Source organism: Nyctereutes procyonoides, unplaced genomic scaffold, assembly GCF_905146905.1.
Source record: "Nyctereutes procyonoides isolate TBG_1078 unplaced genomic scaffold, NYPRO_anot_genome, whole genome shotgun sequence".
Taxonomy (NCBI): Eukaryota; Metazoa; Chordata; class Mammalia; order Carnivora; family Canidae; genus Nyctereutes; species Nyctereutes procyonoides.
Window position 1 is genome coordinate 50,976,844 of NW_026575049.1, and position 234,599 is coordinate 51,211,442.

The 234,599-nt window shown below is 38.7% G+C and overlaps 1 protein-coding gene and 2 long non-coding RNA genes across 11 annotated transcripts; 2 read left to right on the forward strand and 1 right to left on the reverse strand.

Moving 5' to 3' along the window:
- The first annotated feature begins 90,539 nt into the window (after positions 1–90,539).
- On the forward strand, positions 90,540–112,932 carry LOC129511525 (uncharacterized). Its single transcript, XR_008664855.1, has 3 exons — positions 90,540–90,618; positions 91,861–91,928; positions 112,374–112,932. It is a non-coding gene; the product is annotated as an uncharacterized LOC129511525 (long non-coding RNA).
- LOC129511524 (uncharacterized) lies at positions 102,352–164,971 on the reverse strand. Of its 3 annotated transcripts, XR_008664853.1 has the most exons (7): positions 164,864–164,971; positions 164,430–164,472; positions 151,959–152,052; positions 145,683–145,776; positions 121,031–121,212; positions 112,202–112,323; positions 102,352–102,601 (listed from the first exon to the last, which is right to left on the reverse strand). It is a non-coding gene; the product is annotated as an uncharacterized LOC129511524 (long non-coding RNA). The 3 variants fall into 3 exon arrangements; XR_008664852.1 differs by lacking the exon at positions 151,959–152,052; XR_008664854.1 differs by lacking the exons at positions 112,202–112,323; positions 151,959–152,052.
- A 139-nt stretch (positions 164,972–165,110) lies between these two features.
- On the forward strand, positions 165,111–228,638 carry FOXN2 (forkhead box N2). 7 transcript variants are annotated; one of them, XM_055328312.1, is made up of 8 exons: positions 165,431–165,583; positions 183,639–183,763; positions 184,423–184,536; positions 197,848–198,398; positions 210,456–210,580; positions 212,944–213,008; positions 220,838–220,906; positions 224,211–228,638. In XM_055328312.1, the coding sequence occupies exons 4-8, from the start codon at positions 197,862–197,864 to the stop codon at positions 224,732–224,734; spliced, it is 1,320 nt and encodes a 439-aa protein (XP_055184287.1). In that variant the 5' UTR covers positions 165,431–165,583; positions 183,639–183,763; positions 184,423–184,536; positions 197,848–197,861; the 3' UTR covers positions 224,735–228,638. The 7 variants fall into 7 exon arrangements, with proteins under 7 accessions (XP_055184290.1, XP_055184287.1, XP_055184289.1 ...); XM_055328314.1 differs by lacking the exon at positions 184,423–184,536 and adding an exon at positions 189,223–189,370; XM_055328313.1 differs by lacking the exon at positions 184,423–184,536.
- The last annotated feature ends 5,961 nt before the right edge of the window (positions 228,639–234,599 follow it).

Genomic DNA, 234,599 nt, shown 5'->3' on the forward strand with positions numbered 1-234,599 from the left:
TAGGCACAGCTTCAGTGGTGGTTTCCACAGAGCTACTGCCTTCATCACCATTTACTTCCTCTAGCCTCACCTGCAAAGGGGAAACTTGGTGGGTCTGGTGGGTCTGAAGGAGGCCAAGAAGATGAGCCTACAGCTCTACATCCCAGTCTGAACTCTGTCACTAACCACTCACCAAACTTACCAGCCAGTTAACCCAAATCAGTAGGCACTTTACTGAGCACGTGCAATATGCAAAACATTATCTGCAGGACCTTCTTCAGGTATGAAGACCCTTGCAGCACTCAACTACTGCTCCACATTTGAACACAAAGCCAACAGAATAAAGTTAATTTCAACTTAACCTTCCCTTGAGGTTCAGGGATAGAAATGTTTTCTTAAAACAAAGTCTACAATGTTGTAGGGAAAGGGGAGTCCATCTGTCCTCTGAAAGGTCTCTTGAGAGAGTCTCTGATTCATTTCGTATCTTCCCTTCTGTCCCCAGTGTTCTTCAAGGTTCTGTGTAGAGATGGAAGAAGCAGCTGACTGGGCCAGAGGGGTACCTCTGGGTAAATGGAGTCCACAAGCAGAGCCTTCTGTGTTCAGGGAAAACCCTGGACAAGAAAGCAGCACCCGGAAACTGAAAGGGAATGGGACTCGAGGGGGCTGGAGGACAGAAGGCCTGCACACCCCTGCAGTCCACCAACAGCTGCATAGGCCACATAATTGAGCATACCAAGTTACCATCTCTCCCCAAATCCAAGAGGAAAGAAGGGAAGTCAGTACAAACACGAATAAGCCTTCAAGTAAGGACAAGAGGTCAGTCGACTTCTGAAAGACACGTAGGTCAGGCCAGATCTCCTTAGTTTGGCACACGGTAGCCACCCATCAGCAATCCCCAAGCCTCACTTGTCCCTAGACCTGTTTCCCTTCCCACAGTAGCAGGTCTAATCCGCATTTTGATCCTGTGCCTATACTTCCTACTGAAACATCCTTGGCCTTTCTGAAACTTTTGTTGTTTCTCAACTTAGTTTCCATCCCTCTCCTCCAGGAAGTCCTCCTTGTTCCACCAACTAGCAGCAAGTGGACACCTGGCTGAGCACACATGCATGCACCTCACACTAAGTTATTCTCACTTATAAATGATACGAAAATTCTAATAAAAATATTAACAAATAGAATCTAGCAGCACATTAAACAAATACACTGTAACAAAGTGGGGCTCATTTCAGGGTGATTCAATTTTAGAAAATCTATTAATGTAATTCACCCTATTAATAGTCAAAGGAGAAAAGCCATGATTCCCTTTGAAGATACAGAAAAGGAATGTAATAAAATTGGACATTCACTTATAGTAAAATAATAACAATAATTGGAGCTAACATTTATTTTGCCCTTATTATGTTGTGAGTACCGTTTGACATGCTCTGCATGCAGTTTCTCATTTAGAGAAATGAGAAGGTACCAATGAAGGTATTATTTATCACACTCATTTTACAGATAAGGAAACTAAAGCTCAGCAAGGTTAAGGATCTTGCCTCAGGGCACAGAGCTAGGAAGTGGGTTGTATATAGCTAGCAGGTGGCATACTCTTAATCACTATATCAAAATAGGAACATAGGAATACTTCCGTAATATAATAGACATATGTCTATTGTATGATCCTAAATCATAATTCAGCATTCTAATGGGAAAGCAAAGGAAATATTTCCACTGTAATAAAAAAATATGACAAACATGTCCACTATCATAGCTATTATTGGACACTTTTTTGGAAGACCTGGCTAATGTAATTATGAAAGAGAATCAATAAAAGGTATAAATTCTGTAGGGAAGGAGGCAAAACTCTACTTAGTGCAGATGTTATGGCAATGCACCAGAGACTCAAGAGAAACATCTGAAAAACCACTGGAAACAATATGAGAGTTCAGGGAATTAGCCAGTCATATATTAATATTTTTTTAAAAATCAGTAACTTTCCTGCCTGCAAACAGCAACCAGGTAGAAAATTCAATGGAAGAAAAGATCTTACAAAAGCAATGGGAAATGAAATACTTAAGAATAAATTAACAAGGGGTGCCTGGATGGTGCAGTTAACTCTTGGTTTTGGCTCAGGTCATGATCTCAGGGGCATGGGATCCAGGCCTATATTGGGCTCTGTGCTCAGTGTTGCATCTGCTTGAGATTCTCTCTCTCTCCCTCTGCATCCCCCCAACCCCACTTGCTCTCTCTCTCTCTCTCAAATAAATAAATAAATGTTTAAGAAAAGAAATAGAAAAACATGCAAAAAATAATAGAGGCAAATCTCAGGAAGAATGCAAGTATTCCATAAAGGAGTAAAAATTTGCTCATTTCACTAATAATTAAAGAAACAGTAAATAAAATGAGTCATAAATTTTCACATAGATTAGAAAATAATTTTAAAAATAATGTCTGGTGGGTAAGAAGGTGAGAAACACACTCTCATCAATTACTGGTGAGAATCTAAATTGGCATAATACTTTTGGAAGAAAATCTGGCAGCATGTACTAAAATTTTGAAAGTCCTGAGGATGTTATGTGTTATTGGCATGTACTAAAATTTTGAAAGCCCTGAGGATGACATGTTATCGTCTCCCCTGGGACACCTGGGTGGCTCAGCAGTTGAGTTCTGCCTTTGGCTCAGGGCGTGATCCTGGGATCTGGGATCCAGTCCCACATTGGGCTCCTTTTGGGGAGCCTACTTCTCCCTCTGCCTATGTCTCTGCCTCTCTCTCTCTCTCTCTTATAAATAAAATCTTTAAAAAAATAAAAAGTAAATAAATTGTGTCCCCTCTCCACACACCAAAAAGAGAGATGTATTAAAGCCCTAACCCCCAGTACCTCAGAATGTGACCTTATTCTGAAAGAAACTGTTTGCAGATGCCATCAGTTAAGATGATGTCATAGTGGAGTGGGGTTGTGCCCTAATCCAGTGTGACTGGTGTCCTTATGAGAAGATTGCCATGTGGAGACAGAGACACAGTGAGAATGTCACGTGGCACTGAAGGCAGAGATCTGAGTCATACAGCTGCAAGGCAAGGAACACCAAAGATGGTCAGCAAGCCACCAGAAGCTAGAAAGGCAAGGAAGGGGCCTCTGATAGGTTTCAGAGAGTCCAGCTCTGCTGACATCTTGATTTTGGATTTTGAACCTTCACAACTGTAAGACGGTACATTTCCATTGTTTTAAGCCACTCAATTTGTAGTACTTTGTTACAGCAGCCCTAGGAAACTAATATTGAGGACAAATTACACAAGAATTTATTTTCCCCACTCACTCAGTTATATGTATTCAAAGATGTCCATTTCATTGTTGCCTGCAATGATGAAACATTGAGTACTATCCAGACATCCATCAGCAGAGAACTGTTTGAGGAAATTATATTTCTTTAATGAAATACTAAGCTGTGATTCAAAGCAATAAAGTGACTAAAAATGTATGAATTCATGGGGGTGCCTGGGTAACTCAGTTGTTTAAATATCTGACTTTGGTTCAGGTCAAGATCCCAGGCCCTAGGATCGAGCCCTGTGTGGGGCTCCCCACTCAGCAGGGAATCTGCTTGTCCCTCTCCCTCTGCTCCTCCCTCCACTCTGTCTCTCTCAAATAAATAAATAAAACCTTTAAAAAAAATGTATGAATTCAGGAGATAGTCAAGACAAATTGGTTAATTGAAAGGTCAAGTTGTAAAGCACAAGTAGTGTATGATACTAAACTTATCTTTTTAAAAAGTCATAATAACATGCTAGTATGTGGATAGAAAAAAAATTGATGTATCTTACACAAGTTGTTATTTGATGGTGGAGGTGAAGATAACATGAATGGCTTTGCTTTTCACATTGTATATATCTATGAGATTTGAATATTTTAAACCTGGCACCTGTTGCTTTATCTTCAGAAAAATCATTGTTATTATAAATGTGAGGGAGATTCATATCTCAACTTAGCCTCCTTCTGAGTTTTCAAATCAACTTTCTGGAGCAGCTACAATATTCTCTCACCTTTCCAGAATTCAGCTTTCTGACAATTCTCCCCATACAGAAGGTACCATACAGAAAAGTGAATGAGGAAATGTGGCAGAAAGTCCTATTTGCTATCCCTTATGTCCTCCATCAAAGCCTATTTGCCTTTACTTTACACTCAAAATAGACCCCTTAGTTATTCTAATTTCTAGAATGTAGCAATTTCAAAGGGGGGGGGGGGCAAAAGGATTGCTCATGGTAAGTACTCTGACCAGAGAGAGGGAAGTTTCATAAAAGCTACAAAAAGCCATGGCAAGGACTTACATATGTACAAATCTGGATCATGTAATATGGGAATAAACCATCATATATGGCTCAGCAACCTCTGATGTCATCTTTCTATTGTATTTCTCTTATAAGTCAATGTATAATTGTTGTGACTCAGTCAAGAAAATGTTAATTATATCCATTGTTTAAAAACCAGGGAAAAGTGACACATTTGATGTAGACTGCCATTTGAAATGGTTAACATAAAAACTTCAAGGGTTAAAGAAGCAAATGCTCAGTTATCTGGGAAATTTCCACCACCCAGAAAGAGTCATTATCCAAGTGTTCTGGATAGTCAAGATTTTCCTCTCTGTTCTTTGCTTCCTAGAGCATTTAATCAAGGCCACCCACAGCCTAGAGGTTTCAGAAGTCCCCAGTTGAGCCATTTGTTCAATAACAGAGTAAACAGGGAGAAGATGGACCAGGAGGACAAGGTGCTTCACTTGCAGGCCCTCCCCTGAGACAGATGGGCAGTGAGTGGCTGCAGGGGAGGCTCCACACTGGGAACTCTCTACCCTCCTCTTGGACTTCTGTCCCCTAGTTAAGCCCAGAAATGGTTGGTTAGGTTCTAAAATAAATAAGGCTTGTTAAGCCTAATTAGCATGTAATGCAAAAACAACTATGCAAATCATTAAAAAACATCAACTTTGTTAGTATTTCTTAACTTCAGGAGTGGCTCTTCTTTCTAGCATGTTCAGCTTTCAGAATTCATTGTTTTCTAGTCATTTAGACTACTTTAACCATCCCTCCATGGGAGGAGAGAGAGAACACTGTCTATCAGAACAGTTCCTTATCAGAAGAGATCTGCACAAAGGTAGGGCTGTGGCAGCATGGTTGTAATTGCGATAATTAGGCCAAAATGCACATACCACATTCCCCCCTTACCTCCTTGTTCTAGAACTAGAGCTAAGATTTAAGTTAGGCTGAAATTCAGTGTGCAATTTACTTTTTGCTTCTCTCTCATCTCTTTTTAAAAAGCTGGTAACCAGCATTAAAGACAATGTGGTCGGTATCCTTATAACTAAAATATAGCTTCATTTCTGCTCATGGAAATATGTAGTCAATTAGCTGTAATGTGGTCCAGGCTCCCTTTGATATTCTAAAATAAAAACATTCCAAGTTATTTACTTGAGAAGAGTTATTTCCAAGCACGCCCAGTAGCTGCTGTTTTTAATAATGCTGCTTTTAATGGGTGTGGGGCCTTCTGCATAGAGGGGGGAGTGTGGCTCAAAGTTCTGAACTATTATCACTGGATTTTTGGAGTAATAATTATGAAAGTTTCCATTTAGATAGAACCATTACTGAACCGTATCCATTCACACATATTTAACAATTTTTGTACTCCTTTCTCTTTTCAGATCAGGGAAGAGAAGCTAGCTGATGGGGAGATCCCATACAAGGATGACTTACTCTGGAAATTCTCCCCAAAAGAGCAATAAAAGAGCTGCCCTCTACATAGCATTGTCTGAGAAGTAGTTCCCAAATGCTTGTTATTGAACATGGCAGTGCAAGATGCTCAAGAATCTCCTGGAGAACATTATGAAAACTAAGCAAAACAAAACCCCTGGTTCTACCTCAGTTTGGAAGTAGGGATGGGATGTGATAGAGGTACAGGGGATAACCACAGAGTTGGAAAACAAGGCTTCTCAATTGTGAGGAGACCTTCTTTAGAATTTCTGTGCTGTGTGAGTTCAAGCAAATCTATCAACTTCTCTGAGCCTCAGAGTGGCCATTTATAAAGTGAGGATGATATCAGTAAGTCCTACCTCAAAGGGTTGTCTTCAGAATCAAATGAGATTAGGTATGCAAAAGCACTTATTAATCTGTCAAATGCTTTGCAATTTTGGCTAAACTTAGATATTGAAATCCCAGTAGAATTTGTACAAAGGCTTGAGAGACAAAAAAAGAAGTGACACAAACAAATGGCAAGATATTCTATGCTCACAAATTGGAAGGATTAATATTATTAAAATATCTGTACTACCCAAAGCTATCTACAGATTTAATGGAATCCTTATCACAATACCAACATTTTTCACAGAACTAGAATAATACTACAATTTGTATGGAGCCACAAAAGACCCCAAATAACAATTTTGAGAAAGAAAAACAAAGCTGAAGCTTTCACAGATACAAATTTAAAGATCTGTAATATAGATTTTTAAGATACACTACAAAGCTGTAGCAATCAAAACAGTATGGTACTGACACACAATGGACAGATAGATCAATAGAACAGAACAGAGAGCCCAGAAAAAAACCCATGCTTTTATGGTCAATTAATCTATGACCAAGGAGGCAAGAAAATGCAATGGAGAAAAGATGGTCTCTTCAATAAATGATACTGGAAAAACTGGACAGCTATATATAAGAGAATAAAACTGGACCACTTTCTTATACCATACGCAAAAACTAAAATGGTTTAAAGACCTAGATGTGAGACCTGAAAACACAAAATTCTAGAAGAGAACACAAGCAGTAATCTCTGACATCAGCCAAAGAATATTTTTCTAAATATGTCTTGTCAGAAAAGGGAAATAAAAGCAAAAATAAAAACAAAAAACTATTGAGACTACACCAAAATAAAAAGCTTTTGCACAGTGAAGAAAACCATCAATAAAAGAAAAGACAACCTATTAAATAGATTTTTTCAAATGACATATCCAATAAAAGGTTAATATTTAAAATACATAAAGAACTTATATAACTCAACAGCAAAAAAACAAATAATCTGATTAAAAATGGGCAGAGGATCTGAATAGATATTTTTCCAAAGAAGACATCCAGATGGCAAACAGACACATGAAAAGATGTTCAACATCACTAATCATTAGGGAAAGACAAATCAAAACCACTATAAGATATTATCTTACCCCTGTCACAATGGCTAGGATAATAAAGACAAATAATAAATGTTGACAATGATGTGGAGAAATAAAACCTCATGCACTATTGGTGAGGATATAAATTGGTATATCTACTGCAGAAAAGTGTGGAGGTTCCTCAAAAAAATTAAAATAGAACTACCATATCATCTATTAATTCCACTACTATTTATCCAAAGAAAATGAAGACACTAATTCAAAACACCTCTATGTTTATTGCAACATTATTTACAATAATCAAGAGATAGAAGCAGTCTAAGTGTCCATCAACAAATGACTGGACAAAGAAGATGTGGTAGACACATGGGATATTAGTCCTTAAAAAATGAAATCTTGTTATTTGCAACAACATAGATGTACCTAGAGGGTATTATGCTAAGTGAAATAAAGCAGAGAAAGATAAATACCATATGATTTCATTTATATGTGGGATCTAAGAAGCAAAACAAATGAACAAACAAAAAGCAGAAACAAACTCATAAATATACAGAACAAATTGATGGTTGCCATGGTGAAAGGGAACAAAATGGGTGAAGGGAAGTGGGAGGCACAGGCTTCCAGTTATGGAATGAGTAAGTCACAGGGATAAAAGGCACAGCATAGAGAATACAGTCAGTGGTACTGTGATGGGGTTCAACTACACTTGTGGTGAGCACAGCATGAAGTATAGACTTAATGAATCACTATGTTGTACACTTGAAACTGATGTAACACTGTGTGTCAACTATACTTCAATTAAAAAAAAAAGAATCAACATATGGTTTGGAAGGAGTTTTGGAGTTTTCAATCTACCTGGAGAGATAAGGAAAGAGGGAAATGGTACAAAAGGTAAAAACTATATCTAACAGCCTATTGAAGTACTAAAAAAGCATTGTTAGTGTATACTCTGGGTTCTGTGCTAGAATAAATCATATGGGTGACTGAGAAGTATTATACTTAACATGGATATTTTTCTAAAAGAGCTTCCAGTTTGGTGGAGAGAATAATACAGAGATAATATAATCAGAGTAAATTCTAAATATTATGGTCCCACCTATAAAGGGTTACTTAGAAGCTGTGAGGAAGAGCAATAGGCACTGTTGTAGTCCAGGAAGAGATGCAACTGTAGTGGGCTTGGAGTTAGAACAGCAAAGGGGAAAGAGAGAAGATCATTAGGGGACTAGCAAAGACCAAGCATAGACGCAGAAATACACATGCAGTAAGGACCACCAATAACAAGACCAGCCTGGCTGGAATGGTGGAGCCTATTACAGAGGGCCTTAAAAGCTCAGCTGAGAATTTCGTACTTGATATATCTCTACATATTCTGTATACATGAGAGGGGCCTATTTACACACCTACCCTTGAAACTCTGGAACTGTACTGTCCAATATGAAAACAGCTAGCTGGTCTGATATGCTTTAAATATAAAATATATACTAGATTTTAGAGATTTATTATTTTAAAAAATCACTAAATTTTTATATTGATCATTTGTTGCTATGATAGTATTTTAAATATTATTAAAATTATTTCACTTGTTTCTTTTCTTTTTAATGTGGTTGCTAGAAAATGTTACATTACACATGGGAGTTGCATTGCACTTCTATTAGACAGCCCTGTTCTAGAATGTCAGGATGGGCTTTAAAGAATTTTATTTGCAAGAAGATCCAAGGGACACAGGAACCCTGGGAGAAAAAAAAAAGAGGTTTTGAAGGAGATGGTTTGGGAGATGCCCAGAAAGCCAGAATTAAAGTATTATATCCCTCCACCCACATTCTACACACCAAGGAGAACCATGGATGACACTGAATTAGGAGTCAAGGCAGTGGGATTTGGCCTTGGAGTAGTGCATATAGGTTGGTATTGAGGGCTATTTTTGTGCACAACACTGAGGGATATCCTTCAAAGAAAAGACCCAGTAAGAAATTGAGAAATCCAGTAATGTGCAAGAGTTGTAGCAGGAAGGCCTATGTTTAAGGACTAGAGCCTTAAAAGTCCTGAGCCTGAATGAGAGACAGAGACCTCCTGTATGTCAAGAAAATATCACTGGCTACATAGGCCACATGGTCTACTACCACTGGGCAGGCCCCAGGGAGCAAGACATGTCTTGTCAGAAGAAAGAGGTATTGAGGTGGCTCCAGCTACCAGGAAGCAGGGTGGAAAGCAGTAGCTCTGACCCAAAAAAAGATAGCAATATTCTCCAAGGAGAAGAAGCAAGCCCCTAGAAAACAGAGAGGTTTACAACAGTTTGTTTGGGCCTAGAGTCTAGAGTCAAAAATTATTCTATTGTTATATATATATATATACATATATATATCCATATATATGTATATATATATATATCCTGATATCAGGGGAAAATATATGCTATCTGTAATAGAACTATACTCCAAAGAGGGTGAATTGTGTTAATGGAGAGGCAGTGATTTTTCTGAGCATGTCCACAGGTATAAATTTTGGGTAGAATCTAGCTGTAACTCCTTTTCCCCAACCACCTCACCCTCCTCCAGGTTGGCTGTCAGCATTATAAGAGAGTGAGAAGAATTAGAGGGAGTGGTAAGCAGAGGGGAGGGACAGCTGGCAAGAGGAGAAAGCCTCTTCATTTTGTGATATGATCCTCTTCTTGTAACCCCATCAAATCTTACAAAAATTTGATCAACCTCACCAAGATTTGGCATGAGTGAATTTCTTGGAAAAACCAGCAGAGACTGAGTTTTGCCTCTGGAGTAATCTAAGGAGAAACATACAGCATGTTCAAAGGCCCAGCCAGACCTCAAAATTTAAGTCATTCTGTTCCATTTCATATTAGTGAGACAGAGAACAGAGAAGAAAGAAGAAGAAGAAAGAAAGAAAGAAAGAAAGAAAGAAAGAAAGAAAGAAAGAAAGAAAGAAAGAGAAGGGAGGTAGAGAGGGAGGCTATAAAAAAGAGACAGGAGGGAAAGAGAAAGAAGAAAAAAGAAAAAGAGAGTAAATTAAAAATTTGGAGTTTAGAGTCACAGTCCCTGGCTCTGTGGACTGTGCTGTTTTAAGGCACTGCTGTCTTCCTGGGAAAATACACTCAACTTTTCCAAAGCTCTTTTATCACATCCTTTTTAAAAAATTGCTTTTGGTTTTAGTATAGCCTTCATCGGCTCAAAGACCACACGCTGAAAGCCTGAAAAGTGAAAGATGTCGGGTCCCCAGACAGAAGGATCTGAGTGGCTTCAGATTCAAGAACTAGGGTTAGAGGAGGAGGCTGGGAGGGTCAGAAGAGGGAGCCAGGGAGAATGGGAGGGGTGGGATCATGACACTTGCCTTCCTGTTCTCCTACTCATCTGTTAGTATTGGAATGAGTAGGCTTCTGGAATTCAGCTGAGCATTGAGATTTTTTTCCTGTTGCTTTTTGGGCTCCATGTGTTAACTGAGGGTTCCCACACACAGCTCTTCAGACCTTGAGCCAGCTCTGCAGCTGGCAGTGTGCGTTTCTGCCTGGCACTGGGGAAGGAGAAGTGGGCAGGAAGAAGGATCTCAGGAAAGGGGAGGGCTCTGTACAGGGGACCTGGAGTGTCCTAAATGAAGCTCTGTCTGAGTCGACCAGTAAAACTGTGTTTACTCCAGCAAGAATCACCTTGGCAACCAACAGAGCCAAAGGAGTCCTAGTTTTTAGGAGTGTGTTATGATGGGGCAGCTTAGAGATATAAATATAAATATGAGTTTTGTATGTGCATGTGTACATACAGAGATAGTTCTGTGTGTACATTTTTGTGTCTGTGGGTCTGGCTCTACCAGTTTTCATCCTAAAGAAGTGATCAGTCTGACATAATGAGATTTTCTCACATTATTTCTTGATTGCCATGCTGCCTATCTTTTTTTTTTTATGCTGCCTATCTTTTGATGATATATTGGAATAACACTGAAGGTATGATGAATTCTGTTTCAGAATATGGTACTAAAATCAATGTGGCAGAGGGAGAGGGAGAGAGGAAGGGCAATTATATTTCCCCAGAGCATCAGAACTTCCTCAGGTCATCATGGGCTTAGGACCTGGGCCTCAGATCATCACGTCAAACAGATACAGTTCTCTCAACAATAATCAGGTTCCATGGTTTCCAATCATCACACCTATTGGTTATTTTTCAATAATAGTTGCCAGTAGTATAATCCAGGCTCTTCTTCTCAGAAGGAAAGCAAGAAATAACATTCATTCCAGGAAATTCTTTGATAAACACAGAAGGTCAGGATAAAAGAAATGAGTTACCCCAAGAAATACTGTTATTTGCTGTAACAACCATCTATTAGAGGACACCAACCAAATGACCAGGAATATTCACCCTGGGGCATGTTCTCTTTGTCACAACTAAAACACAAAGGCAAATGCTCCCTTTGGGACTTTCTCCCACTACTTAGATTACAATCTCTTTCTTCAAATGGTCCAAGGAAGAGGGCTAGATCTTTTTTTTTTTTTTAAGATTTTATTTTCTTTATTCATGACAGACAGAGAGAGAGGGGAAGAGGCATAGGCAGAGGGAGAAGCAGGCTCCATGCAGGGAGCCCAATGTGGGACTGGATCCCGGGACTCTGGGATCATGCCCTGAACCAAAGGCAGATGCACAATCACTGAGCCACCCAGGCATCCCAAGATGGCTAGATATAAAGTGGTATTGGTGGATATGTAACCAGGAGATATTTATAGTATAAAAATCAACTAGACGTGATGAATGATTAGATGCAAGATTGAGAAAAAGAGGAATGTAGAGTGACATACCTATTTCTGGCAGGTGAGAAGAGTAGTTAATTATGTCACTAACTGAGATGGAAATTATATAAAGACTCAAAGAGGAAGAGGATGCATTAATACACAAGAGATTCCACCGATTTCTTGCAAGTTAGAAAGCTAATGGAAGGAACATAATTGATTATAGAGTACAGAAAGTCATGAATCACAGAAAGGAACACTGAGGAGAAGGGGATAAAAACTTGGAAATCCAGGGCGCCTGGGTGGCTCAGTCCTGTTAAGTGCTCTACTCTTGATTTCCTAAGGTCACCATTTCAGGGTGGTGAGATTGGCCTGTGTGTTGGGTTCCATACTTAGCATGGTGTCTGCTTGAGATTCTCTCTCTCCCTCTCCCTCTGCCCTGTTCCCACTTGCACACGTGCATGCATGCTCCAAATAAATAAACAAATCATAAAAAAAAAAATCTTGGAAATCCACAAGAAACCCTGAAGGGCAGGTGTGACAATGAAAACCAGGGGATAAGTTGAAAGAGTAGTTGGATCCTCAGTTCCATTCTTTCCTCCTCTGAAAACTAGCCTAATGCCATCTTGAGGGGAGATTGGAGGATTCTTTTCTGGAGAAACTGACTATACAGACACTGCTCCATAGACTGCAATCTGGGGACTTCCTGGAGAAATAGCTGGCTCCCTCAACCTGGTCCATGTATAATGAGGCTGATGAAGCCTACCATGCATTAAGTGTCATACATATATTTATTTTTTAGAGCAGTTTTAAGTTCACAGCAAAATTGAACAGAAAGTACATAGATTTTCCATGTACTTCTCTGCCTTCAAACATGCTTAAACTCCCCTGTTATCAACATCCTCCACCAAAGGGGCACATTTGTGACAACACATCATGATCACCCAAAGTCCATAGTTTACATTAGGGTTCACTCCTGGTGCTGTACATTCTATGGGTTTGGACAAATTTGTAAGGACATGTATCCCCAGTTACAGTATAGTACAGAGTTGTACCACTGCCCTAAAAATTCTCTGTGTCCCATCTATTCATTTTTTCCTCCCTGCAAACCTCTGGCAACCACTCATATTCTTAATGTCACCATCATTTTGCCTTTTCCAGGATGTATTATAGTTGAAACCATACAGTATACAGCCTTTTCAGATTGGCTTCTTTCACTTAGTAATATGTATTTAACTTTCTTCCATGTCTTTTCATGGCTTGATAACCATTTCTTTTTAGTTTAAATAATACTCCACTGTCTGATGTACCAGTTTATTTATCCATTCACCTACTGAAAGACATCTTGGTTGCTTCCAAGTTTTGGCAATTATGAATAAAGCTGCTATAAACATCCATACACAGATTTCTGTATAAACCTAAGTTTTCAACTCCTTTGGGTAAATATTAAGGAGCATAACTGTTGGATTATATGGTAAAAGTATGTTTAGTTTTATAAGAAACGACCAAACTAAGTTGTCTTTCAAAGTGGCTGTACCATTTTGCATTACCACCAGTAGTGAATGAGAGTCCTTGTTTCTCCACATCCCTGCCAGAATTAGTGTCAGTGTTTTGTTAAGTTTATTTTTCACCTGTTTCTCTCATTCTCTATCCATACCTCTGGCAACAATGAATCTGTTCTCTGTATTTATGAGTTCTTTTTTTTTTTTTTTAGATTCCTTATATATGTGAGATCATCAGTATTTGTCCTTGACTTATTTCATTTAGCATAATGTCCTCAAGGTCCATCAATGTTGTTTTGAGTGGAAGGATTTCCTTCTTTTTTATGGGTGAATAATATTCCATTGTACATATATATCACATTAACTTTATTCATCCAGAGGCGAACACTTAGGTTGTTCCCATGCCTTGGCTATTGTACATAATGCTGCAATGAACATGGGGTGTTCCTATATCTTTGTAAGATAGTGATTTCATTTTCTTGGAATAAATTCTCTGAAGTAAAATTGCTAGATCTTGTGGTAGTTCTATTTTTAGTTTTTGAGGAACCTCTATACTGTTTTCCATAGTGGCCGCAACAATTTGCATTCCTACCAACAATGCACAAGGGTTCCCTTTTTTCCACATCGTAACCAACACTTGTTACTCCTTGTCTTTTTGATAATGGCCATTCTGTGGGATGATATTTTATTGTGGTTTTAATTTGCATATCCCTGCTGATTGGTGATATTAAACATCTTTTGCTGTATCTGATGGCCATCTGTATGCCTCTGCAAAAATGTCTATTCAGATCATCTGCCTACCTTTTTAAAAAGATTTTATTTATTTATTTATTTATTTATTTATTTATTTATTTATTTATTTATTTATTTAAGAGAGACAGAGAGCGAGCATGAGAAGAGGGAGAATCTTGAGCAGACAGCTGGGCAGAGCCCATTGCAGGGCTCAATTTCACAACCCTGAGATCATGACCTGAGCTGAAACCAAGAGTCAGATGCTTAAGCAACTGAGTGCCTAGATGCTTCAAGTTTTCCACCGAATTTTAATAGATTTTTTTTTCCAATTGAGTTGCATGAGATTTTTTTTTAAAGATGTTGTTTATTTATTTGGAGAGAGAGAGAGAGCAAGCATGAGCGAGGGTGAGGGGCAGAGGGAGAAGCAGGTTCTCTGCTAAGCAGGGAGCCTGATGCAGGACTCCATACCAAGATCCTGAGATCATGACCTGAGCTGAAGGCAGACTCAAGTGACTAAGCCACCTAGGTACCCTGAGTTGTATGAGTTCCTTATATATTTTGGATATCAGCCCCTTATCACATATTTGATTTGCAATATTTTTCTCCCATGCTGTAGGTTGCCCTTTTACTTGTTGGTGGTTTCCTTTGTTGTGCAGAAGCTTCTTAGTTTGGTGTAGCCCTACCTATTTATTTTTGCTTTTGTGCCTTTGCTTTTGGTGTCAAATCCAAACAATCATCTCCAAGATGGATGTCAAGGAGACTATCACACATCTTTTCTTTTAAGAGTCTTATGGTTTCAGGTCTTACATTTAAGTCTTTAATCTATTTTGAGTTTATTTTTGTATATGGGATAAGACAGAGGTCCAGTTTTATTCTCTTCTATGTGGCTGTCCAGTTTTCCCAACAGTATTTATTGAAGACACGGTCCTTTACCCATTGTATATATTATTGGCTCCTTTGTCATAAATTAATTGACCATATATGCATGGGTTTATCTCTGGGCTCTCTATTCTGTTCCATTGATCTATGTGTCTGTTTTTATGTCAATATCATACTGCTTTGATTTCTATAGCTTTGTAATATAGTTTGGGCCAGTTTCATCTGTTCACTCTAACAGGAGGATAATGGTATCTCATCATTGTTTCCATTTAGATCTACCTGATGACATATGCTGTGGAACATCTTTTTGTACTTTCATTTGCCATCTATACATTTTGGGTGATGTGTCTTCTAAGATATTTGGCCCATTTAGAAAATCAGGTTGTTACTTTTCTTTTTGTTGCATTTTAAGCATAATTTTTATATTTGGGGTAAAAGTCCTTTAGTAGATATGTCTTTTGTTAATCATTTTCTCCCAGTCTGTGGCTTCTCTATTTATTCTCTTGACAGTATCTGTCACAGAGCAGATGTTTTTTTTTTTTTTTAACTCTAATGAAATACAGCTTATCATTTCTTTCTTTCTTTGGTGTTGTATCTAGAAAGTTGTTGCCAAACTCTAGGTCATCTGGGTTTGTTCCTAGGTTATCTACTAGGAGCTTTATAATTGTGTGCTTAGGGTATAGGTCTGTGATCCTTTTTGAATTAATTTTTTATGAAGGATGTAAAGTCTGCATCTAGATTTATGTTTTTTATATGTGGATATCCAGTCAGTCCAGGACCATTTTTTGAAAAGACTATCATTGATCCATATTGTCTTTGCTCTTTGTGAAAAATCAATGGACTATGTGTGGATCTATTTCTGGGCTCTCTGTTCCATTCCACTGATTAATTTGTCTATTTTTTCACCAATATCACATTGTGTCAATTACTGTAGCTTTATAGGTAGTCTTAAATTTGGGTCTTATCTGTCTTCCACCTTTGTTTTTCTTCTTCAGTATTGTGTTGGATATTTTGGGTCTTGGTTTCTTCATATAAACTTTAGAATCAGTTTGTCAATATCCACAAAATAACTTGCTGGGACTCTGATCGGGATTGTATTGAATATATAGATCATGTATGGAAGTACTGATGTCTTGACAATATTGAGTCTTTTTACCCATGAATATAAAATATTTCTCCACTTACTTAACTCTTCTTTGATTTCTTTCATCAGAATTTCAGTTTTCCTCAGATAGACTTTGTACATATTTTGTTAGTATCTAAATATTTCATTTTGAGAGATACTAATGTAAATAGCACTGTGTTTTTAATTTCAGATTCCACTCTTTCACTTCTGGTATATAGAAAAGGGACTTTTGTAAATTAACCCTGTATCCTAAAAGCTTGTTATAATCACCTATTAGTTTCAGGATTTTAAAAAATGATTTCTTCAGATTTTCTGCATAGACAATCATGTCATTTGCAAAGACAGTTTTATTTCTTCTTTTTATAAATATGTATTTATATAAAAATACATTTTAGGGGATCCCTGGGTGGCTCAGCGATTTGGTGCCTGCCTTCAGCCTGGGGCATGATCCTGGAGTCCCAGGATCAACTCCCACATCAGGCTCCCTGCATGGAGCCTGCTTCTCCCTCTGCCTGTGTCTCTGCCTCTCTCTCTCCCTCTCTATCATGAACAAATAAATAAAATCTTTTAAAAAAATGAAAAAAATATTTTTATTTATTTTTAATTTTTCATTTTATGTTTATTTTTGTATCAATATATTTATGTAAAATATATAAATATCTTCTTTATATAAATATACATACATATATACATATTTTTTTCTTTTCTTGTCTTGTCTTGTTGCATTAGCTAAGACTCCAGTATGATATTGAAAAGGAATGCATGAGAGGGGACAACCTTGCTTTGTTCCTGATCTTAGTGGGAAAGCTTTGCATTGATCATCATTAAGTATAATGTTAGCTGTAGGTTTTTGTGGATTTCTTTATCAAGTTGAGGAAGTTTCCTTCTATTTCTAATTTACTGAAAGTTTTTATCACGAATGTGTTTGATTTTGTCCGCATCTATTGTATGGTCATGTGATTTATTCTTCTTTAACCTATTGATGTGATTTATTACATTCATTGATTTTTGAATGTTTAGCTTTGCATGCCTGATATAAATCCCACTTAGTTATATAATATCTTTCTTTTTTACATTGTTGGATTTGATTGCCAACATTTGGTTGAGGATTTTTGCATCTATGTTAATGAGAGAGATTAGCCTAACAGATACTGTGTCTAACACAAATTAGTATAAACGCTCACCAATAGACTAGAACACTCCTATGAGGTAGTTAGAGTAACCAAAATCATGGAGACAAAGAGTAGAATGGTGGCTACCAGAGACTGGAGGAAAGAGGGAAGAGAAAGTGTTGAATAGGTACAGAGTTTGTTTTATAAGATGAAAAGAGCTATGAAATGAATTTTGGTGATAGTTGCACAAAATTATGAGTGCATTCAATACCACTGACCTGCACACTTAAAAATGGGTAGGGTGGTAAATTTTATGTTAATCACAATAAAAATTTTGAAAAAAAAAAAAGAGAGATAGTAGAATGTTCAGAGAAGCACTATTTATAATAGCCCTCCAACAGGCAATTACCTAAATATCCAACTGTAGAGTGAATAAACTGTATATTCACACAGTGAAACACTATACAGCAAGTGGAAAGCACAAAGTATTGCTATACGTAAAAACATGTTTAGTGAAAGAAGCCAGAGATGAAAGTGTCCATATTCTATGATTCTGCTTACATTAAGTATAAAAATAGCAAAATGAATTTGTGCAAATTTGAGCAAAAATGAATTTGTGCTCTTATAAGTCAGGCAAGTATGTACCCTGGTGGAAAGGGGAGGGAAGGGTTAGCGATTGGAGGAGGGCATGAGGGGCCCTGGGACACTGGTAGTGTTCTTTTCTTGGTCTAGGTGTTGGGATGTTTAGCCTGAAAGTTCAATGTAGTATATAAATTATGCCTCAATAAAAAAATCAAGGCAACAAATTTAAAAATAAAAAATTGGTTTCAATAAAACCTCTACTTTACAGATGTGGATATTGAGGGTTGGAAAGGTTAAATGATATAGGCCTTGTCACCTGATTGTCAAGAAACAGAACTGAAAATTACCAAGGTGTGGGGGCTGTGTGCACTTTGTCTACACCTCAGAGTAACTGCTGGTTATTTCCCTAGGAGATTTGGAGGTTTTTGGTTTGTTTGTGTTGTTTTTCAGGGGCAGGGTGGGAGTGAGGAGTGGGAACCAGTGAAGAGGAAGTGGACCTATGAGCAACATATGTAAAGCACTTAGGCCAGAGCTCAGCATATAGTAGAACCTTAACAAACGCTACGTTTACCTCACACACATCCCCCTTTCCAAGGAAATGAAATGGAGAGAATGTTGAAGAGTGCTGGTGGCTCTGGAGTAGACACTGCACACTCCAGAACAGAGTGATTAGACTGGTCTTAGGTTTGTGCTGAAAGCTCTGGTCTCCACTGCCAGGGTAACCTCTCCTGGGGATGAGCAAGTGAAGGGGCTTCTGATTTAGGCTAGTATTCCTTGCTGGTTATTTGTAGGGCAAGTGAGGACCTGACTTGAGCAGTAGAGACTCATTGTGGAAAGGGGGGGGGAGGGTTCCTAATACCCTGATGTCCAAAAATAGTGTGTGCGTGTGTCTGTGTGTGTGTGTGTCTGTGTGTGTAAGGAGGTGGACTCCTTTATGTGTTCTGCATTGACATTCTTGCTTGTTGCTTCTTTTGTGGCCTATGAGCCAACTTGGGCAGGGCAGGGTATACACACTGATTTCTGCTTAGACAAAAGACAGCCCTGTGCTCTGAGCTCCTCAGCACCCTTAGAAACCTGTGTTTTTTAGGTCTGGAGGCCAGTGTGTCCTTTTACCCAGATGGGCCGCAAAGATTTTCCCAGGAAGCATTCCTGCCAGCCACGGATTTCACATCATGACAGCGACACCTTGTGGCCAAGGGTGAAAGTCCAGCCCGCCCCCCTCCGTATTGGCTCCGGGAGCGAGGGGAGGAGTTTAGGGAGGTTCCAGACCCTGCCCTTTATACACAGCTTCCAGGAGTCATTAATCCCTAGGCTGCCAGTTCCGCACAACTCAGGCCTTAATCATATCCTGTCCTGGGTTGCCCTCTGTTTCATGTGTAATCATTTAAAATCATTTTGTCTACCAAATTAGCCTAAGGTTTTGAGGCTAGGACTATTGGAATCACAGACCTTTTCAAGTCAGATGGGAATTTAGGGTCTTCTAATCTGACTCATGGGTTTTTCAGATGGGGAACAAAAATGCTGGGAGGTGATGGGAATTGCCAAGCTATTTAAAGGTGAGGTTTGGAACAGAGCCCAGATCTCCTGAACACTCTCAGTCCAGTGCTTTCCATGGCACCATGCTATTTCTTTGTGTCATGCACAGTATTTGCACACAGGGGGCCTAGCACACAGTGGGCACCCCATAAATACCATTTGACTGACAGATCATTGCCCTTGCTACCTACTTGCCACCAAACTGAGTTTTCAATTGTTATCTGGGCCATCTCCCACTTTTGGGCCTCTTGAGAATTCTGATGAATTAAAGTGGCCACTTTTGCTGTAGTAAGTCTTTGTCTTTTCCCATTTATAAAGCACACAGTGAGGATTCAAGGAAAGAAGTGAAAAAGAGATACAAAATTTAAAGTAAAAGTCCAAATCTCAGCATCCATTCAGACCAAGTGTCTACAGTGGACTCCATAGGCTCTAGGCTCAGTGTTTCTCAAATTTCGAGTGCATCTAAATCTCTTGTTAAATCTTGTTAAAAATCTTGTTAAAACACGTGTTATGGGGACACATGGGTGGCTCAGCAGTTAAGAGTCTGCCTTCAGCTCAGGGCGTGATCCTGGGGTCTTGGGATCGAGTCCCACATTGGCTCCCTGTGAGGAGCCTGCTTCTCCCTCTGCCTATGTCTCTGCCTCTCTCTGTGTGTCTCTCTCATGAATAAATAAATAAAATCTTAAAAAAGAAAAACAAAACACATGTTATGATTCAGGAGGTCTGGGGTGGGACCTGAGCTTCTGCATTTTAAAAAAAGACTTATTTATTTGAGGGGGGGGCAGGGAGGGCAGGGTACAGAGGGAAAGAGTCTTAAAGCACAGAGCTCTATATCAAGGCTTGATCTCCGGACCCTGAAATCAGGAACTGAGCTGAAACCAAGTCGGATGCTCAACTGACTGTGCCACCCAGGCGGCCCAAGCTTCTGCATTTCTAACAAGCTCCTAGATGTTGCTGATTCTGTCTTTTGAGGAACAGAGATGCAGGTAACTACCCCACCCTGGCCCAAGGCTTCAGAGAAGGCCACTAGCCCAACCTGAGCCTCTCCTTCCCCCTCAGCCCTGTTGACCTTGGCTTCTGGGAGAAAGGAACGGAGTTCCTCAGTGAGTCATTCCAAGTCCCTTTCCTCACTCCATCTCCTATCTACTCCCCAAGATCCTGCTATCAGACAATCTGGAGAGAAGGCAAGGTTGAACCTGACCAAAACCCTGCAGCCAAAAGGGGAGATAGACTTGCTGTTGACATACCTTACAATTTTCCAGAGGAACAGCCCTGCTTGCTTGCCATTTCAAGGTATCTGGGTGCTATGACATCCCTATAAAACAGTTCTCTTTTTTATTATAAAATACATTTTAATGTATATAGCTTAATTATAAGATAATTTATAGACTATACATATTTTCATTTTTATTATTCTTTTCTCACCACTAAACACACACACACACACACACACACACAAAACAAAACAAAAAAAACCCAAACCATTAATGCTAGATTGAAGAAAGGAAGGAAATGGGAATTTACTGAACCACTACTTGTGACCAGAATTATGAATATTTTTTTCAAAGATTTTATTTATTTATTTGAGAGAGAGAGAGAAAACCAATGGGGGAGGGGTAGAGGGAGAAGCAGACTCCTCACTGAGTAGGGAACCCAAAGCAGGGCTTGATCCCAGGACCTGAGATCATGACCTGAACCCAAGGCACATGCTTAATCAGCCGAGCTACCCAGGCACCCTTATGATGAGAATTTTTATGCATAACTCACTTAGTCCTCATGATGCCTTCACAAGACGGTGTTATAACCCTATGGTTATAGACAAGGACAGTGAAGCTCAAGGAGGTTACATAAATTACCCAGGGCCACTGAGCAGTATTAGGAGCACAGATAAGTCTGGTTGAAAAATTTCTTTCCACTATAATTATAATAGATACTGATATTTACACTGTGCTTACCATAGACCAAACACTGCACTAAGCATATAAGTTAATTTGTATAATCTTCACATCAACCTTAGGAGGCAGATACTATTTACCTATCATATTCCTGAGTCTTGTTTTTCTACCTGAAAGAGTCCTGAATGTGCAGGTAGTTTCATATTTCTGTGTGCACGAAAGTTGCAACCTCGTATACCTATCCCAGCTCTTCTCTAGCCCTTCTCTTTTTTGAACTTTAGTTTCCTTACCTGTAAAGTGGGGATAATGAGAATCTACTTCAAAGGATTGCTGCATAGGAATAATAACTTATCACAGGTCCATAAAGAGTACCTATTTATTACTACAATGTATATACACATTCCTTCTGAGGCAATGACCAGTTAAATGAATATAAAGAAAGGTTGAGAAGGCTGACCTGATGTACCCCAAATAACAAATAACTCCCTTAATTTATTTAAAAGCACACACTTAGAAATTTATTATTTTTAGTGAGAACTGGGAAAAAAAGAGAACACTACAGGTTGAATGAGAAGGCTCTCAGGACAAACTTCTTCAACTTTATAGCTTTGCTAATTCAGCAACTGATGGTAGGACAAGCCTCTCAAATCATCATTCGCCTCAACCCTGACCCAGCTCTGAATTCAAGCCCAAGGCTTTCCACTGGAGACTTCTAGAATGACAGGATGTTTTTCTCTCCCTTTTTTTGAGGGAGTGGAAGAAGAGGAGTGCTTTCTATGAGCAGACCAAAGTAACTTATTTTATTGGTGCTTTTGGAGAGAAGCTAGTATTGAAGGAACTTAAGGTACTGTGGTAATATGACTGTGCCCGATGATAAGACTGAAAACTTCTTAGAAGAAGCAAAATCTGAAAGCAGAAAATAGTTACTCTTGTCTCTGAAAAGATAATAGACACAAAATAAGATGACTGTTTTTTATTGGTCTTTTTTATGCTTGTTGTGTCTAAAGAATGGGGCATTTGTCTTGAAAACCAATGTATTCTCCAAATCAAGATACATCTGGCTTACTGATTGTAACTTCCCTGCTTTTTTTCCCTAATGGGTTGTTTCTGATTTGTAAAAATAAAATAAAATACAATGAACATCATCCATATGCTCAATGCAATGAGCACATGACTTATAAGTTTTAAATTCCTGGAACTGGATTCCCAATGTGATTACAATGGGTTGTAAAAATGGGTGAGAGAACTAGTTCCCAAGTGAGGGTGTCTATTTACCATCTACTGGCATCTGTGACACTTTGGAGTAAGACGATAATCATCCAGGAAGAAATGACTACTGGTGACTCATCAATCCATGAACTTTGCACTAATTACAGTGCCTCGGTTTCCCTATTTTATAAAATGAAGCCTGCCTCTGTGGCGTGTTTGGAAAGTTGAGGGAGATAATGGTCTTTGAGTGCTTTGGAAATACAGAATATATTATAAATGCTAAATAATAATAACAATAATAATAGGGAGTCTCTAATAACAGGGGTCCTTTAATAATACTCATCAAGTATAATAACATTACTAACCGGTGGGAACAAGACAGAGTGCCTCTCTGTCTTCTTAATCATTAGTTTCTATCATGGGAAATTGGTGGGGGATTGGCGCCTCCGTGAAGTGGCTCATGCTCCTCAGGAGGCAGAGGCCCCTCAGGAAGGCACCTGCTCTCTCCTGGATTCTCCGGTTAACACCCGGTTGCCTTGAGGAGGGCAGGAGCACATGCGACGGGGAGGTGGCCGCAGAGGCACTTCAGTTCAGCGCCTGTGCCTGTGCGCAGGGAACATGATTTGTGAATGTGCGTTGCCAGCTGGCTGGGGCAGGAAGGTGCTCGCAGGCCCCAGAAGCTGCGGGCGCGGGGGTCGGGCCGAGGCGCCGGTGTGGTCCCCCGATCCCGCCACGAGATGGCGACAATCCAGCTGGAAACGCCTGCCCGGGGGTGGCCCTGCCCGTCTCCGAGCGGCGAAGGGCTTCCTCCCTCCGACACAAAGGAGGGATCTTTCGGGCCAGAAGAGGCATCTGGGGGGACCAGGCGCGGGACCGGGGGCCTGTGCCGCGACGCCGTCTGCCCGGAGCAGAAGTAGGCGGCTTCCTTCTCACCCCCCGCGGCGTGCTGCTTCGCGGGGCCGGAACGCTTGGGGGGTGTTGTGCAAAAGCGCCCAAGAAATTCCAGGTTCGACCTCTCCCTCCGCCCAGAGGCGGTCCAGCTGCTTCCCGGCCCGGCGACATTCCCGGGATTCCGGCAGGGGGAGCGGGTGCTTCCCGGCCGCGCCCTCCCCCCCCCCCCGGTTCTGGGTCCCACCGGGGCGCGGCGCCCCCCGGGTCGAGGGCCGCGAGGGCTGCGAGGGCCCCGGCCCGACCCGCGCGCAGCCGCAGGGGCGCGCCCGCCCCGCCCGCCGCACACCCCGCGGGGGCCGTCCGCGGGCCTTCCCGGCTTGGGGCGGCGGTTCTCTTTGTTTCCTTTTGTTTCGTTTCGTTTTGAGTCGAGGAACCGCCACACCTGCGTTTGTCTCAGGCTGGAGTAAACGTGCTCTGAAACGTCGGAGCTGTTGGGAAGCACACAGATTCCAATCTCCAGGCCCCGGAGGATGAGCTCCCGGCGCTGGGCTGCGGAGCCCGGCCCGGCCCGGCCCCCCAGCCCCCTGCCCCCGCCCCCGCCCCCCGCTCGGCTGCCGCTGCCGCGACGACCCCGCCCCTGCAGCGCGGGACCCGGCCGGCACCGCCGGGCGTGCGAGGGGGCGCCCTGGAGCCTGCAGAGCACGCGGTGGCAGGCCCCGGCCCGGCCCCAGCCCACCACTAACATGCCCACCCTAATGGGGTTGGGGCGGAGGGCATAGGGACGGGGAGCATGGACTCAGCAGGTGCCACACACAATTACCTCATTTATGCCCCGCGCACCATCATTATCTCCATTTTACAGATGAGGAAACCAAGGTTCAGAGACGCTGAGTAGTCTGCCCAAAGCCGTACAACTCTTGAATGGTGGGGTTGGGACTTGAATCCACATCTACATTTCCCCAAAGCACCCGGCCGGCCGTAGTACCTCCTTAGCTAGGCCCTGCAGCCGCACTGGGAGACTGCACCAAGGATACTCGGTGCTATGACGGCGCTTACACAAGGGGGGAGACAACCAGGGATATTTTGGACTCTTTTTGCCTTTCCATGTGTGCTGTAGAATTGGGCTACACTAGCCTGCCTTTTTTCCTTCCTTACAAAGTGCATATTAGAAACTAGGGACCTGGGGGGATCCCTGGGTGGCTCAGCGGTTTAGCGCCTGCCATTGGCTCAGGACATGATCCTGGAGTCCCTGGATCGGGTCCCACATCCGGCTCCCTGCATGGAGCTTGCTTCTCCCTCTGCCTGTGTCTCTGCTCCTCTCTCTCTTGTGTGTCTCTCATGAATAAATAAATAAAATCTTAAAAAAAAAAAAAGAAAGAAACTAGGGACTTTTTTTTTTTTTATTGAGTGCATATTATATACTAGGGACTTTTCTAGGCGCCAAAACATCTCAGTGAACAAGACAGACCACACTCACTGTATGACCTTTGGCAAGCTGCTTAATATTCTAGTTTTTAAGTTTTTAGTTCCCATCCCACCCCACCTTCTGTATGTGGCTTTGAAATGGGCAGCTGGGGGCTCTGCTAACAGGATTTCTCCTTTGCTGCTGCTCCTGTTAAGTTTTGTCACTAGGGGTTCTAGAGAGGGACTCAAGACAGGAGGAGGAAAGACCCTCTCTTTGAGGCTTGCTCTCCCTGTCACCCTCACCATAGCACCTGTGGTGGGTTCTGGCCTCCAGTTTCCATCAGCAACGGCATGCAGTATCATCATGCCCCCTCCTCTGCCGCCTGAGCCCAGGCCCTGAGCCTCTCCCCTGAGCTCCTAGATTTTCACAGCCTTGTCTCTTTCCTTGGTTTCCCGGTCTTGCCCAGAGTTGGGGGGCGGGGGGGGGGGGTTGTAGCTCCATTCACCACTGTTGTGTTAATGTTCCCCTTCCCACCCCCACCCCAGTCCTCCAATACCTATAGCAATGGTGTGCTGATAAATATTTAATAACCAGCTCCCCCAGCAAAACAAAAACAAAAAGAAATCTGATTTGTCATGTGTACTCATTTTCATAATATAAATCATTTACCGTGGGCAATTTTCAACCACCAACCTGACATCACTAAAGTTAAGCTGGTTTTGATGAGGAGTAGAAGCAGAGACATGTTCACCTGTAGCCCAGAAGACTGCCCTCGAGCCTGCAGAGCAACGATATGGATCAAATAGATGCTGGCTGCTACATCATTAAACAGTCTCGTGACTGCCTGTATATCTCACCTATAGTGAATATCGAGCTGAGTGATAAGTACCAGAGAAGTCTTGTGAAAGTAGTTTTACAAGTAGAAATTTGAAGAAGACAAACACATTTATGATCTAATACTCCCTGAATGTCCCTTCCACCCCCTTGAGCACCAAGCATATAACCACCAGCTTCCTACAGCAAAAATGTAGCTCTTTCTGCTTATGGGTCTTGTCCCTGTGCTAAAATAAAAAGCACCTTTTTGCACCAAAAACATCTCAAGAATTCTTTCTTGACCATTTGCTCCCAACCTCACATCAGTATGAGCAATGCCAGTAATACAAACACCTAAAACCAGTTCCCTCTTATAAATTCTTTCTGTTGAAGGACTAGTTTTGTTTTCTGTTTTAATGACTGCGTCCCACCCTAAACTTCTGAGCACTGTTTGTTTTTTAAAATAGAACAACTACCATTTCTTCCATCTAACTCACAGAGTTGCTGGTATTGTATGAGACAATACAAATCAAACACTCTGAAGATGACTTTTAAGAATTTGTTACTATAACAGAGTTCCTGGACATTATTGCTAGAAGGTGATAAAGCTGGGATGAGGAAAGTCAGCAAAATATTCTCATGACAGCTAACAGAAGTGTCCCGGTTGCCTTTAGAACCTAGAGTGACCTCAGACCAGTGTGGAGTCTGGTGACTCAGAATCAGCAGTGGTCACAGCAGTAACTGGGTTGTGATATTACAATGTGTGCGTGTGGATACTTTGTTTTTCAAGGACCCTGGGACTGGATATTGTGCAAATCAAGAAAGTACACAAAGCCAAGGGGAACACTACTGAAATCATCCAATTAACACCACATATGTGGGGCAACATAGGACTTAAATGCATTGTACTACTCAATTGTAGAAATGAAAGGAAACTTTTTAATTTTTCCATAACTGATCTAATTTTCCCATCAAGCACCCAACCCATGAACAGTGAGAGAAGGAAACAATCTTTAAACTTGCAAATCACCAGTATCTCTATTTGTGCCATCTAAATAATATCTTCTGAATGACCCAGAGTTCGAATAAATGCTCAGTTCTCCCCACTTCTTCTCTCACTCTTTCCCAAGAGGATAGTTTCAGGTAAGTGAGAGCTTATCTGACCTCATGGCACCAGGAGAGAAGACTCAGTTCCTCATGACCTCTGCTTCCTAGCCGGGCCCCTGGACTGGCCTCATCTAGACTTTTGTTTCTTACTAGCACCCATACCTCGAGTCTGATTTTTTTTTTAATTTTATGTATTTATTTGAGAGAGACAGAGAGTGTGACTGAGTGAGGGGGTGGGAAGAGGGAGAGGGAGAAGCAAATTCCTGGATGAGTAGGGAGCCCAACTCCCGGACTCCAGGGTCATGACCTGAGACCAAGGCAGCCACCTAACCAACTGAGCCACCCTGGTACCCCTGGAGTACCAGGAGATGCACTACATGCTGAGACATCTTCATCCTGACTCGAGGTTGGTTATTCCATCAGGCCTCCACCTCTTCGTGTTGCCTTGCTAAGGTGCTTGGGAACTCCCAGATACTCCATATGCCATATACAGGCTGGAGGGAGCCAACTCTGCTGCCTCTGCTCTCCTGCCTTCTCTGAGACCACACTGTCACTCCTCCCTTCCTGCTGGATGTAGCAAAGCTAAAGGCTGTGCTCCTAGAGGCCTGTGGCCTCCCCGTATCATGCCTGGAGAATGGAGTAATTGAATCCTATTGTCTGGCACACCTCAGTGCCTAACCAGCTCTCTCTACAGTATCTTGACCTTGAGGCTCAGCTGAGAGGGAGAGCTGAGATCCTTGGTATTGGCATCTGATCACCTCTTTCTTCCTCTGGATCTACTGTCTCTCCTTTCTCACACTTTTACCCCTTCAGAGGGGACAATCCTGGGCAGCCCAGGTGGCTCAGCAGTTTAGCACTGCCTGCAGCCCAGGGCATGATCCTGGAGACTCCAGATCGAGTCCCATATCGGGTTCCCTGCGTGAAGCCCGCTTCTCCCTCTGCCTGTGTCTCTGCCTCTCTCTCTCTCTCTCTCTCTCTCTTTCTCTTTCTCTGTCTCTCATGAATGAATAATAATTTTTTTTTTTAAAGGACAATCCTTAGCACAGCCTCCTATCCTGTTATCTGTAGACAATAATAAAGTGTCCTGGGGGGTACCAGCCTTCATGGCTAAATGGCTGAAGGAGTATCTGTCTTCTCTACACTCTGAAAGAAACTGGTTGATATGGGAGCCTCAGTAAAAACAGAAACTGTGGGTTATAAAGGGTGAAAACAGTCTCAAAATATTGCCCATATTATCTATGTGTACTTCAGGATAATAATAAACAAAAAAAGAATACAGTAACATATCTGACCAATGTTTTACAAATAATAAAGTTTTTTTTTTAAAGATTTTATTTATTTATTCATGAGAGACACACAGAGAGAGAGAGAGAGGCAGAGACACAGACAGAGGGAGAAGCAGGCTCCATGCAAGGAGCCCGATGCGGGACTCGATCCCAGGACTCTGGGGTCACGCCCTGGGCCGAAGCAAGGCACTAAACCGCTGAGCCACCCAGGGATCCCCTAAAGTGTATTTTTATAGTTAAAAAACCACTGGTTCCTCTGCTTCCTAAAGTCATATATGCTCATTGTAAAACAAACAAAACAACCCAAAAATATATTTCTAAATGTTCAGTGAAGGAAGGAAAGCTCCTCAGTTCTGGTTTGGCCAAAGGCCACTGTTCATAGAACAGTGCAACTTATAATGAGACTCTTCGCTTAGAAAGTGCCAGAATCTGTTCAGGGGCTAACTAAGCACTATTCCTTTTAAGCCACTGGGACTCTTCTCTCTTCCTTTTGAGAGTCAGTGTTCAGCAAGGATATCTTCCCTTGAGTTTGGGAATTATGAGCTAAAGACAAGAATGTGGCCTGGGGACCAGGCCTGGAAGGTGGGATATGTGTGAGGCATAGAGGAATTGGGGATGCAAAGTGCATACAAAATTGTATTTCTGGCTGTTTTCCTTATTCATTCATTCATTACACAAATAGTGAGCATCTCCTCTGCCAGACCCTACACTTCTTCCTATACCAATATGAAAGAGAAGTTGTCACTGGCCTCAAGAAAGACATCAAAACACATATTTCAGTACAGCAGTGGGAGCCGCAGAGGGTGGCTAGAGGGAAGTGGTGGATATAGTCTCATCTATTTCAACTTCTATTCTTTGACAACACCACATGCTGACAGGATTATGGAAACACAGGAATCCTCATTCATTGCTGGTGGGAACACAAAATGGTACTGTCGCTTTGGAAAACAGTTTTGCAGGTTTGGTTTTTACAAAGCTAAACACACTCTGATCATTTGATCCAATATTCACGCTCCTTGATATTTACCCAAATGAGTTGAAAACTTCTGTTTATGCAAAAATCTACACACAATTGTTACAGGAGCCATTCTTGGAAGCAACCATGATGTCCTTCAGTATGTGAATGGATAAACAAACTGCAGTACATCAATACAATGAAATTTTATTCAGCAATAAAAAGAAATGAGCTACTGACATTTCTCCAAGGAAGATATACAAAGGGACAAGTACATGAAAAGATGCTCAACACCACTAATTATTAAGGAAATGCAAATCACAACAACAAGGAGATATCCTCACACCCATTAGGATATTTACTATTGAAAGAGAAACCTAGAGAAAAGAACAAGTGTTAGTAAGGTTGTGGAAAACTTGGAACCCTTGTGCGCTTTTGACGGGAATGTAAACATAGTGCTATGGAAAGCAGTATGGGGGAGTTCCTCAAGAAATTAAAAATAGAATTACTGTATGATCCAGGGGTCACTCTTCTCAAAGTGTAACCAGGGTCTCAAAGAGATATTTAAAAAAAAAAAAAAGATTTATTTATTTATTTATGATAGACATAGAGAGGGAGAGAGGCAGAGACACAGGAGGAGGGAGAAGCAGGCTCCATGCTGGGAGCCCGATGTGAGACTCCATCCCGGGACTCCAGGATCGCGCCCTGGGCCAAAGGCAGGCGCTAAACCGCTGAGCTACCCAGGGATCCCTCAAAGAGATATTTTACACCCATGTTCACTGCAGCATTATTCACTATAGCAAAAAGGTGAAAGCAATCAGTGTCTACTGATGGCTGAATGGGTAAACAAACTGTTGTATGTACATACAATGGAATATTATTCAGCCTTAAAAATGAAGAAAATTCTGGCATGCTACAACATGGATGAACTTTGAGGACATCATCGTAAGTGAAATAAGTCAGTCACACACACAAAAAAAACAAATACTGTAGGATTCTACTTATATGAGGTACCTAGAGTGGTCAGATTCATAGAATCAGAAAGTAGAATGGTGGTTTCCCAGAACTGGGGTGGGGGAGGCGGGGAGAGAATGAGGAGATAGTGTTTGATGGGTATAGAGTTTCAGTTTTTTAAGATGAAAAGAGCTCTGGAGATTAGTTGCACACCATTGTGAATGTACTTAACACTACTGAACTGTATGCTGAGAAGAGGCTAAAATAGTACATTTGTTGATATAAAATTTTTAAAAATTCAGCAGCAATGGTCAAGGTGGTGGATGCATTAGTAATCATATTAGGCATCAAAAGCCTCTGGGCTTTGTTCAAGAAATGAAGAAAAGAAACTGGGATCAAGCTGACTGGAAGGTGATGCATTAACCTTGCCATTTGTTATTTAGGTTTTTCTTACACCCACAGACCATTTTTGCTGGCCTCTGGATTTGCCTAGGGTGACAAGAATAGGATCATCTGTATTAAAATTGCCAGTGCTAAAGGAGAAAGGCTTTAGAAAGAGCTAAAATAAAGAAGCTGACATATGCCATGTAACAAGAAAGGACTTGCAGAGATGTGCTGAAAGGCCAGAGGGCCACAAGCCCCAAGAAAAAAAATGGACTCTGAATCTGTAGTTAGAAGTATATCTATGATACAAGGAAGTACCAAGAATATCCTTCCTGGGTAGGAGGAAGGAATCAGCCAGCTCTAGGATACTTTCCCAGGACCTACCCATTACTCTGTATTATTTCTGAACAACTTCTGAATGAGCCACAATACTAAGTGGGCTAAAATATAACCATCACCACCATACCACCACCAAAAAGATGTGTATACTTGAGAACCAGAGGGGGAAATGATGAAAATAGAAGGAATGGCTATAAAATATTATATCTTGTTTTCCCCCCCTAAAAAATCAGAATGTTATATATCCAAATGAACATTGTCCTTTTCAAAGAAGTCAGTCTGACCTTTGATGCATTTGCCACTCCAAAGATTCTTCTGTGACCAACCTTCTTAGGAACTCTCATACTGGCATTTGCTTCTGACCACTTTCAATGGTGGCAAACCATCTCATTGGTGTTGATCCAAGGGGCTCCCCATGTGGATCTGGTACAGCATGAGAGCTCGAAGGAGCTGCCGCTGTATTGCCTGCCCCAGCCCTCAGACTCTAGGGTCAGATACCAGACACGGGTACAGCTCTGCTGGTCCTGACATTGTCAATGACGGCAACAGTGAGAGACCCTACAAAGGGTTGAGTTTGTCCTCACTCTGCCATACTTCATGTCAGATATTCCTCCTGACTCCTGACCCTGCTGGTCTAAAGAGACCTCAGGCCCATCCCAGATGCACAGCAACAGGCATCTTCCCCAGCTCTCACAACTGCGGAAAGTCTAATCCATAAAAAAAAAAAAAAAAAAAAAAAAAAAAAATCCCTCAATCCATATCACTCACAGTGGCTCTGCTTTTCTGATTGAACACGCTGTTACAATTACATATAAAAGTCATTTGGAAAATAAGGTGGGCGAGCAAGCTGAGTAAACAATTTTGAGGCCAAAAATTCAGGATTATAACAAATCTATTTCTTATACAGTTCATAAGATAGAGCTAAAGCCCTTCCCAAAGAAGAATTCTATGACTATTTTGAATAAGGATTACTTGGAAGGATAATATTCATTTGGACACTCTGCAATGTTTGTGTACATAATTTCCTTTTTTATTTGCTTATAGTCACTTTCGCTTATATTCTGGTTTACAGAAGGATGATGTGACTCACAGTAAATGACAGCACAGTGAAACAGAGAATGCAGTCAAGTAATGGACTATGTAGCATTGGCTCAGAATGTTGTAGAATCTTAGGGAAACACAGAGAATCTGGGTGAGCCGGGAAAGCTTCAGAGAGCAGGTGAGACATGACTGAAACAGGAATGGAATTTAGGCAGGAGATCAGTCAAACAAGTCAAAGTTCAGAGGTGATGTAGCATAGGGAGATAAACCAAAAGAACATCTTGAATGAGTGTGAATTTGTGGAGTAAAATTTATCCATCTCCCTCTCACTGACAGAATAAAAATCAAACTTTTACCTGAGATGTGATCTCCTCTATGTCTGGGTCCTGCTTATTTTTTAATCTCATTTCCCCTTCCCCATCCCTAAACCTGCCTCATCTATATCAAAGAACCTGAAGTGCTCTAACATTCACTTTTTCATTCAACAAATAATCCCTACTATGAGCCAGGCACTGGCTAGAAGGTGAGGCTACAGGCCCTGTCTTCATAAAGCTTATGATCTGGGCAAGTGGGTGGCTCAGTTGGTTAAATGTCTGCTTTCAGCTCAGGTCATGATCCCAGGGTCCTGGAATTGAGCCCCGTATCAGGCTCCCTGTCCAGCAGGGAATCTGCTCTTCCCTCTCCTTATGTCCCTCTCCCTGGCTCATTTGCTCTCTCTCTCTCATAAATAAATAAAATCTTTAAAAAAAAGCTTTCAATCAAATAATGAGAGGGACAGATAAGTAAACAGGCAATTATTAATGCAACATGATAGTTTGATGGGAACAGTTATGGGGCAAGGGTTAAGGAAGGCTTCCACAGAAGGGACTTTAAAGCTAAGACCTGAATGATGAGTAACAGTCAACCAAGTTGAGAAGGGGGCAGACAGGCCACAAGAAGAGTGGTGGGCAAAGGGAGCAGCCCATGCAAGGGCATGAAGACTCAGAGAGCATGTCAGATCACTAAATGATCTTCTGTGGTTGGAGGTCAAGGCCTGAGGACAGATCACACAGGGTCTCATGTACCATATTTAAAAGTCTAGGCTTTGGGATACCTGGGTGGCTCAGCAGTTGGCCGTCTGCCTTTGGCTCAGGGCATGATCCTGGAGTCCCAGGATCGAGTCCCACATCGGGCTCCCTGCATGGAGCCTGCTTCTCCCTCTGCCTGTGTCTCTGCCTCTCTCTGTGTCTCTCATGAATAAATAAATAAATAATCTGTTAAAAAAAATAAAAAATAAACTTCTAGGCTTTAACCCCAGGAGAAGGGGGACATGGGAAGCACATGCATCCAACTTTTGTTACAGAGAGATCATTGTGGCCATAAAGCAGAAAGAGGATTGGGTTGGTGGGGAGGAGGGCAACACTAGAAGCAGATGAGATTAGGTCAGTTGGGGAGAAAGAATGTGGCCTAAACCAGCCTAGAGGCAGGGAAAATGGAGGGAAGCAAATGATTTCAAGAAATATTTAGAAAATTGAATGGCGAGGACTGGGAACTTTATTGACTAGAGGATAGTGGATGTAAGGGAGCAAGAAGGAGGTGTTAGGGGATATGGCCAGGCCTCTTGTTGAACAGTTGAGTGGCACTATTCCTCAAGAGAGAGAATGTAGGAGGAGGAGGTTTAGGAGGAGGGGATGATAATGACCCTGGTTTTGGACATGTGAGTCTGAGGCACTTGTGGGCCATGCAAGCAGTAGGCAGAGAGATAAGTGGATCTGGAACTCAGGGGACTGGTGATGGCCAGGTACCTCCACATAGAGATGACAAATGGAATGAGTGAGATTAGGAGTGGTGAAATGCAAACAAGGAAGGAGCAGAGACAAACCTGAGGAACAGCATTTTTTGGAGGGAAGCAGGAGAGGATCCATCATGGAAGACTATGAAGACGTGCCTGGAACAGTAGAAAAGCCAGAAAGGTGGACTCATCCATGTATAAAGAAGAAAGGAGTCAAGAAGCACTGAGTCCTCAGCAGGAGCCAACTCTTCCAAGAAGCTGAGAAAAGTAAGGGTGGTATTCATTAGGATTCTTTGGCCGTAGGTACCAGAAACCAACTTACGTTAGCTCAAGAAAAAGGGGAGGATAGATTATAAGATAATAGGAGTGTCACAAGGATGCAAGAGCAGAAAGGTTACAGGCAAGAATTTAAAGCTTTTAGCACCCTTGCAGCTTTTCTCTGCATATCTGCTGTCTTCTCTTTTGCAGATTTATCTTTCCTTGGCTCATGAGGCTACATAGGAACTGGAAGATGGTCATCATATGGTTTTGAGAGAATAGCTTGTCTAGTTAAAAGATTTTCCCAGACTCAACTAGAATCTCAATACCTGAGAGAGAACAGAGAAGCGGGGAGAGAGAAAGAGGAAAGGAAGGAGAGAGGGAGGGAAGAGGAGAAAGTAGGAGATGGGGAAGGGGGCAGAGAGAGGGAGAGGAAGGGAGAGAAAGAAAAAGAGAATCCAATTTTCCTGGAATAGATTCAGGTGGCCATCCCAGGTCCAGTCAGCTGTGGCCAGAGAGAAGGATTTCAAAGTATAAACTGAGGATCCATCCTGATTGGGAAAGGCGGCAGTTAAAAAAGATATTAAAAGACAGGCAAATAATCAAAAATAAGGTTTCTATTACAAGAACTAAAAATTAACCACGGGATTTTGAAGCTAAAATGTACTTGTTGACCTTGGCAAGAGCAGTTTCTATGGAATGACTTAAAGTTTGCAGTGGGTTGAGAAGTGGATGGAAGAAAAGTGAAGCCAGTGCATAGAGATTACTCTTTCAAGGCCACAGTGAAGGGCCTTGCAGAGAGCTAGTGCTGAGAGTTGGTTTGTTTCCTCGTTCATTTATCTAGCTCTGTGAGAACTGAATATCTTTATATGTTGATTGAAAAGGGTCTATGGAACATAGCAATCATGTTGGTGTCTTGATGAACCTGCAGGATCTCAGACCCTACCCTGAAGATTTGAACTCAGCAGACTGAAGGTGGAGCCCAGACACATACTTGCATGATCCCTTATTTAAAACGCAGGAAGAGTGCTTTATCCTTTCTTCTGTGGTCTCTCTGTCTGTCTGTGTGTTTTTTAGCTGTTCTGCTCCCTCAGAAATGGGGATGCTTGGTGGGCACTGCAGGCCTCATAATACCCCAAGTGCCTTGGGCCCTGCACTTGGAAAAGTGTTCAATGTCAGTAGTCACCAGGAAAATGCAATTTAAAGCCATGAGAAAGTGCCTGGGTGACTCAGTGGGTTAAGTGTCTGCCTTTGGCTCAGGTCATGATCCCAGGGTCCTGGGATAGAGCTTCCTGGTCAGTGGGGAGCCTGCTTCTCCCTCTTCTACTCCCCTTGCTTGTGCGCTCTCTCTTTCTGTCAAATAAATAAATAAAATGTTTAAAAATAAAATAAAATAAAGCCATGAGATACTACTACTCAACAGAATGGCCAAAGTTTAAAAGACTAACCATACTAAGTGTTGCCAAGGATGTGTTGGGAGTGTAAATTGGTTCAGCCACTTTGGAAACTTTGATAGCAACTACTAAACCTAAACCTACTTTATGATTCAGCAATTCAACTCTGTATAATTGTGATGTCCATCAAAAGAGATGTATAAGACTACTCATACAAAAAAAAAAAAAAAGACTATTCATACAGCCCCAAATTATTCACAACAGCTCCAAACAGGAAACCCTCAAATGTTCATCAGTAAGAGAATGAACAAATAAAATGTGGAATATTCATAGACTAGGGTTACCATGCAGCTAAAAATAAATAAACCACTCATATAATGTCATTCACAGATGACATTATGCTGAGCAAAAGAAGCCAGATACAAAAAAGTTCATATGATCTCATTTACATAAGATCAAGAACAAGAAAAACTGACTGATGATGATAGAAATTAGAGCAACATATACCTTTGGACAGGTAGAGACTGGAAAGGGGCAGAGGGAAGCTTTTGAAGTGCGGGAAATATTCTGTATCTTGGTCTAGTGGGTGGTTAGGGTACATACATATGCAAAATTCTTCAAGTTTAGGATTTGTGCACTTTACTACATGTAAATTATACCTAAAAAAATAAAATAAAATACTTAGCAGCTCAATATAACCAGAAGTGCTTCAACCCTTGAAAAAAAATGACTCAAAGGAAGATTCTAGTGTGGGATGAATTAGATGTTCTCATTAGTGGTAAATCACAGTGGGTTACCAATGAAGAGGATATTGTATTGTAATATCCAGGACCTATGGACTAATGAGGCTGGGTGATATAGAAGAACTGTTTCATTTCACTTGTATGATATCCTGAACCCTATCCTCTTCCCTCCAGAAGATAGAGTGGGGAGAAGGGCCTTTCAGACACCAAAACAGTTATAATAATCTCCCTTCTTCCTGGACCTGAACAGTGGAGGAGTGTCTGAAGAGTGGTATGGGATTTGGGGGTCCTGAAGGCGAACATGTTAGAATCTGAGATGCGGGAGCCATCTTCATGAGAGGTGAGTGCTCCTGGTAGTTATTGGGTTTCTTCAGCTGGAGCCCACAGCCAAGCATAGAAGGCTGAGGATCTGATGGGGAAGATTTGCTACATGGATGAAGTGACAGAAAGTTTCAAACCAAATAACCAAATAAAACGTTAATTCGTATTTAATGCAGAGTGAAGATATTGAGAGTTAAATTTCCCCTCTATTTTATGCTTCCTTCCATCTTTATAGAGCATGGGTGCGATTATGATAGGAACTGGGAGTTAGGATGAGCGAAGGGGATGATGAAAGGATTCCTTCCATTCCTGCTTCCCTTTTTGCTCAGCTGAAACCCTGATGTCTTCCATGGCCTGGAGATGACCAACTCCATCTCTGACCTAAAAACTGAATTCTACATCCTCAAGGAAAAGTGGAAAATGGGGAAAATGAAGAGGATCCTTTGTGAAATGTGCCTGTTCCTTGCAAGGTATTTCAGGCATGGTTGGGGCTGCTCACTGACTGGTAAGATTCCTTTAAGGATCTATGGTGCCCTCCCTCTACAAGCAAGCAGGCTCATAGGCTCAGCCCTTGCTGGTTCCCTGGACCAGACTTTCCTTCTGAATTTTTGACATCGAGTAAAATAAAACTTGTCACCAGGCTTAGTCTGCTCACTCTTGGTCTGCTCTTTTAGGAGTGGGGAGCTGGTTCCAGCCAGTCATGAAGTCTGGGTAGAGACTATGAATGTTTCCTTTGAGAAACAATATTAGCTTTGGGTTTGCTTCCAGCATGTGTTTTGGGTTTTTTCCCAGAGGTTTCTGTGAGGAATCGCGTGTCTCAGAGGTGAAAATAAAAAAAAAAAAAAAATTAGAGTTCTGCAAAATCACAGTAGATTGGAAACTATGTAGTTACTTTCTTGCTATAAACATATATATATATTTTTTTAATTTTGTGTTTTTGTTTTTTTCCCTCACAGAAAAAAAATGTGGTTTTATATACACATACACACTGAAGGGTGGGGGGCGGTGTTCGGAACAAGATGTTTCTCATTCCATTTGTTTCAAGCAATAACTCAGAGGCTCTGGAGAAAATAAACCATACATAAATAGTAGAAAACAGACTGCATCTTGTTGCTATGGCAACGCCCTACTTATATCACATTAAGCTGATTCATGTCTTTTCTCACCTCACTGTTAATAAATTATAGTGGCTGATGAGAATTAAACTGGCCGGAAGAGTTGGCATGGACAAGTTGAATATTAATTTGTCATCCAATCCTGGATATCCCATAATCTTTTGGGGGGTGGGGAGAGGAAAGAGAAAGCTAGCTTTTATCTAACAATGTATTTTTTTAAACTTTTTTATTGTTTTGTTTTTCTTTTTTACTGAAAACTATGTGAATAGGAGTCTCAGGTTTAGTTAATGGATGCTTCCTGGCTACTCTGTAAGGCTTATGACTCTTGTGGAACAAGCAAAGGTACATGAGCAGCAGAGCTTGGAAAGTTCCCTTGTTTCTTTCCCTGCTCCCTTATCCTCTTCATTCTTATGTGCTTGGGGTTTTAAACAATCCTCCACAAAAAAAAAAAAAAATCCTCCACTCAGTTGCTGTAGTTCATATACATTTCCCATGTCCACACACACACACAAAAGTAACAAAGTGAAAAAACAAAAAACAAAGTCTATGTTTTGGGTTCAAACATAGACAATAAATCAAGGGAAATACTGGCAACACATATAACAGGTAATGGACTCATTTTGTTAATATACCCCAAAAGTCCTCCCACATAACAACAAGCAGACCTCTTCTTGTAAAACATACAAAAAGCCAAAGAACCAATGGATAGCCCACTAGAAAATGGTCTGAAGACATAAAAATCAGTTAATTGCAAAAAAAAAAAAAGAGAGAGAGAGACTAATAACCAACACATATTTGAAAATATGCTCAATTTCAATCATTATTAGAGAAATTAAAATGACAAAGAGATGCAAATTTTCCTCCAAATCAGATAAGGGAACATTAAAAAACTATGTGATTTGGAATTGGACATGAGGGAGGAAAACAAATCCTCTCAGACATGGTTAGTAGGAGTATATTTGGCATAACTTTCATAGAAAAAAGTGTGGCTGTACTTATCACAATTTTAAGTGCATGTACCTTTTGTCCTAGAAGTTCCACTTCAATGAGTTCAATTTATAAATATACTTGCATAAGTGATTAAAGATGTTTTTACAAGGATGTTCACTGCAACATTGATTTTAATAGCAAAGCAAACAACGACAACAAAAAAACCCAAACTAAAAGGGACTTAAATGCCCATCAATAGATGACTGGTTAAAAAAAAAAAAATAGAGGGATCCCTGGGTGGCGCAGCGGTTTGGCGCCTGCCTTTGGCCCAGGGCGTGATCCTGGAGACCCAGGATCGAATCCCACATCGGGCTCCCGGTGCCTGGAGCCTGCTTCTCCCTCTGCCTATGTCTCTGCCTCTCTCTCTCTGTGACTATCATAAAAAAAAAAAAAAGATTCGTTCATACTACACAGCTGTTTAAAAGGGGAAAATGGGGATCCCTGGGTGGCTCAGCGGTTTAGCTCCTGCCTTAGGCCCAGGGTGTGATCCTGGAGTCCCGGGATCGAGTCCCACGTCGGGCTCCCGGTATGGACTCTGCTTCTCCCTCTGCCTGTATCTCTGCCTCTCTTCTCTCTCTATCATGAATAAATAAATAAGATCTCTTTAAAAAAAACTATTAAAAAATAATAATTAAAAAAATAAAAGGGAAAGAATTTGCACCCACAGCAAGATGTTAATGTAACTAATCAAACAAGTTTCAGAACTGTATTCATAACATGATCCCATTGATGTTAAAAGATATAATACATATACATGCTACTATATATGTAGAAAATTTCTGGAAAGGGCTACACATGTAATCATTACTGTTTCTGCTGAGTGGGAATAGAGAATGAGATGGCAAAAGATGAAAGCAGGGAAATGGGAGACTCAAAAGTATTGAGAAAATGTAGGGGCGCCTGGGTGGCTTAGTCAGTTAAGCATCAGACTCTTGATTTTGGCTCGGGTTGTGATCTTGGGGTTGTGAGATCAAGCCCTGCATCCAGCTCCTCACTGGGCATGGTGCCTGCTTGGGATTCTCTCTCTCCCTCTTCCTCTGCCCCTCCTTGCCCCACTCTAAAATAAATAGAATAGAATAGGATAGAATAGAATAGAATAGAATAGAATAGAATAGAATAACTTTCATTTTCCACCCTTCTGCACTGTTTTTAATTTTTTTTAGCATGAAGATATATTACCTCTATGATTAAAGGCCTTTAAAAAGCATGTGCACACAAATGCATGTGTGTGTATATATGTTGTCTCTTTGTCACCATGACAACTTAAAAGATGTATAAGATAGTTTTTCTGCCCAGTATAGCTAGAAAGACATAAATGTGTGAAAAGTTAACAAAAAAATACAAAGAATATCACACACACAGACCAATCATGTGCCAATGATGGACTTCTACAATGGTATTCTAGAAGGTAAGAAGAGGAAAATCACTATGACTGTAGTAAGTATAGAAGATAAGGGCATAAACAGCTGGCAGCATCTGGGTGCAAGGCACCCCAAGATGTCCCAAAGAAGAGTGCTTGCTGTTGACAAGACTGGTGCTGGGTCCACCTGATGGATGGTGATTCACCCTCTGCAATGCTCCTGGTTGGCTGTAAGCAGTGTGAGACCATGCTGAAAATTATTCTGCCTTGGGAAATTCCCTGCCTGCTGGCTGCAAAAAGTGTTGCTGTTAGAAATGTCCAAGGCAGGCTAGTGTACAGAGAAACTGCTTCCTGATTAGTGTTGACCTTGTGCAGAGATCAAGAAGCTCAACTCCCGGTGGTGTTAATCCCTACTTTTTGGACCTACAGCCTGAAACTTTGCATTAGTGGGCAATTCCTCTGGCTCCTTTTACCTTCTTGGAGAAGCTAAAAATAGTGGTTAAGAGCATGTATTGTAGAGTTGGGCTGGATATAAATCCTGGGAGGAAAATAACTTAATCTCTCTGTGTCATGTTGTACTTCTGTAAAGTGAGAACAATTATAGTAGCAACAACCTCAGAGGGTTGTTTGAGGATCAAATGGCTAAATAACATTTAAGTGGGAAAATAGCCTCTGGACAGAGTATATTCACAATATTACTTATTCTTACCAGAGACAAACATATCCTAAAAGTTTTCAGAGAGAAAAAACAATCATATACAATGCAGTGGGAATAAGAAAATAATCATGGTGACATATCAGTAGTAACATCAGAAGCCAGAAGGAAAAGGAATAACGTCCACAAAATTAATTTCCACTTAGAATGTCATGCCCTGACAAATTGAGCATGAGGACATAATAAAAATATTTCCAGACATGCAAAGTCTCAAAACTTTTCAGCAGAGTTTCAGGCACAAGGTCCAACTGGTAGGGGTTAACATAACCTGGGCCTTTCACAGGAAGCTACTAATATGTGTTTCATCAAAAAGAGGGACTAAATCAAGAAAGAAAACATGGAAACAAAGCAGAGCACCCAGTGCAGGAAAGTAGTAAAGGGATTCCCAGGCTGACCACTGTGCTTTGGCCAGGAGAACACAGCAGATCTGCAGGAGGTACATGGAAAAGGAAGTTATCCAACAGACTTGCTGCGCAGGAGATTGTACTGAGAGGCACTCTTCAGAGTATTGGGGAAATTAGAACACTTAGCAATAGATTCAGGGAAAACTAAGCAAATGAAAAGATGAGGCAATGAACAACAAGAAAATTAAAGCATCTTGCAAGAGAAGAAATGTAATAAGAGTATGCCATTCAGCTCAGCAGTGTGCAAGATTTATTCAACATAAAGATGACTGGATTTTTTTTAAAGATATATTTATTTTGCGAGAATAGAGAAAAGAGTAGAAAGTGTTTGAAAGTTGAAATCTTCAGGTATCATAATAGGAAAACAGTAGATTATATATAAATTGATGAATCAAAAGAGAACAGTATAATAACAGTTTCTGACTTGGAAATATGGTGACAACAGAAGAAACACCAAGCAGATAGATGCCTTTGGGGCTGGGGAGGCAGAGGCAGGGAGGACAGTGATTGGTTTCTGTTTGGGTTTTGTTTTGTTTTGTTTTGTTTTTTAATTTATTTATGTGAGAGAGAGAGTGCACAAGTGATGGGGAGGGGCAGAGGGAGAGGGACTAGCAGATTCCACACTGAGCATGGAGCCCCATACAGGGCTCAATCCCAGGACCCCGAGATCATGACCTGAGATGAAATCAAGGGTTGAACACTCACTCAACTGACTGAGCCACTCAGGCGCCCCATCAATGATTGTTTTTTGTGGGTTTTAAAAATTATTGTTAGTACTATTTGACTTTATAAGCTATGTACATTTTTTTTTTGCTATGTACATTTTTTTTAAAGATTTTATTTATTTGAGAGAGAGAGCAAGAAAGAGGACAGCAGTGGGGGGAAGGGGCAGAGAGAGAGGGAGAGGCAAACTTCCTGCTGAGCAGGGAGCCAGATATGGGGCTCAATCCCAGGACCCTGGGATCATGACCTGAACCAAAGGCAGACACTTAACCCACTGAGCCAGCCACCCAGGCATCCCATAAGCCACATACAGTTTTAAAGTACCCGGCTAATCTAAGGTTTTGACACTTCTAAAATGACAGTGCCCTGAGGCACTTAGTCCATAAGGCCCTGAGCAATTGATGTCTTAAAATCACCTAATTCATTTAAAGATTTTATTCTAACAAAGTGAAAAGAGTAGAGGTTATGAAAGTCTCTTATTGCCATTAGTTTTCATTTAAATTTCTAGATTTGGCCTTCAAGAGATTTATTAACTTCTCAAGATTTTATCATCTTCTACTCTTAGTTGATTTTAATGTATTAAGGGCACAGAAAAAGACAGGAAGTTTATATAACTATGACAGTAAAATCAGGACAGTGAGGAGGAAAGAAGGTCATAGCTCAGTGTTACAAAGATGAATATACTTTGAGCAATCAGCATTGTGCCCTGGATATAAGGATGGCTAAACCCTGGTTAATTTATTCTGATTCACTACACTAATAGATTACATGAGAAAAACTGTGCCCATTACGATAGGTACAGAGAAGAGATTTTATAAAATTTAACATCTATTATTAACCCAAACTCTTAAAACTAGAAATACATGGGACTTCTTTAACTTGAAAAGGAACATGTTTCAAAAGGTAATAGCAAATATCACTTTCTATGGTGAATGCCAGGGGACATTCCTCAATTTCTTGGCAAAGCCCATTAAGATTAGGAACTAAACCAGGAGAATTAGGGCATTATTCAACATTATTCTGAAGGTCCTTGTCAAAATAATAGGAATAAGTTCAATTAAAAGAAAGAAAAATTTAAAATGTCATTAGGAGCACCTGGGTGGCTTAGTGGTTGAGCACCTGCCTTGGCTCAGGTCATAAACCAGGGGTCCTGGGATGGAGTCCCGCATTGGGCTCCCTGCAGGCAGCTGGCTTCTCCCTCTGCCTATGTCTCTGCCTTTCTCTGTGTATCTCTCATGACTTAACAAATAAAATCTTTTAAAAAGTCATTATTTGTAGTTGATATGATCATCCATTGAGAAAATACAAAAAAATTAACGAAAAATATAGGGGTAGTGTGAGAGTTTAATAAAAAGTCAAATTACTAGATAAATATTCCCCCACCAATTTTTACATATGCCACACATAATTAGAAAATATAATAAAAAAGTTCTTAGTCATGAGAGCAACAAATACTATAAACTATTTAATAAAAAGAAGTTTAAAATATGATTCCCCATCTAAAAATTTCAGAGACAACAGGGCAAAAATGTAAACAACTGGTAAAAGAATGTCTTGTACTATTCTTGCAACTTTCCTGTACTATAAAAACTATAGTGGGCAGCCTGGGTGGCTCAGTGGTTTAGTGCCGCCTTCAGCCCAGGGTGTGATCCTGGACACCGGGGATCGAGTCCCGTGTCAGGCTCCCTGCATGGAGCCTGCTTATCCCTTTGCCTCTCTCTCTGTCTCTCTGTCTCTCTCTCTGTGTGTCTCTCATGTATAAATAAATAAAATCTAAAACAAAACAATCTATATCAAAATATAAAGTTACCATATAAATGGAGACTTGATCTCTTATCCTTAAGCAAAATGACATCAAAAGAGAAATCAATAGTAAAAGAGTGATCCATGAAAGGCAAATCCAAAGGTCCTGGGAATCATAAAAGTTCCAGATGGAAAACAAGAATGGATGGAGAAGATACAATTACAAACAAAATAAAACATAAACCAGAGTAAAAACTTTCCTGAACTGAAAAATGTTTTCAGGTTGAAAGGGCTCACAAAGCAGCAGTCGGAATTCAGGAAAAAAGAAACAAACCTGGCCACATCCTACTGAAATTTCTAAACCCCCAGGAATAAAGAGGATATCTTGTAAACTTTCAGACAGTGATGTGGTTACCCAAATGAAAAGATAATCAGGCCAGGTTCAGATTTTTATCTGCATAATTTGACTTTAGATATAGATATACGTTTTGAGGCATTTGGAAGTAAAGGACCATGAGTCAAGATTCCTATTGAGCCAAGTTATGATTATATATGAAAACAAAAGACAGACTTTTTTCAAATACACAATGGCACAGAAAATGTATAGACATATGCTCTTTCTGAAGAAATCTCCAAGAAATTGCTTGGGAAGTATTCCAACCAAATAAACATTAAATTCAGAACCAAGATCTCAAAATAGGGTTAGACTATACCTATATATCTCTATCTATATACCTTTATCTCTAAAAAGCAGTGGTAAGCCCTACACTAAACACAATTAAAATCTAAATGGATGATGCTAATATGATCACAAACTGTTGTGTAAGGATTAAGAAAATTCTTGAGAACAGAAAGAGTCATTCTATAAGGAAGGATGTAAATACATCTGAAATTAAAATAAAAATAGAAATTGTGGCACAAAGGAAGGGAAAGAATGAAAGAAGTGAAAAATTAAGTGTTCAAATTGTTTCACCTTAGTGATGGGAAGTAGAGTTATCAGTTAAATTCAGGAAAGGAGAAAAGAGGAAACAGTAAAATATATTAGTAGATGTAAAGTAAGATGAAAGCATTAGAATCCATAAAAAAATGAGCTGAATTCCCTATAAAAATAGACTTTTCAATATCTTCTGTCTAAAAAAATGTACCAGGAACAAAATGATAAAAGTTGGAAATAAAGAGCCAAATAGATCATGCAAACACAAAGTACTATGGCTTGAATCATGAACCCCTCCAAAAGACACACTGAAGTCTTAGCCCTCAGAAGGTACCTTATTTGGTTCTTCAGAATGTGACCTTATTTGGAAATAGGGTTTTTACAGAGGTAATCAAATTAAAATGAGGTCATTAGGGTGGGCTTTAAAGCAGTATGGCAGGTGTCCTTGTGAAAAGATGAAATTTGGACAAACACACAGACATGCACAAAAGGAAGGCAATGTGAAAACACATAGAAGATGGGCATTCAACTAGAGCAATGAATTTACAAGCCAAGGAGCACTATGGATTGCCAACAAACACCAGAAGCTAGAAGAGGTAAGAAATTATTCTCCCTGCAGGGCCTTCAGAAAGACCATGGCCTTGATGATACCTTGATTTCAGGCTTCCAGTCTCCCGTGAGACAATAAACTTCTGTGGTTTTAAGTCACCAAGTTTTTGGTACTTTGTTATAGTAGGCCTAGGAAACGAAACTAGTATACAAAGTGAGCAGGAGGGATGCCTGGGTGGCTCAGCAGTTGAGCGTCTGTCTGCCTTTGGCTCAGGGTGTGATCCCAGAGTCTTGAGATCGAGTCCCACATCGGGCTTCCTGCACAGGGTCTGCTTCTCTCTCTATGTCTCTGCCTCTCTCTCTGTGTCTCTCATGAATAAATAAATAAAATCTTAAAAAAAAAAAAAGTGAGCAGGAGGCCCCAAGTTACCATCAGATAATATAGATTTCAAAACCAAAAACATTGGGCAGGCCTGCTGGCCGAGTGGTTTAGCGCTGCCTTCAGCTCAGGGCGTGATCCTGGAGACCAAGGATCGAGTCCCTGCATGGAGCCTGCTTCTCCCTCTGTGTCTCTGCCTCTCTCTCTGTGTCTCTCATGAATAAATAAATAAAATCTTTAATAAAAAAAACCCCAAAACATTAAATGTGACAGAAATGAATATTTTAGAAGGATAAATAATAGAGCCTATCAAAGAAAATACAACATTTTTTGTTATCAGATGTGAACACAGCAAAATATTTATGGCAAAATTGCTCAGAAACAGGACGTTGATAAAACTACTATCAAATGGGGAGTGGGTGTTATTTCTCTTTAATAATTTAACGGCTTGAACTGATAAATAGTAGATGAGGGATTAACAGGACTTGAATAAGACAAGCAGCAAATCTGATGTGATATAGACAAACAGGTGGCCAAAGATGTCACATTTGCACTCACAACTACTTAGAGAAATATAAAAACTGTAGCTTCTCAATTCCTTATAACCATTGAATCTTCCTCACAAGCTCTTCCTGACTTGGTACTAAAAGGAGTAGTACTTACCTTTGCTAATGAATGGTATATCAGTCTCCCTTGGATCTTTTGTCTCTTTGGGGTATATACTCAGAGTTTCACATTTCTTCTTCCACTACCTACCACTCTCAAAAGCAACTCAGCAGAGGGGCTTTGGATCTGTGTGGGCAAGACCTGGTGTTGTCTTTAGAGTCACCAGGTTTCTATAGTGATGTCCCTGATCTACCTAATGTGAGGGGGATCCACTGCTTAAGTCAGTGACTTATGGCCTCCTTATCCTTCTCTGAACCCAGGTGGGCCCTAGTAGCCCTGCTTGGGATTTGGCAGCCACCCTGTTTACATCCCTTCACATCAAACCAATGTCAGTCCCCTATCTTTTGCTGTCTGTCCACCTGCAGCCTCTGTGGTGGGGTTAGCTCTGGAAGCCAGCCATCCATCTTGGGGGGATATAGGAACTACTACTTCTTCTTTCTTGTTCTTCTTCTTTTTTTTTTTTTTTTTGTTTAAAGCTTTTAATCGGTTTATTCATGAGACACATACAGAAAGAGGCAGAAACACAGGCAAAAGGAAATCAGGGTGCCTGTGGGGAGCCTGACATGCAACTTGATTCTAGGACCCCAGGATCATGACCTGAGCCAGACGCAGATGCTCAACCACTGAACCACCCAGGTGCCCAATATAGGAACTTCTGACTCCTTTCACACTACAAAGATGTCAAGGGAGGCAAAAGGCCCAACTTGTGCTCTTTCTCTAACTTTCCCATGGGACCCCTCTTCTGTTGTCACAGTCTGGTTCATCTCCACATAACAGTGAGAAGGCCTCTGTATGTGTCAGACACTCACAAGAGTTCTCAGTAGAAGGGAGGTACAAGCCCATTCTGACTCCAGCTTATCTGACGTCCTATTACTTGTAGCCTCTGTGTTTTACGACCAGTAACAGTATCACCCTCAAAACACTCCAAGATTACAGCCGAAATGAGGTGGTCAGAACACAGATCTTTTTCCTTTTCCAATACAGAAGACAGGAGCAAGACAGAAAAAGTGATCTCCTACCAAGTACTTCACAAACTGAGTTCTGCCTTCTTGTGGTTTACTTAACTCAACATGCAAAAATCCCTGAGGCCTGGATTTGGATATTCTAATTAACATAAGGAATTTAGAAAATCCTTCTCTCTCTCTCTCTCTCTCTCTCTCTCTCTCTCTTGCCGCATTTCTAAAGAATATTGTTTTACTTCAGATTTTTAACAATGCTATTTTGGTGATCAAAAGCTGAACATAGACTACCACTTTCTCTCTGCTGTAACTGTCCAAATTTTCACCTAAAGCAATAGATTACTCTGGGGAGGGGAAAAAGAACACACATATGGAAATGTGAAAGAGCAAAGCACATTCATTTAAAGCACAAATGTTATCCCTGTTTACACAGGGTTTCTATAAACAGAGAAAACACATTCTTTTCAATTGCTTACAGAATATCCATAAAAATTGATCATGTACTTGGCCCAAAGAAAATCTTAATAGATTCCAGAAACATAAAGATTTTACAGGCCACATTCTCTGCCCAGAATTCAATTAGGCTAGAAATCAACAGAAGAGTATAGAATCATAACAAAACAGAAACACTTACCTGCTTCTAAATTGAAGAATGCTTTCTAAAATATCCCCTGCATCAAAAAGGAAAAGGGCAGTCTGGGTGGCTCAGTAGTTTAGCGCTGCCTTCAGCCCAGGGCATGATCCTGGGGACCTGGGATCGAGTCCCACGTCAGGGTCCCTGCATGGAGTCTATTTCTCCCTCTGCCTGTGTCTCTGCCACTCTCTCTCTGTCTCTCATGAATAAATAAATAAAATCTTAAAAAAAAAAAGGAAATAAAACTTGAGATCATAATTTATTTAGACATCAACAAAAGAATAGTAATTTATAATAAAATCTATGGGAAATGATGAAAGTTATAGTCAAGGGAAATTTTATCACCTTAAATATCTTTATTATTTTATAAAAGAAAGAGTGAAAACAAATGGACTGGTCTTATACTCCAGTAGTATGGATGGCTAGGTGTTTTCTACCTACCCAGGTTTTCCTGAAAAAAAAAAAAAAAGAAGAAGAAGAAAGGAAAAAACCTAAAATACAGAATTAAGTATGTTTTAAAAGCTTCTTTTTTTTTTTTTAAGATTTTATTTATTTATTCATGAGAGACACAGAGAGAGAGGCAGAGACACAGGCAGAGGGAGAAGCAGGCTCCATGCAGGGAGCCCGATGTGGGACTTGATCCCAGGTCTCCAGGATCACGCCCTGGGCTGAAGGCAGCGCCAAACCGCTGAGCCACCGGGGCTGCCCTAAAAGCTTATTCTTAAAAACATTCGATTGAACTGTAAAATAACAAGGAATGACCAGGCCAAGTATCCAAGGGAAAGAAGGGACTCAGAGACTACAGAAGTCACGTTTGCCTCAAGGGCATTTGTTTAACTTGGCAAACTTAAGCTTAGGTTGATAGTCACACCTTGTTGAAGCTTGAGGACAGAAGACAAGATCTAGAGGCCTCTAAAATTGGTAAATCTAATAGAAGAATCTTCCCATTACATCTGAGATCCTTTACTGTAGGATTATGCCATTATAGGAAAAAAAATGAAATACACGACCCTAACACGCACACATATATACACACACACATGACTTCAAGGAATATTGGACTGGCACTGGGCAGAACAGAAAGGGTAGTATCATCATTGATAATTTATAACCCAAAGCGAGCCCTTAAACAGTCCTAAACTCAAATTCATATGACCTAGGTAATCCCAGAAGTCTCAAATCATGAGTTCTAAAACAGAAGTGACTTGGGAATCTGTTCAAAATAAATGGTCTCTAAAGGGTTAGGGTTAACTCACCTGGCTTGGGCTGCCCAAACCCTGTACACTCTAAGTTCCTTAGAATATCTGGCCTGTTAAGTGTCTGGTACAAGCAAATAATCTTGCCTAATAACTGGGGCCATGGGCCGCGCTCAACAGGCTACCTAACAATGTGATTTCTGGTGAAAGTCTTAAGCCATACCATATTTGACCTTCAGAGGGACTGGAGACTGAATAACCAAGTTCAGTCACACAAGTATTCTAGGCCTACATGACAGGACCCCAATAAAAACCCCAGACACTGGTAATTTCAGGTAAATTAATATTTTTTTAACATTTTATTTATTTATTTGAGAACAAGAGTGAGAGAGAGCACAAGCAGGGGGCAGGGAGAGGGAGAAGCAAGTTCCCCACTGAACTGGGAGCCGGATGTGGGGCTTGATCCCAGGACCCAGAGACCATGACCTGAGTTGAAAGCAGCTGCTTAACCGACTGAGCCACCGAGGTTCCTCCTTTTTTAAAAAAAATTTCTTTTTTTTTTTTGTTTTTGAATTTCAGGTAGGTTAAGCATGTAAATATGAAAGCAAGAATAAAAGTTTTAGATGATATAGGGAGTACGCCTTCATGAACCTAGGAAAGGGAAGATATCTTGTTTTTGTTTGTTGTCTTGTTTTTAATCCCCTAACATGTCATTAGTGCTATTTTATGCAGTTAAAGCTTGTTTATCTCTACCTGCATGTTTATTACTTGCACTGGTTTTCATTCTTCTTGCATCTCACGCCCACTTCAGGCATCTTTATTTGAGGTCTCTCTCTACATGCAAGAAAGTATCTCTTTCCTTCCCTCTGAAATATGCCCCTTAGACTTTACTAAAAGACCCTTCTGATGATTTTACTTTTTGATAATCTCATCTGTCCCTTTTTTTCTTTCACTTTGTCTGAAAATATTTCTATTTATTTCTTCATTATTCTTAAACAGTATCTTTTCAGGGCCTAGAGTCCTAGGGTGCAGCTATTTCCTTTCAGGAATGAAGATATCATTCCATTATCTTCTCACTTTTGGGACACCTGGGTGGCTCAGTGGTTGAGCGTCTGCCTTCGGCTCAGGTAGTGATCCCGCGGTCATGGGATGGAGTCCAGCATCAGGTTCCCCACAGGGAGCCTGCTCCTCTCTCTGCCTGTGTCTCTGTGTCTCTCATGAATAAATAAATAAAATCTTCAAAGATCAACAAACAAATAAATAAATATCCTCTGACTTTGAATGTTGTTTTTGAGAGCTATGTTATCAGTTTCACTGTCATTCCTTTAAAACTAATCTATCATTGGGGCACCTGGGTGGCTTAGGTGGTTAAGAATCTGCCTTCAGGGGATCCCTGGGTGGCGCAGCGGTTTAGCGCCTGCCTTTGGCCCAGGGCGCGATCCTGGAGACCTGGGATTGAATCCCACGCCGGGCTCCCGGTGCATGGAGCCTGCTTCTCCCTCTGCCTGTGTCTCTGCCTCTCTCTCTGTGTGTGTGTGTGTGACTATCATAAATAAATAAAAATTAAAAAAAAAAAAAAAGAAGAATCTGCCTTCAGCTCAGGTCACAATCCCAAAGTCCTGAGATCAAGTCCCACATCAAGCACCCTACTCAGTGGGGAGTCTGCTTGTGCCCTTTCTCTCTCAAATAAATAAATAAAAATCTTTTTTAAAAAAGTAATCTGTCTTCTATGGATGCTTTTATTATTATCCTTGCTTCTGGTGTTCTTCAGCTTCACTATGTTATGCCTACTTACAGATTTCTTTATATTTATCGTGTGTGAGGATTCATTAATATTCTTAAATCTGTACATTGGTGTCTTTCACCAGTTATAAAAAATTCCCACATGTTATCTTTTCAATATTGCTTCATTCTCTTTCCTTGCATGTATTAGTCAAGGCTCTCCAGGGAAACAGACTCAACAACACTGTGTATGTGTGTGTGTGTGTGTGTGTGTGTGTGTGTGTGTGGAAAGAGAGAGAGAGAAATTTTAAGTAACTGGCTTGTGATGGTGGAGGCTTGGTGAGTCCAAAATCTAGAGCAAGCTGGTTGGCTGGAGACTCAGGGAAGAGCTGCAGTCTGTGTCCAAAGACAGTCTGCTGGGGACGCTTGAGTGGCTCAGTGGTTGAGCATCTGCCTTCAGCCCAGGGCGTGATCCCAGGGTGCTGGGATCAAGTCCCACATCAGGCTCCCCGCAGGGAGCCTGCCTCTCCCCCTGCCTATATCTCTGCCTCTCTCGCTGTGCCTCTCTTGAATAAATAAATAAAATCTTAAAAAAAAAAAAAAAAACCAACACACAAAGACAATCTGCTGGGAGAATTCTTCCTTGCTCGAAAAGATCTATCCTCTTCTTTTAAGGCCTTCAGTTGATTTCATGAGGGCCATCCACATAATGGGAGGTAAGCGGCTTTACTCAAACTCTACTGATGGAAATGTTTATCTCATCTAAAAAAATGCCTTCACAGAAATATCTGGAGTAATGTTTGATCAAATATCTGGGTACCATGCCCTAACCAGTTGATATTAACACCAATCATCACGTTGTAGAACTCTATTTAGGTACATTTTAGATCTTTTAACTTTGTGGCACTCTCTTTCTCTTTTATATTCTCCATATCTGTTTCCTTATGCAAAATTTTGGATAATTTTTATGACCCATCTTTTGCTTTACTAATCCTCTCTTTATATATACTCTTCTGTTAAACCTATTGATTTATAATTGCAATTATCAAATTTCTATAAGGTTTATTTTGTTCTCGGGATCCCTGGGTGGCGCAGCGGTTTGGCGCCTGCCTTTGGCTCAGGGCACGATCCTGGAGACCCGGGATCAAATCCCATATCGGGCTCCCGGTGCATGGAGCCTGCTTCTCCCTCTGCCTGTGTCTCTGCCTCTCTCTCTCTCTCTGTGTGACTATCATAAATAAATAAATTAAAAAAAAAGGTTTATTTTGTTCTCTTTCTAATGTGCTTGGTCATTCCACATATTATTGTTCTCCACTCATTTTTCCCATACCTTTCTTTTATTTCACATTCTGTTTCTGATAATTCTTATATCTGAAGTCTTTAATGATCTGATTGTGCTAACTCTGGTTTCTTCTGGCTTTGGTCATAGTATCTTGTTTTCTTTTATATTTCATAGGATTTTATTTTATTTTATAGGATTATATTCTATATTTTATATACTATATTTTATTGGATTTTATTTCTGGGAATTTTTGAGGTCTGGAATGAAGGTAGGTTTCCTTCTGCCAGGTGCCTGAGGGCACATTATGCCCAAGAACACTTTAAGCTAAGTTCTCAGCCTGACCATCTAGATAAAGCAAATTCAGGCTATAACCCTACTTACTTGATTACATTCTCAAGTGAGATTTTGTTTGCTTCTTTTACTTAGTAGTAAGATTTGAGGCAAACAATTCTCCTTGCTTATTCCTCTCACACTAGAATAAGGGTGAGGCTTTTAAGGTCCTAGTTTCATTAGGTCTCATAATAGATGCCCCTCTCCTGACTCTGGGTTCCTGAACTTTGTCTCTTGTCTTCAGGACTATGAAGCCATAAAAACCAAAGTTTGTGTTTATCCAGTCCAGGAAATGCCCTCAAAGAAAAAAATCAATTTTATTGCTTGGCTTATATCCCTGGGTTCTTTCATCCTTTTTCACTTAGTTTTTGGCCGGAGTATTCCTCACTTTCTTGCTAGAGCACTAATGCATTAAAAAAAAAAGATGGTTGTAAATTTTATTCCATTTTTTATTTGTTTTTACCTAGAGGGTTGGCCAGATTACCTAGGTTGCCATTCCTCCTGGAAATGGACATCATTTCTACAGGTATACAAACAATAGTGATAAAGCTGCAGTTTTTTTGACTTGTGGGCAAATCTTTATTAGATTTCCAGGTATTTCCTACTTTTGACTTGGGAGATAGTCTGTCTTTTTAGCCAACTTCTTTAGAACTCCAATCTAATAAGTGTTTTCTTTACAAGATTAACTCTCAAACAGTGACTTAATTTCCAAGTTCCTCATGTCCGTTAGGCTTAGGGGCACATGGCAGCACAGCTGAGTTACAGTTGATTTACACTGATTGTTTCTCTCCTTGCATCTTTGTAAATCTTTTTGTTACTTGAAAATCACACACTATTTAAACTGAGAATGGCTTTTAAAATATACAGAATGAAGCAAAGTAAAATATGTGTCAGTGGTTAATTGTTTCTTTGGAAAACAGGTCCTTGATATCTGTCAGGACACCTAAAGTCATGCATGTGTTGTGAATAACTGAATTTATAAATACCACCACATGATATAATTTTCCCCATCAATTGCAATAAATTATTACTTAAGTTTTAAATTCCCTCAAACTTTTTTTTAAAGGTTTATTTACTTGAGAGAGAGACTGTGAATGCACACATGGCAGGTGGAGGGGCAGAGGGAGAAGGAAAGAATTTCAGGCAAACTCCCCCTGATTGCTGATTGTAGAGCCTGAAACAGGGCTCCATCCCAGGACTCTTGAGAGTAAGACCTGAGTCAAAATCAAGAGTCAGTCACTCAGCTGACTGAGCTACCCAGATGTCCCTAAATTCCCTCAAACTTTTAAAGAGTGTCCAAATACAGGATCAGAGTCTTTTATGAGTCTATTAAGATAAGCTAAAATAAACCTATCCTACCTTGCATAATGATTGAATAGAACATTAACTATAAAGTGGTCAGAAACTACAAAATCCAGTCTATGGTGATGAGACAATGTAATTGTGCTTGTTCAAAAGTGTGAACAGAGGAGTATGACAAGTCACAGGAGATTAGCAGGGTTCTCTCGCTCTTCTGAGTGATTATCCAGCATCAGAGCTGGAAGAAATGTAGGAAGGGGATCATAGAGGAAGATACAATATGAATGCAGACAGTCAAGGACCCATCTTAGAAAGGTATTCTTGATGTTGTAAATGCCTTCTTAAAGAACATGACTGTCTCCTTTGTTTCCTTTGCAAGAACATTTACTGTATTTCTGAAAGAAAGTATTTGCCCCTGAATGTTGGAGACTCCTTGTGAGTTGAACACGTCTATGTTAGGGCATGAATTTCTTCAGCTTGAAAGGAGGGTCAGCTGAAGCCACCTGCCCTATTAGTGTCACATTATGCAGATTGTTGAACCAACCTTTATTTTTGGTGCTTTCATTGCAGTGGTAGAAGTACATTGCTTGTTGCTTCATAGACATGTCTCTATAGACCTCTTGAATCTCACTTCTGTAAAAGGTAATTATTTCCAGTACATTTCCTCACTGAAGCTTTACTTTTTTTGTTTGTTTGTTTTTTTAAGTTTTACTGTTTTATTTCTCACTTGAAAAGTAGTTGTGCTCTGGCCAGGAAGTCACTAAATAGTCTCATAAACCAACCTTCCTCCCTCTCTCTCTCTCTCTCTCTCTCTCTGTTTCTTTAGATAGTACATGGGTGACTTATCACATCATTGACTTCAAATGGAAGAGATTTTAACAATGATCTATAATTATCCCCAAAGTATTTTCTTCTAAAAATAATTATTTTCTGAGAGTTTTACCTTTTATTCAACAACATTAGAACTAGAGACTATCTTTCTTCACAAGGCTCTTCACACACACACACACACACACACACACACACTAGCTCTTTTATACTTCATGAGATTAACTGCATGTACAGCTGATGGAAAAAAGGAAGACTATATTGTGTTGAGGCTGCTGGGCAGCAGGCAAGGCCTACCTCCTGGATTGGTGTAGTAACTTAGGTACCCCAAACTTGTGGTGATTTATTCACATTTGTGCTCTCACAAAATTATAAGGCACTGCTTTTATTGAAATTCCAGGGTTACCCAAAGACAGTGAAGCTAGAGGAGTGTCTGAGTGGCTCAGTTGCTTATGTGACTGACTCGATCTCAGCCCTGAGATTGTGATTCAAGCCCTGCATTGGGCTCCACACTGGGCATGGAGCCTATTTAAAAAAAAAAAAAAAAAAAGATAGTCAAGTCCCAAAACATTGAGTCTACAAACATCAATGACCAGGTATTTCTAAACATAAGGAGTTTACTTGGAATTCTAAGAGCCTTTAAATAACTGGATCGGAGTTAGCATTTTACATAAGTCAGTATATTTCTTTTCCATCTGTTAAAGTCTATAGAGAGCAGACTTTTATATTTGCTCTCAGAAAGAAACTGGAGACTTAGTTCATTGAAATTTATCTGACATCAAATATCAAGACCAACCATGAGAATTGTTAATTTGCTGCTCAGACCTTTACATTCATTGGCTTTTTTTCTCCTTGGAGCATTAATTCTGAATACAAAAGAATCCATCAAAGATCTCTCTGCCAGTTTTTATCATCCCTTTTAAAACAAGTTTTCCATGTTCTTCTTATAAATAGCTTTCCTCAGTGATGGAATCTATATTCTTCCAGATATCAGAGAAAGAAGACGAGTTTAATATCAACAGTAAAAGCACAATGTATGTGGCATCTTTGGGAGAATTTCAAGTCTGTAGAGTTATTCAGACCTCAGTCATCCAGGTCTTTCCCTCCACCGCCCCCCGAATCCTTTTTGAGGGAAATACCTCTCCCGATCACACCACTACTGAAAATGAAGCCAACAAAAAGATGCAGTAGAGTTATTATCCTCTCTATTCATCAAAGTTTGCTAAAAGAAAAGGTTTTGCCCAATAGCATGAAATATGGAATCTAGGATATTACAGTGACTCTGGTATATCAGTGGAGATCCCTGGATACAAAGGAATATTAGGTTCAACCTTTAGAACATTAATTACCCTGGTGTTTTGCCCTTCAAACAGCATGCATATAAAAATTAATGATTAAATACTCAACAAATACAAAATTTACCAAAAGTAATTTCTATTTCAAGAAAAAAAAACTGACTCAGCTTTTAAAAACCTAGAGCATTTGTTTTTAAATTTATTTATTTATTTATTTATTTATTTATTTATTTATTTATTTTATTTACGATAGAGTGAGCACAAGGTGGGGTGACAGAGGAGAGGAAGAAGCAGGCTCTCCACTGAACAGGGGGCCTGAGACAGGGCTTGATCCTGAAACCCTGGGATCAAAGACTGTGGTGAAGGCAGACACCCAATGGACTGAGCCACCCAGGCACCCCCAGTATTTGTTCTGTTGTTATTTTTTTAAAGATTTAATTTATTCATTCATGAGAGACACAGAGAGGCAGAGACATAGGCAGAGAGAGAAGCAGGCTCCCTGGGGGGAGTCCAATGCGGGACTTGATCCCAGGACCCCAGGATCACACCCTGATCCAAAGGCAAATGCTCAACCACTAAGCCACCTAGGCGTCCCTGGTTTTTAAGTATATATTTTATGACTATTTTAAAGATAATTTAAAGTTGTAGTATATATTCCATTGGGGAGGAAACAGTAATAACACTGTATTAGTCTGGGCAATAGCAAAAAACTTCCAAATCTTTCTAACAAAGGTTTCTTTCTTTTTCTTGCTACAGGTTCACTCTGGGTCAGCAAGAGGGTAGTGGGAGGGTGGAGGCTCAGCTTCACATTATTCTCATTTAGGGACCCAAGCTAGTAGAGACTCCACCATCTGGATATTGTTGGTCACTGGAGTGGGGCAAAGGGAGATAAATAATTAATCACACCCCAGCTCTTTAAGTGCTTCTGGCCAGAAGAGACATATGTCATTTTATGCACATTTTATTAACCAAAGTCACATGGACATTCTTTAAAATGGGTTGAGCCTGGAAGAAGAGAATCAGATATTGGTAAACAGTAGTAATGCCTAAGATAGATGTCTCATTTATTATAAGCCTTTCTACATTTTGAAGCATTGACACATCCAATGAAGAAACACTTGCCTATGGAAATGTTCATATTCCTTTCCTGACCCACAGGACCAGCTTCAGGGTATGCAACCCATGCAGTCATATAGGGCTCCTGTTCAGAATGGTCCATGCTTGGGTTTTAATGCTTCTCTGTTGTCATTTTGAAATTCTTAATAATTTCATCTCTTAGCTTGTATACTTTTTTCTTTTTAAGATTTATTTATTTATTTATTCATGAGACACACAGAGAGAGGCAGAGACATAGGCAGAGAGGGAAGCAGGCTCCCTGTGCGGTGCCTGATGTGGGACTCGATCCCAGGACCTCAAGATCACAACCTGAGCCAAAGGCAGACATTCAACCACTGAGCCACCCAGGCATCCCCTGAGCTTGTATTCTTACATGAAGTTCGACGGTACAGTGGAGCATGTGTGTGAACAGAGGAGATACAGGATGTATGTCCACTGCTGCTCCTTACTACATCCTTTGCAATATAGCATTGACACGCCTCATGAACACAGCATTCCAGTGGCCCCACAATGTGTGGGAGTTCAATGAGACTCAAAGCAAGTAAAAAGTAAACATATGTCTGTGCCTGAGTAAACAGGGGTGCTAACAGCCCCAAGGAGCTATCAGAACTTTCTCAGAGCACAAGAAGAAGGCAATGGTAGTCTAAGAAACACCAAACCACCAAGAAACCCAGTCCCATCCTTTCTGATTCCTATTAACCTACCTGTACTAGCTAACCACTACTACTGAAAATGATGACATAGAGGGAAAGGGGAAGGGAAAGAAAGATTTCTCAACCCACAGCTCCCCTTCTTTCCAGTTCTTTCCTATTCATCAGGAGAAGGACGGAAGTGGTGGTATAATGTGTGCAACTCAAGATGTGAAATAAAAACAGTTAAGATAGGTTTGTGTAATGTTTCCCCCGTTCTGGTTAAAACGAAACACATATGCATGCATAAGCTATGAAATACAAATTATATAATTTTAAGGATTCTGCATGTGAGTGAAATGCTCTTATATTTGCATTAGAAACTGGCATTTCCCAATATAAATAGGAATAGAAAATTTTACGACAATAATTTAAAATTTTACTTTCTCTCCACTTAGAATGACATAAAATAGCAAATAAAAATGTCATGACAAATTGAGAGAAAGACCACAGAAGAACAGAAAAAGTTTCATGTTTTAGTGCCTTTATTGGCAATTAAAAAAAATTTTTTAAGACCTGATGAACAAAGGGTCCTGAATTTGCATTTTGCTTTGAGCCCTGCAAATTATGTAGCAGACCCTACCCACCCACAAGCCTCAGAGATGCCATGTCCAGGAAGATTCATTAGAGCTATAAAAAGTGAACTCAGAGATAATCAAATCCAGTGATTTTCAAATTTCTTTTAGCAGCAGAGCCCATTCTTCAGGGTGAAAGTCCAAAATGGAAAACAGAAAAACACAAACTGTTTTGGTTCAGCAGGATTTGAGCTCTGTTCACCTGACCTCTCCATTCCCACACTTTTTGGGTAAGAATGGAGGTCTCAGGGAAGCTTCTGGAGTTCCTTGGGGCACAGAGGGGAAATCTCTGATCCAGAGGGTCTCACTGACTTTGAGCAACATGCCCAACCTCCTAACTGCTAATATGCCTCTCTTTCTTCTGCTTCTTATTACCACTCAAACCAGCTAGCAATCTCAAAGTGTGGGGAGACCTCTGATGGCCTTGGCACATTTGTGAATACTCTCATCTTAAAATGGGGTGGTAATCTACCTCAGGGAGTTAAGGATCGAAAGAGATACAGTAACTAAGTAAATGCTTAATAATTAAAAGCTGCAACTTTATGATAATTATGATAATTATTATTTATTGTAATAGTAATATTATTATAGAATTATAATTACTATTTAAACCTAGAGTCCTAACTTCCATAGATATTGGTAAAACTTCTATTTTGTTTTCTAACTTTTTAAAAAATGTATTTTTAATTTTGCAAAATTACATATAACATAAAATGTACCCTCTTAACCATCTCCAGGGAGTATAGCTCAGTGATAGAGCATTTGACTGCAAACCATCTCTAAGTGCATAGTCCAACAGTGTTAAGTATACTCACATTGTTGTGCAACCAATCCTCAGAATTTTTTCATCTTGCAAAATGAAACTCTATATCCATTAAATAGCAAATCTCCTTTTACCCAACTACCCAGCCCCTGGCAACCAGCATTCTACTCTCCACTTCTGTGAAATTATTTTAGATACTTCATATAAGTATAATTATTTGGTCTAAGCAACAGATAGAAGGAGTGAGAAGCTACAAAATGTTTGATACATGGTAAAGAAGGTACATTTTCCTTCTTCCCTCAAAAAGAAAGACAATTCAGAAATTTCAGGGGGGAAAAAAGCAGAAACTAAAATAAATTAAAATGAATGAATGAATGAATGAATGTCTGGTCTAAACATGAAGCAGATGAGATAGATGTGGGTGCAAGATTTTTTACCATATAACTGTCATGTCATTTGGGTTTTGAATCATATGAATACATTATCTACTCAAAAAACAATCTGAAGCAAATTAAAAGATAGCATGGATTTGAGAAGGAAGAATCTGTGCAGATTTCTCACCAGAAATATGGAAACTCTGTGCCCTTCTCCATCCCATACCTTGTTCTTTGCATCTCTTCCATTTGGGTTTTCGGAGTTGTATCCTTCATAGTAAACTGGTAATAGTAAAGTGATTCCCTGGGTTCTGTGAGTTGTTCAAGCTAACTACGAAATCCGAGGTTGGGGAAGTCATGGCAGTCTGGGTACTCCATTTGTGGCTTGTGACTTAAGTGGGGGCAGTGTCATGGGACTGAGTCCATAATGTGTGGTGTCTGGGCTTGCTCCAGGTACTTCTTTTTTTTTTTTTAATTTTTTTATTTATTTATGATAGTCACACAGAGACAGCGAGAGAGGCAGAGAGACAGGCAGAGGGAGAAGCAGGCTCCATGCACCGGGAGCCCGATGTGGGATTCGATCCCGGGTCTCCAGGATCGCGCCCTGGGCCAAAGGCAGACGCTAAACCGCTGCGCCACCCAGGGATCCCTTGCTCCAGGTACTTAATGTTAGAATTAAATTGAACCATTGGACACCCTGTTGATGTCAGAGAACTGGAGAATTGGTTGGGAGAAATTTCACTGGTCTCCCGCCTCCATCCTGGTCTCTCTTTTTTTTTTTTTTTAAAGATTTTGTTTATTCATTTGAGAGAGAGAGAGAGCAAAAAAGGGGGAGTGGCAATGGGAGAGGAAAAAGCAGACTCCCCACTAACCAAGTAGCCAAATACAGAGCTGGATCCCAGGACCCTGAGATCACAACCTGAGCCAAAGGCAGACGTTTAACTGACTGAGCCACCCAGGCGCCCATCCACCCTGGTCTTCTACAGTCACCTTCAGCATAGCAGCCTGAGTCACGCTGATAAAGCAGCTACACTGTGTCATTCAGAATCCCAGCCAAAGCCCTCAGAGTGGCTGCATGTCTGTACTCAAGTTCTTTGTGTGCAGTGTGCATATACACACATCACTCACATGCATCATGCATGCCTTGCGCGCGCGCACACACACACACACACACACACCCTATTGCTTCTCTGACTTCATTTCCTGCTCCTCTCCTTCAACCTCACTAAGCTTTCCTTCCACTTCTTCCACTAATGAGGCATGTTCTGGCCTCAGGACCATTGCATTTCCTACTCCTTCTGCCCTAGGATACCCACATGGCGTATTCCCTCACTTCCTTTGGGTCACTGTGACTGTGGGTGTGTACATCGGTGTACTCATAACTCCTTTCCCCCTTCTCTGCTTTGTTATCCTCCTTCGGGCTTATTAGCTAACACATTATATATATTTTACTTATTTCTCTCCCATTATGAGAAGGAAGGCTTCATGAATGTTGCTGATTGTATTCACTTCTATATTCTTGTGCCCGCAAGAGTGCTTGGCACATAGTAAGCACTCAATACATATTTATTGAATGAAAAATGAATGAATGAATGAATGAATGAATAACTAATGGGCAGATCACTGATGATAGTCTGGTTGCAGAACAGAATGTAAATGTTAACCAAACCTGAGAATGTTAATGTGATCAATCTTGGCAGAGACAGGGAAGTAGAAGGGGTAGGGAGTGGAGAGGAGGGAAAGGCTGGGCATAATTAACCTCCTGTCAAAACAAAAGTCAGGAGATACTGTCTAAGTGGAACAATAGATGGAGGTCCAAATACATTGTTTGAAGTCGAAGATGCAGCCAGTGGGGAAACTGAACATTGGGAGAAGGGGTCTCCAGGGTGGTGGGAGGGGTGCAAGGAATATAAATGAGCTGAGTCCTCCTCTGACATGGCAATGAGTCAACAGACACCACCTAAGGTTCATGAACCAAGAACGGGAGGATAATTGCAATTGAAGATACAGGGATCACCACCAGAAGAAATAAAACCTCCGTTAAAGTGGGACTATATTTTAGCAGGATGCAGAGTACTTTGATAAAATCAAATCTCTAGTGTTTTCCTTGGGCACCTTATTGCAAGCCAGTCCCATATTGGGTATGAGAGGAGATACTACCCTTGTCCCTGGGGACTTTAAAGTCCAGAGGCATGGGCAGGACAATGACACCTCAGAGGAAGGACAGTATGAGACAATTCATGAGAGGCAGCGTGCAGGATGGGTCCACTGCCAGGTGAAGGCATTCCAGAGGAAGCATGAGTTAATGCGGGCCTCAGGTGGTGACTGGCAAAGTTGGTCACAACTTCCTGGTCTCCAGATCTGCCTCTCAGGAGGTCAGCAACTGCCCCTTTCTATGTGCCACACCCCTTCCCAGTAAGGGTGCAAAAGCTAACCTGTACCGAATAACTTGCTAGAATATACGTGATTCATGGCAAGGAAACTCAGAGAGAACACAAACCATATCCAGCAGTGACAGGTGGTGCTTATAGGAGAGGAAGTTCCTGGAAGGCAAGCTGGTTGTAAGCATAACAATTACTAACTTCTTTAAAGTTTAGGTGCCAGAAGGCCCCCCCCCCTTTTTTAAGATTTTATCTATTTATTCATGAGAGACAGAGAGAGAGAGAGAGAGAAGCAGAGACACAGGCAGAGGGAGAAGCAGGCTCCATGCAGGGAGCCTGACGAAGGACTTAATCCCGGGTCTCCAGGATCAGGCCCTGGGCTGAAGGCAGATGCTAGATGCTAAACCGCTGAGCCACCTGGGCTGCCCCAGAAGGCCCCTTTGGCCAAAAATGTCTCTTTCATGGGTTTATAGGTTACTCAAAATTATTACTATTTTTACTATCATTCAAAGTACCCTATAACCACTCCTGCCTCTCTTCATGAAGTTTGTGGATCTTAAAAGATTCATGTGTTAAAGAAATATATATTTCTTTGCTTCCTTTCAATACAATTAAATCAGATTCTGGACATGCCTCCCAGTGGGTTTGCATTTCAACTGCAGTCAGGATTGGAGACCTCTTTTCTGGCTGGAAAAATGTGGTCCTGTGAGGTCCAGTGGCTTTCTGTTTCTATGGCAGGAGTACAGAACTTTTTGCCCAGTGTGGGGTCCCTCACCCTCAGGGCCCCAGTTGACCCAGGGTCACAATGCAGTACCCCTCTCTGCCTTTCTAGCTTTGTTTCCTCCTCAAGGTCAGAGGGATTTTCTGTTTTCCCATCCCTACAGCATCTGACCTTTGCTCTCTTGACTTCATCTTATTCTGGAAGAAAGCACTCCCCACCCTCCCCTCATCTTACTGCCATTGAAGGCACTTGGCAATTCATTCAGGATTTTATGGGACAGGAAGAGTCCTCTCTTAGAGCAGCTCCGGCTTTCCACTCTTGTTCTACAAGTTTCCTTTGTCAATTTTTTCTTTCAGAAGTCTCTTGAAAACTTTCATCTGGGGGCAACCTGCCTCTTCCATGCTCTAGGCTTTTAAGAGTTTTTTGTTGCTGTTGTTTTGTTTGTAAGAGCACATTTTACTTCAATGGGGGGTTTCAGGACGGACAACAAGTAAACTTGGTACTTACTTTACCAACAACAATTTCATCTGTTAAAATGATTCCTTCACTCTACACAAGTTTTACAGGCAGGATTCTTTGTAGGCAATCCTCTACCTGTACATATAGCATGCCCAAAATATATATACACAACTTGAATATTAGAAAGTGGATCATCTTCTATGCCTTAAGAGAAGGGCTATTTGCAGAAAGCCAGAAAAGCGACAAAAATAATTGTAAGTTTTTCTTCAGATACAATCTTCAAGTTATTTCCTGCTTTCATGCATGTTGTTTAGTTTTGTTCTTCCCATTTAAACACGCAAAGTACTGGCTTAAATTCAGTGAACATTAGTCGAAGCTGAAAATGTTTTGCTTTTGGCATTCTTAATGATTTCCATCTTTCTCCATTATGTTGGTTTTGAGAGCTATGTTCTTGTCACTCATTTTATAAAAATAATTGCTAAGTGAAAAAAAGAGCAAAATGCAAAAGAGCTATTTGAATAATTGCAAAACAGTGCTGGACAAGCAAAGATGGAGATTGCCAGAATTACACCACTGATAGGCTGGCAGTATGCACAGAAACTTAAACACTCATGCATTAGTTAATGAAGAAAGGTTTGAATTCAGTGTACAGTATAGTTTGTTTAGGAGTTACACAAAAGTGGAATGTCTCAAAGTCAAGGAAAGCCTTAATATTCAAAGTCACAGAAGTGTTTAAGAGAAATATTTGAAGGGCAGCCCAGCTGGCTCAGCAGTTTAGTGCCGCCTTCAGCCCAGGGCCTGATCCTGGAGACCCAGGATCGAGTTCCAACTCGGGCTCCCTGCATGGAGCCTGCTTCTCTCTCTGCCTGTGTCTCTGCCTCTTTCTCTATCTGTGTGTCTCTCATGAATAAATAAAATCTTAAAGAAAAAAAAAAAGAATAACATTTGAAGGGATCTGGGTGGCTTAGTCAGTTAACTGTTTGCCTTTGGCTCAGATCATGATCTCATGGTTCTGAGATCAAGCCCCACATCTAGCTCCTAGTAGGTGCTCAATAAATATTTGCTTTAAACTGATGTGTACCAAAGAAAGATTATTTAGTCTATCCAAAGTCACTGAGGAATTTACTATAATGGCTGGTCCATATTACAAAATGCTTCTGTAATAAAGTGTATCTGATAAAACAGCTAGGCATTTCCCTCATCCAGGCTTTTGTTCCCCAGAAAACAGAAGTGGAGACCTCCTTATGACCATGATTGTTACTGTTTTTGGTTGGCTTTTTCAAAACACTAATTAACTTGAAGGATTTTTGTCTTAGCAAACAAATGCTCCTCTATCACCAGCAACCTCTGCAGTATTAATCCCTTTGCAGAGAAGCTTTATATTGGCAAGAATTTATGTTGTCAGCTCCAAGCACATGGCCTGCAGGATCCCTGCATTGTAAAGACCCAATATTTTTGGTGTTGCAGTTCACATTCCTATATTATAGAAGGCCTCCCTCCCCCCTCCTCTGCCCCCTTATGCACAGTGGCACTGAGCCACTTCCTCTCCAATAATGTAATATGCTAATGTAATAGAAACTAGGTTCAGGATAAAGGGAAGAATGACAGACACTGAAAGTTTTTCAGGTTACACCATGTTGTTTCGGTGTTTTTTGTTTGTTTGTTTTGCTGGGGGTAGAGAGTAGAAGGGGATTATCTTTCAACAAAAAGAGAAAGAAGAAAGGACCCACTCTCAGCTACTTGCAAAGCCAAAAAGTCAATCTATGGCTCTAAGAAAAATGTGGAAAAGGCAAATTGGCAACTGAATTAATCTCATTCTCCTAAGAAATATGGAGACTCCATATCTCATCTGGAGTTAACCAGTTACTGGACAGGAAAAATTTACTCTTCTCTTTAGGAAAATATGATGATGAAGACCAGGGATGGAAGTCTTTACAGAAGAATTTTACCACCATGTTTTTATGTAATAGGGGAAGTTTCTGTAAATAAAGCCTGATTATCTCAGAAGTGGAAGCAGATATATCAGGCATGCTGTCTTGAATTGGATTTTAAAAAGCTTTTAACTTTTCAGAAACCTATCCATTACATAAAGTAAGATGCCGTTGTGAGTTTTTGGAGACACAATACATAGTATGCATCAGATACTCTGTCCTTAGTTTTCCTCGAATCACAATGAAAGCACAGCTTTTGAAATTTCCCAGGGCAGTATTTGGGGCTAGTCTTGTTGCTATACTATAGTGAGATCATTTGACCTGTAGGTGTCTTGAATTTTCTGGGTGGAGTTTTAACATGGTATCATCAGTCTTTCCTGGTCTACTAGGCTAGCATAGAGTTAATAATCATGATGCTGATAATGATAATGATAACAAATAGTTAAGGCTTACAAAGCACTTAGTATAGTGCCTGGCACAGAATATATCTTCAGTAAGCCTTAACTATTCTTACAACATGAGATCTCCTCTGATATTTTCTACTCTAGTCTATTTCATTTTTTAAAAATGCTGATCCTAGTCTATTAAATTGATTTCATTACCCATTAATGGGTGGCAATTTGCAGTATAAAAACTATGAAATTGAATCCCATGAAATTGCTGGTTTTATACATCAGAAATGCTTAAATATCAGCAATTTTATATAATTGAATCAAATAGACATCTTTGCCTGCTTTGTTCAGCTTTATAGTCTCAAGTAGACAATGACAACAAACTGGTGAATGTGTACATACAAGTGATTCTTCAGTGCCCCTGGGACTTGGGATTTGGGACTCCTGCTCCCTATTTAGAAGTTTACTTTGTGAAGCAAAAGTGATCAAAAGATAAAAAGTGATCAAAACACTAATAAAGTGGCCACTTATAAAATTAGTTCCTACTCCAAACACTCTTCCTTTTTTACTGGTAATGTCTACTTCATATATCTATACATATATATATATGAAATATATTTATATACATATATTAGTTTCTCATGCATTGTTAGGTATATAATTGAAAACACATTCCAAATATATGGAAATTAATTGCAAAGTAAAGTAGCAAATCTTACAGAGGAAGATATAGAAATTCATCAAATGAAATAAAGTGAAAAAGGAGTACTCAGGCAGCCCGGGTGGCTCAGAGGTTTAGCGCCGCCTTCAGCCCAGGGCCTGATCCTGGACACCCGGGATAGAGTCCCACATCGGGCTCTCTCTCTGTCTCTCATGAATAAATAAATAAAATCTTTAGATTTTAGAGAGAGAGAGAGGCAGAGACACAGGCAGAGGGAGAAGCAGGCTCCATGCAGGGAACCTGATGTGGGACTCGATCCCAGGACTCCAAGATCACACCTGGGGCCAAAGGCAGGCACCAAACCACTGAGCCACCCAGGGATTCTCCATAAATAAAATCTTAAAAAAGAAAAGAAAAAGGAGTACTTGAACCACATGCAAAGCCAATGTCAGAGTCACATCAAGAAACAATTGATTAACTACACAGAATGAGCCTTTTGAAAAATGAGAAATCCTTGGTACACTACTAAGGAATGAAATGAAATGAGCTGCAGATATACACAACACATGACGGATCTCAAAATACATTATGTTCAGTTAAAGAAACTGTATACTGTATGAATCCATTTATTTGCAATTCTAGAACACAGAAAAACTAACAGTGATAGAAAAAAGATCAGTGATTATTTGGGGGAGGGACTGCTCCCTAGGAGGGAATGTGCATAAAGGAACTTTCTGGGGTGATGGAACTGTTCTGTGTTGATATGAATTTGTAAATCCAGTTGAATGGTACACTTAAGATTTGAGCATTTCATTATTTATAAAGCTAATTTAAAAATTCAAAAATTAGTTATTTATGGCATACTAAAGTAGGGGAGTACTTGGGAAAAATGGACAAAGCCTCAAATATTTTTGCAAAAGATAACCCCTTTTTTATGGTCATTCCACAAAAGTCAAATAGGAATTGGTCTAAGTTATACCATATCATTAAACAATTTTGTCAGAAAAATGATACACCTCCCCAAATAAAAAACACTTGGTTCATTCTTTGTTCTAAAAATCATAATTGTTGTACTTATAAACCACATTTTGTGAATATAAATAAAATACTCTTATGATTTGGGGTGCCTGGGTGGCTCAGTTGGTTAAGTGTCTGCCTCTGGCTCAGGTCACGATCCTGAAGTCTGGGATCTCCAGCCCACATCAGGCTCCCTACTCAGTGGGGAATCTGCTTCTCCCTCTCCTTCTGCCTCTCCCCCTGCTTGTGCTCTCTCTTTTGCTCACTCTCTCTCTTAAATAAGTAAATAAAATCTTAAAAAAAAAAAAGAAAGTTAAAAAATACTCTTATAATTTGTATTTCTCTTTTTAAAGGTTAACTATTGAGCAGCCCCGGTGGCGCGGCGGTTTAGCGCCGCCTGCAGCCCAGGGTGTGATCCTGGAAACCCGGGATCGAGTCCCATGTAGGGCTCTCGGCATGGAGCCTGCTTCTCCCTCTGCCTGTGTCTCTGCCTCTTTCTCTCTCTCTCTGCATCTCTATGAATAACTAAAATCTTTAAAAAAAATAAAGATTATCAATCAAATTTTGGTCCTCATTTTAAGTGGACTCACTTTTTTTTTTTTTTGAAGATTTTATTTATTGACTCATAAGAAACACAACAGACAGAGGCAGAGACAAAGGCAGAGGGAGAAGCAGGCTCCATGCAGGAAGTCCTATGCAGGACTCAATCCCGGAACCCTGGGATCACTCCCCGAGCCAAAGGCAGACGTTCAACTGCTGAGCCACCCAGGCGTCCCTAAGTGGACTCTCTTTAAAATTAATTCATTTAACAAGTTTTTATGGAGAGCTTACTGTGTGCCCCAGCATAGTTTTAAGTGCTTGGGATGTATCAGTGAACAAAAGGGACAAGGATCCCTGCCCCTGTGAGTGTATATTCTCACAGGGAAACAAGCAACACACCATAAAGTCACAAAATAAGAAAACAAGGAAGAATGAGGGGGATCACCTAGAGCTAATGCCTGGAGACAAGAGCATGCTTGGCATGTTCAAGAGACACAGGCACAGAGAGAGCTGTTGGAATGAAGAGGAGAGAGGTCTGAGTTGAACAAGGGCTAGATCATAGGAGATAATTTTGATATCTTCGTGGTACGGATCCTCATACTTCTTACCCAACTATTCTTAGTAGGGGGTCCTCTGTGTGTGTGTGTGTGTGTGTGTGTGTGTGTGTGTGTGAATCTTTTTTTTTATCCCAGTCTAGAAGTATTTCTCTGGCTGTTCTGCAGTGGCACCTTAGAGCAGGATGTCCAGAACAGTTACCCAACCACTCAGAGCCACCCTCCTGTGTTCACTGTTTCTGTTAAGGGCATAAACTTCTTCCCAATGCATCAAGCTAGAAACTGGAGTAGCGTTTGTTTCTTCCTTTCCTCTCATGCTCCAAAGTCCTACCAGTTCTACCCCACAGCCTCTTGAATTCACTTTACCCCCTCTTCTCTATCCCTACTGTTTTGGCTATCACCATCTCCTGCCCAGGCTCCTGCAAAAATCTCCTTCCAACTCTCCCCTTCCAGTCTGTCCCCTCCCAGCTATCAGACCAATCTCTCTCAAACCTAAGTCTGATTTATAACTTCTCTGCCAAAAATCTTTTGGTGGCTCCTCACCAGCCATAGGATAAAGCCCTTGATCCCTGGGGGGAGAAGGGGAGCTTATGGGCCCTTCTTCAAACTCTCACACCCCTTTCTGGTCTTATCTTCACCCTCTTATGCTCCGGCCACCCAAGATATCTCACCATCACCAGGACACACCTTGTATTTCCATACCTTTGTAAATGCTATTTCTAGATCTTGAAATGTTTTCCCTCACTCCTGTGATCATTTGTATGTCCTTCAAGATCAAACTCACAGGTACTCCACCATGACTCTCTCTCCCTGAATTTTTCAGTCATTACACCATTCGCCCTCTTTATCCCTAGCCCATGCACACACAGCTCTGGGCTTGCCCTTATAATTATAAGTGTAACTACATTTCCCCCTCATATGTCCTCATCTGCTGGAACAGTTCTCCAATTCTGGTTACCTCCTAGCTACTTTTCTGCATGTTGCTACCACACCATACGTGCCTCTAGTTCTCCCTGGGAGTTCGAACATAGCCATAGTCAAGTCCAGCCAGTGATAATGAGGTCTGAGGTTTGTTTTATTCCCCTTTTTCTGCTGCAAGGAGTATAGTTCTCCCATGAGTCTCACCATGTTTGTGTGTCATCACCCCAGCATGTGGTGACAGAATTGGGACTAGAACCAATTCCTGTTCTGAGTTCTACATGCTATCCCCTCCCCATGCAGACGTAGTTCTCTATTTATGGATACATTTATGCACATTTAAAGTTCAAAAAAATCTTAAACTATATGTACTACATAGATATCTCTATATAGATAACTTATGTATCCCAGAACTATTTTATAGCTTATGTATGTACATACCCACATATATAAAATGAAAGTTCCATCCTCAGGAGGTTGTTTATACATGACAAGATTTCTGCCAACAGGTAATTATGGACCTGGATATCACTGCATATATATGCAACTGTACCTTTATTGCTAAATATATGTACCATAAATAATTTTACTAATCAGCTACTAACATAGCTAGATACATAAGTACAAGTTTAGAGTTCCAGTGAGAACTGATCATCTAAATATTTCCAGTCATGCCATCGCGAGTCACCCAGTTCCCAAAGGAAAGCCCCTTCTCAAATAGTGTGTGTGTCGTCTCCCTACTAACACAGAGTGTAATTATCTCAGCAAACTCATGTCCCCTGTTCAGCTACTCTCTTTGAATGGGTGACAGCCATGCATCAGTGAGGAGATCCCTTGCTGTTTCCCCTGGGGTCCTGGGAGATGAGGGGCTGTGCTGAGTGTTGGACCAGTTCCCTACAGGCTTCAGGGTCTCGGAGAGGAGTGGGGGAGGGGGCCAGCGGCCTGAGGGGGCTCTTCCCGCCTCCATTTCTGCTGTTGTCAGAGAGTTTCCTGGCTTCCTTTTGTGATCAGCCGTCTTGGAAAGGCTGTGGCAGATGGCTAATTACCATAATGCACAGAGCTTTTGAGGGTCCTGGGTGCAAACCCAGGCGTGACCAAGCCAAGAGCAGCTGCATCTAACACAGCATGTGGAGCCAACATTAGGCTTTACCCACACACCCATTCTGACCTTTCCAATGGGGAGCTGATGGCATGGTTCAGAACAGATGGCCAAGAGAAACTCGAGGGAAAAGCCCTCCCGACCAGCTGTAGTGTCCCTTTTCCAGCCTCCTAGCCTAACAGCTCAGAGCTGACATGAAGCTCATTATCTCCATTGTATCTTTCTCATGGCGTTTATTCTCCGGGGCAAGCACAAACCCTGATAGTTCCATTCTTAGCAGTCTTAGCTATTGGGAAATTTGGTTTCTAAACCAAATGATGCTTCAGGCAGTTTGAGTCTGTCACACTCTGCCTGGTTTCCACCCTTGGCTAACATCTTTTCACAAAAATAAACTTCAGGACCCGTACTAGCTGACTTAGCCCTATCTGGTCACTAGAACTGTTCCTGAACTTGAAGGGATATAAGAAGCTCTTGTGCAAACTCAGGATTTAATATCACATCATACTAGCTACTTATCTGCTCTTGACCTTGAATGTTTAGAGCTGGAAAAAAAAATTTTTTTATTGTAACAGGATGAAACAAGTGTTTAAAAAAACTAGGATTTTTCAAGGTGGAATCAAATTTTTGCTTAGGAAAACCTCTTGACATTAGTGTGGGGCAGGGGCAGGGTAAACCCATATACTACATGTGTGACGACTTGAAGTCATAAAGCAAATAAACAAATTGTTAAACAAAATGTGTTCTACTCACCTAACTTGACAAATATTCCTTTTTAAAAATCTGGTAGTCCAGGTTTGAATTTAGACTTCATGGACTCCTCAGAATTCTGAACCAGAACATAGTATTCTGCAGAGAGCTGGGCCCGAACTTTGGCTCCTGGCCCACCAACCATCTCTACCTCCTGGGCTTTCTTCCTATCCCAATTCCAACCCACATGGAGGGAGCCTTTGGCACACTTGTGACAATCCTCCTGCGTTCACAGCCAAGTTCCAAACACACCCCTGCCCACAGCTAACATAGAGGACATATGGCCATAAGGCCTAAAATATTTACTATCTCATCTAGAACGTAGAAAGGAGGACAAACATGGGTCAAGTATGTCTCCCTGGCCAACTGGATGCCTCAGACCATAGATGGGGGGCACAGTGCGCAGAGGTGGAGCCCCTCTTATCTGGGTCTAAGAGAAGTACTGCTTCTGGGAAGTCTCTTGTAAAAAAAAAAAAAAAAAGTACCTCATACCCTAAGGGCATAAACAATTAACAGGAAGTTGGATGTCAGAGAGTAGAGAAGGGAGGAAGTTGAGGTATGTGCCAGAGTAGTGAAGAACTTTTAAAAAACAGGGATGATACATTTTTTTCCATAAGATTTGTGCACTGCAGTAATATAATCCCCTCACCACTCCAAACCTTCACTAACGTCTGCTATATACACAATTACTTTGTATGACTTAGTGGGATGATGGGGGGTGGCGGTGGGGTAGAGGATAGGAATCAAGGAGCAGGACTGATTTGAAGTCTGGGCCTACAGAGTCATAAAGGCAGCATGAATGGGGTGGCAAAATGACCCCCAAACAATTAATTCTGCAGAAGTGGGAGATGAGAACTAAAATTGACCAGAAACTTGCCCTTGGGACTTTTCCAGAAAATTTGAGGAAGACACTGAACTTTAAACAAATTGCAGAATGAGTCAATCTTGTATAGCTCTAAAGGGCAGGGTGACCCCAGTAACAGCATACATTTTTATAGCTAGATACTAAAAAGTATGACTTCCTAAAATATATGTATTTGACGTATTTAAAAGTATGGATCCTTTTTAAAAATACATCTTCTTTGGTGATCCATATAATACTTTGATTCTCTCTATTCATCTTGTTTTTTTCCATCTTTCTCAACCAGGGTCTTGATACTAGATGATCTTTATATCTCTGGGAATCATGATTTTACCCTTTTCTGGAAATTATTTATAACACGTGGGACAACTCACTTCTGAATTTGAGTGCTTTTTCTTACAGGAAATCAATATTCTCTGCCCTCTGCACTGCACATGGAGACTGCCGTTCAATTGCAGACGGACAGTGTTGAACTCTTATCCCATGTCCCCAGCCTCGTCATCCTTAAAGATCCTTCTCAATGCTGTGGGCTCCTCCTTTATTTCTGGTCTATAGACATTCCCCTTTCTCCCTTTCAAGTCACTACACAATTAACTAGCATTTCTCATGGTTGGGTTGAAAAAGAGGGACTTCTGGCATCAGCTCAGTCCCCCATCTTTGATTAGAAGTCTATTCAATTGTATTTTTCAAATGTCTATAAATTCCATCTTAAAGAAAAAAATATGTGGCAAAAGCAACATGCATAAACAATATATGGAAAAAGCAATAGCACTATTTATAGCAGTGCAAAACTGGAAATCATCCAAATGTCTAATAATAGGGTAATAGATAACCTATGAAATTTACTCAAGGGTATATTTTGCAGTCATTTTAAGTGGTAATTATAAAGGTCATTTAGCAACATGGGTAAGTGGTTTAGTGAAGAAAGAAAAAGCACCTAAATTATTTGTATGTAATGATTATAGTTATATAAAATAAAGACATACAAAAAGGACTATAAGGAAATATCCAGAACAATAATTTTAGGGTTATAGAATTTTGAATGAATTTTTACTCCATTTTCCAGTTTAACAAATTACTATAATTTAATGAAGTAAAGTTATTTAAAATGTAATTAATTTAGTCCTTAAAACTATTAAAAGGTTTATAAGGAATTATCTGGAGATGTTAAGCAAATTTAGAAAAACAAGTTTCACTTACTAATAGCCTCATGAGTTAAAAATGTACACCCCTATTTATATGTTTTTATGTAATTTTTAATTGTTAATGGATTTTAATGAAAACATCATTGATGAATTTCCTTCCATTAAAACAAAGAAAGTAAAATTATAATAAATTCTTATTTTTGTACAAATAAATATTTATAATTAAAATAACAGTTTTAGTACACCTACTTTTTAAATTTTCCAATATTTTTTCAATTACTCTAGTGTTCTGGGAGAAAAATTAACCATTAAAATAAATTCATAACAACTAATTTCAAGGCTCACATTTTTTCCTTTTGCCTCAGGCCCCAATATGAGTTGGCTCAGCACTATTGGATCCTGTCTTCTAAAAATGTTTTATGTTTTGCTTGTAATAGATTTTTTTTAACAGTAATTTTGATTTTTAAAAATATTATTTGTTTTGATTACTGAGTTTTGGGAGCTCTCTTAATCTTGTACCAGAAATTTATTTTCCTCACTCTAGTTCTAGCCCTGAATCACTAAAATCCAGAATCTGTTGTGGTAAAAATGAACTTTTCAGAGTTGAGTTGGGGAATTTAAGTATGAAAAAGTATCCTTTCAATGGGACTGGGAGTGGGGAGGGAAGACAGGCTGGAAACATTTGCACATTAATAAAATCTCACTCTGTCACGTTTCCTGGGTTCCGAATAAGGATTCATTAAGCAAAATACTCCAAAGGTAAAAGAAAAACTTTGAAAACCACTGACTCACAAAGGAAAGTAATAGGAGACTTGGGACTGGAATCTCGGTATCCTAATTGAGATTAGCAAAAACAGTGAAAAACAATATCCCTTCACAAGAGTAACTAGAATGAAAACTAATGGTCATTTCCACTGCCCCTCCCTCATCCCACTCCCACCCCCCACCTCTGAAGTAAAAAGTCAAATCTGCAGAGACTTTTCATATCAAAGCTATATAGCTCAAAAGCTACTGCCAGATTAACACCTGGGAATCTTTCTCAACCCTAAGGAAAAATATAAAGAGTGCTGCTCTTTGTTTAACCTCAGTAAAGGAAAGCAGAGTAAAATGAACTAGTGATTTTAGTGGATGTTGCTTTGGTATCCATTTACCCCAATCCTATTTGTAGTACATTAGGTATCTATCCTTCCCCATTCTTTTTTAAGAGTTTTTATTTTTAAGTAGTCTTGTACTACTTAAATAACCCCATGTGGGGTTCAAACTCCCAAACCTGAGATCAAGAGTGACAGGTTGTACAGACTGAGCCAGCCAGGTGCCCATTTCCTTCCCCATTCTTAATCCATGCACTTGAGGGCCCCTCCTCAACCCCTCTCAATATCAGAGGTCAAACCAGTACCTGTAGCCTATATGCTTCTTGGTGTGGCACATGACCCAATCAGAACCAATGAGAAAAAAACAAGGCTTTGCTAGGACTCCTGGAAAACAAAATCTGGCTCTCCTGAGCAGGACTTAAATCTGAGAGAGAATGTGATCAGGAGTTGCTTTAGCCCTTGTGTGACTATAAAAGGAACATATGTTTTAAATTGAAGCCAACCTGGAGGAGTGCTGACTCAAGAGAGAAAGTAAGAGAGAAACTGAGTCCTGGTGACATATAAAGCCCCTGCACTGATGCAAATCTAGTGCCAGCATTAAGCAGAATTTTTGAGTCAAATCTTTCCTTTTTTGCCTAAATCAGTTTGGCTTGGATCTTCTGTCATTGGTAATCCAAAGAGATCTGACTGGTATGACTGGCAAGTTTTGTGTTTCTTAAACAAAGGATTGGTCCATTTGTAGTATTTCTCTGAATTTTGTCCTATGTTTATTTTCTTTTGTTTTGTAAATGTTCAAAATTAAAGAATAGTTGATATTCATACTGTTATTTTCATTACAAGTTCATAGTTTTATTAATTTCAAGATTATTTATTTCAGAGATAGGATCAGTGTGTGGGTGGTTGAGGGGAGGGCAGTGGGAAAGAATCTCAGGCAGACTCCTTGCTGAGCATGGAGCCCAACAGGGGAGTGGGATCTCAGGACCCTGAGATCATAACCTAAGTTGAAATCAAGAGTCAGACACCCAACCCAAGGGAGCCACCCAAATGACAAGTGTCCATAGTTTTAATAGAAAAAGAATAAACGAGTAAACCACGTGCCAGATTATCAGAGATTCACTTGTTTGCACCCAAGAAACGCCTAATCCATTGACTTTTCTTATGCAGTAATAAGCCAAAAAATATCTTTATTCCAAAATCAGGTGAACTCTCAGCCCGAAGAAGATGCATTTAATTAAAAAGTAGCTGGAGAAACAGCAATGGATTAAAAAATCAAGTAATTCTAAAAAAAAAAAAAAAAAAAAAAAAAAAAAAAGAAGAAGAAGAAGAAGAAGAAAATAAAATCAGGTAATCCTGAAGAAGGAAGGAAAAACAAGGAAATTTAAAAGGTGGGACAGGCAAGATGGGAGGCTTGAGAGTCAAACCAGTTACTTTCATTTCTCCAGGCTAAGGCCAGCGTTGGCCTGGGGAGCCAGCAGGGGAAGCTACTTGGCCCAATTACGGGAAGAAGAGAGTCTGGGCTGGGGAACCAGGCATCCTCTGAGCCACCATGAGAGTTTCATCCTTTCAAATTCTGATTCCTAGTCCCAGCTCCTCCTTTGAACCGTAGCTACTCTTGGAAAAGGCAACCCACTTAAAACACTCTGTGTGAAAGAGTTTATCAGATATCTTCCTGCCTGGCGGAAGAACCTAATAATTTGCCTGGGAAAGACTGAACATAAAAGTTGGGTGGAGAAGGAAAGACAGCGTGAAAGGGAAAATTGCAGACCCCAGAGACAAGTTTATTGACTTCCGTTTTGCTGATGACCAACTCTGTCTATGGTATCGTGGCACCATTCAGGAGTTCTGAGACAAGCTCCACCCAGCCCAGAGAGCTGTTGGCATAGCTGTACTGTATATATAATGCCATGTAATGACTGGTTGGGGTTAATCAAATATAATGCCCAACCCAGACCTATTAAATTTCACCACAAAAGAGGCCTTAATCAGTCTTTTATCAGCTTGGTGCTCTGGCCTAAGAAGACTGCTTTTGTTTGCCCTTATAAGAGACAATGGGAGAGCCAGGATCAGCCTGCTCTCTGGAGTACAACAAGTGAATTGTCCACAAACAACAGATCATTCAAGGCCATGGGAGAGGAAAGGCAGGAGAAGCTGCATGAATCTACAAAAGTGTTCACTGTTAATGGTCATGGCCCCGAGTGTTTAAATTCAGACCGCATTCCCGCTGGAGCTTCCAAAATATAGGCAGGACAAGAACAAAAAGACTCCAGTGTGCTCCATGTAAGTCTATCTGGCTTTGGCCCTCTGCAGGACATTCTTGTTTGCTACTTGCTGAAAAGGGAAAGGAAAACTGACATTTGGTTCTCTCACTAAGTAAAGCTCAGATCTCCTGGAACTTTGATGCGCTTCACAGGCTAGGGATTAAAGTGATGAGTATAGGTTCTATGCCAAACTGCACCTGTCCCACTGTCCAAGTACTCTTGAACTATGGACGGATGGGAGGAGAAGGGAAACAAACGGCAGTAAAGAAGGGAGAGAAAAGAGGATGATCTTCCCTGACCCTAAAGAAGGAATGACACTTAAGCCACCTAATTCAATTCTTTCAGCAAATATTTTGATGCTTTCTAGGAGGCAGGCTGAGACACACTCAGGCACAAACACGCAAATTAAAAATCCACCTTTTCTGCCTAGAATTGGAGAATGTTAAAGCTGGAAGGGTCTCTGATCATCTCTCTTTATATTGTTGTGGTCTTCAAAAGATGGCAGAGGTTGAAAAAATGCTAAGAAACATAGCTCTATCGCACAGGAGTAACCTCAAATTCTGGGATATCATCACGGAACTGTTGTGGGAATGTGCCGTGTCACTGAGAGAAGAAAGATCCAGAATTATTGATCTAGTCTGACCCAGGCATCTTACTGGGGAGGAAATAGAAGTTTTAAGAAACAATGTGGCTTGTTGAAGGCCATTTAGCTACTTAGTAACAGAGAGGGAATCAGAACCCACATTTTCCAGTGCAGAACCCAATCTGTTATACCACAAACTCTCACCACTCAGGCTTCCCGGAAGATGCAAGTCCTAAAGACCTTAGGCAAATCATTGACTATCTTGGAACTAGCTTTCCTCACTCATAAGTCACCTATTAGCTACCAAATTTTTTGTGCCCATCACTTCTAGATTTTGAGAACCAAGATTTTCCCTTCTGCTCCAGATGAAACTTTGCTTGGGACTGGGAGTCTGTAGAAGAGTAGGAGGAAGAAGGGATAAAGGATGGCAGCAAAGGAGAAAAGTGAACCTCCCTCATTGGACCAAACCTGTGGTCCCTGAGCTCCAGATGGGTGTGAAGGCATAGGTAGCAGCTCCCTAATGTGGTCTAGCTCAGAGCTGCATTCAAATATATTTGGGGGCTGATTGATAGGGGATCATTCTTGTGACCAGGTGGAAGAAAGATCTGGAATGTTACTGGATGTATGCATCTGAGGATGAAATGAATAGTGTCCTGTCTAGAAGGCCATTAGGGGTGGGATAGAAGAGAAATGAGAAAGGGACCAGGGAAAAATGAAAGTCATTCTGTAAACTGTGAAGGGTGCCAGTGGTCAGAAGTCTTTCGCCATTCTCATTTGTCATCGGGTGTAGCTGACCCATACTTCAAAATGGTTTAGCTTCCCTAAAGATATTCTGAGCTGTAATTAATTGCACATTTCCATTTTAGGTTCTTATTCTCTTCCATTTTGCTCTATACAATCAATTCGAAATCCTTCCTCAGGCAATGTGCAAAATGCCTTCGCCAAGTCAATGAACGATCTGTAGTATGGTCCATGTGAATTTATCAATTTTTTTCTGCCTGTAATGGGGAGTGGTTATGACAAAGCAGTTATTAACTAAATTAGATCAACAATTTGGGCTGGTGGGGCTTGGTGACATACCTTCTTTGATAACAACTTCTTTATAAATTATATTAATTATGACTTGGCCTTGCATGGCAGTAATGGAACTAGAAGCTTTCTATTTTCTCTTAGGCTTCAATAGTAATGCTGCCTCGGGTTCTTTACTTATGTTCCTGGCAATTAAGTGCTATCTCAAAACATAAACACAATTTCCTCTTCTTAAAATCATTATGCAAGGAGTGTCATGTGAAAGCTGCTGTTACTTAAAATATGATCTTGTAAAATAAATAAAGGGGAGCTCTCTTATTTATAAGACTAGCAAGGAGCTGTTATTAAAAATCTTAATAAAGAAAACTATGCTATACATCGTTTTCTTTCCCCCCCACCCTTCCAAAAAGAATAGAGTCCTTCCCTTGGGGATATATATTTTTTTTTTTTATTTATTTATGATAGTCACAGAGAGAGAGAGAGAGGGAGAGAGGCAGAGACACAGGCAGAGGGAGAAGCAGGCTCCATGCACCGGGAGCCCGACGCGGGATTCGATCCCGGATCTCCAGGATCGCGCCCTGGGCCAAAGGCAGGCGCCAAACCGCTGCGCCACCCAGGGATCCCTTGGGGATATTTTTAATTGAAGAGGAATAAAATAAACAATTTTTTGATTGTTTTGACTGTGGTTAAAATGTGGACTATCAAAAATAGAAATAAAGAGAATTGTCACATGGACATCTCCCTACACATCCAACAGTGAGATGTCAGAGTTTACCCTGCAATTGTGGCTCTCAGCATTCTCTCTCTCTCTCTCTCTTTTTTTAACTGCAGTCAGGATGGCTCTTTCTCTCTATAGAAAAGAATATTGACCCTACAGTCAGATGACTGGGTTTAAATCTATTAAGTTGCCCCAGAGGAAACTGTTGTTTGTATACACCAAAGATGGCTAAATATTGGCAATTTCATGGGGCCAGCCTGGTATCTTCTCTTTGGTCAACCTTCAGTATACACACACACACACACACACACACACACACACACAAAATATGTATTAAATATTTTACATATATATAAATATAAATTTATGTTCATGTACATAATATACTTAAATTTGCATATAAAATATAAACGTATCTATATAAAATATATAGATATACTTTTCTTTAGGGGGGGTGGGGGAGGGGCAGAGACAGAGAGTGAAAAAACTCAGGCAGGCTCCACACCCATCATAGAGCCCAACATGGAGCTTGATCTCACAACCCTGAAATCATGACTTGAGCCAAAATCCAGAGTCAGACACTTAACCGACTGAGCCACCCAGGGATCCCACAGATAATGTATTTGAAATGTCCTCCTTATTCCATAACACTTAGTATGTCCAACAAAAATGGTGAGTAATATGAATTATAAGAGGCAGCAATGGTGGCATTTCATTTCAGCTCAGTTCACCAAGCCCGATCTGAGACACTACTCTTCATCCAGGTACTGTTTTAGCATCAGGAATACCTGGTGAGGGCACGTCTCAGTTCCGTGAGGCAAAGACCTGCCAGGTGGCATGACCTATGTAGGATTGTAGCAGTTTACCCACGGTGCAGGGAAGCCTGGAGGAGGAGGCTGTAAACTTTTGGGATATGGTGGGGGCCGGGTGAGCAGGGATGAGGGTGGATTTTCCTCAGGAGAGATGCCTCATTAGGGAACTTGGTGGGAATGTTCCAGATTGTATGTCCAGAGACCCTTGGGCTGTTGGAAGAGAGAGAGAGAGAGAGAGAGAGACCACACTGCCATCAGAAAAGGTTGGGGAGATGGTTAGGGCCCATGGGGTAGTAGATTTTGTGGGGCCTGGAGCTTGGGGGATCCTCTTCACAGAACTGAAACTAAAGTGGCCATACAGACCTACTAATAGGGGCCTCCCAGGACCTAAAGGGGGAGCCTTGACATTTCAGCTTCATTATCTTCCCTGAACATCTGCCCTGGCAGGGCTACACTGTGAGGGCCTCGTCAGAGAGCAGGGGCTGACGACCGGCAGCTGCTGCATGATCTTAAGCAGCAAAGTGCCACCATTAGATTTGCTATTTAGGAAAACACCCCTAGGGCTGTCTGGAAGATGGATCAGAGGAGCTTGGGTCACACAGCTGAGAAACCAGTTAGGAGGCTATTTTCATAACCCAGAGAGCCAAGAGTCTAGGCATGACGGAATTCATGAAGAAGGAATTGACCCAGCCTCACTCAGCGAAAGTCACCCCAGAAGGCCTGGTCTTACTGCCCCCGAGCCCTCACAGAGCAGAAGGCAGATGCTTTCAAAATCAGTTTTTCCACCTAAGAAGGGTCAGAAGCCTGTCACCCACACACCCATGGTCAGCCCCGACACTGTCAGGCTCACTGATGCTTACTTACTCCTTGCCTCTGCCCTGCCCTGTCACATGCTTAGGTTCTGCCTCACTTTCCTTTTTTAATAGGTTTTTTTTTTAATTTTTTTTATTTCAAGTAGGCTCCACACCCAACGTGCTTGAACTCATATGATCCTGACATCAAGAGTCACATGCTCCACTGACTCAGCCAGTCAGGTGCCCCTCAATTTTTTTTTTAAAGATTTTATTTATTTATTCATGAGAGACACAGAGAGAGAGAGAGAGAGAGAGAGAGAGAGAGAGAGAGAGGCAGAGGGAGAAGCAGGCTCCATGCAGGGAGCCTGACGTGGGACTCAATCCTGGGACTTCACTCCAGAATTATACCCTGGGCCGAAGGCAGGCACTAAACCGCTGAGCCACCCAGGGATTCCCCGCCCCCCCCCCCCCGCACATTTTTCTTTTTTAAGATTTTATATATTTACTTGAGAGAGAGAGAGAGAGTAGAGGGAGAGGAAGAAGCATAACCCCACTGAGCAGGGAGCTTGATGCAGGGCCTGATCCCAGGACCCTGGGATCATGACCTGAGCTGAAGGCAAGCACTTAACCGACTGAGCCACTGAGGTACCCCTCAGTTTCCTTTTTAATAGATTAGTTCTCTCCTGGGTTCAGAGTCTAACCCAGAATCCTGGAATGCTTTGCCATGACTCTGTCATCTGCTTAATTCCTGCTGTGTCTTTTCTGTTCCTCCAAACTTTGGGCTGAGCCATGTATTCCAAACACTCCATACTCCTAGGAAAACTCCTATTCATTTTCTTTATCTTTTGAAATGCTACACAGGGGTCCATTCCTCAGTGATCCTTCTCCAGCTACCTCCTTCTGTTCCCTCCAAATCAATGACTCACTCTTCTCCACTATACCTGGGATGTGTCTTTATTATTGCATGTATTACGCTCTATAATATTTGTGTATCCTTGAGATACTGTCATTTCCCCAGTACATCACACAGGCCCTAGAGATATTTAATAAGTGTTGAATCAACTGACTTGAACTAAATTCACTCCTCTCCACTTATGATAACACCACATAACAATAATAATATCGCAGCCAGAATCCAGCTATGTCTACCTACTGAGGACCACAGAGCCTCAGCCCACATGGCTTGTGTATTGTCTACACTTCCTACTTCAAGGTCTCTATCATTTACCTAGAATCAAGCCTGAGTTTATCAGACTGCCCCTCCCCCAGACTGCACAGGCCTTCCTATAGCCAGGTCCTATTTCCTCTGGCCAATTCTTGCTCAGTCCTCCCTTCTTCCTACCCTGACCCTAAGGTGAAGGGCTCAAGATACATTGTGACCTCTCTGGCCATGCTGTGTGGACAGCAGGAGAACACTTAGTTTGAAAGCAGGGGCCTAGACTATGCTTATAAGGTAGCCCAGTGGGAAAAGTTTTAACCAAAGGGGCTGTCTTAGTCAGTTTGGGCTGCTATAATAAAGTACCATAGACTGGGTGGCTGTTATAAACAATAGAAGTTTATATCTCACAGTTCTGGAGGCCAAGAGTCTACGATGAGGATACCAACATGAATGAGTTCTGGTGAGAGCCCACTTCCTGGTTCATTGGCACCACTGTGTCCCCACATGGTGGAAGGGTTGACGAAGCTCTCTGGGGTGAGTGTCTCTGGGACACTAATCCCATTCATGAGGACTCTACCCTCATGGCCTAATTACCTTCCCTAATCACCTTCCTAATACTGTTGGGGGCTAGGATTTCAACATAGAAGTTGAGGGGGGCACAAATATTCAGTCTATAGCAGCGATTTTATGGGCCAATAAGATTGCTATAAGGTGATATATAAGGAGACATATGGAGAAGATCACTTCCAGGAGCCTTCCCTCAGCAGCATGGGCTAGGCATGCATCATGACTGAGCTCTTGAGAATACTGCTCCAGTATCTATCTGCTCTCAGTATTTTTCCACCTTTGACCAGTGTCACCTGAGACCCAGAATCTGTCTAGTTGCCCTATAAGACTTCCTTATCTAAATTTCAAGAACTGTGAAGAGGCCTAAGATTTCACCAAATTTACAAGCTAACAAATTATCTTAACACAGTTTCACAGATACTGGCCAAGGACTCTGGGCCGGAGACAAAGGACTTTATTATTCACAGCACAGCAAGTAGCATGAGCTTTAGCACATTTACATTGGTTTCCATTGTTTCCTAGCCACATGGGAATAATGTAGATGGGCCGAAATGGATGCCTGTGGAAGCTGTGGGTTGTGTTATAATAGAGGAACTCTGAATTTAGGGAAACCAAATCTTTTATACTTGGCAGTAAACATACCTGCTCTTTGCACTATAGGGAGACAGTATCTTTATTATACTAAACGATAAGCATGTATGGCTTTTTCTTTAGATGGAGGCACCATGTCTATCTTCCAAGGCTATTTGTTATACAAACATCCTTGAAAAGATATTTTGAATGAAGGGTAGTAAGTACCTTACTCACAAGGTGTGCAGAAATGCAAGATACTTATGGGGAATTATCTTGAAAACTAACGAGCAGCCCCCCTGTCCATCCACATGTTGGCACTGGCATGTTTATTTCTCAGGTAACAGCAACTTTACTTTTATAATCCTAATTCCTCTCTCGTGCTCTAATCACAAATTTCTTCCTCCAATTGAACATTCATCCAGATAGCTGCAGCACTTAAATTTAAAATGTCTACAACTATATACATCTTCCTTCTCTAACTTTACGTTTTATTACTACCATTTCTCTGTCTCATCAGTTCAAAACCTACAAGTCACTTTTAAAGTCCATCTTTTTCCTTATCACTCATAACTAATCAATCACAAGTTCAGTCAGCTCTTCCTTTGAAATAGACCATTCTCTCTGTCTTTCTTCCTGGCCATTTATACTATCATAAATTTAGTTCAGAATCTTATTTCATTCCTAGACTGCTTAGGAAATGTACTAACTAGCTTTCTAGATTCCTATTCTGCTCCTTGATACTTCTCAATCCTTTTTTTAAAAAAAAATATTTATTTATTCATGAGAGACACAGAAAGGCAGAGACATAGGCAGAGGGAGAGGCAGGCTCCCCTCAGGGGGCTCAATGTGGGCCTTGATCCCCAGACCCAGGATCACACCCTGAGCTAAAGGCAGACGTTCAATCGCTGTCACCCAGGCATCCCCTTCTTAATCCTCTTAAGGCACAGTTTTGATTCTATCACACTCTTCTTAAGACAGGTTGAGGAGTTTTACATGGTCTGTTTGATAGAATGCTCTAAACTTCTTTCCCAAAGACTCCAGCCCACCCAATCAACCTGGGCCTTATCTCCTAGCACTGTTCTGGCTGTGTAAGCATTACCTCTTTTCTCTACCTGTCACACCCATACATATGTTCCACCTTCCTTCTATCCCTGCCTCACCACTCAAGAGTTCTGAATCCTATACCTTTGCAGAAGCACTGATTTCATCTTTTAAAACTTAGGAGCTCTTATTTTAATGGTCTAGCCCACACTAATTTCCTTTGTCCAGTTAGATTTATTTAAATATTTCATCATCATGGCTGCTTAATTGTTTTGTCTTATGTACCCATCTAAGTTAAGTTCCTGGAGGACAAGAACTATCATTTGTGTGCCTTTTATACTACTCAGTATCTACTTAGCACCAACTTGGGCAAAATATAGAAACCAGATTCTCCCATTTGCTATACGTGTGACTGGGCAGGTAACATCTGTACCTCAGTTTCCTCATTTATTATTGTTTTTAAAGATTTTATTTATTTATTCATGAGAGACAGAGAGAGAGAGGCAGAGACACAGGAAGAGGGAGAAGCAGGCTCCATGCAGGGAGCCCAGGTCTCCAGGATCACGCCCTGGGCTGAAGGCTTAACGACTGAGCCATCCAGGCGTCCCTCAGTTACCTCATTTTTAAAAATGAGATATAGGGGCACCTGAGTGGCTCAGTCAGCTGAGTGTCTGACTCTTGCTCAGTTTCAGCTCAGGTCATGAAGCTCGGGGATCAAGCCCTGCATAGGGCTCCATGCTCAATGAGGAGTCTGCCTGAGGATTCTCTCTTCCTCTCTCTCTGCCCCTCCTCCTGCTCTTTCTCCTTCAGATAAATACATCTTTTTTAAAAATAAAATATAAATAGTACCTATATCACAAAGTTGTTGGGATAATTAAATTAGATAATATGAGAAAATCTTAGCAAGTTATCTAGCATATAGGAAAAGCTTAATACTGACTATTATTATCAATCTTAAGCGATGAATGAATAAATATATAAATGAATGAACAAATGAATGAATGAGATACATAGTCCTTTTTCTTGGGGGGCTCCAGTCTAATGCAGGATGACCATATAACCTTGAAAAATATTTATGATTGCATATCAGTGACCCAAGGGAGAGATTGGATGGAAGATGGGGAGTAGCAACTTCCAAGGACTAACTTAATCCTTGAAAACATGGATTTTTCAGAGATCAGAGAGAACCTAATAAGAGAGAAGAACAAGAAAATTACAGTCCAGGTGGTTTGCTTGTCTCTTTTCTGTTTCCATGTTTCTCTCTACCTCTTGTGTAAGCTTAAGGCTCTTGAAACATAGGTGAGGGCCCTAGAGAAGCAGCAGTGTGGCAATTGGTCAAAGAGAAAGAGCCTGCCCTCTGGCTGGGGGATGGTATTCCAGAGGGAGCACATCCTGTCTTTCTCCCAGGGCATCTCTGCCATCCTAAATCTGTTGCAATACGGGCAAGCTTGTTATGAGCTAGTTCTATGCAAAGCTGTCACTGCTCATCAGAACCACAATGCTGCTTAATGTTTGTTAGAAGAAGCAAATGCTCACTAATTGGCTGGGCAAAAAGGCAAAGGAATTCTTTCTTAAAGAGTATAACATCCTCAGTCTTCTATTAGCAAATTACCATGATTATCCTTTCAGAGCCTTTTTGTATGTCAAGTACTCTGTTACCTGAGAAATAATCTGGTAAAGTAAGTTTTACAGTATTCACTTTCAAGAAAAGGAAATTTAGGAGCATCTACATTAATTGTCTTTGATCATGCAGCTAAATAAGTGATCGAGCCAGGATGCAAAATTTAGGCATTCCTGCCTCCAAAAGTCTGGGAGCATTTCCCCTGAACACTAGGGTATAAGAGCTTCTAAACAAGCTAGGCCTTAGATTCCTACTCAAGTGTGCTTTCATCCAGTCTCCTAACTTCCTTTTGCCATTTATCAGCCCTTAACACAACTGTGTGAGATTATCATATGTTTTTTTGAGAGTGGGTTTTTACAGCTTGAAGGGGGAAGGCAGGAGGGGGACACTGAACCCCTCAGTAGGGGTGAGGGAAAAAACCAGCTGTGTGCAGCTGAAGGCAAATGAAAACAAATTTACTTGTTAACTGAAGGCTAGCTCTCTATGTAGCGACTAAAATTGTTTTTCCATCTACTGCCAGACAGAACTTCTGTTACAGCTCTTCATGTCACCAATAGGAAAATATGGGTTCCTCCTAGAGCTCTTGATTCTGAATCTGTTAGTACACTTTTTAAAAATAATGTTAATAGATAAAATAAAATGGAATCCTAACCACAGACACTTTGCCATCTTTATGAAAATATTGGCTCTGGGAAAGGCACAGCCTGGTAGGAAACCAAAGACACAGAAATATGTTTTGAGAATCATGTTCCTGGCTTGAAACAGATCTCACATTAACCAAGGTTGGCTGAGGCCAAGGTTGCCAAGGGCAGAAAGGGAGAGAAGCTGAGTACCTTGTTTTTCCGCAGTCTTGGTGCAACAGAGCAATCAGGGAGGGCATATTTTGCTTTCTACTACCTCTTCCAAAAGAAAAAGCAGTCTAGGTTAGTGTCTCCTCCACAAAAGCAGGGGTAGTTTGCCTTAACCAGGATAGACTACAGACCCCCCATGATTTGTAGGGAGTTTCTTGTTGACCCATGCCAGTTCCCCTTCCAGAAGGCTTCCCCCTCCCCTAGGTGACCCAAATCCTACTACTCTTGACCACCCAAGTGTAGCTTCTGTGTAGTAGAAGATGGTTTAGGTCAATGGAAGTTCCAATAAATTTGACACCACCACCATCATTAATTCCCCCCCCCTTTTTTTTGAAGATTTTATTTATTTATTTATTTGAGAGAGTGTGTGCAAGAGCACAAGCTAGGGGAGGAGCAAAGGGAGAGGGAGAAGAAGTACACTCTCTACTGAGCAGGGAGCCCAATGCAGGGCTTGATCCCAAGGTCCTGGGTTCATGACCTGAGCAGAGGGTAGACACTTAACTGACTGAGCCACCTAGGCACCACTCCTTTTTATTTTTTTGTAAAGATTGTATTTATTCATTTGAGAGAGAGAGCACAGGTAGAGGGAAAGGGGCAGGGGGAAAAGCAGGCTCCCAATTGAGCAGAGAGCCCAATGTGGGGCTCAATCCCAGGACCCCAGGATCATGACCTGAACTGAAGAGAGATACTTAATTGACTGAGCTATACAGGCACCCCGCATCATTTCTTATTCTCATTGTCTCCATTCCCATTTGACTGATTTAGTAGTTAAATAGGCAACTGTTTTAAAATTATGTTTTAAAGTTAACTTGAGGGGTGCCTAGATAGCTCAGTCAGTTAAGTGTCTGCCTTTGGCTCAGATCATGGTCCCAGGGTCCTGGGATTAAGCCCCGAGTCAGGGAGTCTGCTTCTTCTTCTCCTTCTGCCCCTCCACCTTGTTCGTGCAAAATAAATAAATGAATCTTTTTTTAAAAAATTTTATTTATTCATGAGAGATACACAGAGAGAGGCGGAGACATAGGCAGAGGGAGAAGCAGGATCCCTATGGAGAACTCGATGCAGAACTCGTTCCCAGGACCCCAGAATCATGACCTGAGCCAAAGGTAGATGCTCAACCACTGAGCCACCCAGGTGCCCAAAAATCTTTTTTTTTTTTTAAAGCTAACTTGATGATTAAGAGAGACATTATTTCTGCTTTACATTTTGATACGTGCTATTGTGTCCCTCAAAAAGATATGTTGAAGTCCTAACTCTTGATAAACCTGAATGTGACCTTATTTGGATATAGTCTTTACAGATAGAACCAAGTAAAGATGAGATCATATTGGATTAGAGTGGGCACTGGTGTCCTTTTTTTTTTTTTTTTTTTTTTTTTGGCACTGGTGTCCTTAAAGGAAGGCTGTGAACAGACACAGACGCATTCAGAAAGAAGGCAGCCATGTGGAGATGGAGGCAGAAACTGGAGTGATGCAACTATAAACCAAGGAGCGCCAAGGATTGCAGACAACCATTAGAAGCTAGAAAGAGGCAAGGGAGGATCTTCCTGGAGCCTTCTGAGGGAGCATGTCTCTGCTGACAGGTTGGTTTTGAACTACTGGCCTTCAGAACTGTGAGAGAATAAATTTGGTTTTTGAAAGCCACCCAGTTTGTGATACTTTGTTATAGCAGTCTTAGGAAACTAATACAAGTTCTTTCATATGCAGTCATCTTTTTTTTTTTCCTCTTTTTTTTCTAGTTTGGCTACTTATTGCATACCCAGCACTTATCAAAGTTCTTGGCAACATAATGGGAGCTCAAGTCACACATGTTGACTGAAAGAAAATTGATTATGTATGTGCACAATCCTTATGTAGAAGTATACTTTCTGATCTATGAGCCCCTTGCAATAGTCTATAAAAATAAATCCATGCATGTAGACTGAATAAATAATACTTATCACATAAAGGTACTCCTATATTAATTCAAGAGCCATGCAAATAGACAAAACTAACAACTGACAAAATTCCTATTAAAAAGTCAAAATGAAATTACATTTTTAATAATAGGAAAATTTTCAAAAGGATCAATCTGTCTTCTCCCCTCTGCATTCTCTCTAAAATTGTCAAAATTGGTTAGGCATACCAGTAACATATCACAGCCACTGCCACAGTCAAATCCTCAACTATAGATTCTGATCTGTATAAGAGTCAATATCATTGACAAAGAAGGATATGACCCATTATCTGTATGGATGTGTATATATACATATATATATTATATATATAATATGTGTGTATATATATAGTATGTGTGTATATAATATATATATAATATATATATCTTGCTGCTATCAATATGTAGGAGTCACTCAAATTTGTGAAACAGATGGATACAGGTGGAATTATGAAGTCTCCACCTTTTCCAAATGCACTTTAGTAGCCTTTTTCTCTTCATTGTCGAAGTCAGTTTATAATCCTATTCTACAGAGAGCTAGCTCTGTACCAGCCCTTAGGACAGTGTTTCTCAAAGTGTACTCCAAGGACCACCTGCATTAGAATTACCTTATAAAGCTAGTACAATTAAAAACAGTGTGGTATTGGTACACAAAGAGACAGATATAGTCATGTCACAGAAAAAAAAAATTTGGAGTTAAACCCAAATCCATACAGAATCTAGAATAGGATAAAAGGAGCAATTTAAATCTGGGCAATGATAAAAATAAGGAATAAATTATTCAATAAAGGGCACTGGGGGAAACTGCATAGCCATCTGAAAAGAATTTGCAACTAAATTCTACATCTTATTTCTAGAATAAATTCTATCTGGATTAAAGATTTAAATATGTTTTTTAAAATCAATAAAGATACTATAAGAAAAAAAAAGATACTATAAGAATCTATGGGATAATTTCTCATAATCTCAGAATGCGGAAGGCCTTTCTAAGTATAACATAAAACCCAGAAATCACTATGGGCCCCCAACATAAAATATTTATGAATTCAATAACAGTTACATTTTTATTAAAAGCTATACTGTAGAAGCCACCAAAAGGGAAGCCAAAAGATAAAACACAAGCTGGGGAAAATATCTGCAATTCATATTCCAACCAGAAGCTTAATTTCTCTTATAGATAAAGAGACCCTACAAACCAGTAAAATAAAGATCAAAAGATCCAGCAGAAAAATGGTCAAAGGAAACAAACAGGCTTTACACACACACACACAAATACAAATGACTCTCAAACATGTTCATATATGCTCATCCTCCTCTCATGGTAAAAGAATTATAAATTTAAACAGCAATGAGATACTATTTTGACCTATCCTATTGGCAAAGTTAAAAAGTTTGATAGTACAGTTTGTTGGCTAGAGTTTATGAACAAATGGTATTCATGCTCGTAGGAGTATAAATTGATAGAACTTCTGTGAAGGGTAATTTGGCAATATCTATCCGAATCACAAAATCACTTACCATTTGGCCCAATAATTCCACTTCTAAGAATTTATCCAGATATAATCACTTATGTGGGAAATGACATGTGTACATGGTACTTGTTGCTATGCTGTTTACGGCTGAAAGGGATCAGAAACAACCTGCATGTTCATTAGCAGAGTATTGTTAAATGAATTATGGTACGCTCCCACCATGGGAAACTAAGTAGTCATTAAAAGAATGAGAAAACTTTATATACTAGTATGGTACACTCTCAAAGAAACATTGTTAAGTGAAAAAGAAAACACACACACACACACAAAAAAAAACCCAAGGTTCAAAACACTGGGCGTGGTATGCTATCATGTGAATGAAAAGGGGAAGAAAATATGTATGTTGTTTTTGCTTAATATGCATTAAAGCAGATATTTCTTTGAAAGATATACAAGAAAAATTGCAGATCCCTAGACTGTAATCTCTTCCCCAGATCTACTAAGGCAGAATCTGTGCACGCAGTGGTTCTGAAGTTTACTAAAGTTTGATAAGCACTAATTTTATGGAGGAAAAATCTGAGAAGTACTTTGAGATTTGCTGCCCCAGTTCCAACAGGTAGAATTTTGCCCTGTTTCTCAAATCTAGCTGACCCAGTACCTCAGCTTTAATAACTAGCTTCCCCACCCCTATTACCTCACCTCTGTCTCAGTAAACTACTTAGTTCCATTCTGTCCAACCTCTTCCTCCTGGTGTGTAAGGGGCCTGGACTACTGAACTGGGTCAGGGTATCTAGAACCAGGAATGATCTAAACATGCACAGTTCTGGCAACAATTCATTCCTTACTCTTTTTTTCCCCTAAGATTTTATATCTTTATTTGAGAGAGAGCACAGGGGGAGAGGGAGAGGGAGAAGCAGGCTCCCCATTGAGTAGAACCCAACATGGGGCTCTGTCCTAGAACCCTAAGACTGTGACCTCAGCCCAAGGCAGATGCTTAACCAACTGAGCTATCCTCGTGCCCCACCCCCCCATCCCCACTTCCTTACTCTTGATTTAGACATCTGGGACAAGAGAAAAATTCAATGGTCAGTTCAAGGAGTAAACAGGGAAAAAAGTTGTAGCAGAGGGCAGAGATGATAGATGAAAAGGTTGAGAGAAGGAAGATGTCCCCTAAAGTGACAGAACTGAAGCTTTTGAAAGGGAGCCAATAACTGATCCTCTGGTTGGGAAACAGTAGCGAACAAGTTCAGACCACGTGTTCTTCCAGAACCAAAGCTCTGCCTTCCCTTTCAAAGCAATGACTGCCATCACCAACACACACCCCTGAACTCTGAGCCTCTGCTAACCAGCTCCAGACTTCCCTGAGCTGCCTGCCCACGGATCTAAGTTTCTGAATGCCTCCTGTTCCCACCAATCGTGAAGTACCTCCCATCTCTCAGGACATACTTTCTAGGCTGAACTTGCTTGCTCCTAGTATCTGTAGCTGCATCTATTCTCCACTGACACTTTCCCTCTGCTGGTCTGATCTGATTCCCACATCTCAACTCTCCAGGCCTGCACTATTATCCCAAAGGGAATCAAGTCCCATGAGGCCTCATAACTTGGTTGCTGGTTGAAATTGATATAACAAGTTAGATGGGAGCTCTGTCTGGAAGTACTTGGTCTGTTAACACAACCACCTGCAACCACATGAAAAGTAAATAATCATATTAATGCCGGTTAATTCAGGATGATGGACACCAAAGGAGCAAAGGTTTAGCTAGTCTTGAGCTGGTATAAGAATAGGACTTTAGCTATCAGATGTCAGAAAAATAAGAGAACAAGTAGGTTAATGGATAACAGCTGGCAGAGGTTAGAACAAATCAAGGATATGCCACATCAAACAATCAGAGTCCAGTGACTTAGGTCTGTTCCTGAAGCAACATCTGCCCCACACCACTCTTTGCCAAGGCAGGTTTGGTATGGGAGTGAGCGCAAAGCTTCTTACTCAGGTAAGCAATCACAGGTGGCCATGGAAGGGGCAAGAGTGGCAGAAGGCTCTAAACATCATAATAGGTGTATATGAAGCTTGGTGGAAAGACCACTGGACCAAGGTCCCAATAGACCTGAGTACTGCTCTCTGTGCTTCTCTTTTCAGTGACCTCCATTTGGATCCCAAATCTTGCTTAATGGAGCCATCTTGCTTTCAATTCAGCACCCCTATTTCCTGGAACTTGTTCTACATCCATCTGTCACCTGACTCTCATGACCAAGAGCAGATACTTGGCCCTTTAGGTCTGTTTGGTGTAACAGCATTCTTAGCATACGCCCTCACTGTTAGCAATTTTGGAAACACTATGATCCTTGAGAGTGAACAGCCTGTGTCCCTATCAGCTGAGCCTACGGTCTATGAAGTGCTTAATTAAAAAAAAAAAAAAATCCCGACACAAGTTGGCCTACAGAAACTGCTAGCTAAAAAGACGGAACCAGTTCTCTATATATGAAATGTCCTGGTCATATTAGTATAAAGAGAGATTTTAGCCAAGTGGGATTTTTTTGTTTTTAAATGAAACTTATTTTAAAAGAGGAAGAAATATCACAAAGTCCTTTGAGGACGTTAGTTGTTTCCAATATTGAAGGTTGTCTATTTTCCCACATTCAATCTGTAGACTGAGAACTGTGTACCTTTTTCTCCAGGGAAGTGGCCTCTGCCACAGTTGGCCCCAAAATGTCAGCAATGTAAGCAAATGCTAGCAAAATAAGTCTTCTGCATTAGATAAAATTTTGCCTGCTCTTTTCTCTCCTTTCTCCTTGACATAAGTCAGTAGTTAGCATAAAAAAAAATCTGAATTTCCTAAACACTTGACACATTTAAAAGTCTCCCAAAGAGAGACTTCTCTCTGCACCGGTGAAATGTTGAGGCTTTTCTACAGAAGTGTCTTAACCCATTTTCCTACTGTCTAGTCATCCTCAAAAGTTACTCATTATTTCACTGCCTGCCTCAGAGATTTTATTATTTGTTTTTTTTTAAAGATTTTTAAAAATTTATTTGGCAGAGAGTGTGTGTACAAACAGGGGGAGCAGCAGCAGGAGAGCGAGAAGCAGGCTCCCCACTGAGCAGGGAGCCTGACATGGGTCTCAGCTCGGTCCCAGAACCCTGGGATCACTACCTGAGCCAAAGGCAGATGCTTAACTGAATAAGCCACCCAGACGCCCCATCTTAAACACTTTAAAGAGTATCTCATGTTGTGCAGGATGAAGTCGAGCTCCTCACCCTGGCAAAGTCCTCCATCCAGGCAAGTCACCTAAAGGAACTCATGATGTAAGTCAGAAAGATCTTCTCACTACCCCTTTTAAATACCTTACATACTCCTGATACCTCATGTCCAGTCTGGCCCTTTCTTCTTCCTTTCTACTACCCAATGTTTACATTTTTAAAAAATAACTAGCTAAAATCCTTCCTTCTTCATAATGGAAGTGCCCTTAGCTCAGGGAGCTCTCTCTCGTTATACTTATATTCACTCTCTGTTCCCTTCATTTGGCATGTTGTTTTACAACAAGCCTTGTTTTTTTAACTTGTTTTTCCATTCCACTCAGGTACATATTTACCTTTTCACACTGGATGTTTGACTTTGAGGGCAAGGATCATATCTACCATTAGATTAGCACACAGTGGACTCACAATAAATATTTACTAATTTTAACTGATTGACAGTTAAAAGATGACAACCCTTGCTTTCATCTTTCTCTGTAACCTTCCCTACTTGCTTTTTATCATGAATCATTCCAGTTCCAAAGGCCAACCTTTTCTTTCTGGTTAGAACGTGTCTGGAATTCTATCTAGGTTTTTGCACTGGAAGGATGCTCTCCAAGAGAGACAGCAAAGCTCCAAGGAGTAGTAGGATGGCTCTCTCCGTGACTTTCACCTTTATCTTCAAAGTAAAGGGAGTTCTCTTCCATTAGCATGCTCTGCTGCTGCCTTTTAAGCACTCTGACTCAAGGTGAATAAACAAAAAGGATCTTTTCTTGGGTCACCCTAGCATGGAATGCACAGGCTTCATTAATTACTAAGGGAGGCCAAAAGGAAAACAAAAACAAAAACAAAAAATTAAAAGACATAGATACATATAGATATTTATTTAAAAGACATAGATTTTATGTATATTTATTTATATTCATTCTAAATTTTGAATCACTCTAACATTAGCTCAATTCCAAAGTGCTCAAGACCTGTTCTATTCCACAAGGCATCAGTAGGAATTGGGCCTGACAAGCATATGTTTCAGAAAGGAAATCACAAAGAGGAGATGGAGGGACCCTGGATAGGAGGTTTGAGTAGTAGCATTGAACTTGAAATCTCATTAAATCTTTCTCTCTCGCCAACGGCCTCCTACCCATATCTGTCAGTCTTGCTTGTGAAATAATAAATAGTATTTGCTGAGTGCTTTCCATTTGCTAACTGCTTTCCCTAGATTATCTCATTCAGTCCTCACATTAACTTTATGAGGTAGGTACTATTATTACCCTCGGCAAAGAGAGGATACAGGACATATAATCAATGAGTAAGTGGGCTGTAAAATGTCACTCTTCAGCTTTAAATATTTGAGGAATAGGAAGCAAGAACCCAAGTACTTATGCCTAAAAATTTTTGCTGTCCTTACTTGGGAATAGAGTGGAGACACTATTGATGGACTACCTTCAAGAGCACAGCTTCACCTTTTCAGTCTCAAACAATAATTGTATTTTAACATAGTGCGACAATTGTTGTGGTCAACATAGTAACACAAGGGTCTATTCCTTCTGGTTCTATTCTATCAGTCCAAGAGCCTCAATATTTTTCTTGACATGGTATAATCATGCTTTCTCCCTATCTACAACTATTCCACTCCATTGTTCTTAACTCAAGATAGAAGATCACAAGCCTCTCTTTGTCTTCTTCCTGGAGTGCCTACAATAGTCATAAGATTGTTCAAATGGAGCATGTATGTGACCTTAATAAAAATCCTTTTTCCTCTCTGGGCCTCTGTTTCCTCATCTATAGGTAAGTGGGTTGGACCAGATCATCTCTAAGGTCCCTTGCAACTCTAACATTCTCTGTTACCAAAAGAGAGCAACATTAAATCTGAAAAAGCAGACTGGAGTCTTATTGTGGAGGACTTTGCTGGATTATGGGTCCACTTAATTATATAGACAATAGGGACCCACTGAAGGATGGTGAATAGGGAAGTGATATGATTGGAATTGACTGACCATGACGTTTAGGAATAGGGAGTAAAGGGGAGAATTAAAGAGATCTGAATAGGAGAGATGGGAAATATCATGAGCAGACAAGAGTTTTCTAGGCATGGCAACTACCTAGATACAGAGAACAAAGGAGGACCGGGGAGTCAAAATTGCTGGTGATTGGGAGGTTACTAAACAGAAATAGGGAGGTAGAGAGGAGGCTGCTTTAGAGGGTAACATAATGAATTCTATTTTGTACATACTCTATAACTCAATATCACTCCTACACATTAATCTCAAGAAACTCATGGACCTATATAACAAAATACATGTGGAAGAATGTTTATTGGAATATTGTTCACAGGGCAGCCCCGATGGCCCAGTGGTTTGGTGCCGGCTTCGGCCCGGGATATGATCCTGGGGACCCAGGATCGAGTCCCACATCGGGCTCCCTGTGTAGAGCCTGCTTCTCTCTTTGCCTGTGTCTCTGCCTGTCATGAATATATAAATAAAATCTTTAAAAAAAAAAGGAATATTGTTCATAAAACAATAACCTAGAAATAATTAAAATGTCCATAAACAGGAAAGCAGATAAATTGTAATATAGTCATGCCACGGAATATTATATGGGAGCCAAAACAGATGAACACACTATACTATAGATAAAAAATAGCAACATAATATAAATTAAAAAGTTAATCTCTTACAATCAGCATAATATCATTAATAAAGTAAAAAACAGAGATGCCTGGGTGGCTCAGTGGTTGAGCGTCTGCCTTTGGCCCGGGGCATGATCCTGGAGTCCTGGGATCGAGTCCCACATCGGGCTCCCTGCATGGAGCCTGCCTCTCTCTCTCTGTGTCTCTCATGAATAAATAAATAAAATCTTAAAATAAGATAAATTAAAAAACAATCAACATAAAGAATAAATGTAATTACATGTGTAATCATACATATAATCACATATATAATCCTCTTAAAATTTTTTTTTCTTTTTTTTTTTTAATTTATTTATTTATGATATTCACAGAGAGAGAGAGAGGCAGAGACACAGGCAGAGGGAGAAGCAGGCTCCATGCACCGAGAGCCCGATATGGGATTCGATCCCGGATCTCCAGGATCGCGCCCTGAGCCAAAGGCAGGCGCCAAACCACTGCGCCACCCAGGGATCCCTTAAAATTTTTTTTAAAATTTTTATTTATTTATGATAGTCACACACACACAGAGAGAGAGGCAGAGACACAGGCAGAGGGAGAAGCAGGCTCCATGCAGGGAGCCCAACCTGGGACTCGACCCCGGGTCTCCAGGATCATGCCCTGGACCGAAGGTGGCACTAAACCACTGAGCCACCGGGGTTGCCTTGTTTTTGTTTTTCAATTGAAATCTAGTCAACAGACAATATTATTGTTTCAGGTGTACAACACAGTGATTCAACATTTATATATATTACAAAGTGATCACCACAATAAATCTAGCTACCATCTGTCACCATACAAAGTTGTTACAATATTATTAACTATATTCCCTATGCTGTGCATTGTATCCACTTGTCTTACTTATTTTAGGACTGGAAATTCACACCTTTTAATATCCTCTTCCTATTTCGTCCATTCTTCTCCCCTCTGGCAACCACCAGATTGTTCTCTGTATCTAAGAGTCTGTTTCTGTTTTGTTTTTTAGATCCCACATATAAATGAAATCGTACAGTATTTGTCCTTCTCTGTCCAACTTACTTCACTTAGCCTAATATCCTCTAGGTCCATCCTGAGGACCTTGCAAATGGCAAGGTTGTTGCAAATGGCAAGATTTCATTTTTACTTATGGCTAAGTAATATTCCATTGTGTGTGTGTGTATACACCACATCTTTATCCACTCATCTATGGATAAACACTTAGGTTGCTTCTACATGTTGACTACTGTAAATAATGCTACATTGAACATACAGGTTCATATGTCTTTTCAAATTAGCGTTTTTGTTCTCTTTATATGAATACCTAGAAGTGGAATTACCCATAAGTGGAATTGCTGGATTGAATGGTAGTTTCTATTTTTTATTTTTCCATACTGTTTTCACAGTGGCTATATCTGTTTGCATAGTGCACAGGGTTCCTTTTTCCTCCATATCTTCACTGACACTTGTTATTTCTTATCTTTTTCTTCCTGGCCATTTTGACAGGTGTGAGATATCTCACTGTGGTTTGGATTTGCAGTTTCCTGATGACGAGTGATGTTGAGCATCTTTTCATGTGTCTGTTGGCCATCTGGATGTCTTTTTGGTGAAATGTCTATTCAGTTTCACTGCCCACTTTTTTATTTTTTATTTTTAAAAATTATTTATTTATTTATTTATTTATTTATGAGAGACACAGAGAGAGAGAGGCAGAGACACAGGCAGAGGGAGAAGCAGGCTCCATGCAGGGAGCCCGACGTGGGACTCAATCCTGGATCTCCAGGATCACACCCTGGGTCAAAGGCAGGCGCCAAACCTCTGAGCCACCCAGGGATCCCCCACTGCCCACTTTTTAATAGGATTATTTTTTTTTATATTGAGCTCTGTGAATTCTTTATATATTTTGTATATTATCCCTTTATTGGTGATATCATTTGCAAACATTTCCTTCCATTCAATAGGTAGCCTTTTGTTTTGTTGATGGTTTTAAGTAATATGTATTGATACAGTAGCAGAATATAAATAGAAATTAAAGGAATGATAAAAATAGGATACAAGATGCTTACTTTGGATGCAGAAGGCATTGGGATGCAGTGAGGAAAACAGATATAGATTATTGTCAAGGAACTAGTTTTCATGTTGGATTTTCAGGGGTTTATTATGTTATTTAAAAATAACTACTCAGGGGCACCTGGGTGGCTCAAGTGGTTAAGCGTCTGATTCTTGATTTCTGCTCAGGTCATGATCTCAGGTTTGTGAGACAGAACCCCACATTAGGCTTGTCTCCCTCACCTTCTGCCCTCCCTCCCCCACTCATTCTCACTCTCTCTCAAATAAATAAATCTCTAAAAAAAACCCATAGAAAGTAACTGATCAAATAAACACATAAATTATCATAAGAACAAAATGTATTAAGCATAACTAAATATAGATCTCAAAGAACACTACTATGGTTGAAAAAGATACATTAGAAGATAAAGCAAATTGGTAGACAAAGTAAAGAGAAAATAAAAACATCTCTGAAGTGAATGCTACATTAGAAACAATGAAAAGGGGATCCCTGGGTGGCACAGTGGTTTGGCGCCTGCCTTTGGCCCAGGGCGCGATCCTGGAGACCCCGGATCGAGTCCCACGTCGGGCTCCCGGTGCATGGAGCCTGCTTCTCCCTCTGCCTGTGTCTCTGCCTCTCTCTTTCTCTGTGTTACTATCATAAATAATTTTAAAAAATTAAAAAAAAAGAAACAATGAAAAGTAGGGATAAAGTATGATTAAAGCATGTCAAAACATGAGGAACAGGATAGAGAGAATAAAAGAACACAAATATAAAAATGATACAGAGAAGGTATACAAAGAAGATTCAACTCTTGGATGTGATTGAAATGATATTTAAAGATATAATGGAAGACATGTTTCCTCAATAAATATTTAATCTGCAGATCAAAAAGATACATCAATATTTGGGGAAAAATGTTATAGTAAGATGAACCCAAGATATATATACCTGTAGAGACTAATGTTCAAGTATATAGAACTAATTATATGAGAATCCGAAGAGAAAAGGCAGGCAACTTAAAAGGAAGAAAGAATTAGGTCGACTTCAGAAATCTCTGCAGTGATATTCAAATGCTTGAATACAGTGTATGACTGACTACACAGTTATGAGAAAATGAAAGTGTGACCCCAAACTACACATCCAGGTGCAGCAGGTAAAAGGTGCTGGTTATTTCTCCACATTTATTTTTTTCCTTCTTAACACAAAGAACCCTGATTTTGAGTCAGACAATTAAAATCACCTAAATGGCTATATATCCCATGGCCATGTAACTGATGTTTTTCTAATGAAATATAAACAGAAATGTTGTGTGTCACTTCAATGAAGTCTCCTTGAGGGTAGGGCTCTATCCTTTTTTTTTTTTTTAAGATTTTATTTATTTATTCGAGAGAGAGAGAGAGAGAGAATGAGGCAGAGACACAGGCAGGCGAAGAACAGGCTCCATGCAGGGAGCCTGATGTGAGACTCTATCCCGGGTCTCCAGGATCACACCCTGGGCTGTAGGCGGCACTAAACCGCCGCACCACTGGGGCTGCCCGGCTCTATTCTTCTTGATTCATTCCTTCACTTTGCTGACTGAAATATGGATATGATGGCTGACACGGAAGCAGCCTTTTTGGACCATGAGGGCAGGACCATTCTTTAAGAAATGGTACAACAGTGAGCTGGAAAGAGTGTGGGTCCCTGATGAATTCATGTAGACATCATGCCTGCTCTGGACTTCTATTATGTGAAAAAGTAATAAACTTCCATGTTAAAATCTCTCATGTGTATGTATGGTGGGGGAGAAAGATTCTTTATATTAAGCCAAACTTAACGCTAAATGATTATGCCAGGCAGCTGTCTTCAGATATAAAGTTAAGAAACAGGACTTCTCAACTTTGGGAAGAAAATTAAATGATGAAACTCAGCGAACAAAAGTTAAATCAAAATAATATACAAATAGGGAATATGGAAGACACTGTAAAAGAATTAATGATGAAAATTTAATTCACTTAAATACAAAACTAAGATTAAAGAACTATGGGAGGGGATCCCTGGGTGGCTCAGCAGTTTAGCACCTGCCTTTGGCCCAGAGCATGATCCTGGAGTCCCGGGATTAAGTCCCACATCGGGCTCCCTTCATGGAGCCTGCTTCTCCCTCTGCCTGTGTCTCTGCCTCTCTCTGTGTGTGTGTCTCTCATGAATAAATAAATAAAATATTAAATAAATAAATAAATAAATAAATAAATAAATAAATAAATAACTATGGGAATAATGGCTACCAGATAGAAAGCAAATGATAACACAAAAAAACAAAAGTATGGTAGAAGATTGAAGTGAAATGAAATGAGGTTAAAACATTCCCTACCTACTTTATTTTTGAAGACATTTTCTTGTGGGGTTGAAAATTCCCTTTGACAAAAATAAAATTAGAATGATTGTATTGTCTTCAAGATGTATGACAAAAGGTGTGGTTGTTGACTTTTCAAAGTCACAAACAGTAACTACCTCTGTTAATAATTATAATAAAATTAAAGAAATGTGCTGATTTTCTCCTCTTGCATCACAAGGGATCTATAGATATAATCTAAAGTTGAATATTTTAAGATTTTATTTATTCATGAGACACAAAGGGCGGGGGGACAGATATAGGCAGAGGGAGAAAGCAGGCTCCATGCAGGGAGCCTGACATGGAACTCAATCCTGGGTCTCCAGGATCACACCCTAGGCTGAAGACAGCGCTAAACCGCTGAGCCACCCAGGCTGCCCTAAAGTTGAATTTTTAAAAAAATCTTTTACATAATGATTTCGACCTCTTAGTGATTTTCATAAATTTTTTAAAAGAACTCGGGGTTGGGGGGTTGTGCCTGGGTGGATTAGTTGAAGTGTCTGACTCTTTATTTTAGTTCAGGTCATGATTTCAGGGTCCTGAGATCAACCCGTGCATCGAGCTCCATGCTCAATTGGGATGTGTCTGCTTAAGTTTCTCTCTTTCCCTCCTCTCCTCTCCCCCAGTCCATGATATCTCTCTCTCTCTCAAATAAATAAATCTTAAAAAATTAGGAACTAATAACTTTCATAGTGAAGAAACATTTATCTAAAGTTCAGCAATTTGTGCAATTTCACTTCAATTTCCTTTACCTTCACTAAATGAAAGTATAAAGTTACTACTTTTTGTTTTAAACTAGCATGTAGAGTATGATTCCCATTTTTGTTTGCTGATCTCCTTGTCATTCAACCTAATATTTATTTATCTACCTACCTACTATTTTCTTGTCTATATCTTAGTTGCATATTGAATGTCTTGAAAGACCTTCAACAGGGGCACCTGGGTGGCTCAGTGGTTGAGTGTCTGCCTTTGGCTCGAGTCATGATCCCAGTATCCTGGGATCAAGCCACACATCAGGCTCACTCAAGGGAGCCTGTTTCTCCCTCTACTTATGTCTCTACCTCTCTCTGTGTGTCTCTCCTGAATAAATAAATAACATCTTAAAAAAAAAATCTTCAACAAATGTCATTTGTGATAGGTTCAAATGGTGGAATTTATTCTTTGTTTATATATTTTAATAAGCATCATGTATTAGTTTGATAAAACATATCAACCTCGTAAAAACTAGGGTTTTTTTTTCTCATAATACTTTTATTTTTAATAGCTCCAAACGGGTTTTTTTTTTTTTTTTAACAAAGGAATTTTCCCACTTTCTCCTGGAAAAAATTTTATAACTATGCAAAAATGAAAATGAATACCTGCCCCTATACCCAGACAGAAAGTAGAAAATAGAAACAGAAAATAGAAAAGCTTCTATTTAAAGCTTTTAATTTTATTAAAATTACTAACAGGGGTAGTTACTGTTTGTGACTTTGAAAAGTCAACCACACCTTTTGTCATACATCTTCTTGAAGATAATACTTTACAATCGTTCTAATTTTATTCTTGTCAAAGGGAATTCTCTACCCAAGAAAATGTATTTAAAAATAAAGTAGATAGGGAATGTTTTATCCTCATTTCATTTTTTCCTGCATTTCATTGCATCCAAGGTAACAGACCTAAATAGTGGCAGAGTTGGGATTAGAACTAAAATGTTCTAATTTCCAGACCAGATGTTCCCAGAGAAAGACAGTTACTGTTATTTTCCCCTTGTTGAATACAACTGGTTTTCATGGCAATAAGATAACCAACACATACCCAATGGAGCCATTGGTTCATAGAATTTTCAACTTGCAAGGGACCTTAGAGATGGTCTGATGTGAGGAGTCTGCAGAGGGCATCAGCAGCCTCCTCTCCAGGCCCAAACTGGTGCCCAGCTCCTGTGCCTCTAGGCTCCCATTTCAGTCCTCACCAGTTTTTTTTTTTCTTACCTGATTTACATATTAATGTTCCACATAAGATTCCATTTGAAGAAGAGGCATGATTTCTACAAATAGATTTAAAACCACTGATAGCCTAATCTTACAGAAATAGAGAGGTGATTTAATATAATCATTGCAAAGTGAGGAAGTTTCAAGTACCAACCAATTCATAGGAGAATAAGCAATCTTGGGCCAAGCTTATTTTGAGACTGTCTGATATCATTCCATTTAGGAGCAGCTGTCTTTCTGAATTCACACTTCTCTTTTTTTCTAAACCACTAGATAACTAACCCAAGTATATAGACTGTACAAATTTTATGTGGTCAAGAAATTGTAGATTAGATGCATGAACAAGAATAAGAGGAAAAAATGTCAAATGTCCTGCCTTATAGTGTTTCATGTTCTAATTGAGAATTGTCTAACTAAAAGCATGTGTCTGCAATTAAAAATGTGGATCCATTTTAAAGGTAATAATAGAAATGTTCTTTATTAGATAGAAGTATCACTATGTCTCTGAGGTTGATGAGGTCAATTAAATGGACGATGGAGGTAATTTAATACTTTACATTTATCAAGGGCTTTATAGATTATAATCAGTAAAACAGCATTTGTCTGGTAGGAAGGGCACAGGCCCAGCCTCAGATCCACTTCAACATCTAGTAACTGGGAAACTCCAGGCAAACCAACTTAGCTTAACTGACACTCAGTTTTATCATCTGTGAAATGGGACTTCTGTGAGAATTAAGTGTAATGACACATATTAAGTACTTAACTCTTTCTCAAGTAATTTTAATTTCCTTTCCTCTGTTTTCCTGGCAAGTTGAGTATAATGATACTTTTATTAGACTATTTTAAATATAGAAGAGTATAAGCGATAATACATGGCAAGCTATTTTTTGAATAAAGAATAATTTTGCAACCTGAATCATAACCAGTAATCAGTATATTGCAAAGAAAAGAGCACTGGGTCTACAATTAGAAGACCTCAGGTCTTATCTCCATTCTGCCCTTTTTAGATTGAACCATATGAAATAACTATTTTTATAGGTCACAAATGGTTGAATAGATTTGTGGTACTGGAAAAACAATGTTGTCTCTGAGATTCCATTTCCTCATTACATGAATTTAAATAACTACATTTATTCACTGATTAAACATTTATCATATACATATTGTGTGGCAGGCATTGTTTCATGTGACGATGATACAGTGAAGAACACAACAATGTCCTTTTCCTTGTGGTGCTCTATTCAATAAGGCAGACATGTAATAAACAAGCAAATAAGCTTACAAACAATACACTTTTTTTCAGGTAGTGATAGAATATTCAGTAACTAGGTGATCTCTAAGGTTTGATTCTGCTTGAAAATTATAAAATATGAGGTCATTTTTATAATAAATTATTTTCTTACTGAAATAATTTAATATAAGATATATTTGAAGATAAATTTGTACTCTTTAAAAATAGAAAGAAGTACTTTCACTGTAGGAAATCTGAAAGAGAATCTTCAGAAAATCTCAAAAGGATTTAGGGGATTATATTAGGAAATAGTTTTGGCTCCATGTAACAGAACAACCAAATAGTAGTTTACTTTTCTCATGAATCAGGAAGTCCAAATCCAGCTGCTCCAAAGCTAGTATGGCACCATAGTGCTTTCAGGCCAGGCCACTCTCAGCCATCTTCACCATAGGCTTTCTTTCTTTCTTCTTTTTTTTCTTTTTCAAGATTTTATTTATTTGAGAGAGAATGAGAGAGAGCATGAGCAAGGGGGGGCAAAAGGAAGGGGCAGAAGAAGAAGCAGACTCTACTGAGCAGGAAGCCCAATGCAGGCTCAATGCAGGGATCATGCCCCTAGCCAAAGGCAGACACTTAACCAACTGAGCCACCCAGGCACCCCCATCATAGACTTTCTTCCTCATGCTGACTGTTTCACAGTTACAAGATGGCAGATGGAAACCCCTCCTGCAACACCATACAATGTTTCAGGTCAAAGGATAAAATGTAACTGCCAACTTACTTTGCCTCCTTTTAAAGTTTTCCCAAAAGCTTCAGCTAGCAAATCTCACTTATTAGCAGAAACTGGACCACCCCTAAATTTTTCAGTGGGGCACATGGCTACCCTATATAAAATTAGGATTATGTTAATAAAAGAGCAGAGTTCAGAGAAATATTGGTTAAAGAACGAGGTGTCTCTATCAGAGGGATATACCAACCTTCATTCAGAAATATGATTCTGAATATCTGTGAAACAAACATTTACCAGGAAAATCATTACTAAAAGAAAATTTTTACACAAATATTCTTAGATAGCAAAAACTATTTGGCATACAATGATCTCCAATTCCCTTCTCCAAACTCTACCTCTCAGGAATGTGTTTGATTAGGTTCTACTTTTATTATTTGCTCTAGTTAAGTCCACCTGTAATATCAACTCCAGGGCTTAGTTTGAATAAATATGCAAGCACTCCATGTATCTGAAGTGATTTTCTATTTCCTTCCTTCCACACCAGGTTTAGGAAGACTTATAAACAAATAAAACCAATGATTAAAATAATAGCTAAGGGATCATGTTTGAGGAGAAGAGCAAGAAAACAAAATCTAAGGGGATACAAGTATGCAGAAGTCCCTGGGATTATCAGAGGGTTCCACAATTGTGAGTGTCCCTTACCATCTGAATTTTAACAATCTAAATATGTGTATAAAATCTGCTAAAATGTTTATAAAAATTCATTGTCCAAATGAAAAATCAGCTATGATGAATATATGAGGGTACATCAAGTAAAATGGTGTGGGTAAATGATGAGTGGTCCCTCTGGGTATCCCTCACCCTGGCATTTAGAGAAACTCTGGGATAGAAAGTGAGAGGTACAGATACCCAGGCCTAGTGTGCGGTGCCATAAATGTCACACCTGCATGAAACTGTGGACGTCACAGAACTGGTCTCCATGGCAGTGGCTGGAGGAAAATGTGAAGATGTGAAGTGGTGCTCAAGAAGCCATCAGTTCACCACCCAGTCCTTCTGAACCAGATTTTCTTGGGTGGAATGCTGGGAATATGCATTTTTAACAGATTCCTAGGTAATTCTTATAGACACTAAAGTTTAAAGAACCATAGCTCTAGATTGGTGTTTCTCAAATGCAAGTCCACAGACCTGCTACAATATAGTCCCTTTGGGAGTTTTAAAAAATAAGGAATTGATGGCAGAGAATTCAAAATCATATTTTCTAGTAAAAAAACTTACAAGCGCAGGATTTGGTATAGACACTTAGGGAAGAATCCAGGTACTTTAAGAATGAGCCAGATGGACCTAGTGTCTTGCTTCTAATTAATGGAATACAGCAAAGATGATGGGATATCATATCCAAAATTAGGTTACAGAAGAACTGTGGCTTCTTGCTTGCCCACTCTTGTTCTCCCTTGTTCTGAGAGAAGCTTGTTGTCATGTTGTGAGCTGCTTGTAGCAAGGAGTAAGGAACTGAGGGAGGTCTCTGGCCAACATCCAGTAAGGAACTGAGGCCCTCAGACCAACAAGGAACTGAGTCCTGCCAATAACCCATGAGTGAACATGGAAGTCAACAGCCCTACTGACACCTTAAATGGAACCTTATGAGAGACTTTGAGATCAAGGCATTCAGCTAAGCTCCACCCAGATTCCTGATTTACAGGAATCTATAAGATCATAAATGTTTGTTGTTTTAAGCCTCTAAAAGAGGGAATAATTTATTACCCAGCAAAAGTTAATTCATACAGGAGTATTTCATGTAAAAATATTTATCAGTTTTTAACATTTTGGCATATAAAAGAATATGTCTTGGTCATATGGGATTTTCTTTCATATACATGAAACAACTTATTCCTTGATACTGCAAATAAATAAAAAACAGACTTCTTGGGGAGGAAACTTTTTCCTCTAGCCTTCAAAGATTCTTCTGGCTGGTCTAAGGATTAAATTGACATGAGAAAGATTAACAGAAAAACTAACTTAATTTCATATATATGGAAACCGCACATGCATGAGAGGTTCAAAAACAATGGCAAAATGAAGTATATATGCCATGATGACCTAAGGAACAGGATAGGGGCCTGGGGCTTCAAAGGGTAGGAGGGCTATTCACACACAGGCAATAAAAAAATAGCAGATGTTTGGTAATTAGGTATTTGTCCTGCCATACAAATGGATCAATCAGATAAAATTTATTTCTGGTAATAGCTCTGATTCTGGAAAAGACACCCAATTTAGGTTCTTTCAGGTAATTAAGAGAGAAGCAAAATTTCTCTTGAGCCTGCAGTGTCTTGATTGCCTTCAGTTCAAAACAGTCCACCTGCCAAGGGATACCTAGGTGGCTCAGCGGTTGAGTGTCTGCCTTTGGCTCAGGGCAAGATCCTAGTTCAGGGATCGAGTCCCACATCGGGATCCCTGTGAGGAGCCTGCTTCTCCCTCTGCTATGTCTCTGCCTCTCTCTGTATCTCTCATGAATAAATAAATAAAAATTAAAAAAAAAAACACAACAGTCCACTTGCCAAAGTGGCACATTTTGGGGAGATCTGTTCTGAACCCCTCAGCTGTGTAATACTAAGTTTGAGAAGTTAGGTTTCGGGCAGCCCCAGTGGCGCAGCGGCTTAGGGTTGCCTGCAGCCTGGGGCATGATCCTGGAGACCTGGGATCGAGTCCCACATCGGGCTCCCTGCATGGAGCCTGCTTCTCCCTCTGCCTGTGTCTCTGCCTCTCTCTCTCTCTGTGTGTGTCTCTATGAATAAATAAATAAAATCTTAAAAAAAAAAAAAAAAGAGAAGTTAGGTTTCAAGTTAGGCAGAGAGCAAATGTAAATCTCTAATGCAGAATAGGTGCTTACTAAATAGAAGGAGAACTGAATTAATAAACCAGAATAGATGACTGGAACAGATAGAAAATGAGATTCCACTTGATCCAACAGGCCACTGGTTCTCAACCCTTAGTGCGAATCAGAATTACTTAAAGGGCTTATTAAACTACAGAATGCTGGGGCCCACCTTTTTCATCTTCAGAATTCCTCATTCAGTAAGTCTAAGATGAAGACAACGAATTTGCATTTCTAGGGAGGTCCACGTGATATGGATACTGCTGGTTCGGGGACCATACTTTGAAAACCACTGCAACAGGCAGTGGTTCTATAGTTTCTTGTTGGGGGAGTGACATGAGAATAGTGCTCTCAGATGACTCATAAGGCATCAAAGGAACAGCAAGGCTGAAGGGATCAAACTTGAAGTAACTGTGAGGCTCTTACTAAAATAATTAGGTGATGGTATTTGGGAGCAAGGAGCTTTGCAGCCAAGGGAAATTAAAAAGGAAATATTGAAAAGGCTTGTTTACTTTATCAGTTCTCCTCCAAATATTGCAGTTTCAATAGTCACTCTAGCTACAGAGGGAGGAAATCAAATTATTATCATTCTTAATGAAAGAGTCACACAGCCATGTTTGCTGGATGGGTAAGAGACATGAAGTACCATCCAGCATGGTTCCTATGAGTCAGTGCTTTGAGCAATATTTACTGCTATAATTAACTCCTCTACCAATTCTATTTACCTGATAAAATTGTCTTTGGGCTTCCATATGGCCCTGGCTTCCTCCAGGATCATCGGCTGGAGGTTCTGAAACCCATTCAAACCCTTCAGATTTGTGCATCTGATTTACACCATTTCAGAACACTGGGTGTAATTCCTCTATGAGCATTCATTATCTCTATTTCCAAGTTGAAAATGATTCAAGCAGTGAAAGAGTACATGATTGTATTTATTCCTGGGTTGTTTTTGAAATGCAATTATTTCATTGATGTTCTAGAGACAGTGGTGTTAATAGACTGCTTTCCAAAAGCATGGGGTGGCTGATTTCCAGATTTCTGGCAACTGTTAGCAGATGTCATAAGCAAGGGTGATGGGGCAATAAACAAAGAAGGCCTTCTTTCCATCTTCACTGTGGCACACTCCCCTGAAAATTTGGTTCCCTTTGCATTTTCATTATCATTCCTTGTAAATGGTTCAAAAGTTCAAGAGTATCAAGAATAATGTCTAAGTGGTCATTTCAGATGATGACTTATTTTTGTTCATTGGGACATTGGCTACCTTCCAGCAATTTCTAATGCTAAAACAATGCCTCCAGGACTGGCAACATCAGAGCACTGTTCAGAGATATCTGTGGCTGATTTACAAAAAAATGGGGGGGGGGGGAAGCAAAGCATCTTGAGGGTTGTGAGGATACAAATTTATCCCCTCCGGATTTTCCAGTACAGTAAGGGAGAGACATTTATGAACAAGCAAACAGATTGGTATTAATAAAATGTCAGGGCCAAAAGAAAGCATCCCAAATGGAAAATCAGACATTTTAAATATGTTTTAAATGTCATGAACATAACTTAGTTAATTTCTAGTATTACCAATAGTTGTTTCCATAACAGAAATGAGTGGTGACTCCTGGACCTGGACAGTGAGGAAAAACAGAAGGAACCCTTTTCTGTCTCTCTTTCCCCTGATTTATTTATTATATTTATTTCTTGAGTAAACATTTTAACAATCAAGTGTCCTGGTTTCCCTCAGTCTCTCTGCTGCCTCACCTCCTTGGCACAGGGCCTGATACCAAATACCAACTTGCACATTTGCTTCGAGCAAAGCATGCACCTAGATATAGCAATTACAATGGTTTTTGTTTTGACTTTGCCTCTTTTTTTTTTAAATTTTAAAACCTTATTTCCGTATATTGAGCTATTTATATTTTAAATAACGTAATCCTGTAAACGTAATCCCTAATTTTTAAAATTCCTCAGCCTGAGCGTCTGCCTGCCCAGCCAAGGAAGGCTCCCTGATCCCCCTGAAGTGGCCCTGGGCCCTCAGACTCTAGACTTTACCTCTTTTAATGAAACCTCTATTTAAAGGTGCCAACAGGTATACTTTCAAGTTGAACAAAGCAAATACTTTTTTAAAAAATTGCAAGTCAATACTTTTTTAGATCAAGATAATAGACAGGATCTCCATCAGTAAAGCAGGGTTCCCATCCTATGTTGCACGAGGCTCATGTTAATATGCCTCCATTCTAATGGCCAGTTTCAGAGTAAACTTGCTCCACATTCCTGTGTTCTGTTTCTCTAGGTACAACCTTCTCTGCAAGGTTTAAAGATTACAAAATGGCCAAATGCTTTCAAAAGCATGGATTTCCCTGGTCTTTAAAATTCTTAAACTGGGGGTGGGGGAATAAAATTCTTAAACTGTCCATTTTCTCACATTCAATGGACATCTAGCTCCTGCAACCCAAACCCACAAGCACACTCATTCCTATTAGGCTGTTTACATCTACTTTGAAGGTCTTTCAACTAACCTTTTTCCTGACCCACCCCACCATTTCCTCTGGTTTGTTATTTGACAGACTATCTAAATACTTTACCCAAATCATTTGCTTCCTTCCTACTGATAGCTTTTTAGTGCTTGCCACCAGCCCCTTTCTTCCTGGGAAAGGATCAAGGTTTTCTGCAGTATGGGCTCTGTAGCACATGGTCCATTCCTTAGCTCTTGGTATAATCTCGCTTTTTGAACTGGTTGTGGGGGGGGGGGGGACAGCGGGCAGGTATGAATTATAAACACAGCCCTAGGGATGCCTGGATGGCTCATTGGTTGAGCGTTTGCCTTCAGCTCTGGGTGTGATCCTGGAGACCCGGGATAGAGTCCCATGTCGGGCTTCCTGCAAGGAGCCTGCTTCTTCTTCTTCCTGTGTCTCTGCCTCTCTCGGTGTCTCTCATGAATAAATACATAAATAAAATCTTTAAAAAAATAAAATAAAAATAAACACAGCCATAGCAGTGTGACATGATTAATTCTGGGCACTTAGAATAATAATATTTAAGGCTAATAAAACATTTCAAGGGAAGGACCTTGGAGGACTGTTAAACAGCTAAGTGGCATTCGTTTTGATTAGCATATCAATTGTTTCTATGAAGAAAGTTCATTCTCTAAAACAGTTTCATTATTTCCTTCTGAAAACTTCTTTTTTTTTTTTTTTTTAACTTCTCCTTTCAATTGTTTAAGAATTATTCTCATGGATAGCACAAAGGAGAAGTAAAAAAATCACAAATTCCAAATTAGTAGATACTGATCTAAGGGCAAGGGCTGAGGTGTTACTCAACTGGGTCCTTGGGCTCTCCAATCAATAGCAATTGACAAGAGGCCCAGTGGGCGTTCTGGGCAAGACTTTATCAGGGCTTATACTCAGCACAAGGAAGACAGCACAAAGGAAAGCATCCTCAGGCTGACTCCCCGAGTAGAGGTCTAGAGGTGGGAGAGAGTTTTTAAAAGAAACTTAGGTGGGAAAGGGCAGGTCTAAGCCTGGAAAGGCAGGAATTTATTAGCACCTGCATACTTAAAGTTCATGCTTCTTCATGTGTCGCATATCTAATTAACATGTTAAATCTCCACCCTTGGGTGTAATTTTTAGTTTTATAATGAGGGGAACCTGGAAAGGTAAGCCCTGGGGTCCATCTTGGCACAGACTGGTTTGGTCCAGTCTTCACCAGTCTGTGTAGTAAGCATCTTCCTTTCAGTAAGCATCCTCCCTTCGCATTCCTACAAGGTATGCTACTTAAAAGGCAGAGAGTTTGAGTTTTTTCTTTTTTCTTTATGGAGGCAGCCCAATAATGCTGGATGTTAGGGTCAGGATTGAGGGGACCTGAGCCCAGTCCCTGCTCTGTCTGTGAGGTATCCTTTGATTTGACCAACGTCTGTGTATATTTTAGTTTTCCCAAGGAGCACCAAAGGTTTTGCCCATCTCCTTCCCAAGCAAATCTAAAGTAATCCAACATTTCAAGGGAATGTTGGATTTCCAGGGCCCTGGAGTCTAGGACATTACTCAATATTTGCCTATTTTTCCCTGGAAAATTCACAATGTTAATGCAGTCCACTTTGTACTGTTGGGGCCAATGGCAAGCTGCCCCAAGGTGGGCCACTTTGGCCTGAAGACTACTTTGAGTTAAAAAGCAATAAAAGCTTAGCAGATTTTAGTAAAAGCTCTTTATCTCCCCATCAACTGCCTAAAATTTCGATAGAGGACTTGCTCCAGGAAGAAAGTTATCATCATAAGTAACTACATTATGATATGAAGTAGGTGTGGTATACAGGGAGGAATCTAGCAAGGCCTATTTGATCCAAGTTCTCTCTAAGTCCTATTGTTTCTGGATGGCCCAGCAAACATTTGTTTACCAAATATTTACTCTTTTTCATCGTCCTGTTAATTGCATTCCTTTCCTCTGAGTCCTAGATCCCTACTCCTCCTCAGTTCAGGATGACATGCTTACCTCACTTTGCATGCCTGTCTTTAGAATATCCACCTCTGTGTGGATTCCCTGTATGTACACTGCTAAATTTTATTTTCTCCTGTTAATCTATCTCATGTCAGTTTGAATCTTGGTCCAGATAGAAGGACCCTGAAGGGGACAGGAATTCCTGCTCTCCTGATAACACCTAAAATACACTGGTTTCTCAACTCAACCTTGCTGAAGAGTCTCCCAATGTGAAAACAGCACCAAAAAGTGTTTTTAAATTGCTAGGTAAAAGGAACCAAGGAACACTACCATTGGTTCCTGAGCCAATTTTCCTAGTGACCAGATATGAATTTGGAGGATGGTTGGATGGTCTGATATATAACCTGCGTTGATGTTACAGGATTTCTTCTCCCCCTAAGCACCCATAGCTCCTGGCCATGCCGTTTCAAATGCAGAGTGGTGTACAGCAAAGCAAGGTTTATTGAGCGATAGCAAAGTGATAGTCCAAAGCTCCTGAAGAGGGAGGAGACCTGAGAGGGTTGTTACTGGAGGTTTTAAGTCTAGGAGTTTTTATGAGCTTGTTGGAGGGCTGTTTTAATCTGATTAACCCTCCTTGCATCTGTCATCCAATCAGGTTTTTGTCATCTATCATGTGGGAAAGGGTAGAGAACTTCTTCCAGGGTGGTGTAAAATCCTTTTAAGGGTGGTTTCCTCTTAGGGCAGGGGTCCCCTTGCCTTGCCTGCCTTTATTCCAACTGTCCACCACTGACATACTAGAGCACTATGTCTTAAACATCCAAGTTAACTACTACCCACATATTCTGAGCTTGATAATAATAGAACTATAAATTAATAAAGCCACCTTTCAGCTCAATGACAATAGAGTCTGAATGTGGGCCAGATGTCAGGAGATGTGCATATAATCTTTCCCCATCACTAATTATAATCTATAGTACAGATCAATTCAGTGGAATGGTTGTATAAGCTAGTGGGAACTACTCTGTCAAAATCAAGTTGGTATGGGGCATCTATCTGGGTGGCTCAGTTGATTAAGCCTCCGACTCTTGATTTCAGCTCAGGTCATAATCTCAAGGTTATAAGATTGAGCCCCACATCGAGCTTCACACCAGGCATGGGGCCTGCTTAAGATTCTCTCCCTCTGGGCAACTTGGTGGCACAGTTGGTTGGGCGGCTGACTCTTGGTTTCAGCTCAGGTTGATATCTCGGGACCATGAAATTGAGCCCCGCTCCAGGCTCTAAACGGAGCACAGAATCTGCTTAGTTTCTCTTTCCCTCTTCCTCTGCCCCTCTTCCTACCTTCCCTCCAAATCAATCAATCAATCATTTTTTTTTTTTAAGATTCTCGGGGATCCCTGGGTGGCTCAGCGGTTTAGTGCCTGCCTTTGGCCCAGGGCGTGATCCTGGAGTCCCGGGATCGAGTCCCGGAATCCAGTCCCACATTGGGCTCCCTGCATGGAGCCTGCTTCTCCCTCTGCCTGTGTCTCTGCCTCTCTCTCTCTCATGAATGAATGAATGAATGAATGAATAAATAAATAAATAAATAAATATTCTCTTTCTTTCTTCCCCCCCCCCCCCATTTCCTGGGTTCTCTCTGGGGAAAAAAAAATCAAATGGGTGTGGTATAGATTAATCCCATCATCTACTATTCTATCTGTAAAGTTCTTTTTAATTCTGAAATGTTTTCCATTTTGAGGAATACTCTATTGAAATGCAAATATCTCTTGAAGGTGTTATAGCAATCTTTTAACAGAAGACACGTTATAAACAGTTAATGTTTTAGCAGAGATTGGTTACAAATTCAATACAGGCCAGGGGAGAGCAGGGAAGGCTGAGGCTGATGAGAGAGGTAGAAAGACGCCAAAACAAATTTTATTACCCTTTCCTAAGTGCTTTTTGAGGACCACCTTAATTCTGCTTGTCATTATCCCTGCTGACCATCTCTGGATTGAAACTGGTGATTTCCCTGAACACAAGGTGAAACTTCACAATTTGGATGACAAATAGCAGCAACCTTACCATTATCTAGTCTTTAGTCCAAGACATGTCCATCTTCCTTCCATTGGCAAATGAGTCAATTTTGCCTAACTTTTTAAAGATGCTCAGGCTGTCAAGCTGTGATTTTCACCCAGGGCTCTCATCTACACAATAAAATACAACACATGACCTGTTTGTTTTTTTCTCTTCACAGGAATCAATAATATCAACACTATTCCTGCAAAGCCAGAGGCTGGAGATTTGCATTTTGAAAATAACAAAGGATAGGGATCCCTGGGTGGCGCAGCGGTTTGGCGCCCTGCGCGATCCTGGAGACCCCGGGTCGAATCCCACATCGGGCTCCCGGTGCATGGAGCCTGCTTCTCCCTCTGTCTATGTCTCTGCCTCTCTCTCTCTCTCTGTGACTATCATAAATAAATAAAAATAAAAATAAATTTAAAAAAAAAAGAAAATAACAAAGGATAAGGGAGGACACATTTAAAAATTTTTTGTTGGCAGTCTGAAATGTCTAGCCCTACCACTAACTGAATTAACAGACAAAATGAACTCCAAACAGCTGAACTGCTGGTACAAAGGAAGGAAATTATAAATACCCACTGTGAAGGAATCCCTGGGTGGCTCAGTGGTTTAGCCCGTGCCTTTGGCCCCAGGGTGTGATCTTGGAGTCCCGGGATCAAGTCCCACATCAGGCTCCCTGCATGGAGCCTGCTTCTCCCTCTGCCTGTGTCTCTGCCTCTCTCTGTGTGTGTATCTCATGAATAAATAAATAAAATCTTTAAAATAAATAAATAAATAAATAAATACCCATTGTGGCCTCATGACTCGATGCATAGAGTAAGGCTACAGCTGGCACCCATATTTTCCTAACAAACACATAATTAGAGATAATTTAGTTCTTAGGTTACAGGACATCCAGGAGAGATTGTTCCTGAACTGGTTAATGAACATTACACAGAGAGAAGAGGGGGACTCTCAAGGAAGGAGACTTTATAATCTTCCCTTCAGACAGATGCACAACCAGAATCACTTCTCTGAAATTCTAATATTAAATATTTCGAAGAACAGGAGCATTTCATAACTTAGTTATTGGAAAATGAACTAACACAAATCCATTCATCCTGAAAACCTGACATGAACTGAAGCAAGACTATTTCTAATCTTTACTTATACCACTTAGTGTTCATATGCAGACAATTCACTAGCAAGATTTCCTTTGCACAAAGGATCTTTCCATTTTGTTCAGTGAAACCATGTTTGGCTTGCTATTATTGTTTAGAAATTAAAGTAGGAATAGAAAAGTATGTGTAAACGTTGTGTGGTCAAAGGGGTGGACTATTGGTGAGTGGCTTTGGTGAGTTGCTTTTAGCATCTACTCCAAACTCCTTATTGAGGCCTTTCCTGTCCTGTAGAAGCTGGAGAGTTAAAAAAATACATTTCTGATTTCCTGACCCCTGAGTTCAAATAGCTGATTTAATACACACATCTAACTTTAATACACACATCTTTCAAGGCTTCCTCTTGAAAGCCTACAAAAATACAATAAAGAGATTTATTTTTCTAAAAAAGATACAAACTTTCTGGGGCTGGGAAAACAAGAGGCAAGAACATTATTTTGGAAGATAGAGAGTGGTAGTGAAGAAGCCAGGGAAAAACCCAATTTACATTGCAGGATTCTCAAAAGGTTCAAGAACTCTGTAGTAGTAACACAGGAGTTGAAGTGAGGGGACATCACGCTGAAATAAGGAGGTCTGGGTAAAAGATGTTTAAGAAGCAGTTAGATCTTGAGAACTCTTCCCCATTCCACACTGCTGGGTAATGGCCTGCCTTTATCACAGCAGAGCCTAAGGCTTTATTTCCTATGGAGGTAAGAGTGTCAGACAGAAATGCAAGGCTTCCATTGAGGGCTGGGTCCTATGCAGATGAATGTTCACTCAGATGTCCCCAAGGTAGAATTGTAGCTTGGTAATTCCCATCCACTTGCTCAGAGCTTCTAGTATGCTTCCAGAATTTTCATTCCTCACTTGTTTTTGTTTTTTTTTCTAATAGGTATTTTTAGGGGTATAATTTATATACAGTATTGAAATGCACACATCTGTGTAAGTCACACCCCTAATACCACATGAGACAAGTCCAATGCCCCAGAACATTAGTCCTTCGTTTTATTTTATTTTTAACTTACTAAAAATTTTTTTAAAAGATTTTATTTGAGGGGATCCCTGGGTGGCTCAGCGGTTCAGTGCCTGCCTTTGGCCCAGGGCATGATCCTGGAGTTCCGGGATCAAGTCCCGCATTGGGCTCCCGGCATGGAGCCTGCTTCTCCCTCTGCCTGTGTCTCAGCCTCTCTCTCTCTCTCTATGTCTATCATGAATGAATAAATAAAATAAAATCTTAAAAAAAAAAAAGATTTTATTTGAGAGAGGGAGAGAGAGAAAACACAAGCAGGGGGAGGGGCAGAGAGAGAGGGAGAAGCAGGCTCCCTACTGAACAGGGAGCCCCACCTGGGATTAATCCAGGGACCCTGGGATCATGACCTGAGCTGAAGGCAGACACTTAACTGACTGAGCCACCCAGGCGCCCATTAAAAAAAAATTTTTTTTAATAAACTCTACATCAAACATGATGGCTTGAACTCACAACTCCAAGATCAAGAGTTGCATGCTCTACTAAGTGAGCAACGCAGGCAACCCCTAGTCCCTCACTTTAAATCATGTACAGATAACTAATTACCAGACATCTAAGGACAGACTCTAAGATAGAAGATAAAGACCAAAGCAAACAAATAGGGGAAAAAAGCAACTTGAAAGAAAGAATCCTTTTAGGAAAAACAAAATATATTTTAAAAATACTATATCAATATCCTTAGGGAAATGAGAAGAGTCTGCACAATGAATGCTATGAAAAAATTCAAACAACAACAAACAAAAGAGCTCTTTAAAACTGAAAACATAAATGAAAAAAACTCAAAAGAAATTTTGGAAGATGAAGTTGGGGAAATTTCCCAGAAAATAGAGCAAAAAGACCACAAGAAAGAAAACAGGAGTGAAACAGTCAGGAAATCCAACATCTAAATAACAGAGGAGAAGAAGAAAGCAGCAATGAATAATTCAAGAGAATACTCAGGGTTTCCAGAAAGAAAGGACCCGTTGGATGCCTAAGAGAACAGATGAACTCACGCAGAGGTGCGTCATCATGAAATTTCACTGGGAACAAAGAGAAAGGAAATCCTTCCATCACATGGAGGAGCTTCAGACTTGTAAACAGCAAGCACTTAAAACCAGAAGTCCATGGAGCAACGCCTTCAAAGCTGAAGGAAAAATACTCCTAATTCAGAATTCTATATCCAGTCACTTATCAATCAAGTGGGAAGATAGAATAAAAAGATTTTCAGACACCCAGATCTCAAAAAGTTTACCTTCCATGGACCTTTCCCAGAAAACTGTTGCAAAACATGTTCCATCAAATTAAGGAAGGAAAGCATGAAAAAATATGTGGGCCAGATGAAACAGAAGATTCAACCAGGAGAAGGGCAGAGGGAATCTGTCAGATTATGGAGGAGGTTCCCACAATGACTACTCTGCACAAAGCACAGAAGATTTTGTCAGAAAATCTGAGGCCACGGGCTGTGAAGAGCCCACATCCATAACCATCCTTATCTGCAGAGTAATCACACAGGCACAGGGAAAGTCCATGCATGGACACTAAAGAGGAAATGATGAGACAGTAATGAAGGATGTTTCTAACCCAATGTTACACTTAGCCTGGGGTCTCTATGTCTTAGCAAAATGTCCATAGACTATATGCAGAAAAAAAAAATCAGAAAAATCAGAAAAAAAAATTCCAAAGAAGAGAAATTCTGCATATTAATTTATATGTTCGTATGTTGTATATGGGTGTATGTGGATACGTGTGTATCTATGTGCTTATATATACATTGAATATTTCTGTATGAATTATGAAGGAAATCTACTTTTCTTCTTTTTTTAAAAAAGATTTTATTTATTTATTCATGAGAGACACAGAGAGGCAGAGAAACAGGCAGAGGGAGGAGCAGGTTCCCCGTGGGGAGCCTGATGCAGGACTCTGTCCCAGGACCCTGGGATCACTACTTGAACCAAAGGCTCAACCACTGAGCCACCCAGGTGGCCTGAAATCTGCTTTCCTTCTATCTATCTTTTTGTTCCATTTTATTTCTTTTTTTACTCTATGTGTGTATTATTATTCAAAAAAATGAACAATGGATTAAATATTTTTCTTTAAAAAATTACAAATAACAACAACATGAACAACAAAATTATAAACAATATGCCCACTGATTGAGCAGTTCTACTTTAGGAATCATCCCATGAATACTCTTGTACACATGGGAAATTATGTAAATACAAGGCCATTCACTACAGCAGCAATATTTGTGATAGCAAAGGACTGGGTACTGCCCAAACGTCCGCTGAGAGGGGAATGGTAAGACTAATTACATACATTTATACTGTAGAATGCTTTGCAGTCATAAAAAAAAAAAGAATGTAAAAGCTCATTATATGTTGATACATGGTAATATCCAAGATATTCTATTAAATGAAAAAGGCAATGTATAGAAGAGACTGTGTAATTTGTTATAAAAATACAAGGGGGAGGGCAGCCCAGGTGGCTCAGTGGTTTAGCGCCGCCTTCAACCCAGGGCGTGATCCTGGAGACCCAGGATTTAATCCAGTGTTGGACTCCCTGCATGGAGCCTGCTTCTCCCTCTGCTTGTGTCTCTGCCTCTCTCTCTCTCTCTCTCTCTCTCTCTCTCTCTCTCTCTGTCTCTCTCTCTTTGTCTCTCATGAATGAATAAATAAAATCTTAAAAAAAAAATACAAGGGGGAAAAATGTCTCTGACCTTTGCAGACAAAGTCAGATAACCCTGTTATGTGTTCTTAGTATATTCTGTGTTTTGCCTTTATAATACTTATGACAATAATAGTTAATGATTACCTGTGTTTAAAAAAACCTCACACTACTCATACTCCCTTGCAGTTGGTTCTAGGTATGAAACAGATCGTACCAATTCAGTGCATTATGTAAGATTTGGAAAGCAGAAGGGGTCAGTACCATCTTCTTGAGTTCTTAGGTGTTGCTGCTGACAGCGATGGTCATAGAATTATTGGGCTTTTCTGCAACAGTAGCCTGGTGTCCAGAGACTAGCCTCATAAATGTCAAAAGGCAGTTGCAGTGAAGGCTTCTGAGTCTTGCCTGGATCACAGTTAGTGGTGTATTATTCTTTTTTTTTTTTTTTTAAGATTTATTTATTTAAAAAAAAGAAGAAGAAGAAAGATTTATTTATTTATTTTTAAAGAGAGAGAATGGGGGTAGGGGTGGAGGGAGAGACAGAATCCTGAAGTAGACTCCCCACTGAGCATGGAGCCCAACTCAGGCTTGATCCAGGACCCGGAGATCATGCCCTAAGAGGAAATCAAGTCAGCTGCTTAACCAACTGAGCCACCCAGGCGCCCCCACTTATACATTCTTAAACTTTCCAGAGTAGGCTCTGATTACTCACTTTCCTGACTATGGTACTCCTCTGGCAGGACAGTTCAGTGGGGATGTTCAGGGAGTCATTAGAAAGAACCTAACTTATCCCACTCCTATTAGCCTCCCTAACCATTCCCTAACTCTCTGAACTGAAGGCTCTTTTGCTTAAAACAGGAGGTGATTTGTTTCTTGCAATTGATATTCAAATGAAATAATTTATAATATAGATTTTTAACATAGAGAAACTGCAAACCTTATTTTAGAATCATTAAAGTAAGTTATTTGATTTGTATCTATCCTGTATACTATATGCTGCCAAAGTAAGTGTAAAAGAGGTTTAAAAATTAAGAATTATCTATGAGATTCTCTTCTACGTGTGGTAACAACTATTGATAAATCAGAGCATACACAACAACTCAGGGGCAGCATGTTTAACCTTTTTTTAAAGATTTATTTATTTGAGAGAGAGAGTGTGCATGTGAGAGAGTGAGTAGGGGAAGGGACAGAGGGAGAGAACCTTTAAGCTGACTCCCCACTTAGGCAGAACCCAACCCAATGTGGGGCTCTATCTCACAACCCACGAGATCATGACTAACCAAAACTAAAAGTCAGATGCTAAACTGAGCCACCCAGGTGCCCCATAACCTTTTTCTAAAAGTTTATTCAGAACACAGAATGAGTGAATGAATAGGTATAAAGAATTGGTTTTAATAAATAATTTTTATTTTTAAAAATTGATGAAATAGAACATGACTAAAAGGTGGGCAGTGGCTTACTCTAAGAAATGCCTGATGGCATCAATTGAAAGGTGTGTCAGAAACAATTGGGTGATTCCAGATTTCACACTCCTCGACTCAGCATCCTGAAATGGTTTTCAACAGGCTGGGAAACCCATTAAAACATCTGGCCCATAACAGTAACAGTCTCAGTTCCTTTCAATCATGGTGATATTGTGGGAGAGGGTGACATTTCTGAATTTTGTCTTTTTTTACACTGTTTGCAAAGTGAATTTGACAGTGAGTGAGTAAAAGAGAGTGATACATGAACAGTTACAGCTTTTGAGTACCACTGAGCACATGCTTGATATAACGTTTGCTTCTAGGTAGCATTTTATAATTACATCTAATCTAGTAACATTTTTGCGTGTGCTTTCAGAAAAGAAACATTGGGAAGTGGTGGCAGATAAGAGGGCAAATGACTGAGAAGTCACAGCTCTCTGCAAATGCAGACACACACATTTACAATATTCTGGCAGAGAATAAATAGCAACAAGCATCTGATTCTAAGTTTTTAGAGTTACTCAATTTAAATGAGGTTGCCACTGAGGGCAGAATAAGACAGAATTGCTTTGATATATATGAAACATTTCTAAAATAAAAGGAAACATTTTTTAGATCATTGAAAGTTTTAGAATTAAGATTATTTTGAGCTGGCAAGGTCCTTAAAGACTTCTTGTCCAAGGTGTAGAGAGGTTTATTGACTTGCCCAGAGTAACAGTTAATTGTGAAATTAAAATGTTTAATTCATAGCTCCCCTCCCATTAGCCTGTACATAAGTTTTTGGAAATATGTTTAGAATTGTCTGCAATAAGGGAGAAATGATCTAACACCAAAGCTTCTTAAGAACAGAGCTAGACTCCAGGGGTGAGGGGCTGATGGGGGTGATGTGGGATGTGGCTGGGGAAAGGGGCCTTCCAGGTATTCCTTCACTCAGCTTTGCCACTGACATATAAGAGTCTATAGAATCTGCCTCCCTTTCTTACTTTATAACTCACTCAGCCTGCTTATTGCCTTTATGCTACCTCTTTCCTGCAAGTAAACCACATATAGTTCCTCTTCAATTGCCTTTTGTGAAGAGGAGAGTAAGGTTAGAAGTATATATGGAATGTTGCTGAGCAGCTGGGCTCCAGGAATCATAAGAATTTATACCACTGAATCCACTCAAAAGTGGCTGGTGGGGCTTTGCCAGACGTAAGCAGATGGGGAGAGAGGAATAAGTGCCTATGCAGCTGAACAAATTCCAGAAGTTCACCTCAGTACCACTGGCTGCCTTTCAGGCTAAAGACTCACTACTGGGAGCTTAAATGTATTTGCAGATGTACTCAGATTTTAAGAACTCTGCAGCACTTCACTCATTAGGATGGCTTCTATGAGAAGGAAGGAAGGAAGGAAGGAAGGAAGGAAGGAAGGAAGGAAGGAAGGAAGGAAGGAAGGAAAGAAGGGAGGGAGGGAGGGAGGGAGGGAGGGAGGGAGGGAGGAAGGAAGGAAGGAAGGAAGGAAGGAAGGAAGGAAGGAAGGAGAAAGAAAAAAGAAAAGAGAAGGAAAGAAAAAAAATATTAGTGAGGCACAAGAACTCTTGTGCCCATTGTGGGAATGTAAACAGGTACAACTACTATTGAGAATGTATGGCAGTTCCCCCAAAAATTTAAAAATAGAATTACCATATGATTCAGCAATTCCACTTCTGGATATATACGCAAGAGAAGTGAAGCAAGAACTTGAAATAGATATTCATACACCCATGTTCATCATAGCAACATTATTCACAATAGCCAAAATGTGGAAACAACTGAAGTGTCCATGGACAGATGAATGGATAAACAAGTGTGGTATATATTCAATAGAATATTATTCTGCCTTAAAAAGGAATTAAGTTCTGGGGATGCCTGGGTGGTTCATTGGTTCAGCGTACTTTACCATCTTAACCGTTCAGTGGCATTAGTACATTCATATTTTTGTACTACCATTCCACCATCCATCTCCAGGATGCTTTCATCCTGTAAAACTGAATCTCTGTACCTGTTAAATGCCAGCTCTTCATTTCCCCCTTCCTCTAGCCCTTGACAATCACCATTCTACTCTCCGTCTCTAAGAATGTAACTACTCTAGGTACCTGTGTAAGTGGAATCACACAGTGTTTGTTCTTTTATGACTGGCTTATTTCACTTAGCATGATGTTCTCATAATGTCCATGATTTACCATGTGTCAGAACTTAATTCCTTTTTTTAAAAGATTTTATTTATTTATTCATGAGAGACAGAGAGAAAGACAGAGAGGCAGAGACATAGGCAGAGGGAGAAGCAGGCTCCATGCAGGGAGCCCGATGTGGGACTCGATCCTGGGTCTCCAGGATCACGCCTTGGGCTGAAGACGACACTAAACCGTTGAGCCACCTGGGCTGCCCTGAAGTGTGTTAACTGACTTTGTAAAGGGTTTTTGTTTTTGTTTTTGTTTTAATAGAAATGAAAATTACAGCCTACTTTGCATCCATTCTTTTATTCCTTCCTTCTTTTCTTTATCCCTTGATTCCTCCTTTCTTCCTTTGAACATCTATAGACTTACCTAACATGTGCCAAACATTGTGTGAAGCCCTGGGAAGCTCAGTTGAAAGATACCGTGATCCACTCACAGGTCAATGGTGGAGAAGTGCCCCAGGTAAAACAGACATTGTCATGTGGCAAGGGCTCTGATGGAGACATGCTCAGGTTGTTATGGGAGCTCAGAGAAGAGACTTCTAAGCCAGTCTGGAAGATAAAATAAAAAATTTTTGGAATTTGGAATTCCTAAGTAGAGTCTTTGAGGGTGAACAGAAGTTAGCCTGCTAACAAAGGAAAAATCTGAATTATCATAACAATATTAGTAATAACATTTTTAGCAATAAAGCTACGACTTATGTATTGTTTATCCAACAAATGCTTGTTAAATACTAGAAAATGAGCAGAGTCCTATGTGTTAGAAATATGGAGGGGAAGAAGATAAAGTCCTTCTGTCATGAAGCTTAGGTGGAGATATTCAATAAATACGTAGACAAGCAAAGCATAGTCTATCAGATTATGATAAGTGCTCTGGAGAACAACAGAGTAGGGGGAAAAAGAAAGGTTTGAGATAAGGGAAAGGATGTTACTAATTTTTACATGGTGGCTAGGGAAGGCCTCACCAATACAGCTGCATTTGAGCAGAGGACTGAAGACAGTGAAGGAGCCCTGCAGAAAGAAGGGAAGGCCAAGGGAACAGAAAGAAAAGTTCTTGAGATGGGAAAGTGCCATATGCATTAGAAGGACAATGTGGTTGGAGCAGGAGGGAGGGGAAGAGCTCCCATCATTCAGGGCATTTGAGGCTGTGGTAAGGATGTCAGCATATACACTGTGAGATGGAAATCACTAGAGGGCTTTGATTAGAGGAATGACATGACTTGACCTGGGTCTTAAAGGGATCATTTTATCTTCTATTGAGAAGACAAGAAGGGGCAAAGGTAGAAATGCTGTCTCCAAGTAAGAGACTACTACACTTATTCAGGAGAAAGTGATGGTAGCTTGGATTAGGATGGCAGCCGCTGAAGTCATATTCTAGATATATGTTGAAGGTGGAATCAACAAGACTGTCTGATAGACTAGCCATCAGTTGTGGAAGAAAGTAAAATAGTCATGAATGACATCCAAATTGCTGGCCTGAGTAACCAGAAGCATCAAGCGGCAATGACTAGGTTGGAGCACTTGTAGGAAGAGCAGGTTTAGGTGTTGACACTGGAGCCACTGAATGAATGTGGGGAGAAGTGAAGTTGGAATATGGCCATGGGACTATTAACACAACTATATTCCTTAACGGGGGTTCCAGGAAAATCAGAGACATTGATGAGAGCCTAAGAGATTCATCTTGGTTAGTATCTTGGTTACAGGTACCAGATAAAGCTTTAAAATCTACTGGTTGGCAAAGCCTACACTAGATGACTGCTATCTTAGCGGCCTTCAAGATCTGATGCCACATCTTTGTTTCTGGGATTTGGAAAGCCGACTTTGTTTTCAATGAATTTCACAAGCACTTATTAAGTGTACAAGTGTAACAGGAAAGGCTCATAGTATACTGGTTCCTACTGATGCCATCCGTTGATGGGCAGAGTTAACTGGCTTTTGCTCTGGCACAGGCTTTGGTTATATCTGTCTGATTTTGTAAGGTGGAAATTGGTAAACTGAAGAACTTCTATAATATATCATCTTTGACAGCTGGTGATGGCACCTCTTACTCACCTTCCATGAAAATTACAGTGACCTATCACTATAGGTCACTATATCACCATGTCCAATCATGGACATTTGTAAGATTGCTGGCTAGAGTTATAGTTTCAAGCAGAGAACTTCTGCCATGTGAAATTAAGTGATTTCAGGACCTACAGTCTCGGAATAAACACTCAGTAAAAACTCTTTGGAAGAATGTAATTAGAACTCTCTCTGGTACTCTATGAAACTATAGATTATTTTCATAATGGTGAAGATTCAGGAGTGCTTTCCCAAGCATAAAAGATCCAAACAGGCAGTGGGTTCAGAGCTGCTAACTACAACCCCGGTCCCTGGTGTGGGCCCTGTACAGGATTCAGAATAACTGTGAGGATGATTACATTTTCTTTTTTTTTAAGATTTTATTTATATATTCATGAGAGGCACAGAGAGAGATTGGCAGAGACACAGGCAAGAGAGAAGCAGGACTCAATCCCTGAACTGGGATCACACCCCGAGCCGAAAGGAGATGCTCAACCACTGAGCCACCCAGGCATCCCAGATGACTGCACTTTCAATGAGAAGACAGAGCAGAACTCGCATTGACCAGGCAAACATCTAAGTGTTCAGCTGTGTGCTCATGCCTCCCCCCTGGGCCAGCGCTGGCCCACTCTGCTACAGACCCTGTTACATCTCTATCACAATGTTTTTCACACTTATGCTTACTTCCTCAGACTGTGAAAATGATCTGCCCAGTTCACTGCTGTATTCTCAGAACCATGGCCAGTGCCTGGGACAGAGCAGTCCCCAGTAGATGTTGAATAAATGAACAGAAGTTATAAAAAGACATTAAATAAAACAGTTTGAAAATGCAAGTTATGTCAGGTGAGGTTTTTCAAGGCCTTTCCTTTACAAAGCAAGTATGGCATTTTCTGAAAGGCTTCCTTGATCCCTGACAGCAACCTCTTCTCCACAGAGGCTGGTTCCACTCCTGTGCTTTGACCCTATTACATCTTGAGCATCTGTTATGCTATTTATTACTCTCTACTATATGATTTCTTGAGTTTTCTTGCTTATATTACTCCCCACTAGACAGAGTGTACCTTGAGGGCAAGATCCCTGCATCTCTGCATCCTAGAATCAAGAGATAGTGTTTGAATAAATAAGCTTCCATTTGCTGAAGTTACTAAAGCTGAATCCATTTATTAAATATGTGGCAGACAGGATTAACCAGAAGCAAGATTTTGTAGTATTTGATAAGATTTCCCTCAATGAATATTTGTTGATAACTATTAAAGATAAATTATTAACCCATTGCAATTAGTGTTCCCAAAGGCATCTAAGAGCTCATTTCCTGTTCTGAGTAAACCTATCATCTTCTAAGATCTAAGCCTTATTTCACAGGAAAATGAGGCAGATTCTCTCTGACAGTGTGTCAGACAGTGGTGGTGAATCTCACTAAGAGGATCATATTCCTTCTCTTTGGTAGACAAAATGATCAAGATTATAGGATCTCTGAGGTTGACATATACAGCTAACAATCTTTTTTTTTTTAAGATTTTTATTTATTCATGAAAGACACAGAGAGAGAGACAGACACAGGAACAGAGGAGGAACAGACATAGGCAGAGGGAGAAGCAGACTCCATGCAGGGAGCCTGACATGGGACTCGATTCAGGGTCTCCAGGATCATACCCTGGGCCGAAGGCGGCACTAAACCGCTGAACCACCAGGGCTGCCCCACAGCTAACAATCTAGAACTAAAATTAGAAACTGGTAATTACTACGGGGGTAATTATTTAACTAGAAAAATATATGTTTAAGTTACTAAAGAACATACTAAAAAAGGTTGTACCAATGCAGATACAATTTAATGTTAGTGAAATTCAGGGAATAAACACCTAATAATTTTATTCTTTTTTTTTTAATGAAGACCCCCCAAATCTGCAGTTATGTTGAATAATCTAATAGCAAAATTATAATCTGGGATTAAAACAGAAATCTGAGATTCTGATTGGAATCTGTCTGATTCCACAGTCTACGCTTTCCCCTTCTATAAAAAGAACTCTCAGATATGATATACATGCTGAAGTGTTGAGATGAAATATACTGATGTCTCTCAATGTATCAAAAATATCAGATGGATTGATAGGTGGACAGAGGGATAGATAGATGGATCATTATGTGAGAAGGCAAATATGGAAAAATGTTAATTGTAGAATCTAGACAGTCATATGGATGTTCTCTGCATAAGCCAATTTTTCTGAATAATTTTCATAGCAAATTTAAATAATTTATAATTATTTAATAATGTATAATAAAAATAGCAAAATAAATAAATAGAAATTTAAAGCTAGTAACTAAAACATTTTAAACTTTTCATAATAAAACACTGATGGGGAAAACGTGGCCTTATAGTCCTTCCTAGGCCAATCTGGTCTAGGAAGCTAATGCTCAGAGAGTGTGTCTAATCCTATTATTCCATTGTTTAAGATCCCTGAAGCCTCTCCATTCCCTGTACAATAAAATTCAAGCTCTTTGGGTTGGCACACAAGGCCCTTCATAACCCGTCCTCTGACCCGCTCTCTGATCACATCTTCAATCCTTCAAGCATAAGAGCAGAGCTGAATTGCCACATGCGGGCAACTGAGCTATCTAGTAATTTGATGCCCCTTGACATTTTTAAACTAATTTTTACTTATCAAAGCACTATATGTACATAACTTAAAAGGTCAGTAGTGCCCAAAAGCCTTTAACAAAAAACCAACAGCATTTTCACACAGCTCTGTCACACCGTTACCATCCTATTCTACAGACTCCATCACTTCCAGCTCTTACAGTTGTTTCTTATTTGCCTCCAAGTTTCTTGGCATATGATCCTTTTTGGTGGAGTTAGATATTATCCGTTGATTTTCTTTCATTGCAGGCAAGGCAATTAGCCCTCTTCCTCTTCTCTGCCCCATCCCTCATCCCCCAGCATCACACTTTTTGGCTAAATCCATATTCCGTGTTAATTAATAGGACTGTAAGTACTGTTTGCTGAGGACTCAAGAATGGTGATTGCATTTTCTTTCTTGGCTATCTTTTAGTTTGTCCTGAAGTTGATATCTGCCTCTGTTTTGTCATTTGTCCAGATTTCATTGAACAAACTGTGTTTCCACACCCACTAACAGTTCTATAAAATGCTTCTCACTAAAAATTCTCATATGACCAGCCTGTTGGATAATCAAGTAGCTCCATTTTGTTTCCCCTGACAGCATCTTTCCTGGAGCCTTCCATCCCACTTAAATTAACATGGTTACTTCTGGGCCTACCACATCACCTACTCTGAGTTCTTCTGGGACTTCATTTTTGCATCATCCTGGAGACACTCTGTGCCTTACTCCTGTGTTGGATCCCCTCTTCCCTGAATCCACTGTGTTCTTTCTTGGTTTATTTCTTCATTTGGTGGAACATATCATCTAGTGACTTTTTGAGAAAGGATATGTGACAGGAATATCTTTTTGAGATTTTGCATGTATGAAAATGTGTCTATCCTATCCTCTTACATAATCAATGGGTGGGTTTGGTGGGTGGGTATAGAATTCTAAGTTGAAAATAACTATCACTCAGGCTTTTTTTTTTTTTTTAAGAGTTTATTTTTAAGTAACCTCTATACCTAACATGGGGCTTGAACTCACAACCCCAAGATCAAGAGTCACAAGCACCACCTACTGAGCCAGCCAAGTGCCCCACAACTTTTACTTAGACTTTTAATGGCATTAATCCCTGAGCTTCTAGTTGTAAATGCTGTTGAGAAGGCTGGTGTTAGGCCTTTTTCCCAATCCTACTGAATAATTTTTTTTTCTCTCTGAAAGGTTTTTTCCCCTCTGAATTGTTGCTGTTATTATTGTTCTGGTTTCTAACTTCCATACTGGAAGTTTTCCTCAGATCTCCAGTGATCTTTGTCTTTCCATTTATATCTTAAAATAAATTACCTAATAGCTGTTTGGAAGCTGTTTATTTGAGGGTGTTTATCTTCTACTGAAATGTAATATATGCAGGTGGCTAGCTGGCTAGCTGAGTTTTTCATTTGGTATCCCTAAATTTTAGCATAGGTAGATCTGTTCCCTAGCAGTGTGGGTTTCTCTCTTTTTTTTTTTTTTTTTTTTTTTTTTTTTTTAGTGTGGGTTTCTCTTATGGGAGGAGCGGGGAGGAAGTGCCATTAGAACTTGTCACTGAAGTCCTTACTTCCCTCTTTTCACCCTCTAGTACCTCACTGCCAGATCTACTCAGTGCCTGATTTTCTGAGACTTTCTAGTTCGGCTTCTCCAGAGGCTCTACTCTCATCTCTGAGGGTGGGGGAAAGTTAGCCCTTTGTAGAGTAGATGGGAACCTACAGGTCTAGCTGTTCCTTACACACTCTTAAGCAGTCCCCAATCCACTCCCTTGCCTCACCTCTGTCTTTCAGGTAGGTGGTGCCACTAATTCCTGAGCCTTTCTGCAGTTGGGCGGAATGAATCAGCTCCTCCTGATTAACATGGCCCCATACAGGGACTTTGCTTTGATCTTCTTCCACTTTGGTCCAGAGTCACAATTGTCTCCTAGTTTTACTAAAGATAAACTCTGTGTTCCTTATTTTTGTTTTTCTTGTTGTTTAAAGGCAACTTTTCAGAGAAAAGGGAGCTGGGGGGGGGGCAGGACCATTTTTATTTGGTCATCTGAAAACTAGAAGTCTTCCAAATGATATTGTATTAAGAAAAAAACCCAAACCCAGTCTTTCCTCCTGTGTTTCTCCTTTACTCTCACACCACTATCACACTCACAACACATATTTTTTTAAAGATTTTATTTGTAAATAATCTCTACACCCAATGTTGGGCTCAAAACTACAACCCTGAAATCAAGAGATACACACTTTACTGACTGAGCCAGTGAGGCACCCCCGTACTTCTGATGCCAGATGTGTAGGGTTTGTTTTCCCTCACCAAGCAATTCTGTGACACAAGCTGGGTGCCCTACAATTTAACTTAGTTCTCACACTATCTACCAGGAGATAGCCTCAGATCCCACAGGTGAAGGGATGAGTCCCACAAGACTGTCCTCCCCTTCAGGTGCCAATCACAAGTCCATAGCCTGGCCACAACTTCTGTCTGACTTAGCTACAAATTGGAGAATCCCATGGCCTCCTCTCTTTGGATTCAATTATTTGCTAGAGTGGCTCACAGAACTCAGGAAAACACTTACTTAGGTTTACCTGTTTATTAAAAGATATAATAAAGAATACAGATGAATAGCCAGATGACAAGACACACAGGGCAAGGTTTAGGAGATTCCTCAGAGCAGGAGCTGCCATCCCCATGGAATCAGGCCATGTCACCCTCCCAATATGTGGATGTGTCCACTGACCTGGAAGCTTTCAGAATCTCATACTTCTGGGATTTTTACAGAGGCTTTATCACGTAGGCATTATCAATGATTAACTCCTTTCCAGGGCCTCTCCCTTCTCTAGAGAATGGGAGGTGGGGCTGAAGACTCCAAGCTTCTAATCACAGTTTGGTCTTTTTGGTGGCCAGCCCCTATCCAGAAGCCCACCAAGAGTTACTGCTGTCACCCAGGAAATTCCAAGGGATTTAGGAACTCTTTGTCAAGAATGGGGGTCAAAGATCAAATATTAGAACAAACAGTGCTCCTGCTATTCTTATCACTTAGTAAATTACAAAGGTTTTAGGAATTCTGTGCTGGGAACTGGGGGCAGTGAGCAATATATATTTTTTCTATTATCTCCCAGACATTCTTTATTATTTGTTCAATAAGTTTTTAGAGGAGAGGCTGGGGGAAGAATGGGAAAAGAAGACCAACAGTGGTGGAGAGCTGAGCTCTGCCTACTAGTAAGTCTTTATTTTTATTTTATTTTTTACTAGTAAGTCTTTACAACTTTACTGGTCTAGTCCAAAAGGGAATGTATTTGCTTACAAAATCAAATACCGGAAAGGCAGGTATGGCTGGATCTTACTAGAACTAGACACTTGATCCTCTTAGGACTCTCTAGAGATGGCTACATTCTCCAGTAGTAAGGAATAACTTGTGCTCATACCTTGACATTAGTAACAGCAGAGAGGAAAGAACTGCTTCCTATCGCTCAGCTATCGGAGAAAAAAAACCTAGAATTTTTTTTAAGGATTTTATATATTTAAATATTTTTTTAAAAATTTATTTGAGACAGAGAGAAGGCGAATGTGAGAAAGAGAGCACAAGCAGGGGGGTGGGGTAGAGGGAGAAGCAGACTCTCCCCTGAGTAGGGAGTCTGATGTGGAGCTCCACCCCAAGACCTCAGGATCATGACCCAAGCTGAAGGCAGACACTTAATCAACTGAGCCACCCAGGCACCCTGGATTTTATTTATTTATCTTAGAGAGAAATAGAGAGTTAAAAAGAGGGGAGGGGCAGGGAGAGGGAGAGAGAGAGAATCCTAAGCAGACTCTGAGTGTGAAGCCCAACACAGGGTTCTGTCCCAGAACCTTGAGATCATGATCTGAGCCAAAATCAAGTCAGATGCTTAACTGACTAAGCCATTCAGGCACCTCCCTAGAAAGATTCTTTGTCTTGAGCTACATCATAGACAGTGGTCTGGGAAGCTCCATTTGGGCCATGAGAATGAGGGAGGAAAGTAGTGGGTTTCTAAAGTACAGGGAAACACCTATGTTACCTGGGGACATCACTGATGTTCTGCACCTTCACTGAACTGTGAACCTACAGTTCACCACTGCCCTTCAAAAGATTTCTCCTTTGTTGAGGTGGCCAGAAAACATAGGCTTCACTTATTACCTCAGTTCCCAAATATCTATAAGCATCTACTAATGCCACTGGATACTGAGAATAAAAATAATAATAAGGCCCAGTCACTGGACTTAAGGAGCTCACAGTCTGATTGCCAAGAGAGTTATATAAACAAATAATTACAGAACAGTATTGTGAGTAGAGCAATCCAGATGTCTAGAAGATGTACAGAGAAAGGAGGCCATAATTTCATTTAAAGGAGCAGTATTTGATAGTTGTGATATAAGCTGGGTTTTGGAAAACATAAATATGAGATCGTCGGCGAATTGGAACTGGGAAGACATTCCAAGCAGAAAAAAAAAAGAAAAAAAATATGCTAAGGCTTATTGGTTCAAAAATATTTACTGATTGCTACTAAGATACCTTGTACTAGGTAAGCATTGAGATACAATTCTAAAAAAAAATAGTCATAGTCCCGGTTCTTGAAATTTGCAGTATGATGAAGTCAGACAATCAAATTTTCAAAAAAATAAATTAATTACAGTGTTAACTGCCATAGAAGCAAAGTATACAATACTATGAGAAACCAATAGGGCTGATAACAGTGGATGGTGATGTGGGTGGGTGGGGCAGTCCACAACATGGAGTATCCAGGGAACCACAACCATTTCCATGTTGCTGGATAAGAACAGGAGGTCCAGGGATCCCTGGGTGGCGCAGCGGTTTGGCACCTGCCTTTGGCCCAGGGCGCGATCCTGGAGACCCAGGACCGAGTCCCACATCAGGCTACCCGTGCATGGAGCCTGCTTATCCCTCTGCCTATGTCTCTGCCTCTCTCTCTCTCTCTGTGTGACTATCATAAAAAAATAAAAAAAAAGAACAGGAGGTCCAGCTGTCTTGGACAGGGCAACAAACTTGTTGCCCCCATTTTAACCTTAGGGCTATTCCACACTTGTAAATAGTTCTTCAAAACCCATGGGCAGAGAATCATAAATTCTAGAGTCTTTTCCTTTTTTTCAGCAAATTTAGCTTAGCTGAGAATTTCAAAATTCCTCTTGAAAATTATGGATACTCAAGTCAGACCTGATCGGTCATATTACTTCCTGCCTCCATCAATAAGTCCAAATCTATCTGGAGTTTCTCAAAATTCTTCAGTGGGTTTTTTTCAAGATCTTATTTTTAAGTAATCTCTATATACAAAACAGGGCTTGAACCCACAGCCCCAAGATCAACAATTGCACGCTCTACCAAGCCAGGCAGGCACCTCTGGGTTTTCTTTTCTTGACCTGTTTTTCTTTCTTTCCAACTTCTCCAAACCATTGTGTCATTAGCTGCCTTCACCAATGTAGAGTTTTTTTTATTTCTCAAATTTAAGATCAATTTTTAAGCATACATATAGAAATTTTATTCATAAAATAAAAATTTAAGGATACATAATTACTTATGTATAATGCTTCCAATTAGTTTATCTATTATTATAGATAATATCCTGCCTTTGTTTCCTCTCCTTAGGCTTGATGTAGAATGTAACTGCCCCCATGGAGAGGGGCAAGAAATCAAGGAAAGTAAGGAGACCAGCCTCAGTTATCATTGATGATGCCAAGAGACACTCAGCACTAGGACCATGTTATTTAAACATAAGTGAGAAATTAAGCTATGGAGTGACCTTTAAAAGGTTTGTCACATAAAGTGTACTTTGTATCACTAAAGACTTAACTACTAACAAGCTATACCTAAGTGAGTTACCTAACTACTTCTGAGTGCTTTGAAATGACATCAATATTCAGCTTCCAATTTCTAATCTTTGTTGAACTTTTCGTTGTTGAATGCATTAAGTACACCAAGAGTTGGGGACATTTTTAAATGTTGACTTTGGATGTACTCTCCCTTCCACTATAAAAAAATGACTAGTATTTTTGATGCCCATTTAGTAAACTAAGGCTACCAAGTTTTGTTCTTGTGTGTGATATTATCAAGCTGTGGTGGGTAACTGTTTTATCCCATAAACTGGTTATGCCAGGTTGGGTTCCTCTGATTCATACTGTTTAAAATTTGCAGTGTCTACATTCAGTTATAGAGAACATCCATCTAGAGCAGTCTATTAAATGCTTTACCTAGAGATGATGGCCAGAAGCACTCGGACCAGCTATCAAGGGCCTCAGCAAAATGACAAAGTATGATGTATCTTCAGTGCCTTCCCAAAATCTATAGCTTTGCCACTCCCCATGTCTTTTCTTTTCAACTGCAATTTTTATGCTTTTAGCTCCTGAGGTAGTATGAGGAAGGCATTGAGAGAAATGTCTTGGAGGGACTCTGACAGTAAATTATTCTCTGGGTCTGGGAGTACGTCTACACCTAAACTGTACTTACACATCTTGAAAGAGAGGCCACCAGGGAAGGAGGAAGGGCTCTGTGGGAACAAGATAAGGGAGGGAAGAGGTGCAGAAAGGAGGAGCTCTGATGAGAGTTCCACCCTCAGGGGCAGAAAAAGAGCCATCTACCCGTCTGGGTACCAGATAAGGATAAAGTTAAATGTTGTGTAGGGTGTTTGGAGACTTCATAACTTCTTCATGTTTTAATTTTTTTTAATCCCCTTCTGTTTTCCCATGGTGCTCCCAACAAAGCTCTTAAAATTGAAAGGGCCTATGTGCTGATTCTGGTGCACAATAAGACAGGGATACATCCCAATCCATAACTTCTCTTAGAGGAAAAGGAGAACCAAGAAGTATAATTGGTACTAACAGGTCAAAAAGGAAAAGAAAGAAAGCTAAATTTTTCAGAACTATGGAAAGGAGAAAAGAGGTTCAAGGAGTCAGGTCACAGAGAATCTAACTGGGAAGAGTTCCCTAACAATCCCTAGGGCAATACAACCTTCCTTCGCCTTGTATCTGTCCTCCCCAGTGTTCCATGTTTTCAAATGACTAACTCTTCCTTCTTCACACTTAATCCAAACTCTCATATGGCCAAGAGAGGTATAGGGACTACCAGGACCCCCATGGCAAAACTAAAGAAGGCGTCACAGAAGAAGACACATATGAACTTAATTCTTTTTTTTTTTTTTAATTAATTTATTTATTTATGATAGTCACAGAGAGATAGAGAGGCAGAGACATAGGCAGAGGGAGAAGCAGGCTCCATATACCGGGAGCCCGACGTGGGATTCGATCCCGGGTCTCCAGGATCGCGCCCTGGGCCAAAGGCCAGCGCCAAACCGCTGCGCCACCCAGGGATCCCGAACTTCTTAATTCTTGTATGACTGTACTCTTCTGGGTCAGCACTCCAGAGATCTCTAGGGCAAAAACCATTTTTCAAGAGGAATAGCTACTTTCTATTTAGTTTTTTTGGAAGGAGAGGGTAGTAGGGCAGAGCCAGTCCCATGAGAAATATTCAGTAAAGGAATTTCTCAGAGTCTCCTACCTATACTTCAGAGCCCTTGATTTCCTTGCATTTATTCCTGAATGTGATTATATTAGCCAGGCAAAAATGGCCAACAGTTCATATTAATGGCTGTAATTCGTGTTCCTTTTACCTTGCCAAGGCAAGTGTCTCTATCCTTTCCTTTTATTGGGTTACTTTTTCAGCATTAATGAAAAACATCCTTGAATACTTTGTACCAATATCAGATTTCTTTTTTTTTAAATTTTATTTATTCATCACACACACACACACACACACACACACACACAGAGGCAGAGACAGTCAGAGGGAGAAGCAGGCTCCATGCAGGGAGCCTGACGCGGGACTCGATCCCAGGTCTCCAGGATCACGCCCTGGGCTGAAGGCAGCGTTAAACTGCTGAGCCACCCAGGTTGCCCTCAATATCAGATTTCTTATGTCACTTTTATACATACCAGGAAATGACTCTCAATCAGCCCATCTGAAGCAGGAGATCCCCTTCTTTAACTGTCTCATTCTATCTCTGGTCCTGGTGTTCTTCTGATCTAACCATTTATTTACCTCCCAGTTTTCTAGAATGCCCTACTGTATATATCCTCAAGGGAATCTTGAGTAACACTCAGGCTATATCCCATTTCCTGCCCTAGTACCCCTCCCCTTTTTTCTTGGTTTTGGACTGGTGGCTGGAAGGAACTATGAGAGCATGGCCAGACCTTTGAGTGTAGGGCCCTATAGAGTTCTGGTTGTGAGAATGATCTCTGCAATCTGACAGCATGCATCAGAATCCTCTCTCCTCTACTAAGAGCAAATGTCTAAGTTCCCAATACCTATAAAATGAGAATCAAAAAACCTTGACATGGCCAGGCTGAGGCAGCCATGTGAGGAGACTGATGATGCAAGGAATTGAGGTCTTCTGCCAACAGTCAGTAAGGAACTGAGGCCTCTGTCAAGAGCCACGTATGTCAGCCGTCTTGGAAGCAGATCCAATAGTCCCAGTCAGGCCTTCAGATGACTACATTCCTGGCTGACACCTGGACTGCAAACTCATGAGACCCTGAGCCAGAACCATCCAGCTAAGTTGCTCCCAGGTTCCTGGCCCTCAGAAACTATGAGATAGTAGCAGTTTGTTGTTTTAAGCTGTTAAATTTGGGGTAACTTTTGGGAGTACATAGCAATACATAACCAATATAAAATGTTTTCTCTCTCTTGAATCTCAGCCCCCAGAACCAAAACTCTGTGTTGCATTCCTGCCCAGCACTAAAAGAAGTGTTCATTCAGAGCTTACTGTGTAGTAATAACAGTGTCTATCTCATTGGGTTGGGAAGATTGAACATGATAATGTATGTAAAGTACTTAACGTGAGTCTAGCTCACAGTAAGCACTCAACCAATGCTAGTTACTACAATCATACGGAAACACAGGTCTGTGGGTAGTTGCTCTAGATCTTGGAACCTGGGAGGCAGGCTTAGGGCATAGCATAGTGAATGAAGACTCAGAGTTGAGGGGGTAGGGAAGGAAATCCTAAGGTATTTCCTTCCACTCCTAGTAGTTCTTAGAGATCAGGCCTCTAGGTGCTGCAGCCAGCACTCTCTTCCACGAGAGTAGGAGGGATAGGTCAGAGGAGAGACATACCTTTTTAGTGGCCTCTAAAATGACTAAAGCAATATGTAAAAAGGTAGAAAACGTTTACTAAATGCAAAGACGGAAAGAAAACAAGAGATTAGAGTGGCAGAAGTCATCTTGAACTGCTTCTTACTTTTGCTTTGGTACTACTGTGTTTATTTTTAACTTCCACTGGGCCAAGCAGAAGCTATCCTCAAAATACTCCTTATGGTACACAATCATACACTCTGCAGCTTATAACAAAGCACAGGTCTATTGTTTGTTATCTGTTCCCGATCCAGGCCATCTCTGATATGAGTTATATAGAAATGTGGTAGGTTCTGGGAGCTGCAAGTCAACAGGCTAGTCCTCATGTCATTTTTTTCTCAGGGGAGACACACACTAAGGGAAAGAAGGGAAAGAAGGTTTTGGAATACTAAGAACAAAGTGAAGAATGTGAAGAATAAAGTGAAATTTTGTCCAGCAATGTGCCAAACTAAAGTGTTCTTCAGAAAAGAAAGTGAAGAACATTTAAGAGCCAAGAGTGGACAGAGACAGGCTAAAATAAAATGGGTCAGTTAGAGCAATCTTGGAATTAATTTGGTGAATGTGGCTCATACACTGAATCATTATTCTTAAATACACTGGGGTGTAAGCCTGACAATTTTTTATCTGTTTCAATCACTATCATGTCTCCATTGCCTCTCAGAGCCTAGCACATAGTAGGAACTTCATAAATATTTGTTAAATGAATGAAGATGTGACAACATAGATCAAGAAGTAGGGGTACATAGAGATCTATTATTTAAAGATACATATAGACTTATTTCTTAAGTTATACACTTTTGATTCACGCTGGCGTTTTTTTTTTTTTTTTTTACTGATCTCCAATATATTTCAGTAGTCAATGTGTAGTATGTATTCCATCTGGAGACTTGGTCAGGTTTCAAATTCCCCCTGTCCTCTACTCACTTGTTAGACAAGTTAGAAAGAAGACTATAGCTTTGCTTTGTGGATAGTGGAAATAGGCAAGCTAGCTGTTTCAAATATGTTATATGAGAAAATTATAGCTTGAATTCACGGGTCAGTAGTAACACATTAGCAAAGAATTAATTTTCCTATACTTACTTTGAGGGTTGTAACTACCATATCTTTAAGGGTTAGAAATACTCAACTGCTTGTCTAACATATGCCCTAAGTCCCCAGCCCTCCCACCCAAATGATCCACTCTTAGAGAAACTGCTTTGGTAAGTAAGACCAGCTGCTTAATTCAATGTAGACTCTACAAGGGTACAGCATTACTGTTGTTCTCTTTGTATGAATAAAGAGGAAATCTAAGGAATTTCAGTATTTTCTCTGTCATTTCTGGTATGGAATAGAGACATGAACTGTATTTGTTTGACTAGAACCCTTTAGTCCTATAGGACTACGTATCATTTCAAAAGTCTCCTGTAAGGTAAACAAATATATATAAGGAGATCCTATAGCATAAAGTTCAGGTCGGAGTACACACAGGAAACACTCCAGAGTTACCTACAAGTTTCACCAATAGTCTGTCTACAGACAGCTTACTGTGAGCTTCCTCAGAGCTTAACTTGGGAACAGTACAATCATCTGGAGCCATTCTGTGCCAAATGACGGCCATCTGCTTTCCACATGCCCCTTCTACTTGGACAAATAAAAAACGATCACCCCACATGAAAACCCATAAATTCATATTACCTCAAAGACACTCAGCCCCACCTCAGAGCAGTAATATCTCAACAGCAACTCTTTGGATATTAAGAATGGATCATCTAGAATAAACCTTGGAAGTACTTGAAATGTGTATTTCCACAAGAAAAAAGATTCCTTATTCCTTTCTGGGAAACATTTATCTTCCTACCTGTCTATAATCAGATTAGTCAAATGATGTACAAAAAGCAGGTGAACAATTTTTTACAAACCCTCACTTAAAGCACTAAATTCTGACCATGGTGATACTATTTTTAAATGATGCATGATTTATTATAATCCTTTATTTATATTAATCACACATTTCCTTATCTTCATAGATAATCCACTCTTTAGGTATTAGGGATCTGGGAGCAGTGGATAAAAGAAGAATTTAATTTATTCATTCAGCAAGTATTGTGCTTACTAGATGTTATTGGCCTGGTAGCAGCAGTGGGATGCAAGAGTGATACTATGTTTACTGAGAGCAGACCCTGTGGCTTTTTCACTCTTTTCCTCATTCAGAAGATCACTATAGCTATATATACATATATATCAATTAATTGATTTTTTTAAAGATTCTGTTTTTAAGTAATCTCTACACCCAACATAGAGCTCGATCCACAACCCTAAAATTAAGAGTCACATACTCTACTGGCATCTCTAATTGATTTTTAATATTATCTGCAGCATTGCACCAAATTGCACTGTAATTTTTTAAGAACAGAGTTTTATCATTTTTATACTATATGTATTATAAATCTGGGGCAGTTTGACAGAGGGCAAAAGTATTTAGTTTACCTAAATTAGAAAGATTATTTTGTCAAAACAAACAAAACAAAACAAAAGGAAAACACTTACTTTGAGAGTCAATGTTGTCATGGTACCATAAAATTTGCCACTTCGACACTATTGATGAAATAAATAACAGTGATCAAGAAGTAGCCAAATTCCCAGGCTTGTGGAAGCTTGGGAATAGCTTAGATAAAGAGAGCAGGTGGTGAGAGAGCTCCAACATCAAAAAGAGAATCACAAAGGCAGAGGTTTACAGCTTTGGCACCACCCTGCCTTTGAGAAATCTCTTTAGAAGGCAAAGGGCACTAAGGTGACTACTGATTTAAAAATAAAAATCTCCCCTAAAGACACTTTATATAAAGGGGTGAAGAGAGTCAAACATTATTTATACACACATGTGCAAATATACACATAGGTCAATTTATGTACACATACATATACATGTGTATGTCTACATATAGACAGATACAGATATACACATATACAATAGTATAAGTCTGAGGGAAAGTAATGGAGAGAAGTATAGGAGTCAAAGGGAAACTGTATGGATCCCCCCGCCCCCAGGATTTTGAAAGGTTTTGCTTGACTTTTTGAAGAATGCACCCCACTGAAAGGGAGAGCAATCAGAAAGAATTCATACCTGCTGAACCCGTTTTGTTTTTTCTTTTCTTTTAATTTGCCTGCAACTAAGCAGCAGAACCGGTTGGGAATTCTTTTTGGACAGAGGGTGGTTTAGGACCTGCTACTATGAGGAACTTAGTCATTTTAGAGTCCATAGTTTTAGGGGAAAAGATGGCTGGAGTTTTTCCCTTATTCCAACTTATTCCAACAATTAAAATGGAAGTTTCACAAGAGCACACACTCGCTTATAGCTATACAACCCCAGCATATAATTCACCCTCAGTAAATATTGTTGATTGAATATATGGACAGATTAAAGGATTTTTTTTAATATTTATTTATTTATGATAGACATAGAGAGAGAGAGGCAGAGACACAGGAGGAGGGAGAAGCAGGCTCCATGCCGGGAGCCCAACATGGGACTCGATCCCGGGACTCCAGGATCGCGCCCTGGGCCAAAGGCAGGCACTAAACCGCTGCGCCACCGGGGCTGCCCCAGAGTAAAGGATTAATCAATGAGATCAGTGAGTATGGATTGTTTGCTATATGCAATGGAGAATGCAAGGAAGTCTAAGACATAACTGCTACCTTCCGGAAGCTTTGTAGCCAGATAAGAACAGAAAGTTAATAATCATAAAGTAGTTGGAGAACAATAGACACATAATAGCAATAATAAAAGCTACGTTATGTGGTTCACTCTACAAAGCTTTCAAAAGGGCTTGGAGAACAAAAAAAGATGATACTGAACTTGCCTTAAATAACTGACCAGATTTAAATAACTGCCTGCTTACTAATCCACTTCTCCAAGTGGCATCTTGGTGGTTCTGGCCATATCCTTATAACCTCCTGGGCCAGTTCTAATAATTTAAAATTTTAAGAATAAGTTAAATCCATCTGTCATCTACCCACAAGTGCAGCACTGTTTTCATTAAGAGAGGAAGAAACAGAGAAGGAATTATTTTATTTTTGTTTTTTAAAGATTTTATTTATTCATGAAAGACACAGAAAGAGGCAGAGACATAAGCAGAGGGAGAAGCAGGCTCCATGCAGGAAGCCCAATGTGGCACTAGATCCCGGGACTCCCGGGATCATGCCCCAAGCCAAAGGCAGACACTCAACCACTGAGCCACCCAGGCATCCCTATTTTATTTAAGATTTTATTTATTTATTTGAGAGACAGAGAGAGAGAAAGCATGAGCAGAGGAAGAGGCAGAGTGAGAGAAGAAGGGAGAAGTAGACTCTCCGCTGAGCAGGGAGCCTGATACAGGGCTTGATCCCAGAACCCTGGGATCATGACATAAGCCAAAGGCAGACACTTAATGGACTAAGCCATCCAGGCGCCCCATGAATGATTTTATAAAATAGGTATGGTGACCATATATTTGGGGATCCAACTACATATTTGAAATTGAGACTTTATAGAAAAATCCATCCTCAGGCAGCCTGGGTGGCTCAGCGGTTGGTTTAGTGCCACCTTCAGTCCAGGGCGTGATCCTGGAGACCCGGGATCAAGTCCCATGTCAGGATCCCTGCATGGAGCCTGCTTCTCCCTCTGCCTGTGTCTCTGCCTCTCTCTCTCTCTCTCTCTCTCTCTCTCTCATAAATAAATAAAATCCTTAAAAAAAAAAAAAAAGGAAAGAAAAATCCGTGCTCAATAAATACTTACAGATTGTCTGATCCAGATCTCCCGGCCCTCTCTTCACTCATTGCAGGGAATGTGTTATTGCTCATACAGTGGACTCTATAGTTCTTTCCTTTAATGAATACTTCAGGAAAGTCAGCTTTCAGAGAAAGCTTGCTGATAACCTAAAGATTGATTTGGGTTGAAAACTGATCTCCAGGTAGCCCTTTGCAGCTTAAAAAAAAGATGAATGGATAAAATGGATGAAAGCGACTTTATCTAATTTGAATGAAGTGAAAGCTATAAACTTCAACAGACAGGGAGGGATTCTGCAGCTTCTCAGAGAGATTTTACAGTACTGCTCTACTAATGCTGCTGCACCTATAACTATGATTTCCCAGTTTTGCCTAATATTTTTTTTTGCAGCATTATGCTTGGATGACAAAATGTTTTTCTTTTCTACTATGCTGGTCTCTCACTTGCTCTCTACCTACCCTGTCCTTTAGTCAGTTTGTAGAGAGAAATGAGTTTGCCTATTATCCCAAGAACAAGCTTTGCTGAATTTAATGGGAAATGGGGTCCCAGTAGCACTTTTGGAAGACACTGACAAGTATCCTGGAATGCAAGCAGCATATGGCATGAATCTCTTCTAAAGTTCTTTGTTTTGCATAGCTCTTGAAACAAAACAAACAAAACAAAAGACAAACTTTTTACGGAGAAACAAAACAGGTACAGAAAAACATACAAAACAAACATAGAGCTTAATGAGTCATTATAAGGCCAACACCTTTATAACCACAATCCAGGCCAGGAAACAGAACTCTACCACCCCAGGCCCCATCCAGGCGCCCCTCCATATCCCCAGTCCAATGATAGCTTCTTGTCTTGATAAAAGTAACCACTATGCTGAGGATTAAAGCAAACCTTGCTTTATGTTTGTATTACCCATTGTGTGGTAAGACATCAAGTGTGCAACTCTAGACTACCGCTTAGTGTTGTCTACAGTAAGTCTCTTAATGTATAGGTTTCTTCTTCAATGTCTCACTAGTCATTTTGGTTATCTAAAGCCTGACCTCTAGTTGACTCCACAGAGAGAAAAATGAGAGTGCTATTCCCTGAGTTCTTGCATGTTGATAAACATTTTTTTGTGCTTTTGACACCTGATGGGTCAGTTTTGCTAATATACCTCTGCTTCACATTTGGTTTGAGTACTTAACTATGTTACTCCATTTATGTCTGACATTAAAGTGTTGACAAGACTGATGATAATATAATTGTTTTTGTCATATAAAGCACACATTCCTTTTCCCTAGATGCCTAAAAGACTTATCCCTTTTTCTTTAAAGTCTAATGATTTGGGGCACCTAGGTGGCTCAGTCAGTTAAGCATCCGACTCTTGGTTTTAGTTTAGGTCATCATCTCGGGGTCATGAGAATGAGCCCTGCATCAGGCTCCACACTCAGCAGGGAGTCTTTCTGGGATTCTCTCTCTCCTTTTCCCTGTCCCTCTCCCCGTTCCTCGCTCTCAAATAAAAACTGGCTTGCAGTTGCATGAATTCATTGGGACCAAACTGTTCTAGTGCCTTCCATCCTTACTGGAGACCTCTTGCACTCATCTGCCATTTGAGTGGGGTACCTACCTCCCAATTTCAGCTGCTATTCTCAAATAAGTCTTCTGCCTTTTCAGTAGGTATCTGTTGGCCATTTTTCTCTGCTCTGTTTTCAGGTTTATTTAGAGGCCGTATTATTTTTTTTAATTTTTTTTAATTTTTATTTATTTATGATAGTCACACACACACAGAGAGAGAGAGAGAGAGAGAGAGAGAGAGAGAGGCAGAGACACAGGCAGAGGGAGAAGCAGGCTCCATGCACCAGGGCCTGATGTGGGATTCGATCCCGGGTCTCCAGAATCGGGCCCTGGGCCAAAGGCAGGCACCAAACCGCTGCGCCGCCCAGGGATCCCCGAGGCCGTATTATTTTCCTCTGCTTTCTACCATACAAATGGCAGGACTTGTGGATTTTGGTACCTTGTTTTCATTTGCTTGTGTTTTGGGTTTTCTAGAGTTACTCCTTCACCTAATTTTATCGTAAATGTTTTTGGTCTTGCTATCTAGTGGTTCCATGTTTTGTTATGCAGAGATGTTGAGAGATTAAAAAACTATGTGGCTGAGGCCATCATTCCAGAATCTTTTCAATCCTAAAACATTTTTTTTAAATGTATATTGTCAACACAACAATATTGCCCAGCACACAGCCCACAGAAAGATGGCTTCCTGACCAGGCAGGTTGCATCAGGGATCTTAAAGCTAGATAGAGCTTCAAGAAATCATCTGGACCAGTTCATGTTTTCAGGCAAGAAAAGCATGATCCTAAATTCAGAAGAGATAGCAGTGGCACTTCAGAATTAAGTAGGATGTGGAACCTATTGTTTAGTCATTTTACATTTTGTGGTTTTCTTATAGTGTTCATACAATAGAACCTAAATATATAAATACATACCACAAAATATTGTTCACTCAAGTTAAAATAAACTTGAATATTCAAACAGTTCAGAAGTACAAACGGCAGGTTATGTAACATCTGGGTATGGGTAAGAGTTAAAATGTCTGTATTAGTTACAGTCATGAAAGAAATATTAACTGAAAGTAGCTACTTTTTAAGACAAATCTGAAAATCAGCTAAGAGTAACACCCAATTCAATCAGTTGTGAATAGCTTTTTGAGTGAGCCAGAATATTTTAATGCAAATTCTTATGAATTAACTAGGGAATAAAATCTCTGGTGATGATAAAATATTGAATTAACAAATGATAGAAGGGTTTTTTTTAAAAGGAAAGACAGCTATCTATAATAACAAAAAGAAGTAACTATAATACAAGATGAAAATAACCTAAAAGCAAACAGAACATGTCATTAATAGAGTCCTTCATTATCTAGCATGGGCTATAATGGAGAACACGGCAAGTGTAATTCTGTTATCTCACCCTAGGCAGTACGCACACACTGTAAAATCCATCTCTTCATTTTCTGGTTGAAAAGATCATTGTGAAAAAGGACTGCCAGGGAGTGGAGGTCATGCTGATTTATTGGCAATTAAACCTGCAGGATTTCTGCACTCCCTTCAAAACAAAGTATCCAAGGCTATTCAGCCAGGATGATTACATAGTGGGCTATCTACTAAAGCCCAGGAGTCTTTCTGTTAGTGCACAACGGATACAATTGACTTGGCTGTATTTAGAAGATTACTGCTATTTTCTGTGCAAATTCTTGTTGTATCTTCCGCAACCGCCTAGGCCCAAAGAATTACCTTGTTAGTCAATTTAATAAGTAGAATCTTACCAAATGATATATAATTCTGCTTCGGTGTATAAAAACTGTGGTATAAACACAAATATGGACTCATATAAAGCAAGTGAATGTATTACTGAATCTATTTAATTGGTCTATGATACCTGATGCCTGAGCCCTAGTTTTCTGAAATGGTTGAGATATTTTTAGGTTTGATACTTATTATGAACTGAATGCTTGTATCTCCCTAAAATTCATATGTTGAAATATTAACCCCTAGTGTGATGGTACTAGGAGGTGGGGCCCTCAGGAGATAATTAGGTCATAAGGGTAGTGCCCTTACGAATGGGTTTAGTGCCCCTATAAAAGGAACTCCAGAGAGATCTTCCACCCTCTCTTTGCAATATGAGGACACAAGGAGAAGTCAGCAGTCTGCAACCCAGAAGTGGGGTCTCACCAGAATCCAACCATGCAGAAACCCTGATCTTGAGAGTTCCTGCTTCCAGAATTGTGAGAAATAAATTTCTTTTGTTTATAAGCCATCTGGTCTATGGTACTTTGTTATAACAGCCTGAACTAACACAATACCAGAGCATATAAGTAGCTTTTATCTATTCCATGTCTAGATACAACCCAGGTTACTTAGGCTAGCTCTTTAGGTCATGAGTGCTATATACATTTCTGATGCCCTACAGGTGGTGATGGGTAGGTAGGCTTAGGTGGTAGGAATGATGGAATCTTAGCAACATATGTAGGTGGAAAAGAGAAGGAAGGGAATACATTAGCTGAGGGTGGAGAATAGTAATCAGGTTAACATTTCTGCCTCTGCCCAACCCTACCTGCCAAAATGAATCTGATTATACTTGAGTTGTCCTACTCCTTAGAAATAGGAATGTGGTCACTGTATACTGTACCATATTGGATTATCTGCCTCAGGCACTAGCCTGTCTGTACCAATCCTAGCTTTCTTCTCTTGGGTTTGTATGCCCAAGGTCTCATTTATTCATCCATCCATCCATCCATCCATTCAGTAAACATTTATTGAGATTTTAATATATGCCAGTTACTGTTCTAGGCCCTCACAATATAGCATGTCTCTGTAATGTACTCTGCTTTATAATTTTTAAAAAAGATTAATTTTTTTGAGAGAGAGCAAGCGCACACACATGGCAGAGAGGAACAGAGAGGGACAAGCAGACTCTGCCCAGTGTAGAGCCCGACAGAGTGCTTCATCCCACAACCCTAAGACCACAACCTGAGCCAAAAACCAAGAGTCAGAGGCTTAACAGACAGTGCCACCCAGGCACCCTTGGGGTTTCTTTTATAAAATCATTAATCCCATGAACCTTTGTGACCCAAACCCTTCCCAAGGCTCCACCTATAAAATACTATCTCGTTGGGCATTAGGTTTCAGCATATGAATTTGGAGGGAACACAGTCTATAGCACATTCAGAAAACAATGGCGTTATTGTAACAGAAACATCCTGCCTCTCTACAGTGAGTGTGCTTTTTACTACAGGCCTTCTCAAATATTTTCAGAATATTTTAGAATAACATGTTATTATTTAAAATATTTGGTTGCATTTTTTAAATAATAAAATCTCAATTACCAGTAAGATTTCCATCAATACAGCCTCGTATTAATTTCCTTCCCATGGGTACCCACATCAAAAAGTTTTGCATTGGTGGCTAGCAAAGAGCTGTGTCATTCTGAACTAGTTATCTGAAAAAGCTATTAGAAAGTCTCAGCCACACTTTCTCTTTTCAAAATAGAGCTACTCTAGATCACCACAGGACCTAGGTAACTCGAGATGAAGAAAAAAAAAAAAAAGAATCATTCATTAGGAAGTGTGAGAAATGTCTTAGGGTTGATTTTGTTAAAATGCCAATGTGAATTGATCATTAGCATTTGCGAGAGCTGTGCAAATAACACCACCTAAGGGGCTAAACCAACATGGGATTGTTTCAAAGCAATTAATTCACTTCCAAGTTTCTTGTATTAACACCACCTTATTTCCCTAGTGTAGATATACAATTTGTCTTAAAAATCAACCCAAAACTGTGATATCCCACCAACAAGATTACAGGGGTGAAAACACAACCCCCTAGTCAAAGGCAAATTGTAGTCATATTAGTATGCTAATGAGCTAAGTGATAAACTGTGGGTCAAATTTCCCCTTCAGCTTAAAGAGCACTTGAAAAGGCTTATTTCTAAATGTTTGGGAATCCTAGAAGCAGCAACAATTAAGATTTATAACATGAACGCTATCTGTTCAGCAATATGAAAATTTAGTTAGACTAAACTAAAATAAAACAGTATTCTTCCTAATGATTTTCAAGTTAATGGGAAACACGGCTTCAAGGAAACATACTGAATTATTCAAAATCTGGAGTGAAGTCTTTTCAAAAATCCTTATTTTACAATTTTTAAAAATTAGGTCTGTTTTGTCTAGTCAAGGAAATTTAAGGGAAGCCAAGGAAGAAAATAGTGGAGAAAGAAAAGTTGAAAGGAGATAACGTTTTCATGAGAAAAAAAGTTTACAGATGTCAATTTCTCTTTCCTGACCACCTATCAAAGATGACTTTCTTGATTGAAACTACTCTCAGGACCTGATTTCACCAGGTCACAAAACATGTATGTGCTTTTATACAGTTTTTCTACAAATATCCATTATCCTTTATATGTACGTGTTCATTTTATTCATTCCTTAAAACCCAAAGCAAGTCTGACTGTATTTTGCAGCATCCAGCTCAGCTTCTTGCCTGTGGAGCAGGCTGGGGAAGGCAGAGGCAGGACCCCAGATGGCCAGGAAATGTGGTAGAGAGAACCTGAAAATGGATGTGGATCCATTTTCTGTGCATCCACATTCAACTCTATCCTCTGCCACTTCCACAGGCTGTGAAGCCACAGGCAAGTTATCCCATTTCCCTAGGCCTCAACTTTGACAATTATAAAAGGGACATAATAAAGCTTTAGGTCCAAGGCAGTGGTCCCAACCTTGGCTGCACAGTCGAATCACCTGAAGAACTTTAGATACACTGCTGACTGGGTCCCACTCCCAGAGTTTCTAAATTTATCTGTGTGGCTGTTGCAACGGCATAGGGAATTTTAAAACTCCCTAAGTGATTGTAATGGGCAGATGAAGTGAAGAACCAGTGCTCTAAGGATGTTCCGAAAATTAGTTGAAACAAAGCTAAACAGTACATACCTGACAAGTAGTAGGTCAAAAATTATTTATTTCCTTTTTTCTACAGTTGGTTTTTCTCTTTGTATTCATAGTCGTGTGTGATCTTAGCTGGAAGCTATGAGAGAGAATTCATTCAAAGATTTGTTTTATTTTTTTATACTTTTTTATTTTGAAATAATTTTATTTTTTTATTTTTTATAATAAATTTATTTTTTATTGGTGTTCATTGAAATAATTTTAAACTTAAGAGTTGTGAGAGCAATACAAAGAATGCCTATACACCCTTCACCCAGATTCATCAATTGTTAACAATGAACTACATTTACTCTATCACTCCTCCATATTCTCTATACACATATAATTAATATAATTTTTTTCCTGAACTACTTGAAAGGTAGTTGCAGAAAACATGCAACTTTACCATTAAAGAGCATGTATTTATAAAGAACAAAGACTTTCTCCTACATACCTACAGGACAATTATTTGGGAAATTTAATATTGTACAATACTATTATCTAAACTACAGTCCATATGTAATTTCTCCAATTTCCCAATAATATCCTTAAGGCATCCCACCATGCCCTCATCCCAACATTCAGGATCCAATGCAGGATGGTGCACTGCAGTTGGTGTCATGCCTTTTTCATTTCTTTTAATCTGACATAATTCTGCTGTCTTTCATGACACTGACAGTTTTTGAAAAATACAAGCCAGTTGTTTTGTATCCCATGCCATCTTTTTTGTAAGTGTACAGTTTAATGATTTCTGGTAAAAATATAGAGTTGTGTGGCTATCACTATAATCCAGTTTTAGAACATGTTCATCATCCTCCCCAAATTCTGCTTTCCCACTCAAACCCCCAGCCCTAGTAACAACTGATTTTCTTGAGAGTTTGGCCTCTCCAGAATGTCAAGCAATAGAATTATACAGTATTGTATCTGGTCTTTTATATCTGACTTCTTTGACTTAGTCTAATGTTATTGAGATTCACCCATTTGCAGCATATCTCAGTAGTTTTTTTCCAGTTTTTTTCTTTTCCGGTTTTAATGCTGAATAGTACTGTTGTATGGATATACCACATTGGTGGGCAGCTTCTAAGATAGCCTTCAACGACCCCTGCCTTCTGGTATTCATGGCCTTGTGTGGTTGCTTCCTATTGAGAATGGGGTGGACTTAGCGACTTGCTCCTAAGAGATACCCCACTAAGCAAGGTCCAGATTCCTGACCCATAGGAACAGTGAGAAAATAAACACTTACTGTTTTAAGTTACTACATTTTGGAGGGGTGATCTGGGCATAATAACAGATAACTAATATACTATATTTTGTTTATTCATTTACTAGCTGATGAACATTTGGGTTGTTTCTGGGTTTGGACTCTTATATATAATATTGCTATAAATATTCACATTCATGTTTAAAGGACTTTTCTTATGGCACCAAGCTCACTTGGCTTGTACTATTCCTATAGTTCCAATTGCCACCTTGGTTTTTTAACTGTTTCCCTGCTTAAAGTACTTCTTATCTTATCAAATAAAATTGTGCACTCTACCACCTAGGCCCTACAGTAATATTTTAAATCAGGACACAATATGTTAAAGAAGTAAATAGACTTAATTTAAAAAATCAATAGGTTCCAAACTATACAGAGCATCAACTACTTCTTGATAGAATATTAATATTTCAGGATATTAAAAGCCAATTTGGGGACAGCAGTGATTATTTGTTTAATTTTTGCTAGATATGTGTATAGTGTAAAGGGTAGTTTTGTGCCCTGGGAGAATTAAGGCCATATTTTCTTTTTCTACCTCCCTGCTCTCCAAAGCATGTATCTCTTAGAAAAAAAAAAACAAAAACAAAATTTAAATCTACTATGCCTGCACAGTGGTTACTGCATTCCTTTAATCTGAACTAAGAATACAGTCACCATGACCATGTTTTCAAGATTTTCTTTGCATAGCCAATATATGGATCAATTTCTTTTTTTTTTTTTTAATTTTTTATTTATTTATTTATGATAGTCACAGAGAGAGAGAGGCAGAGACACAGGCAGAGGGAGAAGCAGGCTCCATGCACCGGGAGCCCGATGTGGGATTCGATCCCGGGTCTCCAGGATCGCGCCCTGGGCCAAAGGCAGGCGCCAAACCGCTGCGCCACCCAGGGATCCCTATGGATCAATTTCTAATAGTGTCTAATGAACCCTTAGTATGTGCCAGGTATTATTCTATACTCTTCATATGCATTACACTTAATTTAATTCTTACAATGATCTTAACTGTCACAACTCCCTCAGGTAGGTACTTATAACAGGATGGTCTCTTCACACAATTCTAGGAGATGCCATTCATGTTGTAGTTTATATGAATGCCTGCAATTATATAGTGCTAGGCTGCTTGTTGGTATTGTGTATTACATTTTCTACTCAACAGATGAAGATGCACAGAAATGTTAAGAATCTTGTTCGAGGGGCAGCCCCGGTGGCGCAGCGGTTTAGTGCTGCCTGCAGCCCAGAGCATGATCCTGGAGACCCTGGATCAAGTCCCCCGTCAGGCTCTTTGTATGATGCCTGCTTCTCCCTCTGCCTGTGTCTCTGCCTCTCTTTCTCTGTGTCTATCATGAATAAATAAATAAAATCTTGAAAAAAAAAAAGAATCTTGTTCAAGCTCACCTACATTGTAAGTGGCTGAGCTAGGATCTGTAACTAGGCTATCTAGCTTCAACCAGGGCATGAACTCTTAGACACTGTATTCTTCTGAAGAATTCTAATTTGAAGTTTAAAAAAAAGTCATGTTAGATATGGCCATTTTACTTTTATTTTTTATTTTTTGATATGGTCATCATAGATAATTATTTCTAGGGCATTGTTTCTCAAGGAATGATCCCACACCAGAAAGATCAGCATTCACCAGCAAGCTTGTTAGAAATGTGAAATGTAATGCCCTAGTCCCATCCCAGATATACTGAATCAGAAAGTCTGGGATGGGACCCAGCAATCTGCACTTTACAAGACTCTAGTTGATTCTGATGCACGCTCAACTTTGAGAACTACTAAGTTTAAGGAAATATAAGTTTCAAAAAAAACAAAAAAGGAAAAAATACTTAATGGTATTTAGATTTCTTTTGCTATTTGCTTTAGGGTAAGTTTTATTTCAAGTAATCTACTCAAGTTAGTCCCTCTGTTTATTATACTCTTGATCTATATTATAAGAATGAATGATCTTACAGAATTCAAGGAACAGGCAAGGGTGAGAATAGGGCAATCACTCTTTCTGGCTCCCCTATAAAAGTGATGTAGCTACTCCCTTGTTTTCTGTGTCTCCTCTTTCAAATGTTCGAAAAGGAAAATCTGATTGATTTAGCTGTGTGATGGGAGGCATCCTCTTGAGCCAGCCAAGTACCCACGGCTTACTTGCCTGAGTCTAGGAGAAGGATGAGGTCACATAGTACAAACAGGCCAGAAGGGCTCTGTTGTGATGGCAGCAAGTCAGAGTCTTTTAGAGGTGAGGATGGATGGAATCGATGATCTGCATCTCTGATACACACTTTATGTTTAAAATAATGTGGTAAACATATGTCAGGCTCCCTGCATGGAGCCTGCTTCTCCCTCTGCCTGTGTCTCTGCCTCTCTCTCTCTCCTGTGTATTCTCATGAATAAATCAATAAAATCTTAAAAAAAAAATAATGTGGTAAGCATAAAAAGAATGCATTTGTTCTATCATATTTGATATTGAACATGTGGCATTTGAGCTCCTTAACTGGTTTGGGAAAAGATTCTATGGACCTGGCCAGTGGAGAAGCCCAGTGCAGAGCTGCAACGAGTGAGGTTCAATACACTTCTCGGTCAAGTAGCAACACAGACACTGAAGTAAATAAAAGGGGAAAATTCATTTGCTAGATTAACTGAAGTAAGGCTGGCATTTTTTTCCTCATAAAGATCTGAAGATATTTTTCAAAAGAATATGAAATGCAGTATCTGCTTATGAGAAATTAAGTCCAATGGTAGTTCAGACTTGTTCAAAATGACACTACCATTAGCTGAATTATACATTGTATCTAGCTATTACCTGAACAGCCTGTAACCTTTGAACAAATTCTGACTGGGTAGTCTGGCTACCTTGTTTCTATCATATAAGTATTCTCCTGAGGCGCAGTTGATTGGATCAAAGATAGACATCTGACCAAGGAAAAACAAGCCATTTTAGCAAAATAGGTTTTCTATCTCAACACTCCCGATAGCTGAGGCACATTAATGGTAGAGCAGCAGAGCAAAGATCAATAAAATCTTGATACTGAGAGTCCTGAAATGTATTGATTTCCTGTTTTTCCTTAGTCATTTCTCTGTTCTTTTGTGGACTACAAAAGTATTTTTATAATGCAACTCCTTTTAAAATAATATATTAGGGGCACCTGGGTTGCTCAGTCAGTAAAGCATCCTACTCTTGATTTCAGCTCAGGTCACAAATTCAGGGTGGTGAGATCAAGCCTTGCACCCATGATCAGCTTGGTATCTGCTTGAGATTCTTTCTCTCCCTCTACCCTTCCCCCTCCTCACATATGTGTGCTCTCTCCCTTTCAATAAATAAACAAGTAAATAAAATCTTCTTAAAAAATAAAATATTATTTAATGATACCCATATAGATGGCAAAATCTATAAAGAATAACAAAAAAATGATATTTCTTTTTTTTTAAGATTTTATTTATTTATTCATGACAGACACACAGAGAGAGAGAGGCAGAGACACAGGCAGAGGGAGAAGCAGGGAGCCTGATGTGGGACTCGATCCATGCAGGGAGCCTGCGGGGAGCCTGATGTGGGACTCGATCCCAGGTCTCCAGGATCACACCCCAGGCTGAAGGCGGTGCTAAACCGCTGGGCCACTGGGGCTGCCCAAGAAAATATTTCAAAAAAGCGGTGTAACAGTTACCTCTGAAGGTGAATGAGGGACATATTTTCAGAGAAGGGAAAACAATGGTCTTCTACTGCATGGCAGTATTCTCTTTCTTAAACTGGCTGGTGGTTACTTTATAGTTCATATTCACATATATATGTATTTTATACATTCTTGCTCGACATGATACAATTTCTCAAAAGGAAAAAGAATTTTTACCTGAGCAAATTCAGTAGGTTTCTACTACTTCCATGCAAACATGTCCTAAGACCCATAGTTATTAAAGACAGTTTAAGAGTAGTAGTATTCATTTAAAAAACAGAATATGAAAAAAACAAAACAAAACAAAACAGAATATGGGTATATGTGTTTAAAGCATGATTCAAATATCACTAAACTCCAGGGTTGGAAGAAACAGAGATTTTCTACTTATTTGAAGGTCTTTATTTAATAAAGATAAAATTGGGAGCTAGAAAGATTAAATAATTTGCGCATTTTCTTCTTTTAATCCAGAATTCTGGGTCTTTCTACCAAGCAATACCACTTTCCTAATATGAGAAGAGATAGCAATCGTATCAGTAAGAAATGCATATTTCAAAGTTTCAATTATTTTTAATGTTTATTTTATTCTTAGAAGACTTGACTGCCTCAGAGCTGAAAATAAATTCTCCTATGTAATATAATATCTATACATAAGCAACGTTTTATATCATGATTGCTGGATATCAAGAACATTCAGAAAAGAAATTACTGCAATTTAAAATGGAATTTTACTGACAAGTACTAAATTTTCTTCCCTGCTTATTCATTTTAAATCATATAATAAAGTGAATTTAATGATAGAGTGATTCTTATGGGTACAGGAAAAAATTGCTTCCCCTTTGCTAAGCCCATCAAAGGTAATCGAAGATTAATAATACTATGTGTTGTAAAAATTGGCTTATTTTCACTAATGGAAGACACATCACCACTCAGATGTTATAGTCTGTTACTTGGAAAGGAAAAGGAAGTAGAATGCCTAGGTAGGACTGACCACATTATTTGTAGGACCCAGTGAAATATGAAAACATGGCACCTTGTTCAAAAAGCAGAAAAAGTGCCAATACACTGCAATGCTAAAGATACTAAAATACAAAACACTTTTCTTTCTTCTCTCTCATTTCTTCTTGGTGTTTTGTTTACTTGCACAGGGATACTTTCAGGATGATGGCAGCTGCTCATAAGCACCTTAGGTCCCATTCCATGACTATGCACTCACCATCCACCAGCTGCCAGGTTCACATCTCTCTAGCTGCAGGACATACACGCTGTGCCCTGGTAGGGGCAGCAAATCAACCTCCCTTTGCATGGCCCATCACCCTAACCCATGGCAGACAGGCAACTCCCAGAAGGCTGCAATCTCCATACCTAAAATTTTTCTTGTGTAGCCCTCCCATGGAAAGCTTCCACTTTTTGTCCTGTGTCACTCTTGAAGTAGGAATCAGAACATATTCAGGAATCCCTTCAAAAGAAAATCCATCCATCAAATACTTATAGGCAATGTAGATTCTGCTGAAGATTTTGTAAAGGAGCCACTGGAGGGTTTCATAAACCAGAGTGAATAGCATACAACTTTATCAATGCCCTCTTCCAATTTGTCTTCTTTTTCTAGTCTCATGAGGATGTGTGTGTGTGTGTGAGTAATAAAAGATTCATCATTTTCCCCTAAATCTTCCTCTGTGCACCACTACTATTCTCTCCCTTTATTACTGCAATAGAACCAATCTGAACTATCGGCCTGAGAATGAGTGCCTCTTAGCCAATATGTAAGACCAGGCAGTCCCAGAAATAATGGCTATTTAGATATGAAAATTGTGTTCTGTGAACAGATGGAGTATGGCTGAGGTCTAGAAGGGGAACAGGGGAGGGCAACATGGGCACGACTGGTTCTTAGATGAGGAAACACGGACATCAGCTTAGAGCTGTATTTAGGACACTTGAGGGTTTCAGTGTAGCACGAAGGAGAAACTGAAAACAAAGAGAAGTTGAAAGAAAATGGAAAACTCCAACTCATGTAATCATTGGCTTTGTTAAATTATTGTCCATTTGCTTCATCTTTGTCCAAATAAGACAAACAACAAACACACACACACACGAACTAGTAACCACAAAATTTATCAGTTAATTCAACAAATATTTTTTGAGCATGTACTACTTGCCAAGCAGTGTTCTACATAACTAGGATATGTCAGAGAGGCACCTGGGTGGCTCAGTCGGTTGAGTGTCTGCCTTCAGCTTGGGTCATGATCTCAGGGTCCTGGGATCGAATTCCATGTTGGGCTCCCTGCTCGGTGGGGAGGCTGCTTCTTTCTCTCCCCCCTTGTTGTGTTTCTCTCTCTCTCTCTCTCACACACACACAAATAAATAAAGTCTTTAAAACAAAAAGTATATGTCAGAGATCGAAAGAAAGACTGCTGTCCCTGTGAAAGCTACATTATTGTCAGGATGCCAGACTTAACCAAAACATAATAAATAGGCTATCTAAGTGTGTGAGAAGATAATGTTGCCCTGGGAAAGATAAAGTATAATAGGGAGGGAAAGGGTATTAAGATTCTTGAGACATGGTTGGGGGTAATTGCAGTATCAAATTCGGAGGTCAAGGCAAGCCTCATTGTGAAAGTAAAATTTCAGCACGGACTTAAAGGAAGTGAGAGAGTTAGCTAAGCAGATATCTGGAAGAAGAATCCAGGCAGAAAGCAAAGGTCACAGGGCTGGGTGTGCCTGGCACTGTCAAGAAAGAGCAGGGAGGCCAATGGTGGCAGTGCTACACAGGGTTAGATCATGTAAAACGTGGTAGGATTTTATAAGGACTTTGGCATTATTCTGAGTGAAATGAGGAAGCCACACAGTAGTTTTGAGATGAGGTTACCCAAACGGGCAGATTTTGAATGGACAGATTTTAAGAGGATCATTCTGGCTGCTGTGGTAAGGAAATACTGCTTAGTGGCAAGAAAAGAAGTGTGTGTGTGTGGGGAATATTAGGAATTAAAGCCATTCAGGTGAGAGAGGACTGAAGCTTTGAGCAGGGTGGTAGTGGTAAAGGTGAGGAGAAGAGATCAGATTCTTTTTTTTTTTTTTTAAGATTTATTTATTTATATATTCATGAGAGACACACAGAGAGAGAGAGGCAGAGACATAGGCAGAGGCAGAAGCAGGCTCCTGCGGGGAGCCTGATGTGGGACTCGATCCCCAGACCTGGGATCACACCCTGAGCCACCCAGGCATCTGATGAGGTCAGATTCTAGACACATTTTAAAGGTATAAGAGAAAGAAAGGAGTCAAAGGTGACTTCAAAGTTTGGGGTTGCACAATCAAAGAGACAGAGTGAAGCAGCAACTGACCATAGTTAACTAAAAATGCCTAAGTCTAAATGCAAACTACTGTGGAACAAAAATTTATATTTGCTATAATATAACTTGGAATCTCTTTAATGCTGCTTTCCCTGAGCAATTACCTAATTTATCAAAAGTCAGTTTCACAACTGCAGTATTTAATTTTAAATAAACTCTATTTACTGGATACCCAACTGCTATAGATATAATTTGTTTATTCTTCTAGCAGCGGAGAAGGAAACACACTTCTCTAGCTTCTCTTGCACAATCCTTTTGGGCAATTCCTAAAATTGAACAAGGTTGACTTTTTATTTTTTTATTTTATTTTTTTTAAGGTTGACTTTTTAGTTGTTGTTCATTTAAAAATAACAATAGAAGCTAGCATTTACTGAGCACTTATTATTCACCAGGCCATGTGTTCAATTGTTTCACATACATTGGCCTCATAGCACCCTTCTGAGGCTGGAATTGTACCATTCCACATGTCTTCATTTTAGACATGAAGACGCTGAGAAAATGTGGAAATATTTTGCCTGGGCTAGTAAGTAGCAGAGCCAGAATTCTAACCCAAGTCTAAGCTTATAGCTTTTAAAAACTGTACAAACTGTCTCTCTACTCGACTGCTAAGGAGGGAGGGACTAGAAGGGATATGGAATTTATTCTATCCCTAAGAATTATTGAAGCTTTAGGCTTCCCTCTGTGTTGGTATATTCGGGCTGACATAACACCATACCGAAGACTGGGTGGCTTACAAAAAACAAGTATCTCATTCTCACAATTCTAGATGCTGGGAAGTCCCACCATTTGGTGTCTGGTGAGAACCCAATTCCCAGTTTATGGCTGGTCATCTTCTCACTGTAACCTCCCATGATGAAAAGGGCATATAAGTTCTGTGGGGTCTCTTCCATGAAGGCACTCATCCCATTCTGTACAACTCCCCTCTCATCACCTAATCACATATGAACTTGGGTGGCAGTGGTAGTGGGGGCAGACACAACATTCAATCTATAGCAGCCTCTTTTGTGTTGTTTTTTTTTTTTTAGTCTTTTTTAAAATTATTTATTTATTTATTCATGAGAGATACACAGATTGAGAGAGGCAGAGACACAGACAGAGGGAGAAGTAGGCTCCATGCACGGAGCCCGACATGGGACTCAATCCCGGGTCTCTAGGATCACGCCCTGGGCTGAAGGTGGCGCTAAACCGCTGAGCCACCTGGGCTGCCCTAGTAGCCTCTTTTGTGAGTGATTAGTATAATTTTAAATGTACATATGTGGGGTTTTAAAATTTTTTTAAAAAAATTTATTTACATATTCATGAGAGATACAGAGAGAAAGAAAGAGACATAGGCAGAGGGAGAAGCAGGGTCCCTGCAGGGAACCCAATGTGGGACTCAATCCCAGGACTCTGGGATCACGCCCTGAGCCAAAGGCAGATAGATGCTCAACCACTGAGCCACCCAGGTGTTCCTGTACCTATGTTTCTACTGAGTTTCATTGGTCACATTCTAAAGCCTTAGTTTCCCCATCTTTGAGAAAAGGCACCTAGATCAGTGATTTCTAGGTCTTTAAAAATTTCAACTCTCACAAGGCAGAACAAATCCTATCATTATTACGGATTAATTGTAGAAGTTCTCAGTGAGGTAGAAGTAAAAAAAGAGCCTGGGAGAGGTGCCTGGGTGGCTTGGTTGGTTAAGTGTCTGACTGTTGGTTCCAGCTCAGGTCATGATCTCAAGGCCATGAAATGGAGCCCAGCGATGAGCTCTGCACCTAGCCAGGAGTCTGCCTGAGATTCTCAAGATTCTATTTCCCTCCACTCACCTCCTACACTCACTCACTTTCTCTCTCTCAAATAAATAAATCTTTAAAAGAGAGAGAGAGAGCTTAGGAATTTGACAGAGCCTGGCCCTAAAGATTCTGATAGTACTTCTGCTCAATCCATTAGATCAGTGGTTTTCAAACTGTGTTCCTGGAGGAACACTGTATGAAAATGCCTGGGTGTTCCCAGCCTTTAGCTGCCTTTTAGCATCAGCCCATTTTCAACCACAGCAGGTCCACTGTGATCTGTTTTATAGAGTTGGGTTCCATATAAGATTTCATGGAAATCTTTCATGGATTTCTACTTTGAGTAGTCTGGAAACTGCCATTCCAATTAAGTGCTCCTTATACTTTAATGTGTGTATGAATCACTTGTGAGTGTTAAAAATGCAGACTCTTATTTAGTGAGTTTGGAGTAGGGCCTGGGCTTCTGCATTTCTAATAAACTCCTGCTGATACTAATGCTGCTGAGTGCTTGACTATACTTTGAATATAGCAAGGATTAGAATGATCTCTAGAGGGGCACCTGTGTGGCTCAGTGGTTGAGCGTGTACCTTCGGCTCAAGTCGTGATCCCAGAGTCCTGGGATCAAGTCTCACACCAGGATCCCCACAGGGACCCTGCTTCTCCCTCTGCCTATGTTTCTGCCTCTCTCTCTCTTTGTGTCTCTCATGAATAAGTAAATAAAATCTTTAAAAACAAAAAAGAATGATCTCTAGAGCTTTAAAAACTCTAATGTTAGTTTTTCTACTCAACCAAAAAGATTGTGTATTTTCCTAAGAATGATCTTAAGTTTACCAAAATGATAAGTTCTAGATTTCATCTCCATCTATTCCCCAGGTCTAGTCTGTCTGCCTTTGTCTTTTCAAGTTCAACTGTGTTTCATTCTCTCAATGCCTCTCTTCTCTTTGTCTTTTGAAAGGTAAACACTGAACCTTTCAGACATGCATTTAACAATCTACACACAGTAAATATTGTGCCTCAGCCAGTTCATCTCAGCAAGAGCTAACTATGGAGGGTCTGGGAAATTTGCCACAAGTGAGTTATTTAAAGGTAGTTACGGTGACACTCTCTTCTAAATTTAGCATCTTAATGAACTTCTCCAGATTAAGGAGTAACTGTCTTGCACTCTTCCACCCTTTGTGTGAAAAACTTAGCACATACTTGAGACTGATTATTTTCTTTCCTATGTTAGAGCCTTCAAACATTTCCATTCTCAAAATACTTCCTCAGCTGCTTTTTCCCCACATTATCCTTTTTCTGCAAAGAGGAGGAAGGGGTTATCCACTTTTCAAAGCTTCAATTACTGGAGCTGTCTCTCTCTGAGCCTCTACACAGCCCTATGCCTCCACATCCAACTACCCAACACAGGGATCAGCAGTCCTTTTCTGTGAAGGTCTAGAGAGTAAATATTTTCAGCTCTGTGATCCATAGGTTCTCTGTTGCAACTACTCAACTCTTGCTTGTGACATCAAAGCAGCCAAAGACAACATGTAAATGAATGTGTGTGGCTGTGTTCCATTAAAACTTTATTTACAAAAGCAGAAGGCAGGCCAGATTTGCCAACCCCCGTCTGACTCCCAAGGCCGTAAGTTTGCTGACCCCTGATCTACATGCATGTTGAAACTGGAACAGTCAGATTATGGCTCCTGGGAATTTGGAGTTGGGACTGGGAAACTGAGTTAAGTAATAAGTGTGGGTTGCTAAGCAAGAAAGTTGGGCAAACTGGGTCGAGGCCAGAGGCGCAGTGTGGGGGCCACTATGTGGGACTGCCATAGTATCACGCAGGTAGACAAGTAAGCAGAGAAGCCCGTTTGCAGAGGAAAGGAAGCAGACATACAAAGAAAAGCTCAGATCAGAGATCAGAAGATGAGGGAGGGAAAGCGGGGAAGGAGGGCTCTTGTAATGCTGGCTATGCTTCCCACAGTTCTGTCTCACATAATCCTTGCCTATTTTTATATTCGTTCCTCCTTTACTTTAGCCAGCTGGCATGAGTTTCTGTTTCTTGCAACCAGATAACCCCTAACTCGAGCAACCTTTTATACTCCAGACATTCCAAATGACTGATAGTACTCTGACTTGAACAGTCATGCTCTCACCTAGCTGAGGCTTTGCTAGGTATGGTTCCATTCCCCACCCCCACATTGCCACTTCTACTCCATATTCTTTTCTTTCTGCAAACTTTGCTCAGACATTATCTCCTGTGGCTGAATTAGGACTTGGTTCCCACTACGCCTTATGTAAAGCTCTATCATTGCACTTATAATGCCACATTATACTTTCTGATTTGCTTGTCTGTAGTTATAACTGTAACTTTTTTCTCTGTGCTATGTACAGGGTTTGGTATATGGTAAGAACTTAACATAGAGGTAAAGTTACACAGTGGTAAATATATCTGTAACATAGGATAGGTTCTAACCACCTTGAAGGCTCAGGATCCTCAGATGTCCCTTCCAGCTTCATGAGCCAAAACAGAAATAATACAAATTGATAAATTTATTCATATGTAAAAGACTATAGAAATGTACTCAATATGCCTTTATAATCAACTTTGCTAATAGTGTTGTTCAAACCTATGTTCTCACTGAATATTTTGTCTGCCTATTTTATCAGTAGCAGAATATGTTAACATCTCCCGCTAAAATTGTTGATCTTTCTATTCCTCCTCACACTTCTGTAACTTTTGCTCTATGTGCTATGAGGTTATGTTATTAGGGGAATACAACTTAGATTTTTTTTTTAATCTGGCAAACTAGGGACACCTGGGTGGCTCAGTGGTTGAGCATCTGCCCTTGGCTCAGGTTGTGATCCTGGGGTCCTGGAATCAAGTTCCACATTGGGTTCCCTGCGAGAAGCCTGCTTCTCCCTCTGCCTGTGTCTCTGCCTCTCTCTCTGGGTCTCTCATGAATAAATAAATAAAATCTTTAAAAAAAAATCTGGCAAACTAAATCTTTATCATTATGAAGAGTTTCTCTTCGTCTCTAGCAGTGCTTTTTGTGTTAGAATTTACTTACTCCAATATTAATATATTGCATGGTTTAGTTTTTTCCATCTCTTTTATTTCAACCTTCCTGCATTTTAATGTTCTAGATATATCCCTTGTAAACAGCATGTAGTTGGGTTTGTATTTTTTTGTCCAGTATGACAATCTATGCTAGCTGGTTATATGAATTGGTGGTCCCAGATTTATCATACCTACTAATTTTACACCCTTCTGTATTTCCCTCCCCTTGACTCCGGAATGGGCCTGTAATTTGTTTTATCCAACAGAATGTAGCAGAAGTGACCATATGCTAGTTTCAGTCCTAATCCTTCTGGAAGCCTTGAACTAGTGTGTAAGACGTCTGCCTATTCCCCTAGAGATTATGTGGAGGGGTCAAGCGGCAAGGAAGAAGTCATGGAACTATTTACAAAAAAACCAAAGAACTCAATCAATAGTGAGAACCAAGGCCACATACATATGATCTCAGTGAAGCTGGTCCAGCTAACCTCTAGCCATTGGAGCTATCCTATAGCTGAGGTGCCAGACATGAGAAGTGAAGCAGCCATCTGGGATGTTTCAGCCCTAGCAGACATCACCCAGAGATGAGATGAATGGTTCATCTATCCAATTTTGTGTCCTATCCAAATTCCTGACCCATAGAATCATGAAATACAATAAAATGGTTGTAGTTTAAAGTTATTAATGAGAGTAGACTGTTAAATAGCAATAGATAACCAAAACAATCTTTTTCATTAAATTAGGATCTGTTTTCATTTAATGTAATTAGTGATATATTTGGGTTTAAATCTATCATTTGATGAAGTACTTTCTATTTGTCTTACCTGTTGTATGTCCTCATATTTTTCCTATTTTGCGTTTAGACTGATTACTTTTTTTTTTTTTTAAAGATTTTATTATTTGAGGGAGAGCGAGAGGAAGAGTGAGCTCATGTGGGTAGAAGGGCAAGGGGAGAGAATCTCAAGCAAATTCTGTGCGGAGCATGGAAACTGACACAGGGTTCCATCTCAGGAATCTGAGATCATGATCTGAGCCAAAATCAAGTTGGATACTTAACCAACTGAGCCACCCAGGCACCTCTAGATTGATTACTTTTGATTACTCCATTCCTTTTTTCCCCCTTACAGATTGGAAATTGCATAGTGTGATGGTTAATTTTATGTGTCCACTTGGCTATACCACAGAGTCCAGATATTTGTTCAAACATTATTCTAGACATTTCTGTGGAGGTGCTTTTGGATGAAATGTATAGTTTAATTGGTGGACTTTGCGTAAAGCAGATGACCCTCCATAATGTGAGTGGGCCTAATTCAATCAGTTGAAGGTCTTAATAGAAGAAAGACTTCCTGAGCAAGAAATAATTCTACCAGCAGACGGCCTTTGATCTTGAATTACAACTCTTCCCTGGGTAAACCTGCCAGCCTATCCTACAGATTTTGAACTTACCACACCTTCACAACCACTTGAGCCAATTCCTTAAAAAAAATCTCTGTGTGTGTGTGTGTGTGTGTGTGTGTGTGTGTGTCCCTGTTAGTTCTATTCCTCTGGAAAACCTTAACTAATAACCGTAGCCTTGGGGCAACTGGGTGGCTCAGTCAGTTAAGCATCTGACTAGCAGTTTCAGCTTAGGTCATGATCTCAGGGTTGTGAGAACAAGCCCTGTGTCTGGCTCCCTGCTCAGCTCAGAATCTGCTTGAGATTCTCTCCCTCTCCTGCTGCCTCTTCCTCCACTTGCTCTCTCTTTCTCTCTCTCTCTCTCAGAAAAAAAAAACAAAAAACAAACAAAAAAAACAAAAAAACAAAACCTTTTTGTTTTTGTTCTGTCTTTTACTATTCTCATAGTGATTTTTTTTTTTTTTAAGATTTTATTTACCTGAGAGAGTGAATGAGAGAAAGCATGAGCAGGAGGAGAGGCAGAGGGAGAGGGAGAAGCAGACTCCGCACTGACTTCCCCCAGCAGGGAACTGGATGCTGGGCTGGATCCCAGGACCACAGGATCATGACCTGAGCTGAAGGCAGATGCTAAACTGATTGAGCCACCCAGGCACACCTCTCTTAGTGATTATTTTAGAGATTATAAAATGCATTCTTGACTTATCAGAGTGTACTATTAATTGCAACTTTTTTTCCGTCCTCTTAGACAATAAATAGATTTTAGAACACTTGATTCCATTTACTTTCTCCTAACTTATATACCATTGTTGTATATTTTTAAATATGAAAGACATTGCTATTATTGGGTTATATACTCACTACCAATATTCATTTATATATATATTCATTTATATTTATATACTCACTACCAATATTCATTTATATTAATGATTCAAGATCATTTTAACTGATCTTAATTGTCTCAAGTTTCTTTGACATTATTACAACTGGGATCATTTTCCTTCTGCCTAAAGAATGCTAGTGGGAATCTGCTGGTGACAAACACTGTATTTAATTTTTTTGAAAATTTCTTAATTTCTCTTTCATTCTTAAACATTTGCTTTCAGTCTTTTAAAGTTATTATGCCATCATTTTCTGGCTTCAGACTATTCTATTAAAAAGTCAGTTTTAAGTCCAACTATTGTTTCTTTAAAAATCAAATTCTATTTTTTTCTAACTCTTCTACTACTATTTTTCTCTTTGTCTTTGGGTTTTACCATTTTTTTCATGATCTAGCTATGTGTCAACTGTATGGATTAAAAAATATGTATGTATATATCCTGCTGGGGATTTATTAATTCAAATATTATTTCTGTCCAATGTTTCCAGAATTCCAACTATGTGCATATTAAACTTTATCACTATATCTTTATGCGCTTTCCCTGTGCTCTGTATTTTCCACCCTTTTTCCTATGCTTCATTCTGGACAGTTTCTTCTCACTTATCCTCTAGTTCACAAATTCTATCTTCATCTGTGTCTAATATGCTGTTACACCCAACACTGAGTCATTTTCATTAGTGAATTCTTTGGTCCTAAAATTTTCATGATTCTTTTTTTTCAAATTTCTAGTTATCTGCCTAAATTTTTAACCTCATGTTTTCTTTATTTATACATAGAAAGCATTGTTATTTTCAAATCTGTGTCTAATAATTTCACAATCTGAATCCCTTTTGCTCTGTTTTTGTTCTTTGTAGTTTCGGTTGGTTCTTTTGCTTGTTTCTTTGGGTGACATTATTTTTCACTGCGTACTAGACATAGTTTTTGCAAAACTGTACAAATGATTTGAGGCCTAGAATATTACTTTACTTCAGAGAAAACTTCCCTTTGCTTCTGCCAAAGGCTTGGGGGCATTAGGCTAAAGGAATTCCCCTAATCCAATCTCAGGGTTGAGATGATATGAAACTAAGATGTCACTCCTTTACTTCTAGGATATAACCATTCGGATTTCTTGTCCAAAGCAAGGGGGCTTCAACCAAGTCATCCTCCTTCTCCCTTTGCACATCCTGTGCTCTAATCACTAACCCCTATTCCTGTTCAGCAACCTTCTATGGAATGGATAAGTGGATTCTCTGGGTTTCCATCAACCCTCAAATTATGGACTGTAATTTCTATCTTGTTAGCTCTCTAATACCTGATTTTTTTTTAATACCTGATTTTTAAAATTGTTAAGGTTTTTTAGTATCCTTAGTAGGAGAATTGGTCTAAATTACTGCCAATAACAGGGCCTATGGAAATATAGGTATTATGAAGTACTCTTAGGAAATATTATCTTAGGAAATTATCTTAGGAATTTATCTTAGGAAATTTATCTTAGGAATTTATCTTAGGAAATTATCTTAGGAAATATAGGTATTATGAAGTACTCTTAGGTAGTTACTCTTAGGAAAGACACTGAAAAAGATCCTCAAAGGAAAAAAAATTTAGACTCTCATTCACAATTCTAACTTTTTAGCCCAACTGGCATACCAGTACTTAGGATCGTTATTATCTTAGTCCTGGTATCTTGTAATTTGAGAAAAGTTACTTCTTTTATCAACGTATATTATTCACCATCACCTTTGTCCTGAAAACTGTTCCAAGAAATTAAACTGTAAGAATGAAAAAGATATGGTCATTGACCTCAAGGGGCTTGAAGCCTACATTTCCGTATTGGCAAACTGGTTGTTTTTAGAATCACCAAGCTATGATCAAAGAGTCTTTGTTAAATATACGCAATAGAGTGATAAATACGTTGAACTGAAAACATGTATATTTGCATTCCTATCACTTTTCAGCCTAAATACAAAGGCATTTCAAACAATATATTTTCTAACACATTTGTCTTCCGGTAAAGTTTATGAGTGAATATGTTCCTTTAAAGTATTTTGGAGAATGAAGAATACAAACTTCACAAGAGATCTTAAATGCCAGGATCCTCTTTTTCCTAAAGAGTTTAGCTCTGTTTTCAGGCTTTTTACTCTTGTAAACTCCTGGGGAAAGCTACTCACTCTGAATCATCATTAGTTTTAATCAGAGCTTTTCCTTGATAGGCGTTCAAAGTCCTCTAAAATAGCCTTTAAGTATACAAGTGTCCCTGGACTCTAAACTAAGTGTGACAGATTTCCTAAGAGACCTCAGCCTTATTCACAGAGATTATTTAAATGTTCCCAGCCTCTCTACTCAGTAGAGAGGCCCAGCAGAGAGATCTTAGTGGATGCTAATGCAGTACATTCATTATTTGACCTTGGACAAGTTACGTGACTGTTCTGGATTTGTCTTTGCATCCATAATAAACTGGGCTCCTAGATGACCTATCTTTAAAGTATATATTCATTCCAGATTTCAAATTCTGGGATTCTTCTAGAGTTGAGGAGGACTGTTTGGTGACCTGAGTTTAAAACTGATTAGAAGGAAAAATAGAAATTAAAGTTCAATATATCAAATACTATTACAGTAACCTGTAGGGAGAGGAAGTCCTATATTATACTAGTGATCACCATGGCCACTAGAGATAAAGCAAGATCAAGGTAGGAAGAGGCTGTGGCTCTTCACAAGCCACCTCCTGTCAGTCTTCCTTTCTCTCTAGCGTGTTTGTGGTAAAAAAAAAAAAAAAAGAAAATTAACTACTATATTCTAGTAGTTCTGAAAACTAGTAATTCTACTATATTCTTCCTCTAGGAACGTCCTTCAACTTGTCCACATGAGGGGGTAACAGTGATTGCTCTGAAGGGAGAAAATGAAGCAACTCTTGTTTTAATTGAAGCTTACTGTATCTTTGCCTGGTGGCCTCTTACTCCAAATGCAGTCATGAGGACTTTCAGGACGGTGTAATGAGAAATAAATGGAACTAGTAGCTGATTTTGGACAAATCATATAGACACAACATTTTCCTCCGTGGAATGAGGGCTGAACACTTCCATTTTTGTTTTTATACATTCTGATGCCAAGAATTCTTCTATGTCTCTGTCATCCCCACAGCTTGACTTGTTTTATTGTCAGTAGGCAGCTCGTTTCATAATCAGCTCACTTTATACTCATGGCCTGGCACACAGTAAATATTCAGTTAACATTCACTGTTCGGGAAGAAAGTGAGCCTCCTATGACACCAGCCACGATGCAAGTCTCTTTCACATACCTTTTCTCTCCATCCATTCAGCACATTAGTGACAGGGATCATTACTCTAGTTTTTGAAGATGTGGATAATATAGATACTCAGAAATTTAGTGATCAGAATCATAATTTTTGTAAAATAGAGCCTTAGTTCTGCCACTTACCTTGTATTTGTCAGGTTAATTTCCTAAGCCTCGGTTTCCTTATCTGTAAAGTGGGAATTTGTAAGAGTTAGGGTAGGGTTTGCAGATTTAGCAAAAAAGAAAAAAAAAAAAACAGGCAGTGTATCTCCAAATGGAACATTCTTATATTAAAAAAAATATTCTACGTTTACCTGAAAAAAAAATTTTTTTACCTGAAATTCTGATATAATTGGACACTCCTGTGTTTTATCATGGTTATTACAATGCACGTAAAGAATTTAGCTCGGTCCCTAGCACTTAGTGAGGCCTCAGGAAATGCGATGCTTATTAAATTTTGGGTCTGATTCCAAAGTCTTTTTTTTTTTTTTTTTTTTTACCACAAACACGCTAAGCTCAGTTTCCACTTAAAATTTCAGTCAAGCGAGTGCAATATGAAGTTCACATTCACGCTTTACCGTTTCGACAGCGCTCTCAAAGCCTGGGCAATGGCGGAAAGCTCCCGGGGAGCCCCACAGGAGCTCGGGCTGTCGAGGGGCTCCGCCGCAGTCCCCGCGCCAGGACGCGCCGGCCGCGCCGCCGGGGAGGCCGCCCTAGCCCCGCCCCCGGGCCTCCCCGGCCACTCAGCGGCCGCGCCGCGCCCCGCCGCGCTCCTATAGGCCCTTCCGGGACAGGCGAGGCCTTTCCATTTTTCCCGCCTTCCCGGCCTCTCCTCAGCCCGAACCCGGCCCGGGCCCACACAGCGCCTCCGCCCTGCCTTCCGTGCGAACCCCGCCCTTCCGGACACCGCATCTCCCTTCCTTCCTCACCAGCCGTCCGGAGCCGCCTGCGAGGTCCCGGGCCGGCCCTTAGGTAGGAGGTGGGCGGGGACACCGAGGGGCGGACCGAGCCCCCTCCCGAGGGGCCGCGGGGGGCGGGGACCGCGGGGGAGGGGCGGGGCTAAGCTCCTCGGCGCCGCGTTGCCATGGCAGCGGGGGAGGGTGCCGGGAGGGGGAGGAAGCGAGCGGGAGGGGGATGTGGTGCTGCCGCGGCCGCCACCGCAGCTGCCGCTGCCTGCTCTTTGCCGCGTCTTCCCGGAGGCGGCTGCTGGAAGCCGCCGGGAGCAGCTGCGGGGCTCTGCCATATTGTGTCCTCCCCTGCCCGTCCCTCGCCTCCCCGCCGCGGCGGCCGAGCAGACGGTGAGTCCCGTGCGGAGTGGCGCCCTGCTGGGCCGGCGCCGCCGGGCGTCCGCGCTCCCCGCCCCGGCCCGCGCCGCGGCTCCCGGGGCGGAGGCAGCGCGTGCGGCCGGCGCCCGGCGTGGGGCGCGGAGGCGGCTGTCCCGTGACGCGCCCGGACATTTTTGTCCTGTGAGGAACTGGCGCCGGCGCGGGGCGGGGCGGGGAGGGGAGGGGGGCGCGCTGTCCCCTGCGCGCGGCTTGGGTCCCGTGTGGGCTCCGGGCGTGGGGGGGCGGCCCCGCGAGGAGTTAGGAGTTGTTGGTGAGCGGCAGGGACTGCCCGGGAGCGGGTGCCGGCGGCCCGGCGAGGCTCCGCTCGGGGCCAGGCTGCAGTTGGAGGCAGTGCCCGGAGCCCCTCGGGAGCGTGTGCGGCGCCCCCGCCCCCACCTCCACCTCCACCTCCACCTCCACCGCCGAGCGGAGCGCGACGTGCCGGGCGTGGAGGGCGGCCCGGCTGGGCCCGGCCGAGGCGCGCCCGCGGAGGCGCCGGACGGGCGCTGCGCGCAGGCAACTTGCAGCCCCCCGGGCTGCGGGGCCGCGGGGCTCGGGGCACAGGGGCGGGTCCCGGATGTGGGGGGGCGCCCGGCCCCCGGCCCCTCCCCCTCCCCCTCCCCCCGCGGGCGGCCGTCGGGGCGGGCGGGGGGAGTTAGGGTTTTTCTGCGCTGCAGGACGGCCACTTCCTGTTCGCCGCCGCTGGGGCCCGTGTGGGTACCTCTGCCCTTCGGTCTTCTGTCTGGGGCGAGGTGAGAGGGCGTGGGGGCGTGTGCGAGGCCCTCCGCCCGCGGAGTTGGCCTCGCCGCAGCCGCAGCCGCGAGTCTGAAACCCCGGCGGCCGGTGGGAGGCAGGGGAAAGCCGCCCGAGTGCGCGCTCCTCCACCCTCCACCTCCACCCTCCACGCTCCACGCTCCAGCAGCTCCACCTTTGCAAAATGCCTCTGTTCCCACCTCCGGTCGCTGGAGTGAGCGTAGCGACTTCAGTGGGGGGTGCACTCTCGGGCTCTTCTTGGACCCGATTTCTGCTTGAAAGTCTCTCTACAGCAGCCTCTGTACTTTACCTTACAGGAAAGGGGGGAAAAAAAAAAGTCTTAGCGTGCAGAGAAACGGCACAGTGCCTCTTCTGCCGCGACTCCGGGGCGGAGGAGGCGGCCAGTCACTGGTTTCCAGGTTAGTTAGTGCGGTTTCTCCTGTCTTCCTTCTGGTTGTGACAGCCACGTGGCCGGCCGAGTGTGAGAGTTGCCCTAGCGCCACTCGGTCTGAGGCTTCCTGGGTACCAGGGGTTTGTAATCGTGCTGTAGCCTTGCATCCACACTTATTTTGGTGTTTTCTGAGATGAGGAAGTGGAAAAAACTGAACTTGTTCATGTCTGTCTCTGTTCCCTCCGCATTTGTTTCCTTGCTGTCCTTGTATATATGGACGTTTTTTGCCTTCCTCCGCTGTTTTGATGATTCATCCCTAAAATCTCAGCAGTGTTAGGTATCATTAAAGAGTGGTGGGGGAAGACAGTAGTACATTATGAAGTTCCTCAACTCTGGGGGAAAAAAAAAAGCCGTTTGTATTTCAGAAGCATCAGTGAGAGGTTCTAACGCAAGAAGAAATCATCACGTTCTGGAGCATTTCTTTTCTTTTCTTTTCTTTTTTTTTTTTTTTTGAGTATTATAGAAGTCTTATTTTTTTCTTCTTCCATAAAAATTGTGACCTGAGAAGATATGACTGAAAATACTTGTTGAGGGATGAAATAAATACTTGTTTGGTTAAAATAAAAAAAAAAAAGTTTGGTTTGTGTGCACTTTCTTAAACTCATTTTTGGGAAAGTATTCATGTTTAATGTGACTGTTAACATGAACAGATTTTATTTTAAGGAATGAAATTTAATTTTGAGCATACATGAAAGCAAAGAGTCAAAGGGTTGAAGATTTTTTAAAAATCCAAGCTTTTGGAGAGCTTGGAAAATTTTAGAATTTAGGTGTAATCTCTGCATACTAATGCATGTTTCATTTTGTAAATGCTTTGGTGGATTTGAATTATTTCTGTAACATTTTTTTTTTAATCCGTTTTACTTGGAGGGTGCTAAACCACAGGAAACATTTAGAATGTTTGAAACAATTATGTAGAGAAGTTAATAGCAGCACCGTTTATTAGAATTTAGTTATGCCATAACAACAGTTCTCAATCAATGAAGTTAATAGATAAAAAGATTTGGAGAGGCTTCATTACAGAAAAGATAATGGGATTGAGAAATGAGTGTATGTGCTGGCCACTAAGAGCAATGCTTAGTTGCTTAGTTGAGAAAGAAAAGTAAATAAGGTGATGAAATACTTATATAAAGCAGGAAGCACTGAAAACATATGCTGTAAGGTAACGGCATTATTAGTTATGGGATCCAACTATCAAATGAAACTTTAAAAAGTGCCATCCAAACAGGACTTACTCTTGTTTTTATGGTAGTTTAGCTACTCAGAGGATGTATTGTGTGTTGCTTTTTAGATTGTTGTCATTTTGGTAACTGGGTTTTGCGCAAATGCAAGAAGTCCTCCAAAAATAAAGTTTTGAGGGTCCAATCTTTGCTGATTTCTTAGGGAAGAAACAGAGGTCTACGATTTGAATCCCTATTCTTTGGTTGAAGAGACTAGATTAACATCCATGAAAATAAGAATTTATACTGTGAGAGGATATAGTTAGGAGTTAAATTGTATAATTCAGGGGGGTGCTGTAAGGCTTAAAAGAAGGAATCTAGAGTTTTGATTAGATAGGGGAGGCTTCATTCTTTCTCAAGTCTAACCATGTTACTCCTATTAGATTAATCTTCCTGAAAATTATATCACTCTTATGTCAAACATGAATTGTATCATCCTTTATGTCAAGCATGAATACCAAATTTCTTCTCAGGACTTTTCAAACTTTCGTCCCTGTCTTCTCCCGTTTTACCATCCACTAACCTTCAGGAACTGTTCTTTATTTACTACTTCGATGTTGTATAACTATTTACTTCTTACCTTTGCTGGTGTAGTATTTTTCTGTTGGAAATGCACCTGCTCACGTCCTCTTAACCCCTGAAGAAGTACTCGGGCTTGAGTCTTGGCTGCCCTGAGAGCCTTAGAATCATAGAGTTTTAGACCTGCCTTCACCTGTCCAACTGAAAATTCTTTACCTTCTCAAATATCATGTAATTCTTTTGGCTGTAGCATTCTGTACTGCCATGTTTTCACTTAATAAATACTTTCTGAGCACTTCTATGAGGCAGGCACTGTTACGGGAACTGAGGATAAGCTTTGAATGAAACAAATGCCTGTGTTCTTCATTAGTCATCTTTTTAGGTTTGATCACCCCAAGAAGATTATGAAGTATTTGACCACCCAGAAGAATCTTATTTTCTTGTGTATATGTGATGTGCTTAGTGAGTATTTAATTTTTTTCTGAATAAAAGAAAGGCAGGACTTACAAGGCAGAAAGATGGGTGGAAGGATCTTTACAAGTGAAGAGTACAAAAGCATAACCAATTATGGATGGTCTTGAAAGTATCACTTCTGAATTTAAATATGGTTTAGCACCCCAAAAAAGATGTCATTTGAGCCTGGGAATATGAAAATCCTTATTTGAAGAAGGCTCTTTGATAGCAGTATGTAGTACTAGTTATTAACTGTGGGGATGGAGAGGCATGGGAAGGGGAGAAATCTATTGAAGAAAAAATTAGTAACTATGAAAGGGAGGTTTGGAGGAGGAACATCATCAAGAAGATGGTGAATTTAGTTAGTTGAGTGTAAGGTGAGCTGGAGGTAGTAAGGGGAATATAGCTTTTAACTGACTAAAGATTAGAAATGTGGGATGGTCCATTCAATATAGAAGTGACAGCTAACGTTACGAATTTATGTTGTAGTGTGAAATGAAATGTTGAGGACTAAGAATGATACTTTAGAGAAACTAAAATTGAGAGGGCGTTTGCTTTGGTCATATGTAATTTCATATTTAATACTATAGACTAATACATGCCTACAGTATTGTTTTTATTAATAATTTTATTTCCACTATCCACTATAGAAGTATGCTATCTTTGTCTTATCACCAAACATAGACCAAAAGAATGTTTATCAACATTTGCTTCCAGAGGATTTTGATTCATTCCTTATTTTCCTTACTCTGTTTTTTTTATTTAAATAAGTTTTTTTAGATTAGTTTTACATTTACAGAAAAGTTGCAAGATAGTATACCTTACTCAGTTTTAATTTCATTTTCGTTGTTAACTTCTTATTTTACTATGGTACATTTGTCATAACTAAGGGAACAAAATTGCTATCTACGATAGTGACACACACAAAGAGAGAGAGAGAGGCAGAGACACAGGCAGAGGGAGAAGCAGGCTCCATGCACCGGGAGCCCGACGTGGGACTCGATCCCGGGTCTCCAGGATCGCGCCCTGGGCCAAAGGCAGGTGCCAAACCGCTGCGCCACCCAGGGATCCCATAATTTAATATTTAAGTTAAAATTTTGACACAGAGCTAATATAGTACTTCAGAGTTTTATTCATAACCGTAGAGGTAGAGAATTGAGAAAATTGATGAACTTATTCTTGTGGTTTATCTTAAAAGAGGAAATACAGAAAAAGAAATGATTTCTTGTACATTAAGGTTTTCCTGTTCCTTTTGTTTGCCCCATGCCTTTGTCTAGCTCCTCCATCCTTAAAAGTTCAGTTTGAATGCTACCTCTTCTATGCTTATTGAAGATTTATTAATAATCATAGCAATCAGTACTTTTTATTGAGTACCTAACTGTATTCTGACATGGAATTATACTAGACACATAGTATATAATATGTAGAGTATATTTTCCTCATAACAACCCTACAGGAAGTATTTTTTTTTATTGATAAGAAAGATAATGAGAAGTTGTAAATGTAGTGCCGCGTCTTTGAACCCAGGTTTGTTAGACGTAAAAAAAAACAAAAAAATGCATATTCGAGGGCACCTGGGTGGCTCAGTTCGTTGAGCTTCAGGCTCGTGATTTTGACTCCAGTCATGATCTTATAAGTCCTGAGATCTAGCGGCATGGGATCCATGCTCCATGGGGAGTCTGGTTAAAGATGCTCTCCTGCCTCTTCCCCCACGCTTCTCTCTCTGTCTCTGTCTAAAATAAATAAATCTTTGAAAAAAATGCATATTGTATGTACTGTGACCTGAAGTTTTTAAAAAATGGGTATTTGCCAGGATGAGACACTTGCATCTTGATCTGCCTCCCGGAAGGAGTAGGGAAAAATAGAAGAGAGGGACCGGAAACTAATATTTACAGGCCATTTTCTCTCATTTGATGCCTAATTTATAGAATGCCTATTCTAGCATTGCTACTACTTTATTGTTGTAATGAGTTAAGTAAGTGGTATTAACTCCTTGAGACTCAAGGAGGTTAAGTCATTTCTCAGAGATTATATAAGATTGCTGGCTGATGGGTCTGCTTGATCTCAAAGCCTTGCTCTGACTTTTCTAGTATAGGATGTTGCTATATTTATTCATTTATTTAAACATTTGCTTACTAAATGGTCTGTACTAGAGCATAAAAATGAGTATATTGAGTTCTGCCTGCAAGGATTTGTAGTGCAGTATTTCTTAGGTGGATGATAGAACCAATGTAGTAAACTGTAATCAGCATTTCTATTAAAAAAAAAAAGGAATAGAAAATTTCAGTGTATTGTGTGTGGTAAGTGAAAGTGTAATTTCATTTTGTTTCAGTTATATGTGTATATCATGGATCTTTATAAAAATGTAATTGCTTCTCAGCCTTTTGGCTAGGATCAAGTGTAAAAATGTCATAAATAGGAAGTAAGTTCTATAATAGGGTTCTTTTTCTTTCTTTCTTATTTTTTAATTTGTTTGAGAGAGAGCAGAAGAGAGCACATATAGAAGGAGGAACAGAGTGAGAAGCAGACACTCTGGCTGAGCAGGGAGCCTGACAGGGCTCCATCCCAGGACCCTGGGATCAGGGCCTGAGCCGAAGGCAGACACTTAGCTGACTGGGGCACCCAGGGTCCCTTATAATAGGGTTCTATATAGGGTGCTAAGGAAGCATGATGGAAAAAAGATAATTCAAGGAAGGCTGGAGAGATGATGTTAAGCAATTCTAGCAAATGGGAATAGTGAGAGCCTTAAATACATCTAAAATCCTGAAGAGGGGAAGCCTGGGTGGCTCAGTGGTTGAATGCCTGCCTTTGTTTGGCCCAGGGCATGATCCTGGAGTCCCGGGATCGAGTCCCACATCAGGCTCCTTGTAATGGAGCCTGCTTTTCCCTCTGCCTCTCTCTCTCTCATATGAATAAATAAAGTCTTAAAAAAAAAAAAAACCTGAAGAAATGAAAGAGCATACTATATGCAGGAAATTTGAAGTGGTGTGAAATAGTGGCAAACAGGAGCCAGATTTTTCCTGGGAGCTTATAGGCTACTGTACCAAAGATTTTAGATTTTATTAGGCTCGTGGTTTTTCTGGAGTCTCATGGTATCCCTTTGTTAAAGAACAAATACATATATATTTTTGATTGTATCATATGATCTAGAAACATCTTTAGCAATAGAAAATTTGACCATATAACATGTATGCAGTATAAAATGGTGCCCATAAACATGACTGTTGATAAAACAATAACAGCCAAAAACTGGTTAAGTAATTTTGAGGTGGCTATCAAATAAATGTTCCTTTTCTCCTTTTTCTTATGTTTTGTCATCTGCTAGCTCTTGCTAGCAAACTAATGGTAGCAGGTGCTAATGTTTTAAGAGAGAAACTTTTTAAGAGAGTTGTTTACTTTTCCTTTGAAATTGGAAGACAATCATTTTTGCAGTTTTGAAGACATTCGGGAGCCAGCTATTGGAATATTAATGTCAGACCCATTTCTGAAGGCAGAGTTCGCAGACTTTGCCTGCAGCAGTGTTTTGTTTGGGTTGTATTTTTTTCTCCCAATTTTGCATTTTTTTGCCAATATTTAAATATTGGTATGTTTCACATTAAGTGACTAGAGTTCTGTCATCTTCTGGAAAATTGAACCTTGTAGCAGTATTGGTTTTTCATGTTCCTAAACAGTAGTAATTGGCTAAAACTTATAAGGAGCTATCTTCTTTTTGGCAGTTTCCATCATTCTTTTTTGTCTTACACTGGACCATTTTCACTCATTTGTTGCCTATTTTGTCCTTGTAAGGCTTTTGAATTGCCTGTATATTGTACTTTGTGAAGAGTTTTTATTTTATTTTATTTTATTTTATTTTATTTTATTACTTATTGTGAAGAGGTTTTTTTTAATTTTTTGTGAAGAGTTTTTAAAAGGACATTTGGTGTTTAGAAGATCATTCTGCCATTATTGGGGAGGATAGACTGGAGGAATATGAGAAAGGTCTGGTTAGAATTTTAATGCAGTACGGCAGGTAAAATGCCTTTTTTTCTTCTGAACCCCACAGTACCTTGTAACTTTCTCACAGTGCATACTATATATAGCTTTCTATTGTAGGTGTTACTTATCTCTTCAACTAGAGTGTAAATACCTCAGAGATAATATATTCTGGATAAATGTTTGTTGAATTTAATTATATTTATTTTAAAGACTACCATATTTATCACAAAGGTGAGGTTTCTTAGGAGTTTTAGAGTATCTCTTAACTGAAAAAAATCTTTTATACATTTTAACTATTAGTTGCAGTTTGTTCTAAGAATCAGTGTGAGATACTTTTTAAAGTATGTGTTACATGTACGAAACAGAACAGGTAGGTACTATATATAAGACAATAGACTTTTGATTCCTCATCCTGTTTGCCAAACATAAGGACAAAACATTGTGGAAATTTTTGTCTCTTGGTTTGCCATGTCATTTTATGAAGTTGGTTTGAAGATTACTCCCAAGTTTTTTGTTACTGTTGTCTATTGATACCTAAAAGTAGCTTTTGATTTTCCTAAATTCTTTTTTTATCCTTTTTACTATAAAATAAAATGTAAATGCAGAAAACATATGTGTAGCTTATTGAATTATTGTAAGACCCTTGTAACCATCTTCCAGGTTAAGGGATAGAATTTTGCCAGCCACCTTAGAAGCACTTCTATATATGCCTCTTCCCAAACATAACTCACTTAACTTCAAAAAATAATTGCTTCTCCTGACTTTTATTTTCAGCCCCAGCACTTTCTCTTAATTTTCTTTTTTGTTCTATTATCAAGTATATATCCCTAGACACTATAATTAAGCTTGCACCCATCTTCTTCATTTCTTTTTGATTGTTTTCTTTTCACCTTCTGTTTTTCTTAAGGCTTTACCTTATAGGTTTATTTTTAAATCAACTTTTAAATACCTTTTATATATTTTTTCTGAAATTATTCTTTCCCTTTTATTTCAGACTCTTTCCTGAATGCTGTCACTTTATTTCTGAGCTTTTGATACAGGTTTTTCTTTCATGTTTTGTATAATATTTTTAAGTTCATTTTGAAATATAAACTCATTTTTATCTTTCCTGTGAGCATCCCTTTCTGGCATGCTTTCATTGTAGAATGTTATTTTATTTTATTAACTTTATACATTTATTAATAATAAATGTTATTATTTATTAAATATTATTTATGTTGTTTATTATTTATTATAAATAATAAAATATTATTTTATAAAATAAATAATTTATTACTTTGTGCAGAGGGGTGGTGGGTAAGGATGCATAATATGAGACCAACCCTGTTCAAAATGTTTAAACACAATACAGTATTGTTAACTATAGGCACTACGTTTTACAGCAGATCTCTAGAACTTACTCAATCTTGCATAATGGAAACTTAATACCTATTGAACAACTCGTTTCCCCCTCTGCCTTGCTTCTGTGGGTTTGACTATTTTCCTGTTTCTTTTTTCTTATTGTAATTTTGTATGATATTCAACCTCAATACTTTGGTTTCTTTATATCAAAATAGTTTTCTTGAACTTCTGGGAGGAGGCTTAGTTCAGATAGCTCTTCCAACTTCACAGATTTCTGTTGTTTTTGTGCATCATTTAAAAAATGATAGATTTCTGAGATTTCCTGGCTCTGTTCTACTCTGACACTTCTATTTGGACCTTCTCTTTCCTTTATCTTGTTTGTCCATAACCTGCTCAATTTTATTTTCAGCCCCAACACTTTCTATTAAGTGTAGGCTCTGTCTTGGAAGATAGCCCACCCCCCCCACATGCCAGTTTCAAGCATCCTAAGGGGACCAGACTGCTTCAGGCTTATAGGCCTTATTGTGAACCCCTTAGCTTCTCACAAATTGTCTCTCACTGCTTTCCACTGAATACCTTTTGGCTATTTTGTGCTTCTGTTCTCAAGTTCTTAATACACATTGTTGCTTCTCCTTGCTTTCTCTCACTTAGACACCAATAGAAAACAGTTTGGGGGCAGAGTTGGGGGAAAAAAGGTTGGGGCTGTTGGTGGTTTGTTTCGTCCTTTGTATTATGGGGTTTGTGGTGAGACTGTCAAATAGTTGTTATAAAAGTTACCCATAGGTTTTTTGGTTTGCTCTCTAGTTGCTCTTTGTTTTATGTTAAGATTCACGAGGAATCAAAAATTTGCTGCCACCACAGCTGATGTTTTCTGTAATCTTCCTGAAATGTTTAAAGGAGTGGTTATCTTTTTTTTCCCCAAAAAAATCTTGGCAAAAAAACTTACTACTTCTAAAATTATTACCACTTAATGCTGTCCATTAATTTTATATGTCATAGCACTCTGAACCTGTTGTTCTGCCCTAATTATTTCTTCTTAGTTGAGAGCATTTAAAAGTCTATTAAAGATCCTTTGGGAAATTTGAAGGGGTCATGGGATTATTTTACAGTTGTAAATACACAAGTGTTAGTGCTTTGACATTTAATGCTTTAGCAGTATTTAGAAGCTAATCTACATCATTTATACCTAGGGCTATTCTTAAATTATGGAGGAAGAATTGGTTAGGGTTTTGAGAACTTGTTGATTTTTCCTTTCTGTGAGATAGTAATTCAGAAGTATGAAATAATCAGAAAGCTTAATGGGATAGTCTCTTGATTGATGTTTAGAAGAACAAAAAGTTCAAGGTAAAGATACTTATTTAACAAATAACAAATACTTTGTTAGGAATCAGATACATGTAAATAAATAATTGTAGTATGAGGCATACCGTTCTAGACATAGATTCAAGACTAGTATAGGAACACAGAATGTAGGAACCAGCTTTCCCCAAGGAATGGGTTTAGGTAAGGTGAATTTTTTAGTTATAATAGAGGTTTACAAATGGTTTATCATTACCTTTAATAAACTCATTATTTCTTTGTTTTTGTAGACTTTTCCATTAGTAGTGCTTCATACAAATGGTTTTACTCTAGACTTCCTTTAATTACTACTTCCAATTAGCATATTGCTCAAATGGAATTAAAATGATTAATGCTTAAAAAGTTTTCTGATACTATTTTCCAAATACTTAAGTGGAGCACTAAAATTTAAGAAGTGAAAGGCTCACAGCAGAATGGAAAAATGTTATCTAGCATAGTGTTCTGTACTTGAATGTTAATTGCTCAGTAAATATTTTTTAATGAATGTAATATTTTACCTTTCAAATTTTTGTTCTTTGGGGGAAAAATCTCCTTTGTTTAGTTGAAAAAAATTAAGAATATGGTATAATTTGGGCTTTGCATGTCTAATCTACTTGGTAGCAACTGAGAGCCAAAGTATACTTTTTTACAGTACTCTACTTAGGGTTGTTGTATCCATTGTTCTCTTTCTCTCTCTCTCTCTTCATTCTGGATTAATTCTTTTTTTAAGGCATAGAGCTTTAGTGTTTATAAAGTAATTTCATTTCTGTTGTTTGCTTTGAGCTATTGATACAAATAACCACCATTTTTTTTTTGGTGTTTTGTTTTTTTTTTAAAGGACATATAAATGCAATTGGAACATAGTAGGAGAAATAAACATCTCTAAAAGAAGTTCTGGTAGTAATTGCATGGAGGATTTGTCATTAGGATTTGGCTGAATGGTTGTAGGGAAGGTAGACAATGCAGATGTTGGAATAGCAGGAGCAAGGATATAAATAGAGAAATGCACAGGAAGTATTTGGACAGAGGTAGTCTAGTTTGAACTAACTTTAAGTAGAGGAGGATTAGCTTGAGGATACAGATGCTGAATAAGATGTATTTATGATAGTATGTACTTTTTTTCATTCGTGTACTTATCGGAATAATAGGCAGGGTGGCAGCTAGTGTAGTAGCGTGAAGAATGTGAGTTCTGGAGCCATACTCCCTGAGCCTATATCCCATTTGTTTTATGTTAGAGTTTGTGATAATGAACGTACCATTTAATCTCTGTATCTGTTTCCACATATAAAATGGGTACTAATAATGGCTACTGCTTGGTAGAGTTGTTAAGATTTTAAAAGAGTTAATACTGGTAAGGCACTTAAAACAGTTCCTGACTATCAATGAGCATTTAGTGAACTTTTTTATATAAGTACTAGCTCTCTCATTTACATAACTCCTGTGTACATGATTTATATATACACATAGCAAATGTACATATGGGTAGGATGTAAAGGTTTTACTATATATATATATATATATATATATATATATCTGAGGAAAGCTGGTAATATTCAAATTTCAGTTTTTGATGGTAGTTAGGTTAGTATAGAATGAAAATCCAACCATCTCATTTTATAGATGTCCAAGTTATGTGGTAGTAGAGCTAGAACCAAGATCTGACAGACAACAAATACTTGAGCAGTAAACAGACCAATCATCTCTGCCATTATGTAGCTTTCATTCGGTTTGGAAAGATACATAGTAAGCCATCTTGGGTGATAAATGTTATCAAAAAGTATAGGATATTAGGGAAAGGCAGAATTTAGGACCCTCTCTAGTCTGGGATGTTGAGGTTTCACTTAAGATTTGTAAGCTGTGATGTGAATGATAAATAGCAGTCAGGACTAGGTGAAATGAAGAGTGTGTCAGGCAAAGGATAACATTTCTAAAGGCCCTGGGGGAGGGGAAAGCATGGGCCTATTCAGACTTCTAACATGAGGAGAACCTGGGAAAGAATGACAAAAGGTGTGGCCAGAGAGGTTAGACAGGGGCTACATTATGCCAGATCTCATATACTGTGTTTGGACCTAAGGGTCCCCTTGATGGATTAAGGAAGAAAGGGACCATGTCAGATTTGCATTTTATGAGATTATATTCTAGAGAATAGATAAATAGAGGATCAGGCATAGATACGAGGAGACTGATATAAAAAATACTGTCAGAGCCACTGTGTATGTTTTTGCAGAACACGATTATAAGGGGTACCATTCATGTAGACTACTATTATAGCAGTCTGGATCAGAAATGGTATTGATCTGGACTATTGTTGTGACTGTGAAAATGGAGAAAAATTGGCAGGTTTCAGATTTAACTGTTTCTCCAAAATCTATCCCCAGACCACACCTGTCTTCTGAACTTCATTTTATTTTTTTAAATCTTTTTTATTTTTATTTTTATTTTTTTATGAGAGAGAGAGAGAGAGAGAGAGAGAGAGGGAGGCAGAGACACAGGCTCCATGCAGGGAGCCTGACGTGGGGCTTGATCCTGGGTCTCCAGAATCCGGCCCTGGGCTGAAGGCAGCGCTAAACCACTGAGCCAACTGGGCTGCCCTGTCTTCTGAACTTTAAATCACATCTATCCCAAATGACTATATTTGAATATCTCACAAGTCAAACTCAAGAGATCAAAACAAAACACAAATACACACATACACACTCCATCACTACAACCACAAACATTGATCTACCTCCAAGAAAAAAAGCAGCCATTTTGCTGTCAGTATTCTCTGTAATATCAAATAGAACTAACATCCATTCAGTAGCTGATCCTATCTACTAGTAGTGATGCAATTTTAGCATAAATATCACTACTAAATATCAGTAATTACAGATAGAGGGTCAGTTGAGTCTTAAGTACTTTAAAAAAATAAAATGTACTTACTTTATATCATACTTTTAATTAATCACACTTGTGCTGTTCTTAGAATTACATATAAAATCCGTATATTAAATCAACTGTCAGAGTCCTAAGTTTTACGTTTGCTCTCCAAATTTGATATAGAAGGCTGTTAGTAAGATATCATTTTCTGCATTTATTAAATTTATTTCAAATTTTGAATGTTCCTTTAAAATATGCCTATTTTCAGTGAAACAGTTTAATTGTGGGAGATTTACTGCATGACTGACTAATTATGGCTTATTTCAAAGCATTAAAGGTAATTTCTATATAAATAAATTTTGATGACACAGAATACTTACTGTTTGTATTCAGATGCCAACCAAATTTACTTGTGTACTTTAGGACATTAGATCTGTTGACTTTCAGGTTTCTGTAACTTTGTTCCTTGCAACAAACACTACTTTTCCAGTGTGGCTGGTATAGAACTGTCAGAGGACCAAAGGGCTGGTTGGTTAGTGAACTGATTACTGTATAGTTTGTCGCATAGGTGATATGACTTCTAGATGGCATGTATGTTTTCCTCCACTAGTGATTATTTTTATTTTTTTTTATTTCTGTGCTGTCAGTGTTTTCCAGCCTTTAATGTGTTTTCCTTTGGATGTCACATTGATGGCAGTTCCAATGGTTGAGAAAAGATGGATCTTCTAGGCTGGATTTACTCTGAGAGCTAGTAGTGCTTTTTTCCCCTATCATATTTAATAACATGTAAAGTAAATTAGTGCTATGTTTTAGATAGTATTAGAAGTTTTCAAGTTATTTTATCATCAGTTTTTTTTTTTTTTTTTTTTTTTTTTTTATGATAGTCGCACACAGAGAGAGGCAGAGACACAGGCAGAGGGAGAAGCAGGCTCCATGCACCGGGAGCCCGACGTGGGATTCGATCCCGGGTCTCCAGGATCACGCCCTGGGCCAAAGGCAGGCGCTAAACTGCTGTGCCACCCAGGGATCCCTGTCATCAGTTTTTTAAAAACATTTGATATTAGAACTAACCATTTTCCTTATCAGATCTTTGTGGTACTGCTTTTTTAAATCAGGATTTCTGTGTGTGAAAGGCAAAGTTACATGCCAGCATTCGTTTTAAGGAAAAGTGTTTGGTCTTTATACAGAAAATACCTGGTTTGTTTACTGGTTAGAAGCAAATGTATTTCATTTTTTATTTTTTTATAAAGCTATTGCTTCATTTTAACTTCCCCAAGAAACTGATGAACAACTGAGACACTTTTTTAAAGAGACAAATACTGCAACAATGTGTAGGGGAAGTCCATGTACTGTGTACAAGTAGCACAAAATTATTTAGATAGAGATGGATTTAAATCATTGTTTATACCGTGTACCTGGGCAAGTTAGGAGGAGGAGAAAAATGGATCCAGTGGGAGATTACAATAGAATTTGTTCCCTCAGATTTAGTGTTTTCTGCTTTTAGCATTAGTTCAAGAAAGGTCATTTCCTTCACTCAATTTTATTTCTTTTTTTTTTTTAAACCATTTTGAAAAAACAGTTTCCCTATGAAACAAATCTTTGACCCTTTTGTATTCTGCATCCCCCCTCCCCTTTCCCGCCCTTTCTTGACTGGAAAATGCAGCTGCACACATTTTTTGTGTAGAGACAATGGATCACATGCTGTGTCACCTAAATCTATGACCAAGAGGCAGTTTTATCCCTAAGAGACCATAATGCTTCAGTTGTCCTGGATACATGACATCATGTAGCATTATAGTCAAACACACGTCTTTTTTTGCAGTACATTTGGTATTTGAATCGACCCTCCAATTCTCAGTATTGGATTTTATGGGATGACAGTTATTTATAATAGAGAATCTTAATCAAAACAAAGATGTTATTGTTACTCAAAGGGAAAGATTGAGTTCCTTCTTTTTATACATCTAATTTTTTTTTCTTTCCTGGGGGTTACCAACATCAGATATTTTGAGTTAATGGAATATCATTAAAGTTCTAGTGTGTGTTAGGTTTGTTACACAGTGCCTTGCAAATAGTATGTGCTCAATAAATGTTATATTTTGTTTTTACTCTCAGTGTGGTAAATTAACAGGAGTAAAATTTTCCTTTTTTAAAAATGAGCTCTTAGGATTTAGAAAATAATTATCTGTAAACTGCTAAAATATTTTATGTTGTGCTTAATATAATGAACTTATTATACTATTGAATAAATCCAGGAAATATAATTCTGTGGCTTCCAGGGTTGAGAAAAGGTATTTTATGTTAATTAATTGATGAAAATAGTTTACTCCCAAGGAGATTGGAGGTAAGGAAAGGAGAGAGAAATTGAATGGAAATTTCTTTTATGTGTTTATCTTTATCAGAGAAAGCTTAAATTATGGTAAAGAACTGAGATAATAGCCAGGCCCTGCTAATAAAATCACAAACATTTTGGAATTCTGTACTATGCCATGTCTCTGTGGTAGATTTGCTTTTTTCTTTGGAAAACAGTGTTTAGTGATCTGACTAAAGTGAATGACTATTTCCCCTTGCTAGAGTTGTCTTACCCCAAGTCAAATAGTTTTTTATATTGGTTACTTTAAAGTAGGATAGGAAAGCCACAAATCTAAGATGGGGCCTACTCTTTGGTGGCTCTTTTGACATTTGCAGGATTGTTTGATTTACTTATGACATTAAGTTATTGGTAGGAGGAAAGAAGGCAAGTCAATAAAAATAAAGTTTCCAAATTCTTAAGGCCATGTAAAAAGATAAAATTAGAAATTGTAAATGCATATAATTAAATATAACCAAAAAATAATATTCATTTGTCACATGCTTGATGAATTCACATGTTTAAAGTATTTATAATGAGACTGATTTTAAGTAGAAAGCTAGACTAGAATAGTGAAAATGATGAGAAATAACTTTCTGAGATGCTGTAGGTCAGATGCTGCCATATTGTTCAAGGTTAATCATCCCTTGCTTTTAGCCTAGGACTGACAGCAAGTCTTCTGCAGGATTTTTCTGTGCAATTGCTCAAGTGTTGGTTTCATCTTCTTCCCAGTTCTGGTAAAACATAACAGATGGCATAGTGCCTTTTCATTCTAGTGTGGTAAAAACTTTTAACAGCAAAATTGATTTTTCTCATTACTCTTTTCGGGTTTTCCTTTTTTTAAGAAAATGAGGAACTCTTAAGATTTACAAAATAACTAGTATTTGTAAACTGATAAAATATTTTATGTTGAGCTTATTATGATCTTATTGCTGTTGAGTAAATTTAGGAAATACACTAAGAAAAGAAATATTCAATGATTTGCTGGGGGGCATGCAAGGAAAAAAATTGGAATAAATTTGCTTTGGGATATCAAGAATTGACTAATATTTTATTTTGATCTGAATATTTTTTGGTGCTTTTTTAAAATTTCCTAATGAGAATTCCTAGGTAATATAATGAATTAAAAATAAATTTTTGTTAGTTTTTTAAAAAGATTTTATTTATTTGTTCATGAGAAACACAAAGAGAGAGAGACACAGGCAGAGGGAGAAGCAGGCTCCCTGCAGGGAGCCCGACACAGGACTTGATCCCAGGACCCAGGGATCACGTGCTGTGCTGAAGGCAGATGCTCAACCACTGAGCCACGCAGGTGCCCCCAAAATAAATTTTTAACAATTAAAAAATTATTTCACAAATAGTGTCTTAGATTAGGACTTGAAGAACTGTAATATAGGTAAGATAAAAAATTAAAATTGAAAAATATAACATCAGGAGACTCAATAGTATTGAAAAGCACTTTTTAGAAGTATTAAACACATCATTAATAGAATTGAGTTAATTGCAGTTATTCCTTATTTATAGCTATGGATCTGTATTACTAAAGTATGCACTTAAAAAGTTTCATATTCATGGGAATTGCTGGACCGAGAGCCTGATTTGGCACGTTGTTAAGTAAATTTTATATTCATTAACCCATTTTTTTATGAACCCATATTTTTCTCTTTTTTTTGAACCCATATTTTTCAAGTACTATAGCTATTCTGGAATCACAATACTATAATATCTTCAAAGAAGAGATTATTATCTTGAATATTCTAACCTGATAAGAATCCTGTAAAAGGCTAGTAGATAATGAATCCTTTGGATACAAAAGAATGTACTGCATATGTAGATCTTTAAATTTCTGTTCAGTTTTGGCTATAACATATTTGCCACTATATTTTTTCTTTTTGTTACTGAGAACGTCATTACTAGTGAAAATTCAATATTTTTTTAAACTTTAGAGGTAGTGCATTTTCTTTATTTTTTATAAATTCTCTTTTTGTCTATGAGAATGTTAGCATCAAGCAGAGCTGTTAATACATGAACTTAGAGTTTTTGGAGGCCATTAATAACAAAATACTAAAAAAAGTTCTAAAAGTTTATATGATTTAGTTTCTTTTAGTTTATTTAAACTAGAAAGATTTGAAGAAGAGTTCTCTCATGGAGCATGATTGGTAAAATATTGATATAACATAAAGTTGCATGGAAACCAATAGAATAAGGAAGTGAAAGTCGAATCATAAAGAGAATGATGAAACTGTTATTGCAGCACTCTTCTGAGAAGTCCTCATTTCAGGTGCCTTGCCAGTGTCATTGGTCATAAGGGAAACCCATTCTTAAAGTTAAGGTTTTTTTTTTTTTTTAAATTTCAAAGCATAAAGTGTTGTTACTGATTTTGTATTTTAATTTTTGTATTTATAAGATGTACCATTTATAAATCTACCTTAGGAAGGAAACTAATAATGATTTTAAAAATTAATAACAGGGGATCCCTAGGTGGCGCAGTGGTTTAGCGCCTGCCTTTGGCCCAGGGCGCGATCCTGGAGACCCGGGATCAAATCCCACATTGGGCTCCCGGTGCATGGAGCCTGCTTCTCCCTCTGCCTATGTCTCTGCCTTTCTCTCTCTCACTGTGTGCCTATCATAAATAAAGTAAAATAAAATAAAATTTAAAAATTAATAACAGTAATAATAATCATCTCTGTACTTAGTATTCATCATGCACTTACTCTCTAGCACTTTTTTCTTTTTTTTAATTTTTTTATTTTATTTATTTATTTACGATAGGCACACAGTGAGAGAGAGAGAGAGAGAGAGAGAGAGAGAGAAGCAGAGACACAGGCAGAGGGAGAAGCAGGCTCCACCGGGAGCCCGACGTGGGATTCGATCCCGGGTCGCGCCCTGGGCCAAAGGTAGGCGCCAAACCGCTGCACCACCCAGGGATCCCCTCTAGCACTTTTCTAAGTGCTTTATATTCTCATGTAATTTGTATTAACAGTCTTAGGAAAGTCAGTACTATTACAATTCTAAATTGATAGGTCTTATAGCCTATTGAGTGACACAGCTGGGATTTGAACCCAGGCAGTATCTCTTCACAGCTCAAGTTCTTAACTCTCTGCTTTACTGCCCCCAGATGTGATTATAATATCAAGAATAGTGATTTAGATTTTACTGTTTTTTTTATAATATGAAATTGCTTATCCTTCACAATTTTAACTTCAGCTATACTGTCTCCTCAAGTTTCTGTTAAATATCTCCTGGTATTACATGTATTAATTCCTTTCTCAAAGAGGAAGCCTTTGATTTTACAGTTGTGCCATAGTTGTTAGATTCCATGCTAAAATATGGCCACAGAGGCATGAATATAGTAGGAGTAAAAGGATTGTGGTGTTTTTGTTTTTGTTTTGTTTTAATCTTCTTTGAAGGAGGTCTGAGGTTATTCTGAAGAGTATATATGTTATACTTCTCTTTCTCTACCTTTTCTCCACATTGCAAGATAGTTTAAATATCTGTATACATTTAGGTATTTCTGACATTTTAGAATTCATAATATGTATTTTCTGTTTATCAGGAAGTTACTTATTCTGTATCCTCAACTATTAAACCACAAATGGACAAAAAGAGATCCCTAAATAGTTGGGAGAAAAATTATCAAAGCTTATGCATTAAATTCATGCACCCTAAGGTGAGCTCTTTGCACTTACTGTGATCTTATATGAAATTCTAATAAAATTTTTTTTGCTTTCTAGTCTGTAACAGATAATGGTAGTATATAATTCCATGTTAATGATGGAGAAATCCAAAATGCTCTGAATACCAAAGTTTTTTCATAGTGTTATTTAGTAGCAAAATATGATCTGAACTGATGTAAAACTATTGATGGTCTTTATTTACCCTTTTCTTAGTGAATCTGCATTTTGCTACGGAAATATTAAAATGTTCATTATGGAGTTCTGCCTCACATCTCACTGACATAACATATTTGCATTGTAGTTCCTTTCTAAACTCCATAATATTCTGAATTCTCAAATATATTTGCCCTCAAGGATTTTAGATAAGGGATCCCACACCTGCATAATCAGGTACAGTGAGTGCAGTACAAATGAAAACTCGGATATAATGAACTTAAGAAGATTAATCCAGTAACTCAAGCATAGCAAGGTGAAGCCTTTCAGTGTGGAGCAGTATTTCTCACCTTGAATAATACATGGATCTCTTTTAAAGAAAAGAATTACAGATCCCATTTTAAGAATCATTGACTTTAGTTCCTGAAGTAGCTTTTAAAAATAAGTCTTTCTCTTTGAAAATAGTAAAATACATTTTTATACTGTTACTGAAATAAAAGCACAAAATGAAAATTTGCAAAAAAACCCTTGGCCCCCAGCGTATATCCATGGAACACCTTGATTTGAGAAATAACTAATAAAGTGGCAAATAGTCCTATATACTCAAATAACTCCTATAACTTTTTTTTAAAGCTTTATTTATTTATTTATTTATTTATTTATTTATTTATTTATTTATTTATTTATTCATTCAGAGAGAGGCAGAGAGAGAGGCAGAGACACAGACAGAGGAAGAAGCAGGGTCCATGCAGAGAGCCCGACTTGGGACTCGATCCCAGGACCCCGAGATCACACCCTGGGCTGCAGGCGGCGCCAAACCACTGTGCCACCAGGGCTGCCCTCCTATAACTTTTCTTTACCAAGTCTGTTTATAATGACAAGCCTGAATCATAGTTAAGGGGTTAAGATATCTTTCCTGTCTTTAATGAATATGATTTTTAAAAGGGATGAAACATCCTCTTTAAAACAAAAAAAGTACACAAGTTTTGATAACTACCTTCCACCTCCAGGAAAATGTCCTCTACCTACTTCCAGTTGGGAATTACTGTCATAATGAGCAACTCTTAGACTGATAGAGGAGTGAGTCCAATTCCTTAAGTGTGTTGAGGCTGAAGAAATTTAAGAAACCGTGCTCTAAGAAACAGGGTAACAGATTAGTGATACTGCCATCAGGAACTAATATAAACATCTGTTTCCAGCAACATGGAAAACTAAATACCTGGACCAGCCTTTCTGCTGAAAACAACCTAAAATGCTCCATAAAATGCATCAGTGTCCTGGCACAAAAGTAAAGAATATTTAGACCGAACACTAATTGGAAACCCTGCGAGAACCCAGCTCAGTAAGCTGAGTAGTACTGAAGCTGGCTATTGCCTTAAGGGTATTTACCCAATCAAGGGATTTTCTGTTTTCTTAGCCTTATGGAAGTCAGTATCAGGAAGCAAGCCCAGACCCAGCCCAGATAAAACACTGTAGCAGGAAATAGTCTTCCCCATTACAGTGGAGCCCCACAGGACTATAACTTCTTGACAGAAGAGTGATCTAGATATTCTTTCCCTTCATGTCCTTAGAGATGACAAAATTATCTTTCTAGAATATTGCTCTTAGCAGGAAAAATAAAATCTCTACTGAAGATTTGTTAACCACAAACTAGCCCTCACACACTAAATTCACACTAACCTCAAACTAAGAATTTAAAATGATCCTGCATTGTTACTATTCCCAGGGACCTGACAGAAGCACGCAAGTCATCATGATCAAAGAATTGCTTTTAGTAAAGTTCTATTGGAAATGAGTAGCTTAGGGGCAGCCCCAGTGGCTCAGTGGTTTAGCACTGCCTTCAGCCTGGGGCGTGATCCTGGGGACCCGGGATCGAGTCCCACATCGGGCTCTCTGCATGGAGCCTGCTTCTCCCTCTGCCCGTGTCTCTGCCTCTCACTCTCTGTGTCTCATGAATAAATAAATAAAATCTTTAAAAAAAAAATAGATCAAAGTAAATAGGCTCCACCGAAGGAAAAATTGGTATAATGAGAGATGAACATCTGAAGAAATCCAGAATGCAACACAGAAAAGAAAATGGAAAACATAAAAGAAGTAAATAAAGGAGAAAATTTTAAGAGAAAACAGAACACTTTTAGAGGACTATCAGGTTTTAATAATGATAGTGAAAGAAGGCGACCATGAAATGATATAATACTCAGTGGAAATAAATCTAACAACTATAACCTATTCTAGTTCAACCTAGAATTCCATAGCTAGCAAAAATGTCTCCTAAACAGAGGGTAAAATAAAGACATGCTCAGGTAAATAAAGTCTGAAAGTTTAATAGCAAACCATGTTTTATGTAGAGGGAAAATGGTCATAACAAGAATGAGATTCAAGAATAAATAATCAAAGAAAGTTGTAAGTATATAGATAAATTAATAAAAATTAACTATAATAATATTACTATTAACTATAAATAATAAAAGTTAGAACCAAAATGCCAGTTATTTTAGTTATTTACAAAATGCCTGTTATTATAAACCAGGAGAAGGTGATTGAATGTAGTATTCAAAAGATCTTTTTATTACTCAGACTAAAGGTAACTTTGGATTTTTATAAGAATGCATGGTAAAAATTGTAAGGTAACACTTTAGTAATAGAAATAAAAATATAATTTCCAAACTAATAGATTATAAAAAACAGAACCAGGGTAAAAAATCTTAAAGAAGGCAAAAAAAGAGAAGGAAAGAAATGTGGAGTAGAGCACCAAATTAGGCATTAGAAGTAAATATATGTATACCTTATATTTGAAATGTTCAGTTCTGTGGGGTTTATTTTTTTGTAATGTTTGTTGAATTTATTGTGATGGATGAACTTACATGGGAGAGTATAGATAGAAATAACTACTTTTATAAGTGAAGTCACCCTGCCTGAGCTTTATGAGGTTTAAAGCAGAGACTGAAAGGAAACAAAAGGAAAAAATGTTGAAAGTAAAATGATGGAAAAAATTATACCAGGCAATTAGTAGAAAGAAAGCTGGCATATTATTTGAAGTAGATCTTAAAACTAGTAGAATTACTAGAGGAAAAGAATTGATCTATTAATGGTAAATGTTTCAGTTTTGCCAGGAATAATAGCTTTAAATTGGTATGCACTTACAACCATAACCACAAAAAAAAAAAGCAAAAATTAACAGAACTACCAGGAAAAATAGACTAACTTCACCAGCATAATGGGAGATTGAAATATATCTTCCTCAGTATTTAATAAAGAAAACAAAAAAAAAAAAAAAAAAAAGAAAGAAAACAGTGCTGCCGCCCCCAAATTGGTGAGAATATAGAAAAATTGAACAATGTAATTAACAAGCTTAATTCAGTGGACATCTGGTTCATCCAGTCAGTGCAAACATCAGCTGAATCATGAAAATCAACCACATACTGAGACCAAACAAGTTTTAACACATTTCAAAGTATTAGTATCCTATGGACCATTTAAGTTAGAAATTAGTAAGAAAAAAAATCACATGGCAGTTAATAAGCATTCTTCTAAATAACTCATGAATGAAAGAAGAAATGTTAATGGAGCTCAAACTGCTTTTTGTCTGGAAGGAAATGTTAGGTCATCTTTCAGGTTTGCTTGCAGCAAACACAACCCTGAGAAATGGTCCAAGTAAAGGCCTTTCATTCTTGGCATGTCTAATGGCGATTGGTTCTCATAACAGGAAGGATAATTTTTTTTTAAGATTTAATTTTTGGGTTTTTTTAAAGATTTAATTTATTTTAGAGAAAGAGAGCATGAGCTGGAGGAGGGGCAGAAGGAGAGGGAGAGAGAGAATCCCTGAGCAGACTCCTCACTGATTGCAGAGCCCCACGTGGGGCTGGATCCCAAGACCCCGAAATCATGACCTGAGTTGAAATCAAGAGTCAGATGCTTAACCAACTGAGCCACTCAGTCACCCTGGGAGGGAATTTTTTTTTTAATTTATTTTATTTTTATTTATTTTTTTCTGGGAAGGAATTCTTAAATGAGAAATTACCATAAAGGAAAGAAAGGGTTAATAAATTCCATCATATTAAAGTTAAGAACTTTTTTTTTTTTAACGATTTTATTTATTTATTCATGAGAGACATAGGCAGAAACGCAGGCAGAGGGAGAAGCAGGCTCCCTGCAAAGAGCCCAATGCAGGACTTGACCCTGGGCCCTGGGATCATGCCCTGAGCCAAAAAGCAGTTTGCTCAACCACTGAGCCACCCAGGCATCCCAATAACTTTTTCATTCATAGGCAACTAATAGGCTAAAAAAGACAAACCATCTACTACAGAAAGATATTTGAATCACATGTAAGGATTAGTATACAAACAAAACAAATGACTGCAATAGACAATTAGTAGAAGAGATTTCTTGTATGCAGGTTTCCCCTTTTCCTACAAAACCTTAGGAAGCCAAAATGGAAGTGAAGAAGCAATTACCATTAATTTATATGGAAAATTTTTTGAACATTCCCAAAGGCAACATTCTCATAGGCTTTTCTGATACCTCAGGATGCATCTTGCCAAGGGATGCACAAAATAAACCAAGAAAACGACAGAAGCCCATAGTTACAGTTCAAAGCTATGGCAGGTTGGTGCTGAGGTGCTGAGTATAGATCCCCTGGTGAAGGAGCTTGGCATGCCACCCTCCTTGCTCAAGGTATGCATGTCTCTGTAATGGACACTTCAAAACAGACTCTACTTCTTGCCTTTTTCTAACAGCGAAAATCCTCTTCTACAAGTACTAATATAGGTCTTTAGTAGAAGCAAAGTGGTGTAATAAAAGCTTTGAAAAGCGGGAGATACCTACGTATTCAATTTCCATTACTAATCTGGGAAATGCAAATTAAAACATAAGGAGTTGAAATTTCATAGTCATTAGGTTGGCAAAAAAAAAAAAGTTTGATGAGTACATGGAGTAAACAGAATGCCCATGCATTCCTGGTAGTAATTTGTCATGAGAGAAAATACTGTGACCCAATAATTCCACCCAGTATGTTCTGCTTTTAGTTGTGTACCTCAAAAGTTCTTAGCAGGTGTATTCCAGGAGTTATGAACAAATGCTACTTGTAATACCCTCAGACATAAATCATTGTCTTCAAGAGTATAATAAATTTAGTATATTTGTAAAGTAGAATACTAGTCCTCTGTAAAAGTGAATTATTGCTGCTATAATGTTAATGAATTTGGTGGTGGGGGGAGCAAGTTTCAGTACAATTCAATTTTATATGATGGTTAAAAATATAAAGGGCTAAAATAATGTTTAGGGATCCTAACATGGTAAAACTATAAAGAAAAAACGTTTTTGTTGCCTAGTCTTTGATACAATTAAAAACATGGACATTGGGCAGCCTGGGTGGCTCAGCGGTTTTAGTGCTGCCTTCAGCCCAGGGCCTGATCCTGGAGACCTGGGATCGAGTCCTGCGTCGGGCTCCCTGCATGGAACCTGCTTCTCCCTCTGCCTATGTCTCTGCCTCTCTCCCTATGTCTCTCATGAATAAATAAATAAAATCTTTAAAAAAATAAAAACATGGACAAATTAAGTAAAAAAATGTGTGTGGTAATAACTAGCATTTTGTGTTTAGAAAATTTCTTAGTTATTTTGGGCAAAAGAGTTATCAATAATAGCTTTTATAATACCTGTACTACCAGGGTAATTTTGAAAATTCTGTACCTTAGTTTCCCTTCTCTAAGCTCAGTCAAGCATTGCCTCTCAGAACATTGTTAATACTGACCTAAAGCAAAAGTGCATTCCTCTAACCTTTTGGGAAATGATCCAAGAATTCCAATATGGAATTTTATTTTTCTTGTCCTAGAGTAGAATATCACTGTAATATTGAATATATAGTATCATTGTAATATTGAAATTAGGATGGAAATACACAAATCTCTAGTAGATACATTTGAGAGATGCATGTGCTACACAGATGTGAAAAAATGATACATTTTAATTCTGAACCCTCTTCTCAATATACTGTCATGGCCTTGCACAATGAAGATGTAGGCAGAGGTTTGCAGAGTGATTTTACTGGGCTTGTTTGAACTCTCAGCTTTTAAATTATTCTTGTCTAAAGAAATTCAGTTTTTTTTCCTGAAATGTAGAATATTTGGAGGCCTAACGCTAATGTGTACTTTGCAAAATTGTCTTGTACATTTACCTACTTTTTTTGTAGCATTGTCTTGGTTTTTAGGAGTTGGTTTATTAGTGGATGTATTCATTACTCGGGTTATGCTAATTCCTAAGAAATTTGAGTACTGTTTTCAAACCCCACATCTAGTCTCTTGACGCTAATGCTTATGTTGAGTGATATTTATTATGTGTAACAATTATGTGTGGTTTGTTGAAGTATTGTTTTTAAAAGATTAATAAAAGGAAATGTTACATCACTAGCCAGATTTCCTTTTATTTCTTTACTTGTTCTGCTTTATGAAACAAACTTCCACACACATTATTAATGACCTGCTACTGAGTGGTTTCAGTTCATTTTAAGAAGCAGTTTCTCATGAAGTTACGATTTTCCAAACAAAAGTAAAAGATTGTTTTTTAATATTATGAAATATACAGGTCTTTCTGTTGTAATATTACATATTATATATTTCTGAAAACAGTAAAATATTGTGCCAGCTGATGGGTCAACTCACCTAAAAGCATGAAGCTTTGTAACTAGAACACTAACAAATAGATTTTAATAGGAGTATTAGAATATTGGAATGCCTGGGTGGCTCCGCAGTTGAGCATCAGCCTTTGCTCAGGGTGTGATCCCCAAGTCCTGGGATCGAGTCCCATGTCGGTCTTCCTGCATGAAGCCTGCTTCTCCCTCTGCCTGTCTCTGCCTGTGTGTGTGTGTGTGTGTGTGTGTGTGTGTGTGTGTGTGTGTGTGAGACATGGATAAATATTTTTAAAAATCTTTTAAATATTTTTAAAAGAATATTAGAATATATTAAAAGATATATTACATTTATTGCAAATTTTAAAACACTACAATTTAGGTTTTTTTTTTTTTTAAAGATGAAAATAGCCTGATGGATATGCAGGGAAAGGTTGATGCTACTGGTTATGGAGACCAGGGTAAAATGCATAAAGATTTGGAGAGAAGAGCTCATTAACACTTCCAAGAAAATGCATGTGGCCAAGCTGTGCCAAGAGGAAGAACATGGGTTGAATGAGAATTGTGTACAATACTGTATTTTCAGCAGCTTGCAGCTTTCCACTATGTTAGCCTATTTTGGGTTCAGCTGTTATTATTTAGTATTGCAAAAACATAGGCTGGTAAAAATCACTTAGAAACCAATGTGATTTTCACATTGTACTAAAATCTTTCTCCTATTTACTAGTGAGCTAATTTGTGTTACAGAAAAGCTTGGTAGTAGAATAGGCTGTACTGAATTTAAGAGGTGGCTTCTCTTTGGGGTTTTTTTGGTTGGTTTTGTGTTTTGTGTGTTCTGTTTTTTTGTGCTGCCTTTTTTTTTTTTTTTTTTTTTTTTGTGGCTTCTGTTTTTGGCTTAGCTTTTGATAAGTCCATGACCTTTTTGTGATTTGATTCTTTGTGAAGTGGAAATACTATAACTAAAAATAATCTTAACACAACCTTTTCCCCCTTGAGTATATTTTAATTTTTTACTATAAAAATAATAAACACTTTAAAGAAAAACTGGTAAAGAAGAAAAAATTACCGAGTTGCTAATATAAACCACTGTTAGTGTTTTATGTATTTTTACTTTTTCACCAATTCTTAATCTTTTTTTGTTTATTTTATAGTCTTCAAGAAGACCATTTTTAATGACTACTAGATTGAATAGATGCACTTCAGTTTAGTTAGTAATAAAATGTGTAAATTGTACCTTTCTAACAGAGGAGGAGGAAAGAGAATCTATTTTTCCTCTGTAGGATTATTTCACTGAAGTGACTTATAAGTAGAATTATTAGGTCAAAGAATATGACTTTTTTTTATTTGAAATACAGTCGACAGAATATTAGTTTCAGGTGTACAAACAGTGATTCAACAATTATATACATTACAAAATGCTCATCACAATAAGTATATTACAATATTACTATTTTTTTAAGATTTATTTTATTTATTTTAGAGGAAGGGGCAGAGGCAGAGGGAGAAGAAATAAATCCTCATGCAGACTCTCCACTGAGCATGGACTCCGAGATCATGACCTGAACTAAAATCAAGAGTCAGATGCTTAATTGACTGAGGAAACCAAGTGCCCCCCGGTGTATTACAATATAAAACTTTTTTTTAGAAAAAATTTATTTATTTGAGAGAACACAAATGGGGAGGGGCAGTGAGGAAGGGAGAAGCAGACTCCCTGCTGAGCTTAGAGCCTCCCACAGGGCCTGAATCCAGGCTCTGGGATCACGACCTGAGCCAAAGGTGGACGTTGAACCAACTGAGCCACTCAGGTGCCCCTCAGTACGTTACAATATTATTGACTATATTCCCTGTGCTATACTTTTCATCTCTATGATAAATTTTATAACTGGAAGTTTGTATTTCTTAATCCCTTTCACTCATTTCACCCGTCTCTCTATAGACTTCCTCTTAGTAACCCCCAGTTCTTTATGAGCGTATTTCTCTTTTTATTGATGTTATTTGTTTTGTTTTGTTTTTTAGATTTCACATGTAAGTGAAATCATAGGGTATTTGTCTTTCCATGTCTGGCTCATTTCACTTAGCATAATATCTCCAAGGTCCATCCGTGTTGTCACAGTGGCAAGATTTCATGCCTTTTTATAGCTGAGTATTAAATATTCCATTGCTTATATATACCATATCTTATTTATCCATTCATCTAACAGTGGACATTTAAGTTGCTTCTATACCTTGGCTATTGTAAGTAATGTCACATTAAACATAGGGGTGCATATATCTTTCTGAATTAGTGTTTTTGTTTTATTTGGGTAAATACCCAGAAAGAGAATTATAGGATCCTTTGGTACTTCTATTTTTAATTTTTCAAGGAACTTCCAAGCTGTTTTCCACAGTGGCTGGACCAATTTGTATGTATATGAGAGTTCCCTTTTCTCCATTTCCTCACCAATACTTGTTATTTCTTGTCTTTCGGATACTAGCCATTCTGACTGGCCTAAGGTGATACCTCATTCTGGTTCTGATTTGCATTTCCCTCTGGTTCTGATTTGCATTTTCCTTGGGCATCTTTTCATATGTCTCTTGCCCATCCGTATGTCTTTGGGAAAATGTCCATTCAGGTCCTCTGCCCATTTTTATTTGGATTTTTTGGGGATTTTCTGGTGGTGCTATATGAGTTCTTTATATATTTTGGATATTTAAACCCTTAACATATATATCATTTGCAAATATTTTCTCCCATTCAGTGGGTGGCCTTTTATCATGTTTATGGTTTCCTTTGCTCTGCAAAAACTTATTGTTTGATGTAGTCCCAATTGTTTATTTTTGCTTTTGTTTCCCTTGCTTGAGGAGACAGATCCAGGAAAATACTATTTTAGTTGATGTCTAAGAGATTACTATTTTCTTTTAGGAATTTTCTGATTTCAGGTCTTAGCATTTAGGTCCTTAAACTATATTTAGTTTATTTTTGTGTATGGTTTAAGAAAGTAGTCCACACATTTCATTCTTAATGCATGTAGCTGTCCAGTTTTCCCAACACCATTTATTGAAGAAGAGGCTCTCTTTTCCCCATTGTGTAGTCTTGTCTCCTTTGTTGTAGATTAATTGACCATATATGTGTGGGTTTATTTCTGGGTTTTCAATTCTGTTCCATTGATCTATGAATTATTGGGTCAAAGATTATGACATTTTTAAAGATTCTTGGTACATATTCCCAGTTAGCATTCCAAAATGGCACTAGCTCCTTGCCCCAAGTCATGTATTAAGTATTTTTTAAACCATTGCTACTTTGGGCAAAAGTAAGTATTATTATTTTTATTACTAATATTTGTGCTTACTGCATACTAGGCACTGTTCAAATACATTGTCATACTTAACATTTGTGTTTTGCTTTGTGTTTCTTTGATTATCAGTAAATTGGGTATTTTCTAATATGCTTGTTATTTACATACTTCATTTGTGAGAAAAGATCATTTGCCTAATTATTGTGGTGGAATTAGTATTCTAAGTGGATGGTGCTCTAAAGTATAATTTAGAAAAAGCTCTTTTTCTCTCCTTAAAAATACAGTTACAGTTCAAACCTTACTAAGAGAATGTCAGCCTTTTTGTGTCAGTACTTGACTTTTTAACTTTGGTTGGCTGTACAAGTTGTATAATCTTTGGCATATATGCTGCCATAATACTGCTTTATGTCTTAAGGTAATGGGATTTTATTCTAAACCTGTAATTCAGAGGAATAACATTCACAGCCATCTGAATTAATTTCTGAAGAGAATATATGTTATTCTCATATCTGTCAACAGTATCTGTTTTAATTAGGATTGCTAAAAATATAAGTTCCTTAAGAGATTGAATGTACTCTAGTGAACAAAAAAACTTGAATACTGAACTCAGTCCGGTTTATAATTTTGCCTCTACTGTTTATTAGTTTTAGAACCTTAGGCAAATGGCTTACTTCACTTCCATTTCCTTATAATAGCAGTGAATTTCAATTTTCTGATTATTACCAGTTACGATGTTTTCTAGTATTAAGGATTTTCTTTTAAAATAATTCTTAAAGGCAGGTGGTACAGTACTTAGTACAGAGTAATCATATATGTTAATTATAAATTCATTTCGGTTTGAAATAATTATAATTTGAACGTCTACTCATGCCCAACATTTTGTTAAGATTCATTAGGAATACAAAAGTAAAAAACTTACACATTATGGAATTCATGGCTTTGAATAAAGGACCATGCAGAACTAAGTAGCAATGCAGAATAAGTAGAGATTTTAAAGCCCATAGATACTATCTAAAATATAGTAATGTCTCAGTAAATGTTAGCTACTCATATTTGGTACTCTCTGATTTCTATATGTGATTGAAGATAAATAAAGATACAGGTAGCAAAAGTAGAACATTGGAAATTAGTCATTCCCTTTGAACACTGAGTGCTAAGAGTGTTTTGTTTTTAAAGAAAGGAAGATAATTCTTCAGTGAATTCTCATTGATCACATTTTTGAAATTCTCTATAGGTAGAAAGACTTTGGTGGTAAAGTGAATAATTTGGTTAGCTACATAGGACAGAATGTCATCTCTGAAACGTGCACGTATACACACATACATGCTTATGAATATGTGGTTTTCATAATTGATTTTGAAATAGAAACCAAATTTTTGCAGTTTGATCTTTTGCTTTTTAAAATGTCTTGGTATGTCAAGTTATGCAGGAAAGAAAGATAGGAACTGGATATGGAGAGAACAGTAATAAGATTTAACATGGATAGATAGGATTGGGTCATTGGTACTCACAAGTGATGAGTTTGCATTCTTACCAGGATAGTGTAGTAAGAGTTGTGGTTCTGAAGTCAGTCTGCCCAGATTTAAATTCTGTTGTTTCCAATTACTAAGCGGGTAAACTAAAACAGAATGCTTAACCTTTGAGTCATTTTCTTCATTTATAAAATTGGGTTAATAATAGTGCCTACTTTATAGGATTTAATTGATGATTAATTGAGATGTAGTTTATGGTGTTTAGCTAGCACAATGTCTGGTCCCAAAAATATTAGCTGATGCTGTTGATTACTAAGTGCTTTGAGACTACATCTATTAAGGCTACCAGAATCCAGATAGACTGTTCTACATGTAAAATTGACCAGTTTTCATAACTCTTGGAGTAACCTGCCAGCTTTGTTCTAAGTAAAATAAAAGTGTGGGTGTCCTTCTGTAATTTCAGTTGTATAAGCATAAGCAGATAGAATAGGGTAATGGAAGACCTAAAAAGTTTTTCACTGAATTCATAAATGAAGTACCTTCATGAACCATTGAAAATGAATTTAATAGCACTTTACTTCTATTACTTTTCTCTTTGGTCAGTTATTTCCCCATGATAAGTTTTTTGCATTGAAGTATGTTTCAAACGCAAAACAAAAAGACATATGAGAAAATAGAAATTTAAAAAGGTAGTGTAAAAAATAAATAAATAAATAAATAAATAAATAAATAAATAAATAAATAAAATAAAAAGGTAGTGTAGAAATAGCTTCCCCCCTCCTTGAAATTAAAATTGTGACAATTAAAATTTTACTTAGAGAATGCCAACCTTTTAGTGTCAGTACTTGATGAGATGATATGGAATTTAGTTAAGAATATTAAGTATACTGGGATCCCTGGGTGGCACAGCAGTTTGGCGCCTGCCTTTGGCCCAGGGCCCGATCCTGGAGACCCGGGATCGAATCCCACATCAGGCTCCTGGTGCATGGAGCCTGCTTCTCCCTCTGCCTGAGTCTCTGCCTCTCTCTCTCTCTCTGTGTGACTATCATAAATAAATAAAAATTAAAAAAAATTTTTTAAAGTATTAAGTATACTAAAGAAATAATAAATTCATAAAATTCATAGTAAATATTTGGCTGATAATGAATTTAGTGAATAAGAAATGTTATCTTTTTAATATGACCTATACAAATATTAGAAATGTTTATCTCTTTATAGTAAATATTTCAAATCTGAGGGAAGAGTTTGTTTGAAATTATTGTTTAAGCAACATTTTTAATTTGACTTAAAATTGAATTTAAATCTTCAACTTATATTTATAAATATATATTTGCATTTAAATTTATTGAATTTAAATTTGGTTATTTTCTATATTGAGTAAGGTCATAGATCCTGAAAATGCGTAGATTATAAAGTCTTATAATTCAAAGAAAGTCTGCTCATTTTTAATAATAATAGCCATTACTTATTAGGCTGTTACTGTGGGCTGGGGACTTTAGTAAGTATTAAATAAAATACATTATTTACTTTTATTAATATCACTCATACATATGGTGTTATAATGCTGTATTTTATTTATAGCCATTTCAAATAATAGGAAACAAATTCTCTTCCTCATATGATAACCATTAATGTCTTTGTTGTACAAATATTGTGCTTAAATATTATATAGGATAATTGCAAAATTTCTGATTTGGTGATATTTAAATATATATTTTCTTTTTCCATGAGCTTAAGAATCTTAAGTATTATATTGATTGACAATTGTTTCCTTTATTGCAGAACTGTAGGAGTAAATGGGTCCAGTAATTGGAATGACTCCAGAAAAGAGAGCTGAAACTCCAGGAGCTGAAAAGGTTGCAGGATTAAGCCAGATTTACAAAATGGGAAGCTTGCCTGAAGCTGTTGATGCTGCCAGGCCAAAGGCCACACTAGTGGACAGTGAGTCAGCAGATGATGAACTCACAAACTTGAACTGGCTTCATGAAAGTACTAATCTCCTAACAAACTTCAGCTTTGGAAGTGAGGGTCTTCCAATTGTTAGTCCATTGTATGACATAGAGGGAGATGATGTGCCATCCTTAGGACCATCTTGTTATCAGAACCCAGAAAAAAAATCAGCAACTGCAAAGCCCCCATACTCCTTTAGTCTTCTCATTTACATGGCTATTGAACACTCTCCAAATAAATGTTTGCCTGTCAAAGAAATTTATAGCTGGATTTTGGACCGCTTCCCATATTTTGCTACTGCACCAACAGGCTGGAAGAATTCTGTTCGACATAATCTGTCCCTGAATAAATGTTTTCAGAAAGTGGAAAGAAGCCATGGCAAGGTCAGTGTTTATGAACATTGCTATATTTGGGGAGGTGGGGGAGAATTAACATCGAGACCTTAAAATATGGGGAAACTAAACTAAAGGAAGACAAAAAAATAGTCAACTCATCATTACTTCAGTTTGAGCTTAATTATATTCATCATTTCCCTTCATTTGAGATGTTTTAAAATTTCTTAAATATTGATACAAATCTAGCAGAATTTCAGTCTACTATAAGTACATAAATTAGTTTTCTGATGTTCCAATTTTCTAAGTTTCTGTAGTGTTCCTGTCACTGTATCAATATGTTGCAGTCTCTTCCTTATAATTGGAATGTAGGCCATTTACATTAATGTAATTGATATGGTTGGATTTAAATATATCATCATGTTATTTTCTGTTTGCTCTATTCTTTTCCCCCACTTTTCCTGTCTTTTTAAGAAGTGAGGTTTTTTATGATTAAGTTTTATGTCTGCTACTGGTTTATCAGCTATTCTCTTTTTGGGGGATGATGTTTACTATACGCTTTTCAGTATATATTTTTAAACAATCTACTTTCAAATAATACTACCTTTCTACTCTTATACCACTTACTATCTGGCGTTTTACAGAAAAAGTTAACTAATTCTGATGCTTTATCTGGATCAATTCCTTCTTCTTGGATAAGTTTATTTAACATTTCTTTTTTAAAATATTTTTTATTTATTTATCCATGACAGAGAGAGAGAGAGAGAGAGAGATTTTTTTCCTTTAAGTATTTTAAAGATGTTACTGTCTTGTGTACTGGCTTGTATAGTTTCTGATAAGTCTGCTGCCATTCTTATCTTTGTTCCTCTGTAATCAATCTTTCTTTCTTCTTTCTTTCTTTCTTTCTTTCTTTCTTTCTTTCTTTCTTTCTTTCTTTTTCTTTCTTTCCTTCCTTCCTTCCTTCCTTTTTTTCTCTTTCTTTCTTTCTTTCTCTCTCTTTTTCTTTCTTTCTCTTTCTTTCTTTCTTTCTTTCTTTCTTTCTTCTCTTGCTGTCTGACTTCCATAACTTTTCTCTTTATATCACTACTTTTTAGCAGTTTGACTATGATGCACCTGGGTGTGTTTGTCTTTATTTTTATCCTCCTTTGGTTTCTCAGAGATTCTTGGATCTGTGATTTGTTGTCATTTATTAAATTTAAGAAAAATTTTGCTCATTATCTCTTCACATATTTCCTTACTTCCCTATTCTAGGATTCCAAGTAAAAATGTTAGACCATTTGCTGTGTCTCACCCCATTGCTCCTCTGCCCAAGTTCCTACTCTTTTCTCTCTGTTTCAGTTTGGATCATTTCTTTTCAACTTTTATAGGTTAAGTCTTCCCTCTTTTATGTTCATTCTGTCAATAACCCTGATAAAGGACTTCTGCATATTTTTCATTTCTAGCATTTTCATTTGCCATTTTAAAAGTAGTCTCGGGCAGCCCTGGTGGTGCAGCAGTTTGGCGCCGCCTGCAGCCAAGGGTGTGATCCTGGAGACCCCGGATCAAGTCCCGCCTCAGGCTCCCTGCATGGAGCCTGCTTCTACCTCTGCCTGTATCTCTGCATCTCTCTCTCTCTCTGTCACTCGTGAATAAATAAATAAAGTCTAAAAAATAAAAAAATAAATAAAAGTAGTCTCCATCTTTTGGCTAAAATTTCCTACCAGATCCATAAACGTATTAATTATAGATAGGATGTCTGTCTAATAATTTCAATATCTGGTCCATCGCTGGGTCTGGTTTTGTTGACTGTTTTATTTCCTGTTTTTGTATATGTTTCATAATTTTGGATTAAATGCCAAACATTATTTGTAAAAGAATAGTGGAGACTGAGGTAGACATGCCTCAACTTTTGTCTGATTGTTAGTGTGAAACACGTATTGGTCAATCTAGGTAATTGGGCTGGGTTTCGGTTTTGTGGTTGTCATAGTTACCTTCTGAGAACCACAGGCTTCAAATTCATATAGAGATGGACTGCTAATACTTTATGCTTAATGTGTGTCCTGGAGTGGCAAGATGACTTTTTTTTAGCATTTCTGCTCTTCCTTCATCTTTCAGGTTGTAATATATTTGGGGACAGGAAGGGAGTTAGATATTTCTCTCTGTGCTCTTGCCCCTCACATAGCAACTGCTTGTTACTTGGTATGAGGCTCTTGGGATGGAAGCATGAGTTTCTTGATTTTTCTGCTCTAGTTTTAGTATTAAATGAGCTTTTTATGCGTAGTCTCAAAAGTAGGACTTGCCTTGCCTCCTCTTGGAGCAATCTCTCTCATCTACTCAAAGTGGAGTCCAGAGTTGCAGTCATCAGTAGCCATCTCTACATGTGGCTGGTGGTTGGCACATTGGACAGTACAGATATTTGATATTTCTGTCATTGTAGAAAGTCCTATTGGACAGCACTGCTCCATAGCTCAGGCCAGTTTCCTGCTCATTCCCATAATGGTAGATAAACCTTGCCTAGGATCGTTGGGAGGTCTGGGTACAAGTGAGTTACCAATTCCTATCTCAGTGGCAGCAGATCTCTGCTTTGTATCATCTGGGCATGAGCAGATTTCCTACCCATTACCTAATGACACTAGACTATTGCCTAGTGTCAGAAAAGTGAGAGGATAGCTGAGGGTTATATTTTTCTCCCAGTAGCAGCCATCCTTTATCCAGGACTGGGATGAGGAGGGTATTTTGCCTCTCAGTGGCAGAAGGCTTTTGCTTCATAGTGGAGCTTTGTCCAATATGTAGGCAAGTTGTGTGCCTGTCCCACAGTGACATCTGATCTCACGCTCATTTAATCTGGAATATGGATGAGCTTTGCCTGATATCCTTGAGCCAGCGTTAAACCTTAGTATGTTTCGCACATCCTTCACCATCTCCAAGGGTGTCTCTCTTAGGTCTCCTGCCCTGTAGTCTTCTTATGGAGCACTGGATGAATGCCTGCAGAAAAATGCTGGCTAATCGATGCAGATTCTTCTGTCTGAGAATGCCAAGGATGCTAAATTATCTTGCTAGTTCACACTTGGCTTTTAAGAATTTGTTAAAATTTGAGTGTCTTTCTCTCTCTTTTTTTTTATACCTTATTTTTTGACTGCCACTTTTTCTGTACTCTCCCAAAGCTAAAACAGTTAGTATGTTCCATTTCTCCTCACAAGGTCCTGTCACACTTTAGAATTCAGTTCTTTCAGTTGTCTTGTGCCCTTAGTTCTTGGATGGACCCAAAAGAAAGTATGATTTCACGGGTTATTTTGTTTTTTTTCTTGTTAGGCTGGGAACAATGTTTTCTTATGGCTTCCAATAGCCCTAAGTGGTAACAGAACTCTCCTCTATTTTTTTTTTTAAGATTTTAAAAAATTATTTATTTATTTATTTATTCGAGAAACAGAGAGGCAGAGGCACAGGCAGAGGGAGAAACAGGCTCCATGCAGGAAGCCCGACACAGGACTCGATCCCAGATCTCCAGGATCATGCCCTGGGCTGAAGGTGGCGCTAAACCGCTGAGTCACCTGGGCTGCCCCTATGCTTGTTTTGTTAAAAATTAAGAGCAAGTAATTATGTTGTTAAGTGAATGATTTTTCTAGGATAGTGCTGCTCAAATTTAAATATATACACTGATATCTGGGGTTCTTGTTAAAATGCAGATTCTGATTAAGCAAATCTAGGGTGAAGATTGAGGCTTTCTTTTCTGACAGGCTCCCTTTTGATCCTTGTGCCATTAGTCCATGAGTAACAAGACATTAAGATGTATTATCATCTTACAGCTAACTTAAAGGAGATTATAGTAGTTATCTTTTGTAATACATTGCTATCTAACATATTGTCTACTATACGTGGAATATTTATGAAGACCAGGTATGTGTTAGGCCATTTAAAAAGCCTCAGTAGGGACGCCTGGGTGACTGGTTGAGCGTCTTCTTTTGGCTCAGGATGTGATCCTGGAGTCCTGGGATTGAGTCCCACATCGGGCTCTCTGCATGGAGCCTGCTTCTCCCTCTGCCTTTGTCTCTGCTTCTCTCTCTGTGTGTCTCTCATGAATAAATAAATAAAATCTTTTTTTAAAAAAAGAAACATCGGGATGCCTGGGTGGCTCAGTGGTTGAGCGTCTGCCTTTGGCTCAGGTTGTGACCCTGGGATCCTGGGATCAAGTCCCACATCGGGCTCCCTGCATGGAGCCTGCTTCTCCCTCTGCCTGTGTCTCTGTCTCTCTCTCTGTGTCTCATGAATAAATAAATAAAATCTTTAAAAAAAAAAAAGCCTCAATAATTTCAGAGAATCAATCTCTGTCATAGACAGCCTTGAAGAGGCCCCCAAATGAGCCCTTCTAGTATTCTTGCCCTTATAGATAGAGTTCCCTCCAGTAATGAATAGGGCTGACCAGTGTAACCCAGAGGATTTGGGGAAATGATGGATCATGCCTTTTGATGCTAGGTCATAAAAGGCAATGTAACTTCCATCTTGGGCTCATGGATAAATAGCTTTAGGGGAAGCCAGTTGCCGTATCATAAAGACATTTAAGCAGCCTTATGGAGAGGCCTATGTGTCAAGGGAATGAGGCCTTTTGCCAATAGCCATGTGAGGAGCCATCTTAGAAGCAGATTCACCCAGCCTCAGTCAAACTTTCATTTCAGATGGCTAAAAATTGTAGGAATGTTGGATATGTTCTTTCCAATGTGTATTGTTAGATTTTATTTTGAATTGTTATCACTTAATTATTTTCTAGTTTTAGACCTATTGTGTTTATATTTATGGTGGGACATAAGATGGGAACTATCTACTAGGTAATTAGACATATGGTGCAGGAATAGTGGTAATTGGGATCAAAGCTCTAAGTTTGGGAGTCATCAGCATTGATTTTCAGTAGAAAAATCTAGGAAAACTATGTTAAAATGGAAGCCACAGAGGGTAAGTTCAAGTGTGAATGAGCAACAGTATCAAATGTTGCAGAAATCTTGAAAATGATTGGTTAAGAAGAAGTGATTGAGACAACCAGCAGTCAGTAGGTTAGGATTCAAAATTTGGTGTGCTGATATATGTTGAAGGATCGAATAGGGGTAGGGGTATATAGCTTTTGTAAATTTTCACAGTATAAATATTTCCATCATGGCCAGTTTCAAGCTATCAACATCATGTCATTAAAAATGAAGTTGATAGGAGATGTTTACAATGAGCAGTACTCCACTGTATGTAAAGAATTCATCTAATTCAATAAAAGAAAACTAATTGAAAATTTGATAAGAATATGAACGGTCAGTTAACAGAGGAGGAAATATAAATGGCCAATAAGTATGCAAAGATGTTCATCCTCAGTAGTAATCAGGGATATACAAACTAAAACAACCCCAGAAAATAGTTTTAGCCATTGGAATGCAAAAATTTTAAATTTTTGATAATATCAAATTAGAAGAGGATGGGGAAATAATATGAATATTTTCACACTATTGATAGGAGTGTAAATTTAGTATGACCATTTTTGAGGGCAACTTGGCTACAATTATTAAAATTAGAAATGTGCACATCTTTTGATCTAGTGGATTAGATTCTGATTTTTCCCCCTAGAGTAATATTCATACTTGCATTTGAGGAGGTATATATCCACTGTGGTATTGTTTGTAATAAAAATTGCAGAATAATATGTCCAGTGTGGTTTGATTTATGGTAGTGATCAAAAGGACTCTTCTTGTCATAATATTTAAATGCGTGCGTTATTTACATAATTAACCAGAGCGTTTTTTGAATGCTCAGAGAAAGAAAAAAGTTAAGGAAATGATAGTGAACAAGAAAGCATATAGTCCAGAGTATGGGGAGAGTGAGATAAAGAGAAAGAAATCATCTTGTGAGATAATAAATATGAGGATCAATATAGAAATTATAATATATTGGGATAAAAATTAGTAAGCTATTACAACAGGTCAGGTGAGAGGAAAGGAACTGTCAGGCGATGGTCTTCATAAAAATCAATAGCCACTCTGCTTAAATGTCTGAAGCTTGGACAGAAAGTGATACATTCAGGAAGGATGGAAGTTGCTTGTGGATTTTTTTTTTAATTTATGAAATACTTCTAGAATCAATGTTTCAAAATAGCAGTACTTCTCTTGTAATCTGCAGAAGGCAAGTAAGTTCTACTTAACCTCCAATAAATGTTGGAATTGAATTTGGCAACCTTGCCAGGACTTTTCTGATGAGTAGCTCTTGTCTATACATGATAATCTAAAAAAAAAAATGGCAAGATGGCAAGGTCTGGGTCAGACTACAAAGTGATAATTGTACCCAACTAGCTGGATAGCTACTGATTAGATCTTCCTTCCTATCATCCATACCATTGTTAAAACTCTCATTAGACAAGTCTGAAAATCTTGGCATGATATTTATCTGCCTCAATATTTTAAAATTATAAAAGTTAGACCTGGTCTTTTTTTGTTTGTTTTGGTTTGGGTTTCATGTTTTAAATATTTAAACATCCAGGTCTTATCTCTACTTTTCTAAATTTGTATAAAGCCAAACTAAAATACTTTAACTGTGAGACTTTAGCTGGGAAACACAAAGTTAGAAATTTTGCCCGGTTTAGTACAGTTTTAGTCTGTACATTTGCATAGTGATGACTTGCTTCAATAGCTGAATCCCAGGAAAAGAAGTCATGCCAACCACTATAAAAGTTCATGCTTTAAGCTATAAACAGGACTTATGAATGCCCTTTTTAACTAGTTAATTATTTTTAATTCAGTCATTCTAAAAACCACAGAAAAGGTAGTCAGGGGAAAACTATTAAAATGTACAGGCAAGTACATAAAAACATTTCAGGAATAGTGAACTTTGCTTTTTCTCCCAAACAGTTCTTTACAACTAACATTAAGATCTTTTTAAAGTTCATTTCTTAGAATATTCCTTATTTCTGCAAAACCTTCAGTGGTTCTCTTCCAAATAAGTCCAGAAGCCTTATAGTTCCAAAATGCAAAATAGTAAATGAGAGAATGCACATTTCCTGTTTCCATTGCACAGAGGATTTATTTTGTTATAGGCAAATTTAGTTTAAAATAGTACTTAACGTCAAAAACTCTTTATTATTTGTGTTCTGTCATCTAAGCACAGTAATAAAAGGGCAAGGTTTTTAAGTGAGTTAGTTTAAAATAAACTCATCTTTGCTGAAGACTGTAAAACATAATGTTAGCAAATAGATAATTTTATCTCTTGTTACTGATAGTTCGTGAACAGACCCAGTGAAAGGAAATGCTGCCATGGTAACATAAACCAGACTGTTATTTGGAGACCTTACTCAAGATACTTAACTGCCCTGAACAGCAGGTTTTCAGTACCACTTCTTCCAATTTACTTTTTCAAGGAAATAGCAATTCTACTATGGTCAAAACAATTTGTGATTCTCACAATAGTGTTTGAAAAGTAGACTGTTGAACTAAATAGTTTCTAGAAGTGTAATCTCAGGAATATGAAGATAGACCATGGCTAGAAAAGTTAAAATAATTGTCTTAGTATATGAAAAATAATTCATATGTATCTTTTCTATATGAAACTGAAGTAGGTTGGGGCAAAGGATGTTGTGAGTGCTAATGTTTTAAAGTTTTATTTCCCTATCATTAAAAAACACATGTATCCTTTGAGCCAACTGACTGAAAATATATCTAATTTAAGTAATTTCATCCAAAAATACATTTATAAAATTTGACTTCCTTTGAAAAACAAATCAAAATTTCAAACACTTAATTAGAGTTCATATGCTATTTTGCTGCTGAAGGCCAGAACAAAGTTTCACCTAATAGTATGGTATGTTTCTTTCTATATGACAGTATGATATGACAGCCATATTTCTCTTTCTATATATTTAGGTTGCTAGGATGTTAAAAACTGCCTTACACTGATAGTATACTTTTTCTAAGACAGGTGCTATTTTTCCTTCTAAATTTAGTTTATTCCTTGTTCTTTACTATCTTTTATTCAGAATTAATTGATTTCGTTGTTGTTGATTTTTTCACAACTTCCTCTTAGAGACAAAGGAGTAGGAATATACTATTTAACCATATAAAGTTAAGGCACTTGGGTGGCTTAGTCAGTTAAGTAGCCAACTCTTGATTTTGGCCAGGTCATGATCTCAGGGTCCTGGGATTGAATCGCACATCCAAGAGGCTCCACACTCATTAGGCAGTCTGCTTCAGGATTCTCTCTCTCTCTCCCCCTTTCCCCCTATCCCAACTTGCACGCACACTGTCTTTCTAATAAATCTTAAAAAAAAAAAATACCATATGAACTCTAACTTTATGCCAATTTCAGAATAACCCCCAGAAATAAGTATTCATTTATTTTGCAGCTCTATGTCACTTCCACACAAATTACCTTATTTGAATCTCATCACAACTTCGTGGACTGTTTTTCTATTTTATGAATAAAATATGAATTATAACACTGACTCAGATTAAAATGTCCAGTGTCACATAGCCAATCAGTAAGCAATGATTAGGTCTGTAGTTTTTATACCTGCAGAAGTTTTCTTATATTATGCCATTCTGCTTATAATAATTATGACATGATGTTCAGAAGGTAAAAGAGCCTCAGTAATAGAATAATGTTACCTTGAAAAAGAGTTTGGGAAATGGAAGCATTCTGGAATTCATCATGTTAGATCTTCAGCAATCATAATAGCTTATATCATATAGGATTTTATATAAACAAAGGACCAGAGGAATAGAACAACACATAAATTTTATTGTTCAAGTAATTCTTAATGTACTTGTGAAGTGTAATTCAAATTTTAAGAAAGACTTTTTGAAATAGAAAAGTTGTGATATAAAAACAAAAATTAACAATTTGAATCTTGTTAATCTTAAGAGTTCTGAGGAAGTTTTGTATATCACATGGTGTGGGGGGAGGTTATATCTTACAGTTGATTTTCAACATTTGTAGAGAAAAATAAAAAAAACTTCAAAAGTATTTGTTAAAATGTAATGCCAATATTTGGTGGAATAAAAACAAAAACAAATTTGCATACTATTAGACTGGAGGAAACAGGAACAATTTTTGAAACTACCAAGAAAATGAACATACATCAATAGCAGTAGCCAGTGTTTACTGAGTACTTACTGTCTGGCAGAGTTCTAAGCACTTTATGCGAATTAACTCTTTTAAAACAGTAATTCTTAAAGTGAAGTAGATAATTATTTTTTATATAGTTGATTTTGAGTATACCAATACACAGAAAACAGACATTTTTCTGAAGATTACTCAGCTCTTAAATGACAGCCAGGATTCCCAGGGAGGAAGAATGGCTCCAAGGTTCAACACTCTTAACCACTGTACAAGTAGTGTTCAGCCCTGGGGAAGTGGGATGAGATTGAACTTGGATCTCCTTCTTGCACGGCTGTGGAGTTCGTGTGTAGGCTATGCATGGATCTGATACATGTATAAGGATGTGCTTATGGTCCAGTTTCTGTTCAGAATGTGCAATTGGGGATGGTCAGATAAGGTAGTAGGAAAGATTTATCCTGAAGGAAGAGTTAACAGATGATAGAGATCACAATTCCTAAAGTCCTTGTTATTTCCTTTGACAGGGGTCAAACTAGGTGTGTAGCATATTGACAGTTTTTTAGAATACTCAACTAGGGTGTGTAGCATATTGACAGTTTTTTAGAATACTCTCTTGATTTATCAGTCTCATTATTTTTCCTAACTTCTAGTTTAATAATTTATCAATTTTCATACATTTACATTATATAACATTATATAATTTTTTCTCCCCATCCCCCAGATAAGATAAAAGCTTATTTCAAATATTTCAGTTGTTGTTTAAGAATGAAAATGAATGGGATACCTGGGTGGCTCAGTTGGTTAAGTGTCTGCCTTTGGCTCAGGTCATGATCCCAGGGTCCTAGGAATCCAGTCCCACATCGGGCTCCTTGCAGGAGCCTGCTTCTCCCTCTGCCTATGTTCTTTCTGTGACTCTCATGAATAAATAAATAAAATCTTAAAGTACCATATATATTTTTTTTAAATGAAAGGGGCATCTGGGTGGCTCAGTTGATTAAATGTCTCTTGGTTTTGGCTCATATTGTGGTCTCAGGGTCATAAAATCAGCCCTGTGTAGGGCTCCATACCCAACAATGGAGTCTGCTTGAGATTCTCTCTCCCTCTCCCTCTGCCCTTCCTCCTCATGCCTTCTCCCCCAAAATAAATAAGTCTTCCCCCCAAAAGTGAAAGTGGATATAAATTTGCTTTTGGCCATATACTCTGAGTTTTTATATAACTATGTTTATACCCTTTATTTATTAGATAATCTGTAATTATAGTTTGGATATCTTTTTAATCGATTATAAATTTCCCAGTGGTCAGAGAATTTTGTTTTGGGGATTTTTTTTTTTTTTTATTCATGAGAGACAGAGAGAGAGAGAGAGAGAGAGAGAGAGAGAGGCAGAGACACAGGCAGAGGGAGAAGCAGGCTCCATGCAGGGAGCCTGATGTGGGACTCGATCCCAGGTCTCCAGGATCATGCCCCGGGCTGAAGGTGCCGCTAAACCGCTGAGCCACCTGGGCTGCCCAACAGCATTTTTCAAATCTATTTGTTTTTTTTGTTTTGTTTTGTTTTTTTTATTTATGATAGTCACACAGAGAGAGAGAGAGAGAGAGGCAGAGACACAGGCAGAGGGAGAAGCAGGCTCCATGCACCGGGAGCCCGACATGGGATTTGATCCCGGGTCTCCAGGATCGTGCCCTGGGCCAAAGGCAGGCGCTAAACCGCTGGGGCCACCCAGGGATCCCCTTTCAAACCTATTTGAAGGAATTACCTCATAGCCTGGCCTTTCCCCTGCATGTTAGATAATATTAGTGAAGTTTTGCAGGTATCTTGTCCACTTAGCTTCCTATAAGCTTTTCCTTCATATTGGGGGAACTGGATCACGCAAGCTCTTCTTTCAGGCACCTTCCATTTGAAGTCCAGCAGGCACTTTAGTTTCTACTAATCATGAAAATTCCATAATTTTTAGATTCTATTATTTCAGTGGAATCTGGGTTTGTGTGCTTATTGCCATATTATCTAAAAATCCCTCAAATGTTATAACTTAATTATCTTGAGGGAAGGGCTGATGCATCCTTCCTCTTTGTTATCTTTTACAGCAGTCTTTTCTATACCTCAGTTATTAGTTTACCACTCTTTGAGACTTTTGCTATACTTTTCATGAAATCATTTGCTTTTTTTTTAATTTTTAAGATTTTATTCATTTAGAGAGGGTGTGCACATGAGCATGAGGAGGGGCAGAGGAAAAGAGAGAGACTCTCAGGCAGACTGGAGCCTAGTGCATCCCCAACGTTGGACTTGATCTCACGACCCTGAGATCATAACCCAAGCTGAAATCAAATTGGTTGCTTAACTGACTGAGCCACTCAGGAGCCCCTGAAATAATTTGCTTTTTAAATGTAAACTTACTTTAGATGAGAACTTAAACATTACTGTTAATCCCATTAAAAAATAATTTTTTTTTATGGATCACCTGATCTCATACTGTTTATCACTTTTGGAGAAGTAATGCTGCATAGAAAGCTTAATTTTTCCTTTTCTTTTTGGTTTTTCTATAACAATACAATAATGGTTTATATTTATTACATCTTAGTATGTGGAGGACCACACTATACAGCAGCCTTCATGCTGTTCACGGCATATCTTGGGGTTGTACCGTTCTCACAAACTATTGGCATGTCCTGTGGCCCTATGTGCCAGGCACCGTGCAGTGTACTTTATGCATAATTTAATCCACATAACAGCCCTAGGAAATTGGTAGCATCATCATCCCTACCTATTCCAAATGAAGGAATTAATGGACTGAAAAGATAGATAGAGGTAGGTTAACTTTCCTAAGGTCACACAGTAGATAAGTGACAGAGCTGGAGATAAGAACCCAGGCAGTCTGCCTCCCAGGCTTTTGACCACATGTGCATTTATAGCAAGCTAACATCAGCCTTTGCATTGTCCTTAAAAGTTGCTGTTAGGGTTGTTTTTTTCCCCATACACACATTTAGTTAAAACATTCAGGTACTGATTGCGTATGTCTTAAAGTTGTATTTTAATAATTCTTGTGTATTTTATTTTAGGTTAATGGAAAAGGTTCCTTATGGTGTGTTGATCCAGAATATAAACCCAACCTTATGCAGGCACTGAAGAAGCAGCCCTTTTCCTCAACATTAACATTTTACACCCCTCCTGCATCTCCACAAAGGTACAGGATCTTCCATTTAAGTGTCAGTGGTGACTTAAAAGATTTCATTGTATGAGATGGAGAACCTTAACAATGTTGTAAAGTTTTTTGGTGTTTTTTTAATTGTGTAGAGAATACTTTATGGATAAGACATTAGCCTAAAGGCTTATAGTCTAATTTGTGTTATTAGGAAACAGGATATTTGATAGATGAGAACATAAATTCTGGAAAATATAGTCAGTCCTGAGTATATTATAAGTAAACCCAAAAGAAAGTTATAATACTGATTTCAGGTACAAAAGGTTTAAATTGTTTTGATTGCCTGAAAATACTAATGCAGGCTAAAGACATGGGAAATTAAAAGTATAATTAAACTTTTAAAAATAAGATGATTAACATTTTGTCATTGTAACATGTTTATGTGTGTTTTTCTATTTTGAGTCTGGCTTTCTTTCACAGCACGTTTAATACTTAAAAATTATGTTCACAGTTTCATTTTAAAATGTCTGACAAGTAAAATAATGCTTTGAGGCTTTTTGTTTTGTTTCTGCTGGTGAATATAATTTTAATGCGTTTCCTTGGCTTTTGTTTTCAAACTCAGTGACTCCTATTGATCTTACAGCTTTCCCATTTTAAGTCAAAGCTGAAAATGATACTTCAAATCCAATTTTGTTTCCTTTTCCTAAAAAAGTCTTCAGAATCTTTTTTTTTAATCTATTATATACATTCATTTGAATTCAAAAATCCCAGATTTTGTTGAGATACTTTTGAGGGTGGCCTTATAATAGTTAATTTGTTTATTGGAAAATTTTAAAAGTTTTTAATAAAATACTAGATGGAGAATTTCAACCATACACAAAAGGAGGAAGAAAGCTATAATGAACTCTTCAGCTGCAACAATTATCAGTATTTCATACAGCATTTAATTTCTTTAAATAACTTCAAGTGGAGTGGTTGTAGCTGAAATACAGTAAAAAATTAGTAAGGCTAAAGTTGAAATTCGTAATATATATCTACTCATCGAGATTTTAAGCTTCTTTACTAGTAGATTGGAAAGACTATTGTCACAAGAATAATTGAGTGGTTGATCTTCATGAAAAGAAACTAGAGAAGTTATTAGAATTTATATCTTCGTTGTTTGAAACTTGGTATCTTCTTTATTAATATTGGTGCTTATAAGGTAGCCTACTTAAAAAAATAATTTAGAAACTAATGGTAAGTTCTGCTTATGTGTTTTATTTGGCTATGCTTTTTTTTTTAAATTTAAATGAGAAAATTGACTCTTGTATATCATCAAATATGCACTTCACTGTGCCTTTCATGTTTATATCTTTTAGCTTTATCATATGTTTAGATGTTAAATAAAAATGATTTTGTGGTTTAAAAGCAGGTAGATAAATGACAGCATAAAGATTTTAATTTTTTACTTTAAAACATTACCTTAATATTTTTAGAAACATTTTCTCTTTTTTTCATTGTATGGCAAAATGATGGTTCCATCTAATAGGCCTTTGTGTAGCCCTATTATGTCATAATTATATCGATAAATTGAATGAAATATAATATATGTAAAACCATGAATAGGAAATAGACTTATAATTTAGTTAGCAAAACAGATTTTTTACACTATCACAAATTCCAAAGAACAAAAGTAGTATGTCCCAAAAACGTTTTTATTTTTGGAATTTAAAAAAAAAAAAAAAAAGCCAAAACTGGGGCACCTGGCTGGCTTAGTGAGAAGAGCATGTGACTCTTGATCTCAGGGTTGTGAGTTCAAGCCCCATGCTGGGTGTAGAGATTGCTTAAAAATAAAATCTTTAAAAAAAAAAAAAAAGCCAAAACTGCTGGTCTCTTTAGGACTATAGCAGATTTCATTAATATTGATATTTATTGATATTAATTAATAAAATCAGGAACCTATCTGTTTTGCATCATTACCATACATTCTCTTCACACATTTGTTTAGATAAATGCTTTCATTTCTTTGGTAACACCTATATGAATATCATATCAAACTTGGCATCCGATACAAAACCAAATAGTAACTATTATGTATTGTCTATTGTTACAGGCATTTTAAATGCATTATTATTATTCATCACAGCAACCCTATGTGGGAGGTTTAATTATTCCTATTTTACAGATGAAGAAACTAAGAAATTAATTATTTTGCCTAAGAACGTCAAATAGTTGTGATTTAATCTTGGATCTAATACTCTTTCTGCTTTGGCAGACTCTTCCTAAACTGAATAGTATTAGCAAAGAAAACAAGGTAAAAATAGCTTGTGTTTTTTATTGTATAAATTAGTTGTATTTGTGACTAAGTTCTATAAAAAGTGAAAAAAGATTTTTATAAGCATATTTGCCTTATCTTTATTTTTCAGTGGCTCTTTATCACCTCATTTCTTAAGCTCTGTACTCAAGCAGAACCAGGTGCGAACCCTCAAAGGTATGTGTAAAAACATTATTTTGAATCATAACAACTCAGGTCAAAAATCAGGATTTTTTATTTAATTTTTTTCTAATTATAAAAGGATTACATGTTCATTGTAAAAGATTTGGAAAATAAAAACATTTATAAAAAAATAAATTTTAAGAAACAAAACTGATGAACACAGGGGAAAGGAAGGAAAAATAAAATGGGATAAAAACAGAGAGACAAACCCTAAGAGACTCTTAACTATAGAGAACAAACTGAGGGTTGGCTGGAGGGGAGGTTAGGTTGGGGGATGGAGTAATGGGGTGATTAGGGGGGCACTTGATGTGATGAGCACTTGGTGTTTTATGTAAGTGATGAATCACTAAATTCTACCTTGAAATTAATAATATACTATATGTTCACTAACTTGAATTTAAATAAAACCAAAAGAGAAAGAAACTAAACCCTTTATTTTATCACCAACATTTTGTTTTAATTACTTTGGTTCTTCTTACACCTTATACATGAGTAGATGTGTCTGCATACATGCATATGCACACACACACTTTTTCTTCAAATGCTAGGCTCATACCATATATATTGTTATATATCCCCTTTTTTCTTTTTTTTTTTATATCCCTTTTTTTCTTCTCCTTTTATGTGTATTTTTCCTTGAAAGTAGGAAAATATTTCTTAGTAATACTATCAGTATAGAGTTCTCTTTTCAGGTCTGATACTAGAATAGCAGTTTGTAAACTATAGCGTTAGGCCATATTTGGCTCACCACCTGTTTTTGTATGCCCTATGAGTATATATTTGTAAATAGTTTGAAAATAATATTTCAAGGCATGTGAAAATTCATTACAAGAGCAGAGTTAAGTAGTTAAAACAGAGATCTCTATATTGTGTCCTTGTTTTTGCCTCTCTGCTGGCGAAACCTAAAACACATACTTATCCTTTACAGAAGTTTGTCAACCCCAGATTAGAATACAGTTTAGAACATTTCTTTTATAGATTAAGTGTAAAGAACTTTAAGAAAGCAACAAGTTAACTTTTAGAATTTTATAGATGACTTTTCTAAAGTATTTCAAAATTCTTCATTAGTAGTGTTTGCCCCCTACTCATAGTTAATATTACAAATGGGTGATGTGTTAACATAAGGTCTTCTAAAGTTGTTGCTTTTCAGCCTAGACACATTTCTGTGACCTTTAGAAACAGAAATCCTCAGACCAAAAATCTTTCTGTGTATCAGATACATTCTGACTCTTTGGAGCTACACTATGCAAAGCCTAGGAAACAGTGTGATGATGATCTGTAAAAATGAGGGAGGGAAAGGATAGGAAAAAGCTGAAGAGAATTCTGCAAAAAAGTTAAGTGGATTGAGAGTATGTTGAGCTAATGTTCTGACTTAAGACAAGTATCCATTTTTCTCGTTCCTGCATGGGTAGATGTGGTTTCTTTTTACATTTTGGCATTATGGAAACTGCATATTTTTATTATCTCAGTAAGTCTGACCTTTAGTCTTTCAAACTCAGTTCGTATACAGATTTTGAGAACATTTTCTTTGTGAATTCTGAGTTTATATAGAATCTCTTCTTTTAGTCCGTTCTATCCTAATTCTTCTTCCTTTGGGGAACCAACACTTCCACCATTTCCTCTTGCTAGTTTAGCCACAGTTTTTCATAACTAGAGCATAGGCACTTTTCTTTCCTTCATCTAATGACTTACACATATGGTGCATTGTACCTCCAGTGTTGATAACAGCTTCACTCCATTTCTGTATTCGTGGGTCTTAGGCCTAGTAGTAATTAACTAGGTGGTGAGGGTACTTGGTGTTCCACATTAAAACAAATGCAGGCCTGTCTTGGTATAGATATACAGTTCTCATGAGTTATAAGAGGAAAGCATAAGACCACATAAAAACTTAAGAAAATTTATATTTACATCAGGTTGCTTTAGGGAGTATTAATAGACTTATAAGGAAATTTGCTTCTCTCCTGATATTATTTCTCAGGAAAAGTTTGAAAAAACACAACACTGAATGGACTAAACATTCAACTGTTTATTCTACAAGTAATTGTTGAATTCCCACATAGTGCCAAGCAATATATGGGTGCTTTGGCATATGCAGAGATGAAAGAGACCCAAGCCCTGCTCTCAAAAACTGTACAGTTTAATTGAAGAAGGTTGACAAGTTTATACAGAGTATGATGGGGTGAAAGGAAGTAAGTGGCAAAGTAAGCTTAGAGGTAGATCAGGAAAGGCCTCTTAGAAAAAAAAAAGTGTGGTGCTTGAGCTGAACCTCAAAAATTGGGAAAATACTTGACCTTGTTGAAGGGTATCTGCTGGGAACTGCATGCCACTGAGTATGACTGAAGCCTAGGAGTGTATAGAAGAGGATTCAGTAGCCTTGGTCCAGTAGCTATAGATATGATCATTTAGCAGGGGCAAGGCAAATGAAGAGTTTAAGCATGCATTAGCCCATTCAAAGAGAACTTACTTAGCGTAATGATTTTTATTTTTTTTAAATTTTTATTTATTTATGATAGTCAGAGAGAGAGAGAGAGAGGGAGGGAGGGAGGCAGAGACACAGGCAGAGGGAGAAGCAGGCTCCATGCACCAGGAGCCCGACGTGGGATTCGATCCCGGGTCTCCAGGATCGCGCCCTGGGCCAAAGGCAGGCGCCAAACCGCTGCGCCACTCAGGGATCCAGCGTAATGATTTTTAACTCCTTTCTATAATTACAACATTAGTTAGCATTGAGTTCTTTTTTTTCTTTTTCTTTTTTTTTTTTTTTGCATTGAGTTCCTTACTACGGTGCTCTGAGTGCATCATCTCATTTCATTCTTACTACTCTTTGAGGTATTGTTACCTCCTTTTACAAATAAGGAAACTTAAGTGTGGAGAGATTAAGTAACTTTCTTAAGGCCACACCACTAGTAAATGACATACAAGAAACTCAGAAACTCTTGATTTAAAACCTGCACTCTACCAGGTATGAGACATTGGGGGAGGTGCTGAAGGGCTTTAAAGAATAAGGCCATATTGTCTGTCAGTTTTGTGTTTTCTGAAGGTCACTTATGTGTCATTAAGTTCCAGTATTAGAATCCAGCATTAGATTCATCTGTCAATTCATAGAATCATCTTTACTAATCATTATATTAGAGCTACCTTTAAACACCTAAGAGCAGGAGCACCTAGGTGGCTCAGTTGGTTAAATATCTACCTTCATCTCAGGTTATGATATCAGGTTATGTAGGGTCCTGGGATCCAGCCCCACATCAGGCTTCCTGTTCAACAGGGAGTCTGCTTCTCCCTCTCCCTCAGCTGTTCCCCTGCTTGTTTGTTTTCTCTCTCCCCGCCACTTCTGTCAAATAAATAAAATCTTAAACCACACACACATGAGCAATGGGAAAACTTATTTAGGCATAGAAACTCCAGAAATAGTCACTATCACCCAGAGTAGGTGCAGCAGTTTGTTTAAAGTATAGTTGTCTCTCTTACCTTACAATGACTAATTCTATTTTCCAATATATATGTTACAGTATTATTTAACAGGGGGCAAGAGGCACAGGAATCTCACTCCCCCTGAGATACCAAAACAAAACCTTTTCTGTCTATATTTTGTTTTGGTGTGGATTTAGAATAAATTGATCTACTTAAGAAATATCTATTGAGCACACTTTTGTGCTAGGCACCAAGTATACATCAGTGAACAAAGATGACAAAAATGGAACTGACATTCTAATTAATAAATTGTAGTATTTATACTTAAGTGCTAATATACTACAAGCAAATACAAACTTTAGACAGTTAAGGATGATGTTAGGGGCTAAGTGCAAATTTAAGTTCAGATTTAAGGTTCCAAATTAGCATAATTTGTATCTTAATAGAAATGAAACTAAATCAGTGGTCCAAGCACCATAAAGTATTGGCAATTTATCAAAATTGTTCTCCTCTATTAAAGAATCACAAGAGATACTCACTTTTCTGTTTGGATGCTCTGTAAATGTATATGTTAGCTTTGATAGATAATAGTAAGTCCTTACAGTTATTACTGAGCTTATAACCATTTAAATTCTGCCTATACGGCTCTCATATCATTTCTTAAGCTTAATGGATTGAGAATCAGATAACAGAAATGTGTAATTTTATGTTATAGCCCTCACTTTCACATGGCTGGACCAAGTGTCTTTGAATTTTTTTCTCAGTTATTGTTAGTAATTTCCCAGCATCAAGGCTAAGAAAATATAAACCAGGACATACAAATTAACACTTATGACAGAAATTTATTTGACTTAATTTTTAAATCAATAGCATGTTTTGAACTCCAGTATTTTCAACTGTGACAGTAAACAATTAAATCTTCAGTTTAAATTTAATACCAAAACAGATTGGGTATTCTAAATAAAAATTGTAAAGTCTACACAGAGAGTTTTTGTTGTATTTGTTCTAAGAAGTTCAAGATAGTACCTTGGACAAATCATTGGTAATCAGGTATTCTTGATTGCTCAGAGGTTGGGGTCATTTATCTTGCTGTTAGTCATTTTTCTAGAGTTAACTGGCAAGACATTAAGAGAAGCATACTTGTGATTTGTTTGGTATAAATGTTCAACCAAACAAATCACATATAGATAAAATCCTTTTTCAGGGAAGTTTTTGGTTTCATAAAGTTACTTTCATGTGGGAGAGTTCAAATTAACTTGGCTATAATAAATCTATATAAGAAACAAATGTGTTTAAGGAACACTTTTCCGGTCCTTCTACTATTACAAAAATAGCACCTAATTTTGTTATCATTTTAAGTATGTAGAAACTAGGAAAAGAAGTGGTGTTCATGCAGCTTTCTTAGGTTGTCAGGGTAAGCTTCACCAATGTTCTTTAGTTTTAGGTATTTCAGAAATATGACTCCTTGAATTCTCATAGAAGTTTACTATAGGAAGTTAAGCTAGAGGTATATTAATTTTTTTGATAAGACTTTATAGGTACTTCATTTATAAGACTATAAATTTTCTGAAATTGTTTCCTCATTATAGTACTTTCCAGTGTTAGAGTCTGCCTCACAACTGTCCCCCCCCCCTTTTTTTAAATGAAATTGGAAACAACAAGATATACCTTTTTTATATTAAGAGAAAAATTGTTTCATGGAGCAGAAAACTCTGTTAGGGCTTTTGCATAATGCCATGCAAGATGTGCCCCGCACAAGGACACTTGGCTGAGGCAATGAGTGAGGTCTGAAATTCAGCCCACACTCTTCAAGCTGTGTGCCTTCATACAGCGAAGCATTCACCTGGGGCAGACTTGCTTTTTCCCCAATTCACACAGAGATACAATATGGGCTGGAGTCTACCTTTTTTTCATCAAAAACATGTTAGAATATGAACGCTATCAAATTGTAGTCTGGCCTCATTCTAAAAGACCAGAATTGGAGAGATCTTCCTTGGCTATCATGGGAATCACTGATTCAAATTCTTTTTACTTACTGTTCTTTCTGCCTTGAAATTCTTTTCCTTCAGATAGTATGTGGCTTCTTTTTCTCATCTCCCTGAATCTTTGCTCAACCATTCATTGCCTCTTCTTGAAGGCTTCTCTAACCTCTGTGTTTAAAGTATAACCACCCTTCCCAACACTCTCTATCCCCCTTCCATTTATCTTTTCTCCCTTGTGTTTGTCACCCTCTGACATACTATGTTTTAATTATTCCTTTGTGTTATGAGAGGGTAGGGATTTTTCCTGTTTTGTTTTTTGCTGTATTTCCATAGCCTGGAAAGATGTCTGGCTCATAAGAGGACACTCAGTTTGTTGAGTGAATAATAGAATAGAGAATTTCTGGTACATTCTGTAAATTTCTGCAGAATTTCCTACTCTATTCGTGGATACTTAGTAGGTATTAATGAGTGATAATTGATAAGAGTACAAATTGAAGGCCTGGGTTCTGGAAGTAGACTATTGAAAGGTTCAATCTTCGTTATTTCTAGAGACCTGTTTTTCATTTTTAAGATGGAAACACTATTAGTATCCACATTATAAAGTTGTGAGGATTAGATGAGTTAATAATACTCAGAACATGCCAAGCCCATTGATATGCAGCATTAGTTAGTAATTTGGTGATGATCAGCTTAATCTAAGGAAAGGAAGGCAAAGAAGTTCTATACTTCATTATTTCCACATTTATCAAGGACCTACTACTGTTCTAGGCATTGTAGAACATAGTGGATAAGACAGGTTCCTACCTTAATTGGGGAGGCATTCATAGAGACTCTTATTTCACAAGGTCACAGTTTATTGAAAGGGAAAGAGCTGTAGTTTTTTGTGCTCCTTTGTAACAACCATCTTCTGATTTACTTAAGTCTGTTTGGTAAAGCCAATAACAAAAATAAGTCCATATCTTTATGGCTTTGTTATCTAAAATAACTTTACAAATAGGTATTACAAATAAAATGGAAAACTTTGGGGTAATAAAGATTTTTAGCATTGAGATAGAAATGGGAAGTTTCATATCCAAATCTTATTTTAAACATCCTTTATAATTTAAATTTTTTAATATTGGGGTGCCTGGGTGGTTCAGTGGTTGAACATCTGCCATTGTCTCAAGTCGTGATCCCAGGGCCCTGGGATTGGATCCTGCATTGGGCTCCTGGTAGGGAGCCTACCTCTCCCTCTGCCTATGTCTCTGCCTCTCTCTCTCATGAATAGATAAATAAACTCTTTAAAAATAATAAAATAATAAAAAATAAAATTTCTAAATATTTTCTAGCTTTTCCTTCATGTTAGATTATACCATTTCATTTTTATTTAATTACAGTTATTCAGGATAATGAATCGCCAAGATGGAGAACTTTTGGCAGAAAAGTAGATATGAGAACATAATGACTTTATCTGGATTAAAACCTGCTGATTTCACCGGCCTTTTGAAACTCATTTTCCTTATGGAATATCCATAATTATATTTGACCTCTTATGAAGTTTATAGTACTTGTAGCCTCATATAAAATTATGATTAAAAACATTACTAATACTTTTGCGCCAGCAGTAGTTACTCATTTAGTGTTTTTAGTAACTTCTGTAACTAGTATGTAATTAATGCAGTACTTCATAACTCTAGATATGCCCAAGTAAAGATATTTTTTAAATGCTAAAAAGGTAGGGGCGCCTGGATGACTCTGTCAGTTGGGCATCTGACTTTTGGTTTTGGCTCAGGTCCTGATCTCATGGATGGTAGGATTGAGCCCTGCACTGGGCTCTGCACCAGTGGGAGTATGCTTGGATATTCTTTCCCTCTGGCCCTCCCCCAGCTCACTCTCTCCCCCTCTTCCTCCACCAAAATAAATAAATCTTAAAAAAACAAAAAAGAAGAAGAATGCCTTAATATACATTTTTAGTTACAGTTGGCCCTTGAATAATATAGGGATTAGAGGTGCTGATTCCTGCTCCCTTCCCCAATGCAGTTGAAAATCCATGTATAACTTGATTCCCCAAAAACTTACCTACTTATAGCCTTACTGATGACATGAAGTTGATGAACACATATTTTGTGTTTTGTGACTAACATACTGTCTTCTTACAGTAAAGTAAGCTAGAGAAAAGAAAATGTTATTAAGAAAATAATAAGAAATTTTATTATCTCCAGTACTACTCAATTCCCCTTTACTCAATACTGTTCACAAAACTGTTCATAATTTTAAGTGAACAAAAATAGATTGCAGAATAATATGTGTCTCATTTTGTTTAACGTGTGGGTGCCTTTGTGTTTTTAAGTAAAAGAATATACACCAAATCTTAATGTTAGTTACATTTGCGAATACTTATAATATCCTCTTTTATAATTAATTAATACTGTTATTCTTTTCCTTTTTCAGAATCTGATATTGATGCTGCCACTGCAATGATGCTCTTAAATACTTCTATAGAACAAGGAATTTTAGAATGTAAGCAATCATGCCTTTCTTCCTATAACAGATTTTTGCGAGTGCTTTTTTAAATGTAATTTAGAATGCAAAATATTTAAATGTTATAAGCAAAATTGTTTTTTTCCAACTAAATTTGTGTTTTCATTGGAATTATTTAGTTTCAATTTTATTCTATTTCCATTAATATATGTGAGCAATTATGAAATTGAAGTTAATACTGTGATAGATATTTTTACATAGACCAAGAAACAAATAAATTAAGGTTAAAGATTTAAAAGTAAAAATAAAAACCATAAATAAGAAAATATAGGAAAGTATATTAAAACCTTGGAATTAGAAAACCCTTCAGATACAAAATGCAAAATCCATAAAAGAAAAAATGGGTAAATTTAATTAAATTAAACATCAGAATGTTGGAGTTCTGACAACAAAAGATATCTGTAAGGAAAGTCACACGAGACAAACCCTAAAAGAACATTTTTTTTTTACTATGTGTATAACAAATGGTTAATACTGAGTATATGTATATAAAAGGATTCTACGAGTAAGAAGGAAAATGTTCAACAGAGAAGCCAAGAGAATATATATTAGATGGGTCTCAGAAGGAAATAGTGTTCGATACACATTTGAAAAGATGTGCACCTTCTCTAGAAGACAGGGAAATGCAAAATGAAATAATATTGAGATATTGCTTTTTTTGTCCATGAGATTATGAAGAATTAAAATGAATGATAATATTAGGTGTTAATTGTGGGAACTGGATATTGTCATACACTGTAGGATGTAAATTAGTACAACCATTTTGCTCAATTGGAGGACAATTTGAAAATACCAACTACAAATACAAATCAAAACCACAGTAAGATCCCATACTAGTCAGAATGCCTAGTATCAAAAAGACAAGAAATAACAAGTGTTGATGAGAATGTAGAGAAAAAGGAACTTCTTGTTGGTAGAAATACAACTTGGTCCAGCCACTATGAAAAACAGTATTGGGGTTCCTCAAAAACTAAAAATAGAAGAACCATACTGTCTTCTAAATACCCCTTCTGGGTATTTACCTAAAGGGAAAAAAAAACCCACTTAATTTGAAAAGATATGTGTACTCCTGTGTTTATTACATAGCTAACATATGGAAGCAAACAGCCTGTATCCATCAGTAGATGAATGGATAAAGAGGAGATACACACACACACACACACACACACACAATGGAATATTACTCCACCATAAAAAAAGAATGAAATCTTGCCATTCTTGACAATATAAATGGACCTAGAGAGTTTTATGCTAAGTGAAATAAGCCAGAGAAAGACAAATTCCATATGGTTTCACTTTTATGTGGAATCTAAAAATCAAATGAGCAAACAAAAAACAAACGCAGGCGCCTGGATGGCTCAGTCCATTAAGCATCTGACTCCTGGTTTGGGGTCAGGTAATGATCTCAGGGTCATGAGATTAGAACCCGCATGGGACTTCATGCTCAGTGTAGAGTTTGCTTGTCCCTCTCACTCATACTCTGTCCCTCTCCTCACTCATTCTCTCTCTCAAATAAATAAATAAAATCTTCAAAAAGACAAAACCCCACAAAAAACAGAAACAAACTGATGGTTGCCTGGGGGGAGGAGAATGGGTAGATGGGTGAAATAAGTGAAGGCAATTAGGAGATTACAAATTTCCAATTATAAAATAAATAAATCACAGGGGGATGAAAAGTACAGATAAGGAATATAGTCAATAATATTGTAATAACTTTATATGGTGACTACAACTTAGGGTGAGCATTTTGTAATATATAGAATTGTCAAATCACTATGTTGTACTCCTAAAACTAACATAAGATTGTATGTCAACTCTACTTAGGTTTAAAAAAAAAAAACAATTAGGGATCCCTCGGTGGCGCAGCGGTTTAGCGCCTGCCTTTGGCCCAGGGCGTGATCCTGGAGACCCAGGATCGAATCCCATGTCGGGCTCCTGGTGCATGGAGCCAGCTTCTCCCTCTGCCTATGTCTCTGCCTCTCTCCCTCTCTCTCTCTGTGACTATCATAAATAAATAAAAATTAAAAAAAAAAACAATTATAATTTGAAATCTGTATATTCTTTTACTTAATAATTCTATTTCTTGGTATTCTAGAAAAATATTTACATATGTGTAAGAAAAGGCATCTAGAAGGATTTTCATTGCAGTATTTTTTTTTTTTAAGATTGTATTTATTCACAATAGAGAGAGGCAGAGACCTAGGCAGAGGAAGAAGCAGGTTCCGTGCAGGGAGCCCAATGTGGGACTTGATCCCAGAACTCCAGGATCACACCCCGAGCTGAAGGCAGACGCTCAACCACTGAGCCACGTGTCCCCGAAAGCCAGAAGATAATGGAATGATATCTTCATTCCTGAAAGGAAATAGCTGCACCCAAGGGACTCTAGGCCCTGAAAAGATACTGTTTAAGAATAATGAAGAAATAATGGGACGCCTGGGTGGTGCGCTTGCACGTTCTCTCTCTCTCTCTCTCTCTCTCTCTCTCTCTGTTTCTCATGAATAAATAAATAAAATCTTAACTAAAAAAGAATAATGAAGAAATAAATAGAAATATTTTCAGACAAACAGTGAAAGGACAGATGAGATTATTAAAAAGTGAAATCATCAGAAGGGTCTTTTAGTAAAGTCTAAGGGGCATATTTCAGAGGGAAGGAAAGAGATCCTTTCTTTCATGTAGAGAGAGACCCCAAATAGAGATGCCTGAAGTGGGCATGAAATGAAAGAAAAATGAAAACCAATGCAAGTCATAAACATGCAGGTAGAGATAAACAAGCGTTAACTGCATAAAATAACACTAATGACATGTTAGAGGATTAAAAACAAGAAGACAACAAACAAACAAGATATCTTCCCTTGCCTAAGTTCATGAAGGCATACTCCCTATATCATCTCCTCAAACTTTTATTGTTCTTGCTTTCATATTTACGTGCTGAAGCGTCCGTCATTACAGTATTATTCTTAGTAGTGAAAAATTGGGAAAACCTAAATATCAACAAGGAAATGGTTGGCTAAACAGTGGTACATTCTTATTGAGGCATTCTGTACAAGCAGCTCAAAATAATTATGTTTTTCATGGAAAAATCAAGACATAAGATTAAGTGATTTTAAAATGTTTCAAATTAATACCTACAGGATATGGTCTAAGTAAAAAAAAAAAAAGTGAACAAAAACCTATAGAACATTACTAAACCAAAGCACTACTCTGTATTGATATAGTAGTTTCAGTGGCCTGTTCTTGCAATCACATGCCTTTGACCTATTGATGGAAGTTTTCTTTTCTACAGGTGAGAAGCCTCTTCCTCTTAAAACAGCAATGCAGAAAAAGAGGAGTTATGGCAATGCATTTAATCATCCTAGTACTATGCGACTGCAAGAGAGTGATTCTTTGGCCACGAGCATTGATCCAAAAGAAGACCATAATTACAGTGCAAGTAGCATGGCAGCACAGCGCTGCGCGTCCAGGTCTAGCGTGTCTTCTCTGTCCTCTGTCGATGAGGCATATGAATTTATCCCAAAGAGTAGCCATGTGGGAAGTGATGGCAGTGAAGGATTTCACAGTGAAGAAGACACAGATGTTGATTATGAAGATGATCCTCTTGGAGACAGTGGCTATGCATCACAGGCTTGTGCAGATACCTCTGAAAAAGGGCAGCCAGGCAAAAAGATGCGCAAACAGTTATGTCAAGAAATTGATGAGGAGCTCAAAGAGGCAGCTGGATCTCTGCTCCACCTTGCTGGAATCCGTACATGTTTGGGTTCCCTAATAAGTACTGCAAAGACTCAAAATCAAAAGCAGCGGAAAAAATAGAAATACTTATTTGTGTGAAATTATTTTAAAGTGTGGCAATACTATTCTACTTAATTCTTTACAAGGGATATCAAAGCCATAATGGACTTCTTTTGTTTTAGGGTGGGGGAGGGGTGCTAATTACTTCTTTATTACAGAACATTTGTTTTAATTTTTATTAAGTAATTGCTGTTAGGATCATGCCCAACCATAGATATGATGCCAAGTCCTAAAAACATCATTTTTGTGATAAATGTCTCTCAGATTTGGAAATTTTTATATAAGAAAATTCACAGCCTCTGTCTTAAAACTTGTAGGAAAAATCTTTTAATCTATTTATGTTAAAGTGTAAGGATTGGCAACTATAGCTTTTTTTTTTTCATTGTCTTTTCCAATCTGTGTTAACTATAGTTGCTGATCCAGCTAAAAATTTTGCTGATGTCTTTCTCATATACTTCTCTCTGGACACATGCAATCCAGTAGAATGAGATTTGGGTTTTTTATTTTGTCTTAATTTTTGTTTTTAATTTTTTTTTTTTTGAACCATGGACAAAGTTGAATATAAATTGGAAAAGGTCCTAGTGGTCTAGGAAGCTCCTTTTGGTTGCATAGGCAGAAAGTACAGCAAAGAGTTCTGAGATTTAGAAAAGGCAGTTTTGTGGTATAGTTTCATCTAAGAACACTCCCAATTCCTATTACAATATTATCTTTGAATGTTTTTTACTTCCCAGTTGTTACATAAAATTTATTGGAGGCTTTTTGTTTGTTCCCAAAGTGCTTTGCAGCCATTGTTTGAATTTTAGCCACTAGTTGTCTTTGTTGAGTAGAAACAATCTAATGAGAGGATATAGCCATAAAGTGTGTTATGGGGTTAACGCTCATTTTGACATACTTTTTGCAATAAGAGAATTTCGTTTGCTTATTAAGTGGACTGCATTCTGGGAATTTTGTAGTAGGAATGGAGTGTAATCTAAAATAAACATTTTGAATAATTAATAATTATGTCCTCATAATTATTTAGGTAGATTATTTAGGAAAAAACTTCTAAGGTTTATATGAATTAAATTTGTGTGTATACCTAATTAAATTTAAAAGGATTTAACAAAACTGTAGAGACAAAGTACCTGTCAAGGGTTTAAAATTCATATAAAATTAAATCTTCTACAGTACACCCTTCAGGGGAGGCAGTATAATACATAATATGTGCCATTTATTCCATGCTAAAAGATTTTATATTGCTGTTCTAAACATGCATTGACTAAGGCATTTTAAGTTTTGGAACAAATCTGCTTCAATGAGACATTTTTCCATATCATTTTTATAGTTTGACTATATTAAGAACACAGGATACTAATAATACTAAAATTACTCATTATGTATATTTTTTTACAGTTGGTGGAAGCAACTTCCCTAAAGTTCAGTCTTATCTCATGGTACATTCTGTTTTATAACAATGACCTTGTTATCATTTTTCTGATAATTTCATATTACATACATACATACACTGTAGGCTTATGATTTTGGTTGGTTACTTTCAGTTATTCCTATGACTAAAGCATTTTCTTGGCTTTTTTTTTTTTCTCTTAAAGAGACAAATATTTTTGTTTTAACTTGTAAATCTTATTTGGGCAAAACTGTCAATTGAGAGGCATAACGAAAACATCGTTTTCAATTGGCAAAACTTTAAGCCAGGGATAAAAACAATATTATCTGTCCCATTTCCATGTTAATTGTAATTGAACTTGGGTGGCCACATCAATAGAATCGGTGCTGTTGATATACAGTAATTTAAATTTGTTGATAATGAAATATAGTTAACTACGCAGGATGAGGTATTTGGGGGTTTTTCCTTCATATACATCTCATCTACAGAAAATGGCTAATCCAAGTCAATACATTTTACTGAAGACAGTGACTATAATAAAAAAAAATGCTTTTACCACAGTATAAATAGTACACAGGTGATAAAAATCATTTTAATAACAGTATCTTAAAGCTATTTACTGTGGTCCACTGTGGATAGACCTTAGTAACAATGTTTCAGTGATCTGGTTCCAGTTTATTTTGTTCTACTGAAATTCTGTACCACACATGTTCTTTCTGGTTCCTGTCCATTAGATAATTGCTCTTCATAAGCAGAGGGAAATGATCTTGGGTACGGAGGGGGAGAGTTGTTCTCCTTTGAGAGGGATCTTCAAAATTATTTTAGCTTAATGTAAATAACAATAATTCTTTAAACTTGATATTCTCTCCCTCTTCATGTACTCTTCCCACAAATTTAAAAATTTGTATGCTTCACTAGCAAGGACAATGAACACTTTCATACTAAAGATTACCGAGAAAAAGTCACAGGATATTTTACACTTAATTCTTATACAGAATTCAGTGCATCACTTTTCATTTGCTGATTTACCAAGGCAGTTATTTTTGAGAGGAAGTCTTTTTTAATTATGATTCCCCCATCGTTACTTTCATAGGTATTATAATCCCATTCCTCAGGTGTGTTGAGATAAAAACATGGCTAATAACTACCCAATTAAGGAAAGTCATTTCAAGTCCTATGGACTGGAAATTGTATTTCTAATAATATAGTAATAAGAAATTATACTGTAATAGGAACAGTTTGGCAATCCCAGAGAGTTTATATGTTCAGCATATTTTAAGACTGTGATTTAAGCTAACATAATTTGCCTTACATCTATATAAATTGTTATAACTGATTCCAGTTTATAATAGATTTCTATTAAAAGTTTTGAGTCAGCACAGTTAATCTTCATCTTTCACATCCCAGAAGAATCAGTGTTTCTTGAATATAGATCTTTGAAATTTGTTTGTGCAATATATTACTAAATTCATTAATAATTTTATGTTTCAAATTCAGAGAAAAAAACATTACTTGTATTCATGGAAAGGCTAATTATTGGTGGATTGCCTCCTTTTTTCCACCTTCAAGCCTTTCCTTTCCTCCCTATAGCCAGCATGACTTCTCTTAACTTAGATTCCCTTGTATATAGTAAGGCTTAGAATATATATTTTTTCTTTTGCTACTTTTCTGAGGCATTATGTAAAGGGTTCATACTAGGTGGTCAGTTAAATATATGTTAAGCATGAATTCAAGGTAGAGAAAGTGTTGAGGGAATGTGTGTGTCTTTGTAGACCAGGAGGCCTTTTCTAGCAATTTAATCAACAGATGTGAATACTTCACAAAGCTGTAAAGACTTTTGTCTTAAATACTACAGTAACTTAGCAACCATTTGTGAAGATCGTAGCATTTGATTAAACTTTGAGGCCTTCTGGTTTACATGTACTTTACAGGTTTTTTGTTGTTGTTGTTAGTTTGAAATGTGTAAGCTTTGATTGAAACAAAGTTTACTTCACTATGTTAATGATGTACTCAAAATATTTATTGAAAGACAAAGTAGAGTATTTTAATGTTAAACCTGCCATTTTTTCTTAAAGCACATTTTTTTGTGTCTAACTGCCAGTGCCATTGTCAAAACTTGTTTTTAAAATTGTTGTACATTCTTATTAAACTAAGTGCTTAATTTTAAAGTATTATGTTGCCATCATATAGTGTATAAAATGTATAATTGCCAATTCACTGTAACTATTATTTATTTTTAAATGAAAGTATAAGAATGCTTTCTGATTCAAGAAATTTGAGTTATTAAACTGGTTTCCTTATCCTCTTTTCTAATGTAGCATAAAAATTGCCCTGAGTTTGAGTTATAACTGCCAGTAGATGACCAGTCACAAGTGAACCACTTCTCAGTTGCCAGTCTTTGCTCATATTAAAAGCAACTTAACAGATGTTTAGTTTTTGTATCTAATCTCTGATTATTAAAATGTTTATAAAGTTTATTTTTACCAAAGAGATGCAATTCATTATGATAAAGTATTGCAGAATAAACCTTGTTTTATAACATTGTTGTACTTTCTCTATTATTTTGGGTTGGGTAGTGTAGATTTGAGTGGCTCATACTTCTACATACACCCTTTCCACTTGCGTGTTAAAAAATTGAAGTCATACAAATGAAAAAGTTTCAATTTCAGAATTTTAAATCTTTTAAGTATTATTTTTCCTGGTTTTTACAGGCCAACCTAAATCATTTTGAAAACTAAAATAGTGTTAACTAAATTATTCACTTCCTGAAGTTGAACTTCTTTTCCCATGCATAGGTATATATAAGATATTTTGAAATATAAGAAAAATTGAGTAGAAAATGAAATTAAGATTATTTCTAAAAGTAGTAGTGTTACTTCAACACTACCCAATAATACCATGTGTAGCTATGTAGAGTTATTTAAAATGAGTCAAGTGAGACAGCCATATTGATTTTAAACTATGATGGTCTCTAAGCCCTCCTTCCTTCCAAAGCATCTTCTTGATATACAAAATCATTTACCAAACAACCATTTGTGAGAGTCATGTTTGTTCCTTAGGAGTCTTATTCTTAACTATTGCATTCATCTAGCTCATGTTAGTTCTGAAGGGGGAAGAAATATATACCATTTTAGAAAAATAACATTAAAATATGGGTTAGAACACTTAGAATTTCAGAACATACTAATTTGATAATTTTTTTAAACTGGAAATAAGCTTGCAAAAATTGTGCAGAAACTTAGATGTGAAACCTGAAAATCTTTAAGAATGAAAGCAATTATTAATCTTAGTAACTGTTATTATGTTTCATGAAATTTTAAATAGAGAACTGTTAGAAGCTGGCAACTGAAAATTGAAATAGCCATGTGCTACTGGTACTGGTACCAAACGTGCATATGTTTGATAGTTTGTGTTCCAAAAGTTTGTTTACAAATATGTTCCTGGAGGAGGCATATTTCAGTGAACTTCAGGCAAGTTATGAAACCTTATTTACTTCATAATATAGTGGATAAACTTTTAAACTAAAAGTGATTCTTACACGAAATTTTTGTATAAGTGGATTTACTTCCATTATAGATTTTCCTCAACCTTGAGATTTTGGTTCAAGTAAACACTTAAAAGTCAGTCTAGGGAAAATTTAATAGAAGTGGAAACTAGGAATTGGACCACAAGGAGACAATGTACAGAATATTAACTTAGGGGAGATTTTAGAACCTGAAACAAAATTGCTGTCTAATCATTGAGAATTCTTTCTCTTTTAAGATTTTATTTCTTTATTTTAGAAAGGGGAAGGGGCAGGAAACTCAGGCAGGGCTTGATCCCATGACCCCAAGACCACGGACCTGGGCCAAAAACAAGGCTCGGGAGGCTCAACCAATTGAGCCACCCAGGTGCTCCTAATGGTTGAGAATTCTTTTAAGGTTTTTTTCTTTTTTAAGGTTTTATTTATTAGAGAGTGCAAATGAGGGTTGGAGGTGGGCAGACAGGCAGAGGGAGTGAATCTCAAGCAGACTCCACACTGAGAATGGAACCCACTGCAAGGCTCCATCCCAGGACCCTGAACTCATGACCTGAGCCAAAACCAAGAGTCCAACGCTTAAGCAACTAAGCCCCCCAGGCGCCCCAAAGATTGATAATTCTTAAGTGTAGACTACAGCCAGTGTAACTAAATTTATATGATAATCTTGTATATCAGAAAAGGAATTGAGGAAAAAATTCCACACCCTTGGTGAACTGAGCATTTTTTCAATCAGGTATTTCAGTGCCTAATGCCAAGCATTGAGCTTAAGTGTTGGATATATAATATGCACTAAGAAGTAAAAATAGATAATCCCTCTCCAAAAAATGTAAATGCAATTGTGAATTGTGATGATTGCCATTGAAAGAAAGAATAGGGAGCTCTGAAAATATAAATCTAGGGTTTTAGGGGAGGCTACCATGAAGAATGTGATTTAAGCTGAGATCAAAGAAACAGGTATTGGAACTGAAAGCATAGCATATTGTTCTGGGCAGGGGCAACCTCAATTACTAAGATCCTGGGATAGGAGAAAACAGATTTTTGGTGAACTAAAAGGCTAGTAGTTTGGGTACAAAGCAAAAGAGCTGGCTCCAGGTTTTGCAGAGCCATGTGAGTCAAAAATTTGGGCTTTTAAATACCTTAGAGAAGCCATTGAGGGTATAGACAGTTTAAGAAATTACCCTGATACTTTGACTTGCAGCCATGATTAAGTGACAGGACCAGACTTAAGCTTCTCTGTAAACAACCGAAAAACTGGACAATATATGAAAAAAAAAAACATATGAAACATTTTTTGACAAGATCAGTAAGGGTGATGTCCCTCTAGCCACATTGATTAATGGGAAAAAATGATGGCCCAAAATAACAAAATCAGAAATGAAATGAGACGTAAGGACAGATCCTATAGATATTAAAAGGACCACAAAGGAACATGATTAGGAACTTTATGCCAATAAATTCAACAATTTAGAGGAAATTAACAAGTTTCATAAAAGATGTAAATTACCAAACTTAAGAAGAAATAGAAATCTGAATAATCTTGTACCTATTTGTAATTGAATTAATACTTAGTAATTAAAATCTTACAAGATGCAACACCCCAAAACAACTCATGAAAGAAATAATGGTAAGTTTGGACTTCACTAAAATTAAAAACTTATGCTCTGTGAAAGTTATTGTTAAGAAAATGGAAAGACAAGCCACAGCCTGGGAGAAAATGTCTGCAAAACATATAATATAATAAAGAACGGGTATCAAAAAACCACAAAAAGCTCTTAAAAATCAGTTATAAGAAAACAAGGCAATTTAAAAATGAGCAAAATATCTGGACAGTTCATCAAAGAAGATAAACAATGGCAAACACATTCAATGATGGTTCAACATTGTGTCATTAGGGAAATGAAATCAAAACTATTAAGATATCACTACACACCGATTAAATGGCTAAAATGTAAAACTGACAACACCAAATGCTGGCAAAAATGTGGAGCAACAGGAACTCTTATTCACTGCTTCTGGGAATGCAAGGTACTGCCACTTTGGAAAAAGTCATGGTTTCCTACAAATTAAACATATTATATGATCCAGCAATCGTACTCTTTGGCATTTACCCAAATGAATTGAAAACGTGTCCACACAGAAACCTGCACGCCATTCTTACAGAAGCTTTAGGGGCACCTGAGTGGCTTAGTTGGTTAAACATCCAACTCTTGATTTCTGCTCAGATCATGATCTCAGGGTCATGAGATTGAGCCCCACATCAGGCTCCATTCTCTTTGGGGAGTCTTGCTTCTCTCCCTTTCTCCTTCTGCCCCTCCCCCAACTCATATGTGTTCTCTCTCTAAAATAAGTAAATCTTTTTAAAAATTTTTTTAAGACTTTATTTATTCATGAGAGACACAGAGAGAGGCAGAGACATAGGCAGGGGGAAAAGCAGCTTCCGAGCGGGACTCGATCCCGGGACTCCAGAATCATTTCCTGGGCTGAAGGCATATGATCAACCACTGAGCCACCCAGGTGTCCCAGTAAATCTTTTTTTAAAAAAAGAAGCTTTATTCATAGTTATCAAAACTTAGAAGCAACCAAGATGTCCTTCAATATGTGAATGGATACCCAAACTGTTGTATATATCCACATATCTACATAAACTATGGTAATATCCAATACAATGGAAATATTATTCAGCCGTAAAAAGAAATGACATTCTCCAAAGAGATAACATCTCTCCAAGGAAGATATACAAATGATCAGTAAGCACATGAAAAGATTCTAAACATCTCTAATTATTAGGTAAATGCAAATCAAAGATACCACCTCCTTAGGATGGTTCTATTTAAAACAATGCAAACAGGGCAACCCGGGCGGCTCAGTGGCTTAGCGCCACCTTCAGTCCCGGGTGTGGTCCTGGAGACCTGGGATCGGGTCCCACATCAGGCTCCCTGCATGGAATGGAGCCTGCTTCTCCCTCTGCCTGTGTCTCTGCCTCTCTGTCTCTCTGTCTCTCTGTCTCTCTGTCTCTCTCTCTCTCTCTCTCTCTTTTTTTTTTTTTGGAAGAAAAGGGAGGGGTTTTATTCACAAGCGTCTAAGGATTTACAAACGAGGGCATTTCGTTTTAAAAAGGGCTGGAGCAGGGGGGAATACTGGCGACCAGAGAAGGGGTTGTGGGCCGGTAGCCTGTGCCAGGCCACCCCAGGCCCCTGCCTGCCCGCTCCACCCTCTGCCTGGTCAAGAAGGATGGCTGGTGACTGGCGACGGAGGGAGAGGACAGGAAAGAGGCAGAGGGGAAGAAGAGGTTCCCCCCCAGGACCCCTCTCTCTTGTTTCTCATGAATAAATGAATAAAATCTTTAAAATAAATAAATAAAATAAAACAATAAAAACAGAGTAACAAATGTGGGCAAGGATGTGAAAGAATCAGAACGCTTGTACCCTGGTGGAGGAAATGTGAAATGGTACAGCTCCTATGGAAAGTATATGGGAGTTCCTAAAGAAATTAATAATATGATTACCATGTGATCCAGAAATCATACTTCTGGGCATGTACCCAAAAGAAGTAAAAGCAAGGTCTCAAAGAAGTATTTGTACGTGTCCATCACAGCATTATTCACAAAAGCAAAAAGGGAAGCAACTCAGGTGTCCACTGACAGATGAATGGATAACCAAAATGTGGTATTATACACACGATGAAATATTATTCAGCCTTAAAAAGGAAGAAGATTTTGACACACAACACAGAAGAACCTTGAGGGTATTATGTGAAATGAAATAAGCAAGTCAAAAAAAGATACACATTGTATGATTCCACTCTGGTCAGGTACCTGGTGACATTCAGTTGATACAAAGTGAAAGGGTGATTGCTGTGGAAAGAGGGAAACGGGGACTTGTTTTTTAATGAGCATGGAGCTTGAGTTTTGCAAGATGAAAAGACTTCTAGAGATGAGTTGCACAATTGGTTGTGCTTAACTAGAAACAAAAAAGGAAAAAAATGAGCTATCGAGCCACAAAAAGACATGAAAGAATAGTAAATGCATATTGCAGAGTAAAAGACACCAATCTGAAAAAGCTACATCCTGTGATTCCAACTATACGACATTCTGTAAAAAGCAAAATTATGGAGACAGGAAAAAGATCAGTGGTTGCCAGGGATTTCAGAGGGAGGGGGAGAATAGGAGTAGCACAGAGGATTTTTAGGGTAGTCGAAACATATCTCTGCGTGTTACTGTAATGGTGGATCCATGTCATATTACATGTGGCAAAACCCATAGAAGGTATGAGATAAAGAGTGACCCCCTAGGGGCGCCTCGGTGGCTCAGTTGGTTAAGTGTCTGTCTTCAGCTCAAGTCATAATCTCAAAGTCCTGGGATGGAGCCCTGCTCAGCAGGGAGCCTGCTTCTCCCTCTCCCTCTGCTGTCCCCCCTGCTTGTGCTCTCTCTCTGTCAAATAAATAAATAAAAATCTTTTTTAAAAAAGTGGCCCCCATGTGAATTATGGATTTTAGTTAATAATAACATTAAAATTGACATTTGTCATAAGTGTACCACACTAATGTTAGAGGTTCATAAAAGAAAGACTTAGTGTAGGGAAAAGAGGGCTGAAGGCAGGTACAGCAGAACTCTGCTTTCTGCTCCATTTCTCTGTAACTTAAAACTGCTCTAAAAGGTTAAGTCTATGAATTAAAAACAAAGCAAAAGAAAAACAAAACCAAAAAACCCCTGTCAACTGCCAACTGCAAGAGCTCCCAATGGCCAAAGCTGGAACCAGTTAAGCAACAAAATAAACAAGAGTATTGGCTTGTAACCCAAAGTATAAAATAAATATCCATGAGTACACATTGTTACCAATTATGACTGAATAAATTAATAAGTGAGGGAAAAGAGACAAATCTCCCATACAGAAAAATTCCAATAAATGGTGCAGATACTCTAACCCTAAAGGAAGAGGAGCTTAACTTTCCTTTTCCTAAACTGGGGCTGCACATAATGACTT

Coding starts and splice junctions, on each gene's coding strand:
- FOXN2 (XM_055328315.1), top strand. CDS start 197,862: ATGGGTCCAGTAATTGGAATGACTCCAGAAAAGAGAGCTGAAACTCCA. Junction 198,399..210,455: donor TGGAAAGAAGCCATGGCAAG/GTCAGTGTTTAT, acceptor ATTTTATTTTAG/GTTAATGGAAAAGGTTCCTT. Junction 220,907..224,210: donor AGAACAAGGAATTTTAGAAT/GTAAGCAATCAT, acceptor TCTTTTCTACAG/GTGAGAAGCCTCTTCCTCTT.